Here is a 288,358-nt window from a genome sequence, read left to right on the forward strand (position 1 = left end):
TGAAGAATCTGTTATTCTTAAGTTTTTCAATCTTACTCTTCAGAAATTTCTATAAATTGAGGCAAATTTATTTATTACCCAAACAGGTAATGAGAGGGAGGAAGACAAACCATGTGTCAGGAATGCAATGATGTGAGCTAAATGGAAGTGACAACTGATCCTAGACTCTAGTATCCCCAGGGGCAGGCACATGGATAGAACTGATTGTGAGGCTGCGTCCATGCACAAAATAAAGGCTGGGAAGCCCCACATCCAAGAGTGACTGAAACCAGCCAGCTGAGGGCTCAGGGGCGTGGAGCCCTAGTGTAACATTTTCATGTGGGAATGCCATCCCATGTTCCAGACCTTCCGATTTTTCAAGACAAGACAGAAAGTTATACTTGTAAATTGTAGTTCCTAATTTTTCAATGATGGCAATTAATTTGGCTCTTTGTTCTTGGACCTCCCGTTCTTGGGCCTCGGTTCTGAGCACTCGCTTGTGCCTTCTTGTCCACTTTACTTTCCTCCCTTTTCCGTAATGTCATGGAATTTCTTTTCCTTTTAGCCTATGTCACGTTTTGAAGAAGTATTTCATTTCTAACTTTTTTATTGAAATGTAGTTGACATACAATCTTATATTAGTTTCAGGCATACGCCATAGTGATTTGACATTTGTACACATTACGTAATGATCACCATAAGTCTGGTCACCATCCGTCACTGTACTAAGTTATTACGATATTATTGACCATGTTCCTTATGCTGTGCTATATCCACTGACTTCTTTATGTCGTCACTGGAAGTTGGTACCTCTTAATCCCCGTTACCTATTTTACCCAACCCTGTACCCCCATCCTCCAGCAACTACCTGTTTGTTCTCTGTACTTATGCGTCTGTTTCGGTTTTGTTTTGTTTGTTCATTTGCTGTGGTTTTTTTGTTTTTGTTTTTGGCTCCACGTATCAGTGAAATCATATTGTATTTGACTCTTTCTTTCTTATTTATTTCACTTAACAATAACCTTTAGGTCCATCCATGTTGTCCCAAATGGCAAGATTTTTTTTTGGTTGAGTACTTCTCCACTGTGTGTATGTACATATATACATAACATCCTCTTTATTCATTCATCTATCAATGGAAACTTAGGTTGTTTCCATATCTTGGTAAACATAGGGGTGCCAAAAACATGAATGAATGTTTTTATTTTCTTCAGATAAATACTCGTAATTGGAATTGGGGATCATATGGTGTTTCTATTTTAAATTTTTTTGAGGAAACTCTGTAGTGTTTTTCCCAGTGGCTGCACCAACTTACACTCCCACCAACATGGCACAAGAGTTTCCTTTCTTCCACATCCTCACCAACACTTTTTAGGTCTTGTCTTTTTGATACTAGCCATTCTGACTGGGGTAAAGCGATAGCTCATTGTGGTTTGATTTGCATTCCCTTGATGATTCTTTTTTTTATATAATAATATTTTTTTTATATTATGTTAGTCACCATACAGTACATCCCTGGTTTCTGATGTAAAGTTCCATGATTCATTAGTTGCGTATAACACCCAGTGCACCATGCACTACGTGCCCTCCTTACTACCCATCACCAGCCTATCCCATTCCCCACCCTCCTCCCCTCTGAAGCCCACAGTGTGTTTCTCAGAGTCCACAGTCTCTCGTGCTTCCCTTGATGATTCCTGATGTAGATCATCTTTCCACGTCTGTCAGCCGTCCATGTGTCTTCTTCGGAAAAATGTCCTTTCAGGTCCTCTCCCCATTTTGTAATTGGATGTTTATTTTTTGGTGTTGAGTTGTATGCATTTTTTATATATTTTGGATATTAATCCCTTATCAGATACATTATTTGAAAATTTCTTCCATTCAGTAGGTTGCCTTCTAGTTTTATTGATGGTTTCCTTTGCTGTGCAGGTTTTTAGCTCGATGTAGTCCCAATTGTTTACTCTTACTTCCGTTGCCCTTGCCTGGGAAGACAGATCCCAAAATATATTACTAAGTGTCCAAGAGTTCGTTGCCAGTTTTCTCTGGAGTTTAATAGTTTCGGGTCTTACATGTCAGTTTTTAATCCATTTTGAGTTGGTTTTTGTGTATGGTATAAGAAATGGTTTCGTTTCATTCTTTGGCATGTAGCTGTCCAGGTCTCCCAGCACCATTATTGAAGAGACTGTCTTTTCCCCATTGTATATTCTTGCCCTTTTTGTTGCAGATTAATTGGCCATATAAGCATGGGTTTATTTCTGGGCTCTCTATCCCACTCCATTGCTCTATGTGACTGGTTTTGTGCCAGTACATAGTGTTTGATAGCATATCTTGAAATCTGTGAGTATGATACCTCCAGTTTTATTCTTCTTTTTCAAGATGGCTTTGGCTGTTCAAGGTCTTTTGTGGTTCTATAAAAATTTTAAGATTATTTGTTCTAGTATTATTTTTTTAAAATGCAATTGAGTTGCATTGAACCTGTAGATTGCTTTTGGTAGTGTGGACATTTTAACAATATTAAATCTTCTAATCCATAAGCATGACATATCTTGCCATTTATGTGTGTCTTCTTCAATTTCTTTCATCGATGTCTATAATTTTCAGAGTACAGGCTTTCATCTCACTGATTAGATTGATTCATAGGTATTTTACTCTTTTTGATGCAATTCCAACTGAGATTATTTTTTCTTAATTTCTTTTTCTGATAGTTTGTTATTAGTGTGTAGAAACCCAACAGATTTCTGTATATTAATTTTGTATCCTATAACTTTACTGAATTTATGTATTAGTTCTAATAATTTTTTGGTAGACATTTTAGGATTTTCTCTATATAGTTTCATGTCATCCGCAAATAGTGACGGTTTTAATTCTTTCTTACCAATTTAGATGCCTTTTATTTCTTTTTCTTGTCTGATTGGCGTGGCTAGAACTTCTGCTACTATGGCAAATAAAAGTGGTGAAAGTGGACATACTTGTCTTGTTCCTGATTTTAGAGGAAAAGCTTTCAGCTTTTCACCATTGAGTATAATGTTAGCTGTGAGTTTGTCACATATGGCCTTTATTATGTTGACGTGTGTTTCTTCTATACCAACTTTGTTAAGAGTTTTTATCACAAATGGTTGCTGAATTTTGTCAGGTGCTTTTTCTGCATCTCTTGAAATGAACACATAACCATTTCTATTTTTTTAATACTACCTTTATTAGCAGGTAATATGACCTTTATTATACAAGGGAGAAGACAGCCATCTACAAGCCAAGAGAGGCTTCAAACAAATTCTTTCCTCGTGGCCCTCAGAAGAAACCAAACCTGCTGTCATCTTAATTTCAGACTTCTAGCCTCCAGAACTGTGAGAAAATCAGTTTCTGTTATGTAGGCTCCTCAGTGTGCGGTCCTTTGCTATGGCAGCTCACGCAGACTATTCTATCCTCCTTCATCCTATGTTCAACACAGCAGCCAGAGTGATCCTGTTAAAACCTACGTCATATCACACCTCTTCTCTGTGAAAAAACCCCAAAGCCAAAGTCCTTCCACCACCCTGCAGTCATCTCTTCTCCCCTGCTGCCTTCCCAACACCCTCTCCCACAAAGCCCCCCTCGCTCCTTCTGCTCTGGCCGCTGCAGCCTGTTTGCTGTCCTCAAAAAACAGGCATTGGTTCCGCCTCAGGGTCTTTTCACTGCTGGCCTTCCTCCAAACATTCTTCCCAGGATTCTTCCCGGTACTGGCTCTCTCTCCTCACTTCCTTCAGGCCTTTCCTCAGGTAGAATCTCTTCAGTAGGCCTTTCCTGACTATTTAATCTAAAATCGCACTCCCCCCTACACACACACTCCACTATCCCCTTGTCTGAAATCTTATTCTCCTTAGTCCCTATTACTATCTAACACAGGGTATATTTTATTTAGCTTTTAATATTGTCTACCACCCTACTCAAACGCAAATTCCATGGGGAGCAAGAATTTTTTGACTTTTTACTCACTCCTTTATCTACTGTGCTTGACACATAATTGATGGTCAATAAATAGTTCCTGAATAAATAGGAATTAGTGAATGAAGAAATTCTTTATATCAGTTAGACTGCTTCCTTCTTCCAAAATGAAAAGCCTTGGTGATATTATGAACTTCATCCTTCCCTTTTACAACACACTGTAATGCAAAACTTTGATGGCTTTACTGGTGCTATTAACTTACCGCACCACATTTAACCATGGCATAATATCATTTAAAACCACTAATCAGTTTTGAAAGAGAATGAGAAGGCTTTTTCTTCATAACTGCCAATGACTCTTTTCATCATCTTTTTTCCCTGAGAAAGTAAATCTAATAAATCTAAAATAAATCTAATTTCTTTGCTGTTCCAAAGTTTGTCTCACACCTGTTCACAAGGTTTCTTCTCTATTATTCCATACATCTATTCTTACTTCATAGAATTTGAAATGCTACAATCACATCCCTTCATTTTCTGTCTGTGGAATTAATAATCAAAATTCTCAGTGCCTTTTTGCAGCAAATGTACAATGTCTGCTTTCCTAGTAAAGCTATGGATTCCTGCTTTCTACCTGAAAAAGAGATTCTGAGCAATATGAAAACCATTATAGCTTTAATAGCATGCTAAAGATAAACAGTAATAGATTTCTTAATTTTCAAAGATTGAACCATATTCTAAATCTGATAAAAGAGAGAGTTAGAAACCCTGTTTTTCAAAATACGGCCTGGAAAAGTCCTGGAGTGTTTTTCAGCATCCGATGGGGCAAACTGTAGCTTCCAACCTCTTCTGTCCCCAGGAAGCCCCTGAGCTAATTTTGTCCTTCTTTTGAACAGGATTGCTGCGTTCCTGTCCTCCATGTGACTCAGGAGATTAGAGACCGTGCCTTCCTTAAAGTCCTTTCCATCAAGATTCTATGAATGTTGCTCCTGCTGGTTAAGGAACTGACCACAAAATACTTGAGCCGCCGTTGGTGTAAGATTCCTTGTTGGAATATTTTTGGAGTTTAAGGAGATACATTTTCAAACAGCAATTCAGTCTGCTTTTTAGTTTCTAAAGGATTTCTAGGAATCAAGGTTATCAAGAGACTGTCCTCACAGTTGAAGATTCAATTACATTATATTCTTCGACTCGATTTCAATAGCTTCTAAAAAGTATTTGCCAAGTGAGGCCGTGGTGGGAGGCAAAAGAGATGCATAATGTCAGCCCTAAAAATGCTCGCCTTCTGGTAGAGAAGAGCAAATTAACATCTTTAAAACAGTGAGAAGCCAAAAAATGCAAATTGGGTGATAGTGATCCGAAGTGCAGGAGAGGTTCAGAGAAAGGAGAGCAGAGTGGTCTGCAGGGATTGGGAAAAGCCTCAGGAAAGAGGCAGTGTGTCAGTCTGAAATTTAGGGGGAAGTAGGATTAGGGTTGACAGAGGAGAAAGGGGGACACTGTAGTCAAGAGAAATAGCATAAGCTGAAGCACAGACATCTTTTCCTGAGGAATTCGAAGTAGAAGATAAAAATCTTCAGCCTCCAGTCTTTTCCTCCCTTCCTCCAAAATGCATGATTGCCTGGCCCTCATGGGGTTTTGAAAGCACCCCGAGACCAAAGCCGACGTGCATCAGGTGAGAAAGCATGTGGAAGTCTATTCCTGGAATAAGAAGCGAGTAGTCTCTTGGTTTCTCCACTACATTTTGAAGAATATAAATGAGAAAATGTCAGATTCAAATCAATCCCTCAAGAAGGATCATTTTAGTCGGCGGGACTGGAAGCCTGTCTGGGCGCGTACAGGCACACATACCAGTTACCTTTGGTTACCGAGCAGAAGCAGGTGCCTCAACAAAGCTACTGCGAGCCAGGCTGATTAAAAGTGATGCTGTGCTCCTCGAAGCCCCGGGGATTAGTGAGCGCGCCACCGGCCCGAGAGCACCTTCTTCTACAGACGGCTTTTGAGGACACCTGTACTTAATTCACTGTCACAGTCAACGGCTACATCTGAAGCTGACATTTTGTCCTGAAGGGGTCATGAAGTTATAATAGCATAACACTGTTGAGCTTAGAACCTGGAGAGAATGACTCCGGGCTGTTTGCCCCAGGCTCAGCGATGGCTGGAATGTTCCTGAGACTCTCTGAGCTCCTATTTAACTCTAAGTAAGTTAGGCAAAGGTGCAACTTATTATTATTCTTTCTTATTTCTGTACTATTACCTTTTCTATTTGCCAGAACACGTTTACTGAGCACTTACTCTGTGCAAGCCTGTCTGCCAAATGTTTGTGCGAAAAACGGAAACACGGAAATGAATGAGGCAATTTATGTCCTCCGTGTGAAATCTCCTTTGGTAGCTAGTGGGGTCGAGTAAGGCTGAAGTCATAAGAGGGGTACAGAATATGCCAAGGGGAGGCAGGGCAGGGAACGATTAATTTGGAGGGAAAGTTTCTGCGATGACTCCTCAGAGGTATTTTTTGACTTGTGTTTTGCAGAATAGACAATACATACCCTAAATTGGGAAAAGAAACATTGCGTGATAGTGGGAGTGTAAAAAAAGACACAAAATGGGAAAATGCATGGTGTATTTGGAAAATGATTAGGAGCCCAGTGCGGTTGGAGGGCATGTAATGAAAAGTATGTTTTGTTTTGTTTTTACTTTTGTTTTATTTATTTATTTATTTATTTATTTATTTATTTATTTATTGAGAGAGAGAGAGTGCTCATGGGGAGGCAAGAGGGAGAATCTTAAGCAGGCTCCATGCCCAGCATGGAATCTGATGCAGGGCTCAATCTCATGACCCTGAAATCATGACCTGAGACAAAATCAAGAGTCAGACTCTCAATTGACTAAGCCACCTAGATACCCTAAAAAATATGTTTTAAAAGGTAGGTTGAAGCCAGATGATAGAGAAGTTGAGTGCCAGGCTAAGAAGATATATATATATTTTTCTATATACAAATAATAAAGAGTTATGGAAAGTTTTGAGCAGAAGGATATAGCCTGACCATATGTAAGTATTAGTATGTGAAGGGTGGCAGAACACACCACTCCAAAATATACCATTTGGGCATAAGGATTATTTTGAGTGGAAGGCAATTGAAAAGAGGCAGATATAAGAATAGCTCCCTACCTCCCCCTGTTTGCCTAAAAGTGGGACATAAATTTGTAAAGGTGTCCCCCTTCCTTCTCTACCAGAAAGGACAGAAGTTAATCACTGGAGACAGACTCCAGCCTTTACCCTTCCAGAGAAATCTACATAAGAGGAATCTACATAACAAACCTTGCTGAAACTACCCCTTAGGTACCATTATTTTCCCCACATATTTACCTTCCCACAATTTGCCACTCCTAGAGGCTCAAAGCCCTTTTCCTCTGTCTTGTCACTTCTCTAAAAAATTGTTCTTTGTTCAGCTTTGTAAGCCCAAGTTCTAACCACCCTTTTGAGTTACTCACCACTGGATGCTCCCGTGTGTGTGCACAATACATTGGTTAATAAAATTCTGTTTGTTTTTCTCCTATTGATCTGTTTTTGTTAGTCCAATTTATGGGACCCCAACCAATAAAGCTAAGATAGGTAGAAAGAAAATAATTTTTCTCTCCCCTACCTGTGCTACCAGGAACATGATGGGTGGATTCAAGATAAAAAAAGACCAATGAGGACCAACAGTCTCCATATTTCTAGAATGAGATGACGGAGGCCTGACCTGGCCCAGAGACAGTGAGAATGGCCATAAGGGGCAGATTCAGTATGCAAGCCGAGGTAAGGGGAAGAATATAGGTTGGCTGCAAAATCAGCTTCAGTTGGTGTTCGCATGTCATCTTCTACCACATCTTCTATGAATGTCCATCTCATGGACTAGGACTTTGACCTATTTCTATTCACAAAGAAACTTAAACTTAAAGACCTAGATCTTCCCAGACCACAATTAGCTATGACTGGATTAAGACTGGCAGAGGATGTGACTTCAAATCCAGTAGCTGGGATGATAGAGATACTTTCAAATGAGAAAGAGGAAACAACAAGAACCAGTTTGTGAAGAAAGAGATGAAGTTCAGCTGCCTGGTGGCTATGAGTGTAGAGATGGCCCCACCGTAATTAAGAATGCTCACTTGGTGTTCTCTCATTGCATTTGACAGAGGTGATGACTGCTGTTTCAGATATTTGTGAACATTTAGGGTAATCTTTTGTTTGTTTTTGTTCATTTGTTTCTTTGGAAACTAACGATTGGGGAAACATAAGTTTCAGTTCTAGTGAATCTTCCCCATTGAAGACAAAATAGAAAATACTCTCAGAGACCGAATCTCTTCTAGAAAACTTCATCAGCATCAAGATAAACATTATAGGAAATCTTGTAATAGAGCTACGAAGGTCACAATCTTGTCTTTTAAGGGGGAGACCAGGCCTTTGACCTGATGGCACAGGATGAAGATCATTTATTTCACTTCCATCTATTAAGGCCCATATTTACACAAACAATTGCTTTTGGCCTATTACAACAGTTTATGCCTTCCTGATTCCAACCGCAGAACATCCTCTTTTCCAAAGATGGCTTCTGAGGAGGGGGGACTTCACTTGTGATCTTGGATACTCCAAAGAGGCAGCACCCCAAGAACATGCCTCTGCCCTGGGCAACCTTCATGCCTTGCCTTGGGAACAGAAGGGACAGTGAGCACTTTGTCCAGAAAGCTTATTCAGGAGTAACTGGAAGTGAAATAATGGGAGACAATTCTATTTTTTATCCAAAAATAGAACTTAAGACCTGTGCTATGACATCACCTTAAAGTTTGTGGAAGAGGAAAACATCATCTGGAAGGAAAAAGATGCGTAGGAAATTCACCATGACTCTCTTTGATTTGGAGGTCGTTTCCACAAAGCTGATATGTTTGTGTGTGTGTGTGTGGCTGCTTTTCTCACAAAAGGAATGAACAAATATGTAAGAAAGAAGATGTTTTAACAAGACTGAGTTTTACCCCTGTGTTTGGTCCTCAAACCAAATATTTTCAAGATAAAAACTTCCCAAGCTAGGGGAAACAAACGATCACATTCTTCGTAAAAATGCCTTTTTGCCACTAACGAGAGTGATGTTAGGTGATTACAGCCGGCCATGATGCAAATTCTCATGATGCAGGCTCAGAATGGCACTAGGAATAGAAAGTCCAGACTCCTTATCGGAGCCTTGGACACCATCTCGAGTTAGGCCTTCTCTGCTGCAGGCTCCTTCTGGCTTGTTCCCAACCCATGGCTTCTCGCGCTAAACCTTGTCTACATCTGACAGCTCCATCAGGCCCTAAGCTCAGAGGAAAAACACCATCTGCACGTGTTATTTCTCATCCTCTGCAGCTGGAAGACACTGATGACATGTAATCCTCCAGACCTCTATCGTCGTTTCCAGGAATGAACGATTTTTCATGGCAGGTGTCCACGAATCACTCCATTCTATAGACGGTCAGGTCATTCTATAGCTGAGTCTCCAGGACTGAATGACTTGCTCTCTGAAAACTCCTACAGAGCAATGATGGAGTCAGGTTCGTAAGGCAGGGAGGGCCTCCAAAGAAATGGGTCACCCCACATGCAAACTCAGGAAATGAATATGTGGCCTCGGGCTCAATTGCAGGGGAGAACTCTTAGGAGGGTAAGTATAGTCACCCCAACTGTAAGACAGCCAGTGCTCAGGGTGCCAGCTCCGGGGGCTGACACGAGACCACTCTAGGAGCCCTAATTGCCTCAGGTGGATGAAATAGTTCTTTTAAGTCTCTCCTAAAAATGAATCTTCCATGAATCTAACTCCAAGTGTTGACTGTATTATCATTTTTTAAAGATTTTATTTATTTATTTGAGAGAGAGAGAGAGAGAGAGAGAAAGCCAGAGTCAGAGCATGAGCAGAGGGGGAGGGGCAGAGGGAGAAGCAGACTCCCTGCTGAGCAGGGGACCCCCCCCCAATGCAGGGCTCCATGACTTGAGATCACGACCTGAGCCAACGGCAGATGCTTAACCGACTGAGCTGCCCAGACACCCATATCGTTTTTAAATTAAGGATGAAGAGGTAGTGGTAAGGAGAAAGAAGAGGTGTTCATTTTTGAGAAATCAGAGGTACTGTCCAAGAGTTGCTCAGAAGCGATTTTTGAAAGTTGATTTTCTTCTTTAAAAATTTTTTTTTCTTACAGACACCGATTTAATTTCTCCTTTACAGTATTCTTTTTGTTTTGAGAAAGCCTAAAAAGCGTATCTGTCAATGTGTGGACTCCTCGCTGCCCAGGTGCGGGGGTCAGTCTCCTGCTCTGTCTGCCTCACCTTCAGAGCTGTCGGAATGCCGCCCTGAGGTGCGAGCCCCACAGTGAGTGAGGTGAACCCAACACAGGGGCCAGCAAGGTCCTTCTCCACCCTCCAGGGAGCCCCAGCCTCCGTGGGTGCAGGGTGGGTGGTAGAACAGAGCGGGTATGAGCAAGCGTTTTGGAGTCAGACCTAGAAGTTGCGCCAAGGTTTCACTTCTTACTGCCATGTCCATGCACAGACCTCAGGTTAATTGTTTCTACCTCAGAAATAATAATACCATGCCCTCAAACAGAGGCTATGAGAAAAGACAGGATGGCACAGAATAGTCCTCAAAGGACCGGCCAGGAGTATCATCCCTACACCTTTAAGGAATCTTGCTTAGCATGGAAATAGTAATCTTGAACAATTTAGGGAGTCATAGTTGCTTTTACTACATCTAAAACACTTCTGTAGGGGTGTCTGGCTGGCTCAATTGGTAGAGCATGGGATTCTTGATCTCGAGGTTGTAAGTTCGAGTCCCACATCAGGTGTAGAAATTACTTAAAATCTTTAAAACATAAATAGATAAAACACTTTTGTAAAACATGATTTGGTATTGGATATAGAGTACTGGGGACTGGGTTAGTTAGCAAATGACAGCGGTCCCACGGAATAACTCATGGAGAATAGCTTATTGTATCACTGCCAGAAATAGAGAGGGAAGACTCTTCTTAAATGGCATTTCAAATGTCTGCTATTTTTTTCCCTTGACTCTCAATTTTAAGTCGTATGAATTTGCTTCCTTGCTAGAAGTTAAGGTGGCATTCCACTATGGGAGCCCAGCTATGCCAAAATGGTTGCTTGTTTATGCGTTTGCCATTAGGAGTCTTCCATATTTTCTCATGTGTTTTTTTTCCTTCCTCAAAAGCAGGGGCCACACGGGCACCTGTCTCGTCGCTTGCTTGCCCAGCCCCGGAACCAGCTAGTGTTCAGTGAACTCTTAGTTGATGAACTGTTGGGTGCATGTGGAACCATTTACTGCTGGGGGATTTCTCCACAGACACAACCTATAAGCTGAGTTATAGGTTATATATCTCTCCATCCAAATTTCTGTATTTAACTATAATTCTCAATAAACAAGCAGGTGTTTAGGTTTTTTGGGATTTGTTTTTTGTTTTGGGTTTTTTTGTTTTTGTTTTTGTTTTGTTTTTTTTTGCCACTAGATAACACCTTTTCTGTTTAACTGTTTTTGTTTCAATCCAAGTCTACTTCTTTGTATTTTCTTCCTACAAACAACTTCTTCTCCTTCTTCTTCTTCTTCTTCTTCTTCTTCTTCTTCTTCTTCTTCTTCTTCTTCTTTTCAAAAAAGGTTTTTCTCTGAGACTTTTAGCTTCCCTGAGGCTGGGCAGGTGGACTTATGTGGCTTGAATTTTGTTTATGTGCTTTGAAAATTCTAATTATAACTCTTTGGGGAGCTGCTGTGCGAAGTGCTGTATAAAAGAAGAGCTGGATGGTGGACTGACAGGCTGGCAGGGATTAAACGTGCGTGTCACTCTGGGGCTGGGCGCAGCTGCCGCCGCTAATGCCACAGCACATAACCCTGGGACAAAGGTTTGCTGTGACCCATTGTTGTATTTTACTGGGCTTTTAGAAGGGGGCCTGGTTAAAGGAAGGGAACGTAGCACTATTAAATATGGTGAAGTTGACTGCCTCCCTAAGCTGATTTAGGGGCACCAAGGGGTCCCCCCAAAACGGTGCAAGCCTTTCCTTCCCTAGCTGAATGGTCAAATGTGGAATCTAAAAATCCCTGCTAAAGTCATAGTGCACCACTTTCTAAGAGAGAGTCACCGGCTGGTCAGCGAGTGGCGATGAGGAGACAACATGGGGTCAATCCCCTTAGAAGGAGAGGCTTCAGAGTAGGGAACTTATTTTTATGCTCTGCTCCCGAGCTGGTGCAAGGAGGATAAAATAAATTTTCTTGTTAAGGACATCCCCTGAGGAGGCTCCCCTCCCACCGCCTCGCGTTACCGCACAGCTTACAGTCCACCACGAACATCCAGCCTTGTGGGCTAAGCATTGTCTCCCCCCGCTTCCCGAGTAGTTATTTTTTGTCATTATGTGCGAATGCTAGGCCCAGGCGAAGGTCAATGGAAACATCAAGTTGCTTACACCTTTGCTTCTCAAAGCGCAACCATGGGCCAGCAGCATCAACATCACCTACTAACATCTCACTTGTTACTCGTGAAGGCTCCAGCCCCCACCCCAGACCTACTGAATCAGAATCTGTATTGTGACAAGGTCCCCGGATGGTGTATGTGCACATTAAAGTATAAGAAGCACTGACTCAGATCTTCATGTAGATTTATTCAATTTTGGTTTGCACATTAGAGAGACAATGGATCATTTCTGGATGTTGAAAGAGGATAGGAGGACATAAGAAACGGGACCCCGTTCCATTCCTTGAGAGATTCACTTGCGTGTCTCAAGGGCCCCTCATGCTGTCAGGCCTCAGAAAAGTCACTTTACCAGTTTGTCCCTGTGCTGCCTGGATCGATATCCTCCACCTGCCAGTGACCAGGTCTCCGTCATCCCCCCTCTGGCGTCCGTCTAGGGGTTTTCAGAAGGGGAAGGGAGCCGCGCTGCTTCCCCTCTGCTCCAGCTGTTGCTCTGTTCTTGGGCAGCCTCTGCTTCCGGTCTCTGCGGCCGCGATGCTGTCGCAGACAGTCTCCAACCGCCCACAGAAAGAGGGCGTATTCCAGACCTCCCAGGCCCAGAGCAGCGGCACTCCGGTCTACTGTTACCTGGAGCTCTCTGCTGTCTGCTTCCTGGGCTCTCATGGTCACCTCTCTTTCAAGTAAGAACATTTCCCTTCAAGTGGCCACCTCTCTTCTGGAGAGGGAGCCAGAAAATGACAAAGTTGGGAGAAGAAAGGGGCCCCACGCAAGATGGCGGGAAGTAGTGGCCAGAGGGCAAATCTGATCCCCAGATGATGCTCTGTGGAGATGGGGAAGAAGGAATTCACCACAGAGAGTCTGCTATTCGTGTGAAGTTTCTTTCGGAGCTGTGCTAGAATAAGAGCTTCGCTCCATTTCTCAAGCAAGGCTTCAGCAAAGTCTGCTGTGTCCATCTTCTTGGCGGAGAGCTGAGGTTCAGGGACCGTGTCTGGCCTGCAGTCAGGTGGTATGGTGAGAGGAGATGTTCCCTCACCGTAGACCGTAGAAGGCACACCAGCTGCCTAAGTGACCTGGATTTCAGGGGAAGCAAGAAGTTGAGAACTCTAGGGGTTCCTGGGTGGCTCAGTCCATTAAGCATCTGCCTTTGGCTCAGGTCATGATCCTGGGGTCCTGGCATTGGGCCCTGCATTGGGCACCTTGCTCAGCGGGGAGTCTGCTTCTCCCTCTGACCCTCCCCCCTCTCATGCTCTCTCTCTCTCTCTCTCTCGCTGAAATAAATACAATCTTAAAAACAAAGAAGTTGAGAACTCTAACTGTGAATGTGTTCATAGAATTCATAGAAATCTTGGGGAAAACCCTGTATTTGCCACAGAATATGGGATGGGGGAGCCTGGAGCCATTACTTTTTTAAATTAAATGAATGAATGCCTCCAGAAGGGACTTGGATCACCTAGGAAACAGTTATACTACTGAACAGTTATACTTCCTGCCAGGACACAAAGGTTCTGGAGGGGAAGAGAGATTAGGTTGAATTGAGATATGGAAAAGCCACCGAGGCCTGCCTGCATCTAGCCCTGAGGACCACCATTGTCACTCTCTGAAGTCCTGCTTCTGCCCCTTCCCCCTCGGTCCCTTATCTGTCAGACACGTGTCTGTCTGAACCTGAAGTTCTAGTTCCCTCCCATGAGTGATATTGAGTAACCCATAACCCCTAGGAAGAGTTTGTCTGTGGAACACACTTGGAGGGTCTCCAAGGAGCCACCAAGTCCTGACACCTGCAGGGCTGAGTCTCAGCTGAGCTGTAGAGACACCAGGACAAGAGAGCTTGGATTTACTTAGCTGCCACTGTGCAAGCACGAAAAGACCCCTGCCTTTCCTGTTTCTGGACGTTCTCCTCGCTCTTACCTACCCAGCCCACTGCCTGCCAGCACACAGCAGATGCTTCAAAGGAATGACTGCGCCTTCTTTGGTCGGGAGTGTTGACCGGTGCAAACAGGTACAGCTGGCTAGGTCATGAGATGCTTGGATTTCTTCATTCAGGCTTACAGCACTCATTTACTTAGAAGCCTGAAAATCTATCACCACACCACTCATGGTCTGCAGGGTTTTCTGCCATCTCCAAGGGTCCTCAACCTTTGGAGGCCATGAGAATCACCTGGGGTGACTGTCAAGGATGCAGATTCCTGGGCCCTGAGCCCAGTTGGGATTTGGAGATTGGTGGTCCGCAGACCCACTGGCAGAAGCCCTGCTCCAGCACTTGGCCTTTGGCTTTCCAGGGTGCTAACGCCAAGCCCCCCACCTTCCAGAGTCATTAATTTCTGCTCCTCCATGGCCTTTGGATTCTTAAACTCCCCTCAGGGCTAGATTCATCCTTTTTGCTTCTGGAATATTCCTGCTTTAAGAGCCACCTATTTCTTCAATGTAGTCAGGTTCCTCTTTTTCAGTTTCTCTGACTCCTTCTCAATGTTTCCCCCTAAAACCCCTTTCTTAGTTCCTTATAATTCTGCTCTTCCTCCTTCTTCCTCTCTCCACTTAACCTTCTGGAAATAATCCACCTTGGTAATAGTTCCTTTTATACAGACCACAGAACAGAACGAAACATATTTACATTTTAAGGGAAACTTCTCTTTTCTCTCATTAACATATATGAAATACCAAATACTCCATCTTTATATGATTCTAGACCCACGGGCATGGAAGGAGCACTGACAAACTTAACCTACCTCAAAATTGTTGCTGTGGCCAAATCACGTTCCCTGTAAACAGGGGGCTGCTCTCCAGCTGCTTTCACTGGGAGACCGAGCACCCAAAGACGTCTCACTGTTCCCAGTCACCATTACAATGAAAGGATGTTACTTTAGCAGTTTAATAGTACCTACATTCCTTATTTTAAATGAAAAATAAAATGCTTTGAAATTTATATTTACTAAATGAGTGGAAAAAGTGCTTAAAATATAATTGCAGGAACAAAGTAATCATTTTTTAGATGTAAAATTGAAGTTTTAGATTCAAATCACTTTTTATTCATTCAGACCCTTTTGGAAAGCTCTCAAAGCTTTAAAGGAAAGGACAGCTAGCTGAATTAAGAATTGAACTGTTTAAAACTTGATGAGACAGATAACGAATTACATCTAAATCATTTAATAGTTTGGTTTTTAATGTATCTTCTATAAATGTGGTGTTGAGTGATACTCCGTTTTTTTAATCAAGAGCTAAACTTTTGTAGATAGGAGGCACAAAAGCAGTGGATCTAATCACTCCAGGTAAAACAGTCGGAGCGCCCAAACCAGTGCGGTATGACTGCCCCCTAGTGGCAGCATATCCTCATCACAGAAGCCCTGCCTCGTGGAAGCCGAGGAGGGGGCAACCACCCGGTGACTCCAGTTAAGTTTTATTTTCCATCCTGTCTACACTTCTGGCTTCCAGGGCTACTTTAAGAAATATGTATTTGTTGATACAGTTTCAAAGAAAGTTATATAGAGACGTGTAATCATGGTCTTCACTCTCAGAAGTTTATCTTCATTTCACTCAGGCTCCAAATAGACAAATAATACATAGGTGAGGTTCAAATGTCCTCTCAATTTCATTCTACCCAGAACACACTTAGTGATTTAAAACTAAGAGAAGCAGTAAGGTTTGCTGGGTGTTGTAGCACCGGATTCAGTAAGGGGTGAACAGCGGGCCGAGTCAGTCCCCCAGCTGCCCTCTGCGAGTGCTCTATTCCTTGCCAACCCATCTGCCCAACCCGCTAAGCAGAGGGGTTGAAATAGAGTCTCTCTAAGATGCTCTCCAGGAAAAGTTCCAAGACTTCTCCGGTTTCTTAATTTCCACCCTAGGGGGGACCAAAATGTTTTGAAACTTTGGCTAAGCTGCTCCAATCGCCGGGCACCATCCCCCACCGAGCCTGCTCCACACACGTTGTTGTGGGTGATTTCAAGCCTGACCCATTTTCATAACCGGATTCTATCCCTTCTGGGAAATGCAGTGTCACAGAAATATCTAGCTGGCCAGTTGGTCAAATCATCTTTGCTCCTTGTCATTTGCACCGAGGGGTTTAGTACAGCCGTCTTTTCAAATAAAGTGGACCAAGAAGATGAAAAGGATTTGAATAAAGCCCACAAGTTTCAAAACTGCGTAACCTGATGTAGTTTCATTTTGTGGAGCTAGCAGCTACTTTAGCAGACTTAAAAAACTAACGCTGGTGTCTTCGAGGTTTCATTTCAGTCCGTGCTTTCAGTGTTCAGAAATCAGTGCCAAGACGATTAAGCATGACCTTTCCATTCCGACGGCTCCTCCCCTCGCGGGTGCAAACAGCATCTGTCACACCGACCTGCGAATGCAGATGTTTGCATATTTGCAGGACCCGGTGTCTTAAAATGGTAAAAGGAGTGCTGGAGTCCATGCTTGGCGGAAGGGAGCATCATACCACGTCATCTGTCCGAATGACTTGATAAGAAAGCCACGCTGCCGTTCTAGGAAATTAGGAGACGCGTAAAACGAAGCACCCCTCTTAAACCACACACACGTGTGCTCTCTTGAAGTTCTTGGCGTCCCATACAACCCCTGCTGCATCTGAAGGCATGCTGATTCACTGTGATAAGAGGCGTTTGGTGACATGTACGTGATCCCCCGCTTCCACAGCAAGCATCGCGCATACTCAGCGTCTGTGGGATCGCTCTCGCAATCCTGCGTCCTTGTTTCCGCAAAGTCCTACTATCTCACAGTTCAAAGGGATCTTAAAGGGGATTTCCTCCAAATAGAAGAATCCTTTCACTAGTAGTTACAAAGGCAGGCGAAAGGAAGGTTTGGGAGTGACCTCACTCCGAGGGTAGCCAATAAGATTGAGAAACAAGAATAAGCCTGTGAAGTCCGTCTGTTTTTATGCATCACCAGCGACCCGCAATTCCAAACCGTGTCAATGCTAAGATGCTCTTCCAGACAGGGGCAGACCACCTTCACTCCCCCCCACAGCCCCGCCCCCTGACTCCCAGGCTTCCTACCCTCTCTGGTCTCTGACTTGATAGTACATGACTAAGAGCATACTCCTTTCTGTTTTTCTTTTTCCAATAGATTTTCTACTTTATGTCTCCTAATTCTCAAAGTGATGTTTTATAACTTGGAAGGTATAAAAACAATATAAACAAGCATTTAAAAATTTGTCCATAATTCCACTATCCAGAGATGCTTCCAGCCTACAAAAGGCCTGTTTCCTACATGTCCTCCTCCTATCAACTTTTCTTTATGTGATTGAGGTGATTTGTATATCTATACTAAAGACCTTTAATAAATCACATTTTTAAAGGCTGCATAATAATCCACTCTATTGGGCTGTGCTAAACATTTTTTAACTATTCTGTTAATGTTATGCATTTAAGCTGTTTCTAGCCTGTCACTCTTACAAGACAACATAATGATGAAGATGACTATAATAATATCGTTTTTGTCCAAGTATTTTTGTTAAAATTCCTAGAAACGGAATTACTGGATCACAGTTTAAGCACTTCTTGCAAAAACCTTAGCAACTATACTGCTAAATGGCTGGTTTGCATACGTACGACTGTGCATGAAAATGATGAACCCACCAGACCTCACCGACATCGAGCTTAATCAGGCCATTAGGTAGGAGGGAGAGAGGGTTGTTTGTTTCTTTTCATTTTTTTTTTTTTTTGCTAATTTGATAAGCAAAAAAAAAATTCCATTACTAATACAATTTATACTTCTTTGATCACCAGTGGGATTTTGCATTTTCTCATTTACGAATTTCTCTTCAAGTCCTTTGCTCATATAGATAGCCACCCTTTGGAACTTAATTTTTACTAAAAAAATGCATAAAGAATCACAGTTTTTTATAAGTTTGCCTGCCTCGCCAACTCTCATTCTGAAATGCTTTCTCTGCTGCCATGTAACCTTGACCCGGCTGACCAAGTCCTGCCTCCCGGGGACACACATTCCTTTTCATGGCCCTTACAGATAACCATTACAGTCCCGTCTGTGCTTTTCTTCCCAGATTGATCAACTGTTCCATCATTCTATTTGGTCACATTTTAGTTTGTTGGAGTCCACTAGAGTGGTAGACAGAGAAGGATACAAAAATCAAGCTATGGTCTCACCCGGAGGATGGGGCAGGACTTAGACCTCCACGGGCTTTGGTGCTGGTTTGTTTTTGTTAATGTTGCTGAAAGTTCTCAACCCTTTATCTATCATCTGTCTACCTATCATCTGTCTATCACCTATCTATCTATCTATGTATCATCTATCTGTATATCTATCTATCATCTATCTATCTATTATCTATCTACCTATTATCTATCTATCTATCTATCTATCTATCATCTATCATCTACTGCACTATCTTATGGATGTTTCACAAGTAAGAAAGCTACCAAAACTCCCATTCTTAAGATGACTTTTCTCAAGCCAGGTCTCTTTATTCTGTGCACAAAGGATTGATTTGAAGGCTCTAAAAGCAGATCTTTACATTCATGGGAGGTGTGACAGACACTACTAGCAATGCAAAAAAACAAAAAACAAACAAAAAAACCCATTCTCCTCTTATTTTAGCACACAGCTAGATTCCATTCCTAGGCTCCGTTGCAGTTGGGTAGAGCCATGGGATCAGACGTGTTCAGTGGAACTGGGGAGGTTATATGTATCTCTTATTGGTCCAGCCCATCCAAACCTCCCTCAACTGCTCCTCCATGCTGACTGCATTTATGAAACTGAGAGCAACTTTGCAATCCATGAGTTGAAGACAGCAGGACCACTGGTGGCCTGGTTTGCAAGTGACTGTGAGGTAGAGGCTGCCCCCACTGACTTGAATACCCTCACTGGACAATTACAGGAATAAGAATTAAACTCCTTACGTGTGCAATATTGAATGTTGAGTCTCTGAAGCAGTAATTTAGCGTCCCCTATCTAATGCAGGAGAAAGCAAGGTGTAGTGGAAAGAACCTACAATGAAAATAGTATGTGGCAGGTCCGTTCCTGACCTCTGTTCTCCTTATAGCACAGGAGGTTGGAAGCCCACCAACTGCATTTTGTTGATTCCCTTGCCAACTGTCTCCCAGAAAGAATCTGTCAGCTGGGAGACTGGAGAAAGGAAGAATTTTTTTTGTTCTGTTTTGTTTTTTCCTTTCTGCTTTAGGCAGTACATGCAGCAGCAATGGTGGCATCTGCAAGCTCGAGAAGCATTAGTCCCAGTTTTCAGCTGCATCAACAGAGCTGTGTCCTCCTCGGTCCCCCAGACCAGCAGGGGCAGTGTCTCCCTCAGTTCATCAGCAACGCGGACTTGGGTGCTTGGATCAAAGGAAGTCACAACTTCGAGATCTCCCTCTTATTTCTCTTGTCCTTCCGACATCTTTGTAGCCAATTCCCGTGTTATATCCCTCCCTGGATAAAGTATCTAGAATGGTTTCTTTTTTCTAACCTGGACACTGACTGACAATACACACAAATTCTGTTTCTGGAGTTGCTAATTACTAAAATATCCCTTATCATTTCCGAGCTCCAGTTTTCTCATCTATTAAAAAAATAACAAGAGGGGCACCTGGGTGGCTCAGTCGGTTAAGTATCTGACTCTTCATCTCAGCTCAGGTCTTGATCTCAGGGTCGTGATTTCAAGCCCCACGATGGGCACCATGCTGGTTGGGGAGCTTGCTTAAAAAAAATAATAAGAAGAATAATGAAAGCCACTCTGCCCAATTAACATAATATGATATCCAAAGGAAAGTGGTATGGAAACTCATTGTAATTTATACATACATTACTATTTTTTTTTAATGGAACCTGATTACGTTTCCGCTTGTTGGTCACATCTCCCTCTTTCTAGAATTTTAGGAGCCTCTTGAGTATTTCTAAATCTTGATCCAGTTAAATATGCTGATTATTTCCTCCTCTGAAAAAGACTAATAGAACTTGCTGCCAACAGAGAGAACTGTTCTATTACCACTGAGGGCAAAGCTTCAGTCCTTTCCCACCTCCTGTTGGCAAATGTCACCAACGAACCAATGAGCCTGGCTTCCTGTAACTATGTCGAACTGACTAAATGCCAAAGAAGGGCTTGGACACAGGATACATGATAGACACAAAGGAAGACAGACCTTAGTATCCCAGGTGAACGTTCCTTGATTTACTCACAGACACTTAGGCCCCTCTTCGAAGAGCAGGTCCTCAGCCCATCATCCCTCATATCCTCCCCAATTATTTCTGGGAGTTCCCAGAAACATCACCTCACGTGTGCCGAAGACCAAGTCCCCTCCTGTTCTTTGCTCTATCCTTTGTGCCAAGAGTCCTATGAAGACCATTTGGCCATGTCCTCCATGAGGCCGTTCTCTGGAGAGTACAGGGCTCCACCCCGCTCCCCCAGTTCTGTGGACACAGTTCAGGTAAAGTGGAGAGAAACAGGAAAGGGCTGGCTTTTGACCCCACTGCACTTCTCTCCTCAGGTAGGTGACTTTCCATAGCTGCCTATAATGGATTTATGATATCATCATTTTTATGATGTTCTTGGGGTGCGAAAAAATTGTGCTTGAGGTAGACTGGCCCTTTTGATGTTTTGGGGCTACACAACACTTCGGGGTGAGGCGTCATGTGCACTCTAGGGTGGTCAACAGCACGACTTAACAGATGCCAGGAGGTGCTTCACAATGTGAAACCAAGAATATCTCCAGACACTACCAAATGTCCCCTGGAGGACAAAATTGCTCCCAACTGAAAACTACTATCTCAGGGTCTATGGAGTATATACTGTATTAGGATTCCCCAGAGAGGGGCACCTGGTTGGCTCAGTCTGCGGAGCGTGCAACTCTTGATCTCAGGGTTGTAAGTTCGAGCCCCGCGTTGGGTGTAGAGATTACTTAAAAATAATAACTTAGAAGAAAAAAAGGATTCCCCGGAGAAACAGAACCAAAAGGATATGTCGATATAGAAATGAGATTTATTATAAGGAATTGGCTCGTGTGATTATGGGGGCTGACGAGTACAAAATCCGCAGGGCGGGCTTGCGGACTAGAGACCTAGAAGACTTGGTGTTCTTTTGAGACCGCAGGCTGCCTGCTGTCTATCAGGAAGATAGACGTTACAGATGAAGTCTGAAGGAATTCTGCTGGAGAATTCTCTTGCTCAGGGGAGGTTGGTGTTTTTTTCTATTCAGGCCTTCAATTGACTGGGGGAGGCCCCCTCAATTATGAGGAGCAGTTTGCTTTACTCAGAATCCATCAATTTAGATGTGAATCTCATTCAAAAACACCCTCACTAAAACACCCAGAATAATGTTTGACCAAAGAGCTGGGCACCCGGTGCCCAGTCAAGTTGATACATAAAATTAGTCATTATGGATACATAGCTATCAAGACAAGGTCGCAGCTTCCTGAAGCTCACATTCAAGGCAGTGACCCAAATGATAAACAAGGGTTTCAGTTGTCTAGCACTGGGTAACAGACCATCCCAAACTTTGTGGCCCAGAACAGCAGCCATTTTATTATGTGCATGTATTTTTTAGATCCAAAATTCACACAGGGCACAGAGGGGATGGCTTGTCTCTGCTCGTCAGAGTGAGACCTCGGTTAGCAAGACTCAAACCATTGGGAGTTATTTAAGTGGCTGGAGGCTGGAATCATCTGGAGGCTTCTTCAATCATGTGTCTGGAACCTGGACTGCGATGACTCAAGCTGGGCTCATCTCGAACTGTCACCCAGAGCACATGCATGAAACTCTCCTTGTGACTTGGGTTTCTCTTGACATCACAGCTGGCTTCCAAAAGGGAGCACCCTGAACGGAATGCTGGAGAGTGAGTGTTCCAAGACATCAGGCTTCTGACAACCTAGCCCCAAAAGTCATGCAGTGTCACCTCCATGTTCTATTGGTCACAGGTGATCACCAGGGACAGGACAAATTCAAAGGAAGGCAATTAGGTACCGCCTCTCAATGGGAGAGTGACAAGGTCACATTGCAGAAGATCATTTTGGGTGAGAGATAAAGATAGATACAGAATATATAACTTTATATATTATGTAATTTATTTGCCACAAGTATGCAAAAATCCTATATAATGAATTCAGGTAGAGCTAAACAGGAGAGGTGTCAAAAATATTTAGATTGCAAATGGAGGCAAGGAATCTTTTGGAGCTATGAAAACATTCTAAAATTGAATTATGATGGCTGCACAATTCTGTAAATGTACTAAAAATCATTGAATTGGGCACTTACAGGAATCGGACACTATGTACGTGTATTGTACCATAATACACCTGTTATATACACCGTTAGCATGCCACAAGCATTGAAGATTCAGAATAACCACAGCTGCTGGCCCTAGTGCTAGAAGAGAGGCCAGAGATCCCCTTCATTTACTGGGTAGTGGAAAGGTCTCAGGTGTGTGGGAACGGGGGTGGCCAAGATGACTTGGGCCAAGTTGACACTCAGGGGTACAGGGCAGTGGCTATTTACAAACTTGGACAGAAGTATTTTGATATTTTAACAACCAGCATTGAGTGCTTTGACAAGCATAAGGTAGCGTAAGGGAACTGGAAGGACAGGCCAGGGTCAGAGGAGAAGCATTTTAATATGGCAGCTAGGGAAGCTCCTTCTGAGAAGGTGACCTTTGAACAAAACACCTGAGTGAAGTGAATGAGGAAACCCCATGAGATCTAGAAGGAGAGAAAACCGAGAAAAAGGAAAAGCAATTATAAGGCCCTGAGGTAAAAATGGACCAAGTTCAAGGAGGAGCAAGGAGGTCGGGAAAGCCAGGTTGAAGAGAGTGAGGAGAGTGCCAAACATGTATGTCCTATAATCTAGGAGATACCCTATCCCTGCTTCAATAACGCAGCAGCCGAAAACACTGGTAGGAATAGAGAGAAAGTCCACAGCACCCATGAACTTGATCCTTGGCACACCCTTCCTGTGGCTCTCATGGAGCTGGGACTTGGCTTTACTATGGACTACAGTGGATGCGTGCACACATATGGTCCTCGAGAAGTTCTGAAAGAATGGAGCTTCCTGGGTGATGTACACAGTGTGATTCCTAGGGAGCCTCAGTGCAAGACAAGGATTTCCCACTGCTGCAGGGGACTCTTGATTCTCCACCTTCCCTGATGGGTTTTGTGAAGTGCACTGCATTATTACTTCTCTAGAACTTTCAAACACTGGTAGATGATATGAGGGAATTAAACCACATCACTGGCTTAGCGAAAGGAACCAATATTTCGCATTAGATAAAGAAGGTGGAGATAATGCTAAGCGAAATAAGTCAAGCAGAGAAAGACAATTAGCATATGGTTTCACTCATTTATGGAACACAAGAAGTAGGAAGAACAGTAGGAGAAGAAAGGGAAGAATGAAGGGGGGTAAACAGAAGGGAGAATGAACCATGACAGACTATGGACTCTGGGAAACAAACTGAGGGCTTCAGAGGGGAGGGGGGTGGGGGATTGGTATAGGCCGGTGAGTAAGGAGGGCACGTATTGCATGGTGCACTGGGTGTTCTACGCAAGCAATGAGTCATGGAACTTTACATCAAAAACTAGGGATGTACTGTATGGTGACTAACATAATATAATAAAAAAAATATTATTAAAAAAAAAGAAGGTGGAGAAAGGAGTTCAAGATTGACTACTGAAAATGAAAAGTGGGAAAGCAATAGAGAAAAGGGGAAATAAGAAAAAGGAACGGGGAAGGGTTGGGAAGGCTGGAGTAAATTTTACACCCTCAAGTTGATGAGTTATAGCCATATCCAGACAGCCTATTCAACAAAGAAGCTAGGAGTGCTTATAGAGATGAGAAGAAAATAAAACAGGGTCTTAATTAATTCGAGACGACCTAATTGCCTTAGCCTTTGATACTGGATTAAATGATCACATAATTGTGTCACAGAACACAGAGGAGGTGTCTTCAAGCAAAACTAAATTGGCTTATTTTTAAAAGGAATATGGCAGCTCTGAGCCTGCCACAGAATTAAGAGGAGAAATGGAAGCCCTCCCGTTGGATAGATGGAAGCCCTCCCGTTAGAGAGCAGGCCTATAGCTGAAAAACATGGTCAGTTCTTTCTTTCTCTGCTGTCTCTGTGCTCTAATTTAATTTGAAATGGTGATTTTTTTTTCTTTTTCATGAGTCTGAAGAGCAGACAGTGGGAAACAGAGTAGACTCCCTCAACCCCAAGCTATGGTTACCTCAGTCCATGGTTATCCCAAGCCATGGTTTCCCTTACAGAATGTATCCTTTATTTCCCACCAACATAAATGATGGAGAAGAAGAGATCATGCTTTTTAATAACACAGTTAACTAAGGAAGCTGAAAGACCATTCCTTCTGTGAAGAGACTGAGTAGAAATGCCATTGCCAGGTAACCAGGTAAAAAGCAGACATTGTTATATTTAAGCTTTCTGTAGAGAGAAAAAAATTAAGACCAAAAAGGATCTTCAACTATATAATCATTTTTTAAAGTTCTCTTTAGAGGAGTCTCGAGTGTTAGAAGCACATTCTTCTAATAAAGAAATTCAAATCTAGACACATTAGCTCGCCCCAAATTCTCTTTATGAGACAGTTGATGGTTCGGATGTGGTAGTCATTCCAATAAAGGCCCAAGATTTCTTGACAAATAAAAATTTTTCCAAAGAAGCATAAGATGTTCCAGAATTGTTAAAACAGCTTGATCGTTTGTATCCATTTCTACATTGAAAACCCGTATGGAAAGAAGTCAGTGCTAGGAACCAGTGCCATTGAAAGGAATACTGAAATAAGTAAAACATATTATGTGGTATTAAATATATATGAGCCTCTTATTTGTTTGGAAGCAAAAGTTGCAGTTTCTTTAATAACATATATGTATATGTGTGTGTATTATGTATATAATATTCAAACAATCTAATGTAAAATCTATTACCAAATATTTTTATAAGCAACCAGCATTTTGTTGAAACCATCTGGTAATGCTGCAGCAACTGGTACCACTCCAATACTGAATGGGTATTTAGTGGAGCAGGGGGCGATAGGGAAGTGAGAGAGCCTGGGGAAAAATGGAGTAAGTAACGGAAAGAATGACCTCAAAGGAGAGGGTCACAGACGGGATAGCAAAATGAGAAAAGGACACAGGCAGGAGGAAGACCTGAAAATGGGAAGAGGGTGATCTTAGTAAGTTTTGCTTCTTTCCTGAAAAAAAAAAAAAAGGAGGAGGGGAGGTTAAGTAAAAGAAAAACCAGAATTTGCTAAAATGGGAACAAAATAGATACTGAAACATTGAACAAAACGCTCTAGAAAGAGAACAGGAACTCCCCGCCCAGCTGCTCCGATCTCAGCCCCTCCCGGGCCAGGGCTGGCATCTGTTTGCAAGTGGCCCCTGTGCTCCTGTCCATACAAGCTGTAGCAAATAGAATCCTGGATGTACCTGCACCATCACGTACGTGCGTGTTATCAGAGCTTCGGCTCCCCCGGGGCTGTCTTCAGACCGCAGGAATTTCTGCCACGCAATCAGAGCAAGCCGGGGTCTCAGGAGTCACTGACAAACAGAGACTGTAGGAAAGGTGACGTGATGCCGGGTAGAGATCCTCTCCTTCAGGAGCACCGCCGTCTTGGAACCCTGTAAGGCTGTCTCCTCGACGTTAACAAGCACCAGAGTCACCTTGGGGATCCGGGTTAAACGCAGCTGCGGGTTCAGACGGGCTGGGACAGACGTCGTGCATTGTAACAAGGCCCCGGTCGTGCGGGTGCCGCTGGTCTTCAGTCCCAGAGCAGCCTGGTGACCCCGGAGTGAGTGAGGGGGTGTGTGTGAGAGAGAGAGGAGGGAAAGAACCCAGAAGCACATTCTGTGCGGGAGAAGGCGGGGGCCGCACAGGTTCTTTGTTCATTGTCACTGCACGTTGTCCGCCTCCCGAGCGCTCAGAGCGGCCGCAGTTTCCCTGGAGCCCCTGCAGGCGGGTGGGCTTCTCGCCAGGCAGGGCCACGGAGCCATGTGGGCGGTGGGTCAGCCCCGGGAAGGACGCGGAGCGCGGAGGCTCGGGCACAGGCTGGCCTCTCCAACTTCGCTGCCTTCTCACCCAATGTCCGCCCCCCCACCCCGGGACACAGCCACTGTCTCGGAATCAGGCCCATCTGAACGTCAGGGGCGTGTCGGAGAGCTTGGGTCATCGAGGCAGAAATACGGAGATGGTGCTAAAAACCAGACTTCAGAGTCGAGGCCAGGGATTTGACTGATGTCTTCACCCACCGTAAAGATGTTCCTGATACAGAAGCTTCCTCGGAGCCCTTTGTGTGGGAGACAGAAGGTGGGGGCGCCCGTGCCCTCTCCTGCCAGGCTCTCGGGAAAAGAGATTGAATGGATAGTCCATCCCGGCTGGTGTGACTTCATCATTATGTCCTTTGACAGAAACTGCGTGGTGCACGATGCAGGGTGCTGTCCTGAGAGGCCCTACCTAAGTTTGCATACTTCCTGGATGAGGGCTCCTGCCCGTGCCCCGGGGCCAGGCTGGTGAGTGTCAGTGGGAGGAGTAACAAGTTTCACTTCCTCGCTGGCTGGAGACTCACAGACACAGCAGGCTTCTCTCAGAGGAGCAGAGAGTGAGGAGCGGGAGGACCCATCTCTCTCTCTGCCTCTTCCCGTAGCACCTGGCAGGGGCGCAGTGGCCGTGAGGAGCGCGAATGGGCAGAGCAGAATCTCTAGAAGGGAAGATGAGCGCCCAGGATCCTTCAGATCTGTGGAGCAGGTCAGATGGAGAAGCTGAGCTGCTCCAGGACTTGGGGTAAGAAAGCAGGTCCTCTTTGCACAGTACTGCTTGGGGGCGCGTTGACTCCCAACTCCCACCCAAATGCTGGCTTCGGGTGATTTTCCTTAGCGCCCTGCCACCTCGGGCTTCTCTGCTTTCCACTACCTCCTTCGTGCCTGCTGTGGGCGTCTTGCTGCTCGGGACCAATTGCATTTGAAAAGCATATAGTGTTTTCCCAGGTGTGAAAACACGTAAGTGGAGAAAATGGGACGAAAATCAAATGTTGGGCATTCTTTGAGACTAGGGGCAGAATGGAGATGTGTGAGTTGATGTTGCTGGGTTTCCTTGATATGGATCTGGTTTATGAATAAAAGCGCTGCTCTAAAGTGTGGGTCTCTAAGCCACTGACAGTAGAAGGGCTGCCTTGCCAGTAAGATGAACAGAAAGCCCAGCCTACTGCATGGGAGAGGGACTTTTTCAAAAGAGAAAGAATGAGGAAGTGTCTGCACTGTCCCATCTGGGTTTCTCTCTCCTGACACTGCGTTTGCGAGCTCCTGTATGTACACTCGTCTGTAGGCACAACTTTGAGCCTTTCAAATACAAGTCAGGAAGAGGCTGGAATTTCTGCCTCAAGCGGGTTATAAGTTTAGGTAGGTAGAGTCATTGTAGTCCTGCCTTGAAGAAGGGACCAGGTGAGGCAACCCATCAGGGTATTTAATAAAAGAAGCAAGGATTACACAAGAGAGGTGCAGGGGGTTTCCTAGAGAAACTGGACCTTTACTCGGAAGTGCCAGAACTATCCTAACGGGGCTGGGTTTGACACCTGTGCTTCACAAGAAGCAAGACCAGCACCTCTTCATAAACAGCACTATCTCCACAGCAACCCAGTGACAGAGAAGTTGTTAGCTCCATCTTAGAAAGGAAGAAAATGGCACCAAAGGGGTTGAAAAACTTGCCTACGTCACACATTCACAAATGGCAAAGCTGGGATTTCAACCTGCAAAAGCCTACGTTCTTCACCAGAGAAACACTGAAACAGGGATGAAATCTCTGCGTTAAGATGGCAGAGACTGTATCTTTTTGTGTGATATTATTGTAAAAGTTCTCAATAAAGTCCCGTCTTCAGATTTTAAGACAGAGTTCTCAGACTTGAATTCTACCTTCACAAGATATATCAGAGATAACAGCTAGAATTTTCTATAAAGTCAACTCCCCTTACTGGGAATCCAGAGTTCTAGGATACCACTGTTCTTCTAGGTTGAATCTCCGAAGAGAAAGGGTAAGATGCCCCTGAGCATTGAGACAAAGAAGGTATTCAGTTCTGGTTCTTTAATTAAACCATCCTGAGCCCACGTTCTATGCTTGAGTGACGTTGTCACCTCCTTGGATGACAAGGATGGGCTAGATGATGTCTCTTCTTTCCACCATTGCCCCAAACAGGAAGCGACTGTGGGTAAAACCCACAAGGAAAACAGAATTGTGCCTTCCCTCTGTGGTCAAAGAATGGACGTTCAGTATAGCCCAGAAACACCCCAAACAGGTGCATTTACGCCCAGACTTCTGTATTTTAGAAGACCTGGAAATGTATTGAACATTTGAGGATGGTTTCCATAACAACAGACAAGCTACAATTATCTGGGAAAACTGCTCTACGGTGTCAGTTCTCAACCTTAGCTGTCACTAGTGTCACACAGAGAGTTTTTAAAAATTCCCGTCCAGGCCACTTGCCAGACAAATGACATTAGTATCTTGGGAGTGAGCGTTTTCTTCTTACACTCCCCAAGTGATTCCAGAAAGAGACCAAGGTTGGGAGTCACTGAATAGAGTAAATATCCATCAGAAGTGCTGGAAAAAATGTGGCTTTATTTTTCATTTATTGGGTATGTCCCTGAATCTTAAAGCCATTAATAAATGTTGACATTTTGTTTGTTGGTTTGGAAGTAGTTTGCTTAACAGTTCTATTGAGGTGTACTTTACAGATAAAAGTCACTCCTTTCAATTGTACAAATCCACGATTTTTAGTGACTTTATTTATTTATTTATTTTTAAAGATTTTATTTATTTATGTGACAGAGAGACAGCCAACGAGAGAGGGAACACAAGCAGGGGGAGTGGGAGAGGAAGAAGCAGGCTCATAGCGGAGGAGCCCGATGTGGGACTCGATCCCGGAACGCCGGGATCACGCCCTGAGCCGAAGGCAGACGCTTTAAGGACTGCGCTACCCAGGCGCCCCTTTAGTGACTTTAAAGAGTGGTTCAAACCCATAAATCAATTTTAGAATATTTTCATCCCCCCCAATAAGAACCTTCAGGAGCATGGTTTTTTTTTTAATACAATGTTTTAAAAATATAATAATTTTTTTTTTAAATATAATGGGGTGCCAATAAACCGTTTGGACGAGGGACGATTTCTAGGGTCTGCCTATTTCCCTGGTATAAATACTCCTACCATGGGCAATTTCAAGCTGTCAACGACTTAACAACCTACCTGTAAAATTCCTGAAAATTTAATAATGGACTTGAACAAGTACTTGCCCCTTCAGGACATCGCTGATATACCTTTTGCAGGTGATAATTAATATCTGAGAAAACTTGAAAGTGACCGGTTGGCCCTGACAGAATTCTGAATATAAATGAAACTTTTTCTTTGGAAATTTAAGTCAGTGATTAGGTATGATCTATACTAAAACTTCAGCTTAATTCCATTTTTAAAAAGAGCCCTAAAAACAAAATGATTTCATGTAATTGCTAAATAATAGGTGGCAGGTTTTAGTGACTTAATTTTTAAATTATTTTAAATCTATTACTTGAGTTGTTAGGTAGATTCTTATGTTTGTATTTTGGGTAGATATAAACAGATAACGTGATGTTTAGAGAGATATTATACAGCCTTGCCCTTTGGTCCCTATTTTAATTCAGGCTCTGCACAATGTAAGTTTTGAAAATTAAACCCTGAGCGCCAGCAAATCAATCCATCACTTGCCTTTCCAGGACACACGTGGCTTACTCAGAGCATTGGTTTATTCCTTTCTGAAGTACCGAAATCGAGCAACTCAGATGCATTTCTGAGTCTCGTTTATAGAGCATCGATCTAAAAACACGTATTCTCTGGGGCGCCCGGGTGGCTCAGGTCCTGATCCCAGGGTCCTGGGATTGAACCCCGCCTTGGGCTCCCTGCTCAGCGGGGAGTCTGCCTCTCTCTCTCCCATTGCCCCTCCCCATACTCATGCTTTCTCAAATAAATAAATAAAATCTTTTTTAAAAATTAAAAAAAAATAAAAACATTTATTTTCTTTAATCCTAAATGTATTAATGTGTCCAAAGCAAAGGAGAAATAAAATCGTCCGCGATCATTGCTCAGCCTTGCTCACACTTTGGCGGGATGGGACTGGGGAGGAGATGGACGGTGGGGAGGAAGGGAGGGGCACAGGGTGCAGAGAGTGGTCAGTGATAAGGAAGAGGTGGGCTGGGAACCGCCAGGCTGTTTGTTGCTTTCAAAATGAGGCGATGGGGAAATGAAACAAGTAGTGAATGCTAGATAGGTCACCTAAATAAATAACTAGTTCTAAAACTGCTAGTTAGTCAATAATTTAAAGTGCCAGACATTCTTCGACTATAACAAAGGTTCCTACAGGACAATGTAATAAATAAATAAATAAGTCTCTAATTTCTCTACCCCCATACGTGTAAGAGAAGGTTAGACCAGATCGGGGTCAACAAGCTTTTTTTTTTTGGTAAAAAAACAGATAATAAATTTTCCAGGCTTTGCAGGCTCTATGTTTTTGTCCACAAGTACTCATATCTGCCCCTGACATGCAAAAACAGCCATAGATAACACGGAAACAAGTGACCGTGACAGTGTTCAAACACACGGTTATTTGTGGACACTGAAATTTGAATTTCATATTATTTTCATGAGTCACAAAATATTCTTCTATTTTCTTTTCCCCAACCATTTAAAAATGTAAAACCATTCTTGTCTCTTAATCTATACAGAAACTTGTACCCTGGCAGGAAATACAGAAACTTGTACCCCGGCAGGATCTGGCCCTCAGGTGTTGGTTTGCTGACTCAGGGAACAGATGATAATAACCAAAATGAGTCGTCATTGTGAGGCACACGTTTTGCATACACTAGCGCCGGTCTTCAGAAGGTCCTGGCATTCAGCTTCATGTACCAGGAGACTCACTAGCAGAAAAATCCGGTTGCTGGAGGTGCCAGAGAATCGGTTGTGATATTGACTATCCTTTATGCCAATGCCATGCCGGTTACGCCCATTGTGTCCCTTAGCTTTCCCAATAATCCTTTCAATGTAGGATGATTATACCTATTTCATAGAGGCAGAGAGTGAGGTCAGATAAGTTCGGTGAACCATGCAGGTCACAGACGTCATAGGGGTGCAGCTGAGGGACAGGCCCGCGAGCCTACCCCAAAGCTGATTCTCGTTGCACTGATCGAAGAAGCTATATGTTCTAATAATGGCAACGAGTCATTATTGGATGTCACTATGTGCCAGGCACTATTTTAAGCCCTTTGCATGTATGATTTATTAAATTCACACACTGTATCATGTCCATTTATAAATGAGGAAAGTGAAGGACAGAGTTTCATCACAAGTCCAAGGTCACATGCTCAAAAACCTTTAAATCCAGGAGTTTTGCTCTGGGGCCCGCATGCCTGCCCGCTAATGCAGCTTGCTAATTGTCCTCACACTTGTCTCTTCTTCCTGCACTAGCACTACCTGTTAGTACTAGTATGAACTGAGAGACAAAAAGAAGTCCTGTGACGGCTACAACCAAAAAATGTTATTACTAAAAGACATTATTCTTTCATGTGCCTCACATAATAAGCACACTCATGCACACAGAGCCAGGCCAATCGCCTAATTAATCAAAAATTGATTGAATTTTGTGTAGATTCCATTTTTCAGAGCTAGACAAACAGAAGGCTAAGAAAAGTGTGGTAAGGTCAAAGTTTTGCTTTTGTTTTTTGTTTTTGTAGAGAGAAAGAGTGAGCAGGTGGGGAGGGGCAGAGGGAAAGGGAGGGGGAGAATCCTAAGCAGGCTCCATGCCCAGCACGGAGCCCGATGAGGGGCTTGATCTCACAACCCTGAGATCACCAACCGAGATGAAATCAGGAGTCAGAGGCTCAAGCGACTGAGCCACCCAGGTGCCCCTCAAGTCAAAGTTTTAAAGGAATCTGTTCACAGAGCTGTGATACCAAGTAGAGCACTAAAGCCTGCTCCTCCTCTGTGCCCAACTCTACAATCTTGGATTCTAAATACGGAAGGTGATTCTCCTGTGGCCGTACCAGAGTATGTCACCGGTATACGGTTCAATCCCTCCTTGACTCAAACGAACTTCCTCTTCAGTTGTTGTGTTTTCTGTTCCTCTATGGGTGATGGTGACTTCCTTCTACTTACATATGGAAATCTGTCCACAAAGGTTCTCCACATCGAGTGGGGTCCCTTTGTTTCATTCATTCACTCTTCCATCCATTCATAGATCCAGCCGTTGAATGATGACAAGGCAGTGTGGGGTCACCGAAATGAAGAAATGGCTGTCCGCTCAAAGAGTTTACAGTACAGAGGACAGAGACGCACTATCTAACCACACACGTGTAGTTGGGGTGCAGGGGAGAGGGGCTGAGGGCCGTGAGCGTGTGTAGGTCAAGTGCACAGCACCTGGCAAGAAGGAAGGACATCCCTGGTTGTGGACAGTATGGTTTTGGAACCGATAGGTGTTTGTCAGTTGACGTCAGAAAAGATGACATTTGCTAAAGAGAAAATGGCATGAGAAAAGGGGTAAAAGTGGCAAATCAGGGGGGTATTCAGAAAACTAAAGAAGCCCACATGACTCAGAGCCTCTCATCCCAGGGACCCAGCAGTTAAGGAGCGCGCTCATTCAGTTGACTCTGGGCTCTACTTCTCCGAGTCCCCGCCAGCAGCCTCATTGTCGGAGAAACGTCCACCTGCCTTTCCTGTTCTAGTTTCTAGTGTCAGAGCCATAGCCTTAGCCTTTAAGGAAAAAAAAAAAAAAAAAGCCTGCAATTTCTTGTTCTTCCCAACTCCACTAGAGGATAAATTCCTATTCTGAGCCCACACGCTTCTGGCTCCAACTCCTGATACGGACCCGTCTAACACCAGCACAGTCCACCTGGCGGACTCTTAACCGTGTTGCTCCCGTCACCTCCAGAATCTCTGTGGTCATATGTTCTCCCTGCCCACCTGCCCACTAGAGCCTGCCCCCATCAGTTTTCCGACCTTTTTGTTTAAAAATATTGATAACTTTAGGGATGCCTGAGTGGCTCAGTTGGTTAAGCATCGGACTCTTGATTTCGGCTCAGGTCATGATCTCAGGATCGTGGGATTGAGTTCCACGTCTTCCACACTCGGCGAGGAATCTGCTTGTCCCTTTCCCTCTGCCCTCCCCACTCAGCTCTCAAATGAAGAAATAAAATCTTTTAAAAAATATTTATAACGTTAAAAAGCATAAGAGCAGTAAGTTAATTTGTTTTGATAATAGTACGGTTAGGTAAGAAAATGTCACTGTTTAGAGACACATCCTGAACTACTCAGAGTGTCATGATTTCCATAATTAACTTTTAAAATGTTCCTCCAAAAATATATAAGAATATATGGCAAAATTTTGAAAATTATTCTACCTAAAATATGGGTATTATTTAAATATGCGTATTATTTTTTTCTATTATTTATGCTATTTTTCTACTTTCTGAAGTTATTCACAATAAACAGTTAAAAAATAATCATATATATTAAATATTGAAAATTTGGGAAATAAAAGCACCCAAGAAGTCAGCCATGTACAACCACCCAGAATGATATATTGTTCAACTTGTCTCCAGTCTTTCAAAAATATTTTTCTGTAAATACACACACACACACACACACACACACAGATTGAATTGTGGCCATACTACATATATATTTTTTTCTCTTGCTTTCTGGTAGGATATTTTTCCATCATCTACTTTTTAGTCTATGTCAAAACATGTTCTGGGTCTGGCATTTCCCCAGGTCAGCCTGTTTCCCTCTATTAAAGTTTGGATATTTAGGTTGGTCCAAATTCCAGAAGGCTTTACATAGATTAAGAGTTTGGACCTTGGTCAACCTCCATTTGACAATATGGACTTACTGAATGCTTGTAGGAATGTGGGACGACATGGTCATCATGGTTTGTTTTTAGATTAATCTGGTAGTTGAGCACGATAGGGAGCGATGGGACCAGAGCCAAGAAAGCTGACTAGTCAGGGACTTTACAGATTGGGGAATAAGGAACTAGAATGACAACCTGGGAATAACAAGAAAGGAACAGAGGTGGAAGCCAGTCCTTCCACTCGGCAAAGCCCAGGAAGCGGTTCATATGCAACTAAGAATGAGTTCTGCTTTTGCGTGATTTTTCCAAATAACGTCAAAGGAATTTTGAAAACCTTAATGTCACAAGGGTCCTTTAATTCATTCTTTGTTTATTTTACTGCTATACATCACTAAAGTTGTCTGAGGTTCATCTTACTGCTTGTAGGGCTCTGACTCACCACCAGGAGAGTCTATGCTTTGGGTTTGATTCTCCAGATCATAGAACCATTTTGCAATTGTCAATCCTAAAGCTCTAAGAGGTTTGTCCACCTGCTCCAAGCTGAGCACAGGAAACTCCTTTTGATGGCGAGCCCCTGAGGAGCGGGACTGTAGCTTACTCATCTTTGTCTGCTCCGCCCCCACCCGCCACTGGGCAAAGAGCGGCTGTCCGAAGGTTTGAATTGCCCCAAGGTGAGTCAAAGGCAAGACCAGAATGTAAGGTCCTTGACTTCAGCCTCTACCACACCAACCCTGATACGTATTTGCATTTATTACCTTCAGACTCACTCTGTCACCTTAGACCAAAAGTTTGCACTGGTGGGGCAAATAGACATTGGCGAGAGGTCTCATCTGAGCCGTGCAACCCAGAGGAGATAATTAATAAAACAAGGATCTGTCTGTATTTTTTTCATCCCCCAAAGTTTGGGGTCTTTCCTGTAGCTGTAGCTTGCTGAAAGTGGCCCTCCCTGGCTCCTGTAGCAGCCCACAGTGGCAGCTTGCCGGCAGCCACTACAGTCCAAGGACAATGACCTGCAAGCAGCACTCTAGGCAGTACAAACAACAGAGTAATGAGAACGAGTGCGGAGTCAAGCTGGATTCCACTCGGGATGAGCCTCCCGAGAAAGCCTCTGGTGCGGGTCTCTGCCCAGCCATTCCAGGCCTCTGCAAGTTCTTACCCATGAGATAGTTTGAGCCCCAACCCTGGGGATCAATAATGCTCTTGTAGTCTTGTGACCATTCCTGCCCCGGGGTGGCTGACCTGGGGACCGGACGGAAGGACTTGTGCTAGAATGAGATGCAAGTTGCCCCTCTACCCCCAGGCCATGGCGTGGCCCCTCTGCTCTCCCAAGCCCTTGTCTTGCCTGGTGGGTCAATCCACTCACGAGTCAGGCTCTGCGGGTCTCTACGTGTCTGTGTCCTTCTCTCTCTTCGGATTCTCTGCCTCTGTCTCCTGAATACCATGCACCCCTCTGTTTCGTGTGCCCTAAGCCACCCCCGTGTGCTTCTGCTATCTGCGTGAGCCCCTGTGCCTTGCTCTGGCATTGAGTTTTGCAGCTATGTCTCTGTCTCTCTGGACATGGCTCTTCCCTTTTGTGTCTCCGACTCTTTGTGCCAGTCTTCGTCTCTGAATATCTGAGTCTCTGCCTCTGTCTCTGTGTTTCCATCTCTCAGAATCGCTTGCCTCATTCCTCGGACTCCTTTGAGAACAGGTTCGCCCTGATCGCCAGCTCCCACAGAATTCTCTGCTTCCTTTCCGCCCTGTTTTCCTTTAGCTGAGCCTTGACTCCCACCCAAAAAAACCAACAAACGTTGGGGCCCACCTTCAGGTCCTTGTCTGACCAGCTAGCCAGAACCCCGCCTCTGTCATCACTCAGGTATGTCTCCTGATGCCTGGGGCAGCTGGCCTCGCCGTGGAGCCCTGCTATTAGTGCATGTAAATGTGGGCATTCAGATGGCAATATGAAAAGCCACAGACCAGCGGGGCTCATGACAGAAACCTCCTTATTGGAAGGACTGTGGTGAGCTGATCTTCGGCCTAACCTCAGCATCACACTTACGCCTCTCTTAGGCCTCATTCAAATGTTCAAAATTTTTGCACGCCCTGTTTGGTTCTCCCCACTTGGACAGGGTTCATTGCTATGATCAATGGAAAAATAAGCTCACATGTGTGAATAGGGGACTGCATGTATTTATATGCACAACACTGTCTTATCCTAGATATTGTCGTGACCTTAGTACAATATTAATTGTGGCACTGATAGTTCTTGAGCTGACAAGGCTTTTCCTTATCCTGAACCCATGATTTTTGATGGCATAGAGGCCCAAGAGCTTTATTTTTCACAAAAAAGTCATCGTATCCAGCACCAACCATATGACCAAATGTACGTGAAGGAGATCAGCAGCCGAGCAATCCTGCAGAAAACTCCAGGGCTAAGCACAGAGTGACCCAAGTTACGGTTGCTTGGTGTAGAATTGCCCAATAGTTTCATCTTATGTTCTATCACCATTGTGTTCAGAAGGGTTCTGAGGCCAAGGATAGCCTTAGCGAGAAAGAAAACAGATCGATCAGTGGTATTATCCATGGCCTTTATAAAGGGGAGTGGCATCATCTGGTATTCAGTTGCCGTCTTTAGTCTAGAGGTCACAGAGAATGTGTCCATGTCATTCAAAAGTGAGAATAATTTTGAAAATGAAGAAAAAAAGAGAAAATTCTCTAGAGTGTTTTTATTGGCTCTTCAACTCCAAGGACTTTCAGCTGCTGTCACACAATCAGGAGTCTGTTCTTGCTTTAGATTGAAATATATGTTTTCTTTATAACTCTGGTGGGACCGAACGTAGGTTCTGTGTCACTTCTCTTTGCCAGGAAGGGGAAGAATAAGTCATGAAATATATGAATAATCTGTAGATGTGGGTTAGTAAGACATTTTCTCACCAAGAGATATATAATCTAACTGGGTGTGTGGCTCATGTTTTAACATGTACGATCACTTCCTGTGCCACTTGCTCTTCCAGTGTTCTCTGGCGTTACTCCGCTATATAAAGCCTCTGTTCCAACTAGGCATTCTGTTCCCTATATATGCCATGCATGTGTTAACCACAGTGCCTTTGCTTATGCCATCTCTCCCATCAAAATGACCTTTCTCTCGCTTAATGGAACCTGTATTGATTCTTGAAGCTCCCATTCATGATCGTCCTCCTCCACAAAGCTTTCCCTGATATGCCAGCCCGTGTGAGCTCCCCCTCCTATACCATTTGCTGTCCGTATCACTAAGAGTGCAGCTATTTGGGAGACTTCTGACCATGTTAGCCTGCGAACCCTTCTCTTTCGTCCCCATTGGAACTTTAAAGCCACTAAGCACTTTCTTTGCCGTCTGTGTACTCTCCTGTCGACGAGACACACGGTGAACTCAAACCATCGAAGTTACTGAAACAAATCAGAGTTTTTAGGACCAAGAGTCTTTGACCTCTGTGCTTCTCTAAACTGCATTATCAATCATATGGGCCTCTAAATAAGTACAGATTATAACTTAACAGGTGTAGGGGCCAGAGAATGTACATTTCTAACAAAATTGCCAGGCACTGAGTAGCAAGGCTTTGCACTGTTTTTCAAACACCAGGTACAACCCATTAGTGTCCCTAAAGTCAGTTTAGTGGATCACAATCAATGTTTGTCAAAAATCAGTGGAGAAAAGAAAATAGTAAATAGTAAGTATCCTATGGAAAAGTAGTGTCATTTCCTGTAATACTCTGGGGTGGGTGGGTGTGTGTGTGGGTGGGTGTGTGTGTGTGTGTGTGTGTGGAGAGAGAGAGAGAGAGAAATCCATTTTATACTGTGGACTGATTCAAAAAGTTTGAAAGCCTCTCCTTTAAAGGATAAAGCAAAATGAAATATCAACTTCCATCAGTGAATTAAGTTAAGACAATAAAACTCAGTGGGGTAAAAACTAGGAAGACTCCAAAATGCCGGGGCAATCTCCGAGAAGGTTCTAGCACAAAGGAGCACTGCCCTGGAGTGGGAGAAGGCGCTGACTTGAGGACTAGCCTGCTGGATCCAGCTGGTCGGCCTTTCTCTGTGGTTGAGCTCGCTTCCTGTACCTAACTGAGAGGCAACGATGAAAATTCTTTAGTGGGTGGGTGTTTCCTAATTTGTTACTATATCGTGGAAGGGATAATACCACTGTTTCCTTCAAGGTCAACTGCTGGTTTTGGTAATCTCATAAACCCAGTGCAAATATTCTTTTGAAGCTTGATGAGTCTCTGCTCTGTTACCTCCATTAGCCTTGAGACATATTTATAGCAATGTGTGGGCCCTGGGGAGAAAAAAATATAACGTCGCTTGAATGTATGTTATAAATAGTAGTTTCTTGCTCTTTTTTACTTCTTCAGAAAAAATGAGACCAAAAGAATTTTTTTAAATTTTTTGTTTCAGACTATTCCAAACTATCCCCATACCTAGCACAATGCCTGGCATATCTTATCTAGCATAAGATACAAGATTTGCTATTTATAATATGTTTTATATTTAGCAAATCTTATATCTTACTCTCTTCTGCAAAAGTTAAAGAATTATAAAAATAGTTTGTTAAAGGGCGCCTGGGTGGATCAGTGGGTTAAGCGTCTGCCTTCAGCTTGGGTCCTGGGATCAAGCCCCGGGTGGGCTCCCTGCTCAGCGGGGAGTCTGCTTCTCCCTCTCCCTCTGACGCTCCTCTTGCTTGTGCTCTCTCTGTCTCTGTCTCTCTCAAATAAATAAATAAAATCTAAAACAAAAAAGTTTGTGAAAGAAGACAGTGTTCCAGTATATGAAAACAAACGGGCTTTCTTACCATATCATTGTTATTAGTCACCTTGACTGCTGAGAAAACTAAGGTTGCTGTGTGTGGGGTCACAGAGCTAACAAGCAGGAAGTTGGAGCAAACAGTCGAGCTAAGGAAATGACCAGAGACAAAGGCATGGTCTCTCCTCCACAGAACTCCCTCTCCCTGCTCCATGCTCCATAGATGTTTGTGACTGAAGTTCGCTGCTTATTCGCATTTCTTTTCAGGTGGCGTTTCCCAGTTGTCGAAAGGTTTCTTACTGTACTTAATTCTAAAAACATCAGCCTCCTAATGCAGTGGGGGGCGACGTGACAGAACAGCAGAGGAAAATGACTTACTTGGAGTTTGAATCAACAAACAGTAGGCGCAGGGTGAATCAGCAGCGTGATGCAATTGTCAAGAAACGACTGCAATCTTGGGCTGCCTTGCTAACGTAGCCGCTGGAGTAAGGGAAGGTCCTTCGAGGCTTAGTTTCCACATCAGATCTTAACTTCAAGATAGATTTTTAAAATTTGGAAGGTTTTCAGAGAAGATAAAGTCCCTGGGTGATAAAGGGACTGAAAGCCTCTCATAAAAAGAGAGGTTGAAGGTGGTGGAAAGAGACAAATACGATTTAAATGCTTTAACTAGTTGTTTAAGTATCATGTATAGAACTCCAAGGAGCAGCTCTGGGGCCATCTGTGGAAAGCTAGGTGGCAAGAAACAGCAGTTCAATATAGGCCAGAGTTTTCTGGCCGTCACCATGACAGTATGGAAAGAGCGGGCCTATGAAATAGTGAGATTCCCCCCCCCCCCACCCCACATCATTATCAATATGTAGCAAAGATTGGATACAAGTCTTGTTAGGGTTGAGGCTTTATTCATCCACTGCACAAAATAATTTTTTAAAAGAATTATAAACCAACCTGATGGGGGTTTACACATGGATTTTATTTACTAAGCTAAACATTTTCTTAAAGATCTATTTATTTATTTGAGAAAGAGAGAGAGAGAATGCATGTGCATGCGTGAGTCAGGGGTGGGGGGCAGAGGGAGAGAGAGAATCTTAAGCAGACTCCCCACTGAATGCAGAGCCCAGCGTGGGGCTCGATCTCACCACCCTGAGATCATGACCTGAGCTGAAAACAAGAGGCAGGCACTTAACCAACTGAGCCACCCAGGCACCCCAAAGCTAAACATTTTTAAGTGTTTAATTTTTTAGAGCTTAGAAGCATAAATGATTTTTATAGTCACCAGAAATATGTTTACTGTGAAGCCAGTGAGGCCTCAGCTTCAGGGCCCCTCCCTGGTACAGACCCTGGCCATATAGTTAATACGTGTCATCCATTCAAAGAGTATTTAAAATTAGTTCTTATACATGAAAATGTAAAATGCCCTGGAATCTTAGAGCTCATATTTCAGAGAAATTTGATAGAGGTCCCAGAATTTGCCAACAATTAAAAAAAATTCATTATCAATAAACTTGAAAATAATTTTTCTATGCTGTCAATACTTTTTAAAAATATTCTAGATGTGGGGCAGCTAAGTGGCTCAGTCAGTTAAGCAGCTGCCTTTAGCTCGCGTCATGATCTCAGGGTCCTGGGATCGAGTCCCACCTCAGGCACCCTGCTCAGTGGGGAGTCTGCTTCTCTCTCTGCTCTCCCCCTGCTTGTGCTCTCTCATTCACGCTCTCTCTCTCAAATAAATGAATAAAGTCTTTTAAAAAATATTCCAAATGAAAGACTAAATTATTGTTCTAGTCTCTCTCTAAAAAATCTGTATTTTAAAATTGTTATCATATGAAGAAATAAAGATAATCCGACCAAAAATGCAGAGGGAAAAAAGTATAAGAGTATGTGAGACAGTTAATGAAAATAAGTTATTTTTCTGGGTTTTGGGATGTTTGTGATATTTGTCAGCTTTTTAAATGTATAGTGTTTTGTGATTTCTCATTTTAAATCATTACTTTACTTATTTTTTTGTAATTGTGTATTAATTTTCTTAAAGATAACTCCAAATTTTACAAGCTTCAAGCTCTCTAAAATCTGACTCTCCCCCCTAAAAATCAGAATAACAAAAAAAATTGTTTCCAACAGTTGCAGTGATAGGAACTTAGCGGAACCGTTCTGTGCAATTAGGACTTTATGTAAGGAGCTGTCAGAGGTGCATATTAAGCCATAAAATTCCCTGTAGCCGTCAGCCAAGGACCTGTCAATATTCAGCGCCCTGTGTAAGTCGGCCAACCTCCCGGCTCCATCTCCCTGTACCTGATGGCTGCCCGCTGGCGCTCATCCCAAGCTACTCACACCGCCGCCTGGTGCTCAGACGCACTTACCATTCTCTTGTTTTGAGGCCTGCGCTCCTGTTATTCCCTCCCCATGGAATAGCTCCCTGAACAACTGTCACTCCAAATCTCACCAGGTTTTAAATGGAGAAGTCTCTCTGTCTCTCTGTCTCTCTCTCCCTCCCCTTCTCTCTCCCTCCCGCTTCATCCAAGTGCTAGGTCAGTTCCAGGGTTCAATAAACAGTAGTTGAATAAATGAAAGAATAAAACAAATTATTAACAGGGCTCTCTCTGGAGGCTGGATTCAAGAAGACCTTGACTGCTTTCATTTTTTCAAATTTTAGTTTCCCAATTGATAGATGAATCTATTTTATTATTTTTTTTATATTAGATCAAGCCAAATTAGGAAAATCTGATAGAGCTGAAGTCTCCCTGAACAACACCCTTAATCTTGGTTCCTTCCAGGATTTGAGTTTGGTGTGTATTTTTTTCAGACTTCTATTTTACGCTTTTACGTATCTTTATACGTAAACGTGTATGTGTTGTATTGTTTGGGTGGGGGGAAGATTTTTAAAAAATAAGTGGTGTTGGACGTCTGGGTGGCTCAGTCGGTTAAGCCTCTGCCTTTGGCTCAGGTCATGGTCCCAGGGTCCTGGGATCAAGTCCCCCATCGGGCTTCTTGCTCAGTGGGGACCTTGCTTCTCCCTCTCCCTCTGCCTGCTGCTCCCCCTGCTTGTGCTCTCTCTCTGTCAAACAAATAAATAAAATCTAAAAAAAAAAAAAAGGGGGGGTGTCATGCCGTACCTGCCACTAGTTCCTCTAACTTAATAACATGTTTCGGGATCCACCGACCTTGACGTGTGCACGTACGCACACTTCCTCCCCGATGCTTGGGGGGGTGCACTTGGCTTCTGAGCAGGATGGTTTTCAGTTGTTCAGGACTGCGTCATTCTTTGTTGGGAGTTAAGCATTCTGGGCACCCCCCACCCCCAGCTACCCACACAAAGTGCTGGTAGCCCCTGACCCCTTGTCCTCATCACTTGGCAACGAAATGCTCTCAACGCCTTTTCACCTTCAGTTAACTTCTTACACAGTCCTCCTCGATGAGCTCTCAACTTTAGTTATCATTTCTCTGCTGGTGCATTTTTAGGATGGCTCCAAATTTTTCCTCTCACCAACAAGTCTGCAGTAAACACCTTGCTCCTATGTCCTTCTGCTTCTGTGTGAGTGTTGCACGAGGCCGACTCTAGAACAGGAGTCGCAGGTCCCTTGCCCACGTTCAGCCCACATGTGCTAGATTCCCCTTCAACTTCTGCCCTTCCCAACAGGGGACGGTAAGACCCGTGGCCCTGTGTTCTTCAGTACCTCACACCGTCTAATTCTTCAAGTTTGGCCACTCTGGCGAGTAAAGAAAATATCACATTGTTGTCTTAATTTGCATTTCTCTGATTAGTATTAGACTATTTGAACTATTTCCTCTTTTGTGAAAGACTTTCACTTTCTCTTCTGTATGTGTAATATCTTAATTTTTACTACATATGATTTATAATGAGAAAAAATGATACATACTTTATCAAATAACTTACATATCCTTCAAGGCCAGCTCAGATAGTGGTTCTTTCAAACAACGGTCTTGATCTTTCTTCCTGGAACCATTCCTTTGGACGCCGTTTGCAAAGCACTTGTCTTACCCTCCTGACTAAATTAATGGAGACTAGATGGGGGCTTTTCCATTTTTGTTCCCTTTGACCTGCCTAGTATAATGCCTTACGTAATGTCTGGCACAGATTTGAAACTTAATAAATAAAGATTGGAATGATAAAAGGTAGAGAAGGTTGATTATGAGAAAACCATCAACTTTAGTCTACTAAAGCCCTTAGCTTTTTGTAGACACGGTGTTGAACGATCCCTACCGGAAGTGGATAGAGTCCTATAAAGGACACGTAATGTTATTTGGCTCAAGAGTCACTTCCCCGGAAGATCTGTTCATCAAAATTTCTAGGAAAAGAATACTTAACTAAAAGAGGAAGGTCAGATGTTTGTGGAAATCTCTTTGGGGACTGAGGGTCCCATTGCCCCATGACACCTAGGAGGCTGCCTGGCAGTGTCTGTCTTAGATTAGCCCAGGCCCAGGCCTCCATAAAGGTGGCAATAGTGAGGCAACCAAGCTGCGACCCAGAAATTAACCCGTGCTCAGATGTTCCACATTCGAGCTCAGTGTGATTCTCCCTGCTTTATACTCAAGTGTTTCTTGTGTGTTTATGATACATAGGTATTATTTAAGGATGACCATAAAAAAATTCTTAGTAAAAACTGCCATCAAGCTGTAATTATCAGAAGAATTCTGTAAATGTTTTAAATGACGTCAGATCTCACTGAAAAGAATCCAAAAAAATGTCCAAATCCTTTATGCTTTAGAATTTCGTTAATCAAGCTTTATCACTTCAAATAAGTGATCCATTGGCCCAAACTGCATCTTATGCCCAAGTGTTCATCCAAAAATTAATTATTGGCGTAACATATTCGAGGACTTGTGACCTTGTAGACATTTCACCTATCAAAAAGAATTAGAATTTTGGCTGTAACCAAACCTGATGTTTTTTAAGGCTTCACCTTTAATTCTTCCAATTATCCTTTTTTTATTAAGGTATAACTGACATACAACACTGTATTAGTTTCAGGTTCCAATTGTCCTTTGAAAGCAGTTTGTAATGAGAAGACTTGAACTTGTGTGAATCCGTTCAATGAAAGGGGCTGCTTTGCGTGTTAACCACTTAGCGGGTGTTCTTGTCAAATGTGTCTCCTTGCCATTGCTTCCAGCCAGCAAATACTTTTCTAATACAGGATGGGAACGTCTGTGCCCCACAGAGGAAATATGCTAAAGAAACATGTATTGGGAAATGCAGATTTAGAAAACAGATAGCTTGGAGACCTATGTAGAAACTTCCTTCCACGGATGGTCTCATGTGTACTGTTTATTATCAGGCCAAAGTTTCATGCCAGAGGGATGTCCCAGTAGAGGCCAGGGTGGTTCATGACAGCAGGAGCCCTCGCCCTCAGAGTAGGGCTCTTCCTGGAAAAAAAAAATTTTTAAAGATTTTACTTAATTTGAAAGAGAAAGAGCACACATGAGTGGGGGGGGGGGGGTAGGCGACAGAGGCAGAGGGAGAAGCAGGCTCCCTGCTGAACAGGGAGCCCGAGGCAAGGTTCCATCCCAGGACGCTGGGATCATGACCTGAGCCGAAGGCAGATGTCCAACCGACTGAGCCACCCAGGCGTCCCCTTCCTTGAAGTTCTTGCTCACTACCCATACCTCTCCGATAGCTCTCCCATCACTGACCTAATTGACTCCACTTGTGTAGTTGCCTGGGTCCCCTTCCTTTCTGCTGCCCTGAGCTGGGGGTCCCTTGCGGCAGCAACTGTCCCCAGTCCCTAGCTCCCTATTATCCAAGATAAATTCAGGGTAATAAAAAATTATATTCGAGCCACAAGAAAATCACACCACAGAGGATGTATCACAAGTTATGGCTTTGTGGGTCTCTGTGGTCTCACGAAACGACTACCTTGTCCTGAGTTCTGCTGTTTGCGAAGCCTGATTCGGCCATTTCACGTGTGCTCATGTGAGCAGTACTTCGACTGGCCCATGGGATATGGCTAGTGTGAATCCTGTTTTGGAAGTGAGAAAGCCGAGGCTCAGACTGGTTATGTAACTTGCCCAAGGTCACACAGCCGGTAGAGGTGTCTATCACCTGGACAGGACTCAGGTAAACCAACTCCAGGGGCCACAATCCCAGCCCACCACACTGGACTGCCTCTAGCGAGTCATTAAAACAAACAACCCTGTAAGATCTGTAATCAGGGGAAAGGAGCTAGGTGCAGAACAGTGTGCCTAAAATGCTCTTATTTCCACAGAATTAGAAGGTGGGGGACGTACTAGAATGCCTTTAGATGCATAGATGTCTCTGAGGAGGAAACACGGGAAAGTGGATGACATTGGTGTCCTCTGGGGGAGAAAACAAGGAGACTGGGGATTCAGGCTGAGAACAAGACTTTGTTTTTACTGCGTCTTCTTTTGAATTCTTTGGGGCTTTTTTTCTTCTACTACTGTGGATCTATGTTACCTTTTCTAAAACAAACTTCTTTTTAAACATATAGATCGATTTGAATCTCCTTGGGACTTCTCTGGCTCTTCAGATGTTTGTCAGTTTGAAACACTGTCTGATGGGGTTTCCACGACAGTATAAAACATCCGAATTCCTTGTGTTCGGCTTCATTTCACTCGCAACAAGGGACTCCAGTACAGTGGCTCGGTGCTTTGCAAAACGTAGACCCACACCTTGTGAAAGAGAGAGCAAAACAAAGAGAGAAAACTGGCCAAACCTTATTCTTACGGTTATTTTTGACTCAGCCTTTGGAAAAAAAAAATTGTTTACACAGTAACGTTGTATGTCTGTTCGCTAGGGCTGCCTTGACAGTGGCACAAAACGGGTGGTTTAAACAGCAGAAATGTATTGTCTCAAAGTTCTGGAGGATAGAAAGCCAGAAATCCAGGTGTCAGTTGTGTTGCTTCCTTCCAAGGGTCGTAAGGGAGGGTCTGTTGCAGCCCTTCCTTCTTGACTCGTAGACGGCCGGCGTCACGTTCCCAGGCATCTCCCTGTGGGCGAGTCTGTCTCCAAATATGCCCTTTTTGTAAGAAGACACCAGTCATATTGGGTTCGGGTCCACCTTTAATGACCTCATTATAACTTGCTAAAGACAAGACCCTATATCCAAATAAGATCGCATGCTGAAGTACTGGGAACCAGGACTTCAACCTAGGAATTTTCAGGACACAATTCAACCCACGACACTGCTATTTGCCCATTCTCTCTACTCTCCCTTCCGCCCGGCCCAGAGCGCTCCTTGTCCTGATGTGTGGGCTGAGAGTTTGGTCTCTGGGCCGCCTACGGTGGAGAATATTGCTGAGGTCGTCTTTGAGACGAAAGCCCAGGGAAGGAAGAGTCACTTGCGGTGAGTCCGGAGTGAAAGTGTGGTTCCCTTCCTCCTAGGTGGTATCACGGCAACCTCACACGCCACGCGGCCGAGGCGCTTCTCCTCTCCAACGGATGTGACGGAAGCTACCTTCTGAGGGACAGCAATGAAAGGACTGGGCTCTACTCTCTCTCCGTGAGGTAGGATGCTTACGAGCTCTATGAATTCGACACCATCCCATCTATCCTGCACGGGCATTGACTTTATCATCACACTCAGATTGCCAGATAACAGCATTCTCACGTTGCCCGAAAAAAACTCTCTTGACTCCTGGTAGACCTGCAGCTGTAAGGATTCCAAGCTCTGGATGGCAGACTGTAAGAAACATTCTTCCTCCTTCCCTCGGCTGGGAAGAAAAGGCGAGAGCTGAAGGACACTTTATGAATTGCTTAATGTCTCGCTTGCCTGATGGAGAAACTGAAGCCCAAAGTGCTAAAGTGTCTTTGCACCCCATAAATCAGAATCCAAATCCCTGAAACCTGGCCCAGTGCCCTTTTGACATTCCTTGCTTCCCCTGGAAAATCAGAATGATCTGTGAGTGTGCAATGCTCATGATCACAAACTCAAGCAGGCAGTAAGGCAAATTTTAATTTTTTTTTTCCATAAATGGACTGAACTTTCTCCAAGCTCCACTTCCTCTGAATGTTAATGAAATTAATCCAGTCCCTGCGCAGCCCAAACCCGTGATGGTCCAGTCCTTGCAGGGTCTCTCTCCTCCCCTGCTTCCTCCTAGCCGGCCTCCTGATCGGGGAAGCTGACCTCCGCAGGTGAAAATCAGGGGGAGGCGATGGTTCTCCGTCAGCATCTGTCACCTTGGCCTCTGCGGGCATGTAGCAGGTCTTTCTGGGTTTATGGGACATTGCGCTCTGCTTAGACGAGGGATGTGAGGACCCCATGAAATCGCCCTCAGACACCCACTCATTAATCTCAAACCATTGCTGTTTTGCCACTGTTCTGATGGCACCTCCATATTCCCCTAAAAAGAGTAGTGCACCCCTCATGTGGATCTGGCACCAGGAAGTTTTCTCTGTTCTGTTCTGCCCCATGGGGTCTAGGCCTCCTTGTCACTAACTCAGTAGCAACGTCTACACTCCTTTCTCTCTGAATCCTCTTTTTCATCCAGCTTAGAGACCGTTTTTTGTTCTGTTTTGTTTTCTTAAGTCTCCTCTCCCTCCAAGAAGGGGAAAAACTGGCTTCACAAGTATTTCCCTAAATAATTGATAGTGGGCTTCTATGAGCTCAAAAGCCAAGAATTAATTTTTTTTAAATCCTCTCTTTGTGCTTCTGGACTTCTGTATTTTCTGTGCCACAAAGCAAATAACCCCAAACTTAGTGGCTTTAAACAACTACATTGATTATCTCCCAGTTTCTGTGCGTCAGAAGCCCAGGCCGGTTCTCCAATTTCTGTGCTCAGGCTCCTACCAGGCCAAAGTAAGGTGCTGACTGAGGCTGTGGTTCTCTGGGACTCGGTGTCCTCGTCCTTCATTCTCTTCTTTTTTGCTTCATTCCTTTTCATTCATTTCCTTGCTGCTGTAAGACTGAGCTCCCCGTTTTCCATCTAGCTATTGGCCAGAGATCAGGGTCAGCTTCTGGAATCCACCCACAGTTCCCTGCCAAGTGGCCCAAGTGAACTGGCAGGCAGTTCACAGCATGGATGTTTGCTTCCTTCTAGACCAGCCAGAGCGTGTCTCTCTGATCTCTTCTCCTGTGACCAGCCAGAAAGAACTCTTTGCTTTTTCCAAGACTCTCATGTGATTAAGTCGGACCCACCCGGACAATCTCCCTATTGTCACGTCAGCTAACACGGGGCCTTAATTATCTGCAAAATCCCTTCATAGCAGCATCTGTACTAGCATTTTATTGAATAAATGGGAAAAGTTGTTCGTGGTCCAGGGACTGAGGACCGGAGTCATGATAGATGGCTGCCTGCCACACCTTCCACTCCTGGGAGCAGAGGTCTAGAGGCTTACTCTAAGGGCAGTGGGAGAAATCAGTGGAAGGGTGAGGGGGTTAAATAAGAGGGTCATAGAGAAAACACACACACACACACACACACACACACACAGTCATTAACATTTTTCATGTTACTCTGCCATATTTTGCTTAAAATTTTTCTAAATAACATTTTGGGAAAAGTATTACTCAGACACGAAATTCTGCTTGGGTGGAAGCAGGAATGGTGCTTTCTCTGATGGATAGCAGAGGTGAAAATGTCATCAAGTGGCTAGGCTACAACTCCTTTAATACGTAGATCTCCCCCAGTCACAAACCAACCTGCGGAAGTATTGGATCAAAGAATGTTAACCTCCCACCCATAGATGTCTCATCTGAACAGTTAGATCAGAAGCTCTACAATTAGGTGGCGGATATCGATCGCATCTGTATAAAAATGTAAAATACAGCTTGTGAATTTCCAAGACAAGCACTTGGAAATACTTTTAGAAAAAAAATAAAAACCCACCAGCAGAGGTGACAGGAACCACAGCCCGGCTCAGAAGCATGGCTTAGTTCACTCATTCATGTGTTCAGTCCGTCAACAACAAGCACTTGAGAGCATCCGCTCTATGCCGACCACACTGGTGAGTCTTGTAGAAGATTCGGACTTTCCCCTGAGTAAGTACAGCCTCCCGGGGGCGGGGGACGCTGCACAGGTGGCTGTCTGCAAGGCAGCGTGCAGTAACCCGCGGGAGAGAACGCCAGCTCCGTGCTTGGAGGGTTGAGGAGAGCAAAGCGAGTAACTCAAGATGGAAGTATCTCCAGTCATTGACAGAGCAGGCGGTGTTTGAACTGACGCTTGATCCAAACAGAGGGGATGGTGTTGCAGGTGAAGGGAACTGGAAGAGCTGAGGGGCAACGGCAGAAACTTCTAGGAGAATCGTAGGTCCACTTGGATTAGAGCAGCAGTTCTCAGGGGCCCCAGACCAGCAGCAGCACCTGAGAACATGTTAGGGATGCAAATTCCTGGGCCTTGGAAGTACTGATTCAGGAATTCAGGGGGTACGGCCTAGAAACCGGGGATTCAACAAGCCCTCCAGGTGATTCTGATTTCTGATGCATGCTAAAGTTCGAGCAGGCCATTCACAGAGAGAAGACGGAGGAGAGGGGCGCCTGGGTGGTGCAGTCTAAGCGGCTGCCTTCGGCTCAGGGCGTGATCCCGGCGTTCTGGGATGGAGCCCCACATCAGGCTCCTCTGCTGGGAGCCTGCTTCCTCCTCTCCCACTCCCCCTGCTTGTGTTCCCTCTCTCGCTGGCTGTCTCTCTCTGTCAAATAAAGAAATAAAATCTTTAAAAAAAAAAAAAGACGGAGGAGAGGAATAGTGGAAGTCAAATAATACATACTTATGTGTATGTATATAAATAATATATATATAATTTATTTATAATAACTATATATACTTACAATTTATAATTTATTTAATGCTCTGCCTCATTCCAAAAATGAGGTGGAAGATGACGTTGTAGGAAATTGGGTATTTTATTCAGCAGGCAGTGGAACCAGCTTGGCAAGAAAAGGGCTGGGCTCACACAACTAATTAAGGGGCAGAAGCCGAATTCAGACCGACTCCCAAACAAGTAAGAGAGAAGAGCCAAAAAGAGGAGGACTTGGGGAGGGTGCAACCTGCCATTTCTGTTATCCCTATTCTCTGCCGTCTTAAACACTGAAGGGGGTTACCGGTCAAGGACCCTCTCGGGAAGTCAGAGAATGCACAGGGAGAATCGCCTCTTGTCTTCCATTATAGTGAAAAATTGAGAAAAGCTCTGCCCAAAAACACAAGTGCTTTAAAAATGCCAGCGATTTCACTATTGTGTCGAAATCCTCAGTTTTTAGAAGAGTTTAATGGTGATGCTAGTACTTAGGTTATATTTCCCTTCTTCAAAAAAAGATATTCGTTTGTTAAATAACCTTAAGCATTTCTTTTTCCCTTTCAGAGCCAAAGACTCTGTCAAACACTTTCATGTTGAATATACCGGATATTCATTTAAATTTGGCTTTAATGAATTCTCGTCTTTGAAGGATTTTGTCAAGCATTTTGCAAACCAGCCTTTGATTGGAAGTGAGACAGGTAAGCAATGAACAGGTAGCTGGCTCCGGGTTTCAGGGTGGGGGGGGCAGGGCGGGTTTCATCAAGTAGCCGTCACTTCTGTTGAATTATGTGCATATGACACACAATTAGATATGTTTAGAAACAATTGTTTATCCAGTTACAGTGCCATATGCTACACTAATAAATTATATATGCATATATTAGAATTACCTTTAGGAGAAACCAATGTGCTCTGTACGAAGAGGGTCGTTTTCTTGGACTATGTTATTTAATGGATTGATTACACAATTTTAAAAAAATAGTCTATTCATTTTATAACAATATATATAATCAACAAAGAAAGAAGAAAGGCCAGAACGATTTTTTGATTCCTCATGATTGTAGGTATGGGCAGTTTGCATATCGGGGAGGCCCATAACAGATAATTTTGAGCATTTTTAGAAATAAAATTGATGCTTACATTTCCACAAAGATCACTGAATATTGAAAATATTGACTAGAAATTGCTCTCTTTAGCAAGGCCTTTACTTATTTCACCATAAAATTCTGTTTCTCTTGTCTCGGTTTTTGTAAGTTTTTACACTGGACTTAAATACGGATGGGAAATTTTGAATTTCCCTGTTTGAGTGGTTAAAGTCAAACCAGAATATTCAAGTTAAAAACAAACCAAACCACACGCTTCCTTGGTATTCGAATTATCTAACCTGTTTTCCTGCACCAGCTCAATAAAGTAAGCAGATCACCCCACATTGGCGATGCAGAATCACAGTTTGATGTGACCTAAGTGATGATAGCGCTCAGCTAAGCAAAAGCTGGGCGATTCCAGAACTTGTGCAGAAGAGGACCTCAGGGCGTCACAGCCACTGTTCCACCGTGAGCTTGTGCATACTCGTTCTCTCGGTAAACATGGCCAGCGGGCTCTTTGTTAACTTCACGGTGGTGGGGACAGATGCCACCACTGGCTTTTCCTTTCCTGCTGTTTCTGTGGCCTGCATAGGCCCTCACAGGAGTCCTACGGTATCAAGTGCAGACGACGGGCACCGTGGGGACCACAAAATAGTTGCCTTGCTTTATACGGACCGCACCAGGCCTCTAATAGAGTATTCCAAACTACGAAATTGAAGCTATAATTTTTTTGTCCGGTGGAAATTCTTCCAATCGGCCCTGAACGTGGTTCTCATAAACACACGGCAGGTGGGCACGTATTATTTATTTCCGTCGCTGCTTCGGCGTTAGCTTTTCAATTTCTCAAATCCTTTCTCTTCAGACTTACTTCCTACTGGTTTCCAACCCTACACTCAATGTTACTCACTTCTTGGACACTAGAAATTGAGAAGAGATTTTTGAAGCTACAGACTTTGTTTTATCTGCCTCTGTTGGTGTCCTTCTCCAGCACCCCCAGGTCCTGATACAGTGCCCGACGCTTCGGTGAATCAATGGATGAGTGGGTGGATAACTAAGAGTGGGAACTCTGTGTAGCCTCAAAGCCGTGCTAAGTGCTATCTCGCAGCCTTCTTTCGTCCTCCAACCAACATCAGCTTCCTTCTTTTAAACTCTCCGCTTAGACTCTATTTTTAACCCCTTGGATCATTCTCTGTGCTCCGTCCTGAACTTTCTCCAAGTTAGGGAAAAGGTGCACACTCTCCCTATCGAAATGTTTCCAAAAACTTTAAGACCAAAGTGAATGTAGTGATTTCTGGTGGACCCTTTCTGGCACAGGTCCAGTCTCCGGGCAAGAGGATCACCTAAGACTTCACCAAAGTAAAGTGTCCTTGACATTGAATTCAGGACAATGAAGTTTCCTGTCAATACATTAATCTAACTAAAGAAGGTTTACCATTAATCCATTAGGGTTTGTAAAAAAAAAACCTGTATAATCCTGACTCCTGTGGTAGTTTTATCCAAAGCTGAAGTTCGCTGTATCATTAACATGAACCATAACTACCGCACGCACGGCAGTAAAACTCAGGAAACTAAGATTTTTATCCTCTCTGCTGCATCTTCTCGGTTCCATTATTATCCAACAGGGAATTTGCTATCATTTGAACCCCTGCTATAGGCTCTTGATGCTTATGGGTATGTACTTGACTTAGTACCTTCCAGCCCTTGAGTTAGATTCCATAACTGAAATAGTCCTCTTATCTGTCCCAGCCAGACGAAGGCAAAGCCACGGAGGCTGGGCACAAGGGGGACCCATGACAACTGACTGTTCTAGGTTTGCCTCTCTGGGAGTAACAGGCCTCAGGAAACAAGATAACGTGCTGAAGTCATGATGACTCTTAAGCCCAGCAGATTTTCAGAAGCCACAGTCAGCACTGGGACCTGTGAATAACAGTGAGTGGAAACCAGGATGCCACCTTCTAAAAACAGGTCTCTTCTTATTCATTTAAGTATTGGCTCCTGGTGTTGACCCCCGGTGATCAGGAAACCTCCAGGCTGATGATTTCTCGTTCACCATCAGACGAAGTGCAAATTCTTAAAGTTTTCATTCGATTAAAGATTACCACGGGGAGTATTTGCATGCACAATGGATGAGGCCTGCCAGGGGTCTGACTTCCAGATCCTAGGAATGGAAAGGACTCAAACTGGGTATGTCAGCCCACTCCTTTTAGCCCAGACCCCCATCAGGCCAGCACGCACCTGCAGAGCCCAGAGAGTGAGTTTATTTAAGAGACACTTCCCCACACTTATCCATGGCTGCATTACCTCCTAGGGCAAAGGCGGGGGGGGGGGGGGGTCCTCCAAAAAACCAATAGCCCTACACATAATATAGAGGGGAACCCAGGTTTCTCTTAGGCTCTGGGTCCTAAGATAATCTTTGTATTCAGGAGACGTAAAAGTGTTAACCTCAAGGGAAGAATACTATTTTAAGATATCCATTTTCTTACTCTATTCCTATTCTCTACTCTTTAAACTCTGAGGATTTCTGTTCCTAATCAGAAGAGTGAAGATTTCCTAAGCACGATCTAAGCCTCCTGACAGCCTCAATATTCTACTATTATAATTTCCCTGGCTATAATCTTCATTTAACCTTTCCAATCTCCATGAAAGTTTTTGTTCACTTTAAGTTCTCTTTATTGAAACCCATAAACACTCTTAAGATATTTCTGACTGTCAAATCCCAACCATTTCCCAAGTATATCATAGAGACACCTGACATGTTCTCTTCCTTTACTTTCCTCGGTGGCTCTTTTATCTTCTAACAAATTGCATAATTCACTTTTTAAAAAATCTTTGCAAAAAAATTAAAAATAAAAAAAAAATCTTTGCACTAGTATGTAAATCCTATGAGAAGAAGAATTTTTGTCAGTTTCGCACCCTGATCCTGATTCCCAGTACATTAAGAAATAATGCTACTAATTAACCACAACATTTCGTCATTTCATGTTGATTTCCCATTCATCCCATTGCCCAAGCCTGGATTGCAACACACATGGCAACACCTCAACCAGTGAACTTCTGACAATTTTTACTGCCAAAGTCTATACAAAGCATCATTTGAAGTGATGCTTTGTGTTGTATGTATGGTCGGTAATGATTAAATTCAGAATTTGACTTTCATTTGTAATCATAGGCTGCTATGAAAAACCTCCTTCATATGTGTACATGGCTTCTAAATCAAACTCAAATAGACTTGGGAATTTGAAACTTTTTTATTAGCATGGATATGTTTGGTCCATTATCAATTTTTACTGTACCCTCTTATAATTAGCTAAGTTTCATATATATAATCTTGAAAATTTAGACAGCATTTATTTTATTTTATTTTATTTTATTTTATTTTATTTTATTTTATTTTATTTTATTTTCGAGAGAGAGCTCATGCACAAAGGAGCAGGGAGAGGGAGAAAAAGAAGAGGTAGAGAGAGAGGGAGAGGAAGAAGCAGACTCCCTGCTGAGTGTGGAGTGTACAGCCCGATGTGGGACTCAAACCCAGGGCCCTGAGATCATGTCCTGAGCCCAAGTCAGATGCTTAACCGACTGAGCCACCCAGGCGGCCCTAGATAGCATTTACCTTTATCCTTACATGTCCAAATACTATTAGAACAAAAATGACCTTTCCTATTACCCTTTGTTTCTATTAGAATACTTCTGTCTGTGAAGTAGTCATATACGATGCATGATAGGAATTACTGTGCTGGGGCTTTAATCACCTACCCCGCATGAAAGCCTATGATACAAGTCAAGTGCTATGTCTGTGCTTACCCTTTATAATAATTGGTTCTCAGTTTTGAAGATCCTATCTGGTTCTTTCCTAAATGTCAAATTTCCACTTCTCTTTTTGTCTTGATGTGGGGATTCCCAACCTCTTGATAACTGCTAGAGTTATTATTTTATTTTGTAATACCAGCCTTTTTACCCAGGTGGCATTTAAGAATAATTAAGTTAAAATTAATTGTAGTTTGAGACTTGTGGGACATTTCTGGAAAATAATTGGTGACAACTCAGAATTCTGCCAACCACAAGCAAGAATCACTTCTTTAGTTTATGCTTGCCAAAAAAAGGAAATGATCTTAGTTTGTAATGAGTTGTGTTTGAAACAGGAAGAAAGCAGGCAGGGAAGGGAAGGGAAGCAACATGTGGAGTGCTTACTAAGTTCCTAGCATTCTGTCAGATGCTTTCACATATATCACATTCTTGAATCTTCTGAACCTCCCACCATCGTGTGAAAATGGTCCCATTTCCAGATGAGGCAATCAAAACTTAGACATTCTGAGTTATCTGACCAAGGCGCCACAGCTCGCAAGCATCAGAGCTGCGAGTGGAATCCGGGCCAGCCTTGCTCTGGGGCTTTCCGCTCACCTTGCCGTCTCCTGACACTGGTCTACCGGTGACACGGCAGCACGCCATCGCCATGGCACAGTGTGACCTCGAGTGGGTTTGGACGGGAAGAGCCCTGCCACCGTGACCTGGGAGAATGTTTGTAGGACATGGCAGGCCCCTCCCCCGGTCTCTTCTTTAAGGTCTGTAATGATATTTTTGGTATGTGATATAAAGCCATTGTCCTAAAAACTGCGAATCCATTCGAGCCTCTGTCTTTGTATTTACTGCTGTTCTTATTTTATTTACATGAATGGCCTTTTGAGAGATTATACCGGAGGAAATCTTACAACAGAAAAAGGCCGACTAGAAAACATACGTAGGCCCATCTTATTTATGTCCCTCCAGAAAGGATACAAAACAGCCTCTGTATATACAGTCAGGTAAAATAAAATGTAAAGTTCGAATGGGAAGGTGGAAGAAAGGGAAACCGAGGCACAAAGATACAACGACCCCAGGAGGAAAGTACTTGAAATGGATAGTGTACGTTTACAGGAAACAGGACACACATCGGGTTACTGATGTCTTCGTATTTCTTTGCCCTGCCGTGGGCCTGGGAGTTCAACTAGACTTACAGGCTATTAGAATGCAAAGGGAGCCCATGGACCAGCTCAGTTTTCCTCTACAAATGAAGAAACGGAGCCCTGGTGAGAAATGTCGAGCAAAACCTCACATCCCCATTCCTCAAGTTGCCTCCTAAAGAATCCGTTTCTTTGAATTTTGATTCCTGTGTCTGCCCTCCTGCCCACAACGGAGTACGTTTCACTGGCCACGGAGAGTTTCCATGGTGTGGCCACCGCGGCCGAAAATAATATGGTGAGATGAGTATGAACGCCCCGTTCAGCGCTGCTCCCTAGCTGGATGTCCTTGGGCAAATTATGTAACCTCTCTGAGATTCAGTTTCACCATCTTATAAATGAGAGCCTAATAGTTCGTGCCTTAATAGTTCATGACTTGCTGGTGAAGACTGAATGAGATTAGGTATGTAAGACTATAAAAATAATTTGTAGCGTGGCATAATTAATCATTATTATTGTCTTTTAATGAAGCATTGTTATGGTAATTCTCTCCGCCATATTATGCAAGAGCCGTAGCTTCTTGGGCAGGTCATGAAGAATTAGTGAGGGACGACTGAATTTGCGTTTGTCAAATGGTTATGTCATCTCCAAATTTTAAGCCAGTTCCACAGTGGATTCAGATGAAAGGTCAGATCAAGTGATCGCTCCAAAAAGAGTGATTTTTAACAGAACCTTCTGACCTGGCTGACTGACCCTCTGTGTAGGTCTCCCCGGGAGACTGGAAATGGAAATCAAAGCCCCTGTGTGTGTAAATGACCATAGTTTCACCAGCACCATTTTATGGCAGGTTAAAGTTCATTTGCAGAGCAGGTTGCAAAGAAGAAAGGAGAAAGGTCTTGAATACTCCTGTCACTCCCTCTAGAGAGCCACTTCCCACTGGCAGGAGGAGACAGAGGAAGTTGCCATGGGTATGCCGGGTGCCAAGCATGTTTTCTGAACCTGAGGGCAATAACGAGACATGGATCGATGTGGTCTTATTTCAATTTAATTCAACAAATACATATTGAGTGCCAACTACGAGCTGCACACTATTACTCCTGACAATGGAGTGATGAATCAGATAGCGTCCCACCCTCAAACATCTTACAGTCTGGCTGAGAAACCTGATGGGTAAGGGGGTGCTTTAGTGCAGAAAAGAAATGCTCTGAATAAAAATTTCCTTTTAAGGGCTCTGTGTGCTCTTGAACTGCTCTCTGTTGCAGATATCACCCCAGTGCCTGAGGCTTGAGGCTGTTCTTACTGTGTTGCTGACTGCCTGCGAGCAATGCGCCAGGGAGTCCCTCCTTGCAGTCTCACAATGTCACATACACAGTGGGTGGCCTGTAAGTTAACAGGACAGCCCAAGCAAACCGAAGCACCTGCCTTGGTCTCGCTCTGATCACCTCAAAAATGTACCTCCCCGTAGCGCTTCTGAAACCAGGTTTCATGTCAGAGGCAGGAAACATCTCCTTCATGTAGCTCAGAAATTGAAGTGAAACTTGCAGCCAGGTCTCCAAGACCTGTGGCTGCAGAGCTTCCTCTCTCCTCCCTCTACCAGCCCCGGCCTCCTGTTGCTTTGTATCTGAATTTTCCCACCAAATCCTGGAGTTAATTTGGCCTCCATATCACTCACCTGGAGTTCCTCCCTTACGGAGCCAAGGCACCACCTTGGACCTTTGGTGGAAATATAGTGAGTCTATGGAGGCCACATTTTCTAAGTTTCTTTTGATTGCAAATGACAGAAACCAACCTCGGCTGGCTGAATTTTTTTTTTAATGGGGGGAGGGGAGTACAGGGAGAGAAGTGGATCTTTCTTTCTTTCTTTCTTTCTTTCTTTCTTTCTTTCTTTCTTTCTTTCTTCCTTTCTTTTACGGATATTAGTATTCTGTCTCCAAATATAAAGGCGGGATGAACCCCAAGAGACAATAAAGAATCAACCCCAAGATCATGGCAACCCTGAAGCTTTCAGCAAACTGAAAAGCCTCGCTTGGCCCTGCTCTGGTCGCCTCAAAAATATACCTCCACCGCACGTTTCTGAGACCAGGTTTTATGTCAAAGGCAGGCGAGAGCAGTCTGTTCACGTAGCTCAGATACTGAAGATAGTGGGCCTTCTCCCCAGAGAAGTAACTAAGTAGATCCCCGGGCAGTGAGTCCCGTGAGTGCAGCCGGGAGAGGCGTTTGCGGGGGGCACCAGGGTCTGTGGGGATCTAGCCTGGTGTGCAAGGATGGGGCAGTCTCTGTGGAAGGGGAAATCATCGTAAGCCCGGCAGCCATGCCAGGAAGTCTATGTATTGCTTTCTCCGTGCGCAGAACCCTCAGCTAAGAAGACCCGTCTTTAGGAGGTGGGATTATCCGTGGGAGCTAACTTTTTATCAGTAGACGGCCATTTTCTTCATCCCACCATTCAGTCTAGCTTCATTCATGGTCTTACTAGTTCAAATCAATCTATACTCAATTCTACTTTCCTGTTGACTCATTATCATTTCCCTCAGTTTAGCTTTTGTTGGTTAAACTTTAGAAGAGGTTTTCGAAATAGAATTTGGTTGCCCCCAGTGGAGATTTGGACAGCTGTACTTGACGTTGTGGTTCTGTCCTGGTCCCGGGCAGGGTAATCGTGGCCCTGGGAGGCTGGTTCCTCCCAGGCTCTTCTCTGACTTAACCTGAATTACTGTGGCATTCATTTATCCACTCACTGACCAAGGCTTCATTGTGTCAGCGTCTTTAGTGGGAGGTGGGGATACAGAGATAAACTTGGCACCACACCTGCTCTGAAGGGACTCTCAGGGTTGGGAAAGACACCTGTTGAAAAGACAATGGCTTTATAATACCAAGTGGTTTTGGCACTGTGGCTCAGGCAGCACCCTTGGCCGGAGATCCTTACACAGTAGCACAGCTGGCCCCCAAGGCTACGCTTATCTCCCAGGCACTGATACTGTGATAGGCGAGATAATGCCCCCCCCCCCAAAGATGCCCACGTCTCTCCCTGCACCTGTGAATATGCTATGTTACATGGCAAGAGGGAATTAAGTTTCAAGATGGAATTAAGACTACTAATCAGCTGACTTTGGATAGGGAGGTTATCCTGGGTTTTCGGGGGGGGGCATTGTCATCAAAAGGGTCCCTATAAGTGAAAGACGGGGGCAGTAGAGAGAGACCCAGAGACATGGCAGTGTGGGCAGGCCTCACACATGCTGTTGCTGACTTTGAAAATGGAGGAATGGGGCTACCATGACGGCAGCCTTTAGAAGCTAGAAAAGATAGGGAATGGATTCTCCGCTAGAGCCTTTCCAGAAGGGAAGCAGCCCTGCCAATACCTTGATTTTAGATTCGTGAGACCCATTTCAGACTTCTGACCTCCAGAACTGTGAGATAATAAATTTGAGTTGGTCTAAGTCCCTACGGTGGTGGTGAATTGTTACAGAAGCAATGGGAAGCTACGTGCAAAACCAGGATTGACTAGGTACATCTTTCTATGGCATCATTTAAAAAATTATTTTCACATTAAACATATGGAAAAGGATGAAAATTTAGCATCATCTTTGAAGAGAAAGCATGAGATTTCACCTTTTCTCTAACTTAGGAGTGGCTTTGAGCCCTGGGCCCAGGCCCCTCTCCTCCACTGTCAGATGGAAGGGTTTGGGGCGTGCCCATGCGTCTCACACAGCGGCCGCCAGGGGCTACTAGACTCTGCCATTTTTGTTCTTGGCATAATGTCACACATGGGTCTTTTTTAACTCGACATTTAAAAATTCATGTTCCAGAGATGCGATCATTGGGTTTTCATTTAAGAATTTAAAAATACTCTCTATCAAAGCATAATAACATCTCACATTTTCATAATCCTTTCACAAACACTTTTTCTTTGGTGCTTCAAACAGCCTTGTGAAGAAAGGGTAATTATTCTCACAACTCCGAGGGGGAAACAGAAGCTAGAATGACTGTCTAGGATCAACAGGTACCGAGTGGCAGTAAGCTAGCTCTTTCCGGGATGCCATGGTGACCACCAGGCACATCGCTTGGGGGGTTCCGGGGGGGGCACCTTGGAGCCAGCCCCATGTTCACGAGCATCTGGCACGTTACGATTGTGTCACACAGCCCCTGAGCCTGTACAACGGCTGCTCTTGATTTAGGCGTCTCTGTTTTCGTTATGACTGTAGAACTGTAGAACTGTCGCTGGTCCCTTGTCCTGATATGACTGGCTCTGTTCTCATGAAAGGACCACATTGACAAGAGAGCGCTGACAATGCGCAAGCTCGGGACCAGGGCTTCGGATACCTGTGAAAGCCAGTGTTCATTGTGATCCCAATGCTACGGGTGTGAACTGGATGCAGAAGAAGGAGGCCAGAGTCTCATTCTTCTCTGGGGCCAAGGTCAGAGACCCTCTCCTGGCTTTTCTCAGTGCTCCTTTTCGAGTGACAGCAGGGCGCCCCGTGGGCCCACGGTCACAGGCTGCAGTTGGGTTTTCGCAGTCGCCACGTCGGGCATACTCGAGCACCGAGCACTGCAGACTCGTTCGGCTTTGTTTGTAGGTGTATTATTATTATCACGTGCTTTTTAACCGCAGAGGTGGTCTCTCTGTCCTCGTTGTCTCTCTTACTCCAGTTCAAGGTCCATACTTCATTTTTTTTTTTAAGATTTTATTTATTTGAGAGAGAGAAAGGGAGAGAGAGCACGAGCAGGGGGGAGGGGCAGAGGGAGAGGGAAAAGCAGCCTCCCTGGGGAGCTGGGAGCCTGATGCGGGGCTCCATCCCAGGACTCTGGGATCATGACCTGAGCCGAAGACAGACGCTTAACCGACTGAGCCAACCAGGCGCCCAAGGTCCATACTTTCTATAATCTTTCAAGTACCTTCTCAAAGAAGCCTTTCCAACCACCCCTATGAATTATCGCCCTCCCCGACACCACTTTCATCTCCTGTTATGACCTTTATCGTGCTCTGTTAGGGCTTCCGTAACACTGCTGTCACCTGACGTATTTCTCTTCATTTCTTTTTTGGCCCCCCCTCCGGAGGAGCGGGTGCTCTATCTTCTTTGCGTGGTGCTGTATTCCCACTGCCTGGACAAGCGTCTGGCACGTAGGGAGCCCAATAAATATCTGTTGAATGTATTACTGAATTCTTTACATCTCCCCAAATGTCTGGTACCATGTCAGGCCTGCCTTCACAAGGCCCCAGTGAAATAAAAGCAAGAAACCATAGCAATGGGGAAGAAACCCTTAACTTACTCGTTTTGTCAAGTATCTCGTTCCTGATTAGCTGGTTGACCGGGGAAGGTCAGAAGTGTTGAGTCGGAAGTGCTCTCAGCCTTGGAGGGACTCGCCCAGGCCCATAAGCCAGCTCAGGTTATGTTCACCTGAGCAAAGCAAATTTTCATGTAGCTTATTTTGTTCGTCGGGTGGTAGAGACAGCAGGGATAATGCAACGAGTACACTTTTTCTGAGACCCACTGATTTGTTACAAGTTTGTTCTGAAACTAGTGAGAAATAAGGACTATGCAATCGATCCTGTCAGACCCCAGTGCATTTGTTAGGTTTTACTTTCGAGAATTTTATAAAGCCTACCTGGAAAACTTCCAGTTATAGCTTAAGGTCTGGATCCCTGTGGCCTCCTCCATGGAAGCTTCTCTGAAGTGTTCCATAGAAGGGGTCTTCAGGGCCCGGGCGCCCCCGGCATGCGCCGTCCACATCTCTGACCCTGATCTCTCGCCCTGTTGATTTAAATGGCGACCATTAAGTGATATCCGTGGCTAGTTCTGCCTGATCACTAGAAGGACAGGAATCATCTCATCATGCTTTGTATCTCACGTCCACCTTAAGCGCCGGGCACATACCTGGGACTGGATACACGTCGACAAAATGAACGAGTGAAAAGATGAGAAAGCAAGAGGCTGACATCTAGCCACAGTTCTCTGGTTGCTCGCACGTGGGCCTTCTTTCTGGAGCTACTCTCTGATGATGTTCTTTTGTCTTCGCTCAGGCACTCTGATTGTCCTGAAACATCCCTATCCAAGAAAAGTGGAAGAACCTTCCATTTACGAGTCTGTCCGGGTCCACACAGCAATGCAGACGGGAAGAACGGAAAGCGACCTCGTGCCCACCGCACCTTCCGTAAGTGGCTGACGGCGGCGCTCCCAGGGCGCACGGGCGCCAACGCGCACGGAGAGTTAGACGCTTCTAGAAGCACGTTCGTTCACGCGAAAATTCTAACTTGGGATATAAAACCCGGAAAGGAACATCCAGGGTGAAGCCCATGACTCTGTTCCTCTGATCCTGGGCGCATCATCAAAAAAATAGACCACCATAGCGATAGGATTCTAAATACTTCGAAAAAGGCGCTTACATTCCTGTCCTTAGCGGGGGCCAGATCCGTCGTGATGTTCGCGCAGTGGGCTACGCTGTTACTCTGCCACGAGTTTCTTCTATTAAGAAAGGGTTTTTGTTTTGGGGGTTTTTTTTACATTTCAATTGTCTGTGGAGGAAAACTATTATCCACTTTGACTACAAAACCTCAGGATGTTGTTTTCCCTGCTCTTTCTCGCGCACTGAAGGGGGGTTCAGACGGAAAACATTAGCGCTTCTTTGCCTTGTGGGCCCCGGTCCCATTTCAGCGCAGCCTGCTCGCTCACTGTTCCTCAAGAGCCCATTTCTGTTTGTCCTGTGAGCTGTGACCCTGCCAACACTCCTCCCGGCACCGCCTCCCCGCACCCCTTCGCCGCGCTCCCTCTCTCCTGCTCTTGCTCTCTTCCTTGCGCCCACTACTCCGGGTGCGGGACGGCAGGATCCGTGCGCGTAATAAAGAAGACAACACACAAAGGAAATACGAGGAACCATTTCTAGACAGCAACCATTACACGTGAAAAAAATCATCCCTTGAAGATGTTCAGCTGCCGTGATCTTTGTAAACGCGTGGCCTTGCTGTCTCTGCAGTACGTGTTCTACCCTGCCGCCGCAGAGATCGTCCTTAAAAAGCAGATGGATCGCAGGACCTCCCTGTTTAACCTTTGGCGGTGCCCGCTGGCTTCCCGGCCCACGTGGCCTGCTCGTGCCTCTGGCCTCACCTGCGCTACTCCCAGGCTTGCACCACTGTGCGTTGCCCGGACTGTGCTCCTTCTCTCCGCCCCTTCTCTCCGCCCCACCTCTCGCATGCTGCCGCCACGGCTGGGTCCCCTCATCATCCTTCAAGACTGGCGTCGGAGACCAGCGTCTCTCGGGAAGCCTTCCTGGGCCCCTCCTAGCTTTCTTTAAATGGTCTTCTTTTGTGCTCCGAGCCCCCTCTGCTTGCCTTTATCCTGCAGTTATGCGGGGGGGGGGGGGGGGGGGGGGGTTAACTACCTGCATATGTGTCTGCCCCCCCCTCCCCTGCGGGCCTGACACTTCCCAGGTATAGCTTAGCTTTGTGGTCTTGGAGCCTAGCGTGGTTCACGGCACACACGTTACACGTTTGTTTCTGTGCTCCATCTACTCAAATATAAAAATCCTGGAAATGGGGTAAAAGAGGTATTTTACCTTTGTTAGAGTTGGAGGAGGAAACATCAAACCCAGAACTAGCAAAATTGAGGAAGGCAAGACCATAAATAGTCCCCGAGCCAAAACGGACCAAAGAACAAATCAAGACCTACCTCGTAATCAATTCTTTGATTTCCAGCCAACCCGCGCCTCCCTGACTTTCCTCCTTTTCCATCCTCGCCCTGACACCAGTCAGCTCAACGTCTCTTGCATCTGTCCTCTCGATGTGACTTCACACTCTCCTCGGCTACGCTTCCCCTAGAGATCCGCACCCAGGGTCAGTGGCACCACAGCCTGCTACGTGTGCTCTCTATCAACACTAAAATGCAGGACCTACTCTGCAGAGCCGGCGTGGGCAGGAGAGCGAGCACCCTTAGGTAGAAACACACCCAGTTACCCCCAGTTCTGCAAGCCTTCCTGCCTACCGTCTTTGCTCACTGCAAGGATCGGATGGATTCTCCTGTCCAAGTGTCTCAATCCGACTATACACAGAAAGTTCTGCAGAATGGGGTTTTTAAAACAATGGTGAGGGATTGGTGGAGCACGGCTGCACCGCACTAAATAGTGACAAATCCAAGGAGTTTGTTGTGCATTCATACACACAGAAAACCATCAACGTCGTCTAGTGTCACAGAGAGAGCAGTACAAAAGCCGTGAGGTGGGAACTAAATTGAGGTGTTTTGAAGACTACCAAAAAGATCGTAATGATTGGCACGAAGTGAGCAAGAGGCAATGTGGTAGGAGATGAGACTTCTGAGGCAAGGAGGGGTCGATCGTGCAGGGCAGTGGAGTGCTCAAAGGGCCCACGCCCGGCAGAGCGCTGGGAAATTCCCCGTGCTTTGGGGCGCTGCTAGCATTAGCAGGGGTCAGGAACTGTGCAGAGCCTAAAACTACACCCTGCTTGCAGACTCCCAGAGCTGCACGGCTTCATGGCAGACTGCTGACCGGCTGCCTTTTCCTTGGGAGGGAGAGACTGACTCCATCTTCTAAGGTTTTCTGCTCTACAAACATGCTTTAAAAATGGGTCTGAGGGGCGCCTGGGTGGCTCAGTGGGTTCAGCGTCTGCCTCCAGCTCAGATCATGATCCCAGGGTGCTGGGGTCGAGCCCCACATCAGACTTCCTGCTCAGTGTGGATCCTGCTTCTCCCACTCCCTCTACCCCTCTCCCCTGCTCATGCAGTAAATCAAAAATCTTTAAAAAATAAAAATAAAAACGGGTCTGGAACAAAGGGCTGTTGGCGCCTTACTCGTAAGACATACAAGAACATGAGAGCCCTAGAGAAGTTTTCCCTGGCAATGGGCAGGGGCCTTGGAGGCTAAATATGCCGCCACACATGGGGAGAATTCTCCCGTCCAGAATGTCAGCTGTGGCTCCTTTAAACAACATGAAAGGCCTTGTAGCACAAGATAAAGGATTGATTTTTGTGCTAGGTGTCCAGGAGAAATTATGAGAGTTTTGAGCAACATACCTTACGTCTTAAAATTTTTGAAAAGCTCATTGTCACCACTAAGTGGAAAATGGAATGTGGCCCAAGTTGGAGCAAGGAGACACTGGCGAGGGGGCTGTGGTAGCAGTCCAGTGAGAGATGGTGGTAGTTGCAACTGGGGAGTGGGGATAAGAACTGGTGAACTTCAGGATGGGCCGGGAAGGTAGAAGAGACGAGACTTATGACAGGTTGAATGTGGGATGTGCAAGAGAGTCACACGGTGGTCCTCCTGCTGTTTACCAAGATGGCCAAGGCGGCAGGAGGGGTAGGTTTGGGGGGTTGGGAATGAGCAGTTCTGCTCTGGCCCCGGGAAATGCGAAATACCAATTGGATGTGTTGGTGGAGGTTAAGTGAGATAATCTATGTCACAAGCCTGCCATAGACTAGGTCCCAGTCTAAAATGTCAGTTTCCTTAGCTTCCCTGTTGTAAGGACTCCTTCCTTCTAAAATTTCTGTTCCCTTTGCTTCTGCAACATGTTTCTCTCTTTGTTGTGTTATCTTAGCAATGTAAACTACAGTGTAACATTATACTAGAACAAAATGACCTATAAGGAATTCAGTTTCTTTGGAAATGTATAAAGTTCTAAATTTCTTCATCTTAGGGTCCTTGTTTTATGCATCTTTCTAGTTCCCTACCATTCCTTATATTTTATAGGCGCTAGCTATGTGTGTGATACTGTTACCCTTGAATTAATGTTATGTGAGTTAAGAAATGACTCACTGTCACTTCAAATCCCTTTTGGATAAATCAAGTGTAAATAAATCTGCATTCCTGAAAGTCTTTTCCACAGAATAAAGGTCTCAAGAGATGGTCTGTTAAAAAAAAAAAAAAAAAGGGAAGGGTGGGGGCCTGGAATGGGGGAGGATCATGTGATAAAATAAATATTACAAATGCTATTTTTCACGTTCCCTCTTAAAAGTCACAAGGCGTACTGGCATAATGCATTCTCTGGTAGGTAAAGACATCCCTCTACTTCACCCAAAGTTTCCCAAATGTATTGACCCAATGTCAATGTGTGTGTGTGTGTGTGTGCACGCGTGTGCATGCATTTGTGAGTAATACCCTGCAACAATTTAAGCAGCTGGGTTTCACATGACACACCCTACCCAACACTTTAACAAGTGATGGGATGTGGCTTCTTGGTTGCAAATTGCTAAGTCAAGTTAGAAGAGAGTCTTTCAGTTGTTGCCTCTTGCTACAAAACTACCCCCTCCCCAACGACCCAGTCTGAAAACAGTCTCTCCCAGCACTGGGAGGATTTTCGAGTATCTAGGTGAAGAATGTAAGGCGATTATTTAAAGATCATACGCAAACCGGTGTTTCATTTTAAAATAGGACAGAAATAGAGAAAAATCATGTTGCGACTGTTCTGGGCTTCACTTGATGCTTCTTTCTTTTTCAGCTGGGCACCAAAGAAGGTTACCTCACCAAACAGGGGGGCCTGGTCAAGGTGAGCAACATGTTTCCGCTAGCCCCGGCCACAGAGACAGACGTCGCATGTAGACTCAATTCTCGCTTTGACATTTTTTTAAAGCATAATTGCCTATTCATTTTGACCCGCTGTAATATTTTTCTGTTTCAAGAGTTGATCTTTACGACTAATATTAGTCAAAATTCTGGAAAATCACTTGACTCTTCTTTGGCAAAGTCCAATGTGCGAGAGTAGCCTACTGTTAAGACCCCACAAAACGTACAGTCCTTTTAATGCAACAAGCCAGAATGAAAGTAGCAAGTTATCTCTAGAATATTTCTTTTCTTTTCTTTTTTTGAACAAAGAAGAGGTCAAAATCGCATATGATGTTTACCTAAAAGTAGGCCAAAACGTCATTAGCATTAACGCAACTCTTATAAAATCCCAAAGAAAACACAATTTAAAACTTTACTCGTCTGGGGTATCCAGCTGTCCCTCCGTGGATGTGATTGTACTTTTCAAGTTAGGCCACTTCATTTTAATAATCAAGAAATATATCCATGCCTCCCTAGTTTAAGAGTCAGGGCCCTTAACCTCTCTCATGGGTACTGGCCCGCTTGAATTCAACCTAAATATTTGGTTATTTGTGTCCCTACTAGACCACATGCTCCCTCAGGATAGGAAGTATTTATATTCGTGGCATATTTATTTTTAAGTTCTCTGTTACTTCTTTTAACTGGGCACATGGCCACCCAAGATGAGGGGAGGCTTCTGTTAGTACGTAAGAGGCAGAAGGCGGGGAACAAACGGTTCCCATCACCAAGACCACGGAACTCTTAGGCAAGTCTTAGAAAATCATGTGGTTTGAGGTTCCTAAACTTCACTTTGTGTATCTGTGAAGCGAGAATATTGGGCACTGTGTAAAGTTTGGCTCTCATATATATAAACCACCAAGGATAGTATCTAGCCCCTAGTAGGTGCTTATAAAATGGCTGCCTGTTCTTATCGTAGAGTTAATGCGACAGACATCTGGTGGTTTATTATAAATCACCTTGCGTATTTAGGACAGACTCCTTACTTGTTTAAATATGTCAATATCTCTGCCTTTCTTATGAACCTCAGGCATGGAGTCATTTTAGTTTTTGTAGATATTTTGAAACTTTTCTTCAGAAATGACTTACCGCAACAATGTTTTCTTGTATCTAATCTTTTAGATACTTTTCACATGAAAGGAAATTGTTCAGTTCAAATATTGCCTTCCTAGATCCAAAACCTACATGTTTTAATTATTTTTCTTTCTCAGACCTGGAAAACACGATGGTTCACGTTGCACAGGAATGAACTGAAATACTTCAAAGACCAGATGGTGAGAAACATGATAATACATTTTCCCTTTAAAAATCAGCTCTAACTGAACATAATAATAAAAAAAAAAATCAGCTCTCTAGATGGAAGGAACATCTGCCTTTGAAATCTCTGAAATTTTCCTTATGAGCACCTGAAACACCAATAAATGATTTAGAAATGTGAATTCTTGATTCCTGCTAGGGGCAGAGCTGTTTTTTCTTTTTAAGTAAGCTATACAACCAATGTGGGGCTCAAACTCATGACCCCGAGATCAAGAGCCACGTGCTCTGCTTCCTGAGCCAGGCTCCCCACGCAGAGTCCTTTTGCAAGGATGAGACACGTGTGTCCCAGCTAGGCTGACCTAGCTCCCCAGGGCACAGCACCCCCTGGTTTAGGGCAATGGGATTGTTCTGTTGTCACGATGTGTGAGCTCTCTCTGCAGCAGTTTCTCCCTTTATTAAAAATATGTCCATCTCTGGGGATTCTAGGTGGCTCAGTCGGTTAAGTGTCCCACTCTTGATCTCAGCTCAGGTCTTGATCTCAGGGTCATGAGTTCAAGCCCTACACTGGGCTCCATGCTGGGGGTGGAGCCTACTTAAAAAAACAAAACAAAACAAAAAACAAAACAAACAAAAAACCATGTCCATTTCCCATCCAGTTCATTAAGCCAATTTGAAATGATTTTATTTCTTCTCACTTCCCTATCCCAAATTTCTGAGAAAGTATAAGTTTAAAAACATGAAAGAAAAATATGACTCCCTTCCGTGTTTAAAATACATCTCTACTAAGTTCAAATTGATAAAGACAGTCATCGTAACATCCAGTCTCAGGAATAGCCGAGCCCCAAACTGGGGGTTATGCCTTCCACGGGTAGCTTCTCTGTGGTCCGTCCCCTTGGTGAAGGTAAAATTGACACGTGCACACAGTGGAAGATTTTTAGGGGAATAAGTGATGAACCAATTTGTGTGTTTTTTTGTGATGAGATAGGTTGCTTTTTTTTTTCTTTTGTAAAGTCACCAGAACCGATTCGGATCCTAGACTTGACAGAATGTTCAGCTGTGCAATTCGATTATTCACAGGAAAGAGTAAACTGTTTTTGGTAAGTTGTTTTGTAATGAAAATGATTTTAAAAGTCTTCTTGCCAATGATCTTAGCTGAGGAATTAAAAAAACCAAACAAACCTGTATGTCTTAATGTGTACTCGTGTCTTGATCTGAGGGGCATGGATTTAGCTGACACACAGGGCGTGTATGACAGCAGTGCTTCCAGCAGTGTGACATAATACCTCATTTAAAGTGACTTAAACAGGGACGCCTGGGTGGCTCAGTCGGTTAAGCGTCTGCCTTCGGCTCAGGTCATGATCCCAGGGTCCTGGGATGGAGCCCTGCATGGGGCTTCCTGCTTGGTGTGGAGTCTGCCTCTGCCCCTCCCCTTCCCCCATTCATGCTCTCTCTCTCTCAAATAAATAAATAAAATCTTTAAAAATAAAGTGACTTCAACAAATAGGCAGATCCAGTGGCTACAATTGGTTATGTTGTACACTGTGTAAGTATACGTAACAGGAGACCATTCATGTCTTACTCCTTTGAAGTTTTTTACTTGATTTTAATTTTAACTTTGACTCCAGCAATGGGTGATTTGCATTATTATGATCGTTTCTGGCAGATGGCACAAAAGTGTTTTTGTTCTAACCTCATCAGTATATCACAATTTTCTAACTAGGAGAAGTAGCGTCTAGAAAAAGGAGTGTCTTATTTCCCACAAAGTTTTATTTTAATATTTTTCAAACATACAAAGTTTGAAGGACTTATACACCCATATGCCTTTCAGCTACATGCATCATTAATATTTTGCCATATCTGCTTTATCTCTATTCACTTTCCTACTGAACCAGTGGAAAGTAAGTTGGAGATATCATGGCCCTTTACCCCTTCATACCTGAGTGTGCACTTCCTAAGAATAAAAATGTCACCATTACATACCCCCCAAAATTAACATTAATTAACATTAACACCAACCAATAACAGATATCTTTTTAAAATTCACTTAAATGTACCATACAAGCCAGCGGGGAGGGGATGTTATTTCTTATATAACAAAATATCAGGAAGCAGGCAGCTAGCGTGACAAGATCGACACCAGCGTCTCTACAGTTCTCTTGGCCTTTAGCAGTTCACTTGCAACTTCAGCGTCCAAGAGAGCTCCTCCAGCTTTAGGCCTCCCATTTTCATGTCGGTCATAAAGAAGGATGTAGGGATGGTTATCAGCCATGGCTGTCCCTTTTTATCAGGAAGGCAGACATTTTCTCAGAAATCTTCTATCAGATTTCCCCTCCTGTCTCACTGGCCATGGCTGGGTCCCACGGCTGTCGCAAGCAGCAGGGGAAGCTAGAAAACTAGTCAGATCATAATGGGCTCCCACTAATTATCATTTATTGCCTGGGGTTTTGTTAGCAAGAAGAAAGGGAAAATTATCTGCATTAACAGGCAATTAATAATGTCTCCCACAGGGAGTACCAAACAATAATTCCAGAAAGCAGTTTTGTACAGTGTGAGCCGGTAACACCACCCCCGCCCCACTGTCCACTCACCGCCCAACAGGACCTCACATCGAGGTTGACCTTCTATACACAGGGACTTAAGTCTTGTCTATTCAACATTAATTACTGATACGAACAAGGTATGCTGCTTTGGCTCTAGGATATAGAAATCCTCCTGAATTTCAGTTCAAGACCTTTTTTTTTTCTCCATGAGCAGGGGGGAAAAGCGTTTTTAGTGTTTTGCATCTCAACTGTAAGGACAGGAAGTATGGGCAAGATACAAGTTAGGGCCGACCTTATTAGTCAAAAGATTTGACTATATAGCCAAAAGGACAGTCACTGACAAGTTACCATATTCCTAGAATAAGTGGTTCAAGCCAGTAGGAGAGTTTATCTTCTTTCAGCAGAGAGTAACTCGTGACAGAGTGCGCAAAATGAATATTGAGGAGATTATCTTTTTTCCCCTGTCCTAAAGAGTTGAAACTGCCTACATCCATGGAGGCTAGCTTATTTTTCATTGAATTCAGCCAACACAAATGAGTTTCTTCAGTAAACTCTTATCTGTCTTGCTTATTCTGACTCACTTTGGCACAAGTTCTGAGTCATTTAACACATCAGCTGAATAAACACACAAGTGTTGTATTCAGTCTAAAACATAAGCAACAAAAGGATCGTGGTTTGTTTTGTTTTCTTTTTCGAATTCTCATTAGAAAATATAAATCTGGCCGGTGATAATATGAATCTCCAACTTCCTCAACATTTCTGCTGTTTGCTGGCAGGAGTCGTTTTCTATCTACCAATTCTTCAAGTTGCTCTTTGTTGATTCTTTTTTCCTGTTGAATATTCTAATTACTGCTCAACGAATATATTCAACCAACCACATGGCATATGTTAAGTTTTTCTTTTGTCTTATCAGTTTAGTGTTTCCATTCAGGACATTTTATCTCTGTGCAAAGACAGGAGTAGAAGCTGATGAGTGGATCAAGATATTACGCTGGAAACTGGTGAGTTCTATAAGGCCTCTGGATGCCCAGTGCTCAGAAATTACATGTTGACGATTTCAAACATATTTCTATTGAAAGTGTCGGACTATCCCCAAGGGTCAATGGGATGCCCACTGGCAGGCTTATGGAATAGTCTGTTCATTCTTGTAAGACACAGAAGTCACGCCGACGGGGGGAAGGGAAGGACAGAGCTGCACTGGGATCCCAGGCCCAGAGCCTTAGTCTCACACCCTCAAGTACATTAGTCCTTGCTGAGTGTGCAGCCTGGTCCAGTCTTGCCTGGAAGAGGACAGGTGCGACCAGAAGGGCAGACAGAGGAAAGCTGACATATTTCTATAGGAGAAAATCCTTTTAAATAGTCAGAGAAGGGAGCTTGCCACAAGAACTTAGCTTCCAGTGTGTTACTTTGTGAAGACCAAGGACAAAATGTGGTTTATTTGATCTGCTTCCTATATACCTCCCAGGGGGGAAGACAAAGTGCTTATAAAAATTTACCAGTCTCATACATTTTTTTGTATATGTGTTTGCAACTTAGTGAGTTGTTAGTTAAGAATGTATCCTTAAAGCTTTCTGGAATTTTCTATAAATACTATATTGAAACCCTTGATGTTTTCAAACACAAACAATTTTTCCTAATTTGTTTTTATGTAATTAGCTGACATGTAGAAATGTCTTGAGTATTCTTTTCTAGATGCTGGGACTTTTGCTTTTGGTTATCTTTTCAGTTTGAAATCCAAATAAATATACCACTCATTTTGAGATAGTCCCAATGTATTTGAATATTCAGTGGGGAAATATTTTGCCACGAAAAACATTTGCTCAGATATGAATCAACTTTTTATTCTTCGTATTTTGTAATTATGCAAGTGACACATCATTATTAGAGAAAAGTTAAGGCAAAAATATATCAAATTCACACACTTTCAGACTTCTCCCTGTGCAAATAAATATTCAAAAACAAAAATGTAATCATTCTTCAGTGTTCTTTACCTACGCACTCCACTGACGATGTATTATAAACATTTTCCCATCAATAAATTTAGATCTAAGTATTCATTTTGATTCATTGAATAGTATTGCATTTTATGAATTACCATAAGTGTTAGGCCAATTCCCAATTTGTACATGTTTTAGCAACGAATTTACAATATTTATCCTGAGAAAAATACAGAAAACCATACTGAAAACTGTCACATGTTGATTATAGTTGCACGGTGTCCTTAGTAACAGCATGCCTTATTTAATATCTGCTAAGTTTGTTATCTTAAAATTGCTCAATAATCAATATGCATGTGCATTTGCTTTATTACAGTCTCAAATAAGAAAGCAGCTCGACCAAAGGGAAGGCACAATCCGATCTCGGTCATTCATCTTTAAATAGACCTTTCCTGACCCAGGATGCCCTGACCCAGGAGCAAGGTGGCATGGTCCCTGATGCTGTGATCTGCAGCAGGCTTCGGAGGAAAGCCGACTGGGGATTTTTCTTTCAAAACAAATCAAAAGCAGATGCGGATTTGGACCTTGCAGAACCCACCACATTTGCGGACTCATGGGTCGCTGCTTACCCTTTAAGATGTTGTCGTCTCCTTGAGAATACCAAGCATCATCGTTCTGGTGCGAACCGCTGAACCACCAGCGCAGGCGTGCTCGCTCATAGAATGCTCATGTGAGAGAAGATGAAGGGTTTTTGTTTTCCCTCACTGCAGTCCCCAAACTGGTTGACATTAGTTGCTTGGAGTCCCTTCTGCATCACGGTCAGCCCATCTGACATCCGGGTCATGCCGTCCACCAGGAAGGGAACAGCCACGTACTCTGACTGCTTCTACAGAAAGTGCACAGAAATAGCAAACACCAAAGACCGGGGGGAGGTGAGGGGGGGCGGGGGGGCGTGTTGTTTTTGCTTTTTTTTTTTCCTTCTTTATACAGAAAACAAAACAATTTCCAAAACTAAAATGGGAAATGTTCGCGGTTATTTATTTTCTCTTCGTTAAAGGCTCAGAAATCTAGTGGGTCCTTCCTTCCCTTCTAATGATAAACCTGTGAGAACTAAATGTCCTGTAGGATGTCAGGTAGGATGATAAAGATAAAGGAAGGTAAAACCTAAAAAACGTCTCTTAATCATTTTGGGGGGAAAGGTTTTAAAGGGTAAGAAAACATAAATCGAGGGTAGGGATTAAAATAGTAGATAACTTGTAGTTTAATAATAATAATTGGCATGATTATTATTATAACAATCACAGAGCACTTGGAAGCACCAAGTTGTCTTCAGCCAACATTTCTGCACGCAGACGGAGAGACTTCTCAAGCAGAGAAGAGTGTGCTATGCCCATCTCTCCCCCAGGGTGAGCTGTCCCTGCTGGCTCAGGGGAAGTAAGGATCCCCTTGCACTGAGATCGCTGAGCACCCTGAGCCCTTCTTCGAGAGCAACTTCTGTTGCCAGTCGAAGGAGCAACACGAAATCCATACGAAATATATGATGATGTATTACACCACATTTTCAAGCTAGACTAAGGGGGTTGAAATCGGGGAACAAGATGCTGGCATCGGCGCTCATAAATAGATTCTAGCCCCTTCTCTTATCTTTATTAATACTGCTCTTTTAGGTAGAAGTTTGAAGGGAGATAAAAGTGGAGGGAGACCCCAAAATAAAAGAGTATGGTGCAAAGCTCTGACACAACACTGCTTTTGCAGTCCAAGTGCATACCTTGATAAGTAAGTTTCTTCTGTTATTTAAACATCCGGGACTGAGAAGTTACATTTAAATGCTTGTATATTTCAGCAAGGTTTTTAATGTATTTTGTTACGTGTGTATCATATGAGATAAAGCAAATGTCACGTTAAAATGCATTCTGTCAGGTTCACCAAGTAAGGAGTTGCAAATGAATCCTCATGGAGATGTGCGTTCAGGTTTTGTTTTCTTAGAACCAAGAGTTTTTCTTTGTGAAGTAGATAATATTGTTCTTTTTGTAAAATATCATGTTTATTTATATTCTTTGGTTAAGTTTATTAAAAAGAGCATTTTGCTGTGCCTGTAATATTTTGCTATTAAATATACTTTTAATATCTGTAATTTAAAAAGAAATACAACTGATTGATGTCATAAATGGTCATGAAGAACCCACTTCGCTAGACTGTGTGCTATGAAGAATTTGGAGTTGAAGAAATAGTCCCAGTCCTGAAGTTCTTAGTTAAATATGGAGAAGATAATACATACACACACGATAATGTACAGAAGTAAGAAAGACTAGTTCTGCACGTGAGGCACACACAGCTCTATGATGGAGAGTAGGCCTCGGCAGGGATGGAGATGGAGTCATTTTTGGAGAGGTTCTGACATGAAGAGGTCAAGCTAACCTATCCTATAACATATCATATGCTACATAAGTCACTGGAACTGCCTCTACTTGGGAAGAGAGTAGGCCAGAAGCAATACCACACTTCTGGAAGGGTTTCGGAGCTTAGTGTCACGTCGAGGACTTGAAGGATGCAGGGCTGGTGATACCCACCGCATCCTCGTGCAGCCCACCCATTTGGCCTGTGCGGAAAACAGATGGCTCTTAGAGAATGACAGTGGCTTATCAATCAGGTGCTGACTAGGACAGCAGCTACGGTTCTAGATGTGGTTCCGTTGCTTGAGGAGGTTAACACATCCCTCGTCCCTGACATGCAGCTATTGACCTGGCAAATGTTTTTTGCTATTAGTAAAGCTGACCAGAAGCGGCTGGCTTTATCTGGCCAGTGATCCACTTTTCACTATCCTACCTCGGAGGTCTATCCTACTTCAGCTCAGCCCTGTGCCATAATTTAGTCCACACTGACCTTGATCGCACTTCTCATAAGACATTGCATGGGTCCACTGCATTGATGACATTATGCGGATTGGGCCTAAGGAGCAAGAAGTAGCAAGTATTCTAGACTTAGTGGTAAGACACTTGTTTGAGGATGGGAAATAAATTCAGCAAAAACTCAGGAGCATTCCACCTCACTGAAATTCTAGGGGTCTGGGGTCTGGTGGTATGGGACAGGTCAAGAGAGCCTTTCTCAAGTAAAAAATAACTTGTTGCATCTGGCCCCTTTCACAACCAAAAAAGAGGCACAATACCTAATGGGCCTCTTTGGATGTTGGAGGCAAGAGATTTCTCATATTGCTCATGGAATTTGTTGGTTTTACCGTGTTCCCCATCGTCCTGAAGCAGCAGACACGACAGAATGGGGGAATGGCCTTTTGAGGACTCAGTTACAGCACTCCCTGGGCGGCAACACCTCGCTGGGCTGAGGCAGTGTCCCCAAGTTCTTAGGCTGTGCTGGTCTCGAGGCTCTTGTTCCAGAGAGAGGAATGCTTCCACCAGGAGACACATCAATGAGCTATTCAACTGGACACTAAGACCGTTACCAGCTACTTTGGGCTCCCACCTCTGATTCCACAGATAAGGAAGGGAATGACGGTCCTGGCGGAGTGAATGATCCTGATGACCAGGGGGAAACCGGGCTGCGACTGCACCATGGAGGAAAGAGTATGTTCACGACACAGGACATCCTCTAGGGGATCTCAGTGCCACAGAGTCCTGTGACTAAAGTCAGTGGAAAAGTACAATTCAATTCAGGCAGGACAACCAATGGCTTGGATTCTTCAGGAATAAAGGTCTGGGTCACCCTCTAGGCAGAGCCGTGAGCAGCCGAGGTGCTCCCTATCAGAGCGAGTATGGAATGGGTAATGAAGGCGGTTAGAAACACCAGCTACAACTTCATACTCAGACAAACAAGGACAGTGATTATTACATTTCTTCCTTGTTTTGCTATGAATGTTTGTGTGTACATAAACAAATATGTATTATACATACATACATATTAAGCACATTTTTTCTTCCCTCTTGTATCCTCTTATCATCAAACATAAGATGTATTAAAAAATGGTTAACCTTCCATCACAGCATTTAAACTGTAATATACGGAGGAGAAAAGTGAACGTCACCCAAGAACTCTGCATCCTCTTCCGGGGAGAGCGAACACGTTCTCTGTATGTGGGTTAGTTGTTTCATGTTTGAACACAGAAATACAACTTGGTTACTGACTTTATTTGGAGGTTAAGTGTGCTTTCAGAAGCTATGATGCCAGGCTGACAAGGGTAAACTGAAGGGTGGTTCTAGGTGTCCCCTTAGCAAGGCTGCAGTACCCGGTTTTTCAACAGACGGTGAAACTCCATGTTGTCGTGTAGTCTGGAGATGCGCTTAACGTCCATCTTCAACCCACTGAATTTAAGCACGAGATTACCCTCCATAACGCGAGCAGGCCTCACCCAGTCAGCTGAAAGGCCGGCCTGAAGAGCAACACTGAGGTTTCCACGAGGAAGTCTTCTGCCTCGGCTCCTGCTGGCCCGCCCCACAGACTTTGGACCAGCCACGCCCCACAATCACATAAACCAGTTCCCTGAAATACACTTAATACATCTCCATCCTTCTGCTTCTGTTTCTGTGGCAATCCCTGACTGATACAATTTTCCTCTCCAAATACCCCATCGTCATGTTACTGTAAGTTTTGTTTGCTGGAATGTTTCATGATTTTTGAAGTGAAAAATTCAAAAACCACCAACGCAGTTTACAGTGAAAAGGCTCATTTCTGGGATCCCTGTCCCCCAGGCACCTAGTTCCACTCCTTGGAGGCTACCAGTGTTACCAGGTCCTTCTCTACCACATACAGTCAAACGTGAACGTGCATTTTTTCTTCTTATATATAAACTGCAGCTACCATGCAATTTCACATCCTTCTTTTCTCAGAGAACATCACGTCTTGGATTTCTATTCAGTAACTAAAGCACTTCTCCATTCTTTTTCCCACGTGCATTTGGAAGTTTCACAGAGATTGCCAAACAGGCCTTTATATATAAAGGGTATATAACAATATACGCTTCTACCAGCAAGGCATAAAAATCGCCTGTCCTACTTATGGACTAATCCTTTTCCCCCTGACTTATGTCCTCCTCAAAATGTTTTAAGTCCTCATGTACCTACGAAAGTCTGTCTGTGGGTTAGTCTGTTATACTGTTCTAATTGTGCACCTCATCAAATGTATACCATCTTTCAAAAGTAGTCCATCGGGCCTGGCTGGCTCGGTTGGTAAGCATCTGCTTTTGGCTCCGGTCATGATCCCAGGATCCCGGGAGCCTGCTTCTCCCTCTGCCTGCCGCACCCCCTGCTTGTGCTCTCTCTCTCTGACAAATAAATAAAATATTTTTTTAAAAAAATTTTTAAAAAGTAGTTCATCTAGTTTTGTATTAGCTTTGTGAACATTTCTTAATGATTTTCACCTACTTACTTTTCCAGATAAACTGTAGAGCAATTTATCTATCGCCTTCAAACAGAAATTTTAATAGTAGCTGTATTCACCATGCAAAAGTAGTGTTCACCATGCAAAGGTTAAAAGTATCTCCATTTATGAGTTTCCTTTCCCGGGATTTTTAGGTATACAATAATCATTACCTGAAATTAATGTTCTACAGTACACATTAGCAACAATCTCCCAGACACTATTCAAGAAAAATCCAGACAATGGGAATTCTAGATTGTAAAAGGCACAGCTCGTGCATTATTACGAACTATTTCTAGCTCCCTGACGGGCACACATGCCCTCTTGCCTCTATGTCCACATAAAGACTTGCCCAATTTAAATGCCCCCCTTCTGGGTTTCAATAGCTTGGCAGCTGGAGGGCTTTTTATCACAGCACTTCCTATACTTGTTTTTATTTACTGAGCTCTAAGTTCTTTAAAGGAAGGTACCACAATTTAGTTTCCTATCTGTATAGAAAGAAGAAGCAGGGAGAGGGGGAGAGGGGGAGAGAGGGAGGGAGGGAGGGAGGGAGGGAGCAAGCAGGCAGGCAGGCAGGCAGGCAGGCACCAGGCTGGCTGACTCCTCACTGCACAACTCCAGGGACAGCGTTCACACACTGCACACGAGAGGCTCCCCTGGAGCACAGAAATAGGATGGGAACTGTCCTCCTCAGAATTCTGCAATGGGGCAGCTCTGGGACATGGCACACAGCAGGTGCTCGATGCACGTGCACTGAACTCCACCAGTGACAAACTCTGATTGTCAAAGAACCTAGGAGGAAACTAGCAACTCTGAATGATGGACTGCCTTCCTGAACGTAAAGGGCATATTCTAGAACAAAGATACTTCTTTTGTAGAGATTGAATGAGGCTCATGGATACGGTTTGCTTTCCAACTGACACTAGGTGAAACAGTCTCCAAACCAGTATCTATTAGCAACACTCGCTGCTTTTTCATGTAGTTGTGAGAGTGAATTCAGTTAATTATATTCTTTAAACTTTTAAAAGAAGCCGGAAAAGAAACCTATTTAGTGCTCAAACTATACTTTAAAAAATACTATTTTATTTACACTCACGTATGAAAAACAAGGCTGTACTACCATGTGTACGTACATACCAATATTGGAAGCAGAATTCAATCATGAATCACTTCTAAATTTTACAAAGAACACACAAACATTACAGCACCGATTGGTTATAGAAAGCAGAGTGGAGCAAATAAACCGTTAGCTATCATCTTCAATTTTCATTAAAGAGCAGCACCCTCTGAGAAGAATCAAATCAGTAATATTCATCTAGGTTGGAAAATAATATATACGTAGAAAAGTTAGTGATTGTACTGATTTTATTACTTTTACTAAGCCATTTTATCTTCCTCACACTCCATGCTAAGAAATAAAACAATATAAAGAAAAATATGTCCTCATTATTATTCACAATTAAAAGGGTCTGCTTCACTCTGCAGGCCTGGGCATACTATATAATAGGGAGCACTTAATGGCTCAAGTGGATCCGAGTACCATTTTGATTCTGACCCACTGAATAGAATCTCATGCATATTTGTGCCTGGATTAACTCCATGGGAGCTGTGATGTACTGAACCATCTCCGTGGTATCCCCAGATCTCACTACATCAGAAAAAGACCCTGCACAAGAAAAGGTATCAATCTATCCATAAATTATATCTATAGGCTCTTTCTTTAGTGTCAGGTGGGAAAAGGGGCCCTTTCTTGAGTACATGGATACAAGCACTGTTGTGGTCTAAAGATTGCTGGATTGATATTGTGTCTGTTATAATGAAAATAAGGGGTACATCAAAACCACTGCCGGATTAAGAAACTTCCACAACTTGTCTCAATTCTTCGAATAACGGAGCAAGTTCCTTTTCTAGGCTGACAATGAGTCCTAAAACAGAGATTAAGAAAATGAGAACATTAGAAAAATGTTCCTGAAAAAGTCTTTGATTTCGATTTCCTCCTGTCAAAATTTAGTTACTAAAAAGCAAACAAGATCTAGCTTATTCCCCATAAGTAAAGCAAAATACTGTAATTCTAACTAATCAAAACCCCTTTTCATTATGAAGTTTATTTTCATCGTCTATTATTAAAGTAAATAAATGAAAAATATTTATATGTATTAGAAGATATAAAATGAATTACATGCACTGAAATATTGTTAGAGTTTTGAAAAGAAAACTTTAATTTATACTTTATTGTTTCAAAATCTGTACTGATTCAGAAATGATCTTTTTACTTAAAAAGGTGCACTTTTTTCCTGAACAAATTTTAATGGACTTTATCAAAACAGAGGGAGACAGCCTGCTTCAACCTTGAGAAAAGAAATACTAGAAATTTATTTTATAAATTCAGGAAAGCTGAAGCATAAATGAGTATTTCAAGTGAAAAAATTAAGTTTAAAGATGAACGGTAGGAGTATAAAACATACACTTCCATGTTTAAAATTCGGCGCTGAATCTGGGAGGCAAAGTAGTCTAGAAATGAGCATATCTAGCTTCTCCTTGGTTTACCAGAGTGAAAAGCTCTATGTCTTATATATCTCAGACACTGTTTGTCTTACGCTCAAAGATCTTCCTCTATTTCACAGAATATTAAAAGCATCGGGGATTCTCAAAAAAAAAACTGTTCTAGATACTAAAATATAATTCTGTACATTATCAACATTGGTAACAACTGATGATTTAGTACATGATGGTGATTCATCACAACTGAGGTTTAATATACTTTAAACATCAACACCACTACTATCCTATATAATTTACAAAGTGTTTTCACATAGAGCATTTTACAGTTTCAAAATATTTAGAAACGGAAGAGATCTTCTACATCAAATCTATACTCCTCATTTTAAAGACAAGGAATCTAAAGACAGGTTTCAGTGACATAGCGGGACACAGACTTGCTCAAACAACTTGGAAAGAAAAAAACAGAAAAAGAATGCGTAACAGTTCTAAACAGTAGCCAAATCTAAAGGAGTCAATACTTAAAAAAAAATAATCCCACTTCATCCAGAAGGGAGTATGTAAATTACAGGATACAGGCATTATTTTAAACATAAATATCCAGCGAAGGCTACTGGATATAATGGGATCTTACGATCTGCTATAGAAAGTACAGCTTCCTGGTGTTTGTTCTCAGATTCTTCGACCCTCAGGAAGAACACATGTAAGTTCATTCTAGTCACACTCTCAGAATTCTCAATCACATTAATCTTGCCCACTATCATTCAAGGTTTTACAAACTCTAATAGATGGGTCTACATAGACTTGAACTCATCCTTGACCATTTTAAGTGTCTGGTTATCTTCTCCACTCTTTTTGTGTTTTCTTAAGCTGTTTTAGTGTGAGCAAGATGTAGCATTCAAGGGGTGAAGATAATTTATATTCTCCTTTTTATCGTAAAGGATCACCTACCCATATAATGTCTCACTTGAACTAGAAAATAACCCCATGAAACAGAGAAAGCAGATTTTAGCTACATTACAGCTAGGGAAAACAGAATTCACAGAAGTTAAACTTTTCTGGAGACCAAGAAATAGATGGTGGAGCTGGGCCATGAAGTCAGCTTTTCTGACTCTAAATCTACTGTTCCTGTCATATTAGACTGCTCAGATATGGTGTTACAAGAAATTAAAAGCTGTATTTAAGGTAGTTAAAACACACCTGTATTGGCATTGCTGCTGGCTATGAAACTCACCACCAAAGGTAAACGATTGAATTGAACCACCTAAAAAGAAAGTAAGATCTAAATAATATGTTATTCAAATGAAATACCTTAATCTTTCAAAAGTTTTATTTAAATGGCCAATGTGTAAGATGCTACCTACCATCATGTAATATGAAAGAACAACAAACTCACTGAGTCTCTAGAGACATTACCATTCCTCAGCCTTCAGAGATGGGAAGGCGGGACTACGTCATTATCGTCACTTTAGCTCCCAAGGCCCAGCAGTGTGCCCATGAGTACATGGCAGGGCTCCAGAAACACTTGATAATTAAATGGCTGAATCAGTATTTCTCATCCAAGCAGATCTACCTTCATGATTTTCCTGCTTCCTGAGTACCACTATTACTTTAAATTTGAGTTTACTTCAAATCAACTATCGTTTAAAAAAACTTAGCTTCGAGCTGACCCTTACCGATGAAATTAAAGGTCAAAAGCGTTGGTTATCTTCTGCCTAATACACATGAAAATATGAACTTTTAAAATAAAAACATCACTTGTGCAGCACCAGCAGTACATGAATCAAACTCTGCGAAACCGCTCTAAGGCCGACGCCATCAACTTACTCTAAACAAGAAGACGCAGCTAGAGATGAAGAGGTGTGTAGCAATGAAATTCCTTCACAGCAACCTCACTCATTATATAGATCTTCCAAACCAAATGAAGGCATTCGCAGCAATAACAAATTTCAATAACACTACTTAGCCATCAAGGGAAATTTTTTTATACCACAAAAAAAGTATGTTATTTGAGAAATCACATTTGTTAAGCTAAGGGCACCATCTACTGGAGGTGACGGTGACCTGACTTCCCTTTTTAGGATAATGTACTTTATTAATATACCTCTTAATTACTTTTCCGCATTAATTAATGCCTGCTATAAAATGTGAAGACGGTTACTACAATTCAACATAACCAATTTGAAGGCTAGGGTTTCAAAACGCCACCCACACTTCAAAACTAGAATTTAGAGTAACAACGTAAGCTTTTTCATAGAGAAGACACGACAACAGTTGAAGGTAGCAAACCAGTCAATAATTATGAACCTACCTGGTAGGTGTTATAGTAACAGATGATACTTTTATTTTTTGAAAGTCCAAGTTTGCTCCCTTGGTCTGTTGCAAGGGCGAAAGTAGATAAGAAGCCAGGTCGCAACGCATGCTCTGGGGCACTATCATTGGCCACTGGAAATACAAACGGTTTAAATAAAAATCATGCAGTGCGTGTGATAGAACTTTACAGCACCCTTTCTGTTTTTTAACATAAATCAGTGAAAATATTGAGCTCAAGGGCTACTATGCTTCACAATACTGAAAATTGTATCACGAATTGGGCCTCACCAATTTAGGTGAGAAAAACTGCTCAGTCAGAAATCGAGTGATCATAACCAAGGGAAGAAATACTGATTGTCACAATTTTTTTTTGAAGAATATTGTTTATATTTTCTTAATATCTACTTTAAAACACAAATTAATCAGTATGTTTAATAAACTGAATATTCTGCTCAACCGAGAGCCAAGCTAGAATAGTGAAAGAAGCTTCCAGAAAACATTTGCTCTCATAAACCTATAGCAGTCTCACTTACAGACATTAATAATTTTGCAGCTGGCCATCTGTTTTAAGTTTCTTTCACTCATTAAAAGACCTGAATGGAATTAGTTGTAGCTTTAACACAGAGATCCTAAGAAAGAACATTAGAGCTGGAGATTATGTTAATTTTGTTCAAAGCCCTCATCACAGAATTGAGTAAAGGCAAAAAGGCAGGCGACTTACTTGCCCACGGCCACCTATGTTTTATGGTGGGCTAGAACGCACACTGAACCACACATCAGAAGATAATGGGTTCTATTATTATCTTGTCACTGACTCATGTGCAACTTTGCACTAACAATGTACTCTTTGCACTTGACCATCTTTGTTTACAAAATGAAAGAACTAAATTAAGTGATTTCTACACTTCCTTTCAATTCTAAGGTCTAAAATTATCTGACATATATGATAACCTCAGGTGGAAAAGAAATTGTAAACAAAATGTCAAGAAACTCATTTAATCTTTCCTTGGGAAAGCTATTACGGCGTCCCTACAGAACTACGAACATCCGTGTGATGATACCTTAAGACACAAATAGTAAAAATGCTCTTAATACACACTGATTCAGTGACATCATATATACTTGAAGACAAAAGCTGAGGGCTGCCTGGGTGGCTCAGTCAGCTAAGCAACTGACTCTTGATTTGGCTCACACCATGATCTCAGGGCCCTGAGATCGAGCCCTACGTTGGGATCCGGGCTCTGGCTCCAGCCAGTCTGCGAGTTCCTCTCCTTCCCCCTCTACCCCTCCCCCTGCTTGCCTGCACATACGCGCACACACTCTCTCTCTCTCTCAAATAAATAAACTCTAAAAAAAAAAAAAAAAAAAAAAAAAAAAAAAAAAAAAAAAAGCTGAAAATCAGGCAAAAAAAAATTTCATTTTCCAGGTTAACAAGCTTTTCTTCAGGTGAGAAAGTCTTGTTAGAGCCTCGTTAACGAAAGTAAATTGTGAAATTAAAAGTTGAAAAAATATCTTATTTCCAGTAAAGAAGGAGAAAAGCAACAAAGTTTCAACAAAACAATGAACATATGTTAATTCAAATGTAAGGAGGTTTATCCCAAAACCACTAGCAGTAACTGATTAAAAAATATACATTGGGGGGCGCCTGGGTGGCACAGCGGTTAAGCGTCTGCCTTCGGCTCAGGGCGTGATCCCGGCGTTATGGGATCGAGCCCCACATCAGGCTCTTCCGCTGTGAGCCTGCTTCTTCCTCTCCCACTCCCCCTGCTTGTGTTCCCTCTCTCGCTGGCTGTCTCTATCTCTGTCGAATAAATAAATAAAATCTTTAAAAAAATATATATACATTGGGGGAAGGCTGTGTGTGTAACACATGTAGCTGCATACAGGCCCAGTCTCAGCACTGACATTTACTAATGTTTACCTTGTACCACTAATGTCTTTCAAGAAAAACTAGGCTTGTGATAAATCCATGCTTAAACTCTCGATGGTGACACAATCCATTCAACATGTAGCAGGTGATCCAGCCTTCAACATCCAAAAGCAAACATCTCCCGCCAAACTAAGACCTTCTCCTGGATTTATTGAAATAGCTTTTATATGCTTGCTTTCCACATTACTCAGACCTAAATACGTTTTTATTCAAAAGCAAACATGATACTGGCATGCAGGCGCTCAGTCTTACCTTTAATAACGGGGACTCCATCTCTATCTGACACAACAATAGCATGGAGCCCTTCAACACTAGAAAGAAAAAAAGAAGTTAAAATATTATGAAACATTTCATTTTCTCAAAATATGCACCTCAAAGTCATTATAGGGATTTTCATGTATATTTCTGAAAATCTATGTCAACTCAGTTACTGACCTCATAAGTTTCCAGATGTCTGCCAAAACTTCCAGAAATTGAATAAACATGTGTATTATTAAAATCTTAACAAATTTATGCAATTTATTGATAAGATCTAAAACACAGATACTTCTCCATTATAATTGCTACTTATCTTTCCATTATTTACGAAAGTATGACAGGTTATCAGCAATAGCTATAGTGACAATGGTATCAAGTGCCGTCAAGATATCTGTGGGTTAGGAGAGCCTATAAAAGGGGGGCTGATTTAGACAAGTGGGTCAGGGAAGGCTTCCCTGAGACAGTGATAGCTAAGCTGAGATGTTATGGCACTGGTCCAGAGAAGAGGGGCAGAAAGATTGTTCTAGGCTGAAGGAACAGAATGGAAAGAATGAAGGTCATGTTGCAATCTTTTCAGCTATGCCTACATAAGAAGCAGTAAGCAGAATGGTCAGGACTATAACCATTTGGTCCAGTCTAGGCTCTCCTACATTTACTATTTATGCTACCCCGGGCCAGTTATGAAACCTCTGTAAGCCTCTGTTACCAATACGGAAAGGGGACAACTGTACTTATGTAGCTATTGCAAAATTTAATAAAGTAATGCATGTAAAGTAGAGGCTGGTACATAGTTAAAATTCAAAAATATTAATTATTACTAATTAGCATCAGACTGTCATCTGAGCACACTGACAATTTATTAGTGCAGTTTAAGTATTAACTCATTACAGAATTCCTAGAGTACAAAATTACAGTGTTAAAAATTAGAATGGGAAAACATTCTCAAACTTCCAGCCCCATAATCTCATAATATCCAAGACTGCTACTCAGAAATATGTTCAACGTTCTTACTGTAACCCAGATTATCCATTCCTTATTGTGTTAACCTTAATGTTTTAAGTTAGAAATGAGGAATAGTCATCTTAAGATACTGAAATTAAATTTTAAAGAACCAGTGGCAAAAACTTTTAAGTCAGAGAAGTGTTATTAAATTTTGAGGAAATGTTATAAACACTACCATTTACGAACCTCACGTTAAAAGAAAGAATGATGTTCATAGCAGCAATGTCCGTAAGAGCCAAACTGTGGAAGGAACTGAGATGTCTTTCAACAGATGAACTGATAAAGACGATGTGGCCCATATATACAATGGAGTATTACTCAGCCACCGGAAAGGATGAATACCCACCGTTTGTATCGACATGGATGGAACTGGAGGGGATTATGCTAAGTGAAATAAGTCAAGCAGAGAAAGACAATTCTATTGTTTCACTCATATATGGGACGTAACAGCGCAGAGGACCGCAGGGGAAGGGAGGGAAAACCGAATGGAAAGAAATCAGAGAGGGAGACAAACCACGAGAGACTCTGGACTCCAGAAGCCAAGCTGAGGGTTACAGAAAGGAGGGGGGTGGGGGGAGGGGGTGACCGGGTGATGGGTATTAGGAGGGCATGTGTTGGGATGAGCACCGGGTGTTATACACAACTAATGAATCGTTGAACACTACGACAAAAACTTGTACTATATGTTGGCTAACTGAACATAATGAAAAATAAAAAAATAAAATAACGTAAGAATGATGAAATAACCGTGTATAAATATTTACTGGTATTATTTTTTATTATCATTCTAACCTGGAATTATCTACAGATTAAAATGTGCTCTGTAAGGTTAATGTATAAAACAAATTCTTCTAACTAGGTTATATAAAAGTATATCCTACTGATACTTGCACACATAGAAACTACTTTGTCCCGTTATCAACAGCAACATCACCTGAAATAGGAAAGAAAACTGGAAACCTGTCTATCAAGAAGGACAAGTCCAAAAAATCACGACACACACACAACAGAACACCCTGCAGCCATTAAAAACAAAGAAACAGCTCTTTGCATGTACTGGGAAGGACTGACCTAAAAGGTATATTGTTAAGTGAAAAAACAGTTTTGAATAGTGTGTACAGGAAGTAGAACTTTTATAAAAACAAGTGTAGGCATGTGTATGTATATGTTGTGATGGACTGAATGTTTGTGTCACCCCCAAAATTCGTTATGTTGAAACCCTAATCCCAATGTATTTGGAGGTGGGGCCTTTGGGAGGTAATCAGGAAACGGGGGGGGGAGCCCTCAGATATCAGAAGAGTGCCCTTACTTAAGGCTAGAGAGCTAGCTAGCCCTCTTTCTACCATATAAAGATATGGGGAGTCTGCAATCTGCAACTCGGAAAGGGGCTCGACCAGAACTGAACCATGCTGGCACCTTGATCTTGGACTCCCAGCTTCCGGAACTGTGGAAAATAAATTTTGGTTATTTATAGGAAATCCAATCTATGGTATTTTGTTATAATATCCTCAACTAAGATCCAAGTGTAAATGTGTAAATATGTGTGTTTATAGACATGCCTGTTTACAGGTGCGTCAAACATCTTTGAATGTACTGGGTGTCTCTGAGAGGGGAACTGTGTGGCTGGGGGGCAGGGCTAGGAAACTTCTCACTATGTCCTTCAGTTAACTTCTGAATCTTGAACTTTATGAATGTACTGCCTCCTCAAAAGATAAGCAAATTAAAAAGCAGGTAAAGAGTACTACAAAAAATGTTTAGAAATATCTCTGTCACCATAGTTTCTTTTCTCTTAGTTTCAGTTAATTAACTTAAATGCCAACTAATGCACCAAAAGAGGAGGCAGAAATAAAGACTTTCTTTTTAACAGATTTTAAATTCACAGAGATAAATGCCCAACAAAGTAGAAAAATTACTCACATACTTAAAATACCCACTTAAAGAAATCAGGTCACAAATATAAAAGATGTTTCCAATCCTACACATGGTGAACAAAAAATAACATGAGTAGATTTTACTAATAGTTGAAAATAAGTATGCTGCGTTAATAGGTACACTGTATGCACTTCCAGAAGGAATTAAATGTTATGAAATATTCTGCAGACACCTAAACCTAAAGCTCAATAAAACAAACACTTCTATTCCAAAAAAACAAATGTTGCATTTGTAATCAGACATCATACTTCCTTTTATATATATAATAATGTAACATTTGGTTATTTTAAAACACAAAAAGTTGTGACTGTTAAAGCCTGAGCCTGCTTTGGGTCACAACTAGACTGAAAAATACAAATTCAAGGACTATATTTAGCAGGGAATTTAAAAATGAACAAAACCGTATTCTATTAACTGACTTGTTGTTGAGAGGTATGGCGGTACAATTAAAAGCATGAACCCGCAGCTCTGAAGCCGAGCTGCCTTCGTCCAAACCCCTTCATTTTACATACATTTAGCAACAAATCAAAATGTACGTTTTACTACGTTTCTTTGTAAGTGTTCAATATTATTTCTTCATTTCTCTAGCTTTTGGGATACAATAAGCCTACTTTCAAGAAAAAGTCATGAATGAATACGAACCAAAGCAGCCTTGGTCATTATGGGGGAAAAAAAACCCAAACTAAACCGAAACACATGATCCTAACCCCTTTCTTCCACTATACAAAGATTTTCATCACACTTTTACAAATACACTTTTTACAAATACCAACTATGCTTCTGCTCCTATATTTTGTTGCCAGTGCAGTATTTCCCTCGAATCCTACTGGTCAGTTTTACCACCCTTTAAATATTGCTAAACTTCCAATCAGGCAGATACCAACACAGAAATCCTTCGTTTTGTACAGTTCCAATATGGACACATTTTAGTTCCCAGAGCTGAATTAAATAACACCACTCCCCTGACAGCATGGCTCAAACTTCAGGACAGAGGGCATATTACGTGAGTAACTGCATACAGTACAAACCCCACTAACTCTTCATACAAATCACCACGTGAATAACTTTGTCAATGACAGATGCGCACCGTGTCAAGAACCAGTCCCGTCACTGCTTTCAAAGCGTGCTGGTGGCTGGTTCCTCCGTGCAGGCAGGGACGGTAAAACACGGAGCGCTATCTCCTTGTCGCCCAATGATAAAGCATATGGTATTAAAAAGAAAAACAGAACTGAAATCGGGAACTGGCTAATCACGATGACGTACAGCAAAGGAAGGAAAGGTGACAATGCTAGAAGTGAAATGCAAATAGAAAGTAAACACTCGGAGAAGGCATAACAGCCGCAAGGACGCCCACCCTTTCGCTGTGTGCACAAGACGTGCAGCCAGAGGAACCCCGTCCAAGCGCGCTCACCGACAGGAAGGGGGCCCGGGTGGCGAGGAAAAGGACGACGCTATCCTAGAGGAAGGGACGCTGGCAAAAAACCTCGCACGGCATCGACAGTACAAAGGACAAAATGGTGGGGGCTGATCCAGTCTGAGAAAGGAGTACGGCAATTCGAAGGCACAGAGAAGACGCCTGCTCCTTACCTTAAGGTTGTCCGTTTCCTGTATTTTACCGTGTGTGCAAAGAAGTAGGAACCGTTCAAACTACACTTGAGGCGTTTTCTCCAAAGAAATAAACACTCTATTACTCAATAATTCCACTGTTTTTAAATTGCTGTGTATTAAACAAATACTGGTTTTAGCATTTGTTTCCATTCCCTCAAATAGAACCAACAAAAGAGGTTTTACGGTTTTGACAAAATTTTCTAAACATCACAGACCAACGGTCCTTCCCGCAGGGATTCCTAAGACCGCTCCGGACGGTTCCAGCGCAGTCATCTTTGCGGCCCTGCACTACTGTGCAAAGCCAGGACTGCCTTCCCATCGTTAGGCTGGCAACAGAATCAACTACTTCATGCTTCCGTAATATTTCCCTCCTGAATATAACAGTATTTTCTTCTTGAATACAAACATACGTAAATGAAACCCAGGAGATAGTATTAATTTCTACTGGTTTGTAGTCAGGGTAAAGGCACAAGTCAACAGCAAACCACACCAAACAGTTCAGGCAAAAATCCAAACAAGAGAATTTTTTTTTTTAACCTACCTACAGAAGTAAACTGACATCCAAAACCTTTTTAAATTTACACACTTGGAGAATAAAAAAAGAAGGAAAAAAAGAATCTCACCACATATTGTGCAACATTACACCTCAAAGGTTATTCGATCATGCTGGAATGTGAAAATGGAGGTCTCAAGTCCTATTCCTCTCTCTCACATCCGTAACTCTAAGGTATTATTTTGCACTAAACTAAATGTGAATTTTAATACAACGAAAGTGACAAAGTTCTCTGAACCACAAAAACATCTAAAAGGAAGTCTGCGGTCCTTCACACAGAGCCTAATTGAAAATGGCGCATCAAATGGACTGGGTGCAGGCACAAGCAAGCCTTGTGATTTTCCAAGTATGAACTGCTGTCTACATCTAGCATTTTTAGGTTATACAGACTCGGCAATTAGGTCTTAAAAGTTATACTAAAGGAGGGGCGCCTGGGTGGCTCAGTCGTTAAGCGTCTGCCTTCGGCTCAGGGCGTGATCCCGGCGTTCTGGGATCGAGCCCCAGATCAGGCTCCTCCGCTGGGAGCCTGCTTCTTCCTCTCCTACTCTCCCTGCTTGTGTTCCCTCTCTCGCTGGCTGTCTCTCTCTCTCTGTCAAATAAATAAATACAATCTTTAGAAAGAAAAAAAAAAAGTTATACTAAAGGAAAGGCAAGTTCTAGGGTTTTTCCCCTTAAAATTGCTCTCACTACTTCAAAGCATAATCCAGTAAACTGCTATGATAGTACATTTGAAAAACTCTAACATGGCAAGAAATCTGAGTTCTAGCCCTTTGGCATTCACAAGCTGTTTAATCTCAGCTGTCAAGCTCAAATGTCAGCTCAAATGTCAAAGGACATTTCTTGTGCTACCTAGTGTTAAGTATTTGAAAATGCTAAATAACAATATGATATACACATACTTAGTCTAAAATAAATAGAAACAAAATGCTACATAAAATCAACGTATATAATGCAGAATTTATTTAATAACAAATTAGTAATTTTTTACCTTGGTAATTTTTTATACAGGAATCGCTTTAGGTCCTGAAAGAGAACATAAAAAATCATATTATAACAATATGCCTTGTACAGGTTCCCTAGATACTGTCCTGTCCACATTTCATGTACTTTAAATCGTCATTCATAATTTTCCTTGCCTGTGTGTTTTTTTCTTTTTGATTTTGATACTAGTTGTGTGACTTGGAACAAGTTACTTAACCTTTTTCTCTAAGTCCCAGTTTCATTACTTGTGAGAAGGGATAATCACAGAACCTACGTCATAAGACTGTTAACACTTATTGAGAAAATGTATGTAAACTGATTAGCATATCTGGACAAATACATACTAGCTGTAAAATTAGTGCATATTTTTCATACTATTTTACATCCTGTTGCTACTGTCCTGTTCACTTGAGAATATATTATAAACCTCTTTCCACGTCCCCACATCACCTTAGAACAATCCTGGGTAAACGAACTTCTTTGAAACTCTGTTTCTTTTCACGACTAAAGATAAATGACAACATGTGTCAAGTGTTAAGCATGAAACAGAATTAGGATTAAAGAAATAAAAGACTATTTTAATTCTTCTCACTGCACTCTCTCACCTGGGGAATATCATAGACAATCCAGCTATCAATTAGGAGGTCTACACAGGTAGATCGGGAATCTGTTGTTTTGAACCTCTAATCCCCACTATTCGCCAAACCTGAATGTTCATTTTATTTCATGTTATCACCACCATCTTACCTCTGCTCTTATCTTAAATACACACATTAAAACTCAACTCATTGTTTCACGTGAAATCCAGATTTCCTCTATCTCTTCCTGTCTCCACTATTGGCACTACCCATTATTCAGGTCTGAAACACAGAGTAACATTTAACCCTAACCTCACCTTTATCACTGCTAAATGATTTGTGAAGTCAAATGTTTTTAAAATAATCTCTTCCTCTCCTTTTCTTTTTAAAGATTGTATTTATTTATTTCACAGAGAGAGACAGAGTACAATCAGGGGGAGCAGCAGGCAGAGGGAGGAGAAGCAGGCTCCCTGCTGAGCAGGAAGCAGGCTGAGTAGGGAGCCCGATGCGAGGCTTGATCCCCAATGCGAGGCTTGATCCCCGGACCCTGGGATCATGACCTGAGCCAAAGGCAGGTGCTTAACTGACTAATTCACCCAGGCGCCCCTCTTCCTCTCCTTTTCAACTGACATTACAATTTAGGTTCACGTTATTACTTATGACTTGTGCTTCCTAACTGGTATGCTGGTCTCCCACTTCTATCCCATACAGTTCTACACAGTGCCAATGGCCATATTATTCTCCTTCTCTACCTGGGTTAGAGATGCTTCCCAGATGATTCCCTGTGCAGCCAAGGTTGAGAACCAACGTCTGAACAGCTCTCCACTGTTTAATAATTTCTCTACAACTTCTTTTAACATTTGAGCTTCTCTACAATATGGTCTACACCTACTTTTACAGTCCTGCTTCCTACCACTCCCTCATACATACTCTCAGCCCAAGCAGAAGTGGGTTACTCACAGCTCCTCCACACACATCTTTTCCTTTCCTACCTCTCAAACTTTGCTTACACTATTCATTTTAATAGTAATTCTCTATCAATCTTACTTTAAGAAAAACTGCTACTCATTATTTAGCGCTAATTTGAACCACCAAATACTCCAAACAGGCTTTCCTGATAAACACCAGATGTAATCCCTCTCTCTTTTGAATTTTCATCCAATAATGTACATACATTTATGATCACCTGCCTACTATAATTAAAAAAAATTTTTAAAACCCTTATGGAGGGATGCCTGGATGGCTCAGTTGGTTAAGTATCTGCCTTTGGCTCAGGTCGTGATTCCAGGGTCCTGGAATCAAGCCCCACATCAGGCTCCTTGCTCAGCAGGTAGTCTGCTTCTCCCTTTGCCTGCCTGCTCCCCCTGCTTGTGCGCTCTCTCTCTCTCTGATAAATAAATAAATAAATAAATAAATAAAATCTTAAAAAACAAAACAAACCTTACGAAGAGGAATTATACCTTAATCATCTTTATCTCACCCACAGCCCTTATTACAACAACCTCTGCAAGGCAATGCTCAACAGATATGCAGTGATTTGACTATGCCTGGAAAATAAGGTTTCAAGAACATAATGGGAGACACTCCAAAAAGGAGTGATAAAGGCATGCAAAGTGCCTAAACACTCAAACACATAATCTTACAACCTAAAAAGAAAAATCACGCTCATATTAATGTTGAACGATCATTTAGTCTAGTGGTTAAGAGAATAAACTCTGGACTGAGGACAGCCTGGGTTGGTATCTTGACTCTACAACTTACCAGCTGTGTAACCTGAGGCAAGTTAGGTGATCTTTCTATGCCTTAGCCTCCTCCCTAGAACACAAGGGCAGTAACAGTGCCCACTTCATTAAAGTTGTAAGAATTAAATGAGTATATGTTCAATGTTTAGAAGAATGCCCAGCATGTAAGTAAAATAACAACAGGATGTAAAATATTGACACAAACAGTAGTACTATTAATTCCCTGTTGTTTCTAGTAACTAGTACCATTAAGTTTCCTAAACTTACAGTTTGCGTTTTATTGCTGTGCTAAAGAGGTATCCGTTAAAAATCATCTCAATTTGCTCCAATGAAATCTGGAGTGACATCAGGACCACTTACTGGAAACAAGTAGATTCACAAGCAGCAAAACATTTAGAAATTCAAACGGTATTCAGAGCCTCTCTTAGGCCCGCTGGACTGGGGACTGGGAAGAACACAGTTCTCTCAACTCAGACACCTTAGCGTCCTCCAGTCCCACTGTGGGCACTCAGGACCCCGCAAACCTCTTCGTATTAGTCACTCCAGAGTCCACAGAAACTACGACGCGGGGGGGCGGGCTAAAAAGGAAGCCAATTTCTCCTTGGGAAGCTCTAGCTCTCCCCGCCCCGCGGGCCTCCACCAAACTCCCCACCCCTCCCCTTCCTCTTGTGTGGGGGTGTTAACTCACATCCGCCATGACGAACCCCTTTCTCCCGCAGGATCAATCTCCACTCCTGGAAGAGAAACTCCTGGTGATTCTCCCCTCCAGACTTCCTCCCACCTCCAACCTGGTAAGCGGGGTCCGCTCTCACCCGGGCCAGGCAAGAAGCCGCGGCTCGGGGACTCGCACCAGGGAAGCCGCAGTGAGGCGGGAGTTCCCAAACACCCACACGGTAGCTGGGATGCCCTCCCTCAGTCCACTGCACCCTCCACCCGCGAAGATCTAGGCCCAAAGGAGAGGGGAATGGGAGTCCTCTCCCTCCCTTGCATCTCACCGCCCGCGCCGCCTGCGGGCCCGGGACAAATACGGCGCAAAGCGGCTCGAGTTACCTGGCTTTCCGGGAGGCGGTGCTCCCTCCGCTGCAAATTCGGGGACAGCTTCAAAGACAGTCTCCTTTGAAAGCCGTCGTCACATGATTTGTGACCCCCTCCGCGCTCCAGGAAGCACTTCCTCCGCCTCCGAGGCCCGATGACAGGTTTCCGGGGAGGAGCCCGGGCCTTTGGCGTGGGACGCACCCCGCCTCTCCCCGCCCTTCTGCGGGCTGCTCCCTGCGCCTGCGCAGACCGAGGGACTTGGGGACACAGGCCGGTGGCTGGAGGGTTCTTGGAGATCGTGGGGCACTAAAAGATCCGCGGAAAATGTATGCAAGAAGACGTTGTGTGGGGAGGGTGCATAAATTTCATTTGTTTTTCAAGGCGTGTTATCTTAAGACCTTTTCTTGTAGATAGTTGTTTACAAGCTGAACTGCAAGCAGGATTGCCTGTGCCTATAAGTCCCAGGTTCATGGGGTGCCTGGCTGGCTGAGTCAGTGAAGCTTATGACTTGATCTCGGGGTGGTGAGTTCCAGCCCTGCTGGGTGAAGAGATTACTTAAAAATAAAATCTTAAAAAAAAAAAAAAAAAGCCCCAGGTTCATAAGTTTCTGACCCCCATGCCCTACACTGCCTTGCCTTTCCAAGGATGCCACCCACGTGTTCTTACTCAGGGTCTTGACTAGATGGAATAGAGGAGCCATGGGCTTTCTGGAGTTTTCACGGTTAGTTGTGTAACTCAACATGTGCAGATAATGGACACCTTCTTTCATTGGCTCGTGATTAGAAGGCTGTGCCTTCTAAGTTGTAACCATATTATTTTTTGTTTGGTGTCTTGCTCGTTTGCACATGTAACAAAAACCTACAATAGCTGGTAAGAAAACGAAGACTATGGGAACTTGTTAATGACTCATCTTCAACTCCCAGTCCCTAAAAATAGGAGTGCAAAAGGAATTAACTCTAGCTCAGGACATGGTGAAGAGCTGGGATACTAATCTAGTTATCCTTGAGATGAAATGGTAAAGTACAGCGCTCCCAACTGTTACGAATGACCTCCTAATTATTACAAGTGAACTTGACAATTCATAGCAACTCACATCATTGAAGTTCACTTCCTTTTCCTTAAACCCTTGATTTCTTAGCTTCTGGGATACTGCATTACTTATTTTAGGTCCTCACCGATTCCAGTTTCCTACTTCTTTAGGGAGCATCTTCTCACACGTCACATTCCCTTGACTACTACTATATGTTACCAAGAATAACTGATATTTGTGCTTAAGTATGTGTCATCATTTCGTTTGTTTTCCCAATGAGACCGTAACACCTAGAAGACGGGTCATGTTTTGGATTTTTTTTCCAGTTTCCTACAATGCCTCAATGTCTTGCAGTCCATAGGCAACTCATTCAGCATTTGTAGAATAAAAGTGATTAAAAGAAACTATTAATCCTGGCCCTGACTACAACTTCTTTTTAAAGCTTTTCTTTGGTTTCCGTTTTTCTCTTTCCATATTTTCCTGAGAATGTTAGTCCTAAGTCTGCACCTTTCCTCAGAGTTCTAGGTTCACATTTTCGGCTGCTTGTCAGTTGTTGGGTGTTTCTACATACATGTCTTGGAGTCAGCTCTGACTCAGAAGCTCCAAAAACTTCTCCAATGAACCCTTTTCCTAATGTGTGTCTGTATTATTTCCATGATTCTACTAGTCAGGTGTCATGTTTGACCGCTACCTTTTGTTCACCATGTCCACTTTTCTTCCCTAACAATGATTTTTTCATCTACATGTTTTTTTCATTTCTTCATTCAAACCATTATTTAGCAAGATGATATTAATAGTCACTTAGTAATGGCCAGATAAACCTTCCCAAAGCAATGCATATTACTGCTGCTCAAAAGAAATCTTTACTGATGTACCATTGCAGACTGATAAAGTTGACAGTCTTTAATCTGGCACAAACATATTCTATTTTACTTCTGAACACATTCTAATGTGAATCCTATATTCCAGCCAAGCTGATTACTTCACCCTTCCTTCAGTGGTTATTATTTCTCCACACTGGTTCTGGAGGATTCTTTAAACTGAAGTGTTTATTTCTCTTGTAGGGGAGGAAAAACATACTTATACCCTTCTACCCTCTTAGATTCCATGGCTGGGCCTAAGAGTTAATTGACAGATTATCTGGTGAAAAACATACACATTTATGTAATATTTTTATGTGTATATGGGAGTGTGCAGAAGGAAATAAGGTCCAAAGAAGTCATTAGGCCCAAAAGTTATATACCTTTTTATACAAAGACAACAAGTTGTGGGGATGTGATAAGAAAAGGGGCTTGGGTAAGGGACAATGAATTGTGGGACAGTGATTATGAAACATATGGGTGAAGCCAATGGAAGATAAGGATTATTTTAGTAGGCTTGTTTGTACAGGTCCATTTTGGCGTCAGTCTTGCGTCTGGTGATAAGAATGTTCTCTTCCTGGTACAGGAGCGCACCTTTCTCACAGGAAATTTTATGACCTGTATTTTGGTAAAAGGGGAGGTCAAAAAACCCTTCCTGCATCTGTTTTCTTAGTGCCATCAGCTCAAAATAATCAATATGTGTAAGTGGTGGGGCGCCTGGTTGGCTCAGTCAGTTAAGCGTCTGCCTTCAGCTCAGGTCATGATCCCGGGGTCCTGGGATCAAGGTCCTCATGGAGCTCCCTGCTCAACAGGGAGTCTGCCTCTCCCTCTGCCTCTCCCCCAGCTCATGCTCTCTCTCACTCTCAAATAGAATCTTAAAAAAAATAGGTCTAAGTGGCATATTTTGAGGTGACATGTTCTGAACCCTTGCACTTTCTTAGATATGAATTTTTCTTTTTTTGAGAGAGGGAAAGAGTGTGCATGCATGTGGGTGTGCAGGCACGGGGGTGGGGGAGCAGAGGGAGAGGGAGAGAGAATCTTAAGCGGGTTCCATGCCCAGAGCAGAGCCCAATGCAGGGGCTAAATCTCATGACCCTGAGACCTGGGATGAAATCAAGAGTCAGATGTTTAACCAACTAAGCCACCCAGGTGCCCCTCTACCTGAGATACTTAAATCTTGGTTTCTGATAACATCTTCTCACACATCACATTCTCTTCAATACTACTATATGTTACCAAGAATAACTGATATTTGTGTATAATTATGTGTCATCGTTTTGTTTTTCCAATGAGACCATAACGCCTAGAAGGCTGGGTCATGTTTTGGATTTTTTTTCCAGTTTCCTACAATGCCTCAATGTCTTGCACTCCTTAGGCAACTCATTCAGCATTTGTAGAAAAAAAGTGATTAAAAGAAACTATTAATCCTGGCCCTGACTACAACTTCTTATCCACCCCTGACCCTCACCATTTGCCCCCAAGTTTAGAGGCAAGTGAAAATATGAACTCTAGCAAGTTCTTTTAATTTCTGGAAGTGCTATTTTTCATTTGAACACATTCCATCCTACTGACCTCAATAAATGATAGTTGACCTGGAAAATACTGATTTTTTTCTTCTTCTTGGGTGGCAAAAAAGGGAGGGCACAGCTTTCCAAGCTCTCCAAATACCACAATGTCCTCAAATTGAAAGAACAAAGATTTCTAATCTCCGAGTGTGGTGGCTTCTGAATTATGGCAGTCAATAGGAGATTGATCTGTTTGAATTCACTCACTGCCACTGGTATAGGTGTAGGGGAAATATGTACTGGCCTAAAAGATTATCAGCACTATGTACCAGTTCTCCAAAGTGGGGTGTACCATATGATTCCTGAGGTTCAGGAAGAAACTAGTAGAAACTGTATACATATGCACAGAGTTTTTATCTCACCATTCAAATTTTCTAGTACACAGCATACCAGAGAAATAGTATACTAGTATATATAATACATGAAACAGTTAAACATGCACATGTGGTTAAAGTTCTAACTTTATTGGTTGTATCAAAAGCCTTTGTTTCTGCTTATTTTTAGCTCAAGTTTCTCTTAGCTTTTGTGTATGCCAGAGATACCTCAACTTTTTTATTCTTCTTTTCCATGAAAAATTACTAATCATCTCGGTTTAGGTTGGCTCCACTATTTGTGTGAAAATTCTAGTTGGTATTCAAACTTGTGGGGAAGAGAGTCTTGCTGATTTTCCAACATACAAAAATGAAATTTTATCACTTAGATTGGCCAAGTTGGAAAATGTCTTGCTAATATTGATTCTGGCTATGGTTTGGGATTTGGCCCATTGAGAATACAATTATAAGCTTATATGCAGTAACTTTCTCTTTTACTCTACCACTCATTGTCATCACACCCTGGATTTAGGCAGTCACCTGAGAAATCACTAACTCCTCTGATCTCTGGCTTGCATACAATAGACAATCCATGAATCACTTACATGTCAACAACATAAACTCCCCTACCTTCTTTCCTGCCTGACAGAACCTGAACTTTGGATGAGTTCAATGAGTTGTATTCCACTGCCTATGCCCAGGCTGATGGGTTAGGCTGGAGAAAACACACACAACTAAACAGACTGTAAATTCTGTCACCAATCTGGGACTTGTAAAAATCCGACTTTTTCACTCGTCAGCTGACTCAGCGAAAAAAAAAAATCCTTCAAACTGTCTTCTTTCTAAGTGTTTATTTTTCTTTTCCTCTCCCCCACTTTATACAGATAAACTGCTTATTCATCAAGCCAATGAAAGCCATGACATCTTACCACCAGCACCACAAATCCACCTGCCTTTGCACCCATCCTCCATGCATTCCTTTCTGAAAGAATGCTGGTGGTCGCTTAGCTACAATAATTCCTCCATCTGTCCAATGGACATAATATCCTCCTGGACGTATCAGGCACTTACTGCTACTATCCCTCTTTTTCTCTATCTTTGCTCTTTCACTTTCTACCTGACCCTTTACATCAGAATGAAAAACAACAGAATAAAACAGATCTCTCATGCAATAAATAAGATCTCATGTAATTAATAATTGAAAAAATAAAAGCCTTCTTTAGAAACTACATCCTCTTTCAGCTAACATCCTTCTCTACTCCCTTTCACAGCCAAATTTTTGTAAAGTTCTTAATTGCTGCCTCTATTTATCCCAAATCCAATCAAATAAGTTTCTTGACTCTACTTCCTGAATATCTCTCAAAATCACTCACCAGTATTCCTACTCTATTCCAAGCAATGACCATCTCTCCTTTGCCAATAACTTCTTATCCTTCCTACATTCATGTTTGCCCTCCAGTCTTCTCTGCACAATAACTAAAACGATACTTAAAATCTCAAATCTCATTATGTAACTCCCTCCTCAAAAATCTCAAAGGTTTTCTACTGGCTTAAGATAAAGTCCAATTATCATCATCATAATTTATATACGGTCTTATGGAACTTGGCCCCTATCTTATTTTAATTCTCTAACTTACCCTGCCTTTCCTACGCTATAATCATACGAGTTTGTTCTCATGCAAGTTTGTTTTCACGTCCACAAAGTTTCTACAGCTTTACCAACTTTGCACACTCTGCCTGAAATGTATCTCTAGCATTCACCTCACTCCTACTTGTCTTGTCTTTTGGGTTTCAGCTTAAGCTCACTTTCTCAGAGAAACTTCCCCTGACCCTCCCACAGTAGGTTACGTCTTCTAGATATGTGCTCTCATTGTACCTGGTAATTTTCTTTGTGGCATTCACCATAATTATAATTAGTCATTTACTTGACATTTACTTTCCTGACTAGATGTAAACTCCATAAGGATTTCTGTCTTGTTCAGTGATTAATTCCCAGCACTCAGCTCACTGCCTGGGATAAAACAGGCATTCATACATTTGTTGAATGGTTGAATGAATGAAAGAAAGTGCATATTAACAATATAAAACATGATAAAAACACATCCTTTACAGTGAGAACAGACCTTCTTTTTATTCATATATTGAGATAAACTGCAGAGACTGAAAGACAAAAATTCATCACAAATCATTCAGCAGAACATTCATTAAAAATCAAATGCATTTTCTGTAACAGAGTTCTCACACAGAAAATTTTATTTTATAAGTCTGATATCACATTAAGTATTTTACAAATCAGACATTTTTAAATCTAATTGTATAATCTTGAATGCATATAGACAAATAAAGTAAGATCTCCTTTACCAGTTTCACTTCATTTAACTTACACAAGGCTTCCATTAAAATTCCATCACACCTTGAAAATTACCTGCAGCTTTTAAAAAACACATGATTTGAACCTTAAATGGAAGAAAAGTCTTACATAGTCATCCAAAAAATGAAAACAAAACAAAAGGTAGGAAGTATTTCTTAATATAAATAAATTACAAAATATCATTTACGTGTGAGTTTCTTTCTTCTCATTGGTATAGTCAGCCAACTCAAAAACAATTCCTTTTGAAATCAATGTGTAAAATACTCCAGTGTCACCGGAAAACCTCTATTATTTTAGTGGTACTCTTAAATGGCGAAGTAGAATCAGACTGGAATGTCCCAACTCCTGTGCCACAGTGAATGAGACTTGGCTCAAATTCATGCCGGGTGTCATCGCTGTGCAAGTACCAGACAGCTCGGCAACCAGTAATCCCAATAGTTCATTATAATTTACTAGATGAGACACTTCGAGAAACACTTCTTACCCCTACATAGTTCCATTGCTAGAGACAAAAAACACACAGTTATATTTGGAGTATGGGCCTTCTAATAGGAATCTCTGTTTTAAAATTTGAAAAGGATCAATGGAAAGAATTCACACCAATGAAATTCTGTGGAATGATTTTCAAAGTTAGAAAGAAGAATATCCACTGCTAATGGAAGCCCTGCTCTGTGCAAACATAGTGTGGTATATACTAAACAATCACACATTTGAGGTATTAGCTGGAAAAATATATATATATATACACCTATACATGGACACAGCCACAGAATATTCACAAGTCCATTGGCCCCAAAACCAGCAGATAAGAAAATTAAATGAGAACGAACCACATACCAACAGGAAAAAGTTACACACAGGGAACTTACAAAAAACGTGGTTATATAATCCTTAATATAAGGAGTATGTTTTGAATTAATGTTTTGAGGGAAAATGTTTCCATTTATATGAAAGTGTCTATGTAATAGTAATGGAAACCAAGAAGGAAGGCTGAATTCTAGGACTGTGTTGCCTGTCAGATTATTAAAGGGACGGGCAAGAATTCCTTGAAGATCCTCATTCTGCTCACTTTTCCTCTGTAATTACAAATTAGAATTTAAAAAATTTCATGAGTTATTGTTATACTACTCTTTCCTTTTTCATTGGTTTATAGAGAATTTTATGGATTTTCACTAGACAATAGTCCAATGTGGCCAACAGACACAGTTTTTTAGCTATTTAGTAAAGATTAAAATTCAGGTTTATTGTTCATTTTCAGAAGTTATCCTCTTCAGATAAGAAAAAAGATTATGAATGCCCTTTCAGTTTGCTTCACTCAGGATGAAGACAGATGGTAATACGAACCTAAGCTTCATTTTGGAAGCTGAATAAACGCAAATTCTCCTTCTGAACCATATGGTCCTTTGACATAACACTTACTTAACTGGAAAGATGGCTCATTTGGTTCTCAGGTCAACATCAAAAAATATTTCACTGCCTTAACACAGGTGGGAGATATTTTTTTAAAGGAAATATGGGAATACATTATTAATAATATGTCACAGTTATTAAATAACAGCTGCATTTAAAACTATTACAGATCAACAAAGAAAAATTGAAGAGGGTCATCATTTCTCTCACTATACACTATTTTACATACTAGTGGAACTGAAGATTTAACAGGAAGAAAACTTAAGCATAAAAGTGCAATCACAGTAAAGGGCTAGAACTCCTCATTCCTGTTCCTGTGAACACCTGAGCTGACACAAAAGCAGAGTGGCTTAATGTACTGGCATATATATGCCTTAAGGACTTACTCTTCTCTACCGAGTCTGTAAATTACAAAGAAAAATGCAGTGATTATGAAACAAATACTTATTTAAGCATTCAAATGAAATCTGTTCCCAAAATATATTGTTTTTATTTATTAGATGGATTAAAACTTGAATTTTCTCATTGAGAACGAAATTCTCAGATTTCATCAAAATAAATTCTGAAGCTTATAAGCGACTAGCACCAGTCTACTTCGGAACTAAGGAATCAAAAAAGGAGGAGAAAAGGTACTATTTACTTTCCCCCAAATCCTCATAAGGACAACGTTCGTATGTATGTGTAAAAAGAGATAAAAATGTTAAGCATTAATAAATATAGTTGCTGCCAAACTTCTAAAATACCAGTTAGAAAAGCTAGTAAAGCAGTATTCAAAGATTGAGAGCTTTCAAGCAATGGTTAAAATGAACAGTACAAGCTATCAAATGAAATTGCAAAGCTCGTGTAGTAAAACTAAGATGGCAAAAATGTTGGGATTTTTATTGTAAGAATAGCAAACATGAAAATCTTACATCTCAAGATAGCTCTAGTCTTCTTACTTTGTAAAACTAACCCAAAATTCTAAGACACTTGGTTGGACCTTTACACCAAAATATAGATGACATTAAGGACTTAATCTTTCCTTGCATACTTTATGTGTGGCTTAAATTATCAGGCACTCGATCAGTTATTTCACACAGCTGTTTGAAAATTTTATTTTATCAAACACATTTCCCCAAATATTTTACAAAATGTGATGGAATGCAGCAATGCAACTGAAATATAATACTGTCCAAAAGCCATATATGACTTCATAATATATAACTTCACTTAACTTGATAACTTCATCTATCCTCATAAAGCCAAGATTAAGGGAAAAAGAATCACTCAACAAGAGTTCAATTCACATTAGTGTTAATCACAGTAGTAAATTTCCCATTAAAACTGGAAAAATGAATGGATGAATTTTTTTCATTTAAAGTTTTCTATGTTTTTGAAGACAACTATCATATGATTTCTCTCATCTATGGAACATAAGAACTAGAATGATCAGTAGGGGAAGAAAGAGATAAAGAAAGGGGGGGTAATCAGAAGGGGGAATGAAACATGAGAGACTATGGACTATGAGAAACAAACTGAGGACTTCAGAGGGGAGGGGGGTGGGGGAATGGGATAGACCGGTGATGTAGTAAGGAGGGCACGTATTGCATGGTGCACTGGGTGTTATACACAACTAATGAATCATCGAGCCTTACATCGAAAACCGGGGATGTACTGTATGGTGACTAACATAATATAATAAAAAATCATTATTAAAAAAAAAAAAAGTTTTCTATGTTTTTGGATGTATATGAACTTTCAAAGTTAATTAGAATGCTATGACCTTTTCTAAAAATTCATTCTGCAGGCTCAAGAACATATTTAAATTTGTATTTTCTTTTAAGCACTGCTATTTTTTTTTTTTTATTTAAAAGTTGCATTTCTAAAAGAAAACTGGTGAAGCTGTCCAGTTTTCCTAGGGCGGTATGTTGTTTAGTTTAACTCACTAATTCATTCGGGTATTTCTACTGATTCACCTGGAAAAGGGGATACAAGAGAACATTTTAAAAAGAATGGTCATTTTAGCAGTTTTATTCAACCGATGCTATAAAATCAACTACAGTCAGAAAAAAAATCTTTAAACACAAGAACGCTGCCACTAGAACTAGCATGCTCTCACACACAAAAAACTACCAAAGATGCATTTGTGTTCCATTAACTGAGTATGAAGCAAAATCATTAAAATATTACAACTGTTAAACATAGACGACTAGAAATCAAATGTTTCATACTCAATATACAGGCACCAAAAACTTCAATTTCCAGCTTATTTTTCTAATTTATATTATGGATTGAATTACAGAGAGCTTATTCCTATAAGATCAATTGAACTACTCAACGGCAAATAGTTTTTAGCTCAGAACTTTGTAAGGATAACCTGCTATAAGACACTATTCTACCTGCGGCTATATTTCTGCTCACTGTTGCATGTGGCCAAATAGATCGTGCTCTGATCAAGTAAGGGTGCTGTAATCTACTTATATGTTTAAGAGTTGGCAATCAGGTTAAAAGGCACAAAGCTTCATTTTTGTAGTATTTTTCTCTTATTACTCATTTGTCGAAGAACCCATTTACTTTGGATCCTGCTCAAATGATCACTAAGAAGAAACTAAAATTTCCATGGTGGGCAAAACAGGTGGGTCCTCTTCTTCATAAATCTTAGCAGCCTTCAAAGACAGATATATAAACACATGGGGGCCTTTGAATTACTGGAATTGCAAATGACATAACTGCAATTTACTGTTGAAGACCCTTTTTGTTTAATATCTACATAGCCATTTCCTCATATTTTCTTTAAAATCTATCAGTATAGCATTTCATTTCTACGCATGGCTTAGCAATTCATAAAACTAAATAGCAAACTGATACTCTACACCAGTTCATTTATCTCAATATATATTCTGGAATATAATGGCAATATTAAAAATATCGATTCCCTCTAAGCTGATAATGCTACAAGATTTACACAGTTAAACAGCTTTTTGCTTTTTCTTTTCTTTTCGAAAAAGTTTCATTTCTTAAACTCCACAAACATTCGACATCTGACAAGAAAAACATAATTTTGTCACAGAACATGTATTCTATCAGTTTAAACTGAAGTGTCTCATGGAGTTAAATGCTAAAAGAATTTAAATAAAAATGCAGTAACCCATATGTACACAAAATGATCATTCCATAAATATTTACATGACCAAAGGAAACATGGAGAATCACTAAAACTGGAAACTGCTACAGGTGTGATAATCCTTTCTCAAGACATTTTTAGTTAGGAATAATATAAGCTTTTAAAGTGAAAACAATTACCAGAAGCATAACTAAAATATTAATTTTAGTTTTCAGTTCCCTACTATTTAAAGTAGCCAGTAGGTCATAAACAGTCCAAGATTTCAGGGACCAACTATTCAGTGTAGTTTTTAACAGCCAATCTTTTTCTTTAGCTCTCATGATGAAACTGAACTTACTTACAGAAAAAATAAAGAGTACGCTAAAAGGTATAAAGACAATCCCAGTTCATCCTCCTTTATAAATACTGGTCAGCCGCTCCAGCTCTTTACAGTTGTCCATGCTCAAGGCGTCTGCCTTCCTTCGGAGCCGATCGTCACGGTATACTTTCGCTGCATACTGCATATCTGTTTCTGTTAACAAACAAAAACATTTTACTAAGTAGATAATAATTTAGGTCACCTAGTTATTTAAGCTGAAATGATGTTTAATAGCAGCCCTTCAATATTATTACTATTAACTGACTTTTTTTAAAAAAGAAAAAAATCCAAGTATTACTCCTAAAAGCTTTTGGAAGCCTAGCATGTCAAACAAACCTATCAAACAAATCCTATCAACCCTTTCTCTCACTCCTGTCCCCAATAGTTTAAAAACTACTGCTCTAAAAAGCATCATCTTGACCCTTCATACTAAAGATAAATTATATGCTATTCAATCCTGCTAGTGGTTGTTTCTGCTGTGACCTCGTTAAGGTTTCAGAGTAATTAATTACGCCAAGACATGAGTACAAAATTTGAAATCTTGTCCTGAGTTTGCTTGAGTTAAAAAAGAAAATCTTACTGAAGGAACACAAAAGGGAAAAAGCTTGCTATAGAATCACAGTAGTGTTACTTAGCAAATAAGTACTTCTGAGACTTCCTTCAGTATGTGGGTAGCATTACTAAAGAAAAATAAATGGACTATAAATCTTCAGAGAACTGTTCCTTGCAATATTCCTGTTAGTCATTTCACTGTTTATTAACACTTCCAAAGGGTGGGGGCACTTAGAAAAGATGTAACAAGACCCAGAAAAAAAAGTCAGCTACTTTCTGGAAAACAAAGGCCAAGGTAAAGGACATCAGTCAGGACCACATTCAAAATATACTCACAGCAAAAGTATATCCTCTTTTTAAAGATCTTCAGAAATGACCTTTTATTCAGTCAATCCAGCTAGGATTTAACAACTCAATCGTAATTGCTCCATCCCCTTTATTTACAAATGAGGCACTTGTAAAATCCTTTTGCAGATGTGTCTTCCCAGGCGAGATAGAGAAACCCAAGTTCACAGAGCCAGTCAATGACAGTCTAGATTCTAAGCTAAACTTCCAACTCCTAGCCTGATATTCTTTCCATTACTTCAAATTACTTCTTGTATTTTATAAAACACCTATTTTATCAATCTAGACATTAGAAAGTGTTAGAAATGACTGCAAAACAGAAAAACCCTGGTTAAAAAAAAATCTATTGGCTAACCACCTTTTTAGATGACATTAATTTATAAAACAAGATGAGTTCACCCTAATCAACAAGTAAAACATTCAATCAGTGGATTAATTAGTGTTATACTGAGCTCCTTCCACTTCTATCTTCATTTAAAACCCCTAACCTCTAGGGGCACCTGGGTGGCTCAGTCGGTTAACCGGCTGCCTTCGGCTCAGGTCAAGATCCCAGGGTCTTGAGATCGCCCGCAGTGGGCTCCCTGCTCAGTGGGGAGCCTGCTTCTCCCGCTCCTCTCCGCTTGTGCTGTCGCTATCTCTCTCTCAAATAAATAAAATCTTTTTAAAAATTAAATAAATAATAAAACCCCTAACCTCAAGATGTGCTGAATTTGTTATGTTTTATTTTGAAAATTTCAAGGGGCGCCTGGTTGGCTCAGTTGGTTAAGATTCTGACTTCAGCTCAGGTCATGATCTCAGGGTGCTGGGATGGAGCCCGGGTGGGATGGCGCCCCGTGCTCAGTGGGGAATCAGCTTGTTCCTCTCCCCCTCCCCCCATTTGTGCTCCATTTCTCTTTCTCTCAAATAAATAAATAAAATCTTAAAAAAATATTTCAAACCTACATAGAAGTTAGGAGTATTACAATGAACACTTTAAAACCCTTTACACCTTGATTGACCAATTCTTCACATTTTGTCCAATTTGCTTTGGCTCTCTCTATAATAAAGCTGTTATTGTTGTAGTGGTTATTATTATATTGCAAAACCTTTTGAGAATAAGGTACAGACATCATGACCTTTCATTCCTAATTACTTCAGCATGTTTCTCCTAAGAACAAGGGGCATTGTCTTATATAACCACAACACAATTTTCAAATTTAGAAATTTAATACTATAATCCTATTATCTAATATATAGTTCATATTCACATTTCGCCAGTGGCCCCAATGATGTCCTTTATAGCCATTTCCTCCCCTCCCCATCCATGATCCAATTCAGGATCATACGTTGTACTTAGTTGTCATTTCTCCTTAGTCTTTAAGAGTTTTGTCTTGTTCCATTGACACTGTTGAACACAAGCAAGCTGTTTTATTATTTTTTAAAAGATTTTATTTATTTATTTGACAGAGAGAGAGCACAAGCAGGGGGAGCAGCAGGCAGAGGGAGAGGGAAAAGCAGGCTCCCCATGGAGCAGGGAGTCTTATGCAGGGGTCGATCTCAGGTCATGACCTGAGCTGAAGGCAGACACTTAAGTGACTGAGCCACCCAGGTGTCCCAGCAAGTTGTTTTATAAATAATGACTTATTAAAATCAGATTTAGTTAAAACTTCTGATAGTAACTTTAAAAGACACACAAATAACTGCATACAATATAGCTGTAGACAACTTGGTATAGTAAACAGAGCACAGACTGACAGTCTGTGAGATATTAACACCAATCATGACAGATGATTAAAAGATTGAAGTATGCCAAGCAAAAACACTTGGCTTATAATATGGATAGAAAAAAAATAATTATAGTAAGTAGTAATATTGAACACTTACTGAAGCAAGATCTTATTCTAAGTGTTAACATGTATTATCTGTTATGGTCCATATTTTAAAGATGACATAAGTGAGATTTAGAGAGGTTAACTAACTTGGCCTAGGTAACCTGCTGGTCAAGCCAGGATCTTATCTTGCAAGGCAGCCTCAGAGCCAGCATGTTAGCCATAACATTATACTATCTTCCATAAATATGAAAATCTTTTCCTTTCTTCTATTTATATAGTCAATTTCCCAATTATTCAAGGTAACAGAATTTAAGCATGCATAATCCAAAAATCACCCCTATTTGGCTGAAGATTAGAATTTGTATTTGAAAGGTGATATATCTAATGTGTTAGTCATTCTTTTAACACAAAATAAGCAGGTCTTTCATACGTTCATTCTTATGCATTCATTAATCCTTTACCCAATTATTCATATATCCATCAAAAGTTTACCATATGCCTATGATGTGCCAAGGATTGTATAAGGCATTAGACCTCAAAAAGTGAAATGAAATAAGTAAAATTTGGCATTCACTGCCTTTAAGCCCTTCTGCTAACAGTTTCTCAGCCTCAGTAATGTCGGCATTTTGGGCCAGATAAATCTTTGTTGTGGGGCTGTCCTGTGCATTGTGGGATGTTTAGCAGCACCTTGGCCTCAATCCCTTAGATGCCAGCAACAATCTCTTCCACCCCCACCCTGTGGTGACACACACAAAGTTTCCAAACATTACCAGATGTAATGTGAAGCAGAGGCAAGTCATTTCCAGTTGAAAACCACTAGTCCAATGTAACCTCCACACTGAGAACAGACTGATTTCACAGACTCAGAGACTGAGACACCAAGGAAGCTGTAGCTCTTCTAACTGCCACTATATAGAATATAGATGAGGAAACCCAGACCAGAGACAGGAATTTTCTTGGAAGCATACAAAGATTATGTTTTATCGGATTTTCCCCAGTGGATGAGAGATGATGATAACCGCTACCATTTTCTGGGCATTTTACTACACGTGAAATACTTTATTGTCTGATTTAATTTTCACAACAAACCTGCAAAGTTGGGTATTACTGAGAAGACTGTGGAGCACAAGTGCCTGGATTCTGGAGACAAATGAACTGTTTGAATCATGGACTACCTCTATGGCCTTGGGCAAGTTACTAAGTTCTCTTTGCCTCAGTTTCCTTATATATAAAATGGGTATAATTTCACAGTGTTGTTGTGGAGATTAAATGAGTTAATATATGTAAATTGCTTGGGACAGTGACTGAAACAATAAATACTATATAAATGACAGTTATTTCCTCCTCCCACTCATCATCGTCATTAGAATATTTGGCCCTAATCACTCAGATAAAAATTTCAGAGTTAGGATTAAACTTCAGATTGTTTAATTCCAAAGTCTACACTATATTGTCTACATCATTATTTGTAACAGTCAGGAAAACAATAACCCTAACAACACAAGCTTTACATGCAGCATCTCCGTAAATTCTTATGATGAAGCTTTTATAGGTGGAACTGCTTATTAAGTTACGGAAGCTGAGGCTGGAAAAGGCTAAACACATTGCTTAAGTGTTTCCGGTTATGTACAGAATAAATAAAGGAAAATGGAATGTCAACAGAACTCATTACACATTAAGCGTTAAATGTTTAAGCTAAATTAATGAAGAGTTTCAAACTTCACTCTGAAACAGGATGCATGTTAAAATTGATGACATAGCTAACGTGCCAGAATTTTTTTTCCTCACTGGTACATAAAATAATGATGCATGTTACAACTGACAACATTTTAAATACAATGTAATTTGGTATTATTCACTTATTCAAACGACAAATACCATTGACTAAGTGCTTGCTATGTGCCAAATACTGTTATAAGGCCACATAAAACACACTGTCTTAAGTATTGAGCTCCAATTATGTGCCAGGCAATTCTAAACATTTCTTGAGTAGGGAAATCTATAATAATTCCAAAGATTCTAAGTTTTTAAATGTTAAACATTTCATAAACTTACTTTGTTGTCTTTCTTTCCAGCAATTATTTCTAATATTAGTCACATAATCTTCTTCCACACTCTTTTCCACTTTTTGTAGTAATATTCCTTTATATTCATTTTTAAAGTCCTTGTTGACATAATAAACGACACCCAAGTTTTCTGTTTGCATTTTAATAGTTTGCCCTGATCCACTGTAAAAGAAATGCTTGATCATTATTTCTTAATTAAAATTGTACATTTTGACCCTGCTACTACAAGCCAAGCTAACAAAAACAATTAAAAATAATTAAAAAGTTAATACTGGTAATCATTTATTTACATTATTTCAAATTGCCTAAAACCACCATCCATGTCATAAAAAGTAATCATATTTTAATATAGTATGTTCTTGTAAGTTCTTTCAATTTTTATTTAATAAAAATCTTATTTAGAAATAAAAAGTTACTTCTTATTTTTAGACCAAACTGTTTTTAATACCGTAAATCACTGGCAATATGATTTTACCAAGTTTCCTTTATGTTCACTGTATAACACTAAAGTTTTCTAGAATGCATACTGTGTTAAATTTCCTTTTTGTCCTAATCTCATATATATAAGTATATTATGGAAAAATACTTCATATAACAAAAAAGTAATATTTGCTTTTATTTAACCAATATTTTACAAACAAAAGAATGAAGTCATTTACCCCTCAATGATATAAATCTACATAACATCAATTACAATTCTACTTTTGTCTTTGAAATATTTTTATCTTTTAAACTATTTTTTGCTTTTGATTTCAACATATTACCTATCACATTACATTGCTATCAGATTCAAAAATAGTACTTCTGTCTTTATCCACAATGGAACAGAAATGTAACTAACAAGATAATACAAATTTATCACTTGAGTAATGATTTTTTAAATTAGAAATTTCAAAATGTGGTACACTTGTAGTAATATAAGATAACGTAAAAGTTGAAGAGAGCACAACGTCCTTTAAAGGAAGCTAGATAAGAAAAAACAATTTTTTTTTAAAACTTCACTTAGCTACTTACGATCTGGGATATAAGGAATAAGGAGGATTAGAGACCATCAATTGGCTTAATAATGACACGAGGATCAATACAATAATGGGCATCAGCTGGATAAACACAGAAAAACCTCCCTACAAAAAACCATCAAAAAATAATAAATTGTAATGTAATTGTAGTTGTTAATAATCCAACAGTTGTCATATATTTTTAGAGACAGAAAGGACATTTGAGATCATCTGGTTCAGTGCTTTCAAATCTGCCTGATCATACCAGCTTCCTGGAGTGATTCTTAAAAATACTACTTTCCAGGTGCTTTAAGTAGAGATCCTGATTTGGAAAAGACTGATATAAACTGATCTCATGTTACAGATGAGGAAGTTCTCTGTCTCTCTTGCAAAACTACCTTTCCCTTGACTTTGAGGGTGGTATGCGGAAGCAGATGAGTGTCAGAGCCGGGGCCAGGCCTTTCAATTTCTATTCCAGTGTTCTTTCCATTTACCTTTCTACTCCACGTAATTTAAGTGCTATATGCAATTGGGTATAACTGCACTAGAACAAGGAAAGTAACTTCCGACTTAAGTTCTTCAGTATTGATTCGAGATGTTTTAGGACCAACAATGAGAACTTCAAAGCATGCATACTGCAGGGGTATCTTCATCAGAATCACAGAACACCAAACTCAGAGGTATCATTTTGCCCACCACCCTCCACCCTGACTTCTACCCCTGCTCCCTTAATATTCCTAAACACTGTCTAGTCTCTACTGAATACATTTGGTACGAGAACAGTCATTATTTCCTTTTAAAACAACTTGCCCTATTTTCAGACAACTCTAATTGCTTTTCCTGAGCTGAAATTTGCCATTTTGAGATTTCTAATCATATCATAAACATACGTCTCCTCTTTCCTCTTCTCTTTCATGTCCACTATGTCGATGCTGATGTTGATGGCTATAACCAGCTCGCCCATTTGAAAATGAATGTACACTACCTAAAAAATTAAAAGCAAGGTTAAATTGAGAGCAGCTGTCATCAGAAAAATCGTATTTTCTTTTACATTTTTTAAAAGATTTTATTTATTTATTTGAGAAAGAGTGAGCAAGAGAGAGAACAGGAGCAGGGGAAGGGGCAGAGGGAGAAGCAAGACTCCCTGCTGTGCAGGGAGTCTGATGCAGATCAGTCCCAGAACCCTGGGATCATGACCTGAGCTGAAGGCAGATGCTTAACTGACTGAGCCACCCAGGTGCCCCTTCTTTTACATTTTTATTTAATTTTTTTAAACTACTAAAATAATGCATGTTTGAGTAGTGAATGGTTATTGCCCTTTCCTCCTGTGAGTAAAGCGTGGATGGAAACAGAAATGATTCCTCCCAGACTCTGCTTCCTTTAAAGTAGAAGTTCTCATATGTGGAATTTAAGAAACAAAATAGAGGAACATATGGGAAGGAGGGGAAGGAGAGAGGGAAACAAACCACGAGACACTCTTAATGACAGAGAACAAACTGAGGATTGATGGAGAGAGGTGGGGGGGTGATGGGTATTAGGGAGGGCACTTGTTGTGATGAGCACTGGGTGTTGTATATTAAGTGATGAATCACTGACTTCTACTCCTAAAACCAATATTGCACTGCATGTTAACAAACCAGGATTTAAACAAAAAATTTTTTAAAAGTAGAAGCTCTGGGACACCTGGGTGGCTCAGTCGGTTAAGCCTTTGCCTTTAGCTCAGGTCATGATCCCAGGCTCCTGGGACTGAGTTCTGCATCGGGCTCCTTGCTCAGTGGGGAGTTGGCATCTCCCTCTGCCTGCCGCTCCCCCTGCTTGTGCTCTCTCTCTCTCTCTGACAAACAAGTAAACAAATAAGCAAGCAAGCAAATAAATAAATACAATCTTAAAAAAAATAAAAATTAAAACAATTAAAAAGTAGAAGTTCTTTCTTCATGAAAACATGAATAAGAGTTCCTGCCTAATACTGCATCCATAGAGGACTTTTGCTGTGGTTGGTTGTTTTTACAAACCTCAGGTCACCACTCTGAAACTCTGCTTTCCTCATTTATCAATGAATTGCAAACACCTCTAGAAATCAAGACAGTGCTCTAACTCATTTTTTTTTAAAAAATGAGTATAATATACTATGGTAGAGATGGACCACAATTTATTCAAACATTCTACTGCTGATAGACTTTTAGGTTGTTTTCAAATAAGGTGAGCAATCAGAAATACTGACACAAAGTAAATTACGTTATAACAAGCAAAAGAACTGTAACTCAAAATTCACTACTACTTGAAAGATTTCTGATTGTTTTTAGCATATTTTCATCAAAATTACTAGTCTGAATAATTTTTCTGTGAGAAGTAATTATATATCCTAATATGTCAAAATACATGCTATATTTTCAGTCATTAATTTGTATTTACACATTCTCTTTCCTTCAAGGATGCTTTACAAAATTATTATTGACTATTAATGACCATAATCTTTCTCAATAATATCCAGACAGGGCCATCAGACCAAAGTATATTGCTACATTCATAAGGATTCTCCTAATTTTGAATTGAATGTTTAACTTGGCACTTAAATACATGTTGGAAACATGACCGGAGCTATAATTTTAACTACTTTATAGGAGCTATTCTCAAATAAAATTAATTTTCACACAACTCGTAGTAAATATAAGTAGAGTTCAATACAACTTATGCTGGTACTATAAAATCAATTCATTTAGTAGTACCTCTGCGGTATTTTACTTTGATAGCCTAGTTCAACTAAATATTTGTCTTACTATAATTTAAAAAACCCATTTACTTTATATATAACCTATGAATCAGACATTTTAATATTTCAAAGGAAGGTACCTCCATATATATCCAAATTAGCAATTGATAATGTTATGAATGAAATACCTACAAAGATCTTCAGAGAACCAGTTTCAAATTGTCGTCCAGGGGATAGGATACCTCTTGTAATTGTAATAGCACTTAACTAAGACATTGCTCCTGGATTTCCTACTCATACATCCTTTGTTCAGCTTTATATAAAATAGAGAATATCTGTACTCATTTCTTTTTTTTAAATTAAAACATGTTCAAGAAAAAAGGCAAACTTACAGTAAAGGTAATAAGTCTAACACTTTTTTCTACCTTCCTGAAAAATCATCAGAGGATCATAATACTATAAGGAATGTAGTGGAGAAAGTAGATAAATCTCTAAATAACCTAACTGGAGGTAAGAATCTCTAGCTTCATAAATATAATATTTACAACTAACATTAAAATACCTGAAGGAAATCCACCACCAAAGAATATATTAAATAAGTCTTCTGGAGTTATATCAGCTTCACAACCTCGATGGAAATTAAATCTACCATTGTTTTGGTGATTACATGCTTGTTCTTCATTGCCTGTGAGGTCATATTGTTTTCGTTTTTCTGGATTGCTTAAAACAGCATAAGCATTTCCAATCTCTGAAAAGGTAAACAGTAAAAGTTGGTAAGCAAAGTTTTTATATTATAAAAAGACTTGCCCATATAAAAGCTACTGTCATATTAACCAAAAAAACCCAAAAAAACAAAACACAAAACAAAACAAATCCTACTTCAGGCAAATCAAGAAAATAGTAAAACAGTAACAATTTCTTTTAAAGAAAGTGCCTGGGTGACTCAGTCGGTTAAGTATCAGACTCTAGATTTCCACTCAGGTCATGATCTCAGGGTCGTGAGATCAAGCCTTGTGGAGGGCTCTGTGCTAGGTGTGGCGCCTGCTTAAGATTCTCTCCCTCTGCCTCTTCCCCCCATAAAAAAGGTTTATACATTAAATTTATACATTGCTTGCAGTTACACATATTATTACCTCCCAATACAAATTTTTTATATGAGACTAATAAGTCTCCCTACTATCTTGAACATAAAAGAATGTTCATCTTGCTTTCTTACTATTGTGCTCCATCCTCTAATATCCTACTTCTTTTGCATATCCTAATCTAGTCATTCATTAGTGCTATTCAGACCAATAATAACAGCAGTAGCTACCAACTGCCAGGCTCTGAACCCAATATGCTATTACATTATTCATTATTATTCCTACTTTACAGATGAGCCTCCTGAGGTTCAAAATGGTTAGGATACTTGTTCAAGGTCAAAAATTTTTTTAGCATAGTAAGTATATTCTATTCAACCTACACTGTAAACCTGTTTTTGTACACTCCAGCCCAGAGCGAGCTATTTTTCATTTTATTCATTAACAATTTATTCCTCTTAAACTCCACGAGGGTAGGTAGGGGGTCTATGTTTTCACTGCAATATCCCCATGATCCAGTAGAATTTGCTTTTGAATTGATCCAGATAGTATCTAGTATTCCTCACTTTGCTAGTTTTGAGATATTTATTTCTAAAGAATTCTATTTCCCATCTCATACTCCTGTGTCCAAAAGAGGCAATGGTACATTGGTTACTAAAATGTCTTCTTGAGGTAATTTACAAAAGCTGTAATGCTTTGATCTAAAAGCAGAAATACCCTATTCTCATTCTGACACTTCTAATAATCATTTCATAGATATAGCTTACTTCTTAAAGTAGATTGTAAGCCTTTTGCAATACGGGATATTTTAAAGATAGTTTTTGGATCCCATGTGGTAGCTGCCATAGGTACTGTACAAGCAAATAGATGCTCATTAGTTAGTTGTTTTTAGATGATTACATATCACACTTAAATTAATTATACCCATATACTTTGGAATTTTTCTTCTGATGGTGATTCTAAAACCTGGGATTCAGAGATAGCTTTCAGGTGGTTTGTGAACCCCAATGTATGAAAAATTAGTTGGATGGTCCATCTATCGAAGGAGATTGTCGAAAACTTTCTTTAGATTCTCAAATAGATCTATGACTCAGAAATACAGCCATCATTTATAATGTTGCTCTAATGGGAAAGCATGATCAGAGAGCCAAACAATGTATTTACAAACAACACCAAGATATTAACTGATACCCCAAAAAAACAGCATATCTATCAATATCTGCCAGCGTTGTACTTCCAATAATATCAATTCTAGGTTTTACCTCTATATACTAAATAGAGTATCCCTGTAATTTCACAATGCTGTTACTTTTTAAACTATTAATATATTGGTTTTAAGGTTTTATTTTAAGGTTTTGCTATTCAAAAAAATAATTTCCACACATTAAGATATTTTAGAAAATCTGTATAAAATATGGCTATAATCCATAATTGTATATGCAAGACAATTTATTTCATCTACTGTGACTAGAGTAACTGTCTATCCATTTACTTTGTGCTACACTCATAATCAAAACCTTTTTCAGTTTCTTATTAGCAAAATATTAAACCCAAAATTTATGTTGGTGTCCAAAAGCTTTACAAAGCACATTTCTACCTCAGTCTCACTTATTTCACCAAAAGTACCTTCCACCAAGTTGTAAGAAATAATACAGAGAGATCCTCTGTACTTGTTACCTAATTTCTCCAATGGCAATATCTTGTAAAATTAAAGTACTCTCACAACTGGGATATTGACATTGATATAATCAGGATATAGGACATTTCCACTACCATCCTCTTGTTGCTCTTGTATAACTACACCCACTTCCTTCTCCTTCATCCCCTCGTTAACCCCTGACAACTACTAGTCTAATATCTATTTCTATGTTATTGGCATTTCAAGAATATTATATAAATAAAATAATAAATAAAAATAAATAAAATAATACAACATATAAATGGAATGAAACCATCTGGGATAGGGCTTTTTCAATCAGCATAATTCTTTGGTGATCAATCCAGGTTGCTATGTAAGCCAAAACAGTAGTCCCCGGCTTCACTCCCAATCCATGGTTTCGGTTACCCTCAATCAACCATGGTCTGGAAGCAGATGGCCCTCCTCCTAACCTATCATCCATAGGTCAATAGTAGCCTAATGCTGCATGACAGCACCTGCATCATTCACCTCACTTCATCTCATCATGGAGACATTTTATCATCTCGCATCATCACAACAAGGGTGAATGAAGTACAAAAAGACACCTTGAGAGAGAGACAGACCTTTTACATAACTTTTATTATAGTATATTATTATTGTGTTGTGTTTTATTGTTATTTATTATTGTTAATATCTTACTGTGCCTAATTTAAAAATTACCCTTCATCATAAGTGGATACGTATAGGAAAAAAACACAGTATATACAGGGTTTAGTACTATCTGTACTTTCAGGAATCCACTGCGAGTTTTGGAACATTTCCTCTGCAAGTAAGGCTAACTACTACTGTAGTTCATTCCTTTTTATTGCTGGGTAGTATTCCATGGTATGGATGCATCCCTGTTTGTTTCACCATTCATCCAACGAACAATATCTGGGTTGTTTCTAGGTTTTGGTATCATGAGTAAAACTGCTATTTACATTCATGTACAGATTTATGTATAAACATCAACTTTTACCTCTAGGATAAATGCTAAGGAATGTAATTGCTAAGTTGTATGGTAGTGGTATGGTAGCAGTTTTTTGAGAAACTGCCAAACTGTTTTACAGAGTGACTGTGTCATTTTACATCCCATCAACAATGTACGAGTGATCCCGTTTCTCTGCATCCATACCGGTTATCTGGTGTTGTTGCTATTTATTATTTTAGCCATTTTGATAGGTGCGTAGTGGTATCTCATTGGGTTTTACTTTACATTATCTCTAATGGCTAATGAATGATGTTAAAAATCTTTCCATTGCTTATTTTGCATTTGTATGTCATCTTCAGTGGAATGTCTTTTACTCATTTCCTAACTGAATTGTCTGTTTTTAAAATTTTCAATTTGGCGAGTTCTTTATATATTCTAGATACTAGTCCTTTTCAGATATGTGTTTGGCAGATATTCTCTCCACTCTGTTACTTATCTCTTCATCCTCTCTGTAAGGTCTCTGCAGAGCAAACTTCAAAAATTTTGATGAAACCCAACTTCTTAACTTTTATGAACCGTGCTTTTGGTGTTAAGTATAAGAAATAACTGTCCAGCTTAAGAGCCTAAAGATTTGCTTCCATGATTTTTGCTAAGAGTTAAAAAGTGTTTTATATTTCATGATTCATTTCAAGTTCATTCTTGTAACGAGCATAAGATTCAGGTCAAGGTCAACTTTTTTTGCCTATGAATATCTAATTGTTCCAAAACCATTTGTTGAAAAGTCTGTCTTTCCTCTATTAAATTGCTTTTGCACCTATGTCAAAAATCTCTTGGGTATATTTGTATGGGTCCATATCTGGGTTCCCTATCCTGTTCAATTGATGTATTTGTCTATCCCTCTGCCAATACTGTACTGTTTTGATAACTGTGGCTATAAAGTCAGTCCTGAAATCAGGTAAACTGATGACTCCTACTCCATTCTTTTAATAAATTGTTTTTGTTTATTCAGGTTCTTTATCTTTCCATATGAGTTCTAGAATAAACTTGCTGTTATCTACAAAAAAAGTCTTCCTAGGATTTTGACAGGCATTGTGTTAAATATGCAGACCAATTTGAGGACACTTGACATCTTTACTATGCTGAGTCTTCCAATCCATGAACATGATATAACGTTCCATTCATTTAGATCTTCTCTGACTTCTTTCCTAGTGGTTCTATAGCATTCAGCATAAAAATCCTGTACGAGGTTTGTTAAATTTACAACTAAGTATTTCTTGTGTGTATATGTGTGATTATAAATGGTAATGTATTTTTAGTTTGTGTCTATATATTCACTGCTAGTGTACAGAAATGAACTAAATATTTCTAAATATAAAAATTAGTTTTTGTATGTTTATCTTGTATCCGAAAATCTTACAGAATATATTTATTGATTCTAAAATTTGGGGAGGGGGGAAGGTGCTTTCCTTGGGATTTATACATAATTACATCATTTGTAAATAGGGACAGTTTTATCTCTTCCTTTCTAGTCCTTGGGTCTTCTTTTTCTCACCTTAATGCACTGACTAGAATTGCCAACACTATACTGAATAAATGTGATGAAAGGAAACATTCTTGCTTTGTTCTCAATCTTAGGGGGAAAGCGTTCAGTCTCTTACCATTAAGCACAGTGTTTTCTGTAGTTGCTCCTTTATCATTTTGAGGCAATTCCTTTCTATTCCTACTCATTTTCAGGCTTTTTTTTTTTTTTTCCTATTTGCTTGTATCATGAATCCTCTCAACACTGCTTTTGCTGGTCCCCTCAAATTTTGATATGCTGCATTTTTATTCAGATTAATGTATTATTTAAAAAATTTCTTGAGACTTCTTTGACCCATAAATTATTTAGAAGTGTGCTGTCCAGTTTCCAAGTGATTAGCCATATTCCAATTATCTTTCTGTCGTTAATTTTTACTTTGATTTCGTTGTGGTCAAAGAACACACTCTGTATGACTTCAGTCTTTTAACTTGGTGGAGGTTTATTTTATGACCCAGGATATGCTCTATCTGGGTGTATGTTCTGTGAGCACTTGAAAAGCAATTTATAGTCTCCTGGTGTTGGATAGAGTGTTCTATAAACATTGAATAGATCTTGTTGGGTAACGATGTTTAATTCTTCCATATTCTTGCTGATTTTCTGTCAAGCTGTTCTATCAGTTGTTGACAGAGAGGTGTTGAAGTTTCTAACTATAATTATGAATTTGTCTATATCTCCTTCAGTTTTTGATTTACGTATTTTGCATCTGTTTTTTGATGTGAACACATATATATTGCTATGTCTTCTTGAAGGATTGACCCTTTTATCATATAATTCTTTCTCTGGTAACTTTTTTTGTCTGCTTTATCTAATATTAATATAGCCACTCTTGCTTTCTTTGGATTAACATTTCATGATACATATTTTTCCATCTCTTTACTTTCAGCCTGTCTATATTGTTATAAATGGAGTGTCTTGTCGATAACACACAGTCATGTCTTTTAATTCACTCTGCCAATCTGTCTTTAATTGGCATATTTAGATCATTTACATTTAATGTAGCTACTGATAAATTAGGGTTTATTTCTGCCATTTTATTTTTTGTTTTCTGTACTTTTTCCTGACTTCCTGTGAGTTAAACATTTCTTTTTTAGAATTCCATTTTGATTTATCTAGTGTTTTCTGAGTGTATTTGTTTGTATAACTTTTCAGTGGTTGCTCTAGGTATTATATTATACATACATAACTTATCACAGCCTACTGCTGTCATCGTTTTACTAGTTCAAGTGTACTGTGAAACTCTTACTTTTACTTTCTTTTATCCTTGCCCATTTATAACATAATTGTCTTATATATTTTCTTGGCATACATTTAGAACCATATCAGATAATGTTAAAATTTTTGCTTCAAATGTCAAATAATCTAGAAATCCAAGAGGAGAAATAAAGTATATTACATTTACTCATATTTTTGCTTACCACGTTCTTTCTTTTTTCCTATTTCAAGCTTTCTTCTTTTACTGTTTTATTTTGGTTACAGAATTTTCTTTAGCTACTCTTTTAGGGTATGTGTGCGAATGACAAATTCTCTTTTTTCCTTCATCTGAAAATGTCCGGATTTTCCCTTCATTCTTGAAGGATGTTTTTCCTGGGTATACAATTCTGGGCAAAAGTTCTTTTCTTTCAAAAGGTACTTAAAAATGGGCCATTGCCTCCTGGCCTGCATAGTTTCTAATGTGAAATTCACTGTCATTTGAATTGTTTTTCCCCAGCAGATAAGGTGTCATTTCTCTTCTGCTTCTTTCAAAATTTTCTGTCTTTAGCTTTCAGAAGTTTGACTATGATGTGTCTTGGTATGGATTTGGGGGGGGGGGGTTAACTATTTGGGGTTCATTCAACTTCTTGAATTATGTAAGCTTATATCTTTTACCAAGTATAGGAAGTATTCAATATTTATTTATTTATTTATTTAATTTATTATTTATTTATTTATTTATTTATTTTAGAGTACTTTTTCAGCTATATTCTCTTCTTCCTCTCCTTCTAAGACCTCAATGATATAAACGTTAAATCTTGTTATAGTCCCACTTGTCCCTGGAGCTGCTCAGATTCTAGATAATGTCTATTTTTCTATTTTCCAGTTCACTGATTCTTTCCTCTGTTATTTTATTGTTTATCCCATTTATTGCTCGATTTTATTTTATTTTAAAGATTTTATTTATTTGTCAGAGAGAGAGAAAGCATGAGCAAGCACACGTACATCAGCAGAGGGAGCATCAGGCAGAGGGAGAAGCAGGCTAACCGCTGAGCAAGGAGCCCCACGTGGGACTCGATCCCAGCACCCTGTAATCATGACCTGAGCCCAAGGCAGATGCTTAACCAACTGAGCCACCAAGGAGTCCCTCAGTTTTTATATTTTTAAGTTGTAAAATTTCCATTTGATTCTTTATACCTTTTGTTTATTTGCTCAGATTTTCTACTTCTTTGCTGAAACTATTTTTCAAAACTTATTTAAAGCATATTTGTAATTGCTCACTGAAGCATTTTTATGATGGATGCTTTAAAATCTTTGTTAGGGGGGCACCTGGGTGGCTCAGTCAGTTAAGCGTCTGCCTTCAGCTCAGGTCACAATCTCAGGGTCCTGGGATCGAGCCTCACGTCGGGCTCCCTGCCCAGTAGGGGTCTGCTTCTCCCTCTGTCTCTCTGTGCTCTTTCTCTCTCTCTCAAATAAATAAATAAATAAAATCTTTTCAAAAAAATTTAAAAAATAAAATCTTTGTTACGCACTTCTAACTTCTCTGTCATCTCCATGTGGACATCTATGACTTGTTAAATTTGAGGCTTTCCTCGTTCTTAGTATGACAAATGATTTTCTACTGAAATGTGGTCATTTGAGGTATTATCTTTTGAGACTCTGGACCTGTCTAAAACTCCTGTTTTTAACTGTCCTCCTCTGACATTATTCTGGTACAGGAAGTGGAAATACCACCTTATTACTTCCAGATGGGAATAAAAGTTCAGGTTTCCCCCTTGGCCTCTGATGACATCTGAAAGGTGGAGCTCCTTGTTACTGCCGAGCAGGAATGAGATTTCTAGTCTCCCATAAAGCCTCCAATGACATCTCTGTGGCTGGAAAGAGTAGGTAGGGCTGCTGCATTACTGCCCCCCAGGTAGCTTCACTGACATGAAAAGGATATTGTTTTGTTTACCTCTGGTAAAAGTCCTGATTCTCTACTAGGCCACTTATGACACTACCCCACTGGGGATGGAAAGGCACACCTTGTTACTGTCAAGCAGAAGGACCAGTTCCCTACTCAATCATCTCTGTTACCCCCCAAGTAAAGAGGGTAGGCATGTCAAGGCATCTTATTACAGCCCAGAGAGGGTGACAGGCTAGGTTCTTTATTCAGCCTTTGCTGATGGGGCTGTAGGTGGGACCACAGTTTTTTCTTTGATATTTGGCTGTATTGGATGGTTATTGCTTAAAAATTTTCTGTCTTACTAGGTTGCCCCCTTCTGGTTCTTTAGCTAGAGAAAGTAGGCTTTTCTTGGGGATTTTTTATCTGTGATTATTGGTATTTCTGGGTTGTCTGCTTCTCCAGCACCTAGTCTAAGATACAAAAGGCAAAATGAAAAACCCAAGCAACTTACTGCCATGTAGTTCTTTGGATCCCAAGGTCCCTAGTTCATCTACCTTCTTCTTTCCACCTTTCAAAGTTTTTTTTTTTTAATGTTTGCTTTTTTATGTAATATTCAATTATACTTTGTGCAAGAAATAGGGGGAAGTATATTTATTCCATCTTCCTGAAAGTGGAAGTCGTCACTGATTTTTAAATCACTTGCCTCATTCTCATACCCAAATTTCTGCCATTTTCTCTCTTCTCTAATCATACTCATGTCTAGAAAACTCTTAATTCTCATCTAGCATATTCTCTAATTACTATTTATATTCTCTAATTACTCTGATTATAATCTATCTTTCTGGCTTTTCTTCAAACATTTTTATTGAATGTTTTGGTATTTAACTATATTCAGTCTTCTGGGAGATCCTGGGTAAATCGGTTAATCTCTCTGAGCCTCAATTTTCTTACTGGGGAAAGGAGGGTGACACTAGTTCCCTGACTACTTCATAAGATTTTTAATAAGCATTAAATGAAAAAATAGGAATGAAAAACTATAAAATGCCTGTCAAATGTTAGCTCTTAGCATTATTCCAAATATTCTGTGTGATACTTTTCTCTCCTTAATGAATTACAAATTCTTTGAGCAAGAGAATATCTCGTATTCTCCTGTTGTATTTCTCTACAAAACTAGCCCAAATATTAAGAATATTGAACTACCAGGCCTAACACAGGTAACAGCATCTGATCCATTATTATTTATCAAATAAACACATAAAGAGCCAAACCACACCCCTTGTTATTACCCTCATGTGTATGTCAACAGGCACAGGTAGTATTCAAATGGTCTCTGAAATACTTTGAAGTATTTGTCTTTGAAGATAAAGTAGACCAGGTATATTTTGAAGACATCCACGTCAGACGGAAGGAAAGGGATCCATTTCAATTTATTCAAATGTTTTTTAAAAGTATGTTCATATGTACTGTGCAAGTCATTCTCTAGATGTTAATAAAATATTCCCTTTTTTGAGAAACTTGAGTTACAATCTTAACTGTAAAGAACAAACAGCCGCATGAACTTAAGAGTTCATTTAGTCTACCCTCCTTGATAGCAACCTCTTATTTTTAAAGCTTTACAAAACACACAAATGAAGGGACACCTGGCTGGCTCAGCATTTTTTTTTTTTCATGTGACTCTTGATTGGGAGTTCAAGCTCCACATTGGGCACTGAGCTTACTTAAAAAACAAAACAAAAACACACACAAATGAAAGTATCTCTTCTATCTAATTTAATTCCCTAAACCAATTATCTCCTCTTTTTCTATTCTTGGAGGAAATAAAAAGCAAATGGTTTCCATCTTCTGTAAAAAGTGTTTTGGTAGAGCAATCAATCTATACTTAGTTTTCATACAAAAGAAAAAGACTATAGTATTTGCTTAAAATAAGCAGCTTTGTATCCCAAAAATAGAAGTTTGGATCAATGGGTTTAAAATAAAATAAGATGGGGGCACCTGGGTGGCACAGCGGTTAAGCGTCTGCCTTCGGCTCAGGGCGTGATCCCGGCGTTCTGGGATCGAGCCCCACATCAGGCTCCTCCGCTATGAGCCTGCTTCTTCCTCTCCCACTCCCCCTGCTTGTGTTCCCTCTCTCGCTGGCTGTCTCTATCTCTGTCAAATAAATAAATGAAATTTAAAAAATAAATAAATAAATAAAATAAAATAAAATAAAATAAGATGATTCAGAAGATAAAGAGAAGACCCTGTGTGCTGAGAATAAATGAAAGCTGCCATTTCTGAATGATGACACTAACTGTAATATTTTCTAATTAACTACTTTTGCTCACCAAGCATCTGTGGATTACAATCTAGTTTTCTATGTAGTTTCCATTCAATGAAAAATGGGCTCATCAACCAACTCCCTATTCTGATCCTCTTTGGGATTAATAAATTGGCATTCTGATTTACAGATAACCTCCTGTGTATTGAATAATGTGAGCCTCTTCTCTAGAGATGAACCACCTCCCAGGATGATGATGAATATTCAGTGTCTAGTGTGCCAAGTAGAGCATTAGACTCTGAAATGTACCACATCCAAGTGTCATCACCCTTGTAAAGCCCCTTCTGAATGTCTAGCTGGGGTGGCATTTAGCTGCTCACCTCTTCAAAATGCATAGGATGTAAAATATTGGGAGATCCACTTACTGTTATTCCAAGACTAATAAATGACTTCAATACAGAAGTGAGAGAAAGCAGTTTAACATTTTTAACATTAATGGAGAATTAATATCAAAATCACTTAGCAGATCACAAACATACAAAAATTCACTGCCTAAATGTTCTTTACCAACTATTTTAAATTAAATTATTTTAATTCATAATGTGAAAAAACTTTTTTTAACTGTTGGCTCTATAAATGCCAAATTCAAAAGGAGAAACAATCACAAATATAAAATTTTTCCTATGAATTAGAAGTTAACTATTATGAATAAATTGTATATAAAATACAAAATTATAAAAATCAACTCTCTGACATTTATTTACTAAATTGGCAAAAAAAAAAAAAAGAGAAAAAAAACCAACCCTGAAATAGTATTAAGAAAATGAAGAAAAATGAATAGTAGGCAAAAGGGAAAAAACTAAATTTTTTTTTTAAGCTCTGCACCCAGCGTAGGGCTCAAACTCATGACCCTGAGATCAAGAGCTGCATGCTCCACTGACTACGCCAGCCAGGCACCTGAAGAAACTAATTCTTAAAAAGAAAAAAAAATCACATTATTTAGAACCACATATAAGAAAATGAAAAAAAAATTGGCCAGTTAGCAGGAATATAAGAACACTGGGCAGAAAAATCCAAGCAATTTCCCAATTCTAGACAGTCTCTACTATCCTAAGAACTTGCAAAAGCTATGTTTTATTTTAGTTCCCTTTGGAAGCAGATGGTAATACACTAGAAGCTTGTGTATAATCACCACACTACTAGTGTGTGGTAAACTAGAAAGTATGCATGATTATCTAGAAAAGTTACTTAGAACTTCGCCAAAACTGGCATTTTGCTTTCATGAAGCCACAGTGTATTTGTTTGGCTCTTGGCATAACAAATTAATAGTAGAGATTTAAAGGGTTTTGAGGACTTTGCTTATGCTGGCTTCTAAATGTACCATATAGGTAGAATTTAATATTCTAAGACATTGTAAAGTGGATTCTAAAAAGAGCTTAGTAAAATTGCTTTAAAAGGTTTACTTTACTTTTAAAAGCATCTGTTGCTCCAGGTGCGTGGTTTTTGTCTGGATGAAACTTCAAAGCAAGCTTTCTGTAAGCTTTTTTCAAATCTTCATCACCAGCATCTTTGGTAACTCCAAGTACTTCATAGTAATTTTTACACTTGTTTATGCTGTGAACAAAACAGTGTGTTATAATGTAAATTTCAAGGAAGAACTTCATGTAGTATCTCTAATTTTTGATTTATTAGAATAGTGGAAAGAACTGTCTGTGGATTGTTTTCCATCAAATGATAGCTTATCCCATTAAAGGTTATTGCTTCATTCTCCTTCTTGACCACAGACCATTCCTTTAACCTCTTTCCAGTCTAAGGAGAGTTGGCCATGAGAATGTCCTTGGTGCTTTTTATCACAACTAGAGAAGTAAAGCAAAGCCCATAACAATCATGGATGAAGGACAGCACACACTGAAACTAGAAGGAGCGAACAAGAACAATTTTACAGTACTCTTAAGTGCACAAAGAAATTCCAGAACTCTTCACAAGTACGTCATAGCTAAAAATTAATTAATACGCATTGAATTCCAAGATTTTTGTTGTCACATAATGTAGACCTACCAAATATCAAAGTAACACTTTAGTGCATGTAAAACAATTACAAGTACCCTATGGGTTAAATGTCAAGGCAAGTTAACTCAGCTCCACTATACTAAAGAGAACTCATCTGTCTAAGAAAAATAAGATCTCATAATAACATATATCACAGGACTCAAAATGCTTGTTAGACTCAATTTTCATTATGATTAGCATACTTTTAAAGATTACTTACATAGCTAATTAAAGATGTTAAGAGATTTAAGCCCAGAGTCTTTGAAGTATATTAAGAAAAAAAAAATACTCTGAATGGAGCAGAGAACGTTAATACTATTAAATGCTAATATTCTCCTAAAATCTAACAATTTTCCTTCACTAAAATATAGTAACATTTTAAACATTTTCTGTGGAGTACTTTATGACTTTAGATGTGTTCCATATGTGATTGCTTGAGGCAGTAACAGGTGAAAAGATCTAAGGCATAATTGTCCACCAGTAGCTAGAGAATTGCAGAGTGACTCAAAGTTCTCAAAGGAAAGAGCAAGATTGATCTTATCTTACTACTGAAACTATAAGTCATGATAGTGCTTGGTACAGGATAGGTTCTCAGTAAATATTTCTAGAATAAATGAGCCTTAGCTCTCCTTTCATAATGAAAGCATTCAACATTTGTTAAATGAACAGTTAAAAAAAAAAAAGACATGTTTAAGATTAAAGAAATTTTTTTATAATCACATATCAACAAAAATCCGTTATACAGTCTTCTTTATGGTAATAATAATTAAAATTGGATTTTTCTACTTTAGATACTTAATAAATATTAATAGTTAACTTTATTTCATAAACGTGTTATTTCCTTTATTTAATCAACAATATTTATGGAGCACCAGTTATGTCACAGACAGTGCTCTGGGCACTTGAGATACATTAGTGAACAAAACAGAACGATTCCTGCTTTTGTAAGAACCATTCTCTCAGATATGTTTAGAAACTATGTGATAGAGAAAAAGGGAAAGGGGACATTTATAGAACACCTACTGTGTGTCAGGCCCAGGTCCACAATCACATATCCATGTTCCAATATCCATAAAGCTCTGAAAAATGAAAGTTATTCTATAATTTGACTGCAAAAACCTGACTTGAATTCTTTTAGAGGCAAAATTTGACCTGAATGGATGTGAAGCTGCTATAAAGTTTTCATTTATCCCATTCAAGTGTGAGTATTTCTACATGTTGCTGCAGAAATGTTACTATTAAGTAATGGGCTGCTCACCAGATGTTAAGTGTTATTATGTAATGTATAATATATGCTCCTTATTACCTTTCTAAAATATGAACAATTCTGAATTCCAAACTACATCTGGTCTATAAAGATTTCACACAGAGAGTTGTAGAATCTTATTATGTTGGCTATTTTATACAAACTGTCTCATTTACTCCTCATTCGGTAGATGTTTTTCCTCTCTAACCAATGAGAAAATCGAGGCTGGAAATCGTTAAGTAAGTTGCCAAAAGTCCTGTAACCAAGTAAGTAATAGGTGGAAACGGAAATTTATTTCTTCAACAAAAATTTACAGATCATCTACTTTCTGCTAGACACTGTTTCAGATGCTAGTGGTGAATAAAACAGTCTAAAAAAATCCCTGTTCACACTAAATTTACAATTGTGAGAGGGATGAGCAAAGAACAACAAGTAAAATATGAAGTACATCATATGATGATAAATATTTAGAGAAAACTAAAGTGACAAAGGAGACGAGAGAATGGACGGGGAGGCCAGCTATTCTAAATAGGATGATTAGAAAAGGCTTCACAAGGGGTGCTTGGGTGGCTCAGTTGTTAAGCGTCTGCCTTCAGCTCAGAGCGTGACCCCAGAGTTCCCGCATCAGGCTCCTCCGCTGGGAGCCTGCTTCTTCCTTTCCCACTCCCCCTGCTTGTGTTCCTTCTCTCTCTGGCTGTCTCTCTCTCTCTCAAATAAATAAATAAATTTTTTCAAAAAAAGAAAAAGAAAAGGCCTCACAAGTAAGGATTCAAACCTCAGTCTGTCTGATTTAAAAATCCTGCTATCTCAGAATCAGAACAAGGAAAAGGAGTCCTTCGGACACCAGAGTAACCCACCTCTTCCTTTCTGTTTGCTTTTCCAATCAGTGTTTAAATAGTCTCTTCCCTTGTAGGTATTTTCCTCAAATATTGGTTTTGGTGCCCAAAACATGTCTTCTCTGCCTCTCTTCTTGCTTAGCTAGTTTCTACAATTTCTTCAGACCTCAACTTACCTTTTCCTTTTCTCAAGAACTCAAATTCCTCAAGACTAGGTTTGGTGTTCCTCTTATATCCCCTATAGCCCTCTGGACGTGAGCCCTCTCCCAGCAATTACCACAGTGTACTGCAGCTACCTTGCCTGACTACTCAGACTACAGGCCTCTTGAAGGCAAGGATTATGTCTTGTTCACCATATGTGTTGAACGGATGGATGATGAATGGACATATGGATGACTGGGTCCAATGTAAGGGCAGAAATGGTTCAGATCTAAAAGTCACAGGTGGTAAGTACTATAATAAAAATGTAGCTGGCACCAGAAGTCAATTTGGAATAGAGGAGAATAGACTGTAGGACAAGGAATAGAGCTATGAATATGACACATAGTATCTGAATGCAGGAAACCAAAGCAGTAACAAACAAAACACTAAACAATCCTAAAGTCATTATTACTTGGTTTGTATGCATAAAATGATTAATTATATACCAGATTAACCCTCCAAAATTGTTTGTTGAGATTTCCTGAGCATAAGAGGCTAGGCAATAGAAAAAGGCAGCCCAAGAGAGGACTGCTGGATAGTGTAGGGAAATTAGGTTGGAATTCATAATCCTCTAGAGATGGCTCATAAAGCTAAGAATTGTCACAAAGACAGGGAGCTTGCTTCTCCCTCTCCCTCTGCCCGCCACCCCCCATGCTCTCTTTCTCAAATAAATAAAATCTTTAAAAAAGGAAAAGAATTGTCACGAAGAGAAAAAAGTAGAAAAACAATTATTTCACTAATTCTTAAGTGTAGCTAGTTTTATCATATCCTCCCTGCACTGAGCATTTCATCATATATTAGAGGAGAAATTTTTTAAGAAGCCAGAAGAGAGGTACAAAATTGACATCATCAATGCACCTGGCTCAACACACCAATATATAGTTCAAGTAATCCTCCAAATACACTTTTACCTAATTTTTCACACTTGAATGAAAAATTACCATTCATATATTTATTTTAATTCATATTTTTTTCATCATTCCTTCACCAATTAAATGAATTTGTCATACTTTCTACAGTTCACTCCTTACTGAAAGATTCAAACCTTCTCCATCTTCACCAAAGAATTTTTTAAAAAGAGATAAAAAAGAAAATAAATTAAAAAGAGGTAACCTATTACCTACTCTGGAAGGAAATATTGTATAATCAGCCCAGAAAGACTGACAGGCAGCTCAACAATGGAAAGTCCATCTACTTCAGCCCCTATGTCTTCCTTGATGTGCATGAAACCATAGTGGGTAGGGCAGGAAGGTTCTCTTTCAATTCTTTTTTGCATGTTATAGCTGATCATTTAAGTAGACTCCAAATTTAATCGGTGTTTAGGGAAATACTTATTTATTCCTGAGGCAGAGGATTACTTGCTAAACTTTATAAGTTTAGCAAAATGGTTTCACTTTAAGAACTACAGCTTAAATCAAATTCTAATCAAATCCCTATAATTCAAGTGACTTAACAATTGTATGGAAGTGTTCCTAATTGATAAATAGAATGATGACCCTGTTAATGCTTTAACAATGATCTTGTAAATTTTTAAAATAAAAGATGGGCTTTTTTTCAATGAGAAATTAAAAACTTCAAATTAGATCCAGGATACTTCTTCTCAATAATTTTTCAGTATATTTCAACTCAAAGACAACAGTGTTCAGTTACACAGAATATTAGCTTTACAAAGTTATATACTTTTTCTTCAGTCTTATTATAAGCTAGCTCTTACTTATGCAATGGATGCAGTATTATTGCATGGCTTCTCCCATTGAGCCAAACTGTCACTGAGCAACTTGTTTGCATAATCCTGCTAACACAAGATAACGTGGCTTTCTTCAGAAAAAATCCCCTGTGTATAGGTAAAACAAAAAACAAAAACATACAGCACCTAAGTGTTTGCTGGTGATCTGTTACCTCACTAAAGCAACACTTATGAAGACTAATATAATGAGTAAGTGTTACATAATTCAGCTAAGCAACTCATGTAAGTTATCAACTAAAGTACTCTGAATAGGGGCGCCTGGCCGGCTCCATCATTAAGCATCTGCCTTCGGCTCAGGTCATGATCCCAGGGTCCTGGGATCGAGCCCCGCATTGGGCTCCCTGCCCAGCAGGAAGTCTGCTTCTCCCTCTCCCACTCCCCCTGCTTGTGTTCCCTCTCTTGCTGTGTCTCTCTCTGTCAAATAAATAAAATCTTTAAAAAAAAATAAAAATAAAATAAAGTAGTCTGAATAACTTAGGGATTCTATTAAAGAATGTTCCAATCACATTTAGTCCTCAAAGGAAAAAAAACTGCATTTAATAAAAAAGGGATAAGAAAATTATTGACCAGAGAAACAATTTCTAATACAGCTGTACTACTAAGCTAATACTCATACCCAATAAGAATTCATTGTCTCAAACTTGGCTGGATCCTCAATGCTAACCAGCAATCCTTCCATTCCCTTTGCCTTTCGCCTCTGTAAATTTTCCATACTTCTACAACTCTCCTCAAGCTTCCAATCTCATCTCTTTTCTTCTAACTCTCAGAGGATAACCTCATCTGCAATTTCACAGAGAATATAATATAGAAGCCAACAGACAGAAACTCCCTCAATCTTCTGTTTCCATCTTTCCAAATCTGGCCATACACCATCATCTTTCATTCTAAAATTCTCAAGATATCCTGCCGAAATACTGCAAGAGACAGTAAAGCAAAGCACTGCTCTTCCTTCCTTATTTCTACCATACCTTGTGCTACTCCTCTTTTTCCTTTTAAGGTGAGGGTAGAGGAAACAAAGAAAAAAAGATTTTTAAAAAACAGCACCGATTTAGGGGATACCTATTCTCCATTTCAACTCTATTCTTTGGTGATATTTCAAAACATGTAAGTAGTTCTACAGTCTTTTCTTTAATCACAAAATGATTCTAAACAGAAATCACATACAATAATATAAACTTTATTTAGGTCTTTCATTAAGAACATACTCTCCCAATAGAGAGTAAATTCTACAAGAAAATACAATTTGTTTTCAAATAGATGTGGTTTCCTGGAACACATTTCAGCACACCATTTAATTAAAGCTTTTTATTGAAGAAATTCAAAAGGAAGTCTCTCATTTATTCATTCACTTATCTCACATATTCAGCCCATTCTCACACAGTATTAGTTATAAAAGTAGTTAGCAAAATTGCTTATATCCCAAAAGTGCTTCACTACCATTCATGCTAATCAAATACCCTTTAGCATGGCTTCACCATGATTAGGGAGTCTTTTTTCTTTACTTTTTTTCCACCAAACACCAACATCTGTGGCCACACTCAGATAAAATGTTACAATCAACCTTTAGCATCTAAATATACAGGGAAAAACGAAAAAATGTAAATACATTGATATTTGATTTAAAATGACTTCAATTCTAAATTATGGTAAGAAAAAAAAAAGAATGAACTAAAAAGCAATGGAGAAAAAAGGGTGAAGAAAAAAAGGAAATAAGATCAGAAAACATAAAGACAATCTAGTTTTATCTACTCTTCACTTGTGCTAGTTCACTGTACTATAATTCTCAAGATGGAGAGTGAATTATCTGATCAATCTCTGTTTAGAGTCCTTCATGCTTACACTTTAGTTTCCCTAGAGAGCAACATCAGTACAATATCAGTACAGCTTCCTTAAGCTGTAGCAGAAAACAAAACAGCATTTTCTGTAGTGTTTCATACGCAAAGGTTCATTTTATTTCCAGAAAATCTTTTCTTAATTATAAAATCAGTTATGTCAGATCCCCAAACTCAGTTCACAATCTTCCAACTCTACCTAATTCTTCTACTTTAAGTAGAAGTGTAACATGAGGTAAAACTAAAAACACAGAGGCAGAATAATTAGAGTAAGAAAAATATTAAAAGAAGAGGACATTATTATGTTCATATATATGTGTGTGTGTGTGTGTGTGTGTGTGTGTATATATATATATATAAAGATTGCCTTAAAGAAATACGAAAAAATTGTGCTACATTAATACAAGCAGGAATTGGAAAATGCTGTCGCTATTGCCCTCAATTTTCCTCTCATATGAAATCCTCCTACTTTCCTGCACACAAAGACAAAACAATTCTTTCCCCTCTTTTATCCTTTTAATACAGTTATCTAAATACCATACTGCGTCAAAAATTTGAAATACTATTCCCCAAGAAAAAATATTTGGAAGCAACTTTTGCCTTACAGTTACTTTAAAAGATGGGACCTTCCATAGAGTTGGTACTTTACAGACTGATTTGATAAATAACATAAAGCATAAAACACCTAGAGTTCAATTCTTCCATGTTTGTTCTTCCACTGAATTACAGTTCACACATTTTTTTAGGCGTTATAATATTTAAAAATTACATTAGTATCAATTATAGTTGAGATATAAGTCATACTTATCCCTACCTGAGAACTCCATCTACTTGGTCTTTGGTGTAGCCTTTTCCACTTTCGCTGCTACCAGATGTGCTATCCTTTGTGCAATTAGGTTTGTTTTGGTCACCGCAACCTGATGGTTTTCGGCAATGAGGGCTATTTCCAGCAGTGCTTCCATTTTTCATAATTATCTCCAATAGTGCTGTAGGAAAATACAGAAAGCATACTATGCCATGTTACATCATGTACATACACATGATCTTGAGAAGAAAGTTAAAAGCTGAAAAATTAAGAATCATGTACTCCAAAAGTATTCACCGTAGGGTTTTTTTAAATAAAATATATTCCCTTATATCCCTGTTTACAGACCAATAATCATCACTTCGAAGTAGAATACGAAGAAATTAAACATAATAACTCAAAATTACAATCATTTAATTCCTTATGACACACTTTCATTTGTCATATCATGGTGAAACTACAGAATACCCAAGAAAAAGAGATAGTTGTTAAAGAAGCCAATGAGATTATCTACAAAGAAACAGAAATTAGACTTTCTATTTATTTCTCAACAATAACAATGGCAGCTTTAAAAGGCATGGAAATAATACCTTCAAAATGCTCAGAAAGAATAACTGTCAACTTTAATTCTGCACTTATTTTCTAGAAAATGCTCAAAATTAAAAACATTTCAAAGAAACAAAAATGGATAAAATTTACCACTAAGATTTCACAAGAGGATACTATATATATATATATATATATATATATATATATATATATATATACATACACACACACACACACACACACACACACATATACATACATATACATATGTATGTTTGGGCAGAAGGAAAATGCTTCCAGATAGATGAAATACATAAAAGGGATGGTGAACAAATACTGTGGTAAATGTATGAGTAAATCAAAACATTGAGTCTATAAAACAATAATATAGTTATGTCTAGGATTTGCTTTAAAATACTGCAGGAGCATAAAAGAAAGGGTAGAGAAAATATATATGAAATAAGATTGGCCATATATTCATAAAGGTTAAAGACAAGAGGGCAACAGGGATTGATTACACTATTCCCCTTCCTTTTATGTATGCTATAAACTTTCCATAAGTTAAAACTAAACATAAGGGGGGCCTGGGTGGCTCAGTCAGTTAAGTGTCTGCCTTCAACTCAGGTCATGATCTCAGGGTCTTGGGATCAAGCCCCACATCAGGCTCCCTGCTTAGCAGAGAGTCTGCTTCTCCCTCTCCCACTCTCTCTCTCCCTCCACTCTCACACCCTCTCTCTCTCAAATAAATAAATAAAATCTTTCTAAAAATGTGTAAAAAAAAAAAACTAAACATAAAAAAAAAGAAATAAAAGGAAGAAACAGAGAAATCCACCATGGTGGTAGAAGATTTTAACACATTTCAATTTAACAGTTATTTATGTTATTAACTAACATTGGGAAGATGAAAAAAATCACCAGGATACAAATGATATAAAAGTCTAATTTATGAAGCTTGATCTAAGAGATATAACATTATGCCCCACAACTGGTGAATATTCATTCTTTACAGGCACACAAGGAATAAAAACACTGACTACATTATAGTTAAACCATAATGTTATTCTCTTTGAATTTCTAAGAAGTAGTCATATATTCTACAATCAAATGAGCACAATGCATTTAAGTAAGAAATCAATTTAAAAAATTTAAGTAGAAAGATCACAAATGGGTTAGAAAAAAAATGAGACAACTCATACCAAAGAAATAATCATAATAGAAATGAAAAGACAGAATTGAACAAAAACGAACATACTACATATCAGAACATGTGGGTCAACAAATGGTGCTGGGACAAGTGAATATCAACACGCAAAAAAATGAATTTGGATCCCTTTGTCACCCCATACACAAAAATTAGCTTAAAACAGATCACACACCTAAATGTGTGTGTGAAGAAAATACAGAAGTAAAGAAAAATTTCTTCCTAGAAGAAAATATAGGAATACATCTTTGTGACCTTGAGTCAGGCAAAACATTTTTAGATAAAAGTACAAGTGACAAAGAAAAATAGGGAAACTAGACTTCATCAAAATTAAAAACTTTGTCCCTTCAAAGAATATTATCAATAAAGTAAAAAGACAATCCACAGAAAGGGAGAACATATTTAAGAAATCATACATCTGAAAAAGACAAATACCCAAGAGAAATAAAAACACACATCTACACAAAAACTGGTTCACAAATGTTCATAACAGCATTGCTCACAATAGAAAAAACATTGGAAACAATCCAAATGTTCATCAATTGATGAATGGATAAATAAAATGTGATATGTCCATACAATGGAATATTATTCACCAATAAAAAGAAATGTAGTACTAAGGAAACAATCAACAAAACTAAAAGGCAGTCTATGGAATGGGATAAGATATTTACAAATGACATATATTTGATAAAGGGTTAGTATCCAAAATCTATAAAGAATTTATCAAACTCAACACCCAAAAGACAGATAATCCAATTAAGAAATGGGCAGAAGACGTGAATAGACATTTATCCAAAGAAATCTTCCACAGAAGACATGTTTTCCAAAGAAGATATACAAATGGCTAACAAACACATGAAAATATGCTCAACATCACTCATCATCAGGCAAATACAAATCGAAACCATGATGAGATACCACCTCACACCTGTCAGAATGGCTAAAATTAACAACACAAGAAACAACAGGTGTTGGTCAGGATGCAGAGAAAGGGGAACCCTCTTGCATTCTTGATCCGAATGCAAACTGGTGCAGCCACTCTGGAAAACAGTATGGAGGTTCCTTAAAAAGTTAAAAATAGAACTACTCTATGATCCAGTGCATTATTAGGTATTTACCCAAAGGATACAAAAATACAGAATCAAAGGGGTACATGCACTCCGACATTTAGAAAAGCATTATCAACAACAGCCAAAGTATGGAAAGAACCCAAATGTCCATTGACTGATGAAGGATAAAGAAGAATGGAAAGAGCCCAAATGTCCATTGACTGATGAAAGATAAAGAAAATGTGGGGTGTGTGTGTGTATATGTGTATGCATGTATGTATGTGTGTATGTGTGTGTGTGTGTATGTGTGTATATATATATATATATATACACACACACATATATAATGGAATATTACTCAGCCATCAAAAAGAATGAAATCTTGCCATTTGCAACAACACGGTGCAACATGGAGCTAGAGCGTATTATGCTAAGTGAAAGAAGTCAGTCAGAGAAAAGACAAATACCATATGGTTTCACTTATATGTAGAATTTAAGAAACAAAACAGGAAAACATATGGGAGGGGGAGGAAAAAAAAGAGAGAGGGAAACAAACCATAAAAGACTCTTAATGATAGAGAACAAACTGAGGGTTGATGGAGGCAGGTGGGTGGGGGATGGGCTAGATGGGTGATGGCTAGTAGGAGGGCACTTGTTAGGATGAACACCGGGTATTATATGTAAGTGATGAACCACTGAATTCCATCCTTAAAACCAATATTGTACTGTATATTAACTAACTAGAATTTAAATAAAGATTTGGGGAAAAGGGGGTGCCTGGGTGGCTCAGTCAGTTAAGCATCTGCCTTCAGCTCAGGTCATGATCCCTGGGATTGAGCCCCGCAATGGACTCCCTGCTCAGCAGGGAGTCTGCTTCTCCCTGTGCCCCTGCCCCCACTCGTGTGTGCACGCACGTGCGCTCTTTCTCTCTCTCTCTGAAATAAATAAATAAATAAATAAATAAATAAATAAATAAATAAAGTCTTTGAAAAAAATTTGGGGAAAAACGAAGTACTGATATATGCTACAACATAGATGAATTTGAAAACATGCTCAGTAAAAAAAAAAGTCACAAATATTGTATGATTCTATTTATATGAAATGTATAAAATACGCAAATGTACAGAGAAGAAGGTATATTAGTCATTGCCAAGGCTCGTGGGGAGGAAAGGGTGGAACTGAGGACAAATGAAGATTAACTGCTAATGAGTATAGGGTTTCTTTTTGAGGTGAAGAAAATGTTCTAAAATTGTTTGCTGCAATAGTTGCACAACTGTGAATGTACTAAAACTCACTGAATGGTACACTTCAAATGAATGAATTATACTTATGTGAATTATATCTCAATAGGGCTGTTACATGTATATTTTTAAAGATCAACTAGCAGTGTTGGCAAATTTGTAAGCATATAGTTGTTTTATTATTTATATCATATACATATGTGTGTGTGTGTGTGCACTTCTACCATATCTTTTCCTACCTAATGCATTCAAGAGGTCACCAAAGACGTAAGAGATTGTTTTTATGATATCTAGTTGTAGATGACACAGAAAGGCTCTTAGACAGCAACCTATTAGTTATTAACAAGATAAGTATAATATGTTATACAGTTAATTTTTAACTACAGTTTAGTTTGTACTTAATGTAATCATAATGTTAACCTTGAGAGCAGAAGCCAGCATGGTCTAGAGGTTAGTGGTTCACAAAAATTCTCAAAAATTTTGTAAGAATTCTGGGAAGAAGGATGTGACCACAGCTAAAATTTTAAATCTCTGCCAAGTCCCTTATAAAATATGAGCAATTAGATAGCAAAATCAAAGCCTCATGCACAAAATCCCAAAATACCAGAAGGTGGGGATGAACCACCAATAGCTATAAGATCTATGTGGGTTTTACCATCTGTGTGGGAAGAAGTGGAGCACAGTAACAGGGCATTTGTCAGTCCACAGAACAAAAGATCTCTAAAATAACCACGGGGACTTTCTATATTACAACACAGCAGGCAAAACTGAGAAGAGTATGTAAAAAAGAATGAGTTAAAAAACTCAGGAAACAATAAGAAATAAAAGAAAAAAAACCAATTCAAAAAAAGAAGACTAAACTAGAAGAAATAAGGAATTAATAAACTACAGACAATTTTGTGTGAGCAAAAGAGAATATTAAAAGGAGGAGAAATTTTTAAATTAAAAAAAATGAAAAGACAAAAAATTAGAAAAAAATGGCAAATACTGAAAACAGTTAAACATTACCCAACATTCATATAATAGGAGTCCTAAAAAAGAAAAATAAAGCAAGGGAATCAAATCAATATAACAATAATTGGAGAAAACTTTTCTGATAAAAACATCTAAAATCACATAACAAAACGGCAAATCACATACTTAAGAATACTGACCCAAAATAACCACCACCAAAATATATTCTAGTAAAATTAACCAAGCAACTAGACAAAAAGATAAAATAACTTATAAATGAAAGAAAATTAGAGTGTCATCAAACTTTACTTATCAGTAGTATTTGCGGAAAACAATGGAGTAACATATTTAGGGTATCCAAAGAAAGAAAATTTCAGCCAAGTATTTTGTATGCACCAACTAACTTCAAGCACTGAGGCCCCAAATGAATGGTTTTCAACGTTCCAGAACTTAGGAGCATAGTTCCCACAAGCCCTTCCTAGAAATCTACTAGAGAACAAGCTTCAGGAATCCAAAATAATTATAAATACATTGATATAAGGACTGATGGTGAGAACTAAATGTATAGTGACGTACAGAAATAAGACTAATGACAATTAAAAGAAAGAGCATATAGTATATAATAATAATAAGCTCTGACACTGTAGACAGATTCAAATATTTTTAAAATGTTGGGCTTCCTCTGGCTTGTCTTTTACTTGAAAAAAATTATTGGTCTTCTCTTCCCTTTCTTTCTCTACCTTTTGGCAGCTGACACTTGGATGAAGGAAGCTTATTGGAACCAAGAGGGCAGTTATAGCCAAAAACAGGGCTGAGAATGGCATTACAAATATGGAAACAGAGAAGACTAGAATGAACGCTGGTGGACTGAAAGGGAAGTCTGCGAGTGTTCCACAGATATCAAAATTAAGATTAAATGACTATAAATGTGTATATGCCCATATACAAACACATATAACACACAGATACACATACACATACATATACATACATACATTCACACATACGTATATTTCTTAGTTTTGTTGAGAGGACCCAAAGGCAATGACAACCCTGTAGCAAGAAGCCTATCGAACGTGTATATCTTAGTTTCCAAGTACCATTGACCACTGAAAAGAATAAGAGCTCCTTGGAGAAATAGCTGATTCCCAGGACAATAAAATAAAAAGTGAACCTGAAAATTTTTTTGTGCCAAAAAGTAAGGAAGCTCAAAGAGTGATGAAGACATGTCAAAAAGACACAGGAATCAGCCTGAAGGGACTCCTGACTAAATCTGAGGCAATCTGAGCATCAAAATTAAAAATGATAGCAATGGGGGTGCCTGGGTGGCTCAGCTGGTTGAGTGTCTGACTCTTGGTTTTGGCTCAGATCATGATCTCATGGGTCATGAAACTGAGCCCCACCTCTGGCTCCACGTTTAGTGGGGAGTCTACTTGAGATTCTCTCCCTCTCCCACTATCCCTCCCCCGCCACTCACCCATGCACTGTCTCTCAAATAAATAAATCTTTTTTAAAAAAATGATAGTAATGGATTAAATAGGAATCCATGAATCAAAACTAATAAATAAAGTTGAATGCCAACTAATAAATTATAGAAGGAATGACAGAATTAAAAACCACCATTTGACAGCCATTAGAAATTTATTCAGGAAAGAATCATCGATGGACGCTAAAAGGAGTTGTGTAAAGTTTGTTGGGGAATAGGACATTTACACAGTTGCAAGTATTTTCCCACAAAATATTTATTAATTACAAAGGGGAAACAAAGTAAGTTTAGAATGGAGAAACCTGACAATCAGCAACTCAAACAAGTGATCAAAATTAGCATCAATCAATTAAGACCGTACTCCTGGTATGTTACACTAAGAAAACAACATCACTGCTATGTATTCCTGCCAAAAATTCATACAAGGCAATGTCAAACCCAAATTGAGGGAAATTCTATAAAATAACTGGCCTATACTAATAAAAAATGTCAAGGTCAAGGGAGAAAAGAGAAAAGATGATATCTGGAGAATAAAACATGTCAAATAAAGGCAACATATGTCTTTTTTGCTACCAAGGACATAATTGGGAAGATGAGCAGAATTTGAATGAGGTACATGCATTAATTTCATTAATTTAATGGTTATACTGTGGTTATATAAGGGTGTCCCTGTCTTAGAAAATATACACTGAATTATTGAGGGGTAACGGGACATCCTGTCTACAACTTACTCTTAACTGGCTCAGGAAAAAATACAGTAAGAACAAATTGTACATGTATGCGTGGGATGGGGGAGACGGCAGGGGAAGGACAGAAGAAGGGCATGATAAAGCAAATGTAGTAAAATTTTATCAAAATAGGAAGCCTGAGTGAAATACACAAGGGAAGTCTATATTATTCTTGTGACTTTTCTAGAAATTTAAATTATTTCAAAATTTGAAAAAACTTGAAATGGGGAGGGAAAATGGGGAGAGCACATGCTAAAATTTTTAACTTTTCAATAACTGTATTAGGGGAATATTATTGGTAATACTACTCTGAAACTATGACGCAAGTATATGATGAGGCAGAAAGCAAAAAAAGATCATGACATATTCTATCATTTACCATGGTCTTGAGAACCAGCATTACTACTGTGGAAGGAAGGAAACAGAAATATAAGCTAGGGGAAAAGAAAAAAAAAAAAAAGAAATATAAACTAGAGAAATTTAACACCCCAAAGTGCTTAATTTGAATGAGAAGTAAAAGTATAAACTCATAAGCTATTTTAGCTTTAGAAAAAAAAAGAAGTTATTGCCTAGTCTGTACACTGAAAAAAACCAGAAATAATGAACAATCTGGTAACTACAGCATCCTTAGTGCCAGACTGTGATGTTGAAACATCATTTTCCACTAAAAGAAACTTACTGAAGATATGATTGATTCCAGATCTATCCCAGAAAATGTGCAAGAGGAGCCTGAAACATTGTTACACCAAACAGCAAGCTAACTATTAAAGACTATTGGGAATCTGTCTGTACTCAGAAGCTAAATGTTAAAGGGTTCCCCACTGGCCAAGGACCTAAAAAATAATACAGTTGACCCTGAACAACCCAGCAGTTAGGGGCACCAATCCACACGCAGTTAAAAAATACCCATATAACTTCTGGCTCACTAAAAACCTAACTACTAATAGCCTACTACTGACAGGAAGGAAGCCTTACCAATGACATAAATACTTGATTAACACATATATGTTGTATGTTATATGTATTATATACTGTATTTTTCTTTTTTAAAGATTTTATTCATTTATTTGACAGAGAGAGAGACAGCCAGTGAGACAGGGAACACAAGCAGGGGGAGTGGGAGAGGAAGAAGCAGGCTCATAGCGGAGGAGCCTGATGTGGGGCTCGATCCCATAACGCCAGGACCACGCCCTGAGCCGAAGGCAGACGCTTAACGACTGCACCACCCAGGCGCCCCTTATATACTGTATTCTTACAATAAAATAAGCTGGAGAAAAAAATGTTACTAAGAAAATAATAAGGAAGAGAAAATACATTTATAGTACTGTATTTAGCCAAAAAAATTTTTGATTAGTGGATCCACACAGTTCAAACCCATGTCGTTCAAGGGTCAACTATACTCATTAGCTGCTTTTGGAGAAATAAAAGGGAACCAAATCCTTTTCTTGAAAACTGATAAAAGCAATCAAGCACTTGTCTTTCCTGTATGAACTGTACCACTATGTAACCCTAAGACAGGAAAGGGGAAATATCTCTTTATAGAAGTAGTTCAGCTAATAAATGAAAAAATTTTTAGAACTTGTGGAGTCAGATATGAAAATAGTTTTTTGTGTTTAGTATTTACAGGTGGACACAAAGTCCCTATGCACACTAATTAGAAGTTATCTGTACATTCCCTTTCAATGTTAGTACAAAAATAATCTTCCAGTGTTTTTCTGGACATCTTCCAGGTTAATAGCCAGATGCTGAATACTGGTGAAGCAGGATCATACTGTCGTTCTATATTTTCAACATGTTTATGATACTAAAAATTTTTCTACAATTTCATGTACAGGGGCTCTGCTTAACAATGGCTATGTGTATACATGCACTCACACCAAACTCTCTTTGACTCCAAAGAGTGAAAATTTGGACAAGTTCCATTACCTCTGGGTCTCAATATCCAGTTCTGTCATCTTAAAAATAGAATCAGCAAGGCTTTCCGTATTAACAATTTCTGGAACTAATGCCCGAGAAGGTAGTATGATTCAACACTGGTATGGTTCAAACACTGCCAGAATTCAGAACACATTGGATTTTTCTGTCTTAGTTATCACATGAGATCTCATTTGCAATAATGTGCATTATTACAAACATTAGTTGGGCAAAAACAGTACTTATAAACCAGACCGCATTTACTTTTGGTTTTCACAATTATACAACATCATTTTATGCCTTCGCTTTCCACACCTATTGCTTTGCTTTTGGGGTTTTGACAGAATCTGCATTTAATTTAAGAATACTCCATGTTAAAGACTAGTGAAAGAGTAAATATGGTATTAAAAATGTTTATGTGAATCATCCAAAAGTGAAGAACCAAGATGTTTTTATTTCATAAGCTTCTACTGCACACCTGTTATATAGAATGTCCACTATTAGCTAAATCTAAAGTAAGGATACATAATCTGAAATACAAATGGATGTTTTCCTCCTCTTCACAAACCAGAAACAGCTTTTATTTGTGTGATTGTAAAAGTAATGTTTCTTAGCTCATTAAAAGAGCCATAACAAACTAAAAATCACTTATAAATCTCACAAAAGAAAATCACCCAACCATTTTGGTATATTTGACTCTAGTTACTCTAGTTAGCTGTCAAGTTTTTTTATGTATGCTTAAACAAAATGAGAATAATTTACATATAGGGGCGCCTGAGTGGCTCAGTCCTTAAGCATTTGCCTTCGGCCCAGGGCGTGATCCCAGGGTCCTGGGATCGAGCCCGCATCGGGCTCCCTGCTCCACTGGGAGCCTGCTTCTTCCTCTCCCACTCCCTCGGTTTGTGTTCCCTCTCTCGCTATCTGTCAAATAAATTAAAAAAAAAAAAGAATAATCTACATATGTTGACAGATTACCTTCAATTCATTATACATCGTGTATTTCATTTTATATCAATAAATATCCGTCCACTTTATCTATCTATCTATCTATCTATCTATCTATCTATCTATCTATCTATCTTATTCAGGACTACTGCAATAGGGGAGTAATCAAGCTTAACTCTAAATTCGGCACAGACAGCTGGGGATTTACAGCCAATGAGCAGGGTGAAGGGATCAGCAGATGGAAAATTATTGAGGCACGTTATTATTTTTAATAGGTGCATAGTATCTGAATGCAATGTAATTTATTTAATCGATTCCCACTAATGAACATTTATACTTTCCAAATTTTGCTAGTGACAATTTTTATATATACATTTTTGCATACTTATCTGATTACTGAAAAGCTTCATTTATGAATATATTAGCATATTAAGCCAGATAGCTATAAGATTTTCATTTAATTATTTAGCAAATCATCTTTATTGAAGGGAATAATGTTATATAAACAGGTATTGTTCCAAACAATACAGGCTTATACGTATCAAAGCAAATACTGTCAAGTACCAGGGAAGTAAAAAGAATAATTAAGATTAAAATGGTTCTTGATGGCAAAGAACTTTTTAATCTAGGGGAGGGATGGCTATATACACAGACAGCATAGCACAAGGAATGAATGCAGCCAAATAGGGGGAACCACATGTTAACGAAGCATGGAATGAGTAGTTGAATCTAAATGGAGAGCAATCCTAACTAAAAGCAATTGTTTTGCGTTCAAACAGGTAACTACAAATGACAGAAAAGAAAGAGACAAATATTATACTGTTGACTCCAAGGCAGTATCCAAATACTTCCAGCTTAGTAATAATACATGACATTCTTAAAGCACTTAATAAAATATCCTTATAATAATCCTGTGAAAATTACAGATGAGATAACTAAGTTTCAAGAAGGAAAGAAGAATGACAGGAATCGAGCCATTATTATGTCCAGCAGATACATTATACTCCATTCCTGTAGAATGTAAGCTCTAAGAGGACAAGGACTTTGTCTTATTGTTCACTGACTCCCCAGCCACAAAGAAGTGTGGATTCAATAAATGTGTGTTGAATAAATGTATCCCCATTTTAGAGATAAGAAAATTGAGGCTCCAAAAAATAGTCACATATGCAAGGTCATACAACTATTAAATTAAGGTTCAAAACCAAATTCAGTATTCTTTCTTTAACTATAATGTCTGAAACACTTTGGCTATTGGCTGAAATTTGGAGATCATTTTATAACACTTAACTCGATGTTATCAAAATAACTGTTCCAAATGTATAATTTGTACTCATCACTAAATTTTAATTAAGTCAGAAAGAGAAAGAAAATGGAACTGCCTTAAAAGGAATAGGTTGGCTACTAATCCAGATGTGTAACGACAGTTTGAAAAGCTTTATTTTACTATTTTAAGTGAGGCAAAAGAGGGACAGAACTTTGAATTTTTAATTAGATTTAAATTTTAAAATAATGTAGTAAGAAAAAAAGGAAAATGCCATACATATATCTCTCACATGAGGGAAAAAATAGAGGACTATTTTAATCGCTATCGCACAGAAAGATGCTGCAAATTACACATGAGTTAACCATTCATTAAAGCAGACACAGGATGGCCTTTTTTGAAGTTGTAGGCCACAATCTGGTTCAAGTTACTGAGAAATTCTGAAAACAATCAAAATGCTTTTCTTCGGAAAAAAAAAAAAACAACCCAAATCTATACTAACTGCCCCAAATTAGTATGAAACACTAAAGTTGATACTAAGTAAATAGCAATGTAAAGCATTAAAACAGTGAGATTGTATCCCTCTGTGAAAGTACAAAACATATCAATAATTCAATAAATATACAGTTTAAGAAACTAAAAAGTAATTTACTTTTCTTCCTGCTGACATTATTTTTCCAGAATATGTAGTAGCTAGTCATATATATCAAACCTTTTGAACATAAACCAAACTCGTTGTATGAAAATATTTGAATATTTGTAAAATTCAATTCACTTAGAAGTCCACTGCAATAAATGATCCATAAAATAATATTCTCAACTAAAAACATAGAAAGCAATAATGTCCTAGATCCATTTGAAAATCAAGCTTTTCTTCAAGGAAAACTCTTGCCAACTTTTTTAAGTGTTTTATCAATCAAACTGCTCACCTGGCAAAAATAAAATGTGAAGAGGATAAAAATTCTCGAGTTTAGTTAGAATTTACTCTCACATTTTCCCATTCACTGTATAAGAATAATGAAAGTCAATATGCAATGTTTTCTTTTGCCCCTCTTAGTATGAAAACACATCCAGAGGAAACTTCAGAGTTATAAGAATTTGGTAGTAATCTAGAATAGGAGAAATGCAGGGATAAAATTTCATTTTAACCGGTAGCTTCAATTTCTTTCTATACTAAATATTTTCTCAGGACTTACACAAATGTTCTAGACCTTTCCCTCCCCTAAGTTCTTAAATTATTCCATTAAACATCTTCTGAGAAGATTCTATGTAAAACACACTTTGCTAAGTATTTGATCATAACTTTATTTCAGCTAATGCTCACCTCAGCCCTGTGATGAAATCTTCGTTTGGCACATAACTAAAGAAGACAGAGATGCTAAGTAACTTCTCCCTGGTTACAAAACTGTCAGAGGCAAAGTCTGCATCTGAACCAAGATTTTTTGACCACTCCACAACTGTAACTATCACTTTACTTGGTAAACACAGACTGCCTTTACAAGACATTGTACTATTAATATTCACTGCTATTTTTCTTAATTTTTTCTATGTTCATGTCTTTAAGAGCAACAACTGTGTTGTGCTTTGATATCTTACAGTATCCTTTAGCAGACTGATTCAAATTGCTTATATGATAGGGGTGCCTAGCTGATACAGTCTGTAAAGCACATGACTCCTGATCTCAGGGTTGTGAGTTCAAGCTATGTTGGGCATAGAGCTTAGTTAAGGGAAAAAAACACTGAAAGAAGAAAGTTTCTCAAGGAAGCATTAAACAAACAACCAGAACAACAAAGTGTTTATATAAGAATGATAAGCCACAAGTTTAAAGCCTCTCAGAGGCTCACACTTGTTAAATAGAAATGATACCCAAAATATTGAGTGCTTACTGTTAAATGCCATGTATTAATTCCTTTAATCCTCACAACAGCCCCATGAAATTGGTACATTATTGTCCCATTTTGCAGATGAAAGAGCCAAAGGCTAGAGAGGTTATGCTACTTGCCCAAGATTAAGGTTACAGCTCTTAAGTGGAGAAGATAGGCTTCAAAAGCCAAGGTATTCTGTCTTGAGTGGTTACTTGCTTAATGTTAAAACTGTCCCTCTAGTACTAGATAATGGCTAAAATAAAATCATGCATTCATACAGTGTGCAAATTTTTTTCTTTCTTTCTTTTTTTTTAGAGTATGCAAATTTTAACTCTGGGCAACAATTTCTTGAATATGACACCAAAAGCAAAGGCGATAAAAGCAATAACAGACAAATGAGACTACATGAAGCTTAACTTCTGTACATCAAAGGACACAACCAAAAGAATGAAATTGGCGAAAAAAATGTGCAAATCATGTATGTAATAAGGGGTTTAGATCCAAAACATATAAAGGACTCTGACAACTCAACCACAAAACAAATAATCCAATTAAAAAATGGGCAAGGGTGCCTGGGTGGCTCAGTCTGTTAAGCATCCAACTCTTAACTTCAGCTCAGGTCATGATCTAAGGGCCATGAGATAGAGACCGGTCAGGCTCTGCGTTCAGCATAGAGTCTGCTGGAGATTCTCCCACTCTCTCTCTCTCTCCCTCTGCCCTTCCCCCCACTTGCATGCACATGCCCCCCATAAGTAAAGAAAATCTTAAAAAAAAAAAACCTACTTTCTGTCAATCACCTGAGTTCTACTCTCAACACCTTAATAATAATTATTTTTAAAAAATGGGCAAAGGACCTGAATAGACATTTCCCCAAAGATGATATAAACAAGCCAACAAGCATATAAAAACATGCTCAACATCACTTTAATCATTAAAGAAATGCAAATCAAAACCACAACGGGGTATCAGCTCATACTTTTTAAGACGGCTACTATCAAAAACAAACAGAAAAAAAGTTTTGGTGAGGATGTGGAAAAACTGTAACTCTTACACACTGTTGGTGGGAATGTGAAATGGTGCAACTGCTATGGAAAACAGTACAGTAGTTTCTCAAAAAATTAAAAACAAAACTGCCAATGTGATCCAGCAATCCTGTTTCTGGGTTTGTATCTGAAAGAACTGAAAGCAGGAGAAACTTACAATGTGATACTTGCACACCCACGTTCATAGCAACATTATTTACAATAGCCGAGATATAAAAACAACCTAAATGTCTAGTGGCAGATGAATGAAAACCGGAAATATGGGTGTGTGGGGGGGGTGTAAATGAAATATTATACAGCCTTAAAAAAGAAAATCATATCAATCATGTACTTAAAGGACATTATGCTAAGTGAAATAAGCCAGTCAAAAAACACAGATACTGTATGATTTCACTTACATAAGGTATTTAAAGTACTAGAATTTTTAAAATAAAGAACGGTGTTGCCAAGGGCTGGCAGGCAGGGAAAATGGGAAATTGTTTCATTGGTACAGAATTTCAGTTCTGTAAGATGAAAAAATTCCAGAGATCTATTACATAACGGTATGAAAATGGTTACTACTACTGAACCATATGCTTAAAAATGAATACGTAAACTTTGCTACGTATTTGTGTGACATTTTAAAAAAATGTTAAAAAATGTTAGAAAATATTAACTCCTTTCTTTTCTTTCACTTCCTTTTCCTGTCCTCTCTGGTAGAGTATTCAACAGCAGTGTAATGAAAATGATAGAGAAAAGCAAAGAATACAAGGGCTTCAACAATATAAAAAAAATTTTGAGAGAACAATAAACAGCCTCGCATTCATATTAACTTATCTTTAATTTTCTGAACCTAGAGATACCCTGAACCTCGAGTGAATCAGTATTTATTAGCAAGACACTAGAGCACAGTGGTTAAAGGCTTTTTGGAGCTGGAAAGCTCAATTACTATTCTGACTTTGCTACTAACTACTCTGTGACCTTCGGTAAAATATTTTCTTTCATTCATTCATTCATTCATTCATTCATTCATCAAAAAGGTCTGTTAACACATGGGTAAACCCAGTTAAACGAATTCCATCTCTACATAGGGCTATTCTGAGGAGTAAATGAAATAAAACGTATAAAACACTAGGCACAAGGCCTGGCACTTTAAGTGCTCAGTAAATGTTGGCTATTATTATTACTTTAAAGCCTACAGAGCAGGACCTGAACAGGGCGAATTCAACTTAAGTCAGTCCGGTACGCTATTTCTTAGTGATGTGCCTAATTTATTGATAATTATGATGTTATCAAATCAGATACTGTTTAGGAAATCATTGCTGACTATATCATTCTTGCCAAATTTGTGCTCCTCTCTTCCAAAAAAACCTCTCCCAGGGAAAAGCAATGTCATCTCAGGTATTCGAAATGTTTGCTTTGGGAACAGTGTTCTACCCAGAGGCGGTGGAACGGAGACCTGTACAGTAGCCACTAGAGTTCCCCATTCCTCTCACTTCATTAGGGGCCTAGGCCGTATTTGAGGGTGAAGATGCGGTGCGAGGGGGCCACACAACCAAACAGCCATATATAAAGCCCCACTCAGGTAAGACGGGGCCAGACAAATCTAGGAGAATGACAGCTAGACCTCTACAAAACGGACCGGGGAAGCGGCAACACTCGTCTGTCAGCTGAGCGCCGGCATCTCGAAGGCAGGCTAGTGCAGAGGGAATCTCGGGCAGCCCATCCCAGGCCCGGCCTGGGACAGTGGGGGCCGGGGCGGGGGTGTGTCGGGACGCTCCTCCCGGGGCCCTGCGGCTGCATCTGGCAGGCCGGGGCCCCCGCCGGTTCCCGGAGGGGCGATGGTGGGGGCGGGGGCGGGCTACGCCGCGGTCTTGGGGACCCGGCAAGTAGGGAAGGAAGGGACACGGAGGGCCTCACCGCGGGCCGAGGGTAGTGGGTAGAGCTTCTCCGCCTTCTGCAGGAAGCGCTGGGCCTTCTCACGGTTGCCGGCGTTCAGGGCCTCCCGGGCGATCTCGACACATTTCTCCGCCTCATCCCGGTTCCCCTCCATGGCTTGCGCTTTCTTCCGCTTCCTCCAGTAGCGCAGCTACGGGGGGACGGACGCCGCGGCCGCGGCGGAGGCTAGCCGGCCCGGGGTGGGGGCGTGCGGTGGCGAGCGGGGAGGAGAGCAGGGGATCGTGGCGGCTGCGGCGGCCCGGGCGGACTGGCGGGCTCACAGCTCCGCCTCCTCACGGCGGCCTCCCCGCCCCCCGCGGGCCCCTACGGCGCGAGCCGCATCCCTCCGGGCCCCCGGACCGAGCTCCCGGGCCTGGAAGTCGGAGACTACTCGGCTGTCCGTGCGCGGCGCCGACACGCTCGGAGCCGACCAACGTTGGTGGGGGGGGGGGAGGCGGGCGATACCAGCCCGGCTGCCCGCCGGGGGATTCCGCCGAGGTGGGGACCCGGCCTCCCGCCTTAGCTGCGCCGTGCCCCCTGACCTCCCAGCGCGGCCAACGCAGGCAGGAGCCCGCCTTCCGGGCCGCCTGGGCGACGGGTGGGGCTGGGGACGCTTCTTTACAGGAGCAATCCCAGGGATCGAAGGGCCCGCCTCTGGGTCCCCTCAGCCTTGGGAGGTTTCAGTCAGGTGAAATATCGCGCTGTCAGTCCCTATGAAGCGCTTCCGGCACAGGTGTTCAGAAGCACATTAGAGCGTCGTTTGACCTTAACCACGGTATTGTTTTGTACCCTAACTACGGCGCTGTTTTATTTCCTTTTTATTTCAGTTGCACACCATTTTCCTGACCCATATTCCATTAAATTGTCTCTTGGTACATCCAGAAGGTATGAACACTTTATTTGCAGTTTGCAAATTATTCTGGTGAAAAGCCCTAATCCTTTATGCAAATGAAGGAAGGAACCACCTTTTCCTAATGCATTACTATCACAGAAATGACAACTTGTTGGATTTTCTTCCTTCTCCCATTTTCATGGCATTTCCTCGGGAAATGCTGAACTATGTCATGTTGGGTCTCCTTGGTGGGGAAGGGACCACTTACTGCTTGGTAATGTCATCCAAATTTTTAAAATGAGAGGAACTTCCCACAAAACAAGTGTCAAAATGGTTCGCTCAACCCAACCAAAAAATACTCATTTTTTCACAACGTTCAAATCAAGCTGTTAGCATGCAAATATGTAACTCAGGACTTGCAAAGAAATGCTGACACTCTTCTGGAAAATGGGAAAAGCATGCCCTCCCCCCCAAGACGTTAATAACTACTGAAAAATTTAATTCAAGTAGACTTCAAAACACTATAGCACATGATAAACCACTATCTCCAAAGTCTGAACTGAAAGTTCCCTCTGTGGAGGTAGCTATAATGCCCTCTCCCTCCCCAAATCCACCACAGCAATAGCCCACCAGCGTGATGCCATCACAGAGAGCAGGAACAGCCAACAAACTGAGATGGTCAAGCTTACCCTAAGAAACAGCAACTTGCCCCATTGCAGCTCCAGTCAACATTTTAAAATTTTTAATAGCTCATTACAGAATATTAAAAAAAGATTACACTTGGGTCTGCTTACTTGACCTACCAAGTTCAATTTCAAGAAAAGAAATATGCTTATGTTACTGCTGTATGACATACCTACTCAAAAGAAAGGAATTCCCATTACAATCAAGCAAATTTAAAACACAACGAGTTTGGGATATGACCTTTATTGAGCTTATCCACTGGAGTGGAAATAATTCTGTACAAAACCAAATGTTTGTTACTATAACTTCTGCATCACAATTAAAATCCAAACAGTTTTTTAAAAACAGTCAACTCAATCAAAACCCACTACTTCAGAATCAATAGCTTCTTTGAAGCCACAGTAACACTTAAATATGGTTAAGACTCGAATGCAGAAATTTGGTTGGTTGGAAAGCTAATTAAACTTCCAACTTGCTCAAATAGAATTACAAAAAGGCAAAATTGTGTTTTTCACAGAGATACAGTCCACTGGAATCACCAACACTGGACAGCTGTTAAGAGTATTTAGAGTCCTGAGATAATAAGGAATCCAGGCATCCTTTAAACAGTCTTCTGTTGTCCTTTCTTCCCAATCAGAGATTTGTGGATGTGTGGAATGACACCTAGGAGAGGAACAGGGATTAATTCTACTTTTTAATATACATATTTTAAAAATCACACAACACTTAAAACCAAGACAGTTTAATGTCAACTTGGAAAATGTCTTTAAATGCAAAGCTCAAATATGTAAAAATTCATTAAGTTATAACATAAATAAAATTTCATAATGCAACCACACTGCAACGAAAACAGGTTTTCTTCTGTACTGAAAATTAATAACAAGAGCTACAGGAGGATTTTTTCTACAAAGGAATAAAATTTTAGTATTTACGTACCACCACCAGCAATTGTAGCCTTGATGAGAGAGTCCAATTCTTCATCTCCACGAATAGCAAGTTGCAAGTGACGAGGGGTAATACGCTTTACCTTCAAGTCTTTTGATGCATTTCCTGCCAATTCAAGTACCTACAAGGCAGATTCTAATCAATCTCCTTCCAACTTTCCTTAAAACCAAAGCCCAGGCAGTAGAATCAATCTTCATGAAGGTAAATCTACCAAATGACGTCTTCCCCTACTACCTGAATGGCAACACATGCAAAAGGGGGCACGCAATTTTATTTCCAAGAGCAGCAAACTCAACAAGCTCAGTAGGATTCCTTAATGAAAACCAGCCCCCTCTAGCGTTCTCAGAAGCTTCTAGCCGCGTTTAGGGCCTGGGAGTTTTTCTTGCATCACTTTCCTCCTTCCCTCTCACCGCCTCCCCCCAACCCCCCCAAACCTTTTCCAGATTATAGGCGTACACCCATTTACCTCTGCGGTGAGGTACTCCAGGATGGCTGCGCTGTACACAGCGGCAGTCGCGCCCACACGTCCATGACTGGTCGTCCTAGATTTCAGGTGTCGATGAATACGGCCCACCGGGAACTTAATTTTAAGCACACAAACATAAATGCACAAGGATGTTAGAGTCAAAGATGGTAATATTACACGCGCGCCAAATCAAGGGGCACGGACGCTGGTGCAGCAACGCGCCCCAGCATCGACACACGTGATCGCCCCCCCTTCGGTATTTATCGTATCGGCAAACCAAGTCGCGACACCGCATCACCCACGCAAAGACGAAACGCCCATCTAGAGCGATGATAAACAAGAAAAGAGGTGGAAAGAAAAACGCCACAATTCCCAGACTGCACGAACAACCACTGACCTGCAAGCCGGCTCTCTGTGAGCGGGAAACCGCCTTTGTCTTGGCCTTTCCGGAGTCCTTCCCAGCCTTACCGCCAGCCTGCGGCGCGCACACGCCCGCGAGCGAAGGAGGAACGGGGAATATAGGATTACCAGGGCGGCGTGCCCCTCCCCCACCGCGGCGCGGCCCAGGCGCGAGCGCGGCCCCGTGCCCAGCCGGGGTCTCCGGCCAGCCGCGCGCCGCAAGGGCGACCCCGCCCGCCCCCCGCTGCGCGCCCGCCGCGGCCGCGCGCCTCCGTCCGCCCGCCGGCCCCCAGCGGCGCTGCGCGCGCCACCCAACCGTCGCCGCCCGCCGCGAGATCGGAGGCTGCTCCGCTCGCCGCCGACAAAACACCTCCCCCCGCTCTTCCAAATCCTGTCTCCGCGCGTTTCCAACCGTCGCCACTTCACCCCCATCTCCTGTGTGTAACGGGTTTTTCTCCCATCGGCAAAAACCCGCGGAGTCTTCGAGCGCCTCCGCGAAGTTTACCATTTCGAATTCTGCTGAAGCTCAAACAAGCAAGGCAGAAAAAGGACTAGTCAGACAGCCAGCGAGATCCCACCGCCTACTCCTTCGTCGCACCGCGATTCAAACTGCGCTGTCTCCCGCCTTCCCCGCTCCCTTTATACTGCTGAATGTTCGCTCATCCGGGAACTCGGATTGCTCATCCCACCAATGGCTGCCACCCGCCCTCGGGACGCGTCCTTGAGGCCTCAGCCAATGAACAAACGAAGAATAGGGCGGAGGGGCGGGCACTCCGCAGCTCGAGCCTCTATTGGGGCGTGGGGAAGAAGGTGGGGGGAGGGCGGAGGGATGGGAACCGAGGAGAAGAAGGGCACGGCGGCGGGAGGGAAGAAACAGAGCGAGCTACGCTGCGGGAGCGAGGAGACCCGCCGGCTGTGGTCACGTGTCTGGGAGGAGGAGCTGAGAGGCTGGCTCAGGGGAGGGGCACACGGTGGCGCCCCCGGTCTCCCAGCCTGATCCCGGAGGCTACGTTTTGTGGCCTCCGGATCTAGCTAGCCCTCCTTCCCCCCACCCCACCACCCTATCACCCCGACCAAAGCGCTTCGAAGGCCAAGATCCATTGGCCCACAGCCTTTTTTTTTTTTCCGGGACCCGGAGCACCCTCTTACCCGCCCCCCTCTCCATCCCCAGCGTCTCCTCTGGTCTGACAGGTGGCGCGTACGCGTCGAGAGAGAATAGCCCCCACTCCTCAGTTAACCACAAGCTTAACAGAGATTTCGCGTTTCTTCCCCGAAGGCAAATCCCCAGCCTTGGACTGATCGCGATCCGCTGCTCCCACGTCATCTTTAGCTGTATCTCCCACATTTTCTTTCCTCACCACTTTTGAAGCTACCCGAGAGAGAGTTCCACGGGAACAAACGGTGGAGCAGTCACCTCGCTGGTCACAAAAGACCTTTTGGTCTATGCACGGAGGGCTTGGGGTGACGCCGTATTCTTGAACCAAATCATAAGCCGTATTTTTCTGGAGACTACGTATCAATGGGTTGTACTTAAAGCCTGGTGTCTAAACTTGATTTACTCGTGAAACCTGAAAGCCATTATGTGTCAACTTTTCTATACAAAACATTTTGCTACATGACAAATGTTCGATAAATGTCAGTGGGGTAACTCCTAACATGATTCACAGACAGTTACAGATGGTCCATGTAATCAATTGCAAATGGTGGGCTTAAAAAATAGTCCTGTACACAGAGTACTGTCATAATGCCAGCTACTTCCAACTAATAGATTAATAACACCTGTGTGCATCTCCAGATGCTTGTGGTGATGTAAATCTTTCATAATTATAGTCATTACACTTTAACAGTATTTCTGACATGAAGTAATTTTGAAATACGTATTAAGTACTTTAGATTGGGTTTCAGTTTGGAAGATTTTATCAAATTAGAGGACTTTCCTATTTCTGGGAGGTAAATTCTAGAGAAGAGATCCCCAATAATTTTGATACTAAGGTTTTTTATTTCCTCCCCTTGGAACTGAGGAATTGTTCATGATGTCATCAATAGAAGAATTAATCAGTTCCCCCACCGAATTGATACAATGACAGTAAAAAGCTGTGAAGCCTGATGTAATAGTTAACCTAGGCTCCACTGGACCTTTCTGATAAACAACTCACAAGCCAGCATTAATACTTTTTCCAGTTTAGAGACTATGTGTTCTTTGTTATGAGGCCCAACTAAAGGAATTCATTGTTGCCTCACTGAATAGAGTTTAATAAAATGAGCTCAGGAACAGGTAGAAATAGATTCTGCTCTTCTTTCTCACTAACTTTTTGGAACTTCCAGTTCTTCTATGAAAAGGGTATAGTATCACCTATTTTCACGTGGTTGTTGAAACAGTAAAGGAGAGGGTATGCGATGTACCCTCTAGCATGCGTTTGTCACACAGTAAGCACTCAGTCATAACTATGATTATCTTCCACCCTTGAGGCTGGGGAAGGGTGAAATAAAGTATCTTTGATTCCTAAACATTTTTTTTTTCCTGTCTAGAACATTGTCTTCCTTTGACATGAAAGTAGCAAGCCTGAAACCTGCCCAAGTATGCACAACCAAGGCATCCATCCTCCAAACTAAAATCCTAAATTGGTTTAATACATTCCATGGTTTTCCTCTTCCTTTGGATAACAAGAGGACATCAGTTTCCTCACTTTCACAGCAGTTTTGTGATTGCCTACTCTTTTTGCTTCTCTGGAAAATGCGTGGTACAAATATGTTAATATTCTTGGATTCTCTCTCCTGTACTTGTGTGTATACAAATACACGTAGATAATATATACAGCCAAAGCTGTATAATTATTGTATTCAATGCCATATCCAATAGCTATTTAAGTCCTCTTTTGCCGTAAAAATCTAAATATGAAGTAGATGACCCCACTATTATTGATTCTCTCTTTAATGGCCGTATCCTAACTGAACCAAACTTTCTATGACCAGTTATTATCACCTCTCAAACACTAGCCTGTATGTTAGCTACTGTCGTTTTTAACTTTTTCTGGTGAGAATTTGAGACTGTCACATTTGGGAATCTCAAATTTCTGAAAAACATCTTGCTTTAAACACCTGTTTTTAAGCAAATACAAACAAGTTATTTCAAAAGGCATCAGCCTAGATAGATAATAGCAGAATTCTTCTTTTCAGGAAATCCACATTTAATCCTAGTTCTCACTGCCTAGTGCATCCAGGAAAGAATGTGCCTTCAAGGACTCTGAGTTCCTGTGTGATATAATGCGACATACTGACCTAGAATTAAACAAAAACAAAAACAGGAAGAATAATATGTGTTTGGGTAACACTCACTTGTTGTACAGCCTGAAGTCACTTAAACTCTAAGCCACAGTTTCTTCGTATAGGGATTCATAGCATCAGATAAACCAACCTCTCATAGAATTGTGAAAGGATTTCATGAAGTATAAAGCACCTGAGCACCTGAGAGGCTCAGTTGGTTGAGTGGCCAACTCTTGGTTTCAGCTCAGGTAGTAATCTCCGGGTCCTGGGATCTGGCCCTGCATCAGGCTCTGCCCTCAGCTGCGGAGTCTGCTTGTGGATTCTCTATCTCCCTCTCCTTCTGCCCCTCTCCTTGCTTGAGTGTTCTCTCTCTCTCTCTCTCTCAAATAAATACATCTTAAAAAGGAATATATGGAATAATGCGTTAATATTTGTGGGGCAAAGGCTGTAGTTCTCCCCGAATTCATCATATAAGGATGATTACAGTAATAAAAACCTTTGTGTTTACAGTGTTGATGAAACCAAGCCATAGATTTAAATTCCCAATTGCCCAGTATGTACTTCCCATGACCACAGATTTCATACACTTTATTCATAAATACAGGGCGTAGTTTACAAAGAAGATCAGCTGAATGTACTCTACCCCAGTCCACGGCCATTTCAGGAAAAACAATTCAAAGCTCATGGGGCCCAATATATCTTTTAATACAGTTCTAAACTTATTTTTTCTATACCTAACAGTCCTCAGAATGTTTGGAAATTTGCTTTTTTAAAATACAAAATCGAGGGTCTTTTTTTCCCCTCATATCCTTTCATTATCTGTTGTTGGTCTTTAAGATTTACCGAGTAGAGGAAGGGAGTCAATGTGTTCATCTTGTTTTCCCAAATAAGATTTCACCTATATTAGTAGTTTATAACTTATCCCACCAGCTAAACTGTAAATACTGTGCATGATAACGCATGATGCGTAATCCCTCCCTAATAAAGGACTAGATGTGATATATGCCAGGCTGGTGCTGACAGCCTGTTAGGTAAACTGGAGCACAGTCAGTAAGTTGTACTACGTGCCAGGCAACATGCCAAGCGATCGCAGTTGGGAGACAGGATATGTAGAGCTTAGGTTCTTCCTCGATCTAGCTGAAAGGGTTAGACAAGGAGGAAAATTTAAACAATGCTCTAATCATTAAGACCCTATTAATAAGGCTGTTACAAAAATAAGTTCCTGATTGGCTGCCAAATCAACAGTTTCTCTAAAGGACAGAGACAACTGCGGGCTGGAGTGTTTTGAAGAGTTTATGTTTAAATGGACCCAGCGAGAGTTTAACTAGACTGGCAGGCTGGTGTAAGGAAGAGCAGCTAGAAGGTAGGTGTCGAAGAGACTCCTGGTCAGGGTGCCTGGGTGGCACAGCGGTTAAGCGTCTGCCTTCAGCTCAGGGCGTGATCCTGGCGTTATGGGATCGAGCCCCACATCAGGCTCTTCTGCTATGAGCCTGCTTCTTTCTCTCCCACTCCCCCTGCTTGTGTTCCCTCTCTCTCTCTGGCTATCTCTGTCGAATAAATAAATAAAATCTTTAAAAAAAAAAAAGAGAGACTCCTGGTCATATCCTTATATCTATTTTCCCAACTTCTTGAGGAATAGCACTTTCAATTTTTAGTGGGACACTTGCTCATCAGAATATAAGTATATTTGTCCAGAAAAATAAATTTCCCCCAAAGGGTGTAAGCAGCAGTAGGCACAACATCCAGGAAATTTCCTTAAAAAAGACAAGCCCTTTTGTTCTTCTTGCAGACTGGAATGAAAACAGAGTTGGAAAGCCATTGTGGACCATGAAATGAGCTTGGGAGTATAGGTCACACATGATGGAATAACGAGATCGAAAAAGCAAGTGATACTATGGAGTATCAAACTTGCCCTGGATCTCTCTGAACTCTACCAGCTATTTTGCTTGAGTCGCTTTTGTTTTGGATTGTCTGTCCCTTGCAGGTGAACCTGACCTTAACCATTACAGTAAGTCAACATCCTAAATCTTGGAGAAAGAAGCAGACTTTGCCCTGAGGAGCTGAGAAACCAATTAATACTTCTGAGAAGGGAAAAGACAGTGTTCATCGATTTTAGGATACTAACCTAGCATGAGGCATAAGGCGAATCCTAACAGGGAACATTTTTATTAGAAGCCTAGTGAAGATGACGTATGTCACTTAGGTATAAAGCCCAAAACCAGTCTAACACTGTAACCAAGAGAAGAATGTAAAACATCTTGAAAGAAGAATCAATAAGATTTAGTAACTGACTGGGTATGACATTTAGGAAGGTGTGGGAAGTGAACACAAATAAATGAAAGGGCATAACAGAAGACACCTAGATTTTTAGATTGGTGGTCTGGAATATAAAGTAGCATCTAAAGAAATGGGTAGGGGAATCTGGCTGGCTCAGTCACTGGAGCCGGCAACTCTTGGTCTTGGGGCCATGGATTTGAGTCCCGCCATTGGGTGTGGAGCCTACTTAAAATAAAAAATTTAAAAAATACAATTAAAAAAAATAAAGAAATGGGGAAGCCAAGAATGTAGGTGTGAATGGACAGAGGGGAGAAGAACTAAGTTAGGTAAGTTATAAAATATTTAAGTTGACATTAGGGGAATTCAAGTGGAATTTTCAAGTGGGTTTCTTGGAAATAAAGCCAGGAGCTTTTGAAAAGGAAATATATCCCAAGGAGTATACCTAAAAAAAAGTTCGATAGTGATGTCAGAACCGTTAAAAGATAAACTGAGGCATATTAAAAAGTGTAAGAGTTTATTGGAGCAAAATTTGACTGGAATTGGGCAACGCCAAACCAGAAATAGTTAGGGGCCCTCCACTGACAGGAGCTGGGGAACAAGACTTACATAGAGAAGGTGTGGAAGCAAAGAAAGGAAGTTATTTGATTGGCTATAGCTTAAAGCTTAGTTGACTATTTGCCATTGGTTGTCTTAAGTTTCTATTTCATAACCTGGAGGCATTTACAGGCTCAGATTTTAGGCTGCCCTGACATTAGAGCCACCTCAGTGTAATGGCCTCCTTGTTTAGTTAATTGAACCCCCCAGATGACAACACCATGGAAAACCGTGAATACAATTGAGAGCTAAAGAGCAGCCAAAGGAAAAGACCCAAAGTAGTGAAGTATGTGTGGTGTCTCACTGGGCATAATGATTCCATACTAAACTAGAAAATTCCCCGTAGTTACAATATCTAACAAGATGATGTTCAAAACATTTCCACAAGTGTATTGCTAGCTCTGGGAAATGAATGTTGATCAGTGTTTGAGCCTTACTATTCTGATTACCAAAGATGATGATGTTGCCAGAAATTCTGAGACTAAATCTGGTTTTATCTAAACTCTTGGTTGTTATGTAAATTTCTTATGCCCCGTGTTACAAGGCACCGATTACTAAGAAAAACCCATTGGCTAAATTCTCTAAGTTTGAAATTCCACATAGTTATCTTAATATGAGAGGGAACCCAAGTGCCTCTTCATCCTGAGGAGGAAAGGGAAACACTGCAAAAAAACCAAAAAGACAAGAGCCTAAAACCAAGAAATTTATACTTCATACCCCTTCACAGACTCAACCCCAGGGCAAAAACCATAAGAAAAGGGGTGGCCATCACATCTATTGTTAAAACTTTGTAGAGATAAGTGTGAGCCCATGGTCTTCTAAGTTGGATGGAAATGGTTCAAGAGAAACATCTAAAGGCTTTTCCAGACCCTCAGATTTTCCCAGCTTTGTTTTGTGTGGTGTTGGGGGGGGGGTTTATTGGAACAGTTTGAAACTGTTTATTAGCACAGAACGACCTAGGGAAAGCTAATGAATACAGCTAACTATCTGAGAATCATCTTGTTAGCTAGTGCAATTGCTTTAAGGAGATTTCTGAATGAACAACATCTCAGGAGAGAATTTAATCAGTGCCTTTGACCACACATACTTGTGACTTTCTCTGTCTTAAATGAAATATGTAAACTCTTTAACTAAACAACAGTGTTTAAGACATCAGCGTTTTTCTTTCTGGATGAATACTGTTTTCCTTGTCTTCTAGTGTCCTGATGTTCCATGAAATAGTCATTTATTTCTTCAATAAGCCTTCTCTACTGCTCAGAATCTCAGCAGGAAACAGTCTGAGACAATCTCTTCCTCCATTAATAGATCAATCCAACAACTCTAGGCGAGAGCTGTCCAGGTCATGTATCATATTTCACCACAGGATATGGAAATTTACATGCTGGCTCTTTGTTTAGATTTTTATTTCCTGTTTTAAAATTAAAACAGTGTACTCATCTTAATTCTCAAAAATGAAACAAGTCACTTTTTCTGCAAAATAAGCTGACAATTCAGGAATTTTACAAAATATGTAAGGAGAGGGAAAAGTCTGGCAAATCAGTGTTATTATATATTATCATAACGTAGAAGTACTTGTGTCACATCACTGATTTTGTAATGTAGTAAAACTTTTAATCTGTAGTTTGTTCCAACTAAAGAATATTATGAATTACACAGCACTTGAAGATAAACACAATATCTTGAAATTTAGTACTTACATGATATGGGTAAATATAAACATATAACAAATTAATAATACTTTCACATATGAAAATACATAACACTCCAGGTGGTTGCTAAACATATTGCCTAGGAAAAATACCAGTAGATTTGCTTTTGAAAAAAGATTTCTATAATAACATTAATTATTTGTAAATGTATCAAAGTTCAAGAACTTTTAAGATATGTATTTGAAAATTTCTGTATCTTATGTTCTCTATTATGTTGGTTTATGAACATTCTTTATGGATAGTCAAACTATAATTTAATTTCCAATGATATACCGAAAATTTCAGATGAACAGGATCTGAAATATTGAGGCTCTACTCTTGGTTGTTTGCCAGTGGTAATCTGATTGGCCTCAAAGACTGGGGTACATAACTTGAAACGGCTTCTACAAAGCAACACATTTTTATTCAGACTGCATATTTTGGAGGTGGCCAAATCTCTCCATGTCACCTCTAGGTACCGAAATCTTCCCTTGAATGATACCTCGTGTAAAAATATAGACATTTGTAAGATTGGACCTGTCATAAGCTCCCTCGTTCCATTTGCTGCATGCACTTCAAAAGGCTGTCTTGAAAGGACACAGCGCCTTTTCACTGACATGATCTTTATATGAGTTTTAGATTTGTATATAGACATTTGAGTAAATACACTGAAGAATATGAAGTAAGTAATCAGAGCCCAGAATGGCAGAGACTGGCTCATTGGTCACCAAACCCATTTCTTCCTCCTGAGCATTCCACTAGAACTCCTGCTCCCTTGCCAGGAGGGGGTGGTCATGTGACGGATTCTTGTCAAGGTGTGTGGAAATGGAATGTGTCATTTCTACATCAAGTCTTTTAAAAAGTGAGTGTGCCTTCTCCCCTCTCCTTTTCTGTATTTGAGGATTGTACACAAAGCAGGAGACTCCAAAGAATGAGGGGATTTTAGATTCTCAAGATTGATCATACGAAAGATGACCTGCCAACTAGAAACACCAGACCAACACTTTTATTGTGTTGCCCCCACAGTTTTGTTGTTTATACAGCAGTTAGCCTTCTTTACCTAATACACCTAGTTTACAGCCACGAAACAATCCATTGTAAACAACGTGTTTTTGAGAGACCTATACCTGTGTGGTCCATTGTTATTAGAATGAGCCTCTCATTTCTTAAAACTATACAACAGAAAGAGTTTTGGCAAACATTCCCTACTAAAGAATTCTTTTTTCTATTACTCCCTACTTTTAAAAAAGATAGTGCATTGAAAAATACAAAATAACATATGCACAGGTCCTTTATTGTGGCAGTGTTTGTCATAGCAAGAGACTGGAAATAACCCAGGCTATCATTAACAGAGACCACATCAATAAACTGATACCTCGGCATAATGAAGTAAGATGGAGCTGTAAAAAGAAAGAGGAAAATCTCTATACACTGAGATATAGTGATCTTCCAAATATATGATTAAGGGAAAGAAATAAAGGGCAGAATACGTTATCTTGTATGTTATGTTTTGTGTAAAAGTTTGCATATTTGCTCATATGTGCAAAAAAGAAACAATAGTGGATGAATAGACTACAAATTAATAAAAATTATTATATGAGAAGGAGGGAAGAAAAGATGGGGATGGAAGCAAAGCTGGTCTCACAATTTTTACTTTGAGATGTTAAAAATATTTTTATATAATTTTAAAAAACTCTAATAAGCAATCTGTAAATATTGAAACAAACTGAATTAAATAAACCTAATGGGATATTAAGTTGATACCATATATTTTTTTTTAATTTTCTTTATTTATGAGGGAGAGAGAGAGAGAAAGGAGGAGCAGAGGGAGAGGGACAAGCCGACTCCAGGCTGAGTGCGGAGCCCGATGAGGGTCTCAATCCCAGGACCCCGAGATTATGACTTGAACCGAAACCAAGAGTTGGCCACTTAACCAATTGAGCTACCTAGGTGCCCCAAGTTGATTCCGTATTCTAACAGAAAAGAATTAGTCTAAGTAAATTTAGAAATAATATTACTCTTAATCTTTAGTGGGATATACAATCAGGACCAAAGAACTACCAAGAAGTCTTATACTTTATTTGGTAGTTAATATTGGAAATAATATTAGTATTGTTGTTTTAAAAAAAATTATATGTATATTACAGGATAAAGCAAATTATTAGGTATGTTAATTTTCTTAAGAATCAATAATTTAGCATAAGGAAAAAAAGAGATATAGAACCAATAAAATTAAGACCCTGTAATCTTATATTCGAATAGGAATATCAGTGAGAACATATGATTTTTCCTCTCCTCTTAAAAAAGGTATCTTAGCTCTGTTCAAGAAAAAGCCTTAGAAGGAATGACAAGCCAATTGCAGTAAGTATCTCTAGTGCCAAGATCCTGGTTTCTAAATACCATTTTCCGCTTAAAGGAATCTTTGGAGAAATGGCTGACTCCATAGCTGGGACAGAAAATGTACATGATGAACTTGTGACATTATATTGTCCCAGAAAGTAAGGGCACCATCAAAGACTGTAGATCCCTGCAAAAAGAACACTGGAAAAAGTTAGAAAAATCTCCCATTGGCCGAAATGGAGTAATCTGAACATCAAAAGAATAATGACCATAAATTTAAGTCAAACACATTAAATTTAGAAAAAGAAATGAGTTCAAATTAAAGACAAAAGAAAAGAGGGAGGAGAGAGGACAGAGAGAGGAGAAAGTGAAAAAGAAAGGAAGGGTAGGAGGAGGAAAGGAGAGAGAAAGAGAAAAGAAAATTCACTTGATGCCGCTGGAAGTGTCCACAGCACCAACTCATTACTCTAATTTGATAATTAAAGGTGAAGAAGAGAGCATTTATCTTTTGCTCTGCTATATTATATTTCACTTTATACAGAACTAGTTGATGAGGACAAAATTCTTTTTTTTTTTAAGGACTTTATTTATTTGAGAGAGAGAGAGAGCGAGCACAAGTGAGGTGAGGAGCGGAGGGAGAAGCAGAGTCCCAGCTGAGCAGGGAGCCTGACGTGGGACTCAGTCTGGGACTCCGGGATCCTGACCTGAGCCAAAGGCAGACACTTAACCAACTGAGCCACCCAGGGGCCCCTGGGGACAAAATTCTTCTAAATAGAAGAATTCAAGCCAATAAACACAGAAGAAATAATAGAATCAGAAATAAAATCCCGTTTGCAACCTTTGCATCAATTCTTCAAAGATCATCAATCTATGGTAAAACCATCTTGCCTTTATAGTATATTCCACTGAAGATTGAGAGTCATACTATTTCAAAGTTTACCTGGAATATTCTTTTAAAAGAATACTTTATAGACGGGACCGTGTAATTCACTTCATATCTATTCAAGTGTTTAGGCCATTGGAAATCAAAGGACAGCAGACAGACAATGAAAGGGAGCATTAGCCACATGTAGGATGTGGGAAATTGACCTGGTTTCCTTGATAAGAAAATAGCATTGATCTCAGAGGGAGGAGAAGAGAGAGGTTGAGAGAGAGAAGAAAGCTGTTTTAGACTAAGAGATTTTAAATTCTTTAAAAAGAATTTTTAGGGTTGCCTGGGGGGCTCAGTCAGTTAAGCATCTGCTTTTGGCTCAGGTCATGATGCCAGGGTCCTGGGATGGAGTCCTGAATTCAGCTCCTCGCTCAGCAGGGAGTCTGCTTCTCCTTCTGCCTGCTGCGCTCCCTGCTTGGGCTCTCTCTCTCTGTGACAAATAAATAAATACAATCTTAAAAAGCATAAGAATTTTTAAATTCTTTTGAAAAGAATTAAGAGACAGAATAAACCAATAAAATGTGTGGAAACTTGTTTGGAAGCTGATGTCTTTTAACTTTTTTTTTTTTAAGCTTTTAGCTAGTGGGGGAAATTTGAATATGCATTTAACATTAAGTAATATTTAGGAATTACTATTATGTCATTAGATAAAATAATGGCATTTGGTTATGTAAGAAAATGCCCCCTATGTTATTATTTTAAAGGATGCACACGAATGCTGAAGAGACAGATGAAACGATTTCCGGAATTTACTTTCAAATGTTCCAACCAAAAAATGATTATTTAAAGCGTAGAAGAGAGAAACAATACAGCAAAATATGGGTGATTGTTAAAACTGAGTACATTTTGAAAATTTCAGGAGAAGTTCGAAAAATTTCTTTAAAAGGTGATGAAACTGCTACAAAGGGTATCTTTGTGTAGAAGACGAAAACAGCAAGGGAAGCCTCGCTTTGTATCCACACAGTTTGCTCCTTGCTTCGGGCCCCAACTATGTTTTGCGTCATAGCTTTGCCCTTTAAAAAAATTTTTTTAATAAAGGGCAACCCCAATATCTGATTTCAACAAACCAGGCTGGCTTCTCATTCACTCAGGTTTTACCATGGAAAGGGTATTTTCTTGTTTGAGGTTGCACTTAGCTGTATGGAACAGATAAGCTCATCTCCATGAATATTTTTGTTGCTAATTTTGTTTTGCCCTGGCTCTGCTAAAATAACACGCAGGCACCTTGTGCAAGAGTTCACAGGGTACCAGTGTGGGCCAAACAAAGGAAGGAGCAACGAGGCAGTAGTGGGGAAAAAAAGAGGAAAATTGAATTCAGACAACATGGATTTGACACTGATACCTCCCGGCTAAGAGACTTTTTTGTCAAATCCCGCTCTGAGTATTCCCACTTCTGTTGGGCAAAATGAGAATGGTAACAGGGCAATTGTAAAGGTACTTTTTTTAAAAAGATTTTATTTATTTGTTTCAGAGAGACAGAGATAGCGACAGCACAAGCTGGGAGGAGAGAGAGAAACAGGGTCACTGCTGAGCAGGGAGCCCCATGAGGGGCTCAATCCCAGGACCCTGGGATCATGACCTGTGCAGACGTTTAACAACTGAGCCACCCAGGTGCCCTGTATGTGAGGTACTTTTTCAACTCCAGAGCGTCCTGCCAAGATAAAACATTACCAGCACAGAGAATGAATCCCGGCAGTATTTCATATGACCACTGTCACTTTACAAAACAGAAATATTATATGGATTAAAAAAAAAATTAAGGATTTATTTATTTATTTTAGAGAGAGAAACAGTGAGAGAGAGAGAGAGGACCAGCGGGAGGGGCAGAGGGAGAGGGAGAGAGAACCTCAAGCAGACTCCACACTGAGCATGGAGCCCAACCAGACTGGATCTCACCACCTGAGACCATGACCTGAGCCGAAACCAAAAGTCGGAGGCCGAACTGACTGTTCCACTGAGGCACCCCAAAATAATCATATCGATTTTTAAAAACAAATAAACTGAAAATTTCCATTAAAAATACCAGGGTAAAGAAACTAATTTCACAATGCAGATCATCACCTCAATTTTACTGTTTCAGGCCTTATCTTTAATAGATTGAGTTTTGTGTGTGTTTGTTTTATTTCAGCACCTAAGACAGTTGTAACTCTTAAAAAACTTAAAGGTAAATTTAGTACCAGACAGAGGAGCAACAGACGGCATTAAGGGCAACTTAGATTGTTTTCAGTAATTTATAATTTCAATTTGCAGTCAATACTCAGTGTTGCTAAGCCCTAGAACACAGCTTTTCTCTAAACTGTTCAAGGCACGTAAACATCCTGCATTAATGAAATCATAGGACGTAATTTTGGGTCCTGAAAAGAGAGCTGGAGAAAATGTGCTTTTCCCCTATCCTCTCTTCAGAAAAAGAGGCCACGTGAAAGAACATGAATATCTCTTTAAATAATTAATGGCTTAAGGGCGTCAAAGTACTTAAAAATGAATAACAAAAGTGATCTTTTTCCTAATACACAGCAATAAGAAACACATTTCATTCGACTCTACGGGTTCCTCTCAGTAGAGGGATTAGGTCAGCCTAACACACACGGAGTTCCACATTGGCTTTTTCCTTTTTTCCTGCGAAGCCTCATTTCATTATAGTGACGTTAGAGCTTCTTCGGTTAAGCTGTTATTCCACCTCTTTGGGTGAAATGATAGAGAAAACGCATATTCCTGTGGATACTGTTAGCACTTGCAGTACTGTAATCAACTCGCTTTTCCACATTTCCTCACCCTCACTTTTCCCTGGTCTTTTTTTTTTTTTTTTTAAAGATTTTATTTATTTGACAGAGACAGACAGCCAGAGAGAGACAACGCAAGCAGGGGGAGTGAGAGAGGAAGAAGCAGGCTCATAGCTGAGGAGCCCGATGTGGGACTCGATCCCATAACGCCGGGATCACGCCCTGAGCCGAAGGCAGATGCTTAACAACTGCGCCACCCAGGCGCCCCTGCTTTTCCCTAGTCTTAACTGTCTTTCAACCCAGATTAATTGTTTTTCCACTAAAATATTTCTTTACTTATTTTTGAAAAAGTTAAACTTTTACATGTTTCAACATTTGAAAGATAACAAAAATAAGTTATGTAATGAAAATTCTCTCTCCCGCCCCGTCCCTCAGTTGTCCAGAAATATGTTCTCCAAATTTCCTTGATCACCTGCTTTTATTCACATTACTTCCCCTATCTGAAATGTCCTTCAAATATCTTTCAATTTTTGTTCTTCATTTCTTCAAAATGTAGTTCAATACTTTCCTTTAAGGAGCTTTCCCTGAACCATCACCTCTAAAACTGATCCCTTATTTTTCTGATTCTGCACAATTGAATATAGCTTTTACCCTAATTTTTAAAAAAATAAGCTTAAAAAATTTTTAAAATGCTTAAAATTAATAATGTTCCTAAATTATTTTCATATTTCCTGAGCAGATTTGAGATTTCTTTCTTTCTTTGAGAGAAAGAGAGAATGGACAGTGGGGAGGAGCTAGAGGGGAGGGGGGAGAGAGAGAGAGAGAGAGAGAGAGAGAGAGAGAGAGAGAGAAAAGCAGACTCCCTGCTAAGCAGGAAGCCGGATTCTGGGCTTGATCACATGACCTGGAGATTATGACCTGAGCTGAAGGCAACCACTTAACCGACTGAGCCACCCAGTTGCTCCAGATTCAGGATTTCTGAACAGCTAACAGATTTGTAGTTTCCTTAAAAGCAAGAAATGACTCCTGTTTCTTTTGTTTTCCATATGGCAGGTAGTCTGGACTCTTGCAAATAGTTGATGCCAAATACCCTCTCTATCTTCAAAAACCTTACCGGGTAATTCTTAAAATTTGTTGCTATAAGAATCACCTGGAGAGGTTTGGAAACTCTTAATGTCCTGGCTTCACCCTATACCAATGAAGTAAGAATCTCTGGGGGTGGGATCTAAGCATAAGCACTATTTAAAACTGACCAGATGACTCCAACTTGCGGCTAAATTTAAGAATCAGTAACCTAGCCCACCTCCATGCCCTCAATCTCAGACTATGACCACATCTCATGAAAACGTGCCTTTGCTACCAAGGTCAAATGTGCCCCCTTCTTGCATTCATACCCATTTCTGCTTTGCTTCTGTTGGGTGTAAGAAGGAGTTCCTCTTCCTCCCACAAGCTTCCTTCCAGCAGCCATATTTTCTTTGTTCTCCTTCACTGAAAATCTTCTCATAAGGGTTTGCTGTGCATATGGTTGTCATTTGTTTTTTTTTTTAACTCCAAGTCACTCTTCAACTCACTTATATCTGTCTTTCATTCCCACCAGGCGTGCAAAGTGGTCTTGTTGGTCTTACGTGTCATGTTGCCAAACCCAAGGGTCAGTTTTTGGCCTTCTCACTTCTTAGCAGCAGGATCCCTTTGTTGGAAATACTTGTCTTTTCTTGATTTGCAGGATGCCACATGGTTGCTTTCCTTCTATTGCCTCTTCTCTACCTGACTTCAGGATGGCAGTTTCCCAGCGCTTGATCCTAAGCCCTCTGTTGTCTCCACACACTTCCATGTACTACTTGTGCCTAGAGATGATTTCAGATAGTAAATACTTAACAGATAAGTATTTCTTTTTAGTGCTATTAGAAAAGACTACACTTACAAATCAAACTCACTTTAACACTATAAACTGAAGGAGGATGAGTTTAAATAGCAAATTATATGGTCAACTTCATAAAACGTTCTTTATACATCTCTTCTTTCTTTCCCTGAGTGTCTTCTCCAGGTTACAGCTGCCTTTGCTCTCTCCAAAATCCTCCATCCACTGCTAGGTCTCCCCTTTCCTTTATAGCCTTTTCCCTAAGCATATACTCTAGCTCCCGGTCTCCTTTTTCCCCTCCCCTCTCGTCTTCAGCAGAAACACATCTTGCTGAGCTTCCGTATACTGGGGAATCAAATCTGCTTCTTTTATGAAAAGTTAGGGTTCACCTAAAAGGGAAGTCTTCAAAATAGAGCATGTGTACATTACAAGGAAGCCATGGAAAATTTGCTTGATATGGAAGAGACATTCTGGGAAGAAAGATTATTGAATAAAGGCATAAAGGCTGTCTCACATCTGTTTTTACTACCTAAGTAGTAATTCACATTTCGGAACGTTGCTATACTTTAGGAACAAAAGTACCTGTGCCGGGATCAAAGCTTTCATGTTTATCACTAACTTATTTATTTAATGGGATGAAGCATTGTCAATATATAACTCTAATTATTAAATCTGCATCTCTAAGATTTTAATTGAGTAGTGCTGATATAACAAATCTATTTTCTAATAGTTTTTAAAAATTTTTTAAATCATAATAAAGGTCTGACATATTTAATAATTCTATTAGTATCTATTGGTTATATTTATCAGATTACAATAAAGTTCCAACGAATACACTGTTTCTTTATTCATTTAAAAATAATGACTTTTTAATACATCAGCCCTAGCATTTGTGGAGGCTCATATGCTACATTCCCGAATATTTACATGTCAAAAATTAAGCTAGCATTGTTAAATAAAATGTTTTATCCGCCTACATGACAAAATTACATTTATAGTGACAAAAATTTTTAAATGTGAAGAGTTATGTTACTTTGATGTAACGTCAAGTTAGCAAATGTAAAGGATGACTGATTTTAATTCTAGTTGTCATGTCTGGCCTGTTGATGGCCCAGGGATGTTTGGATAGTATAAAGTAAAGGTAAATGGAATTAAGAAATTATTGTATACTTATTCTGAAAGAATTGTTTTTCTTGCTTTCATTTTAGAAAAATCATTAGCTTATGATAAAGATTCTCATTTACTAGGTGTTGACATTATGCTAAATTAGACATTTTTTGATTCATTAAAACTTTTCAATAGTTTTTTTTCTCCTTTTTTTTTTATAATGATTTTTTATTATATTATGTTAGTCACCATACAGTACATCCCCGGTTTCCAATGTAAGGCTCGATGATTCATTAGTTGCGTATAACACCCAGTGCACCATGCAATACGTGCCCTCCTTACTACCCATCACCAGCCTATCCTATCCCCCACCCCCCTCCCCTCTGAGGCCCTCAGTTTGTTTCTCATAGTCCATAGTCTCTCATGTTTCATTCCCCCTTCTGATTACCCCCCCTTTCTTTATCCCTTTCTTCCCCTACCGATCATCCTAGTTCTTATGTTCCATAGATGAGAGAAATCATATGATAGTTGTCTTTCTCTGCTTGACTTATTTCACTTAGCATTATCTCCTCCAGTGCCGTCCATGTTGTAGCAAATGTTGAGAACTCGTTCTTTCTGATAGCTGAGTAATATTCCATTGTATATATGGGCCACAACTTCTTAATCCAGTCATCTGTTGAAGGGCATCTCGGCTCCTTCCACGATTTAGCTATTGTGGACATTGCTGCTATGAACATTGGGGTGCATATGGCCCTTCTCTTCACTACGTCTGTATCTTTGGGGTAAACACTCAGTAGTGCAATGGCTGGGTCATAGGGTAGCTCAATTTTTAACTTTTTAAGGGACCTCCACACTGTTTTCCAGAGTGGCTATACCAACTTGCATTCCCACCAACAATGTAGGAGGGATCCCCTTTCTCCACATCCTCTCCAACAATTGTTGTTTCTTGCCTTGTCTATTTTTGCCATTCTAACTGGCGTAAGGTGGTATCTCAGTGTGGTTTTGATTTGAATTTCCTTGATGGCTAATGATTTTGAACATTTTTTCATGTGTCTATTAGTCATTTGTATGTCTTCATTGGAAAAGTGTCTGTTCATATCTTCTGCCCATTTTTTGATTTGTTTATTTGTTTCTCGTGTATTGAGTTTGAGAAGTTCTTTGTAGATCTTGGATACCAGTCCTTTATCTGTAGTGTCATTTGCAAATATATTCTCCCATTCCGTGGGCTGCCTCTTAGTTTTTCTGACTGTTTCCTTGGCTGTGCAGAAACTTTTAATCTTGATGAAGTCCCATAAATTCATTTTATCTTTTGTTTCTCTTGCCTTTGGGGATGTGTCATGAAAAAGGTTGCTTTGGCCGATATCGTAGAGGTTGCTGCCTATGTTCTCCTCTAGGATTTTGATGGATTCCTGTCTCACATCGAGGTCTTTCATCCATTTGGAGTTTATTTTTGTGTATGGTGTGAGATAGTGGTCAAGTTTCATTCTTTTGCATGTAGCTGTCCAATTTTCCCAGCACCATTTATTGAAGAGACTGTCTTTTTCCCACTGGATGTTTTTTCCTGCTTTATCAAAGATTAGTTGCCCAAAGAGCCGAGGGTCCATTTCTGGGCTCTCTATTCTGTTCCATTGGTCTATGTGTCTGTTTTTGTGCCAGTACCATGCTGTCTTTGTGATCACAGCTTTGTAGTACGGCTCGAAATCCGGCATTGTGATGCCCCCAGCTTTGTTTTTCCTTTTCAACAGTTCCTTGGAGATTCGGGGCCTTTTCTGTTTCCATACAAATTTAAGGACTGTTTGTTCCAGTTCTTTGAAAAATGTCATCGGTATTTTGATTGGGAGAGCATTGAAAGTGTAGATTGCTCTGGGTAGCATGGACATTTTAACTATGTTAATTCTTCTGATCCATGAGCATGGAATATCTTTCCATCTTTTTATGTCTTCCTCAATGTCTTTCAAGAGTGATTTATAGTTTCTAGAATATAGGTCCTTTATGTCTCTGGTTAAGTTAATTCCAAGGTAACATATGGTTTTTGGTGCTATTGTAAATGGGATGGATTCCCTAATTTCTCTTTCTTCGGTCTCGTTATTCGTGTACAGAAATGCAACTGATTTCTGAGCATTGATTTTGTATCCCGCCACGTTACTGAATTGCTCTATAACTTCTAATAGTTTGGGAGTGGCTTCTTTTGGGTTTTCCATATAGAGTATCATGTCATCTGTGAAGAGAGACATTTTGACTTCTTCTTTGCTGATTTGAATACCTTTGATCCCTTTTTGTCGTCTGATTGCTGTTGCAAGGACTTCTAGTACTATGTTGAATAATAGTGGTGAGAGTGGGCATCCTTGTCGAGTTCTTGATCTTAAGGGAAAGACTTCCAGCTTTTCCCCATTGAGAATAATATTTGCAGTAGGCTTTTCATTGATGGCTTTTATGAGATTGAGAAATGTACCTTCTATTCCTACACTCTGAAGGGTTTTAATCAGGAAAGGATGCTGTATTTTGTCAAATGCTTTTTCGGCATCGATTGAGAGGATCATATGGTTCCTGAGTCTTTTCTTGTTGATATGATGTATCACGCTGATTGATTTGCGAATATTGAACCACGCTTGCATCCCAGGTATGAATCCCACTTGATCGTGATGGATAATCCTTTTAATGAACTGTTGGATTCTATTAGCAAGTATCTTGTTGAGGATTTTGGCGTCCATATTCATTAGGGAAATCGGTCTGTAATTCTCCTTTTTGAGGGGGTCTTTGCCTGGTTTGGGGATCAAGGTAATATTGGCCTCATAGAATGAGTTTGGTAGCTTTCCTTCTGTTTCTATTTTTTGAAATAGCTTTAGAAGAATAGGTATTATTTCTTCCTTGAATGTATGGTAGAATTCCCCAGGAAAACCGTCCAGGCCTGGAGTTTTGTTATTTGGAAGGTTGTTTATCACTGACTCAATTTCTTCATAATTAATTGGCCTGTTTAAGAAATCAATTTCTTCCTGTTTCAATCGTGGTAGTTTATAGGTTTCCAGGAAGGATTCCATCTCTTCCAGATTGCTTAGTTTATTGGCATATAGCTGTTGATAAAAATTTCTAATAATCCTTCCGATTTCAATGGTGTTTGTCGTGACCTCTACTTTTTCATTCATAATTTTAATGATCTGGGTCCTTTCTCTTTTCTTTTGGATAAGTGTTGCCAATGGTCTGTCAATTTTATTGATTCTCTCAAAGAACCAGCTTCTAGTCCTGTTGATCTGCTCTACTGTACTTCTGGTTTCTGCTTGATTGATTTCAGCTCTAATTTTGGTCAACTGCTTCCTCGTGCGTGGATTAGGCCTGTCCCTCTGTTGCTGTTCCAGCTTTTTGAGGTGAGAATATAAAAACTGCATTTTAGATTTTTCTGTTCTTTTGAGTGAGGCTTGGATGGCTATGTATTTCCCCCTTAGGACTGCCTTTGCAGTATCCCATAGGTTTTGGCCTATTGTATTTTCATTCTCATTGGTCTCCATAAATTGTTTAATTTGATTTTTGATTTCCTGGTTTATCGAGTCATTCCTGAGCAGGATGGTTCTTAGTCTCCAAGTGTTTGAGTTTCTTCCAAATTTTTCCTTGTGGTTGAGTTCCAATTTCAGAGCATTGTGGTCTCAGAATATGCAGGGGATAATTTCAATCTTTTGGTATCGGTTGAGACCTGTTTGGTGTCCCAGAACATGGTTTATTCTTGAGAATGTTTCATGGGCATTAGAATAGAATGAGTATTCTTTGGTTCTGGGGTGTAGTGTTCTATATATATCTATGAGGTCCAACTTGTCGAGTATGGCATTCAAAGCCTTTGATTCTTTGCTTAGTTTTTGCCAGGGTGTTCTGTCTATTTCTGAGAGTGGAGTGTTGAGGTCCCCTACTATTAATGTATTTTTGTCTATATGTCTCTTTATTCTGGTTAAGAGTTGGCTTGTGTATCTTGCTGCTCCCCTGTTGGGGGCACATATATTTATAATTGTCATATCTGCCTGTTGAATACTTCCTTTAAGAATAATATAGTGCCCTTCTGCGTCTCTAACTATAGTCTGTAGTTTAAAATCCAATTTATCTGATATGAGAATTGCTACCCCAGCTTTCTTTTGAGGTCCATTTGCGTGAAAGATGGTACTCCATCCCCTTACTCTCAGTCTGAATGCATCTTTGGGTTCGAAATGAGTCTCTTGTAGACAGCAAATGGATGGGTCATTTCTTTTTATCCAATCTGCAACCCTGTGGCGTTTTATGGGAGAATTTAAGCCATTAACATTAAGACTGAGTACTGAGAGATATGATTTTAATGATGCCATGTTGCCAGTAAAGTCTTTGTTTGTATTGGCTGTGACTTTCTGTTCTGTATCACTCTTGGGGCCTTTTTACTTTTATAGAACCCCCCGTACTATCTCCTGTAGGGCTGGTTTCATGGTTACGAAATTGGTTAGTGACTGGCGATTCTGAAATGTCGTTATTTCTCCATCAATTCTGAATGACAGCCTTGCTGGATAAAGGATCCTTGGCTGCATGTTTTTCTCTGAAAGAGCTTTAAATATGCTCCCCCAACCCTTTCGCTCATTCCAGGTCTGTGTAGACAGGTCTGACGTAATTCTGATGCCTTTGCCTTGGTACGTGAGAAATTTCTTTGCCCTGGCCGCTGTCAATACTGTATCCTTGGATCTAATATTTGTGAATTGCACTATGACGTGACGTGGTGTAGGTTTGTCGTGGTTGAGCTTGGGAGGGGTCCTCTCTGCCTCTTGGACATGAATGTTTGTTTCCCTCGCTAGATTAGGGAAGTTTTCAGCTACAATTTGTTCAAATATCTCTTCTAGACCTCTGTTTTTCTCCACCCCCTCAGGGATGCCGACGATTCTAACATTGGATCGTTTCATTGAGTCAGTAATCTCCAGTAACCTACATTCGTGGGCGTGGATTTTTTTAAGACCATCTTCTATTTTCATTTTTTCCTCTATTAACCCATCCTCCAATTCACTAACCCATTCCTCTGCTTCTGTGACCCTGGCCGTCAGAGCCTCTAGTTTTGCCTGCATTTGGCTCACAGAATTTTTAATTTCTGTCAGATTCGCTCTCACTTCTGTCCTTAGGAATTCTATATTCTCAGTAACCTTTTCGTTAATAGTTTTTTCAATTCTACTCATCATTTTGACCATCGTTACTCTGAATTCCATTTCTGATAATTTGGTTACAACCATATCCATTATTTCTGTGGCAGAGGCCACAGACTCACTGTCTTTTCTTTGCTGGGGGGGGCTTCTCCTTCTTGTCATTCTGATGAGGAGAGGTTGCGGGGTTGTCCAGAGCCCAAATTATTGACTGGGTCCCAGGCCGTGCCCCTTGTTTTATAGGGATCTTAGGGATGTGGGCTTCTTCTTTAAAGATTTTATTTATTTATTTATCTGAGAGAGAGAGACAGTCAGCAAGAACGGGAACAGAAGCAGGGGAGTGGGAGAGGAAGAAGCAGGCTCCCAGCGGAGGAGCCCGATGAGGGACTCCTTTCCGGAACGCCGGGATCATGCCCTAAGCCGAAGACAGGCGCTCAATGACTGCGCCGCCCAGGTGCCCGGGTTGTGGGCTTCTTGATTTTTCAGCCTGCCTTCTGTGTTCTGGTGGAGGGGCCTGCCGCGCCGATACTCAGGCAGCCCTGTTTGGGTCGAGTCTCCGTGTCCCCTGCGAGGGGGGATGGGGATGGGCACTCTCTGAGCCGGTTTTTCCAGGCTTTTGTTCTCTGGCGGCTTTCCCTGGCGGTTTGCTGTGCCTCTTCTGAGAGTCAGAGCAGCAGCGGCCGAGTTTCAGCCTCTGCCACAGAGCAGAGGGATTGCGGCCCGTTCTCTACTAATGTTCTGGCCACTTTAACTCTGTCTCTGTTGGTGCTGCTCAACCCTGCAGTGTCCCGGGATGTGCGCCCACACCCGGTGTCCCAGCCCTCACTTCCAGGGCCGGCGCATCTCTGTCCTTTGTGTTTCTAACGCCGCCAGCCGCCAGCCGCCCCGCGCACGCTCCCGGATCTCCCGGTCTCAGTCTGGATCCAGTGAGCGCACCGGGATTCCGGGGTTCCGCGAGATGCCTGGTGGCGCGCGCACCCGGCTCATAGTCTCAGTCTGCTGTTTTGCAGGTGCCGTCCGCGAGCCCCGCCCGCTCCCCCGTGCAGGTGGCTACCGCTTCCCGGCGCCCGAACGCGGCGGCTCCCTCCCCCTTCCGTTTATCTTCTGATAGCTGTGCGTGGTTTTACGGCTCCCTGCTTCGTACCTCAATACTCAGCGCTGGAGATGTTCATTTGTAGAGATCCAGATGCGTCTTCCTGCGTCTCAGGCTGATTCCGTGGTTGTTTAGGCTGGTCTGGTACCTATACAACTCAACTCAGGGGACCGGCTGAAAAAGGGGTCCCCTACTCCTCCGCCATCTTAACTCCTCTACCCTTTTCAATAGTTTTTAGAATTAATTTGAACTGGACAAAGCTTCACTCAGCTGAGGCAAAAACATCTGGATTTTTAATACAATTTTTAAAGCAATACTCAGATTTGGTAATGAATTGTGAACTTTACATATCATCTTCAAGCATTATAATGGATTCACAAGTGGTTAATAATTGTTACCCTGTAAGATTTTACAAAATATGTAAGATTTCATTGCCATCACCTATATTGCAATTTATACTGTTTCTTAAAGCAATATCTAAATCTGTGTAGTGACATGAAGAATTGCTAGCATACTTGTGCTATATTTAGACTGACATTCAATTGTAGTATGCATTATATAATGTTGAAAAAAGTTTCTCAGCTACCATGTGCAATTGTGATTATCATGCTAGTTTATGAGTATTTCTGGAACCACAACTGGGACACAGACACAAAAGCAAAAAAAAAGTGGACACTAAGCTTTCCCAGGAAACAATATTTTGTTATTCAAGAAACTATTATTGCATTGGCCTGGTTTCAGAATTTCTTTGTAGATATGCGACGCTGTCTACAAGTAGCTCTATTTCTGAACAAAGATGTATATTTCTGGGGCATAAGAAACAAAACCAAAGCTTTAGTTTAAGTTATATGATAGGGGAGAAATGTGGATGTTTCAAAATGTCACAGATATTCGAGACAGTGAATTAAAAATACATATCTCTTCGCCAATAAGGTTTTAAGTTGCCATAAATTATTGATATTAATTTGTAATTAAGTGACATTTTTTTGGAACAACTTTACTCCAGATAGGCTTAAATACGTATAGTGGTACCAAATCTCTATGACTCAATAATATATTCAACAGCTATTTTCAATAAAAGTGAAAGTCATAAATATTAGACAAAATATTCATTTAATGAAGCGTGGTCTGTGGAATATTAAGAAACAATTAATGTCCAGGAATTAATATATGTGGACAACTATGTGGCAAATTCTGAATATAAGCAAGATGTATTTTTTTTTAACTTTTTAAGTTTTATTTTGTTGTGGTAAGAGCTCAACATAAGATCTACCCTCTTAGCTGATTTTAAGAGTACAAAACAATAAGCACAATGTTGTACACCAGCTCTCTAGACCTTGGTTCGTCTTGCTTATCTGAAGCTTTATACCTGTTGATTAATAACTCTTCATTTCCTCCTGCCCTCTTCCCCTGGCCATCACTGCTCTTCTGCTTCTAGGAATTCGACTACTTCAGATACTTCATATAGGTGGAATTGTGCAGTGTTTGTCCTTCTGTGACCGGCCTGTTTCACTTACCATAATGATCCCCAGGTGCATCCGCGTCGTTGTAAAGAGTAGGCTTGTTTTCTTTAAGGCAACTTGGGTAACATTCTATTGTATGCATATACTACATTTTCTTTATGCATTTGTTCATCCATGTGCAAGATATGGATGATTTTAAATGAACCACAAGTTAATATGTGAGATATTTTATTACACACTTACGAGATCTATTTTATTGCTTTATTGATATGTCTTCATGTTTACTTTCGGAGTTTCTTTTTAAATTAGAAGTTGGGATGAGGGAATTAATTGAGTTCTAAGGATCTTTAACCACTTACCTTATTTAACATAGCTAGACCTAAACTTAATGGAACAAAATGCCTTTGGGGGTTTTGATGACCAAAGAGCCATCAATGTACAGAGTAAAATTAGAACCTGGCTCTGAACAACCAACCACATGCAGTAACTTAATGAATATTTATCTAATACCCAACATAACAGTCACTGTTCTAGACACTGGCTTGCAACAGTGAACAAAAACAGAGTCCTGCCTTTGGGGAACTCATGTTCTACTAATGGGATGGAGTGGGGTTGGGGACATAAATGGAGAACAACTGAATAAATTTTATCGATGTTTAAGGAATACGTACAGTGAAGAAAAATCGGAATGGGGAGTAAGTTGTGCTAGTTGGAGGTTGCAGTTTCAAAAGAATTGTCATGGAAGAAGGCCTCACTGAGAAGATGACGGTTAGGTCATTAAAGAGGCATTAAAATACACACACACAATTTAAAAAGTATAATCTCAAACTTACGAAAAAGTTAAAAGTACAATACAAAGAATTCTTTTTTTTTCCCCCTAAACCACTGGACAGTAAGTAGCTGACCTGTTACCCATTACCTCCAAATACTTTGGGACATATTCTTTATGAACAAGGAAATTTTCCTGCATAATCACTATATAACCATCAAAATCAAGAAATCACCATTCTTAACGTTATTACCATCGAATCCACATCAAGTACATAGACCCCATTCAAGCTTCTCCATTTGTCCCAATTATGTTCTTTATTGTAAAAGGATCCAGATCAGAATCATGGGTTGCATTGAGTTGCCTTGTCTTTTTCATCCTGGGTCCGGAATAAGCCACCAACCTTTTTTGAAATTTTATGACCCTGACAGTTTTCAATATTATAGACCACTTACTTTATAAAATGCCTCTCAGTTTGAACTTGTCTGAGCTTTCCTCATGAGTACATTCAGATTTTGCATCTCTGGTAAGAATATCATAGAAATAATGCTCTTTCCTTCTCATTACATTCTATCTAGTGGCTCATGATTTTAATTTGTCCCATTATTGATGCTATTAACTTGAATAACTTGATTAAGGTATAATCTGCCCGGGTTTTCCTCCGTGAAGTTATTCCTTTTCTTTTTGTAATTAATACGTATTTTGTGGAGAGGTACTTCAAAACATTTCTATCCTATTTCTCATTAAACTTTCTATTTATTCATTTATTTGTCTGCCTGTCTATATTTGTTTATCTATCTATCTATCTAATCATTGATTGAATCCATGATTTCCTATTTAATCAGTGCATTGTAATTTTTACTACCATTATTTACTGCCGTTCTCAATGGTCCCAGATGTGGCTGGTAGGACCCGTTTCAAGCTGAAGCTGGTGTGTTTTTGACATGTCCTTTCATTCTGGAACATTCTCTTGTTTTGGGGCACAAGATACCCAGCCTCATTTAAATTTTTTTTTTTTTAATTTGAGTATAGTTAACACACAATGTTGCATTAGTTTCAGGGGTACAACATAGTGATTAAACTTCTCAATATGTTATGCTATGCTCACCACGAGTGTAGTTATCATCTGTCAGATGCAATGCTATTCTATTATTACTGACTCTATTCCTTATGCTGTGCCCTTTATTCCCATGATTTACTAATTTCATAACTGGAACCTATGCTCATCTTGTGTTTCGTCGATCCTTCCCCTGAAATCAGTCACTTCTTCAAGGATCCTTTGTTCTTTTTAGTGGAGACTAATGTATAAGCTGTGATCGAGGTGTTTGATGAGCTCAATGCCACTGGGGGCACAGATGGAGATGGGGGTGGTTACTGCTCCAAGGCCTTATTAGTGGTAAGAGGTAAGGAATACATAACTGTATGCACATATGCACGCACGCACATACATATATTTACAACTGCACTCATTTCCACATCCATCTAGAAGTATTGAAAATGATGAGTTTAATCAATACCTTCGATTCCAACCAAACAACACAGAATTCATTCTAGCTTTGTCTCTTCTTTTTTTTTCAATGAGTTAAGCTTTTTTCAATGAGTTATGTTTTTCCCCACATGCTTCTACACATAAGTTTACAAACCTTAATGAATGAAGATGTTACTTGAAAGACACATTATACACAGGGTACATTTGGTGAATTAATAGTTTTCTCCCTTTCTCTGTTCGTTTGATCAATCTGCTGCAGCCCCTCCCCAGCGTGGAAGCTTCCATATCCCACCTGCCTGCTCAGGCTTTGATTCCTTGAACCGGACTACTGCGTGTGCACCTTCCTCCCTCAGGCTCTTATGTACCATCCAGGTCACCCTGCTTGCATACGTGATCTCCCCCACCCCCCCACCTTGGGCTCTAACACCCTGCATTGGGCCTTTCCTTGCATGATGACTTCTTTGTTCTGCTTGACACCTCAAGCTGGGCTTTCTCCCATGTGGGCACTCTTAATCTACTCCACCTCTGAATCCCCATTCCAAGATGTCCCCATGGATGGACACCCTCCTCAGGCTCTGATTCCCTGCGTGGGCTGCCTTCCTTGATGTCTTCCTCACTCTGCTCAGGCTCTGATACTCCACCGCACACATGTCCTCTGTGTAACACCTTCTTTACCCTTCTCAGGCTCTAATATCCTCCCTCCATCCCACCCCATTTGAAAGCCCCCCTTATCCAGCTCGGGCTCTGACACCTGCTGTCATGTTGCTCTCACTCAAGCATTTCATCCTTACTCTTTTGGTCCCATCCCTGTATGGAGGCCTTCCTTACTCTACTTGGGAGCTAACATCTCCCTCCAGGCCCTTTCTGCTGAATTGGTGCCCTCCTCACCCTTCTTACACGCTGACACCATGAACTGGACAATCTCCTCCCTTCTCATTCCTCATGGGCTCTGACTCTTCATGCAATTCAGCCCGTTTGTGTGGATTTCTGCCTTGATCTGTTCACCTAATGTCTTTAAGACTGAGTTGTTCAGAAAGACGAAGGGGAATTGAAGGGAAAGAACAAGTGAAGAGAAGAGGATGGGGAAAAGAAAGTTGAGTAATCATTTTTTTAATAAACAGAAAATAATACATGTACATTATGGCTCCATGCTGTCTTAGTTCACTTGTTACAACAAAATACCACAGACTAGATGGTTTGTAAAAAAGAAACATTTCTTTCTCCCAGTGCTGGGGGCTGGAAGTCTGAGATCAGGGTACCCACGTGGTCAGGCCCTCTTGAGGGCTATGGATTGCCAATTTCTTACTGTGTTCTCCTCACGTGGTAGAAAGGAATGAAGGATCTCTCTGCAGCCTCTTTTATAAGGACACTGATCCCACTTACCAGGGCTCTGCCTTCATGACCTAATCATCTCCCAAAGTCTGCACTTCCTAACAGCATTTATCTTAGGGATTAGGATTTCGACATATGAATTTGGGAGGGACACAAACATTCAGAACATAGCACATGCCAATCTGGAATTAGCCTTCAACTTGAACCAGACTTCAACTTTTGTTTTTAAGTCTCTGAGGAAAATAGGTTCTATAAACCCCAATCTTCTGCTCTAACGAGGAGGATTGAAGTTGCCCTAAGGCCACAGGACTAACATTTTTCATGTAAAATTAAGTTGGTGACTTAGGAAGCCTTAGACTACATGTCTAATGAAATAGGGGTGTGAGGGAGTCTGAGGTAAAGCTGAATCCCGAAAAGTCATGTTTACTAACAAGTAAAGAATATGAGACAGCAGTATAGAAGCAATCCAGTCACAAATATTTATGGAGTTTCTACTAAGACATAGAGAATCACTATTGATCAATGTTTTCGTATTTCAACAGTCTCGTAGGATTTCCTTATGTAATAACACAGCAATTAATGTTAATAAAGCTGAATGAGTCATCTATAAAAGGTGAAGTGAAGGTCCACTTACTTTGTTTTTAAAGGCAGAAAAGTACATTAGGACATTTCAAATTAGGACACATTAGGACATTTCCAAAAAATGGCTGACAATTATTTAGTGCTTAAATTTTAGTTATCTGGAAAATTTACATGTGGAAGAACTCCATTTCATTTATTATTGGAAAGTTAAGCGCTACTGCTTGTATCAGAGCCAATTCAAACTCAAGGTCTTACACTGTCATTGCCTCCAGCCAGCTGTTAGACTTTGGGGTGGTCACTGTAGATCCTAAGACCTTCCGTTTCCTCATCTATGACATAAGGGAGTTGGTCTAAATTTACTCAAAGATGATGGTCAACTCTAACATTCTATATCTTACGGCAGATTAAGATAGGGTGTTTTTATCTCCTAAAAAGAACTTCAAGTTTATGTAAGGCATTAAAGAACAAAATATTTTATATTGGGAATTGCCCAATGGAGCAAAAGTGACTGATTAGAAATGAAATATTCATTCGCTGGACACCCACACAAGTCTAAGAATAAGGTGTGGTTTTCTCTCAACTGGTAGAAAATTTGAATAATGGAGTATGAAGTCCATAAGTAACTAATTTACCATTTGAGATTTACATTAGAAATCAGCTGTTGGAGTTTCCCAGAAGGTAATTTCCCACTACAACTAATTTTCTCAATGTGTGGACCATTAGAAGGCACCCTAGACTATAGAATCAGACCAATAACAAAGTACTTCATTTGTATAGTGCTCCCACTAGAAGTATAGGTACCCCCTGCTTTTTGAAAGCCTGCTTTACCCCACTTTGCTTTTGACACAAGACCTACATTTGTCCCTGTTTTCATTAACCAAAAGATAACTGAAGAGGAGTTTCTCCTTCTCTCTTTTTGAAAGATTTTATTTATTTATTTGAGAGAGAGATAGAGTGCACGAGCACAGAGGGAGAGGGAGAAGCAGACTCCCCACTGAACAGAGAGCCCCACGCGGGGCTTGATCCCAGGACCCTGAGATCAGGACCTGAGCCAAAGACAGACGCTTAACCGACTGAGTCACCCAAGCGTCCCAAGGATTTTCTCTTTTAAGAAAAAGGCAAAACACGAAAATAGCATTCAGTGTCTGTCTGCTTTGCAGTGTTGTTTTGCAGACATTAGAGTGGAGTGAGAGTGAACGCCCTGAGCAGTGAGAGGGTTCTGGTCAAGCTCCTTCTCTGGGAAGTACCCTCAGCATTTCAGCACCAAGCCACCCCAACTTTGAGCTGTGTTTGCGAACATCTGTGCTTTATCTCAATTTATCTTGTGCATCTGTTGGCAAGACGTGTCCTAAGATATCAGAAAAGCCCAAGAGAGGTTATTTTTGGGGTCTGGGAATACTCAAAAAATTTTCCAAATAAACTAATGGTAATTCCTTCTTCACTTTACACCATCTTGGCGTGTGAAAGATCTCATAGGAACGCTCTACTTTCAGAAAGCAGGGAAAACCTGTACCTCTGACCACAATTTCCCCCTTGTTTTCTTTCTTTTTTAAAAAATTAATTAACTTATTTAATTTTGGAGAGAAGGAGGGGCAGTGGGAGAGGGAGAAAAAGTCCCTAGCAGTCTCCACACTGAGCGTGAAGCCCCACTCAGGGCTCCACCTTCCACCCCCCAGATCACCCGTGAGTGGAAACCAACCACCTGCATCACCCAGGTGCCCCTCCCCCTTGTTTTCTTAGAGTTCATTTCCTCAGTCTGGTTGCTCAAGGACACAGCTCTGAGGTCTTTGGGTGTATTTTCCCCTGACTTAGAGCAACAGTATTTCATCACTTGGGATGTTGAATTATAAAATATAAAATATAAAATATAAAGCTGATTTAAATATAAGTGGAAATTGAAAAAGAAAGACTACACCAGGAGATCCCAAGAGATAACACTAGAAAGTGACTGACCACATTCTTGCTCCCATTATGGGGGTACAAATAAGTTGAAAAGGTTAAGAAGAGAGGAGAAAGAAAATGAGCCTGGAAGAGCTAAGACACTTAAATTATCTTAATTTACGTTCCCAGCTACCGGGGTAGTGTCATATCATTACTACCAACTGCAATTTGTAAATTAAAAGAATACTACTCAGAAGGATAAGTGACTTATTTTCCGAAGATCACATGGTTAGTTGTTTTTGAACCTCACTCTTGACTTGACTCTTGACTTATCACATTCAGGTAAACACCTTTCCTGCTACACTGTCCTGCCTGTCCTGGCTCTGCACTGGCCTCGCGACCTTAGAAAACACAGTCTCTCTGAATCTCAGCTTCCAGGTCTGTAAAGTGGAGTTACAACACGGCCTTCCCTTATTTAATAGGGTTACTTTAATACTACAGAACTAGGTATCTTTGTTATTATGCTGCATAGTTTATAAAGGGGCACTGATGTACTATTTTATACAGTTTATTCTTAGAAAAGTCTGTACAAACCAAATGAGAATGTATGTGAAAGCTGTACTGTCACGATCACATGCTTCCACTTCCGTCTACTACTTCCCATCTCTGAAGCTGTTGAAATTCTTGAGATTTTGGTTATGATTTAAAGGTTGTCCAGTAAGACATTTCAAATTGATGCCATAGCCTTTGCTAATGCTTAAGATGAAATAAAGGCATAAGTGAGAATTTTATAACCTATAATATCCAGATTCTTCAAATAGACATTCAGGGCCATTGATAATTGGCTCACCATGACTTAATAACATTCATGCAATCAGCCTTCAACTTCGCTGTCCCCAGGCCTAAATGAATTCTTCCTCCATGTCCGTCTGTTTGGGGGTTCTCCTAATGGTCAGTTCTATGGCTGTGTCTTGTCCCACATTCAGTTTCTCCTGCTTAGGATACACTTTTATCTGTTGTCTCTCCTTTCAGGTATAGTCTACGTGTGTGGGTTTTGTTCTCCAATCGATACTAGTTCTTACTGGCTACAGCAGGGTTGGCAAATTATGACCCATAATCTGTTTTGGTAAATGAAGTTTTTTGTAACTCAGCCTATGACAGGCTACAAAGGCAGAGCTGAGAAGTTATAAGAGACCATATGGCACATAAGGCCTTAAATATTTACTTTCTGTCTATACTACCTATTTACTCTCATGCTAGTACTAAACGGTACTATCTGGCTCTTTATAGAAAACATTTGCCAACCCTTGGTCTGTAGCACATTTCATTCACCCATTGAAAAACCTGGATCTGGCATGATGGGAACAGCCCCTTTTTTCTCCCTGAAATTATTTATTATTTATAGTAAGTTTTAAGGGCATCGAAATTACAATAGTATGCTGAGTGCATATTTTATTGTTATATCAGTAAAGCACAATTTAGAAATTCCATTATAAGATGAAAGTAACAAATATATTTTAGTGTTATGGCAATGGTAGAGCACCAAAGCCAAAGAATATTACAGACACACTATGAGATATCATGGCAACAGGTGGCTAAGGTAATAGGGGGAAAGGTAGTTAGCAAAAGATAATCCTTAGCAGCAAGCTTAGGCTGGGAGGGACACATCAAAGATACCTTCTGGACAAAGAAAGCTAAGGATCATGGCAACAGCCTAGTGTCTGTCCATTGTTAACTGCAGTGCCAACTGCAAAGTCGTGGGTGGAGAATAGGTGGTTGTCCGGCAGAGTCTGTAGAAAACGCACATGTCATTTGCGGTGAACGTGAATGTTAAGAGGAGCAGTTAGTGATTAATTGTTAGCAAAGCACCGTATTGTGTGGAGAGCACCTGTGCATGCGTTTGGGTGGCATCGATTGGGAAGCACTGGTCTCTGCACTGTTCTACTTAATTTTCTTCTGCTGGTCATATTTCCCCAACTACACCAGCCCATTTAAGGCTACGAACAATGCCCCATATTTCTACCATCCACATGGTTATTAAGTACAGTGTTACCTTAGCGTGTGTGAAAGCTACCCCCAACAATTCGTCCTGCCTTTCTAAATAGGTCTTTCCTCTTCTTCAGGAGTCAGAAGGACAGATGATTTCCCCTGAACCAAATATAGGCCATGTCTATTAGATAGAGAGAATTCTTCAAATGTTAACTAAATAACAATTTGTCAAAGTGAAGTGTGCTTTCCGAATCTCTTCATAAGTTCTGGTAAATAGCTTTTACTTTCTCATCCATAAATATATATTAAAATATGGGTGCCTGGGTGGCTCGGTCGGTTAAGCGTCTGCCTTTGGCTCAGGTCACGATCCGCGGGTCCTAGGATCGAGTCCCACCACGGGCTCCCTGCTCAGCGCTGAATCTGCTTCTCCCTCTGCCGCTCCTCCCACTCGTTCTCTCCATCTCTCTCTCTCTCTTTCTCAAATAGCTAAATAAAACCTTCTAAAATATATCTCTTTATATATGTTAAAACGTAACCTTTCATAATTATAAAGATGTTAAATGAATTAAGCATTTATTCTTACTGGGAATTTGATTTTAGCTATGGAAAAAGATACTCCTTTCCTTTATGCTTGCTAGCCAGATCTTTCTACCTCTTATCTTAGTAATAAGTTATTTCAAATTCAATGGACTTTTTAAAGTAGACTTTTTTTTTTTTTTTGAGAATTCTCGGTTCACAGCAAAGTTGAGAGGAGGGCGCAGAGATTTCCCGTATACCCCTCCGCCCACACAGATGCAGAGCCTCTGCCATTATAAACACCCCCCACCACAACGTCACATTTGTTCGAGCTGCTGACCCTACACGGACACATCATGATCGCCCAGAGACCATACTTGACACTAGGGTTCATTCTTGACATCGTGCATATTATGGGCATGGAGATGCGTATAATATATCCAGAAATACAGCGTCATGCAGAGTAGTTTCACTGCTCTAAAAATCCTCTGGGCTCCACCTTTCATCCCTCCCTCCCTTCTACTCATTCTGCATGCAGTCTTTTCAGATTGGCTTCTTTCACTTAGTAATGTACATGGGAGTTTCCTCCATGTCTTTCCATGGCTTGATAGCTCATTTCTTTTTAGTACTGAATAATATAATATTGTCTGAATAGACCACAGTTAATTTATCCATTTACCTACTGAAGGACATCTTGGTTGCTTCCAAGTTTTGGTAATTATGAATAAAGCTGCTATGAACCTCTGCGTGCAGCTTTTTGCGTGGATATAAAGTTTCAACCTTTGGGTAAATATCAAGAAGTGCAATTGCTGAGTCACATGGTGAGTTTGTTAAGTTTTGTAAGAAACTGACAACTGTCTTCCAACACGGCTGTTCTATTTTGCGTTCCTACCAGGGATGAATGAAAGTTCTTGTTTCTCCACATCCTTGTCAGCATTTAGGCATTGTCAGGGTTCTAGGTTTTGGCCATTCTAATACACATGTAACAGTATCTCATTATTTGTTTGTTTTAAAACTATTTATTTATTTATTTATTTATTTATTTATTTATTTATTTATAAATGAAATTCTACCCCCAATGTGGGGCTTGAACTCATGACCCTGAGATCAAGTTGCAAGCTCTACGGACTGAGCCAGCCAGGCACCCCCATTTTTGTTTTAATTTATATTCCCCTGATGACGTATGATGTGGAACATCTTTTCTTATATTTTTTGAGGTTCTGTATATCTTTTTTGGTGAGTTGTCTGTTAAGATCTTTGGCCTGTTTCTAATCGGTTCTTTTCTTATTGTTGAGTTTTAAGAGTTCTTTGTATGTTTGGATAATAGGCCTTTATCAAATACGTCTTTTGCAAATTATTTCTCCCAGTCTGTGCCTTGCCTTTTCATTCTCTTGACAGTTTCTTTCACAAAGCAGAAAAAGTTAATTTTAGTGAAGTCCACCTTCTCAGTTCTTTCTTTAATGGGTTACGTCTTTGGTGTTGTGTCTAAAATGTCTACTTTTTTTCTGTCTTTTGCAGTTTGAATTGAGTATTTTAAATGATTCCACTTTCCTTTCTTAGCAAAGAAGTTGTACTTCTTTTCTAAACTTTTTAGAACTTTTTTAAATGGTTATCTTCAAATTTGCAGTATACATTTACAACCAATCCAAGTTCACTTTTGAATACCACTATACTGCTTATAATAGAAAATAATTCTAATTCCTCCCTCCCATCTCTTGTATCATTACTGTCAGTTATGTCACTTATATACACACACAAGTCTACATAATTAAATATGTTGTTATTATTTTGAACTGTTATCTGTTAGGCCATGTAAGAATAAGAAAAATAAAGGTTTTTATTTTGTCTTCTCTTATTCCTTCTCTGATGCTCTTCCTTTCTTACTGTGGATGAGAGCTCCTGACTTGTATCATTTTCTTTCTCCCTAAATAATTTTTTAAAGATTTTATTTATTTATTTGACAGAGAGAGGGAGCACAAGCAGGGGGAGTGGCAGGCAGAGGCAAAGGGAGAAGCAGGCTTCTCGTTGAGCAGGGAGCTCAATGCGGGGCTCCATCCTAGGACCCTGGGATCATGACCTAAGCTGAATACAGATGCTTAACCAACTGAGTCACCCAGGTGCCCCTCTAAATAATTTCTTTTAACATTTCTTGCAAAGCAGGTTTATTGGCAACAAGTTCCCTCAATTTTTGTTTGTCTGTGGAAGTATTTCTCCTTCACTTTGAAAAATAATTTTGCAGGGTACAGAATTTTAAGTTGGTGGAATTTTTTTCTCTGTACTTCAAATAGTTCATTCCACTCTCTTCTTGCTTGCCTGGTTTCCGAGGAGAAGTCAGATGTAATTCCTATCTTTGCTCCTCTATAAGTAAGTGGTTTTTGTATTTTCTGACTTCTTTTAGGATTTTCTCTTTGTCTTTCATTTTCTGTAGTTTGAAGATAATATGCCTAAATGCTATTTTTGGGAGGACATTTATTCTGTTTGGTGTTCTCTGAGATTCCTGGATCTGTGGTTTCACATAGAACATTAATTTAAGAAAATTTTCAGTCCTTGTTGTTTCAAACATTTCTTCCATTCCTTTCTCTTTTTCTCCTCTTTCTGGTATTCCTATTACATATATGTTACACATTTTGTAGTTGTTTCACAGTTCTTGGATATTCTGTTCTTTTATTTTCTAGTCTTTTTTCTTTTTGCTTTTCAGTTTTGGAGTTTTCTTTCTTTTTTTAAAGATTTATTTATTTATTTCAGTGAGAGAGGGAGAGAGAGAGCGAACACAGAGGGGAAGGGCGGAGGGGGAGGAAGAGAGAAACTCATGACCCTGAGATCAGACCTGAGCGGAAACCAAGAGTCGGATGCTTAACTGACTGCGCCACCCAGACGCCCCATCAGTCTTGGAGTTTTCTATTGAGATATCTGCAAGCTCAGATATTTTTTCAGCCTTGTCCAGTCTACTAGTTTGCCCATTTGAAGCATTCATCATTTCTGTTTGTGTTTTTGCTTTCTAGTATTTCTTTTTCGGTCTTTCTTTGAATTCCCATTCATTTGCTTACATTGCCCATCTGTTTTGCATGCTGTCCACTTTCTCCATTAGCACCTCAGCATATTAATTGTGGTTATTTTTAACTCCCCATCTGAAAATTCCAACATCTTTGCCATATCTTTGTCTGGTTCTGATGTTTGCTCTGTCTCTTCAAATTATGTTTTTGCCAGTTAGTATGCCTTGTAATTTTCTCTTTATCACTGAACATAATGAACAGGGTAAAAGGAAATGCCATAAATAGGAAACACATCTCTGGAAGTGTTTTGTTGTCCCGTGATTAAATCTTAGTCTTTTTAGTGAGCCTGTGTCTGTACCATAAACTTAAGTGATTTTCAGGTTTTTTTCTCTCCCTTTTTAGGTGAGATAGGATGAATAAAGTGTGCTGGAGTTGGGTACTTCCCTTCCCTCAGTTCAATTAGTCTCTGATAAAACCCCAACAGGTAAGGCTCAGGGTTAAATAGTTTCTCCCGAAGGCAGATTATATTAAGAAGAACAAAGTGCTCTGGCATATTTCAAAATGTTTTTTTTCCTCTTCCTCCTAACAGGAACTCAAGGGGATTTTTCTCTGATAGTCACTGTGAGAACTAGATCAAGTTCCTGGAGGGAAAACTTACAGAAAGTGTATGGGTGGGGGGTCCCTATGACTGGGTCCCCCTGGAGTTTTTAACTCTCAGAATTGTCCACACTGAACCTCCAGCAATTAGTCAATTACGGTGCAGATTTTCCTACCCCAGCACTGGTTCCCACAAAGGTTTCTGCTGTGGTAAGTTGTGATTCTCTATATTTGCATGAATGTACCTCTCTGGTTCTGGGGACAGAGGTTTGTGCTGTGATCTCATTTGTTTTTTAATAGATCTAAGAAGAGTTGTTGATTTTTCCAGTTTGTTCAGCTTTGCACCTGTTAGGACGTAGTGATGACTTCTAAGTTTCACACATGCTGAACTGGGAACCTAAGCCCAAATGATTTTTTTTAAAGAAAATATGATTTAAAAATCTAAGTTACAGTGAATCTCAAAGATATCAGCATAGAGTTGGAGTATGACTTATAAGTAGATGATACTAAATAAATAATTGATGTTTTTTAACTTTAAAAATTGTGGTAGAGTACATATAGCATAAAATTTACTATTTTAATCATTTTTTAGTGTACAGTTTAGACGCATTAAGTATATGCACTTTGCTGTGCGGCCATCACTGCCATCCATCTCTGGAACTTTCCTCATCTTCCCAAACTGAAACTCTGTACTTGTTAAACAATAGCTCTCCATGCCTCTCTGCCACCGGTCCTTCCCAATCACTATTCTGCTTTCTCTATGAATTTGACTACTGTAGGACCTCATATAAGTGGAATACTTGTCCTTTGGTGTTTAGCTTATTTCACTTAGCATAATGTCTTCAGGGTTCATTCAGGTCGTAATATGTGTCAGAGTTCCATTTTTTAAGGTTGAATAATATTTCATTGTATGTATATTCCATTTTGTTTATCCATTCATTTGTTGATGGACATTTCTACCTTTTGGCTGTTTTGAATAACGCTGCTCTGAATATTGGTGTACAGAACCCGCGCAAGTCTGATTTTTTTCTTAGAAGGAGCCTCTTTACTAAATGGATATTTATAAAGTGATTAATACCTGCTAGGCATTGCGCTCGGTGCTGGGTGCACCTAGTCATCTTAAAGCCCATCGTTATGCCTCTTTATTTTTTGGACGTGTAGGTCCCATATTCTTGGAACCCAGGTTAGTAAAAAACTAATCAACAGTTGGTGACGACATTGCTATCCAGCAGTCCAAATGCATAGTGCCAATATTAATGTATTTGGGGGCGAAAGGTGAAATATACAGGAAATATTTTCTCATGAAATATTGAAAATAATCACAATACTACGGAGATTTTGTTTAACATGTTAAGTGAGTGTGCACTTTTAAAAAGCAGAGCCTTCTTCTTTAGTTGTGTAAAATATGTTTCATTTATTTCAATAAATATACTCTCATTTGAAAATTCTCTGGGGAAGGGAAAGACAGGCACATCTAGCTTGAAATAGAGTGGTCGGTTCTTTTTCAGTTTTATACTAAGCAGTGATTAAAAAAAAAAAGTCTCCAGGGAAACCGTCTTGATCATTACAGTTTGCGTTGAATGGAAAAACTAAGAATTGCTTCAGCGTTACCCTCATCTGCCAGGATCTTGGACAAGTCGTTTTGCCTCTCCGCACTTGTTTCCTGGGGATACTAATACTTATTTTGTAGAGGTGTTTCAAAGATGAAACGAGAGGATTCGTGTAAAAGCATTTTGTGAACTCAAGCATTGTACAAATAGAAGGAGTTTAGAAAGCTGGTATTTGCAAACATGTCCATATTTCCAAACATGTCTACAAAGCAGTGCCAAATGTCCCCACATTCTGCTGTTTGTTAAAGAATATAACCTAAGTTGTAAAACTTTTCCTGAATGGAATTCAAGAAAGTCACTTGAAACTGAAGGAAAAAATGTGTTCTACAAATTTTTTTTTTCCCCTGAATTGGGCCATGTGCTAAAAGGCCTCAACCAAACATACAAGTATCCATCCCAGCTCGCTTGCACCTGACCCTTCTGTCTCAACGAATGCCACCCACCACAGACCATTCCATTTCCACAACTCCCACTAACCCATCCTAGCTCCCCGCAGCCACACAGAATACCCCTAACTAAATGATCTTCAAACATTTATTTTTAATTAATTAATTATAATTAATTTTTATTTATTTTTATTTTTAATTGTAATTCCAGTATTGTTAACATACAGGGTTATATTAGTTTCAGATAATGCTCCTCAAACATTTTGAGAGCAACCAATTCCTTTTGCTGTGATCTTTCCTCTAGACTAGGTTTTCAGAATTTTTACCAGTCTGACTACGGCTCATTGGACATTTTTTGTTTTTCTTTTTCTCTTATGGTGTCTAGAATGGAGCACAGTAGTCCAGATACTGTATGAATCATACAGAAAAAAATGACTTTTCCTAATCTAGGCCCCGTACTTCTAGTAATATGTCCTAAGTTCATATTAAAGTTTTAGCTCAAGTCTTGACTCATTTTTTGTCTGTTTTTACAGTAGCTGCTGGTTGAGCCATATTTTACCCATTTTATTTTCCAATAGTGGCTTTTAAAAATTCAGCTGGGGTTGCCTAGGTGGCTCAGTTGGTTAAGCGGCTGACTCTTGGTGTTTAGCTCAGGTCATGAACTTAGGGTGATGAGATCAAGCCCCACACTCAGCCTGGAGTCTGCTTGGGATTTTCTCTCTCCCTCTCACTCTCTCTGCCTCCCTCTCTGCCCCTCCCCTTGCTCTCTCTCTCTTTCTCAAATAAATAGATAAGCAAAGTGAAATAAGTCAGGCAGAGAAAGACAATTATCATATGATTTCTCTCATCTATGGAACATAAGAAGTAGGAAGATCGGTAGGCGAAGAAAGGGATAAAGAAAGGGGGGTAATCAGAAGGGGGAATGAAGCACGAGAGACTATGGACTCTGAGAAACAAACAGAGGGCCTCAGAGGGGAGGGGCATGGGGGAATGGGAGAGGCTGGTGATGGGTAGTAAGGAGGGCACGTATTGCAAGGTGCACTGGGTGTTATATGCAACTAATGAATCATTGAACTTTACATCAGAAACCAGGGATGTACTGTATGGTGACTCACATAATATAATAAAAAAACATTAAAATAAATAAAAAAAAGAAATAAGATCTGAAGGCTAAAAAAAAATAGATAAGCAAAATCTTAAAAAAAAAAGATTTTCAATCTTTCCCTCTGTGTCTCCTCCTGCTCATGCGTGTTCTCTTAAAAAAAAAAAAATCAGCTGCAAAATTGTGTTTTGTAAATTTTGTCCTGTCAGATGTAAAAATGAAAGAATGTAGAAAACATTTTTGTTTCTAAACTTTCTATTTCATATGAAACCCCCCCCCAACTTCTTTCCTGTCCTCGCACTATGTAAAATCCAAGAACAGTGCTCCTGTACCCCAGTATTGGTTCTCCTTGTACTTGAACTAATTTGAATGGGTTTCTGATCTTTGCACTCAAAAAACAGCGTCGACCACAACACAGCATTAACCCAACTAGGGCTCACTTTACTCACCCTTAGCGTGTAGGACTGGAGGCCAGCTTAGGAAGTCGTCCCAAACTAAAGACCAAGAATTCTAGCAGCCTTGACTACACAACTGTCTGAACAAAAAGAAAATAGTCCTCCATACTGTATCTTTCTCGTACTGAAAATGGTGAAACAACTGTGCAAAAGGATCATTTATGGGGAGAAAGGCAATGAATGTGTATATATAAAAACACTGGACTTGGAGTTAGGAGACATTGATTATTACCTTAATTCTGCTACGTTCAGTTTGTGGGACTTTTGCCTGATCACAACCCTCCAAGGCTTCCGTTTTCTTTATATGTAAAAATTAAAGAGTTAGGTGGCTTACGTGTCATATCTAAGTCCCTTTCAGCTTCAGATGTCAGCCTCAGTGTGCCTCTGGGGCGTCTCCTGTGGCCGTCCTCTTCAGCCTTGCTTTGCTTGCTGTGTCTGGAAGATATTTCTTCCAAAGTCCTGGCGACAGCCAAGACTATCACAGGTGTGTAACCGTGGTTTGTGGATTCAAGACCCTTTCCTCCCCTCTCTAACCTGTATGCCTCTCTTTTCTCTTCCCTGGATACGCAGAAGCCTTCTTTGTCTTTGTTCTCCTCATTTGGACAAGCCCATTTCTGCTTTGTCAAATCCTCCTGGCCTATGCTGAAATTTGGGGTTAATGTCATAGAGCATTTCTCCCACTTACGGGTAAGTTTGGCCCTGATTGCCACAGTGGCATTTGGAAACCTGCCTGGTTTCTTTAACAGCTTCGTAGTATTCCATTGTTTGGATGTATCCGAATAGACCCAATTCGTTCTCTATTGAAGTTGCAGTTAATATCCCTTTACTTTCGTAGCTTTGCTTATGTCTGTATCCACCTGCAGGGACAATTCCTAGAGATGGAATTATTGGGTTCAAAGGCAGATGTGTGATCTTGATGGATACTTCTGAATTTCCCTCCAAAAAAGTGCTTGTCCCCACTTATATTCCCACAAGCAATATGAAAGGCCTGTTCTCAACACTTATTCCAACACACTGTATGATCAAACTTTTTGGGTTTTCCAATTTGACAGGTGAAATACAGTATCTCACTGTTGTTTTAAATTGCATTTTTTTTTTTATTGGAAGTGAGGTTGAACATCTTTTCTTGTGTTTAAGGGCTATTTGTCTTTCCACTTTTGTTAGGTATCTGTTACTACCATTCGCTAATGCTGCTATTTAGGTGTCTTAAAGATAAATTTGACACAGGCTTTTAAAATTATGTAAAATAAGGGCGAGGTAACGATCAAAAATCAGGACAGAAGGTTTTAAATCTTAAAATAATTAAAAAGAAAAATTTGGAGGAATTCTTTCTTTTTTTTTCAAAATTTACTCATTTATTTAAGTAATCTCTACAGCTGCCGTGGGGCTCAAACTCACAACCCTGAGGTCAAGCGTACTCACTTTCAGTTTCTTCGGGCCTTCCTCCTTCGCACCTTGCTGAGTAAGGGGTCACTATAAACACTGTCATCTTTGAAACTTTTGAATGTGAATGAGCAGAGCAGCCACATGATGGCAGCATGTTAAAAGAATAAAGATTGTCCACTTGAGGCCAGCCTTTTCATCTTTAAAACTCTGTGTGAACAAGGAGAACTTCCAATCTACCAACTTAGTGAACCCCTTATTCTCACTGATTCTTACAGAGGCAGGAGCTGAGGGTAAGAAGTGGTTTCCAGATCTCAAAAACAACAAGGAGCAAGAAAACAGAGAGCTCTGAGTACTGAGATTTTAAGTTAGAACCAGACAATCAGGATGTGACTCATCCTTCAAGCTGAATGGTTTTTGGTTACAAGTAAGGGAATTGTTTGGCAAACTGTACAAAGAAAAATGATAATTTATGGAGAGTGCCTAATTTTCATGTCTGGTAGCTATACAGATGTTTTTGGTTGCTCTGTTGATTAAATTTTTAAAAGTCATATGCATGCATACGTTACGTATTTTTGAATAGATTGCCAAAGCATTGCAACAGTGAATTTGAACAACCTCTTTGCCTTGTCGTCTGTGACTAAGGATTTTTATTTCATTAGGAAACAAATTAGTCAACATTTATTGGAAACCTCCAACTGCATGATAATTGCCTAGGTAGGGGAGAGTGAAAGGGAAGCTCTTACGCTGGAAAGTCCAGGTGTGGGGCAATAGACAACGTCAAAGTCCTTCTTATTTAAACTCGGTGTTGTGTTGTTTTGTTTTGCATTGGCATTGTCCAGGCTTTCTTTGGCGATGGCAAACATGACCCTAGATCATGTTTAGTCGGAGGTTTAGCTACTTCAAAAAAGACGGGTCTTTTCCCCAGAAGTTTCAGCAGGAGTTCTGGAGCTGACTCCGATTGGCTGGGTTCAGGTCACTTACAAATTCCTGAGCCAATCAAAAGTGGTGAGGAGGAAAGGCGTGCTCTGACTTGCGGGGGGCTAGGCACCGGCAGAGAGCTGAACGCATACTGGACCACTTTCCTCCCCACTAACAGCTTAAGAAAAGAGAGACAGACGTTAAATTGTTTGCTTAACTGTGGCTTATCACGCCCAGCATAGAACTTATTTCACAGTTGAAACTCATATTCATATTTCCCAAATGCCAGTGGTTTTACCTATGTGCAGCTGTAAGGAGTGCTTGTGAGTAAAAAAGATTTTTATATTATATGATCTAATATGCAATAATCAAACTATGTTTCACCATTAGAAAAATCACCTCGCCAGACTTTCTCAAACTGTAGTCTGCCCATGTCATAATTTCCTGGGGTGTTTGCCATAAATACAAATTCCAGACCTTCATCCTTTTAGACTTCCTGAATCAGAATCTCAAGAGATGGGGTTCTAAGAAGTACTATTTTTGAACAAGAAGCTTACATGATCGTTATGCACTGTGATTTTAAGAATTTCTGGCTTGACATATTTAACTGTATGCAGCCCTAGAGATTGTATATTTGTAGGAAAGAAACCAGAGGAGTGCCTGGCTGGCTCAGTGGTTAAGCCTCTGCCTTTGGCTCAGGTCCTGATCCCAGTATCCTGGGATCAAGCCCCATGATAGGCTTCCCTGCAGGAAGCCTGCCTCTCTCTCTCTCTGCTATTCCCAGCTTGTGCTCTCTGGCTCTATTTCTCTGTCAAATAAATGAAGTCTTTAAAAAAAGACAAGAAATCAGAGATACACAAGATTCCTTTCAGTTCCTTCTTCAGGCTTACCTCTTACCCTGGTCAACTTTTTTTGTTCTTTTCTCTCCCCTCAAAGTTGAAATCCTCATAAGTTAGAAACGCTGAGAATTATACTAACATTATGTCTAATTTGTAGCACTCCAAATTGATCACTGATAAGGCTATTAGTCTTCATAGCAAATTCCTTAAGATAAAAATATAGGACTAGATAGGACCTTAGCTGAACTAATTTCTCTTATGCTCAGATAAGAAACCAATTTCCAGAAAAGTAAAGTGACTTGCTTAGCTAGGCAATTAATATGGACGGCCCTTCTGAAACCACTCATTTTTAAATGACTATTTCATTTGGGGAAATGGTCATAAAAGTCAGTTAGCATTTAGAATGAAAACCCAGCTTAGTTACATTTAATTGTTTGCGCACTAGAGCATAGAATTCAATTTCAGAACCCGGAGCCATATTTTATGATATGTCTTTATTAATGGTTATTAGACATTTGCTATCCCTCATTCCTCACAACGCTAAGAGTAAGGGTTAACATGCCCATTTTGTAAATGAGGAGTTTGGGACACACATAGATTAGGTAACTCACCCTAGATCGGTAGTTCTCAAACTTCCATGCGCAAGGAGTGACTTAGGAGTCTGGTTAGTATGCAAATTCTGATTCAGTAGGGCTGTGGTGGGACCTGAGATTCTGCGTCTTTCCGCAGCTCACAGGTGAAGGCCAACATTGTTGGCTTGCTGATTATCTGTTAGGTGAAACAGTACGTGGTAGGCAGAGTCTTAATCCTGGCTCCCTGACTCTAAAGCACAGGATGTGTCGACCCTTCTCTTTATTACGTTATAATTTACGTCCTACAGATAGAGGAGTGAGGCCACTTCTTGCTGAATGTTCGTTTGTGGTGTAACTTTATCCTTGAGGAGTATCCAGGGAAGCGAAGCTTTGTCAGGACTATCCACACGGCAGAGGCCCCTCTTCCACGCCTGCCCGTTCCGCCGTGGCTGCCACAGGGTCTTGAGGGTATACGGCTGAGACACTTACAATTATTTTGTATCCATACAACCATTCTCCGTCTCACTTTCAGTGCAGCATTCCATAAACTGCATGAGCTAGTTAACACCTTATAACAAAATAGGCTTTGTGTTAGATGATTTTGCCCCACCGTCGGCTACTGTGAGTGTTCTGAGCATGGTCAAGACAGGCTAGGCTAAGCTAGGATGTTCCGTAGGTTAGATGTATTAAATGCTCTTTCGACTTTCAATATTATCAACTTACAATGGCTTTATTGGACACAGCGCCATTATACATTGAGGAAGATCTGTATCGTCAAATGGCAAAACTAACACACCTCAGTGATGAGTTTGATGCCCTTTATTCAAGGGAAACAATCCATGGATTTGGGGAATACAGTGTCTCACAAGCAGAGGAGTACTGCTCTGGAGGGACTTGGGGGAAGAGCCAGTTTCACAGAGCATGAGAAGCCGCAAGGCGGAGGGGTGCCCGACTGGCTCAGTTGCTTAAGCATCTGATTCTTGGTTTAGGCTTAGGTCATGATCTCAGGGTCTGAGCCCGAAGTTGGGCCCTGTGCTGAGCATGGAGCCTGCTTGGGATTCTCTGTATCCTCCTCCCCTTCGTGAGCATGCTCCCTCACTAAGAGAAAAGAAAAGAAAAGAAAAGAGAAGAGAAAAGAAAAGAAAAAAGAAGAGAAAAGAAAAGAAAAGGAAAGAAAAAAGAAAAGAAAAGAAAAGCAAGGCACCAAGGCAGAAACAGGGCACGGTTGGCTAGGAGGCTGGGACTCCTGTAAGGCTACGGGACCCTGTTTTCTAGGGTCGAACAAGCTAGCTAAAGTTAAGCTGTGGATTGCGGTTGGTGTATGCTAGGTTCCCCTGACAGTGAGGTGTTTCCCCTAAGTGCAGGCGGACTTAGGTTTGGATTTCTGATGTGGGCCAGGCCACTGGGGTGGCCTCTATTTCGTGTGTCCTGATGTATGAATTGACTCTATTGATGTAATCTGCATGTCATTTGCTTCGAGCTTGATTTCTGGCTTAGCTTACTTCCCATTTCCCTTCGCTTTCATAGTTCATTTCCTTCTGATTCATCTTTTTGTCCTATACTTTCTTTTTGTCCAAGAAACACTTCTTTTTTATTATACTATAATTTTAAAAGTTACTAAAAATAAAGAAGATTCAAGCTGGCCACCTTTATATTGTCTTACTTTGGTAAAAATAGCCTGGAGTCAAGGATTTCCTCTGTACCGCTTTGTTTTTCTTCAGGTGAGGTAGTGACTGACTCGGTCTGCGCCACCACAGGGGCAGGGGAAATAAATCTGGATGTTCAGCATAAAAAGGCTAATGACAAAGCTATTTTTAGGGAAAGGAGCTTTTTGTCTTTTCCTCTGTTATTCTTTATGTCCGCTTGATATCTCTGTTCTCTGGCTCTTATCTTTAGAAGACAGCTGCTTTAGCTCAGGCATAAATCAGAAAAGGAAAAGCAGCTACCCAGTGAGGCCCGGCCTGGAGGGAGGATGAAAGGGGACAGAAGTTGAGAGAGGGGAAGGGAAGAGTAAAGAACCCCTGGAGAGTCCTTGCCAGGCCAAGCACAATAAACCAAGTCCTCTAGCCTTCCGGTGAGCACCGACAGAACAGAGAAGCCAGCTTGAGAAGAGAAGACGAAGCCCTTGATGCCTCAGAGGCGGAAAAGAAGATCCCAGGCGAGTGACCCGTATGCCATGCACGCTCTGCTTTCATGGGGTAAATGCGAGGTAGGCGCTCAATTCCAGGAGACAACCTGGAACTGGGAAAGGGGAGGCGATGTGAGTAACGTCAGTCACAGTGACGTACAACGGGAACCACTCTGCGCTTTCCCACAGCGCTCCAGAGCGCGGCGTTTAGAGATAAGTGTCTCATTTTCTTGGAAAATGTATTGAAGGTAGATTTATTCAAAATTGTATACATCAAAAAAATTCTCAAAATTTACATGGACACTCAACTCGGGGCTTCCTCAGTTACTGTGAATTTATTTAAAAACAAACAATTGGTACAAGAAAAAAAAAACCTCCTTAAAATTTAGCAAGAATAATTATTTGATACCAGATAGTTAGCTTTACATTTTTTTCTTTTTTCTTTCTTTTTTCTTTTTTAACCCAGGAATTATATAAGCACAGCTTAATTTATACAAACTTAGCTGGAAAATTGGAAGACTAATACCAATTTCAGTTAAGGTTTCTATCCTTTTGAAAATTAGCTTAGTACTAAAAATTTAGGGCTTTTAAAAAATAGAATGAGAAGAATAAAAATCTGCTACCGGAATTTTTCTGCTATCAGTATTTTCAGCTCACTCACATTTTAACATGATCTTACCCTAAATTCTTTGCGAGCGGATTATTCAAATCTTGGTAAACCTGATGGGCACCGCAGCCATAGTAGAAGGGGGAATGTCAGCAATTTTGTGATGGCAAATCAGCAGATGAAAAAAATACAAATTAATTCCTCTTTTAGACCTCTGCTGCAGCCGGAAATACAACCTTAGGCCCTTTAAGGATGCCAGTCTTGATTTATATTACTCCTTCCAGCTGCATTTAAATATACCACTCCATCTCTCTGCATTTCTTTTCTCTGTTGATGGCTAATGGCCATCGCACACCTGACAGCCCCCAAAGACAGGAAGCTAGAAGCACTTTCAGGGAGCATAGCAATTCAGCTCCCAGCTATAAACACACACACACACACACACACACACACACACACGCACGCACGCACACGCACACCAGAGACCAAAGAAGGTTAGGAAGGAGTCATGATGTACTCATAAGAAAAAAAGCTATGGGGCATATTAACGTAGAGCTCAGTTTTACAGAATATTCTTGAACAGAAACTACTGTAATTGCTGTGCTAACAAGCAACCCTGATGCTTTAGGGACAAAAATCGTATGAAGATTACAAGACTATAGATACACCCTCACATATAGCGTTTTTAAAAATTAGGTTTTTAAAAATGGTAATGTATATATATAGTACAAAATTAAAAACTTATGTATAAAGAGAAGCTCTCCTAACGTCCTGTCACTAGCTGCCTACCTGTCCCGCCTAACTTCGCCCACCAATCCTGCTCTTTAGAGGAAACCGCTCTTGGCAGTACCTTGTGTCTTCCTCCAGGAGGAGAGGTCATGTGAAAGATTTTAAGCTCTCTCTTCTGTCCCTTAGTTGAAACTTAAGAGGTTCAGTTTCCCTTGACCTAAAACAACAAAATGGAACTCTAGTCTTAGTCTCTGACCTGAAAACAACTGCCATTTATCAGTCCTGATAACCGAGAACTCACTAGATATACCAGGAATGGTCCTGATCCTGTTTTAGGAGCGAGATCTTGCCTCCAGCAACAAGATAAATAGCCAACTCCCTTAATGGGCCCCTTTTCATTCATTCCTTGCTGTGTAATTACAGCTGAGTCCAAATGAAAGCGTAAAATGAATGTAATTGACTTACATAGGTTGAATGATATGGGTGGCCTTGGGCTATGGAAGGAAACACATTGCTCTTTGTTTTTCTGTTGTTCTCTCCAAGATTTCCTATCTATTTCGGGTGAATTATCGCCAGCCACATGAAAATACACTGATTAAAAAAAGACAGGGAGAAGCTGCACATCTCCCTCTTGTGTGGAGTGCTGATAAATTTATATGGCTATTTTGTCTGTATAAAATGCCAGTTATTAATAATTCAGCAATAGATCTTTTGAGTTCTAAGCGCTTTAAAATCGATAATGTCTCCCAAATATCTATAATGGGCAACTGTTTAAGACTTACCAGGTTGGTACGGCAGAAAGTCCACATCAAAATGCCCCAAATACCCATTCTGGCTCTTAGAATGCCAAAGTTTTCTTTTGTTTTGGCATTTATAGTAGAGTTAACTAAATCCTGGTGCTGTGTTTGTTCCCGGTGCTATAAATGTGAGATCAAATTGGAGCCGTAGGGACAATAATGAAATCACTGTTTTTACTCCCTGTTCACACCTAAATTGGTCCACAAAGCAGCCAAGAGGTGGACCCCTGGGGTGCGGAGCGAACTAGGCAGCTAGCAGCGCTGTTGAGTTTTGGCAGAAGAGGTTATCCAGTGATGGGCTTCAAAACGGGTATGCCACATCTCCAGAAGCTAGCTAGCTTGCTTGCTTTCTTTCTTTCTAAGATTTTATTTATTTATTCGACAGAAAGAGAGACAGCCAGCGAGAGAGGGAACACAAGCAGCAGGAGTGGGAGAGGAAGAAGCAGGCTCATAGCGGAGGAGCCTGATGTGGGGCTCGATCCCATAACGCTGGGATCACGCCCTGAGCCGAAGGCAGCCGCTTAACGACTGCGCCACCCAGGCGCCCCTCCAGAAGCTTTCTAATACTATTGATAGGCTAGCTGTGAATTACTATAACCTCAGCACGCAGTCAAAGTCTCTATGCCTGTTCAAGATTTATCTTCCTAGTTCACCCATCTAAAAGATGCTATTTGTCATTATTTATAAATTACCTTTGGATGTCTGATGACAAAGCCATTATATTTTTTTCTCCTTTCTAAACTAAATTTTAATTTTCAAAGCTATACACATAGTTTAAAAAGTCCAGTATTTCCTAAGACTTGTAATTTTAAAACCATGCTCTTCTCCCCCTTCCTTCTGATTATTGCTCCTCAGAGAAAACCACTTCCAAGTTTTAGACCTTTCTCCTGGTGTTCACTGTCGTAGTTCTGAGTAAGATTCATATAATGCTATTTTGTTCAATTTATGTACTGTTGATCAGTTCCCTGTCTCTGGCCCCCGCCCTCCTGCCCCTCAAGCACAGATATTCACTCCTCTTTCTAGTACAGCTACAGCTTCATTTTTGCCTAAATCAATATTCGGTTTTCATTATTATGACCATTTAAGTAGTAGTCTAACGTAGGGGAGGAAGAAGTTTTCCTCGGCCCTCCTAGAGTCCTTGGTTGTGTCTGAAAAATTAAACTAATGAAGAGAGGTGTCTGGGTGGCTCAGTCTGTTAAGCATCTGACTCCTGGTTTCAGCTCAGGTCATGATCTCAGGATTCTGGGATCAAGCCCCGGGATCAAGCCCTGAGTTGTCTCCTCACTGAGATTCTCTCCCTCCTCCTTCTGCCCCTCCCTACCACGCGTGCACGCATGTGTGCACGCACACGCTTTCTATCTAAAATAATAAATAAAGTCTTTAATAAAAAATAAACTAATGAAGACAGGAGAAAAGCATACAAATATACTTAATATAAGTTTTTATGACATACGAGTCTCCATAAGGAAATGAAGACCTTTTGAAGAAATTATTCAATCCGAGTGTTTCTGTGTGGGGTTTGGTGAAGAGTGGAATGTCATGGAGAAACAGGACAAAAGGTACGAGCTAAGTGTAACAACCGGGGAAAAACTCAGCAAGACCTCTTCATTTGGATTCTGGGTCTCAGAGATAAGGACATAGGTATAGTGAGGGCATCTCTTAAATGAGGGTCTTAATGTTATCTGCTTCAGGGAAAACGGCAGAGGAAGGTCAGAGAAATCTTCCTGCTTCTGCTGTTTTCTCAAAGTCAGCTTAAAATATTCAATATGTCGGGGCACCTGGGTGGCTCAGTTGGTTGAGTGTCTGCCTTCGGCTCAGGTCATGATCTCAGAGTTCTGGGATTGAACCCCGCATCGAGCTCCCTGCTCAGCGGGGAGTCTGCTTCTCTCTCTTATTCTCTGTGCCCTCTCTCTCTCTTTAATAAATAAATAAAATCTTAAAAAAAAATTCAATATGCCAAGGAGCTATATTTTGGGGTATTCTGTTTTGAACTTCATCAGTATCCTGCTTATAATTACTTTCTTTTTTTTTTTGAAGATTTTTGTTTATTTATTTGAGAGAGAGTGAAAGAGCAAGCATAAGCAGGCAGAGGGACAGAGGAAGAGGGAGAAACAGACTCACTGCTGAGCAGGGACCCTGATACGGGGCTCCAACCCAGGACCCTGGGATCATGACCTGAGCCAAAGGCAGATGCTTAATCAACTGAGCCACCCGGGTGCCCCTATAATTATTTTCTTCTGTGACTTTGTTTTCTAGGTAGTTGTAATTCCTTTTTTTTTTTCTTAGTTCTCCATGTACCCATATCTAATTCGTACTGTGTTGCTTCACAAAATACTGAGTTCCTCTTAGTATATTCTAGCACTTTGGGTAGTCTCTCAGTTTCCCCATTTTCTTGAAGACATACCTTCCACTCTGCTGCTCCAGTCTGGGCTCTTCGTCCTCTCTACCTGTTTCCCGGCTGCCTTCTTGGGATTTCCCATCACATCATCCTGGAGATTCCCTTCGCCTTCCTCTTGTACCAGATTCCTCATTCTTGGATCCTGAGACTCCCTTCTTGGTTCACTCCCCTGTTCTGGTGGAGCGCTCAACCTTGGAGACCTTTGCATATCTGAAAATGAAAATGTTCTAATTCTACCATATTTATTTTCTAGTTAGACTAGGTGTAGAATTCTAGATTTGAAATACTTTAGTCTTCAAATTTGAAGATTGTTATACTATGTTCCAGGTATTAATACGGCTTTGATACTGAGACATTTGGTATATTCCAATTCATGCTTCTTGGTATGTGAGTCCTTTTTCCTTCTCTTTTCATTCCCCCCACTCCCCTGGAAGCTTATAGAATCTTATTTTCTATAGGCAATGTTCTGAAGTTTCTCAGTAATATGTGTTTATATGACTTCCCGCCTTCCCCCATTGTTTGGGGCAACTTCTTTCATCATGGTGTGACCTTTTAGTCTGAAAACTATTTTTCAGTTCTGGGAGATTTTCTTGAATCATTTTTTGATAATTTTCTCCCTTTCAGGTTCTCTGATTTCTTCATGGACTTATTATTTGGAAGTCAGATTTCCTGGGAAGTTGCTTTAATTCTCTTTTATCTTTTTGTTTCCTTGTGCCCACTCTCCCTCTCTCTCTCGTTGGTTTCCTGCCGATTTGGTGAGGTTTCAGGAGAGAGCACACATAAACATTTGTTTAATGCGCCATATTTAACCACAGCCTGACAATTATGAAGAGCCAGGTTTTGTGGGGAACTAACTGCTTCCTAAGAACTAATTGCTAACCAGATCATGGAAGGCCAGTGACTAAATAGGCCATTGATACGGGATTATCCTTTTTAAATTCAAATATGAAATTATCTCAAATGAAAATTTCCGTGAGGCTGCCTGGCTAAATGCCTATTAAATAGTCTAGAAAGGCATCCACAAAGTTTAGGATAGGGAAATAATTTCAGTTCCCAAGGGAGAGAAAGAAAAAGAAGATCAATCCGTTGTGTGAAATCTCTACCTTGTCCCTAAGATTAAATTGGTCTCAAATATTAGTGGCCCTCTCTTGGCCATAAAATACCCAACAAACGGAATACAGACATGTCGGTCTTACTCCTGACCTGATTTAAAAAATGCTACAGTCATTAGAATTTACTTTGTGATTTATAGATAAGAGAAGAAAAGTCAATTCTCATTCAAGTTTGGACTTGATTTTCTTTAGCCTTCTGTCCATGTAACTGTGTTTCGAGGGACTTTGGAGAATTACGGCTCCTATAACTAACGCTTGCAGCTGTCTTTTAGCTGACAGCAGCTTGCAACATTCCTAGTATGTTCTCTCAAGCTTTTGCTCTGCACCCTCACTCCCTGCACCTCCATGTTAACCAGGACCAGTATTTTCTACCACAGGGGTGCACACATGGATTACAGGCACTGTGAGAAGCCTCCTTTTCCAACGTGAAGACCAAGTCTGTCATTGAGGAAGTACTTGCAGAATGCCTCTGATGACTACCGGCTAAGCACTCTGAAGAAGAAGAAACATGCAGGACAGTGTCCGAGACACGGTAGCAGCCACAGAGAGAATGAGACACAGCCTTAATTGGAGAAGCTGTAGATCCTCTTTATCTTGTAATTTAACTCAAGATTGTCTTTTCCCTCCCAGTTCACCTGCTTGCTGATCAGTTCTTTATTAGTCCAGAAGATACGAAGACATAGTAGACTGTGAGTAAAGGGTTAACACCAGGCTTGGGCTGATGGGAGAGAAGGGATCTCTTCCTCTGTCTTCTCACGGTGCGATTTCCTTGGCCACTACAGAGGGAAGATAAACTGGAGTGTGGTGTCTAGTTTGTTTTAGGTACCCTTGCTCTGCACACTGCATGTGGGTGGGCTCGGGGTGGGGTTTTTGGGGGTTGGTATGACAGCCTCAGGCCCACACGACTGGAGCAGTTTGAAAGCTAGTGGGGAAGTCGAGGGCGGCTTCACTGTGGCCGGTGACCACACGCGGGCTCTGTGGCTGCCCCACCAGCTATGGGTGACGGTGACGGGTGGCTTCTGGGCCTCCTGATGACGCGTGGAGACTGCACTTCCTCTAGCTCCTGTCCCGTTTCCGTCGGCAAAGCTCGGCCAACATAGGGTCAGATGAAGCCTGTTTGTGGCTGGTGATTCCAACTGGCAGTGTGGGCTAGTGACGACGGTGGCAGTACCCCAAGGCAAATGCAAAACTGCTATCTCAGGCGATTTTTGTGGGTTTTTTTTTTTTTTTTAGTAATTTCAGCTATTTCGATTTTATAAATTACCAGTGTATGTTATGTTTTTATATTTCTCAATAAATACTTGAAGGGCCTAAACTGGTTCTTCTTAAGAATTGAAGCTAAGAACGAAGGATCACCAGTAAATTCTGTCAATTAGGTCCAAGTTGTACTCCATTCAGACTCATTCATTCAAATATTAAAGAAGCCGCAGTGCAGGAGGCAGTTAGCCGGGTTGGGAACATACACAGTGGTAAAGGAACATAAGCAGAACATTGTTTCCTTTGTGGAACTTGTAAAATGTGGGTGTGTTTTCTTTAATTGCTGTGTGGACAGCATTCATTTATTGAAGTTAACGTGATTATCAACACATAATGGAAAAATGTTCCTCACAATAGGAAGGGGAATGTTGCCCATCAATAGGGCAAAGCTGTCTTCAGAAGATAGAGATGTGGGAAATTGTTTCACAGTTGGGTGTGGCTGCTTTCCTCCTGCAGTGGGGTGGGTACCCGGTGCTAAGGAAGGAAAGGAGGATCACCGAGCCCAGTGGCTCGTCTATGATGGATTGGGGGGCTCAGGGCTGGGCCTGGAGATGAGCTAAAGACTGCTGAAGAATTCCGGGTGAGATGGTGGTGGCCGAGTCAAGTCTGTGACAGCAGGGAGGAGAAGGGTGACTTCATGAAAGACGTCAGGAGTCTGATCAGGCAGGACGAGGAACTGACTGAATGTAGGGGAAGTAAGGAAAGGGTCCCCTTTGAGGGAGAAGATAGGGAATTTAATTTCAGATAAGCTGAACCATGGTAACTGTTCTTTAGGCCAAAAAATGTTGGTCACATCACTGGCAGAACCTTTGGAAGAAATCCACTAGGGCAGCATGAGGTGCTGTCCTCTTGCCCTTGGAACTTCATACATTTTGCATCTTTATTAAGGTGCTTATCGTGCTGTTCTGCAATTTGCTTGTATCTCTGCTCCTCGACTTCGAAGTGCTTGAGAGCAAGGTCTGAGTCCTATGTTTATCTTTGCGACCACAGAGTTTAGCACAAATTATGTCCCCAAACTTAGAGAACTGACCATAGTCAGGGACTGAAATATTGATTCCAGTCATGTCATCACTTAAAGATCCATTTAGAACTAGTTTCCCCCTTAACGAATTTTGTGCTTTAGAAGATTTCTACCAAACAAACTGCAACTGTAAAATAATCTCTGGCTTCTGATCATGTTGATATAAACACCATACCGTTGAGAAAATTCCAACCAAGAGAAAAGCAATTTGATGTTTTAGCTTTAGCAATTGTATTGTAGTTAAATATTATCTTCGCTCAAATATGAAATACTGAAATAGACTTAGACTTCCTTTTTTTCTCCCGAACATTTATTTTTAAGATTTATCCCTGTTGATAGGGCCAACAGAAGCCCATCCTTGCTTAAAAACATTCATTAGAACGTTGCACCCTTAACGCAGGCTTGGTGGCTACTCCTAGGAAGAGAGCAGGCAAGAGCTGAGAGTGGATGTGTTAATATTTCTACAATGTTGTGTTTCTTAAAAAATACCTGGAGCAAATATGGCAAAATATAAACCAACCAAATGTGGCTGGTGGGTACGTGGGTGATCTAATTTCTTTTTCCTATGTTTGAAAATCGGATGCTTTAAAAAATGGAACAGCTGATTTCAAATGGCCCTTTTAAGCAGCCAGTATTAAAAGTTGTTGATATATTTACTCATGAAAAAAATACTGTGAACTTGTCTTCTAAGATCCCAGATTGGATCCCAGATTGCCCTTAACTTTAAAAAGCATTACTTTAACAACATTAGAATATATAGAGAATTCGAATTATTGACAATCAAGGAAGACAGATCACAAGAGATACGAAGCTTTCAAAAACTGAAATTTCTGTACTTAAAATTAGAATGTCATTAAGTCTACATGACCGAAATTACCACCTATATTCAGGTGGCTCAAATGTTTAGTCTAGACATCTGTAAAATTCCCATCACCCATATCCAACAGTCTGCTTTACAGCACTTCTTTGAGCCAAATATGGCCCAAACAAAAGTTATGAACCCCTGCACCCTCCCTCCTCAGCACTTCCAAACCGGGTCCTCTGATTCCAGTGACTGGAGTCCTGCAAATCAGACACCCACAAAATTCCTTGGTCACCAAGCCTTACAACATCAGAATCCACTTCATTCCATGGTTTCTTTACAGGACTGTTTTTAAGATCGTATCCACTTTATGAAGATTATTTTGGTTAAACTAACGTTTTGTCCATAAATACACTTAACCTGACTTATACAAACTGATGCACAGCTGATGTGTGCAAGTCATGAACTGACACCATGGAACAGTCATCTGTCTGTCTGTCTGTCTACCTACATATGGTAGCCGGAGCATCATCAGGCTCTGGCTGATATATGTGTGTGTTGTGTGTGTGTGTGTGTGTGTGTGTGTATTCTCAAATATCCTGTTGGGATCTTCCCTTGACTTTTTTTTTTTAACTATATGCATATATTACTTGGATTCTATTTTTTTAAAAGATTTTTCATCTATTATTTGACAGAGAGCACAAGCAGGGGGAGCAGCAGAGGGAGAGGGAGAAGCAGGCTCCTCACCGAGCAAGAAGCCAGATGTGGGGCTCGATCCCAGGACCCTGGGATCATGACGCGAGCCGAAGGCAGATGCCTAACAACTGAGCCACCCAGGCGCCCCTTCCATCTTTCCTTCCCTTCCCATCTTTTCCCATCTTTTTTTCCTCTGCCTTCCCACTCCTTCCCACTCTGGAGATGTCAGTGAATCCAGGTCCAAGCAAGACTAGTGTGGTAAGGAGGTTCTTCCTTGCAGATTCTTTAGGTGCTGTCAGTTCCTTCTCAGATAGGAAGAAATGTGGCTTTTCTCACCTTCAGTATATTTCCTTGTATGTTTAACAGTGAACTGTTTTCTCATTGTAATAATTTTTCCAGCCACTCAGTAGCCTCCTCTGCATGCTACCTCCTTACCACACTAATCTGATGATTCACAGAGCTCCTACCACTTCTTGAATACAATATGGTCTATCCTTACTGGATCTCAAATTAGCACAACTCACTGGCAACTAACACTGATGCCGGAGGTAAGAAAGCCAAAGTCACTTGCCCACTGCAACTTTCAGTGAATTTCTGTGTGTGTGTGTGTGTGTGTGTGTGTGTGTGTGTTTTTAAGATTTATTTAGTTATTTCAGGAAGGTAGGGGCAGAGGGAGAGAGAGAATCTCAAGCAGAACTCTCCACCGAGTGTAGAGCCGACAAGGGGCTTGATCTCAAGATGCTGAGATCATGACCTGAGCCAAAATCAAGAGTGGGATGCTTAACCAACTGAGCCACCCAGGCCCCTTGAATTTCTGTTTTATTGATCATGATACTTCTTTTTCTTTTTTTAAAAGATTTATTTATTTCAGAGAGAGTGTGCGCACACAAGTGGGGAGAGGGACAGAGGGAGAGGGAGAGGGAGAATGCTCAGACTCCCCACTGAGCACAGAGCCTGCTCAGGGGCTCGATTCCAGGACCCTGAGATCATGAACTGAGCTGGAATCAAGAGCCAGACGTTCAACCGCTCAACCGCCTGACCCACCCAGGCGCCCCGTGACCATAATATTTCATGATCAGAGAATCAGAAAGAGTGGTAAAAGACATGGGTTGTAAATGCTCAGAAAAAGGAAGTAGTGATCCTTATGAGCCAGCAATGGTTCCAAACAAAATTACAAACAAGCCTTGTTGTCTCTTTAAATGGAAATAATAGCTGTGATATAGATATTAATAGCTATGTGTAGATATGTTGCTTTTGATTTTTAGCAAACACATCTCATGGCATTTGGAAGATAAAAATAGAAAAATTTAAGCAGAGTATTAGAAGAATTTAGGTGAACTGCTGATGCTGATTTAACTATACGGAATTTTCAGTAAGTTCAGGGTATAACCAAGGCACAGAATACAAAGAGATACCATTTTCTGCCACAGTCTGCCCCATCTCAGGAAATGGAACTACTATTCACCCTACAGCTCGGGTCTTGAGCCTCTTATCTTTGATTCTTCCTCATCTTACTCTTTTTTTTTTTTTTAAAGATTTTTATTTATTTATTTATTTGACAGAGATAGAGACAGCCAGCAAGAGAGGGAACACAAGCAGGGGAAGTGGGAGAGGAAGAAGCAGGCTCATAGCAGAGGAGCCTGATGTGGGGCTCGATCCCATAACACTGGGATCACGCCCTGAGCCGAAGGCAGACGCTTAACCGCTGTGCCACCCAGGCGCCCCCTCATCTTACTCTTCATATCCAATTCATCAGCAAGTTCTGTCAGCCCCGTCGAGAACGATGAAGAGCCTGAGATTTTCCCTGCGCAGAAGCTAACGAATCACGTGCCAGGGTTTCGCGGATGCTGGCAGGAGACGTGAGACTGCGGGGTCAGAGATGACAGTTTGTGACCAATAGCAGTAGCCAGAGCTTCAGCATTTGTGCCAGTTTTCTTTCTTTCTTTTTTTTTTTTTTTAAGATTTTTATTTATTTATTTGACAGAGACAGCCAGCAAGAGAGGGAACACAAGCAGGGGGAGCAGGAGAGGAAGAAGCAGACTCCTAGTGGAGGAGCCCAATGTGGGGCTTGATCCCAGAACGCTGGGATCACGCCCTGAGCCGAAGGCAGACGCTTAACAACTGCACCACCCAGGCACCCCTGTGCCAGTTTTCTGAGCTCCAGTTCCCACAGGGTGGTGCCCAGAGAGTCAAGTGATACCTGCCCATGCAGTGGGTTGAATTACAGCACAGAAACCCTGATATTTGGGAATTCAGTTTTTTTTAATAATGGACAGTAAGCCTGTCTAGCCTTTGCTTTGAAGGGTATACTTACTTCCTAGCATATGTTCCTACCATAACAAAGGAACACAAACTGGGGGGCCGTAAACAACAGGAACTCATTCTCTCACAGTTTGGGAGGCCAAAAGTCCAAAATCAAGTTGTTGACAGGTTTGGTTCTTTCTGGAAGCTCTGAGGGAGAACCTGTTGCACACCTCTCTCCTTGCTTCTGGTGGCTCTGGTTATCCTTGGGGTTCCTTGGTTTGCAGATGCATCACTCCAAATCTCTGCCTCCGTTGTCACATGGTATTCATCCCTATGTGTCTCTGAGTGTTCCCATGGCCTTGATACAAGGACACCAATCATTAGATTTAGGGCCCCCCTAACCCAGTATAATGTCATCTTAACTCAGTATATCTGCAAAGACCCTATTGCCAAATAAGAAACAAGATCACATTTTGAGGTCCTGGTGGAGAGAGGAAAAGAGAGATGTCACAGTCTTTTATAATCTAATCAGAGAGGTGACATTTGGGGCTATCTTCATGGTTGTGTGAGTTATGCATTTGCACAAGGCCCTCTGCTTTAAAAAGCCCACCGTTGGCTTAATGCTGTGGTTTCTAAATATTCCTAGTAATTCTTGAACCAAGGGCTCCACAGGTTCATTTTGTACTGGGCCCTACAAATGATGTAGCTGGTGAGGCCGGATCACTCTTGTATTCTATTGGCTAGAACGGAGTCACCAGGTTCAGCCTACACTCAAGGGGAGGGGCTTATCCAAGGTGTAAATACCAGTAGGCAGTGAACATTGGGAGTCATTTTAGAGGCTGTCTACAACATTCTGCCCCCCGGCTCCAACGGTTTACCTCCTTCCTATGGGCAAAATATACTTTCACCTCCCAAGGTCTCCAAAATTCTCATCCAACTATAGCATCACCTCAACATTTAGAATCTCAGCATCTAAATCAGGCCCAGAGGTGAATGAGGCTCTCTGTGAACTTTTCCTTAAGTACAACCCTTTGAATGTAATTTCTATCTGCGAGCTGGGAGACTAAAGGGACTAGTTACCTGACTCCATACACCCAACTCAGAGTGTTGAGACAGGCGTAGGAAAACTGCCATGGACAGGTTAGTTCAAATAGGGCAAAAATGGGAGTCACGATGGAGTTCTTAACCCATAGCAGTTAGGAAGTTCAGCCAGGCAAGATTGGAGTTCCTTGGGTCTCAAGTTCTGGGACTAAATTCTCCAGGGCTTTTATTCCCGCCCTGCGCACTGTTGGTTCCATTCTCCGGTCTATCCTTCCTGCTTTCATAAAAGGTCGCATGTGTCTGCAGCTGAGTACTTTCCTTAGCCTGCCTTCTGCAAGTAGAAATTTGGGGGTCCAGTGACCTCTTCATTTCATACTATCTGTCCTTTTGGGTTACAGCTGGAAGTGTTTTGCTGATACAATTCTTTCAAATCTTTCTTGATTTCCTGTGAAACTCATTGAATTTTACTCTATTAGACAAAGCCACAAGCACACGTCTCTTTGAGATAGACTCTTCTCTACTTTTCTTGGCCCATCCTTAGACAAACCTACAAACACACGTCTCTTTGAGATAGACTTCTCTCTACTTTTCTTGGCCCATCCTTTCCATCCATTCTTTTATTTACTTTTATTTTTTAAATTTAATTTAATTTTTTTTAAAGTAATCTCTACACCCGATGTGGGCTTCAGCTCACAACCCTGAGATCAAGGGTCAGATGCTCTATTGACTGAGCCAGCCAGGTGGCCCCATCCTTTTAAAAATTGTAAATCTTTCCTCACATTATTCTCTCTTCTCCTTCTGTTCTTTATGGCGTTTATCACCATTCAATATGTCATATGTTTTACTTATTGTTTTAATTATCGTCTGTTCTCTCATTTTTCTACCCCAATTATAATACAAGCTACAGCAGGGCAGTGAATTTTGCTTGTTTTGTTCACTACTTTATCCACAGTGATTAGAACAGTGTAGGACATATTCAAAACAAATACTGAATAAACAAAATAATTCAAAAAGGATTTGAAGAGCTTCAAAACAGACATTCATCTGTTATGAAACCTTGTAACACGTAGAAATATGTGAAAGACCACCTGCTCATGAAGCAAAATCAATATAGATGACTTTGGAGGTCCTGATAAAAGGATAAAAAATTAAAATAAAATACCTCCCCCCAACACACACCAGAAAAGACAGACAAAATACATCTCCAACAACAAAAAACACCAGTACAATCACACACACAGACACACATATTGACACATAGACTTTGAAATTCATTGTTGTGAATAACCAATAATTCCCTGATGAGGGGAGAGATAAGTCATCAAATTTTAAATTATATTATGGAAATTATTTAGAGTAATATGTAATTTATAAGCAATATATATTTATAATATAAATATAAGTAATTATGATTTTGTCCATATTGGATTATGGTAAGGTTATCGTTTTCTTATTATCTTCAATATGACCTTAAAAAATATTCAATGATCTTTGTTTTGTACTTACAATAATTCTGAATTAGTCTGCAAAATCCCTCTGTTATTCTTCATGTTTTCAATTCCTGATTGATTTATTTGGCTAAAAGACTTGAGTTAAAATAGTCTATTTTCAGGTTTAGTTCTTAGTATAGAAATCAGTAATAGCTTTTTATCTTTTATACCAGCAATCGAGAATTGGGTTTTTAGGTTAGAAGCTGCATTCTTTTTTTCTCCTAGAAGTAGAATCACACCCCAAAGGGAAGATGTCAATCCCATTGCATCTTTTTCAGAGTGTGAGCTCCTCCTTAGAAGCCAGCTGAGTGTAACCAGGGGATGGATCTGAGGTCGGTGAGCTGCCTGGGGAGCAGGTGGTGGTCTTGCTGCACTTCGAGGCTTCCTCAGTTTCCTTCAGCCCCGGACCTGCATGAATTGACATCTCAGATGGTGTTTGCTGTGGCTCTGGAAATAGTAATGGCTATGCTGATTTGGTTATTGGACAATGTAAACTTGTTTTGGGGATCAGTCCATTGCTGAGGTACCAACTTTTCATGATGGGAAAGTACCTCACTTCGGAGGGCTTCCTGAAGAGAAGTGAGTAGCATGTTCAAGCCAGAGAAGGGCGATGTCAGAGTTCCTGCCAATCCACTGGTTCTTTCAGGAAGTATCCTCATACTGTCAGCTTAGGCTACTGGTATGGGCTGAATTTTGTCCCCCTCTTCCCCTCAAATTCATATGTTAAAGTCCTAACCCCCAGTACCTCAGAAAGTGACCATACTTGATACAGGATCTTTACAGAAGTGATTTAGTTAAAATAAGGTCATTAGGGTGGGCCTTAATCCAATATGACCAGTGTCCTTGTAAGAGTAGGAAATTTGGACACAGATATGTACAGAGGGAAGATGATGTGAAGGCACAGGAAGAAAACAGTCATCTGTAGAAACCAACCCTGCTGACACCTTGATCTGGAACCTCTTGCTCCAGATTGTGAGCAAGTAAATTTTTACTGTGTAAACCACCTTTGTTTTGTGTAAACCATCCTTTGTTAATGGCAGCCCTAACAAACGGGAATTCTCATCTTTTGTCTTCTGGATGCCACTGAATCACCTGGATCGTTTTAGGAAGGAAGCTGAAAGTGTGGTCTGAATATCTTCTGTTTCTGTGGAAGCAGTTGACTATATCGGACAAAGAAACCAAGGCTGTGCCTTCTCCAGACTCTGGTAGAGCAGGGCAGGCACCTCCCTCCTCATCTTAGCCCCCTACCATGTTTCTGCCCAAAGAACAGACACGTCAATGCTTTTTTTTTTTTTTCCTCTTTTGCTTCTGCCTCCATTTTTTTCCTTTTATAAACTGCCAAGATCCTACTGGTCAGCATCCAATCCTAGTTAATTACCCAATCTAGTTATCTTCCATCACTTAAGGAAAGTACCTTCAGAATTACTAAAAATAAGTTAAAACTCTAGTGACAGCAATTTTTTTTTCCAGCGGAGACCTATTAAGGACACACCTCATCTTTAAATCATATGCATCTCATCCTGAAATGCCTTTTTCAGAATACACTCATTGCTTCTACATCTGAACCATATCTGAAGTAGATCCCCACCGTATTCTTCTTGGTCCTCCTTTTCGCTCTTTTTCTTTTTGCAGATCCTGGTCACAGTGGGAATGATGATCTCTCTGCTTTACATCTGGCTGTATTCCCAGAGCTTCCATTTCCATGTGGCACATCTTTACGCTCGCTTTGGGTATCCCAGTGCCCAGTTTGTTGTTGGCCAGAGATACCTGAAAGGTAACTTCTTTGTTCCGCTGGTGCTCATTTTACTGGGGAGTGGCAGGGGCTGGGGGTGGGGGATGGAACTTGCTGGTTGGATTTCTGTATCTGTAGGTTTATAGAAGATTTTAGCATCAAGCAGTTAACAGAGTCCCATTTTTTCCTGTGATATCGTTTGGTTTTACCCAGGAGCTGGTGCGGTGAAGGATGAAGAGATGGCAATGCATTGGTTTAGGTAAGAAAGATAGTATCTACTAAAAGCAAAACTGCAGAGTTATTTCAGGAAGTGCTGAAATATAAAATCTTACAATTTTGGTGCTTTTTCCCTAGAATGAAAATAAGATAGAGATATAAACTCTCTGAATATTAAAGTCTTGGTAACTTCTCTACTTTTCCCACTTGGTGAAGAAGTGATGTGGCTGATGCATTGAAAAACAGTCTACACCATGTAAGCAAACACTAGATGAGCTTTAAAAGAGCTAAACTAGGGGCGCCTGGGTGGCACAGCGGTTAAGCGTCTGCCTTGGGCTCAGGGCATGATCCCTGCATTATGGGATCGAGCCCCACATCAGGCTCCTCTGCTGTGAGCCTGCTTCTTCCTCTCCCACTCCCCCTGCTTGTGTTCCCTCTCTCGCTGGCTGTCTCTATCTCTGTCAAATAAATAAATAAAATCTTAAAAAAAAAAAAAGAGCTAAAGTGGAGCACATGTAACATTCTAGGTCAAGATTCATCACATTAGTAATTTTATTGACAGGGCTCTGTGTTAGCATTACCTTGCTTATTAAAATTTTGAGCTCTTGACCGTAAGAGACACATTAATTTGAAATTTTAAAATAGATGTATTACTTACTGTTTAGTCCATTCTTCTTTTGGCTTAAATTTTATTCAACTGGCTTGTATTCAGTGTTCGAAATTTTTCACAGGCAGCTTTCTCGATTCTGATTGTGTAGTATTGGCCTGATGAGTCCTCACAGAAAAATATCCCACATTATATGTTCAGTTTCAGAAAATAAGAATAACTTCAGAAACATACATTTGAACACCCCACCTCACACTCTAGAGGTTAAAAAATGGAAATAAATAGGCTCTGAGATGTTAGAACTCCATTTTATATGGAGACTGTGATAGAAAATAAGGACAAGTTAGGTGCAAAGCCAGAGTCACTTAATACAGAGAACTGGCCTTGAGTTCATGTAGTCTCAATTTATTTGAAAGTGGAATTTCGTTACAGTACTCTTTAAGCTGTATTGTCCAATACAGCATCCACTAGCCACAAAGAGCACATGAAATGTGGCTAGTCTGCATGGAGATGGAAAATACACACTGGATTTCCAAGATTTAATGTGAAGAAAGGAATATAAATTATATCGTTAATAATTCTTTATATTGATTATATGTTGAATGAGAATGTGAAAGGGTTAAATAAAATACATTTTTAAAATTAATTTTACCTATTTCTTTTAAAACTTTTAATGTGGCAACCAGGAAATTCAAAATTATGCATGGCTTACATTATATTTCTATCGGCTGTTGCTGATGTAGTGTCTTATGATCCTGAGAAATGTGCAGTTATCTGAGAGAGAAGTGAGCACATTTACGACTTTGCTGTTACCCAGGAACTGATGAGCTCATTCTTCTCAGATGCTGCCTTTCTTGTCTCTAAAATAGTGGTTGACAAACTTGGGACATATTAGGATGCCCTGGGGAGCTTTGAAACATGCTGATGGTTGGCTGCAGATTGGCTTAAGTGAGCAGAAAAAGCTCCCCCAGTGACTGTAAATGTGTAGCCAGGTCAAACCACTACTCTAGAAGTCTACGGTGGTTATAAAGGAAGCACAGATCAGCAGAGGAAGCCATTTCAACACAAAGTTTAAAATGGATATTCAGATAATGTTCACCTGCCAACGGAAGAAATAACTTTGAGAATCGGGAAGGGAATGACATGGCCCTAGAAGAGCTAAATGTGGTTGGTGATGGACCACACGAGGCTGAAGCCCCCCCTCCTGGGAATGTAGGTCACATACCTGCAGTGTGGGCATCACCCAGAAGGCACTTGTTATAATTGCAGCATCTGAGACCCTAACCCAGCCCTCCTGAAGCAGAAACTTTATTTCAGCAAGGTTCTGGGGGGACTGGTATGTGCATTAAACTTGCCCTAAACAACGTTTTGGAAGCCAGGGCCTTTCTTACATAGGACCATACGATGAAAGGTCAATTTGAAAAAACTTTCCATCTCTCAGTGATGGCTTCTTCCCTGTCAGGAATGGAGATTTCCTCTTATTCTGTAAAACAGAACTTATAGTTTATGACTTGCAAAATAAATTACGTCTAATAAGGAAAACACTGAAAAAAACCAAAATCACCTATGTCTTATCACACAGTAGAGACTACTGTCAACACTTTGATGGGCATTCTTCTAGACTCTTTTCAATTGATATATGTACGATATTCCTTAATTTACTTGAAGATTTTCCTATTTTATGTTCAGTCCTTTCTCCTAGTTTCTTACTAGCACAAACTGCTGTTGGGGAATGAGCCTTTCATATCTTTTTGAATGTCTGATTTCCTTATCAAAGAAAAAATTGCTAAAAATAGAATTATCAGGTCAGACAAAGATCATTCTAAAGCTTTTGGCACATATTGCAAAAGTTTTTTTTTTTAAGATTTTATTTATTTATTTGAGAGAGAGAATGAGTGAGCAAGAGAGAGCAACTGAGCATGAGTGGGGGAGGAGCAGAGGGAGGGGGAGAAGCAGACTCCCCACTGAGCAGGGAGCCCTATATGGGGCTTGATTCTGGGACTCCAGGGTCATTGAGCCAAAGGGAGACACTTAACTTACTGAGCCACCCAGGCACCCTGCAAAAGTATTCTGAAAGGTTGTCCAAGTCCACTCTAGTATATACTCATAGATTTATCAATATTGTTTTTAATCATTTGTTAATCTTTGCCAACTTGAATAACAATGTAAGATGTCTCATTTAAAATTTTTCATTTTTATCAATTGTGAAGTTGAACTTTTTTTTTAAAAAAGATTTTATTTATTTATTTGACAGAGAGAGAGACAGCCAGTGAGAGAGGGAACACAAGCAGGGGGAGTGGGAGAGGAAGAAGCAGGCTCGCAGCAGAGCAGGGAGCCTGATGTGGGGCTCGATCCCAGGATCCTGGGATTATGCCGAGCCGAAGGCAGATGCTTAACGACTGAGCCACCCAAGCATCCCTGAAGCTGAACATTTTTTAAAAACCTGTGGTAATTTTAATTTCCTTTCCTGCAAATTGCCTGTTCATGTTGTCTGCCCATTTTTCCTTTGGATTTTATTTTCCTACTCGTTTTTCAAAAATTTCATGCGTTAAAAATAGCAAACTTTTTTACACTTCCTTGTACTTCTGACAACTTTTCCCCCCTAATCATAATTAACTTGAAAAAAACTTCAAAGTAAGAAGGCAATAACTATATAATATGTGTCTAATCTGATGGCCGTGAGCCACATGTGGCCATTTAAATTTAAATGAGTTAAAATTAAAAATTCAGTTCTTAGGGTGCCTGGGTAGCTCATTTGGTTAAGTGTCTGACTCTTGATTCCGGGTTGGGACATGATCTCAGAGGCTTGAGATCAAGCCCTGCATGGGGCTCTCTGCTGAGCATGGAGCCTGCTTAAGATTCTCTCTCTCCCTCTTCCTCTGCACCCCCCCCACTAAAAACAAACAAACAAACAAACAAATATTTGTTTCTTCAGTTGCACTGTGTACATTTCAAGTATTTAATAGCCACAGGAGGCTAGCAGCTACTGTATTGGACAAAGCAGATGTAGAGTATTTCTATCTTTGGAGAAAGTTCTATTGGAAAGTACTGGCATATTTCATTTATATTACAGCAGCTGGAAATAGTGCGTAAGGATCAGCTTACGTTTTACTGAATTCCTAACATTCCCAGATGGTTCTCTCCTGTATTTTGATTTCCTGTATATTTTGGAGAGTAGAGTATAATTATTTTGATATTTGGAAAAGCTGATGAATGGGTTTGGAGCAAATAAGTGACTTAAATATTCTTACATTAGTTGTTTAAAAAGTACTGTACATGTTTCAAATGAGAAACATTTTTTTTAAAGAAAGAGACTTACTAACATTTGTCTAGATCTATGATAAGATGGTTCCTAGTAATGGTTACATATTTGTATTGGCACTGCCCTTGGTTTTACTAAGGAGATAAATTTTGGGGGGACTGTTACCTTGTTTTTTTGTTTTTTGTTTTTGTTGCATACTCACTCCCAACCACCCTTCCAGCCCATATAACCAGTCCCCTTGTCTTTTCCTTTCTGTTTTAGACAAGCCTCCAAGCAGGACCATCCCCGTGCTTCCTTTAACCTTGCAGTGGGAAAACTGAAAAACATGACTGGGTCCATGGAAGTAGGGTAATGAAATTAGCTGTCTCTCCCCTTCGAGCTGAGGTGTCGTTCCTTCTAAACCTGCCCCCATATATTACCTGCAATTGACAGACAAAAGCATTTCATATATAGTTCACTTCCTACTCTTGCCTTTTTATGTACTTACATTGTTATGAGTTATGATAAAAGTCACAAAGTAAGGGAAACCGAGATTCATACGTGTGCATAGATTCCACTGATTTTGTTCTGAAGGTATTTCATGGACCTGAGATGAAAGGACAGGTTATTTCGTGGTCCTTACAGTCTCCTGTACCCTGGATGTACCATCTCTATGGACTTACGGCATTTTCTTATAAACAGAATGAAACATGTAAGAATATTAAGTAGGGGCACAAATTCTACTTGTGTCCATTGCACTAATCCTCTTCTGGTTACTTGTAGTCATCATGAGAAGTACAACTGTTTTCTCTGGAGAAGTTCTTAATGTTTTTGAATAGTTCATAATCTGTACCATTTTTTGTGCAGCTGTTTTGAGGCAGAGACATTGTGATAGGGTCCCCAAAATAAACCACTACACTGTCAGCTTTTTTTCTTGCAAGTAATGTAACTGACATATATTCCATTAACAAGTAATGTGTACAACCCCCTCCTTCAAACCCCATCCCTTAATCTACCTCAGACTGATGGGTAGATAAGGTTCAGAGAGAGGGAGTCTCAGTGAGGCACTGATGGATAGACTGAGTCTTGGGAATTGATAACATTCGGGGGTATTGGTTGTGTGCATTACTTGGTAATGAAATTTTGAAATGATCGTTTAGAAGCAGCCAAGTCAAAATGGTGTAGTCAGTGTGTTCTCTTATGAATGACGGTTGGTAGTTTCACAACTGGTGGACAGTCATGTTGAACGGGGCCCCTCTCCAGTTATCGCTTCCAAACTGAAATACAGAATTTGCTTGCAAGAGAGGGGTCTCAGACATTACCTAAGAGTCTTGGCTAGAAAAACTCTTCTAAATAGGGAAAAAAATCCAGCTGGACTCTGATGCTATAAGACTATGTCTTTGGGTGGCTTTGGTTTTATTATGAAGATACTTATGATGAAACCAGATGAAATGGCACGTTTCCCTCAGTACCTTAGAATGAGTCCAAACAGGTGTTAACCTGGCCCTTAGCCTAAACATTGGACACACAGTGCTTTTGGTTTACTTTTTCTTTACATGACTAAATAACTGCCTCTTCTAGGGATGTAGAGATGCTCCTTAATGTTGCTGCAAGACAGGGGACCCAAGAAGCCCAGGAACTTCTGGAGAATGTTATTTGGACTAGACGCAAGCTCTCGCCAACTCAAAGAATGCGGGTTTTTTATAAACCCTAGTGTGTGTGCTGCACGCTCTTCCTGGATGCGGATGCCTCCCTCTCCCTCACTCCCTGTGGCCTTGAAATGCTTACGGGAACTTTCAGTGGAAGTGACTTTTAGTAATAGTTTTATATGCTGCTGCGTCATCAGTTTGCTGCTTAAAATCCTTTAAGCAAGGTGTTGCTTGTGTTTTCCTGGGATCCAATTTTGACAACTTCTGGATGGAGGAGTATTTTATTTGGATTTCATTACTGCTCACCTCAGCTTTGTTTCAAGTCAGCGAGAATTTGATGAAGTGGTAGGAGGGAAAGAAGGAAGAAACCTGTCACCAGAGATTTGGCGTCTTGGATGTGTTAGTTGGCACCCACAGGTCACTGAAGGAGCTCAACTCGTTGTTAGCCTGATCTGTGACATGTGGTGTTCTGCTTAAAATAAATTTGTTTTCATGTCTCTACATTTCAATGATCTGCTCTATTAGGTTTCTATGGTATTTTATTGTATTACTTTTTGTATTACTTTATATAAAAAGTCTTTATGGGGAAAAACTGAAAAGGCTGTGAATATTGCCAACAAAAGAAAAAAGGATAAAGTATAAGAGCTCACATTTACTGAACACCTGCCACGTTGTAATGTTTGTTCCTAACTGCTTTCAAGTATTTTAGCATTCACTAGTTATAAAAGCCTTATGAGGTGGGTAGTAATATTAGGGTGGGGTATAAAGGCAGAAAAAAATTATTAAATTTCCTTACTATCTACAGCCCTTTGACAAGTCCTTGAAATAGGCAGAGTGACATTCCTCTAGGGACTCAACTGCCTCAATATAACACTCTGCTAAGGGCCAAAGGCAATCTTAACCCAACCTCCAGGATCCTGTAAGTCTACTTTAACATATAAAAATTCCTTTGGAAACTCCCTTTATCTCTACCCCCCAAAATACATGTGGGCCATCATCCCCCAAGCATATGACCCACCGATATACATCTGAAGGGTCTCATGACTCAGGTTTTATTAGACAGTAATAAATAACCCTTTCCCAACAATAGCTAACCCCCTCAAGGTCCTGGAAACCTTGCTTCCAAAATTCCTTAGAGACTTAATGCTATCAATAATCCCCACCTAACCTGAAAGTATATAATGCGCTACGCCTCATGATCCCATTGCAGCTCTTTCTACTCACAAGGGTCCCTGTGCTTTAATCAAAGCACCTTTTTGCACCAAAGATGTCTCAAGAATTCTTTCTTGGCCATCGGCTTGAAACCCTGACGTCTTTCCTACATCATGACCATTTTACAGATGTGGGAATAAAGGTGCAGAAGTCAAGTTATACGTGCAGGGGCAGAGAGTGAGCGGTAGGATAGGATTTTGAAATTCTTAACTAGTTCTACTAACATTACTCTCCCAAATCTCCTTCCTAACGATTTCAAAGATTCTCCAAGAGCAGCTACTTGGTCTATTACTAGTACATAGTGAGAACTTACCTTAGCCAGTAACTCAGCCACAGTTGCTAATGGTAGTTTTTTTCTTTTCTTTTCTTTTTTTTGAGCATGAACCACATATTCCTAAACTTTGAAAGTGGCATTTTTAACCTTAAATATAGTTACCTTTATTTATTGCATTTAGATGATAGGGTCCATGGAAGTAGGTTAATGAAATGACCCTACTACTGGACCTATATAGTCCTATACAGGACAATTCTCTCCTGGGAATATAAATGCAGAAACATGTGAGGATGACAAAAGTGTCAAACTAGAATTCAGAAAAACGATTATGTGTTTAAAATACTTATTTCAGTTTTAAGTTTGAGTATCAATTGTATACTATAGGCACATGCAACATGACTGAATCTTAGTCAATCTCCTTTTGAAATTGCTTAAAACCATAGAGCTGAACAAAAATCAAAATGGCTCCACTAATGCTTTGGTGAAGCTCCATTTTAAAGTAATCTCTTTCCTCTCTTTTCCAAAGCTCCCCTCTTCCTTCCTTCCTAGCCTTTTGTTTCGGGACGCTGTACCACCCTGAAGACAAGACGAAGGGCTGGTAGCACTTAACAATTCCTGTCAAAATGGGCTAGATCCGATGTCCTTATAACCCTTCCCTCCCCCAGCCCCTTCTTCTGGGAGGGCCTGCAGTTTCTGAAGGCCAGAGCCTGCCGCAGACTCCTTTGCCCAGCAAACCAATAGGGCTGTGTTCCTCCTTATCCCAAACTCTGTCTTCGCGTTGTATTTTGACTCCAAAGCACAAGGGTTGGTCTTGATAACACTTTTTGTCCAAATTTGCTCAGACTCAAAAGGGTGTAGATGAAATGGTCCAAGACTGTTTTTTGTTCTGCTTTCATATTTCATGAAGCAATTAAAACCCTTTCAATATAGAAAATCCAAAATCCATACACTAAATTCTTCACTTGAACCCGTTCCAAGTATTGTTGGCCTCCCCAGAATCACTTTAAGTTTTCTTGCATTTTCCCAGAGGACACAGTCTTCACTTCAATCTGTATTGTTTGAGATAGAGCTCTGGAAATTTTATCCGGAGCCATGAATATCCATTTGCATAATAGTAGGGCAAGCATTTCAATCATCCTGTAAATACACATTTAAAAAAAAATTTCACAATGATACCACTTTACCGTGTTGCATTTTAAAGTATTTTGCATTAACATATAAAAATTGCATTATTAAGTATTATTTATATACTACATATATAGTATATATTATTAAGTATATATTATTAAGTATTAAGTATTTTGAAAGCTTGTTTATAGTGATGACCAAAGCCCGCCATTGTGAAGCTACCATAGAAATAATCACTACATGGTGTTCAAGGTCTTTATTTTTAAAAATTCCTGTAGTTGACATCTACAACTATTTCCAACCGACATTGATTTGAGATATTTTAGGGTGTTGATATGTCTTCTGACAGCTCTTCATTGCTGAAATGAAGTGGTAGAGTAATTCAAGTTATTGAAAAAGCATAACTGCAATTAGAAAGGCTAGGTAAGGACTCACTATAAAACCCCTTTGATTTCGACTTTCTTACTACTGGAGTGTTAAATAGGGCATGACCTGCCAATCCACTGAACTGGTTGAAGCCAAACCCTTCATGCAAAACCAGAGTGTGAAAGATCAGGATTTCCCGGACTCCAAAGATGTTCTTTCTTTCCTTTCCGTAATTGGTGAAAATTTCAAGTGGGGAAAAGCAAGAAATTAGAAAGAAATTGAAGGGAGGTGGGGGAGAGACAGAGACAGAGAACACAAATTTGTAAATACTCGTTGGCTTAGAGAGAACGCAGATTTTGCTGCCCTCCTCCCTTCCCCTGTGCTCCTTGTAAGCCATACTGGTTGAGACTCTGCTCTCTTCTACATGCCCCCAGTTTCCTGTTTAACTGTTTTGATACCTTGATCTTTTTCCTTCCGTCAAGTCAGCCTTGACGTCAACATATAAAAAATATTTTACATTCAAGTATAGATTTATGGTACACAGATTTTTTTTTTAAGATTTTATTTATTCATTTGAGATAGAGCACGAGCAGGGAGAGAGGCAGAGGGAAAAGGAGAAGCAGACTCCCCACTGAGCTGGGACCCCCCCATGTGGGGCTCGATCCTAAGACCTGGAGATCATGACCTGAGCCAAAGGCAGATGCTTAACCATCTGAGCCACCCAGGTGCCCCCGTGGTTCACAGATCTTAAGCCTACAACTCAATGAATTTTGCACGTGTATCACCTGCATGGCCAGCGCTCAGAGGATTTTGATTTCCAATATTCCTTCCTAGTCAACTCCTCTAAGTAACCACTCTCCTGTTATCTATCACTTTGGATTAGTTTTGCCTGCTTGTGAATGCTGTCATATTTACGTGTAAATTTGGTTATAAGAATTATACCATGTAGTCCGTTGTGTCTGTTTTCTTGCACTCATGCTTGTTTGTGAGATTTATCCTTGTTGCCTGCCGTTGAAGTTAGTTCGTTCTCTTTCCGGCCTAGTATTCCAGTGTACGATTGCACTACAATATAATCTTTCTACTTCTGATGGGCATTTAGGTTGTTTCCAGTTTCTGGCAATTACCAAAAGAATGCCTGTGAACATTCTTGGACATGTCTTTTGATAGATACATGCACTCATTTATTTAGGATATATACCCAGGAATGGAGTTGCTGGGTTAGAGGGTACACATAGGTTTAGCTTTAGTTTGTTCTGCAAAATATTTTTGCAGAGTGCTTGTACCATTTTACCTTCTCACCACCAGTTTTTGAGAGATCCAGTTTCTCTACATCTTTTCCAACATTTGGATGGGTCAGTCTTTAAATATAAGCTCTTCTGGTCATTGCAGAGAATTATCTTACTCATTTATCTTACTGTAGTTTCAATTTGCATTTCTCTGATGAGTAATAATGGAGAGCTCAGCTGTTTGAAAGTGCGAAGGGGGTTGGGTCTTAAATGCAGCATGGATTGCATTAAGCATGTCACATTCTCAGAGGGATTTGGGATAGACTAATAGTGCAAAACTAAATAGTGAATAGGTGGCTTTCAATGGTCTGAACAGAGGTAGAGTTCTGGTGGTAAGTTGTCACCCTAGGATTTCCTGGAATAATGAGTATAAGCTTAGTCAGGAAACCCAAGAGAATTATAACTGGTAGTTCAAACAGAATCATGCTTTATTACCCAGACTCTTGTAGGATACAATCTATGCAAACTGCTCTGGGAGGAAGTATCAAATCAGTCCACGTATATGTTATTTAGTAAGGTTCATTGAATCTTGATTTTCAAAAATGAAAATACTATATTTTAAATTGTATTGGAAAGTGTTATTTGGCATATGACAAAAACCGAGTTGACCTTTTGGCGAGTGGCTTACCCAAGTTACCCTAAGGCAGCGCCAATATCTGAACGAACTTTTTGGAGTCATAGCCTAGGGTCCAACTTAATAGTATAAGGTATCGATGTAGCACTTTCAATTCTTAATGAGACTTTAATATCTACCCATTTTTGTGTGTTTTGCTAAAGAAAGCATAGTAAATCCTTCTCTTGTTCTTCTGCCTGAAGCTCACTCTCTTCTCTCAAGAAAGCGGGAGAGCACACTTGGATGCGTGCCAGTTTTGGAAATGATGGCACTCATTTTGCAATCGCGAACAAATGGCACAACGTTTTAGAGCCTACGTTCCCTCAGCTGTGCAATAACTACTACCCCCAGCGTTGTGAAGATTACACGAGCTAACGTTTAAAAAAGCACCCAGCACGATTCTTTGCCTGAAGCGATCACTTTGGAGGTGAGCATATTAAAGTTGTCTGGCATGTGAAATTGAGACAAGAGCCATTTTCTGTCCGAAGAGGACTGACAATGAAGCAAATGGAGTTTAAGCTTCAGGGCCTCCTAGCCGGGAGTCAAAATAAGATATTCGGTCACAAGGGTAGTCAAAATAAGATATTTTCACTGCGGTTGGCGAGGATCACTTACTCCTCTCATTTTGACTTGCTTTCTATCACATTTGCCCTTCTTATCAACCGGCATTGGGGAGCTACGGGCATTTCTGGGCTTCAGTTGTGGGAAAGTTGGGTTTGGGAATGTGTTTAGTTTGGGTTTGGGGGATATATTTGACTCACACTGCTACACGTAGTGGAGTGACTGCTAGCTGTCTTGGTGTTGGAATGGCTTCCAGAAAAACTCCACGTTCCACTGTGATCTGCTTAGGTGCAAGGCCAGAGGTGTGGTCAAGAGGCTGGACGTGTGCACCCAACCCAAGATCGGGAGCGTGTGGGTGGCGGGGGAGGAAATGAGCTGATATGTACTCAACTACATGCAACTGGTAGAAAATTCCCCTTAACCCGAGAACTCACATGTTAAAGAAACTTGACAAAAGCCTTCCCAACATCGACCACAATCCTAAAAATGTATACGAAGTTACCAGTAATGAGTTGTGAAGCTGAAAGATGCTTTTCTACACTGTCAGTAAATTTTGAACGAACCTGCTTACAGAAATATCGAAGTCCATTCTCTCTATGGAAATTACAAAATAATGTTCATACCAAAAGTGGCTCAAAAGGCATGAAGTTCAAAGAACAGTAAAAAAGTCTAACAGAAGGGTGTCAGGAAGTTAATCAAATTACGTTATTTTCCTGGATGTTTACAGTGTCTGTCCGTTTTTGTTATTTGTTATGATTTCTTTTCCTATTCCCTGATACACTTATACTCATTTTGGATTCACAATGCAAAAAAAATTTGCATTTTTTTTTCTATAAGGAAACTTCAAGTTGTATGAACTTCTGGGGCACGCTACTGAATCCACCCATGTGTGACCATTTCTACCCAAGTAGCCAATGAGCCAGAAGGATCTTGTAAGACACACCTCGGCTTGTGGCTTTCCCCGGCTGTGAGTTCTGAAGCACCATGAAACTGAGACACCTGAACTATGTAATAGTTGTAGCGATGGGATTTTCAAAAATTTCATTCTACATAACAGATGAACGTGGGGCATGGGGACGAGAGAGAGGCAAACCATAAAACAGACTCTTAAGTATAGAGAATAAACTGAGGGTTGCGGAGGGGTAGGTGGAGGAGGGGGGCCCTAAATTGGTGATGGGCGTTAAGGAGGCCACGGGGTGTTGCATGGAAGTGACGAATCACTGAATCCTACCCCTGAAACTAATTATGTTAAGTAAGTGAAATTTATATAAAAAGTTGGAAGAAAAAAATAAAAATTTCATTCTGCCCTCACGTTTCTTTATTTCCTCTTGGCAAGTTGAGTATTGGCTTTGCATTACTGAAGGAGCAAATGGGAGTTCTTAGCCCCTTTCCTTCGCAGTGTAAACACAGAGAAGACTGTGGGTCCCTGACCCTGCACAGTGAGATGACAAAGTGTCCATCAGATAAAGGGATCGTGCCCCCGAAGCAAATAGTGAGAGTACAACAGTATGCCTGCTTTCTGGGTAAAGAAACTGAGGCCCAAGGGGGTCCATGGGATTTATCAAGGCCGTGGTGATTGGGATTAAATCCAACGCAGTACCGGATTAATGAAACGCTGAGACTCGCTGCTACCTTGCTAACTGATTCACTTCAAAAACACGAAGAAGAAAGAGTAACCTTGAATGTGCTTAGATATTGATGTTTCCTTGGCAACAGGTTTGAAGTTAGAAGCAACACAGTGATTGAACATATGCAATTTTGTTATAAAATCATGGCCTTTGAGGCCGTCGCCTCAGAGGCTCCCTCCCGTCCTTGGTTAATTGAAAAGAGAAGTTCTTTATGTTAGATGCCGGCATGTGGCAGCTATTTGAGAAAAATCTGTTTTCTAAACAGATTTTGAAGATCTGAGTCCATTTCCCTTGAAAATCTGAGGCCATTTGCCTTCCCTTATGAATCCCTCTCTGCTTTGGCCTTTTTTACTTTCTCGAAATAAACCAGAACCATGTGTGTAATTAGCACCTCACACCCACCTCCTTGAGATCCAGTCATCAGTACCTGTCTCTAGTTGAAGGGGTTCGTTACAATTTTGTTGCAATTAAACACAGACGAGTGTGAACATAAGGTATATTATTAATAGAATACCCATTTTTTCCCTCTGAATTCCTAGGCCATTCCAGTGCTACATTCCTTGTATAATTTTGCTTTTAAAAAGAGGTGCAGGTGCCTGCGTGGCTCAGTCCATTAAGCATCTGACTCTTGATTCCAGCTCAGGTCGTGATCTCAGGGACGGGAGATGGAGCCCTGCATTGGGCTCTGTGTTCAGCTGGCCTCCGCGCTGGTGTGGGGGGGTTGCTTAAGATTCTCTCTCTCCCTCTCGCTCCGCCCCTCCTCTCCCCTCACCTGCCCTGCGCTCCTTCTCTTAAAAAAAAAAAAAAAAAGAGAAGAAAGAGGTGCTGTTATTGAAATGCTTTGGTTTTAGGCCATTCGCTCCCTTTGAGGGCTGCTAGAAGACAGAACCCCTGGAAACGACAAATACAGTTCCCTACAGTTTTGCCAGTCACTGTGTGGTCCGGGCCAGCAGCATGAGTGTCTCTTGAGAGCTGGTTACAAACGCAGAATCACAAGACCCACTCCAGATCTATGGAATCAGAATCTGTATTTTAAGAACCCTAAGTGGTTTATATGCTCCTTGAAATGAGACACACTGCTCTTCATTGCTTGGGCTCTTTTCTTGGTAACTTGCAGGGAAAATTTATTTCAGATGTAACCCAGCGGTTAAGTTCCTGGGTGTGAGGTCACTAAAGAGTTTGCTGGATTGGAGACTGCCAGCTTCCAGCGAGGTGCTTTTGGGAAATCCACCCAACTTCTCTCAGGCACAGTTTCTTCTCTGCAGAAGGAGACGACAGTAACACCTATTGCGTGAAGGTGAATCAAGCCCCATATCACAGTCGCAAGTGATGACCAGTAAGTGTCAGCTATTCTTCCTCCCGCTCTCCGAAGTTAAATTTTAATTTTTAATTGGATAGTTTGTTTTGTCTTATAGATCCACAACTCGAGATTTGGGGAGGGGCATTTAGAAAGTAGAGGAAATATAAAGCCAAGCTTATAGCCCTTTCCAGCAGGAATTCGACTTTTTGACTGACTGACCCTAGCTTCATCTTATTTTTTATGTATTTTTTCCTTCATTCCGATTTCCTCGGAGTTTTACATTTCGTTCTGTTCACCATGGTATCTTCGTAAGCCACTTCAAGATCATTTTACATTGAGGCGTGACGTAAAAATAGTCATCACAATGACAAATTTATTAGCCCACAACTTTCACTTCAAGTTACATTGACAGACTTGTCTTTTTTTTTTTTTTCCTCTACCAACTCGCTGTAGTAATATTGGTTAACCTAGTAACCTTGTAAGGCCGGGGTGCTTACAACAATTGTTAAAGAAATGCTGTTGCCCTCAGGCAACCTTGTTCACTGCCCTATCTCTAGTATCGTGTCTCACACGGAATGGGTGTATAGTATGTTTATTGAGTGCATGATACATACAAACTTAGATCTTATGTCACTTATAGGTTTAAATCCCTTCCTGTTTGCTCTTAAGTTCCAACCTGGAATGGGCTTTCCTCGTCTTTTGACATGGCCAGTCCACAGGACTCACTCAGGTCAAGTGCCTCCCTCACCAGGAAGACTTCCTGGACCCTTAAGCCCAGACTAGGGGGCTCTCTCTTCTAGAAATTGTGGAATCCACTGCTTGTCTTACTCAGTTGACACTTGACATTCCTCCTTATATTGGTAGCTCTCCTTGAACGAGAGCACAAGCTTTAGAATCAAGAAGTCATAGGTCCAATCCAATTTGGGCCACCTGCCAGCTGTGTGACTTTAGAGACATTAGTTCCTCTAGGGCTGTTCTCTCATCTGTAAAATGGGAAAAATTGGGTGTTGTATTGCTACAATAGATAATGTATGTGAATGATTAGCACATTTTCTGGAGATACGGTCATAATCGTGTCTTTTTTCACCAATTAAATTCAGTAACCTGCTCTCGTGGAACCAGCAGGAAATTATTACAGGGCTGTGAGTGAAGTCCTATTCCTGTAACCCTTGAGGATTCTTTTTGCCTCGGGCTGTCATGGTTGACACAGGCTACTGGGGTTGTGTCTCTTGATGACTAGTGGTGGATGTAGCTGTGATTAAATATCGTCTCGGTTTCATGTCTGCATTTCATGACTCGTCAGGGGTGGTGGAGGAGGAAGGTAAGAAATATTTCCTGTTACCCAGTGAACAAGGTACAAGCTCTCCTTAGAGTCCCTTTTGTTGTGGTGGTTGTTTTTAATCCCCCCTCTTTTTATTTCATAAAATAACTTTTTTTTTTTACATTTCTTCTCCTAAGAATATGTTATGGATACCAGAATTAATTTATTTCTAAGGGAGTGTTGTGGATATATTTATTTTTTTCTTTTGGAAGTCTTTAACATAATCCCCGACCTCTTTGGGCTCTATGGAAGGTTCCGAAATGCAAAATGCATGATAGTCAAATAAACAAATCTTTGAGTGTCTGAATTCTGAAAAAGTACTTAATGAAGCCTGTTCTCTTATTAAGAGACTATACAATGTTATTCCATGAGATGCTTTTTCTATACATAAAATCCTTGGGATATGGATACAGTCTACTATAAGATTGATCTGTATGGTATCAGAAATTTTTCTTATAATATATATTTAATAAAAGAAGAGTGCTTTGAACAACAAAAAGGCTGGCACATCACATTAGTGCAGTACGCTCACTTTATATTTCCTATGGGTTTCTAACTATTCTAGTTCTTCTCCATATGGAGACTTCTGAGATCAAATCTGATCATCTTGTTTTCTGACTGAAGTCCAGCTGTCTCCCTGTTGCCTACAGTATTAAATCCAGTATGAAAGGTTTTGCCAATTCTGTCTTCCGGTAGCCTCCTCTGTCTCAACTTATGCCAATGCCACCGGCAGAAGTTCCAGCTGCACTGGGGTTCTTGCCGTCACCGCCTACACGCGGAGCCCGTTCACAGCCGAGCCCTTGCCCTGGCTCTCTCCTCCACCTGCTCATCCATCTAGAACCCGCTCAAATGCCCTTTCCACTTGGAAGCCTCCCTGTACTCCCCCAAACAATTATTCTTGCCTCTCGGGCTCCCTGACAATGTATAGATAACATTTACATAGCACTTATTATGCCGGCTAATAATTTTTCCATTTACGAATCTCTGATGAGCTAATGAGCAATTTGTAATGGGGCTGTTGCCCTTCATGTCTGTGTGACCCACCCCATCCAACACAAGGTCTGTCACACAGAAGATACCCAATACAAGTTGGCCAAATAGACACATATGTCTACATTTATATTTTTAAAGAAGACCATACATTTTTCTTCTCTCAGATTCAACTTAATTTTGATGTTAAATTCATGTAATGAGTATTAATGCAAACTATTCTTCTGTACCTATTTATAATGAATCCTTGTGTCTTCTGATTCGTTACTGAAGTATGCATAAATCCACATCGATATTTATAATTAGATCCATTGGAAAACACAAGGAATGATTTTCCTTGTGTTGACCTGTTATTGGAAGGCACATGTCAGCTCCAAGACGCCTCGGCTTGCCTGGGAGCTTCTCCACTACGATCAGCGTGTCAGGTGCAGCCGCAGTGCGATTCCCTCTTGGTCACTTAACTGATCTTTTTGGTTAGTACGGTACCAAGACTACCCGCGGAACTCTGTAACCATGGTGATAAGATGCCCTATTTTAACTTTTCAACAGAAAAGATGAGATGCCATAGCACTTCTGTGCCTGTGGTTCCCAGTGGAATTTTTGGGAGCCATTCAAGCAGTTAAGCAATAGAATCAGGCCCTGAACAGATAATTACTCTTTCCTTTACACGAGTACCTTTTAAATTGAGGGTGATGACTGACAGCACAGACAGTCCATGACCAGTCAAATGTGCAGTCTAGGGCCAGCCTGGGAGGCTTGTCATCCTTCTAATACACCAACTGGGGAAAAGCTCCTCTGAGTCAAAGGCTTTACTTCTTAAATAAAATCGGAGTATTTACCAAATCCACAACTGTGTGCTTTTTTATGTGTTATGAAATAAAACTATTATTGCAAGATGGATTTGGTCCTTGTAGAAAATCAAAGTGTTTTCTAACCAGGATTAGTGCCTGACATAGTTGAAATGGGGCATAGTGTACATTTGAGATTTGGGGGGCCATGGAGAAGGTACGGTGTCCAATATCTTCCCTGTCTTTAGTCTGAAACTTGCCAGTTTTTCCCTTTAAAGGTTTCCAAGCCATTGTAATAGAAAGATCTTTGGGAAAGGTATCACCGCAGGGGAAAGGGGGAAATTGAGTGGCCTATGAAAGAAAACTGGTTTGAAGCCCTGTTTGTTTGGACTGAAGAGTGCTTTATGTATTTCTTCAACCAACGTTTAATCATAAGAAGTCTTCGTCTAAAACCCTCCATTACTCCATTACGTTTAAGCAACATGGGATATGACAAAACTAATTTCTCACAAGGCAGAAGCTACACAGCTGCGGTCCTATTTAAGCGGACCAAGTTCTCTCGAAGTCGTCACAGTCTCCATCCCTCCCACATGTGTTCGGTAACACTTCTTCAGGTCTTCCTTGCTCATTCACTTTCTCCCTTGGCTCCTGTAGGTGGAAAACCAAAACAAACCAAAGACAGAGGGAGCTTCAGTAATTGTGACAATTCGGAGCCTGAAGGTAAAGCATCTGCTTAGGTTTGCTTCATCTCTAAGATCCCTGTACGAACACTGAGACTTCTCCATGCCTCTTCTCTTCTGTTGCTCCTGCCTGCTGAGGGCTGAGTGTTATCTCCCTCACCCCTCAAATTTATGTGTTGAAACCCTAACCTCCAATGGGAAGGTGTTCAGAGATGGGACGTTAGGGGGGTAATTAGGGTGGTGAGGTCGTGAGGGTGGCCCTCATGATGGGATTACTGTCCGTAGAAGAGACTGGCTCGCTTTCTCTGCTGTGTGAGGACACAGCAAGAAGGTGCCTGTGGTCTCCCAACCAGGAGGAAGGTCCTCACCAGGAACTCTACCATGCCGGCATCCTAATCTCAGACTTCTGCTTCTAGAATGATCAGAAATCAATATTTATTCTTTAAGCCATCCGACCCAGGTATCCTTTTATTGCTGCCTAACTGATTTATACACTGCTCGCATTCTTCCCTTGGGATATTATCAGAAAACAAGCCAAGGAAAACTAACAAAATGTGCATTGCTAATGTATTTTTTCTCAAGCATTTATTTAAAAACACTTACTATTTATATTGTAGCCTGAATACCTATGTACCACAACATGCATAACTGTTCCAGAGACATCCCACTTTCACTTGAGGTTGACTGGGACTGGATGTCTGCGTTTCCTCAAGTTGTCGAGTGTTACCTCAGTGGGAAACACATAGCAGTTGTACCTGAACGAGGCACGGAACTTATTCTGTTCATCGGCTGCTGTGGGAAAAAGCTGAATGATCTATTCCCAAACCTCATTCTCTACAGGAGAGGCACCCCTGCCAGGATGTGAGGCCCCACTTCCCCCAGCTGCTCCTGGCCAATTACGGAGCACAGTGCGGCTCTCAGAGCCAGCTCGCATTGGGTGTGGGGACACCCCACTGATTGGCTGAAACCTTCTAAGAACTGTGCTTGCCTCTGAAGCTCTTCCTGCCCGATGCCCTGATCCCTTGTTCCCTTGCTTTCGCAGCTGTCAGAACCCTAGCAGGGGCTGTAGGCTCTCCCTGCCTTCCCTTGCTGGTTTCCCCGCAGACACTTCCTCTACTAAATCTCGTACACCTCTCATCTTGTCTTGGCATCTGCTTTTCAGAAGATCCAAACTGACACACTGTACGTGACTAATGATTATTGGCAGAGTCAAGAGGAATTAGAGAGCAATATCACGGGAAGACCTGAGGAGGGCTGTGTGGGGGCCTTAAAAAGAGCACAAAAATGATCAATGTTCCTATCAGTCAGCATGGGTAATATGTCTCTAGATAGTGTGAGGAGCCAAATACATTTTATTTTATTTATTTATTTTTTAAAGATTTTACTTATTCACTTGACAGACAGAGAGACAGCCAGCGAGAGAGGGAACACAAGCAGGGGGAGTGGGAGAGGACGAAGCAGGCTCCCAGCGGAGGAGCCTGATGTGGGGCTCGATCCCAGAACACCGGGATCACGCCCTGAGCCGAAATCAGACGCTTAACGACTGAGCCACCCAGGCGTCCCCCAAATAAATTTTAAAACAAGATTCTGGAGGCACCTGGGTGGCTCAGTGATTTAAGCGTCCGACTCTTGATTCTGGCTCAGGAAATGATCTCAGGGTTGTGGGATCAAGCCCCACTTTAGGCTCAACGCTTAGCATGGAGTCTGCTTGAGATTCTCTCTCCCCCTCTCCTTCGGCCCCCACGCCCCACCTCTCTCTCAAATAAATACATAAAATAAAACAAGATTCTGGTTACTGTTCTTTGGGGGTGGTAGTGAAGATCAAATGTAGTAGAGGCCAGGCATCAACTCTTCGAATAGTAATAACAGTAGATAGTACAACACGTAGAAAAGGTTTCAGTGATGAGTTGCCAATTGTTATGTTCAATAAATGTGTTGAGTTTAGAGACAGGAGGAAGAGACCATCTGGAACTTCAGAACTTTTGGGGAACATTTCTTCCTAAAACTGGTTTTCACAACTGGATAAGAGTTGGTTCTTTTCCCTACAGGGAAGACTGAAAGAGAGGGGTTATATGAATTTTGGGGCCAGTAGTCACCGAGCAATACCTTAAAGCTGTGTTTCTCCAGTGGGGTCTCAAGACCTCTGGGCAATCATAAGAATCTATAAGAAATGGAAAAATATTACGTTTTCATTTTGATGGTAATCTAAAAAATTAGTATTTGCATCCTTGGGATCCCCTGAGTCCCCTTTTCACTGAGGGCTACCTCTCAATACCTTTTATATTTGTGTTCATAATTATGTTGGTCCCCAGTACTGCTTTAATCATCATAGGCTGAGAAAGAGTCTACAGAGGTAGACTTAATATGTAAAGGAAGCATTCTTGTCAAGTGAAGGCCAAGTAGCACCATTCGTGCACTGCAGAAATAATGATTTTGCAGAACAGTAGTTTGGATAAAGAATGGCAGTGACAAAATTGAGTCATCACCCAGCACAAACTCAAAGCCATCGTGTACGAAGAGGTGTGACGTGGCAACTTAGATTCAGGAAAACAATTTTAACTTTCATATTAAATTAATGTGGTAAATTTATTGCTTTTTAGTGTTTAAAATAGAATTTGTAGTTTGACGTGGCATCGTGATGTAAAATGTCTAAGCTTAAGGAGTCTATACGTAGTTTTATGAACAATATGGGTCACACGTGGGCATGCCCAGCCTTTCTCCTATCCACGCCCAAGAAGGAAAACTATTTGCTCCCACTCCCTCCCTACTCCTGCACTCCAGAGGTGGGTCTGCGTCTGAGCAGATAATTGGGAAAGAACACCAAGGCTGGTGATACCATGCTGGCTCAGGGGGGACACCAGCAGGCACGTGGGTGGAAGAGGAGACCACGTTTGGTATTGGCACCTACTTAACCCCTGAGCCGGGTGCTTTCGGGAAGTGGACAAACTCCTCCATCATGCGAAGGGTCTTCCTCAGGACCTGTGAGGTGAAAAGGGAAGGGGAAAGATTCATCGTAGGAGAAGCAACGTGCACATAGTAAAGAGCAGAAAAAGAGGAAAAAGTTGATAAGTTTGAGGGAGTGGAGAGGGAGTTGTGGAGACTGAGGTAAGAAAGAACATGTAGAGTAATTTGAGGATTCTAGAAAATTTGGAAGGGATGCCCCTCTGAGAAATGCTTCTGGGGGCTACAAATAAGATTCTCCGTGTCTTTCCTGGAGTCACAGGTAAAGACTGGCTTCTTTTGTCAGTACTGTTTGTGCTGAAGGACCGAGGGACACTCATCAGGAGTGGATCTTTTGATATTTGGGTCTTGTGAGCTGCCGATAGGCTGGCTTCTCCGACTATGGACCAATTAGATTAAACCCATGGAAATCTCTCAAAGGCAGACATTACATTTCAAGGAAGGTCTTGAGAAAGGAAATATTCTCTCAAGTTAAAAGGCACCCAGGCCTCATCCAAGGTCTCAACTGCTATTATTTTCCAAAGTAGGGGAATTAGCATTTGATTTCTCTTGTGCCTTGCCTTGGTGGTGGTGGTGGGGGGGTGCGCTTACCGGAAGGATAGAGGAGATACATCAGTCTTGAGTAGCTCAAGCTTCATAAATTCTTTAGGGTCACCATTCTCCCATTGCATTAGCTAAATGGAATGTCATGGAGGGCTGGTCTGCAAGAAGAAACCTACGGCAGATAAGGCTCCTGGCCGCCAGGTAAAGTGCAGTTAGCTGAGTATATAAAGTATAATTAGCGTCCTGTGGATCGTACACCCAAACAGCTCGCAACTTGCAGCTGCCCCCTTCCTCTCCATCTCTATCCCTTTCATCTCATCTCCACTGTTAGAATAGTTTTTAAGTGGATTCGTGCCTCCAGGAGGCGTGTTTTCCTACACTTGTTTTTATCCACTCATTCAGCCTATCTGTCTATTCGTGTGGCCATTGGAGGCTCACTTGTTAGACCCTGCGACGAGACCCCACAGTCTCTGCCCCTGCCCAGGTAACAGCCTAGTGGGGACAGGTTCGTTAAATGAGTCATCATTCAAACAGTGAGTGTGATGGGCTTCTGAGATTTCTTTACAGGGGGAGGGAAGGTCTGGGAGTGCAGAGAAATGCTTCCGGAGGAGCCCAGAGGGCCTTTAATCAGAGGCCAGAAGATTGAGGAAAAATTCACCAAGCAGAGGGCAAGCGGAGGGCCTGCGGGGCAAGAATGCTCCAACACTGGGAGAGAATGAATGGTGCCCAGGAAAAAGGAAAGGACTAGCATTTAGGGGTCAGGTGGATTGGGTAAGTCAGCCTTCAAGCTCAGATCTAGAAGGGCCCTGTAAAAAAAGTGAACATTTAGTTTTTCATTCTAAGGGCTGTTGGAAGTCACTCTTAGTGACTACTTAATGTCATTAGAATACATCTAAATTTTTAATAAAGCTTTCCAGGCTCCCTGCTACTTTTCCAGGCCCATCTTTGATTCACTGCCCCTAAAGGACAACAGAATAAGCCACCCCAGAATGTGCCTCTTTGGCATGAGGAGGGAGATATATATGTTTTCCCTAGAAAGAGAGCCCCCGTGAACGTAGGAGCAGGGGCAGAGCGAGAGAATCTTAAGCGGACTCAGCATCTGGGGGGAGAGCTAAGGGGTGGGGGGCTGTTTCAGTCTCAGGACTCTGAACTCATGACCTCAACTGAGATCGAGCCAGAGGTTTACCAGTTGAGCTTCCCAGGTGGCATGGAGATAATTTTGAGCTAAAGAGAGTCAAGGCCCCTTAACTGCCAAGGGGATTTAGAGAATCAATTTGACTGGAAATGGATGAAGGCAGAGGAAGAGCCTCAAGAGTCGAGAGCTCGAGGGAAACCCAGACAGAACGCTTGCCTTGTGCTTTTGAATTCCCTTGAGAAACTCAGTTACCCTAAAGTTTACTTGTAAACTTGGTTCTAACTTGAAGATAGAAGTATAGGGGGCACAGAATCTTAAAACGTCATGACCGAAATTGGGCATCATTTTACTTGAAACTAATTATAGTCAAAGAGTTCTGGTAGTTACGAGTTTTTGTTTGTTTCTATATCTAATTTTTAGAATGCCTTACAGGTCATATTCAGGCCCTGGAAGTTTTTGTAGATCTTGAAACACTTGCAAGGGCTTTTAAGGGTTAATCAAATACATGGCTTATCCTTATCTCTTACCTTTTACTGCCATCCTGTGGCCATTTTATTTTCTAGCTTAAAAATCCGTTTGCAAAACCTTATTTTCTATCCTTACGACAGAGTGTGTTTGGGGATTTTATCAGTTCGCAGTGAACATAGGTATGCTGGAATACACATATTTAATAGCATTTTGCTATATTAAGATGCTCCATCAGAAGTATATACTTCTCATGGAATTTTAATTCTGAGTGAGCTTCCGTGCAATATTTCCAGAGCCTTCCTCAGACATCTTTCCTCTTCATCCCTCCTTCCCGACCTGGCTTTTCAGTGGATGCCTAGGCATTAGCAATTTATAGTACTCTCAAAGACAGACTTCCCGGGTTGCCTCTCTCTATTTGAAATACTCACGGATACTTTCTTTTGGAACCCGGGTTTGGATCTCCTTTCTTGGTTCTCCCCTCTTCTGATCTTACAGACTTCTAAGTCCCAGAGCCCTTACTGGCGAGACGACAGGCACAGCAGGATCCGGCACGGCGCCTACGACAGAACGACAGAACGTGCTCGCGTTCTTCTGGCTCGTGACCATCGGATCTGGCTTCTCTGTGGAGAAGTAGGCTGCACGCAGGCTGAAGGGGGCGAAGGGCGTCCGGAGTTCTTCGTCAGGAGGTTGATCTGACCTCTTTAACCAGAAACTGATGGCAGGTGCATTCTATGAGAGCAAATTTTGTTCCTGCTGTCTCCCCAAGCCCGTGAAGACCTAGAGTCTAGCCCAGTAGGAGATAGTAATTCTGAGACATCACAAGGATGGTGGCTAATCCACTTTGAAGCTTTCATTTGCCTGCCATGTATTATTGTAAACGACTTCTATGCATTATGTCAGGCTTTAAACGAGCTCGTGAGTGGAGACGACTAGCATTCTTATTTGACTATTAGAAACCCCAAGTCTTAGAGCGGTGATGGTGATGTTCTTCTCTAAAGTAAGGCAGTGGGAAAGTGGCGGGTTTGTGGAATGTTCTTCTCTAAAGTAAGGCAGTGGGAAAGTGGCGGGTTTGTGGAATGAACCAGCGAGTGAATATCTGACACCCAGTGTGCGTGCTCCAGTGTGCGCCTCCTTCAAAATCATTTCCTTATAGTCCAAGATCTTGAATTTTCTTTATCTAGACCTTGAATTTTCCCGATGCATGCAAAGAACACATCGCCCCCAGCTTCTGAGGACGAGCTGTGGCCACCTGTGTCTGTCCCTGGTCACGGTCCCATTTTGGCTTCTTTTGAGCCAGACTCACACCCTTATCACCCTGCGGCATCTGATCCTAAGGATTTGGCTCTGTCTCTTGTTTATCATTCTACTCCTGATTTTTTAAGTTTATATCTGGTCTCTGGCACGTGACTTTGAGCCTTCTCTTCGGGGCCAGATCTTGGACTTGCCCCATAGGTCTGGGAAAGGGTAGTACTGTGCTTAAGAGTGAAGGCTCAGAAATGAAGCTGCTGGGATTTATCTCCCAGCTTTGGCACTCACCACCGTGTGACCTTGGGCAAGTCCAATGAACTCTCCAAAGACTCAGTTTCCTTATCTGTAAAGTGGGAATGATTAATGGGAATTGTGAGAGTACCGTTTGATAACCCAGGTGGAGTACTTAGAGTGCCCGACAGATCGTAAGCCTTTGCTCATTTGTTCATTTATTTATTCAGGAAGGATTCACTGAGAGCCTCTTATGTGCCAGGTGCCACTCTACTTCTGGGACTATAGCAGTGAACCAAACAGACATAAATCTCTACCTTCTTGCGACTTAAATCCTATTATGAGTCTGTGTAATAGCAGAAAACAAGTTAAATAAGGACATACATACATTACATTAAATAATGATAAATGATAAGAAGAAAAATAAAGCAAGAAAAAAGAGAATGTGTTGGGGGACTGGTTTGTGACTTTAACTAGGGGATTTAAGGAGGCCTCATTAAGATATTTGAATAAAGACTGAACGAGGCGGATCAAACAGCCAGGCAGTTTTCTCAGGACCAAGTGTACCAGGCTGAAGGAACAATCCGTGCAAAGACCCTGAGGCAAGAGGTCTGGTGGGTTAGTGAAAAAGTAAGGAGATCAGTGTAGCTAGAGTAACAGAATTTGCAGAGGGATCGCACATAGGGTGAGAGATGTGTCACAAAAGATAACATGTTCTTTGCCCAAGCAACAGTCCGGATGTAATCTTCACTTACCGAGATGGGGATAATGGAGGGAGGAGCAGGTATGGGGGGAGGGTAGGTTGATGGAGGGGGGGTGGTTGTTGTGGGTAAGGTCAGGACCTCAATTTTGGACAGTCGCCTTTGAGATGCCAGTTTACACAACCACAGTGAGATGTTGGGGAGGCGTTTGGAGTTCAGGAGAAAGGTCTAGGCTGAGATGGAAATCAGCAGCCTGTCCTTGGTAGTGAAAGTCATGAAACTGAATGAGATGGTCAGAGAAGTGAGTTTAGTTAGAAAAGAGAAGAGACGGATGTATGGATGCCAGGGAGATAAGTAAGCATTCTGAAAATGTAGCTGCTGGCATTATTATCATAATTGCCCCCCCCTTGTCCTTACCTGAGGTCCACCCGCACTCCAGCTCTCTGGGTCTCCATTGAGGAGCCATTTGGAAGAATCCCACTTAGTGCCGTGTCTTTCAGTTTCTCTCCAGGACAGCACTGCAGCTGTAGACATTGCTTCCGGCTCTGGCCAGCCGCCTGGACGCAGTGCGTCCTGCTGATCCGTTTAGCTGCAGCTCCTAGATACAGAATGCCAAGGTATGAAGATATATTCTATTTATCCTTTTCAGTATGATTAGATATTCGGGATTTTTTCAGATTTTGCTTTTATGAACAATGTTTCTATGAATATTGTATATATCTCCTTATATGTGTAGAAGTTTCTCTATTACGTATACCCAGGAGGGCACCTGTGGGGTATAGAGGATGTGGTGTGCGACTTTGTTACGTACTGTCGAACTGTTTCCACAAGGATTGTGCTCCCACTGGCAGTGTATGAGTGCTTCTGTGGCTAAATATCTTCATTAGGAAGATACTTGGGATTGTCAGATATTTTAAAATTTGCAAAAGCAGGGAGGCGTAACATGCCATCTGATTTTGACTTCAATTTCTTTTGTCTTAATTATGAATGACACTGGACATCTCTTATATCTTTTTTTTTTTTTTTTTACCATAAGCATTTCCTCTTGTCTGAAATGACCGGTATATATTTTGTCCTTTTTTTCTTTAGAGGAGTTCTTCATAAATTCTAGATAACTATCTTTTATTGATTATTTATATTGTAAATAGTTTCTCAGTTTGTAGCTTGTGGCCAGTTTGAATCATTACAGCCTTGCTGCGCTATTCCGCTCATTCATTGACCTACCCCTGGTCCATTTCCACACCGGCTTGTCTTGTCATGCTCTTCATAGTGTCTTTTGATGAGCAGAAGGCCCACATTCTAGTGTGGTAAAATGTGGCTTTCCTGCCCTCCTGCTTTGGTGATTTTGACTCTTGCCTAAGAGATCCTTCTTTTCTTCTGTATTGTAAAGATATTTGATATTGCCTTCTAAAGGTTTTCTGGTTTTGGCTTCCACGAAGTCTTTAGTTTTCCACAGATGTGTAATACATGCTCCTTGATAACGGAGCTTTCGTATATGCAGGAGTTTGCTTCTGGTCTCCGGTCTGCTCCATTGGTCTTGACATCTGCAAGGACAAGTGTCCCCATAGTGTTCTTCTTTAGCATTGTCTTGGCTCTTATCTCGAAAAGCCATTTGCTTTTCTGCATAAATTTTAGGATCTAATTGTCAAGTTCTCAAAAAATATTCTGTAGTGATTCTGATTAGATTTAGGGGACCATTGATATCTTTACGGACCGCTCCGCAGTGGCCTGCCTCCTCTCTCCTTTCAACATGACAGATGCCTCTGTGTCCTTTGCCAAGGACTTGCTGGTGGGTGGAGAGGCCAAGGCCATCTCCGAGACCGTGGCTGCACCCACCCCGTGGGTCAAGATGCAGCCGCAAATCACTGCAGATAAGCAACAGAAGGGCGTTATAGACTGCGCGATTCACACCCCCAAGGAGCAGGGAGTCCTGTCCTTCTGGCATGGTAACCTAGCCAATGTCATCAGATGCTTTCCCACCCCGGTTCTCAACTTTGCCTTCAAAGGTAAATACGAAGATAAAGACAAGCTGATCTTCCTGGGTGGTGTGGACAAAGAACCCAGTTTTGGTGCTCCTCTGCAGGGAATCTGGCGTCAGGTGGTGCTGCTGGGACCACATCCTTGGGTTTTGTGTATCCTCTTGATTTTGCCCGTACCTGTCTAGTAGCCGATATGGGCAAAGCTGGAGCTGAAAGGGAATTCTGAAGCCTCGTGACTGCCTGGCGAAGATCTACAAGTCTGGTGGGATGAAGGGCCTGTACCAAGGCTTTCACGAGTCTGTGCAGAGCATTCTCATCTCCGGGGCTGCCTGACGCTGCAAAGGGAATGCTTCCAGATCCCAAGAACACTCACATCTTTATCAGCTGGATGATCGCACAACCGTCACAGCGGTGGCTGGGTCGACTTCCTCTGCATTTGACGCTGTTGGTCACTGTATGATGGTGCAGTCAGGGTGCATCACGTCCACGGGCACACTTGACTGCTGGCGGAAGGCTGCTCGTGATGAAGGAGCCAAAGCTTTTTTCAAGAGTGCGTGGTGCAATGTCCGCAGAGGCATGGGTGGTGAGTTTGTGCTTGTTTTGTATGATGAAATCAGGAAGGTCACATAAGTTAGTGCCTAGATATTCCCCTTGTGAACAGGCATGTTGTATTATATAACATATCTTGAGCATTCTTTTTTTTTTTTTTTAAGACTTCTTTATTTATTTGAGAGAGAGAGCGTGCACGCAAGCAGGGGGAGGAGCAGCGGGAGAGAGAGAATCCTAAGCAGACTCCACGCTGAGCTCAACCCCACAACCCTGGGATCATGACCTGAGCTGAAATCATCGGTCGGATGCTTAACTGACTGAGCCCCCCGGGCGCCCCCGTCTTGCGCATTCTTGACAGACTGTTGGCTGGTTATCAATGGCAACTATTGCTGGTTGAAAATGGGAAGCAGTAATATTCATCTGACCAGTTTTCTCTTAAAGCCATTTCCATGATGATGGGACTTAATTATATTTTTTATTCTAGTCACTCCTGATAAATAAATTTGAAGAAATAAAAAATATCTGCAACAAAAAAAGAAGGCTTTACAGACTGCTTGTTAATTTGTTCCCACTGAATCTGTTCTTCCTACTCATGAGCTTATGGCTGCCATTTGAAGACTCTCTCACCCTTCTTGGCACCTAGTTTGGGCCGTGTGCGGCAGAGCACTCGCAAATTGATGGCCATTATTTCCTTCTCTGTATCTACATGTGACTTTACTGTTCTCCTTCCAATAAATAGAATATTTCTCCTCCCTTGGAATATGAGCCGGCATTATGAGTTGCTTTCCCTAATAGAATGCAGTGGGTATGATACTGGGTCATTGCTGAGCCTAGACCTCAATCAGACTTTTGTGCCATCGCTCTCCCTTGGAAATTTGCCACTGTCTGTAAACAAGCCTGGGCTAGCCTGCTGGATGGAAGAGACACAGGGTTAGTCACCTCATATCCAGGCTTTGCTGCGTACTAATCTTTTGACCTTAAGCAACATGCCTCAGGCTCCTCATCTCTAAAATGGGGATCATAATAATACCTACCAAATAGTGTGGTTGTAAGGATTAAGTGAGTTAACATATGTAAAGCACTTAGACGAGGGTCTGGCACATGATAGACTCTCTGAGGGTCTGTTATTACCATTAGAAGGCAAAAGATTGCATATTTTGGGCTTATATGGAGAAAACAAATCCATTTGCCTAGAATATAGACTGTGTGATGAGTTGGAAAGAAAGGGCTGGGAAGGTGGGAAGCAGCAAGACTGTGGTCACCTTGAATGCCTGCCTCAGGCATAAAAAAAGATTTTTATTCTACAGGTATTAGAGACCCATTGGAAGTGTTGAGCATTTAAGAAACATCCTCAATGTATCCAAATACTTAGATAAGTTCTCACATTAAATAGTTTTCCATAATTTTATCAATTTCTCTAACGGGAGACTTACGGGAGATCCATTTGATGGCGAGGAATCCTGAAGTGTTCATTTATTTTGTAGTGGGTATAGTTGGATGGGTCTGTTCATATTCACGTGGTTGAATAGCTGCTGCTTTCGCACGAAAGCAAAAGAATCTGGTGCAGTTTATGCTTGAGAATCGGGCAACTTACAGCTGGCCACGAAGCAGTGTTGAAGACGTACCCCCTTGGTCGTTGCCAGAGCTGTGATAAATAGTCAATATGTTTATATACAGCTTCAACAGAGATTTGCTTTGCCTGCATTTTATGCAAGAAATAAAACAAGCAAACAGGAGACACGATCCCCCTGTTCTGAAGCATACAGTCCATTGAGCAGTAACGACAAACAGCACCTGCATGACGATAGCAAGATACATGCTACACCGTAAGAGCGTCCATTGGATATTTGGTTTTAGAGAGATGTGAAAGCTGAGATCTGGTGGCTGATTCAGAACTTGCCAGGGAAAAAGAGGTGGTGGGTTTCAGACGGAGGGAACAGAATTTGTAGAGGCCTGGAAGCAAGAAAAAACATGGAGAAGATTTTATAAATATGTGTATATGGGGGGGGGGATATCTCTCATCAATGTTAATATTCTCACGTGCTGCTCTTGAAGTTCCATTAGGGACAGCGTCACAAAGCCAGGTGGGCTGCATGAAGCCTGCAGGCTGTGGGCTGCTTCTCAGTATACAAGATTCTTACCTAACTACCCTTTGGTAGGGGAAACACGCCGAAGGAATAAATCTCTAAGAGCCTAAGGAGGTAGTGTGGCGGCACAGGGCAGGCTGCCCCCAAAGGTGCCACTTTAGCAAAGTTATTATTTGGAATTAAAGTTACTTAGGAAGGGGCGCCTGGGTGGCACAGCGGTTAAGCGTCTGCCTTCGGCTCAGGGCGTGATCCCAGCGTTCTGGGATCGAGCCCCACATCAGGCTCCTCCGCTATGAGCCTGCTTCTTTATCTCCCACTCCCCCTGCTGTGTTCCCTCTCTCGCTGGCTGTCTCTATCTCTGTTGAATAAATACATAAAATCTTTAAAAAAAAAAAAAATAAAGTTACTTAGGAAACAGCCAGTGCAAGAACACTCGGACCACTCCCGGCTTTGGCTCCAGAAAGCGGGAAATAAATCTCCCATGGGAAACGTACCCTCCCTGCACTGCGAGGTACGGGGACATCCATTTTGTCCGAGATGGGGAACGCAGGGCCAAAGAAGCCTATCTGAACAAATCCTGTGACCTTTACTAATTTACTACTCCAGCCGCCAGCCAAATTCTGTTTAGAACTCCTTACTAACTGAAGCTCTTGAACACAAATTTTCTTTGTTCTGTCAATTCCTCACAGATTTATGTTTCTTTGTCTAAAAAGTATAAAAGCGTCTGCCTTGGTCATTTCTTTAGGTCTCAATTTTATTACTTGGCTTGTGTGTGCATATCATTAAACTTTGCTTTACGACTTTGAAACCCAAGTGAGAAGGAAGGGTATCCATGGAAGCGTATCCAAGATTTGGATGTGGAAGAAAAAGAGGTCAAGCTAGAGTCTTAGGAGTTGTGCCAACCAATTCACAGGTGGGGGGCTTTGTGTACTATTAAATATATGTGTACTGCCAGACACAGAGAATTTCAAACACAGGGTGCTCTAGGGTATTTGGTTTTATAATATTAAATTAACCACCTGTTCTCTAATGCTTTATGTTGATGGCTCTGCCTGGCCTATGGTAAGGGCTCAATAAATATCAGCTGCTATTGTCATTTTATCATTATTAAGAACAACATATGATTCAGGGAGCCTGGGTGGCTCTGTTGGTTAAGGGGTGGAATTCTTGATTTCGGTTCAGGTCATGATCTCAGGGTTTTGAGATCGAGCCCCCTGTCAGGTTCCATGCTGGGCATGGAGCCTGCTTAAGATTCTCTCTCACCCTCTGCCCCTTCCCCCTGCCAGCCCCACTCTCTCTCATGCTCACATACTCTCACTAAAAAAAAAAAAAAAAAAAAAAAAAATCAAAAATCAAAAATTAAAAAAAAGAACATATGATTCAAGGTAATATAATAATGGAATTGTGTAGAAGGCCCCAATTGGAAAACCCTGCAGGTATAGTTGGCTCTTGATTCTTTTTTCTTTTTCCCATAGTTATTTTATTATTCATGGCTATTTCTACACAAAGAGGGTACAGAAGGATGTGACTCAGGTCCAGTGAAAGATTAGTGTTGGGAGCTGTGTAATTCTGATCCCCTGAACAAGCCCCAATTCCATCACCTCCCCAAAACAGTGAGTGCTGCTGAATTACACACCAGGATATTTTTCATAAAGCTGCCGAGAGGGGACTGCTCAAGTTATGGCACCGAAACTGTTGTCTATATTACTAAAATTAGATCAGATTGGCTCAAATATTAAAGCAAGTTTGCTACTCTGATTAGAGTGTATTTAAAAAATATATTCTAGGATGGATCGATACAAAAATATAAGGCTAGCTACACGTAAATTTGGGAAGAAAAAACACCCAGACCCCGGAGCTGTTGGGAAGACTTAGAGACAGAAATAAAACAAACCCTCCTCCTCTACTCTCCCACCCCTCAGTTCATCAATACAAGAACCCCCCCACCAAAAAACAAAACAAAACAAAACAACCCTTCGGATTTTCCAGATTATGAAGAAGGAAATATTTTTATTTTATTTTATTATTTGGTAGATGAAATGGGAGGAAAAGTTTATAATGAGTCTTATATGGTGTATTTATCATAAATAGATTTTTTTTTTCAGGGAAATTTGCACCATGTTTATGAAGCACAGAAGTTAAATGGTATAACTCATATGTATTGGGCATCTTCTAAATACAGATACTAAGCAAGGAATACAGGGGATAGTGGGGCTACAGCTGTGAACGACAGACAAGCTGGCTTACTGTTTAAAGGAGGAGATAATCGGAATCAAATGACCACACAAGGAAATGTCAAAATGTAACTGTGGTAAGTGCTGCAGATGAGAAACATCTGCCCCTTCGAGATCAGGTAGCGGCACCCTTGACCCTGTTTGGGGCTGGTAGTGTTGACTGAGTTCTGGAGGATAAACAGGAATTAAATAGATAAGGAGGGCGGGCTGTGGGGCTGGGCGAGAGTGACCGGGAGAAAAAGAGCACATGCAGACTTTCTGTCAGAAGGAGCTGATGTGTTCGAGGCACTGGGCGCAGGAACATGCGGCAGAGCTCAGGCTGTGGGAGTGAGCGCTGAGCCCAGGGCAACGGGGGTCTACACAGGCAGCAGAAGTCAGTAATCGAAGCCCTACTTTTAAGCTGGCGCATGACTCCTTGGGAAAAAGGACTACATTTCTCAGCTCTTTTTTGGCTAGGTTTAGCCCACTGAAATTTACGCAGAAATACTGACGGCAACTTCCAGGAAGCGTCTTTAAAACGGAAAGACAGGCCCCGCCCTTGTGTCCGTCCTTCCTGTTGGTAAAAATTTGGAGAGAGCAGCCATTTTGAAACATGCAGTGACCTTGGGTTAGCAGTTCCCTGCGTGGCGGAGCAACAAGATGGAGGGAACCCAAGTTCCTCACACTGCGAAGAATCATACAGGACTTGGCCTGACCACCTAGACTTTTTGGAGAGAGAAAGAAAACTATCCTCTCCTGTGTAAGCCACTGATATTCCGTTTTTTTCTGTGACTCACAGATGAGCTACTTCTAACAGGTTAAATGTGGGGCCTAAGAAGTCTGGAATTGTCTGGTCAGACACACAGAATTCTTCTCCTTGAGCGTGCCCCGCTGCTGCTGAGTTCTTTGCGCATGCCTACGGAGGGAAGGAGACTGCTGCCAGTCGGAAGTTCTACTTGGTCCTTGGCTCCATTTAGCACTGCTGTGAGGCAGTCGCTAAATCTTACCAGGGTAGGATCCTGAGAAATATTTAGGCAAAGTGTGAAAACCGAACTATTGTATGATAAAGTTAGAAAAATATTCCACATAACGCAAGAATGTCTTTTAGTTAGGTAAAGTACGTTTTAGTTAGGCGAAGTCTCCTTACCTGAGGAGGTAGAGATTCTGGAGGAGTGGATGTCAGTCAAAGAGAAGACAGAATCCAGGAGGCAGGAGAAAAGTTCCATGCCCTTCCCTCAGTCTGTGCAGATCCTGGTGAACTATTGGCTGTACTTCGAAGGGCAGAGAGCCCTGGATAAAATGCATGCTACATAGCATAATTTCATGTTTCTTAGGCTGCGCCAACTTGAGGCAGTGTTTTTCAAATTTTCTCTAAGCCGTGGAATACTTTCTTCAGTCAAAGCTTACTTGGAAGCCATACGTGCATAAAGTTGGCGGGCCTGCTGCTTTTCTGATTGGCAGAGACATCTGGGACACAGGGGCCTGCCTGAATCCCCTCCAGATCTCCCTCCAGTTGTGGCTTTCAGAGGGGCTCTAGCAGGACACCTTAGGGCTCCAAGAAACACAGTTTAAAAAACCATCTGGGGCTCCTAAAGGGAGCACGGTAATAGTTACCAAATTGCTTTTTTTTTTTTTTTTTTTTTTTTTCTGGCTCTATCCTGACTTTCTTTGGAAAAAGTCTAGCCCGCTCCAATTCTTCCCATTTTTTTCTGGGCATTTCTGAATGGTATCAGCTAAAATGTTACCTCCTCGAAGAGGCCTTTCCGGATTACCCTGTCTGGAGTAGCATTCCTCAATTACTCTTTACCAAATCACCACGTTTGAAATATGTATTTGTAGGACTTTCCATTCTCAGACAGTTTCCTGGTTGTTTATTCACCAGTGTGTTAATCTCTTTCTTCCTTGTAAGATAAGCTCTATGAGAGTCTTTGTATTGTTTACCGCTCTATCCCCAGTACCTGGCATAGTGTTTGGCATAGTGAATGTGCCCAGTAAATATTTTTTTGCAAATATGTTACTTTCCTGGAATTGCCTTTACAAATTACCATAAGCTGGGGCGCCTGGGTGGCTCAGTCGGTTGAGCATCCGACTCTTGTTTTTGGCTCAGGTTGTCAGAGCCTCCTATGGGCTCTGTGCTCAGTGGGGATTCTGCTTGGGATGCTCTCTCCCTCACCCTCTGCTCCTCCGCTGCTTGCATGAGCTCTTCTCTCTCTAAAATAAATAAATCTTAGAAAAATCACCCTATGCTGATGGCTTAAAACAGTTGTGATCTCTCAGAGAAAGACAATTATCATATGACCTCACTGATGTGTGGAATTTGAGAAACAAGGCAGAAGATCATAGGGGAAGAGAAGACAAAATGTAACAAGATGAAACCAGAGAGGGAGACAAACCATAAGAGACTCTTAATCTCGGGAAACAAACTGAGGGTTACTGGAGGGGAGGGGGGAGGGAGGGATGGGGTGGCTAGGTGATGGACATTGGGGAGGGTAGTGTTGTGGTGAGTGTGTGATGAATCACAGACCTGTACCCCGAAACAAATAATACATTATATGTTAATAATTTAAAAAATGCAACAAAATAACCTGAAAAAAAAAAAAACCCCACACAATAGCAATCTATTCTTTCACAGTTCTGGAGGCCAGAAGTCTGAAATCAAGGTGCTGGTAGGTCATGCTGCCTCCGAAGGGTTTGTGAGGAGAGGTCTTTGCTGGTCTTTTCTAGCTTCTGGTGGTTCCAGGAGTTCCTGGCATTGTGGCTAAGTAACTCCAATCTCTGCCTCAGTGTTCACAGGGCCTTCTCCCCTACCCCTCTGTCTTTCCTCTGTGGTCAGTTGTCATGGGACTTAGGGTCCACCCAGATAATCCAGGATGGTCTCATCTCAAGATCCTTAACTTCATTGCAACTGAAAACTTCATTACAAATGAAACTTCATTACCACTTTTTTAAAATAAGGTCATGTCCACAGGCTGAGAGTGGTTGAATACGGACATCTATTTGGGGGGGGGGGCACCATTCCATCCACCATAGCAAGGACGCTTGAAGGATACATGAATGAACAAATTAACTGGCTCCTTGGCTCCTATGTTGTCTGCAGTTTGCCTCTTCTGCTCTTGTCTGGGGTCATGTTTCCTGTCATGCTGATGCCCCAAAGTGATAGTCGTACCTCCAGTGGCCACTAGAGCAGGGCAGTCAGCAGGGACACTAAGGTGACAACTTTCTGAAGATGGGGTCCTTAATGGCTAAGCCCAGGATGCTGTCTCTGGGCACTCCTGAAACAGTGCTTCTTCTCACGGAAGGTGTCACAGCTGGGGACTTGGTATCTCGAACTGCTGAAGGAGGGGTGAGCCTTGGGCGTCATCATTGCAAAGAGCAAGGGGAAGGCTTGGAGGGCTGAGCAGGAGATTAATCTGAGTGACAGAAGCTATGCTGTGTTCAAGGTCACCCCCACCAGCCCTCCTTCAAACGAACTTGTATCCCCCAGTCTTTCCCCAAAGGAAAATTCCTACCCAGGAATGTCTTGGTACTTTGTGTAGATAAATTCTTGTTGGGTCGGTCTCTGTTGTCCAGACACCGCTGGAGCCGAGGCTGAACCTTTTATTATTTATTCTTAGCATTATGCAGCTTTTTTGTTTATCTCCTCTAGGGTCAGAGGGACAAGGACTCCGGAAGCAGAAACACACGAGCTACAACAGTTTGTTTACCAGCAGGACCCCCTTGACTTAGTGTTCTCTCCCTTCTTCTGTGTCTGCAGACATGGACTAAGGAGAAGGCCCCTGCACGCAGTCACAGTGACGCCGTCCTCATGAAAAGCAGGGCTCAGCGAGGACCCTCTAGTACTTTCTCCTGTCCTATTTTAATTGGCTTGCTCTGCCTCCTGCTTTCCTGTGGAGGATTACCAGGCACATTTCAGATGCCTCTCCCAACCAGACGTCATCTTTTTGATGTCCATGTCACATATGACTCCGATGTCTAAACCTGAGGGCTGTTTCGGTGTTAAAGTGGTTGCCTTCTTATCCCACTAACTTCTGAGAAAAAAACCCTGGTTACTGAGGGAAAGAAAACAAACACAATTGACTCCTAGGTATTTTCCCTGAGGCCATAAGCTTTTTTCTTTTCGTAGAGAAACCTATGACTCCAGATGACCACTAGGGGTCCCCAGCAGGCTTTTTCAATGCACCAGGGGCGCCAGACTCCCCGCCCCGCCCGTTTCTTCCCACGGCTGGGGGGGGTGGGGGCAGAAACATCGTGAAGCTGTGACGTCAGCCAGCCCGAGCCGTGTTGTGGCCGTGCCCATTGGTATAACTAAGCCTCGGAGGAGCCGGGCCTGGTGCTTTCCCCGCCAGCCCAATTTTCAGCTTAAATCATTGCCCTAATGTTATTTTAATGTGTTTTGGGGCCCCGGTGGGGAGAGTGGGTGGCAAGGGAACAGCATTTAATCTCCTTTGGAGTTTGAAATGTGCCTGACACTTCTTGAGTGGTCGGCTGAATCAGAGAATCTATAATCCTTGAAGTAGCAGCAACTTTGGGAGACCTTTTCCTTTTTGGGCGAAGCTCATGGCAAAGGTACATTTTTGCTAGGGGGAGAAGAAAAAAGGAAATCAGCATTTATTAAATGGCAGAGTACCATGCTCTTTACTTTCATGATATTATTTAATCTTCAAAGTAACCTCATGAGGTGGGGGTTGTTCTTAATATGCAGATTAGGAAGGAGACATGCAAGGGGCTGAAGCAATTTATCTACTGCTATGCTGCTAAGGGGGGTCGTGCCCCCCCCCCCCCCAGGTCAGGCTGGAAGTTCAGGTGTGCCACACTCCTTGTCCCCGAGCCCTCGGCCTTGTGGTTCGACTGTGAGGGCTCTTGCAAAGGAGTGTATTCCAAGTACACAACCCAATCTCTTTCTATAAAGGTGAAGCAGTACTTCTGTGAATAATACAATGAAAAGTCTAAATGTAATTAACCAAATGCTTATGAAGCATCTTTAATTCACCAGGCACCCTGTCTGCTAGAGGTTCAGGCAAGGGCCACAGGTGTTTCATTCAGGATAAGAAAAAAAGAACTGGGGTGCCTGGCTGGCTCGGTCGGTAGAGAATAGGACTCTTGACCTTGGGGTTGTGAGTTCAAGACCCACACTGGGCATAGAGTTTACAAAGAGAAAAAAAAAAGAACTGTTTTAGGGAAAACGGGTTATCTTGACCTAGATTGGCTAGGTCTACATGAAGTCAGTCAAGGGAAGAGATCAATTATCTGATGAATGAACAGAAACTCATGATTCTCTGCCACAGCGCCAAGAGAAGGGTAGCTTGACAAAGAAGAATGTAGAATGTACGACGCTTAACGTATGGAGAAAAGTGCCAGTCAATACTCTGGAAATTCAGCATCAGGGGAAAAATATAAAGGTCTATTTTAATCAATTCTGTTACAGGGTCCAGCCCAGTGCCTGGTGCCGAGGACGGTCTCCTTCAGTGTTGACCCAGAGTTAAATGATATTTTTAAAAATGCTGTTGGGCCTGCATTGTGCATCGCACACCCCCTTCAGCTGAAGGCACGTCAGTGTGGGCTCGACTTGATCTGCCTGCCAAATGAAAGCTTAAAATGAGAAACCAAACCTAAACGCTTTACCCGCCATCATCTCCTGTTCTTATTTTCCTCCCATGGTGTTAACAGAGTAAGGTATTCCCCATTAGTCACCCAGTGCTTACAGATTTACAGGAAATATGCCTCATCTCTAAGAACTAATCCTGCCGCATGATCAAGTCTGATCCCACAGAGATCCCAGAGGTGCTGTAGGTGAAATGACTCTGAAGTCCTTTAGATGAGGCATCGTAAAAGGTCTACATCCTCTGGAATTTGAAGGAGCTGCACTAGAGTCAGAAGGGCTAATGACCAAAATAGGTATTATGTAATTTTTAGTCGCTTGCACATGACTGGAAGCTTAACTGTGGTCATCTCAGGAGAAGATGGTAATAATGAAATTTATCTGTGCTTATGTTTCAATCTCCCAACCAAAAGTCATTACAATTAACTCTCACTAGTGCCTATAAAATAGATGATCCAGTAGGACTCTTTGTAAAAACATTAATGCTTCCTTTGCAAGGAAAACAAAATACAGAAAGGAAAAAAAAAAAAAAGATCTGAAAAGATAATTCGAAGGCAGGGTCTAAATTCCTCTGTGCTCATGGGTGGTGGTGAGAGGGGATGTCATTTGGTAAGTAAGATGTTTGGAAATTCAGCATCTTGAAAATAACAATGTCAATCTTCGCTCACTTTTTAATTTGTAAAACGAGAATAGTAATAAAGCACAACATTTGCCATTTATTGAGCCCTTACCATATATGGAAGGCACTAACCTGACCCAAACAGTAAAATAACAATTTCTCTGAATTCTTAGGAGTTAGACGACACAATCCCCGTGTGTATGAGGAACAAAGCCAGAGAAGTGGAATACCTTGGCCTACCATCCCACAGCTAGTGAGTTCTGATGGTTCCTGGAGCTGATTGGAGGCTTTGGTGACGCAGGTCGGTCTCACTCTGCATCTGTCACTGGGATATGTGGTCATGTGTTAAATAGTGGTGACCTTGGACTAGTGTTAACAAAAATAATAGCCACAGTTCGTTGTAAGTCTACTGTGAACTGACCTCTTCACATATATTGTCTCTTAATTTGCACCAAAATATCTGCAAGAAAGGTTTTATCTTCTCTTTTTCACAGAGAAGACTGAGGCTTATACGGGTAGGAAGCGTTGGAACCAAGAGTCAAACGTAGGATTGTCTGGTCCCAGAGCCTGTGTTCTTTCCAGCTCTTAGACCCCTGGTGGCTTGTGAGGATAATGCCACATGCCTGACCTGCTTGCACAGGCCACGCTCCCCCTGGTGGAAGTGCGAGAGCTACACACCCATCTGTGCCCTCCGTGTGCGTGAGTCAGCGAGGGAGTTCAAGGCAGCCGCCGGCCTCGCTCCTTACTTTCTTTGTCATTTCCTGATCCTTAGCCAGAGACCCTAAATATGCATCTTCTATTTGTGACTCACTCTGTTTTTCTGTTTTGCCTTTTATTAATAAAAATAGCCAACAAAACAAACAGTAAGACAACCCACAAAATATGAATGAACAACACATACCCACAGTCGCTCCTTTTTTTGTTCTGTTTTGTTTTCTTTCCTGTTTTAGACACTCGGGGTGGTTAACAAAATCTACCGGAATATATCTTACTTGTTTTTAGCGTCTGTCAGAAAAATTGTTATGCTGTCTTGAATCTTGAACCTTCTCTTTAGCCCACACCCTTGTTTGGCATGAGGTAAGCCTAGGAATAAGAGAAGGAACAGTTGCTTGGACAACGTTTCCATGGAGAGTAAGTTATTATACGACACCTAAATGGAGAAACTCATTCTCTCTCTCTCTCTCTCTTTTTTTGGAGAAACTCTCAGAAACCACGATTCTGATGCAAGAGGTCTCCTCTCCACACTGCTGCCCTGAGCTCACTTTCTCTCCTGCCCTTCAGCACCCTGGTGTTTTCCTTAACAGTATGACTTTGTGTAGTGTTTTTCTTTCCTATTATGTGGTAAGCTTTATGATACTCAGGACCAAGTTCCCTTACCGTTTTAATCCTATTTCCATCAGTAATTGATTTTCAGTCAAGGGTAGTGGGAAAAATATTAAGAACATAAGTAGGTTATATATGAGTTCAAGTACCTGACAGGGAATTTGGGCTTTACCTTACTGTCCTGTTGTTCTCGTCTCTTTTTCCTACACCAGATCATAAAGGACGTGAAACACTCCTTCCAGTAATTACCATTCTCTTTTTGAGGGCATGTGGGGGGGGGGGGCAGGCAGAGAACAAATATGTAGACAGATGTCCAAAGAGGCATCTTTTTTTCAATTTACTTTTTAATTTTTTAAACATTTTATTTATTTGAGAGAGAGATGATGAGAGAGAACACAGGCAGAGGGGAGGGGAAGAAGGAGAGGGAGAAGCAGGCTCTCCCCTGAGCAGGGAGCCCCATATGGGGCTTGATCCCAGGACTCTGGGAACATGACCTGAGCTGAAGGCAGACTCTAAACTTACTGAGCCACCCAGGCGCCCCCCTTTTTTTATTATTAAAGATTTATTTATTTATTTGAGGGAGGGAGAGAGACTGGCGAGCACAAGAGCGTGTGACTGGGGGGAGGGGCAAGGGAGAGGGAGACAGAGAATCTTCAAGCAGACTCCCTGCTGAGCGAGGAGCCCAGCTCTGGGCTTGATCTCATGCCCCTGAGATCATGACCTGAGCCAAAATGAACAGTCAGATGCTCAACTGACTGAGCCCCCCAGGTGCCCCAGAGAGTCATCTTTTTGAAAAAAATCTCTAAGTTGATTGTGAAAACCATCTTCCTACTCCAACCAGGGGTAGTGAAGAGAACGAAGAGTCAACAAGATTTTCGAATGGGTGCATGGACAGATGAAGAAGCATTTTTAGAATGACATTGTTCAAGTGTATGGGCATGAAATTAGAGACGCAGGAAAATTATAGTCTGTTTGTTTTAATGCTATAAAAATCTGGGCTATATGATGGATACAAGCTGAAGAGGGTGAATGTGATCAGTACATTGAAAGAAGAGCTGATCGGAGGAACAAAGGAAAGCTATCACCACATTTAGAGAATTTGAACTGCCCTGAAGGAGGAAGAGTGATTCTATTGACGGAAATAGGGTAGTGAAATGAAGAAGCTCATTTAGGACAAATGAATGACGAGTTTTCACTCACTGCCTAAGTTGGCATCCGTTAGAACGAACTATTGTTCAATTTTCATTTTTGCAAATAGTTTTGGAGTCAAGCATTCTTCCTGCAAATATATAGGTTTGGAGGGTGTTTAGTTTGCTACGTACACATGATTTGATGGCACCGCAGCCTCTTCTTACACGTGTTCCTTTCTCTCTGAACGAAGACCCTTTCTTTTATTTTCCAGGTAATCTTTCTTCGTTGATGTTAACATGTGAAAGCTTTTACCTTAGAGAAATATGTGTGAGTGATGACAGTTTGAACAGGTGGAATTAGTCAAATTCTCTTTTTAAAAAAGATTTATTTGTTTATTTATTTTTGGGTAGGGAGGGTCAGAGGGAGAGGGAGAAAGAGTCTAATGTGGGGCTCGATCTCATGACCCTGAGATCAGACCTGAGCTGAAACCAAGTGTTGGACGCTTAACCGACTGTACTACCTAGGCGCCCCTAGCCAAATTCTCTTAAGTTCAGATTCATGTCTATAGATCACTTTTAAAAAAAGATTTTATTTATTTATTTGAGGGAGTGAGAGAACATGAGCAGGGGGGAAGGCAGAGATAGAAGCAGTCTCCCCGCTGAGCAGGGACCCCGATGTGGGACTCGATCCCAGGACCCTGGGATCATGACCTGAGCTGAAGGCAAACGCTTAACCGACTGAGCCACCCAGGCGCCCCAGGAGATCAATTTTAATAATCCAGACCACAGTCCTTTCTTTTATGGGAAAAATATTCCACGGCTTCCTATGGTTGATACTCTTCAAAGATAGCAAGCAGCACATCCTTCCCTTTATGTAGCCATATGCCGGTCTTTCCATCAGGAGGTGGATTCTATCTCCCTCCCCCTGAACTTGACTGGCTATGTCACAGGCTTCCACCAACAGGCCTCACGGCAGAAGTGGTGCTCTGCCGCTTCTGGGCCTGGCCCTTTACAGCCGGGAAGCTTTTGCTGCTGCTATTTTGGAACCCGGCTGCCATGCTGTAAGGGACTCCAGGCTCTCCTGCTTTAGAATAAGGTGATGGGAAAAGGCCACTGATGATCCAAAGCCATAGAGAAAGAAAAGGCCTGTGAAGGAGAATCAAAACACCCCAGCAAAAGCTGCCTCCACAACCCTAGATACAAGAGTGAGGCCTTCTTGGACCTTCCATCCCGCACTCCACATGCCGAGTGTAGATTCAGGAGGGCCTCTGGCCTCCGCCACATGGAGCAGAGGAACTGTCTCAGAAACTCACAAAATTAGGAGCAAGAATAAATCATTGCTTAAGCCACTAAGTGTTAGGGTGGTTAGTTATACAGCAATTAATGACTTACATACTTACATATTTAAAATTCCTTTTTATCGTCTCACAATGTGTAAGTAAGGGAAATAAAATTTCTCCTCTCCATTCTTAGGGTTTCTGGTTGGAAATGACACAGACAGATTAACAGGAGGAAAGCATACACATTTTATTTAATAAAATTTTACACGCAGATGGAGACCCAGGAAAGTGAAGCCCCAAAGAAGTGTCCTATGCTCTTACGTACTAGGTTGAACAGAGAATGGCAATTGTGGAAAAATAACTAAAGTATATGAGGAGATTAAAGGAAGGTAAGAGTTATTTTGGTTGGTTTGTAGAGAGTTCTCTTGGCTTCTACTCGTTGTTTCTGGTGATAATAATGATTTCTTTCCTCTGGGCTTAGGGTGGGCATTTTTCACACGGGCATTTCATCTCCCACCTTCAGGAAGAAGAAGGAAAGTCAGAATGCCCTTCTTACAGCTGCTATTTGCAAGTGTCTTTAACTCAGAATAATCAATGCGCCGAAGCAGCATATTTGGGGACCGAGTACCCCTCAAATGCACGACCATAGCACTCATGTGAACCTGCCTTGTAAGAACGAGAACACTTGCGAAACGATTGAAGCTAAATCTGTGACCCTGTCAGGGGTAATCACTATGTTTAATTCTGTATTGATTATCCCCTTGCTTTTAAAAAATATATAGTATTATCATTTATCTGTTACCAAATAACATAACAATTGAGTGAGGCAGACATCTTTGGAGAAAGCAAAGTTCCGAGCTCTATCTCTTTGTGACCCTCCTGAAGGGAGGGGTGTGTGGGGACTATAGTTCCTGCATTTCAAGACCCGAGAGGGAGACTTTAAGTGGAGGACACAGAAAGCTCAGTGGGTGACCCGTGCAGCTGGGAGTTTAGTGGTCAAAGTCTGTCTCGCACCAGGCAAGTCTAGAGGATGAGAGATGAACTGACGACTGCTTTGGTCGTACAAAGAGGGGAGCGTCTATTGCTTTGGCATACAGCCTGCCCTCCCAAGGTTTTTCAAGGCACAGTTCTGCAAAGGTTTTCCATGGATCATAGATCCTGAGAGAAAGATCGAGATTGGGAGCCAGAGTGTGACAGACAGACAGACACACACACACACACACACACACACACACACACACACACGGACAGAGAAACAGAGAGGGAGCTTTTAGTCTTGGCCAGTGGGGGCATCCCACAGGCCAAAGAGACCCAGGCGTCAAGAAGACAGAAGTATATCTGAGATTCCAAGGTTGGTGAAGGAAAAGCAGGGGAGAATCAGAATAGAGATGTGTAAGCTGGGTCTGGGTAACTGAAGTCAGAGAACCCCAGTGATACAAATCTCTGGAAGAGCCACGAGGGACCCCCTAAACTGGATTGCTTTAAACATCTGCCAGGCCCAGCAGGCCCAAAGCCAACCCCCTCTCCTACTAATCCAGGTAACACATTTTATTTTAAAGATTTTATTTATTTATTCGACAGAGATAGAGACAGCCAGTGAGAGAGGGAACACAAGCAGGGGGAGTGGGAGAGGAAGAAGCAGGCTCATAGCGGAGGAGCCCGATGTGGGACTCGATCCCATAATGCCGGGACCACGCCCTGAGCCGAAGGCAGACACTTAACCGATGTGCCACCCAGGCGCCCCCAGGTAACACATTTCTGATCCTCGCTCCCGTCCTCTCTCTGTCCTCTGGCTCCTCGCTGCTCGGAGTGTGGTCCTAGGAGGAGTGGTTCCAGCTACTTGGGAGCTTACTGGAAATGCTAAACCTCAGCCTCCCCCCCCACCAGATCCATGGGATCATCTGTATTTTAACAAGATCTCCGGGTGATCTGTAGACACGTTAGAGTTTGAGGAGCAGGGTAAGCCCGAGCTGGGGTCACCAGTGTGGTGGGGGAAGCTCCCGGGAATGAGAAACATCAAGCACGCTCCGCACCTGGACCAGAGGAAAGCTTTCCTCACTGAACACAGCTTGAAGAGGGAGTAGGAGACAAAAGTAAAGCTACATTTTTTTTTTTAAATCCCTCATGTTGTGCTTTTTCAAAATACTGGGGACAGGCATTTAGTAAAGGCTTTCTTTCCTTTTCTCCTTTTAGAATAGCTGTTTTTCAGAGTGTGGGCTGCTGCAAAACCACCTGGGCTGCTAGTCTCCAGAGCCGATGAATTGGACCTGCTGGTGCATTCTTAATAAACACCCGAGGTGACCTTTCCTGGACACTCACGTGGTAGATGGCTGCCTTCGCGCTCCCTGGGCCCCCGAACTTTGCCCTGCGGCTGCGACTCCCGTGTCACCCCACTGTTTCTTTGCCATTATCCTACAGCTGATCACATGGGAAACCAGGAGAGAGGGGGCCCAGTCCCTGCAGTTGTGGAGTGAGACCGTCACCCTCTCTCTTGCCTCTATCTTCCATTCTGTTGCTTTGCGGACTCGTGAGCCCATCTTCCTGCCGCAGCCCACGTGAGGTCCTCATCTCTGAGCCCTCTGGTGTTCTAATGCAGGGATCCCTGCCTCAGTTTTGCAGGGTGGTGAGAGCGCATTGGAGGGCAGCTGGCCCTGCCAGGGCTGTGGCCGTGGGCTGGTGATGTGGTTTTGAGTCCTGGTTGAGACTCTGAACACTTTTTTCTCTTTTTAAAGATTTTTTATTTATTTATTTGAGAGAGAGCAGAGTGAGCGAGAACACGGTAGGAGGAGAGGCAGAGGGAGAGCCTGAGCAGGGAGCCCGAGGGGGGACTCGATCCCGGGACGCGAGGATCGTGATCTGAGCCGACGGCAGATACTAATGGACTGAGCCACCCAGGTGCCCCCTGTACGACTTTTGATATAGAAACTACTTGAATGTTCTTAGTTATCGTAGACATTAGATCAAGTCTGTGGGCTGGTGTGAGTCAAAGACCAACACTGATAATGGTTTTTAGTGAAAAATGCGCCAGAGTCTGACTTAAGTGATTTGGAGCCCAACCCATCTATAAGTGGGGGACTGCTGCTGTTACCCTGTGCCAAAGCCTGCACGTGACAAGGTGAATGCTTTCACTCACCGACTCCTTGCGCTGTGATAACTGTCTTCCTGAACAAAAGCTTAGGATTTCTCCGGAACACCTGCACATCCCTCACTCACGGGGACGGGGTGCCCTGAATATTACACAGCGCTAGGGTCACCACGAAGCCCAGTGTGTCATAAAAAAGTGCAATTCTGATTTTTAAATAGGATTTCAAAATCAAATGTCTTCTTAGTAATTTGTTTTTGTTGAAGATAAGCCCTGTAACATTTCTGGAGCTGTGGGGAAGCTAGAGGGTAGAAGGCTGGAGGAAGGTAAGGAGCGTCTGGAGAGCCCTGCCGGCTGGTGCCTGAGTGCCTCCTGGGAATAGCTTCGCTGGAGAGTCAGGCTCCGCAGGCCGCAGGTTTCCGAGGGATTACTGCACCTGGTGGCTGTCAGGGACAAAGCAAAAGGCAGAATCATGTCAGATCCCCGTTGCCCAGGCTGTCATGCCGCAGACACGATACGGAGATTACGAAGGAGGACAATGTCATTTTCACAGATGTACACCAGGTCTGCTGAGGGCTCCTTAGTGTCTTTCTTTAATATTTTTCCACAAGCAGCGCAGATACACAGGGCGAGAAGTCTGTTTTCCCTAAAGACATTAGAAGAATAGTTGTTCACTGATGAAGGTTTATTTACATACCCTTAGAATATTTATAATATTTTTTTCCACGGAAGCAACGTGGTTTGTGGCAGAAATCCGTGTTTTTCGAACCAGACAGAGATAGATATAAATTATGACTTGCCTACTTGTTAAATAAATTATGTGTTCTTGGGCAAACCATTGACAGTCTATAAGGTTTTCTCATCTAAAAAATGGAAATAAAAGTAGCTACCTCATAGGGCCATGAGGAGGATGACATAACGTGACAACATCTGGCACGTGCTGTACACACACAGTGGGGACTGGATAATGTTTGCATAATATATTGGATACTTAGCTTTCCAGGCTGATACCATTTGCATATACATGTTAAGTTAAAAGCAAGTTAGTTTTCAAATGAAAATCAATTCATCGTGGTCAAAATGTCATGAATGTTTAGAGTAAGTAGCTTATTTAACTTATATTTAACTTATGATAGTGCCTTGCTTTGATGGGCTGGCTAAGGGTGTGTTTCTATTTTCTATTTCCTACTAACTGCATTTCTGGATAGACTACACATTATGGAATAAAAACTCATGGTAAGACATAAAGGAATAGGAAATTTCCCCAAATTGTGTATAAATCTAAAAAAAATTTGATGATAGGGAATAATAAGAGGTATTAGACTGAATGAAAGGCTGACTAATTGGTTGATCGCTTGCTCCCAACCCTCTTTTTTCTTCTTGTACTTCACATAAAGCCAATTGCATTGTTTTTCATTTTGAGGAATCTACTGCTAATCACTCCAGAAAAATAGTAAGAAACAAAAAATAACAACATGAGGGAGATTGTAAAGCTTGGAACATGGTAGAGGTCTTTATACCAGAGTCGTTACACGCAGGTCTGTATCTCCTGACTCCCTGCTGAAATGGTCAGTGGAAACATGGCCCACGGGTTCTTTGTGCTTCATTTCAAGTTTTAGAGTATTTTGAAACTGATCAAATCTTCCAATGTCTCCATTCATTCATCTGACCACCTCCGCCACCTGCTGCACACACCAGTTCCTCCCCAACGGCTCTTCTCTCTAGTCCAGAAGATGCCAACAAGGCAGAACAAGAGACAGGTCTCGGGTGAAGAACCTTTAGTGTCGGTAACACCTGTAATGTCGTGTCAAGCTTCTCCTCCAATTATCCATGTGAATCTCATATATATTTATTTTTACTTTAAGATGTCTATGTTTGTATGTTGAAATATACTCATACGGGGCACCTGGGTAGCACAGTCAGTTAAGCGCCCGACTCTGGGTTTCAGCTCAGGTCGTGATCAAGGTTGTGAGATCAAGCCCTGCATCAGGCTCCGCGCTCAGCATGGAGTCTGCTTGAGATTCTCTCTCTCTCTCTCCCCTGCCCCTCCTGCTCATGCTCTCTCTCTCTAAAATAAATAAATAAATCTTAAAAAAAAGAAATATATTCATATATTTAAGCAGAACTGTCTAAGTGCCTACATGAAGGCTTTTTACTATGTCAGTATCACTAAAACCGGATCTATGCTTTCTAGAATTTTCTTCCATGTATGTTTCAGAGTTAGAGTCATCCACAAAAGAAATTTCACAAAATTTGGAAGACAGGAAAGGAACACAGCTATTGTTTTATGCTCTGAAATTTGGGGCAGGGTGCCAGTCACGGCAGCAGCCCATAAATGTTGTCACCAACCTGCTGTCTGACTTTGGTGGCCAGGTGGGCAGCACCTGGGCCTGCAGCTTCTCCAGCCCTTGCTGGTGGTCGGCTTCAGCTTCTCTACTTCCTGAATGGTGTATGGGCTGCACTCAGCCAATGGCATTAGCTTCTTCTGCAGGTTGCCTGTGTCACTGAGGTTGGAGGTGTTGAGAGACCGATGTGACCTGTAGTTTATCTTCTTTCCCTTTATTTTACATCTACATGTTGTTCTTAGCTTACATATCACAACTTCGAGTCCCACATTGGATGCAGACAATTCGCTCCTTTATTTTAGCTCACTCTAGTGGTTCTTCTTCTCTGGTTGACCCATGACCGATAGAACCTGCATATGCCAGACCCTGCTGGGCTTTGGAGGTACCAATGGTGAGCCAGGGAAGCACTGACTTTCTTCTTTATAGAGCTCACCGACTAGTTTAGGGTATTATTATTATAACACACAAAAAAAGTAACACATGTTTTTCATTTTCTATCAAGCTGGAAGTTCTTAATAATATATTTTATAGCATTTTTTTAATGTTTCAAAGACTTTTCTTGTTACTTAACCACTGTCACAACATCTTTACAGATGTAAAGAAGACTAGGCTGGGATTAAACTTCGATTAAGACAACTCCTATCCAAAGGTCCTAAAGTTTGTCAGTGGTGGAAATTTGTCTTCTGGTTCATCTTCTAGACTGTGTTTAAACGCAAGTTGTGAAAATAAACCCAATTTCTCAGTATTATGGAGCAAACATTATTATCAGTTGTGTCTATGCATTGCCAAAATATTAACCAATCTAGAAAATACAGAAGTCTAATAGGATACCTGGCACCATACAGAAAACCACACCGGATTTTTCATTCCAGTAGATATGACTATAGAAATATGAACAAATAAAATGCCAGCTGTTTTGGTGACCTTTCCTTTGTTGCTAAGCTTCACATAATAGGTATCCACAGGTTTCATTTTTAGATCATGTCTTCCCACCTTCCCATGGAGTTGTGGAGGGATGCTGAGGTTTGTGCTGAAACTGTCATTGGAGGGGATTATCTCCAATCTGTCTACACCGGGCATACCTGGAGTGATAGGCACTTCTGCTAAATATGCCACCTAGATGGGATTTCACAAAGAGTGACTGTCATCACAGCGTTTCCTCCACAGCCTAAGAGCTGCTGAGTGGGTCAGACCAGTGATGGTGATGTATTCCATCTCTCAAAAGCAGAGCCATTGCCCTCTGTAATGTCATCCCTTAAGAGTTGGGATACATGCCTACCATCTTCAATCTGTTCTTGAAACATTTTTCATAATAAAATTATTATATGCTGATTTGTAAAGTTAAACCCTATAGGCGTGTGTGGAGGAAAAAGAAGTTTCCCCTTTCCCACATCTCTCATCCTAATCCCCAGGTTAGTCATACTCAAAAAGTCATATATAGGGGCGCCTGGGTGGCTCAGGCGTTAAGCATCTGCCTTCCGCCCAGGGTTCGGGTATCCAGCCCCGCCTCAGGCTCCCTGCTCCCCTGGGAGCCTGCTTCTTCCTCTCCCACTCCCCCTGCTTGTGTTCCCTCTCTCGCTGGCTGTCTCTCTCTCTCTGTGTCAAATAAATAAATAAAATCTTAAAAAAAAAGTCATGTATATATATCCAACGAATATTTATTGAATGCCTGCTGATTATCAAGCACTATTTTGGGGAGTGGAATTATGGCAGTGAACAAAACAGACCCCAAATCACTTAGTTTATGTCTTAGTCTGTTCAGGCTGCTGTAACAAGTTACCATGGACTGGGTAGCTTAAAAAACAAAAATGTGTTTCTTACAGTTCCAGAGGTGCCCTCGTCCCGGACCAAGGTGCTGGAAGATTCAGTGTCTGGTGAGGGTCACTCTCTGGTGCGCAGATGGCTGTCTTCTCATTGAATCCTGGAGAGCGGAGAGAGGTAACAAGCTCTAGTGTCTCCTTTAAGGACACTAATCTCATAAGGACTCATAACCTGATCACCTCCCAAAGGTCTCACCTTCCAGTACCATCACCTTGGGAGTTAGGATTTCCACATATGAATTCTTGGGGGCGGGGTGGGGCACAAACGTTCACTCCATAATAGTCTACATTTAGCCCAAGGTCATATATACACATGAGTTAGTTACGGTAGGCCGAAACTGTAACACAGAGACCCCAAATATTTGATAGCTCCCAATTAGAGAAGTTTATTTCCTGTGTGTGTAACATGATTAGACTGTGGACAGACATTCAGCTCACAGTAAGCTTTAAGAACCTCTTTACATGGCTTTCTGCGGGGAAAGACTCTTATTCATCCCTGTTTCTAGGGGGCCTGATATTTATTACGTAGTCATTCATTATTTCTTAAGAAAACGAATGAACCAGGCGGTAGCTTCTGAGTAAAACCAGCTCCACGGCGTTGATCTCTGTATCCTTGGCACCTAGCACGGATCTGGGACATTGAGGAAGCTCAATCAGGGTTACAAGTGAAGTTTCCAATGAATGAGTACATGGCAAGGGATTAAAAGAGAGAAGTTCTAGTTATAATTCGTTCCATGCTGGTTCTCTGACTTTGGTCAATTCACAAAATCTCTCTGAACCTGAATTTCCACATTAAGTAGATGTGCTGATAATATTCATTCACGTGTCTCAAGGCTCACTGTGGATATCAAATCCTCAAGTGAAATTATTTGTGTAATCCACTAAACAGCGCTGTCTGGCAAAGAGCAACTGCGGAATAAAATGGTGTCCACCGTAACCACTAAGAGAAATGCCCGGGACGGCTTTCAACAGCACCGTGCAGATGCTTTAAGCACTATGATTATCTTCATTATGTAGTTAATCAAGCAGGCTGCGTACACAATTGGACTGTGCTCTGCCCATTAAATAGGCGGCTTCTAGAAACGCATCAGGAGGTGTTGATGTGCAAAAGTGCCACAGAAAGACAGAAGGTGAGTCGCAGCCCACAACTACTTGCCTCCTGGGTGGTCCGGTAAAGAAAGCTCTGCACCGAGACAATATCTGGACCAACGGACTGATTCACAGAAGGATGCTGCGCCTCAGGTCTGGAAGTGGAAGCTGATGTGTGTGGGGGGGCCATAAAAGTGCGTAAGATCTGATAAAGACTCCATTAGCTTCTCGCCCTAAAGTGAAAATAAAACACAGATTTTGCATGGGAAGAAGTCAGTTGCAAGGCTTGGTTTTTCATGTTTTTTCAGTTTAGGGGTTGTATCATCCTTCCACTGACAAATCATGTTTTCATTCACTTCAAAGGGCTTTTCCATTAAAGTAACAAAACCCAGGGCTTCAGGGAGTCCCTGTGTCAGCTACACACTTGCAAGGCTGCTGTGTGGGTCTCCACAGCCGATCTAAAGGATTTCTTCGCTTTAAGTAAGCTGCGTGTTTTGAAGCTACTATTTAGAGGTTTTGGAAAATGACAAAATTGTCCAAAGTAAGTAGATAGCAATGGATATATTTTTGTTACAAGTGGAATCCTATATCTAAGCAGATACTTCTCGATCAGAATTAGTGAGAAAAAAATGACCATCTAATGGAAAAAAATCAATCAAAAAAGTTAAGCAAATTCTTGTAGGCATGCAACATTACTATGAAAGAAGCAAAAACTAATTCGTTGAGTACTATGTATAATTCAGAGCCCCTGTTCATCGGCACAGTCTTCTGTATAACCTCTGTAGGTAGAGCCATGTTTCACTGTGTATGACACTGTCCCAAAGGTCAAGTCTAATTGGAGGAGGAATGGGCATTGTGCCCCAGAACAATGTTCGTATAGGCTGGCCAGTGACCTACTACAGCTGTGGCCTGGCTCAAGGAGATGAGCTAGCCAATTGATTCATAATCTTGGGAACATGAGTGGGCAGAAGAAAGGTGCCGTTCAGCATAGCAGGTAAATCTGAGCATGATATGGCCACCATAGCCATGTGTAAACTGTGCATGCAAAGCCTGACTTCTAGGAGAACTTGAAGCAGGAATACAGGGAGGTCACAGTGGTCCCCAGAAGCCAACAGAGTGTAGCCTCTATTCCTTTTGGTTTCCCAGTTCTTGATCCTAGGAGGCATGACTGTTCTTTGCTTATTTGCTCCAAGATTCCACTCTGTATGAAATCTCCCCTTCTGAGCTGGAGCTTGCTTGTGTAAGTCTTGTTTTCTTTGAACCGGTAGAAGTCTCATCAAGGCAGTCAAAAGGATCAGTCTCAGTGTAGTGCAATGGTTAGAACACAGGCTCTGGACCAATGGAACAGAATAGAGAAACCAGAAATGGACCCTTGGCTCTTTGGGCAACTAATCTTTGACAAAGCAGGAAAAAACATCCAGTGGAAAAAAAGACAGTCTCTTCAATAAATGGTGCTGGGAAAATTGGACAGCTACATGCAAAAGAATGAAACTTGACCACTCTCTTACACCATACACAAAAATAAACTCCAAATGATTGAAAGACTTTGATGTGAGACAGGAATCCATCAAAATCCTAGAGGAGAACATAGGCTGCAACCTCTTTGACATCGGCCACAGCAACCTTTTTCATGATACATCTCCAAAGGCAAGAGAAACAAAAGATAAAATGAACTTGTGGGACTTCATCAAGATAAAAAGCTTCTGCACAGCCAAGGAAACAGTCAAAAAAACTAAGAGGCAGCCCATGGAATGGGAGAATATATTTGCAAATGATGCTACAGATAAAAGACTTGTATCCAAGATCTACAAGAACTTCTCAAACTCAATATGCGAGAAACAAATAAACAAATCATAAAATGGGCAGAAGATATGCACAGACACTTTTCTAATGAGGACATACAAATGGCTAACAGACACATGAAAAAGTGTTCAAAATCATTAGCCATCAGGGAAATTCAAACCAAAACCACACTAAGATACCACCTTACGCCAGTTAGAATGGCAAAAATTGACAAGGCAAGAAACAACAATTGCTGGAGAGGATGTGGAAAAAGGGGGTCCCTCTTACACTGTTGGTGGGAATGCAAGTTGGTACAGCCACTCTGGAAAACAGTGTGGAGGTTCCTTAAAAAGTTAAAAATAGAGCTACCCTATGATCCAGCAATTGCACTACTTGGTATTTACCCCAAAGATACAGATGTAGTGAAGAGAAGGGCTATATGCACCCCAATGTTCATAGCAGCATTGTCCACAATAGCTAAATCGTGGAAGGAGCCGAGATGCCCTTCAACAGATGACTGGATTAAGAAGCTGTGCTCTGTATATACAATGGAATATTACTCAGCCGTCAGAAAGAATGATTTCTCAACATTTGCAGCAACATGGACGGGACTGGAGGAGATAATGCTAAGTGAAATAAGTCAAGCAGAGAAAGACAATTATCATATGGTTTCACTCATATTGGAACATGAGAGATAGGATCGGTGGGAGAGAGAGGGGAGGAATGAAGGGGGGGGTAAACAGAAGGGGGAATGAACCATGAGAGACTGTGGACTCTGGAAAACAAACTGAGGGCTTCAGAGGGGAGGGGGGAGGGGGATTGGGATAGGCTGGTGATGGGTATTAAGGAGGGCACGTATTGCATGGTGCTCTGGGTGTTATATGCCAGTAATGAATCATGGAACATTGCATCAAGAACTGGGGTTGTACTGTATGGTGACTAATATAACAAAATAAATATTATTAAAAAAAAAAAGAACACAGGCTCTGGGCTAGGTTTCCTGGTTTCATAAACCCAGCACGGTCACCAGTTGGCTGAGTGAGCTTGTGCGAGTCACTTAACATTTCTAAGGCTCATTTTCTCATCCGTAAAACAAAGCTGCCTCGTTGGGCTATCTTGAGGATTGAATGAATTTATTATATACAGGAACACATAGAATAATGCCAGAGAAGGTAGTAAACATCAATTACTAATAAGAATTAAGCAGACACACAAAAAAATCAGACATAGAGACTGTGGGGAGGGAGAGAGAGAGAAAAAAAATGCTTGTGTGAAGACTGCAATGACCTACATTTAACTCTATCCAAGGCAACATCTCTGTCCTCATCGCCCTTCACCTTTCACAGTTGTCTCTGTTGCCACACCCACTGCTGGCTTTCCTCCTGCCTCCCCGACTACTCTTCCTTCATTCTTCCTTGCTGACCCCCTCCCCTCTCTCTGACTGATACTGGACTTCCTTGGGGCTCACCTCTGAGACATCCTCTATTTCTTCCTTAATCTCTTTCTCTGGGTGATCTTATCCATTTCTTTAAATACCATCTGTATTCTAAAGATTCCCAAATTTGTTTTCCAGACTAGTCCTCTCCCATTACCCAGACTTCTTACCTGTATGTTCACCTGGCTGTCACTGATCCAGATTGGTGTTCTTAGTACTTCTGCTCCCCCCCTCAGCTGCCTCTCCCCCTGCTTCCCTTCTCACAAAATGGCATCACTCATGACTCATCATACAGTTGTTTCAACCCAAACCTCAGAGTTGTCAAGTCTCCCTTTTTCCCTCACCACTTCTATTCAATCAAGTGCCAAGTCCTATTGACTTTTCCTCCAATTTTTTTTAGCACAAATCGATCACTTTTTCCAATCCCCATTGACCTGCTACCAGCATCTCTCACTAGACTACTACTAAAGCCTCTTAACTGGCTGCCCTGCCTTCACTCATGTTCTGCTGAAGTACATTCCCACACTTCAGCAAAAGTTATCTTTATCTGTCTAAAAGCCATGCTACTCTCCTACCTAAAACATCTCAGTGGCTTCCCACTGCCCCTATACCCAAACCACACTTCTCAGTCTGGTTCATACATCCCTCCATGATATAGGTCTTGCCCAACTCCCTACACTTGTCTCATACGTTCTCCCCCTTACTCTCTGGACTTGCTGTGCTTGGAACTAGGCAAGCTCACAACTTCTTCCAATCCTTTGCATTTTTATTCTGTCTACTGGAATATCCTTTTCCCAGGATCTTTGCACATCCCTCTCACTCACTCTCTTCCTATCCTTCCCAGCTCGGCTCTAATCTCTTCCCCTTAGAGATGCCTTCTCTGATCATTCATGCTACAAGGTCATTCTCCAGTTACTTTTTATCTCATCACTCTGTTTACTTTCTTTCATAGCCTGAATCACAACAACTCAAATTTTGGTTCTTCACATTATTTGCCTTTCTCATTAGAATGTAAGCTTCATGAGGACAGGGACCTTGTCTGACTTGTTCACTGCAATTTCTCAGTGCTTGTCACAGAGTTCAATGAATGAATGAATGGATGGGTGAATGGATGGATGGATGGATGGATGGATGGATGGATGGATGAATGGGGTCTTGATAAGTTCCCTGGTTTCAGTCCCCACTGAGACCAGGGCTAACTTTCTGATCTTGGGTGCTGTGGGATATTTGTACTTTCGGAAATATTTGCCTAAGAATGTTTGAATAAGTTTTTGTAAAAACAAACACACACATTTTGACAAATATGTTCTTTTTTTTCTACTAATTTATAGAGAATCATGAGTGAAACATGTGACAAATATGGAAATATTGGTCCGAATAACACTGCTGCACGTACAAAGATATGGCACTGCAGAATGGAGCCACTGGAATCAGGCAGCTTTCCTGAGTGAGAGCTTGAAATCGTCCTTGGCTGGTGCACAAGTCTGAACTTGGCGTACGAAATGTGATTTGAGTGCTGTTGTTTCAAAGTTCATTTTGTTTGAGGGTTTGACATACAAAGTCGTACATCCCCAAGCCTTTGCGTATCAAGTTAACCTGACACAGAGCTGTTTTATTTGTTCCAATTTTACCTTTAGCTTTCCTCTAAACAGCAATGATTTGCCTAGAAAACGTCTCACATTCGTATATGTGCTGAAACACTGTACTCACTGAGATGTCTGGATTTAGTGTTGATGCATTTTTTCTTTTGCTTATGAATTCAGCTTTTCTTACATATATGAGGGATAGAACTAATTTTGCACTTCATTCCTTAACAATCTGTTCTTGTTTTTTTTGTTTTTGCTTTTACTATTTTGACCTTATATAGATATTATTTTCCCCATTTTACAAATGGATCTCAAGAAGTTAAATGCTTCTCCAGAGTTTACAATGAGTGAGGGGCATATACTGGTCTGGGTCTCTCCAAACCATTTTATCCAAAGAATAATTAAAAATTCATGAATCTGGGGCACCTGGTTAAGCGTCTGCCTATGGCTGGGTCATGATCTCAGGGTCCTGGGATTGAGCCCTGCATTGGGCTCCCTGCTCAGCGGGGTGCCTGCTTCTCCCTCTCCCTCTACCACTCCCCACCCCTCATGTTCTTTCTCTCTCACTCTGCTCTCTCTCTCAAATAAATAAGTAAAATCTTTTTAAAAATTCATTAATCATCAGGGAAATGCAAATCAAAACCCCAGTGAGATACCACCTCACACTTGTTTTTTTTGTTGTTGTTGTTAAAGATTTTATTTATTTATTCGACAGAGATAGAGACAGCCAGCTAGAGAGGGAACACAAGCAGGGGGAGTGGGAGAGGAAGAAGCAGGCTCATAGTGGAGGAGCCTGATGTGGGGCTCGATCCCATAACGCCGGGATCATGCCCTGAGCCGAAGGCAGACGCTTAACCGCTGTGCCACCCAGGCGCCCCCCACCTCACACTTGTTAGAAGTGTTATTCTCAAAAGGACAAGAAATAAAAAGTGTTAGTGAAGATGTGAAGGAAAGGGATCCCTCCTGCACTGTAGTGAGAATGTAATTTGATGCAGCCACTACACAAAAAAGTATGGAGGTTCCTCAAAAAATTAAAAATAGAATTACCATATGATCCAGCAATTCTAATTCTGGGTATTTATCCAAAGAAAACAAAAACACTAATTTGAAAAGAGACATGCTCCCCTATGCTCATTGCCGCATTATTTATGATAGCCAAGACATGGAAACAACCTACATGTTCATCAATGGATGAATGGATAAGGAAAATGTGGTACACACACACACACACACACACACACACACACACACACACCAGACAGTAGAATATTATTCAGCCATAAAAAAGAATGAAATCTTGCCATTTGCAACAACATAATGGAACTTGAAAGCATTATGCTAAGTGAAATAAGTCAGACAGAAAAAGATGAATAGCATATGAGCTCACTTACATGTGGAACCAAAAAAAAAAAAAGAGAGAGAGAGAAAACGAACAAACAAAAACCTCTGAGCTCATGTATATAGAGAACAGATTGGTGGTTGCCTGAGGCAGAGGGTAAGGGTGAGCAAAATGGCTGAAGGGGGTCAAGAAGCACAAATTTGCAATTTTAAAATGAATAAGTCATGGGGATATAATGAGCAGCATAGTGACTATGGTTGATTACACTGTATTGCAGAGTTGGAAACAGCTAGGAGAGTGAATGTTGACAATTCTCAGGATGAGAGAAAAACACTGTAACTCTGTATGGTGACAGATATTAACTGGATTTACTGTGATGATCATTTCAGTTTATACCCACGTATACGGCAGTCAATATATATTGATTCATTAACTGTACATCGGAAACTAATATAATGTTATGTCGATTATATCTCAAGAAGAAAAATTATGCATGTAGAATTTTCAAAGAAAGTGGAGAAATTGGGTTCTATACCCTTAACCCAATTCCTTCCTAAGAGATATAAGAGTTGAGGGGCGCCTGGGTAGCGCAGTCGTTAAGCGTCTGCCTTCGGCTCAGGGCGTGATCCCTGCGTTCTGGGATCGAGTCCCACATCGGGCTTCTCCGCTGGGAGCCTGGTTCTTCCTCTCCCACTCCCCTGCTTAGTTCCCTCTCTCGCTGGCTGTCTCTCTGTCACATAAATAAATAAAATCTTTAAAAAAAAAAAAGATATAAGAGTTGAAAATGCAGAAAGGGAGTGAGAAAGAATCTTCGTAGAAAGTTGTTGGAGGGCATTTTCTGTTCTCTTCTCTCCGGGGTGTGGATGAGGGGGGTGCTTCCTTATCACCCCAAGTCTAGTGAGAAGGATTTTGAGGGGACTGAATCCTGGATTGCTATGTGTCTCCTGGGGGTACACAAGAGACTGGTGGTTGACTTGCTCCTAGAACCAAAGGCAGAGGCTGCAGTCGAAGACCTCACAACGGCAAGGGGCGGACAGGGGACAGCAGTGGAAGGCTAAGTGGCAGGGTAAGGATGTGTGAGCGCCTATTGGCCAGGCGCATGCCACAGAAGGGCCGCTTGGTGGAAGCTGTATGAAGGACCCTTTCCAAGAGGAGGGCCTGTGGGAATAAGAAGGCCAAAGCAGTAAGAAGTGGGGAGTGGAGGATTGGGAAATGTTAGCTGTTTCCCTCACCTCCTGGCCACCCTGGCCCGATGGGCTGGGGCTACTGGGAGAAAGGTTGCATAGGGGTGAAGGAGTTAGGAGTCGTGACAAGGGAACTGGGACAAGAAGCTCTAGCATCATGGCGACAGAGAAGGCTTAGCCAGGCCCCACTCCCTTCGGAACTGCGGGCTGCTCCTGAAGTAAGCCTGAGCTAAAGGGGCCAGGTTCGAATATTACATCCAACTCAACTGCTGTTACGTCTAGAAGCCACTGAAAAACGACGTGACCCACGCAGGTTTTTATTTGGGGACAAGGAGAAAGGTGCCGGGTTTTGCAGGGGCTATTTTTGATGAAGAGTGACCCTGGAGTTCTCACCCTTTCGAGCTGTGCTTGTTTGGCACACTAGTTACATACACAATTGTATGCAGCGTACTAGTTACAAATACAATGCAAGCAATTACATGTGTATAATTTTATAATACATATTTTTTGCATCTAAGATATTATTGTTCATTTTGAAGTTTAAGGGTTTCAAAAATTCGGTTGATGAATATAGCACAAAAAGTTTTTCCAGGGGCGCCTGGGTGGCTCAGTCAGTTGAGTGTCTGACTCTTGATCTCAGCTCAGGTCTTGATCTCAGGGTGGTGAGTTCAAACCCCATGCTGGGCTCCAGGCTGGGTGTGGAGACTCCTTAAAAAAAAAAAAAAAAAAAAAAAAGGAAAAGTTTTTCCAAACAAGCAGATTTGAACTTAGATTTAACTGTCTTAGGTCATTTAAATTGGCCCCAAACACCCTAACAAACATTCACTCGAAAGCGGGAAGAGGCACACAGAGAACTTGGTGTGCCAAACACTAGCATGCACCAGAATTATCCAGGCCTGTTCCAACAACTTGCTGGGCCCTTCCCTCCGTTTCTGAGTCAGCTCAGGGTAGAGCTTGGGGCATTGGTAATTGTTTCCGTGTGACGCTAATACTTCTGGTTCAGGGACCACACGTTGACAATCACTCACCTAGAAGACAGTGTAATGTGGGGCTTCCGAGACCTGGGAGCTCTGCTTGTCTTCAACCCGAGTGCTGGGAATTCATGTCAGGTAGCATTAGTTTTAAAGATTTTCTCCATGCTACTCCTGGCCAGTCAGTATTTCCTTTGATATCAGCCCTCTGCCCTCGTTGAGTCCCGTGTGTTTGGTGTGTTTCCCCTATTCGGGAAGAAAGAATAACTTTTAGTTGAATTTCTCTTTTAAACTAAGAAAGGCATAATGGTGCTGGCAACCAATAATTATGAAAGGCCTTCCCATTAATAAAACAAAACAAAGCGAAGCGAAACAAAAACCCTTCCTTTATTCACCCCCTAGATTACCTTTCCTGAGTTACCTCGTAGCAAAAGAATCACATGGCCCATGTAGACCACAGTTTCCCATGGGGTGGTTCCATGTAATAGAGAGATTTTTTTACACTTAATTTTCTCTGCCAGTTATGGGGAGCTCTCTTTTGGGGGGAAAAGGAAACTTTTCAATAAATATTTCTTCCATACAAGCGTAGGCACACGTATAAAGGTTTATCATTCCTACAAGGGCTCCACAGACTCAAGCCTCACTTAGGTTTGAAAGCGTTCCAGATGGTACAACTTCTACGTCAACTTATTTTGTCTCACAAGATCAGGCCTCACAGTTTGCTCAGTCACTCTGCTCACCTGAGCCATCACTCCAGCTCCACACGGTGCACACTGGTCTAGTAGTACACTTTCTACCAGAGAGGAGAGTCCTTGCCCGGAGGAAGGCTGGCGGAGTGTCGGTGTATGTAACTGACATGGAGGGATTACATACAGATGGGAGCCAGTGGCCGTCTTGCAAAGCTCTTTCTATAATTACTTTTACAGATGGAAAATGCAGTGATGAACAAGGAAAAAATTGGTCTCTAAAGCATCAGAAATATGTTCAAACAGCTACCTTCCCCCAAACATAAACTTGACCAACTTTGGTGTCAGATCTTGGCACGCAGTCCTTTCTTCTCTCTTCAAGGCAGGATTTGTGTTCAAGTTTTCCATGGGTCTTTCCCTGCCTGCTAAATTTCTTTTCTGACTTTGGCAATTTCTCTTAGGTATTTTAATTACTAGTCAATAAATCATACAACTAGGAACTCACTTTAGTGAACTTATGAGAATGAGCTTGTAGCCAATGCCTGCCTGTTCCGACTGCTTCTTCCTTCCCCCTTCTCTTCTGATACAACTGGCCACTGAGGTTCGAAGTGTAGCCCCCCCCCCCAGAAGAGTCTCAGGTGCCCCGATATAAGAAAATGCTTACTCATCATTTTACGAATCTCATCTTGAGATTTAATCCTTTTGCCTCTTGTGGTTTACTCTGTGAATTCAATTACCTTAAAAAAAGAATAAAGGTAAGATTCGCTAGAATCTAATTCCATTTTTTCTCTCTTCTACCTTTCCTAAATCTTTCTGATTGCTCTTTTGTTTGTCATAGGCTGAATTTTTAGAGGAATTTTTGGCATGTTCTTCGTTAAGGGCAAATCTCATCAGTTTCATGTTTAGACCAGCAGAAAGGATTTTTATCATAAATGCTGTCCAGTAAGAAGTCAGAAAAATTCAAATTAAAGTAACTTCTGAATAATAGAATAATAGAAACCTGAATAATAGAAACCTCTGTCAAATATACTTTTCCAAAGGTCCAAAATACAACCATGGAAAGGTTTTGAGAGTCCTTTCTCTCTGGCTGAGTCAATATTAAATAAAATTTTACAGTAGCCTGAAAGCCTCTTGGCCTCTCTCCAGCACCGCCATCCCCCTTAAAATTTTATTTTACTATTTTATTTTATTTTATTTTACTATTTTATTTTACTATTTTATTTTACTATTTTATTTTATTTTATTTTATTTTATTTTATTTTATTTTATTTTATTTATCTATTTCGATTCCCTAGCCCCTTTCTATGTCTCCCGACTGATCCTTCAGTGACAGATCATGGCAGTTTACAGGTCTCACTGCTCTTCTAGGTCACCCAGCTGGTATCTTTGTACAAAAAAATATTGCTCAAAAGAAAAATAGTTTAAAATTCTTATTTCTAAGCTCTAAGAAGAGATCTATAATAAAAGAGTAAACATTTGTACAATCATAGTAGCCTCCTCTTAGTAGATATTCCAAAGTAGCAAACCCGGCGATTAGAAATAACGCCGATAGACAGTTCCAGACTGCCCTCCGGGACCCAGGAAGAGTCGGGAGCTGCTGCCAGGCCGGCAAGGGTCATCTCCTCCAGGGTCTTGCATAAGACGGCTCGCTCGTGTTTGCACGTTCCGCCTGCGGTATCTTTAATGGGTGTTCTTCCACAGTTAGAGACAGTATCAGAGGTGTGTTCTGTGGTTTCTGCCACAGCAACAGTCTGTGGGCCTAGAATGTAAAACTGACCCAAAGGCCCTGAAGCCACAACCCTGTCAGGGGCCCGTGAGGTCTGGCTGTGTCAGATAAGCCCGAGCCGTCGGGGTCTCTCTGGGGAGACTCGTACTGAGAACCCCGGTGCCACCTGAAATCAGCTGCAGTCCTTAACGCAGAGCTGAGGTGAGGGTGGTGGTTTTGAGGCCATGTGCAAGATAAACAAAGAAAGCTGGTCAAGAAAGAGAAGACTGCAAGCAGCCGCCTAGGAAGAGGCAGAAAGGAGAGACAACAGCTAGTGGGGGGGAGTAAGGGGGGAAGGGGGGAGCACGGGGAGGGAGAGCTTGAGCTTCCAGGTTCATATTTCAGGAAGTCCAGATTTATTTCCTTTTTTCTTTTAAGATTTTATTTATTTATTTGACAGAGAGAGAGAACGAGAGGGAGCACAAGCAGGGGGCGTGGCAGGCAGAGGGAGAGGGAGAAGCAGGCTCTCCCCTGAGCAAATAGCCCAATGCCGGGTTCGTCCCAGGACCCTGGGACCATGACCTGAAAGGGAGGCAGATGCTTAACCGATGAGCCATCCCGGTGCCCCTAGAAGTCCAGATTTCTTTTGCTTCTTGATATCGAAATCCATGAAATCCCTGTATTCCAAAAGCAAGCCTCCTTTTTTTCTCCCTCTTTTTAAACTTAATTTGAATAGGTTTCTGTTCTGGTACAGTGGGGTAGTATTTGGACATAGTGAATGCGATGTTATGCTTGCTCAGACCTTGACCTTCTCTTTCTCCTACTCTGGGTGGGGGTGGGGGCTGCTTGAAAACTGTCTATAGGATAGGGTTTTCAGCCTCAGAAATCTAAAGGACGAAAACCATTCAAGGCTGAGTATTTGAGCTTCTCAAGTAGATCTTTACAAATGCATGGCAGAGACAATCATTTTGAGAGAAAAGACATTTTAGGGATCAAGGGCCAGGACCACAGAGAGGGAGAGAAAGAGAGAGGAAACCCAGAAGCACTAAGATTTGCTAGGGTTCTGATCTGAGTAACACATCAATGGATTTGTCTGAGTTTTACCCGGAAGTGAATGAATTAAGTTTTCTGCCATCAGGGGAACATTGAGGCTTGAGATGGAAATAAGTACGGTTACAGAAAAATATAAACTGAAAGTCAACTTAAAAGAAAGAATTACATTTTTCGATCTGAGTTTATGGCTAGTGGAAATGGCACCAGGCATATCAAGCCATAAGAAAACAGCAATTTCAGAAGGGCAATTACACAGAGAAATCAAAATCATATATTTCCTCCGTCAACACATACATAACAGCTGGGTATAGGCACTCTTGCATAAAACCCTGTGGGAGTCTACCTATCAAAGACTAGAGGCTAACATGTACTGAATTCTCCCTACCACTAAATTCTGAAATAAGAATTCTCCTCCGCTTACCTGTAGTTCCATCTACACCCACCACACGGCAGTGGGCTTATTATTGCCCCCATTTTGTAGATGAGGGAACTGAGGCCTATAGAGATCAACGCCTGTGGTTTCCAAGCAATCACACAGAGCTCTGTTAAAATGACAGGACAATAAACACTTGAGCAGACTCTGAATCCCAGCAGGGCTGTTCGAGAACAGTCTGTCTTCACGTCGTTTGGGAAGCACTTCGGCATTATGGAAAGATCGAGGCCTCTGGAGTCAGACTTGAGTTTGCAGTCTGTGTTAAATTAACTCAACAAGGAAGCTGCTGGACTGAGGTGGCCCGAATACCATGGCAGCAGTTTCAGAAAGAACCTTAGAAGCCAGGGGCCTCAGAGCCTATGAATGGTATCTGTTCCTTTCTCTCCTGAATCATGAAGATTCTCCTCCCTGTTGTAGCAGGATGGAGTTAGGAGACTTGGAGGCTAGGCCCCCGCTCTGTCACTAGCTAGGCATGTACTCCTTAAGTCTCTTTCTTGCATCCGTATGTGTTTTATTTCTAAATTGAGGGAGTTATGACAAGAACAGGATTTCTAAGACCTATTCTACAAGCCTGTTATTCTAATCAGCTTCTTGAAAAGCTCTGCTAAAGGCCCAGGAAACATAAATTACAAGCACAAGATGAACTAGGAAAATTAGGGGTGAGGGAGGAAGAAAGTCCTTGTTACAGTCGTGTTGGCGTCGACCCTAATTTTTACGCTCATAAAAGTGTCGCAATTGTCTTTGCTTCATCTACTGCTATGAGGCTCCTATGCAGATGGAGGCATTCTGGTCTCTAGGAAATTACTAAATCCAAAGAGCTCCAGGTGAAATATGTAGAGGAAAAGATTTAAAGGAAATAATGGTTAATATTTGAAACCATTTAGCGTTCCTGTCTAACCCCCAGTAATGGAGATTTCACCTGCTAATGTTTCTGTTGGTTATAGAAGCAGCTTTGTGTGAATGCGAATGGTTTGAGAGAGAATAGAATGATCTGTTAAAGAGCAATTCACACAGAGAAAACACCACCAGGGGGGTTCATGAATATGCATGAGCCAAGTCAGAGGTGTCTGTATAGTCCAAGTGAGACCCCTCTCTCCTTCAGCTCCGGAAAACAGCACAAAGGACGCCGTAGCAGCCTGGTAAGTAGACAATCCTTAATTAAATAAGCAGGGCAAAGTAGAGAGCAACTGAAAAATGGAAAAATAGAGAGCGTAGAGAATTAGCGTGCCTGCTCATGTGATCTACTGAAGTGCCACGTGAATGAGGAATGAGACAAACTTAATGACATTTGGCTTAATTTGTGAATGCTTTACCAGAGGGATATCCTTCGTATGGGCGTATTTCCTGAATAAAACATGGCTAAGATTCCACAGACAATAAATGGTTGAAATGTCTCTTTTTCTCCCAATTCAGTTAAAACAACATGCTATTTTAAAAAACATTTTTTTCCTCAGATCAAAATCTGTATTTTACAAAACAAAGGATTGTTTTTCTGAACAATAATCCTCAATGCTTGAATATGGATGGTTCTCATGTCCTTGTGTATTCAACAAACATTTGCTGAGTGTCCCCTGTGACCTAGGCATTTGCTATGTAAAACTCCCATTAAAGGAACAGATACAACGCATGCATTACGTTCCTACGTTAGATTGTGTAATTATCATGACAACATTGCAAATGAGGCATAATAGCTCCTCTTTATGGGTGAAAAAAGGGAGATTCAAAGAGATTTGTTAATTTCTCCAAGTTTTCATGCTCATGTTTAATGGAACCAGGTATTAAATGAGAAAGTGAGGCATATTAAACCTTCAAAAGTTTATCTGAACCCAAATCTATTCAAATTGGCAGCACCACTTTGGGATGTCTCCTTAGCTCCTGTAAGACCTAATTTCTTTAAGCCTCTTCCACCGTGGAGTCCCTCCCAGCAGCCTGAGATGGCTTCTCTACTCTTTGTCTTTCCCCTCTGACTCTCCGCACAAAGTATTAGCACTTCCCGCATAATTAATTGGCTCAGTAAAAGAGACTACCCATTCTTGGTGCTCAGGAGGGAGCTAGCTGGGCCCAGGTGGAACGTACTTTCTGCTCTAGGACTGCCAAAGTGGTAGGTTCCCGGGATCTCCAGTTGCAACTGTGGACCTCTCGCCTTGGAAACGATACATAGTGGGTAGGTTGGAGATAGTACTGTATTGTGCCCAACATGTTGTCTCTCTGTGGTCGGAAGACCTGTCTTCAGACCTTTTACCAACATTAGTAGCTTGAGCCTCGGTTGTCCCACCTGTTAGAGATGAGATGATGACGGTGATAAATGATACCTAACTCGTGGTGGTGTTGTAAAGATTAAATGAGGTGAAAACTAGCATATATTGTTGAAGACATGCTAGCTCTTAGTTTCAATTTTATGATATGCTAGTACCACATCCAGGTGCAAATGGAGCTAGAAAAGCCGTCTGTGGATTTGCCTAGAAATCAATGTGTATTACGCAAGGTGGTTTCCATGGGAAAACATTCTGATTTCTGAATGAATTTTGGAATCTCATCTGTTTGTAAATTAAGGCTGCCCTTCACTCTGTGTCTCTCCTCCTTTATATTTCTTCATTTGGATATAACGTGAAATATTCGGTGTCATTCTACAGATTTCACTTCGCACGTGAATCTGTTTTCAGAAAGGTGCTCTGTACTTCCACACACAGCTAAACAAATTTTCCGGTTTGGCTCTTTACGTGGAGCAAACAGATGGCATGCCTGTCCTCGAATTCACTTGTCCCGTAGTTATAAGCCCAGCGCTCCCTCTCCGTGCACATGTCCATGGCATCTCCTGGCTTGGCCATGACAGGTGTGGGCTGATGCTCTGAAGGAACTAAGGAAGGAGCCCTTAGAGTGTGGAGGACACAAAACACACTTTGAAGACCCTTGAGTAATTTTGGGGGCTGTTTTTGAGAAGCTACTTTTGAATGATAGAAAGTTTTATTTGTAATATCTTTTTTTTTTTTTAAGATTTTATTTATTTGAGAGAGTGAGAGAGAGAGAGAGCACAATGGGGTAGGGTCAGAGGGAGAAGCAGACTCCCCATTAAGTAGGGAGCCCAATGCGGGACTCGGATCCTGGGACTCCAGGAATGTGACCTGAGCCAAAGGCAGTCACTTAGCCAACTGAGCCACCCTGGCACCTTATTTGTAACATCTTTTTTTTTTTTAACTTATTTTTTAACTTAGCTATTTATTTTTTTTATTATTAACATATCATGTATTGTTTCAGGGGTACAGGTCTGTGATTCACCAGTCTTACACAACACACTGCATTCACCACAGTACATACCCTCCCCAATGTCCATCACCCAGCCACCCCCCATCCTTCCCACTCCCCTACACTCCAGCAACCCTCAGTTTGTTTCCTCAGATTAAGAGTCTCTTGTGGTTTGTTTTCCTCTCTAGTTTCATCTTGTTTCATTGTTTCCTCTCTTCCTCTGAGATCCTCTGCCTTGTTTCTCAAATTTCACATATCAGTGAGATCATATGATAATTATCTTTCTCTGATTGACTTATTTTGCTTAGGATAATACCCTCTAGTTCCATTCATGTCTTTGCAAACAGCAAGATTTCATTTTTTTGACGACTGAGTAATATTCCGCTATATATACATATATATATATATCACATCTTCTTTATCCATTCATCTGTTGATGGACATCTAGGCTCTTTCCATAGTTTGGCTATTGTGGACATTGCTGCTATAAACATTGGGGTGCAGGTGCCCCGTCGGATCACTACATTTTTATCTTTGGGGTAAATACCCAGTAGTACAATTGCTGGGTGGTAGGGTAGCTTTATTTTCAACTTTTTGAGGAACCTCTATTTTTCCAGAGTTGCTGTCCCAGCCTGCATTCCCACCAACAGTGTAAGAGGGTTCCCCTTTCTCCACATCCTCGCCAACATCTGTTGTTTCCTGAGTTGTTAATTTTAGCCGTTCTGACTGGTGTGAGGTGGTATCTCATTGTGGTTTTGATTTGTATTTTCCTGATGCCGAGTGATGCTGAGCACTTTTCATGTGTCCCTTGGCCATTTGGATGTCTTTGCAGAAATGTCTGTTCATGTCTTCAGCCCGTTTCTTGATTGGATTATTTGTTCCTTGGGTGTTGAGTTGGATAAGTTCTTTATAGATTTTGGATACTAGCCCTTTATCTGATATGTCATTTGCAAATATCTTCTCCCATCTTAATGAAAGGAAAAGGAAGAAGCCCAGTGATGATGAAGATTTTTGTCATCTCCATTCACTGGGTGTCTGATCCATCTAAGATAGAATTTTGCCCAGAAAGCATGATTGGCTCTATATACTTCAGAAGGGACAATGATCCTTGGGACCGATGAAGCTATTTCTCTTTCTTACATATAGAAAAGTGTTAGAATCCACATCTGTATACATGGCAACTAGCCTGGGGATAGGAAGCAGGTTCCTGGGAGAAATGTGAGGGAGAGCATAAGTGGCAGAGAACCTTTGCTTAGTGTGTTGGGAGAAATCAGCTATGTCTGATTAGTGCAAATTTCATAAAAGGCTTGGTATTGGAGGAGACAATAAAGTAGAGCCATATGAAAATATTTGCATTTTTTTCTGTGTTTTCTAAATGTTTTGGTTTAGGTGGTTTGATATTATCATAATGCTGGAAACACTTTGGAATTCAAACAAGACATTTTTTGGAAAGTAGGAAGGCAGAGTACTGAACAGAATTTGAATCCACGTCCCCCGGCCTAAGAGAAATGGTTAGTTCTAGGGAAAGTGCCAGGGGCAGAAGACACAAGCAAAGGAGCCCACTCAGCTTTTCCAAGACTTCCTGTCCCTTCCATACAACAGGGCCAGGTGCAGTGCTGAGAAAGGAGGGGCTCAGAAGGTATTGGAATGACCGGGTATAGAAGGAGGGCTCGGTGGTGGTTCAATGGAAGGAAAAATTGACCTGTTAATTTTATTCCACATTTGAGCAGCTCCAGTCATTAGACATTTCTTACTTAATGTTGAAATGAAATCCGCCTATGCATACCTTTATGCACTGCTTCTAGTTCTGCCTTCTGGTGTGATACAAAGAATAAATCCTATCCATCTTCTGAATGACAACCCTTCAAATGTTTAAAGATAGCTAAGTTACATCCTTGTGCCCTCCAGTCCATTCTTAACATGGTCCAAGCCATCTTAAATTTTATTTATTTGGTTAAATATTACTGATCCCTTCAACTATTCTTTATATGATCTGTTTTATGGACACTTTATTCTCCTGGTTTTGGGATATTTAGACTTAGTCAATGGGCCTTTGAAAATGTTGGGCTGAACCAAATACTTCAGATCTAGGGTAGTCATTTCAGAATAGCATCTTTGTCCTGGACTCTGACAACTAAGTTTCCCTTGAATTTTCTGGTAGCTGCATCTCATTATGGCCCAGTCTGAACTTTCACTCCATACATACCTAGGCCTTCTTTGCGCTGACTTTGTTAAAAACAACAGCAACAACAAATGTTCCATCCTGTTCTTCCCGTGGTTATTTGGAAAGTATTGTCTTGAAACCTTATTCTGACCTCTATTAAAATTCATTTATTTGTTCAGCCTATTTTTCCAGCATGATCTCATCTTTTTGTCTTGATTTTTGCCATCAAGAGCATGTCTTGTTTCTTACAATCGTGGCATATGCTGGTACGATAAACATGTCTTGGCAGTTAAATGTCAATTGAAATGCTAATGAGGTTGCATTTTACATATTAAATTAGAAAAAAGTAAAAGAATGAAAAGGTGTGGGTGAAAGAGTCATTTTCACAAGATTATTAGTCTATTTTCATAGACAATAGGCATCAAAATTTCAAAGAATGTACATTATTTTGGATGTAATTTTTCTTCCAGTAAATAATCCAAAGGACTTAATCTGATCAGTGAGAATAGGATATTTATTCCCACATAATTTAGAATACTGAAAAATTAGGGAGATCTAAATGTATCAGTAGAGGATTGGAGTAAATCTATTTGGTTCTTAAAATGGAATATTAAGCAGTCAGTAAAAATGATATATTTTTATGCAGTTAAATGGGTAAAGAACAGGCAATAAAAGCCTGAGAAGTAGAGTTTTGTTTGTTTATAAAAAGATGAGTATGCATGTGTGTGATGAGTCTGTGTATATGCAGAGAAATATCTGGAAGGTCCTGTACCAGTTTAATTACAATTCTACCTTGGCAGGAGAATTGCAGGTGACTTTTACAATCTTGTTTTTATCTTTCTTGATTGTGTAAATTTTCTAAAACGAACAAGCATCAGTTTTATAATTAGAAGATACTCTATTTTAGACTTTGGGGGGAAAGTTTGAACGGTCATGACAAACGCAGATCCTTACCGCATCTCACTGAAGTTCCTTCTCAGGTTGATGTAAGTGTAAGAAATATTCATCAGATCGGCATCAGAGTCACCACTTGCAATAACTATTTATTTTGGCTAACGCATGATATGGTTCTGGAAGTAAAGTGGGATCGATGCTTCTTCCTCCTTATTTTTTACCCTACTGAGCGTGTCTTAGTTGGGTCCCTGCAAACAGACTCTAATACGGAGATCTTCCCATGAGGGTTATTGAGGGGTGCTCTCAGCAGCTACACTTGTAATGGAGTAAGGGAAGCAGAAGTGGGCAGGGGCAGAAATTGAGCTGCGATGCAGTTGCCACAGAGGCCTCAACCCATCCTGTGGGGATCTTGGAAGCTGGGAGGGGCATTCAGATATGACTTGTATTGAGGCAAGGGACAAGGCCCTGTCCCTTCCCCTTGACCCCGTTATTGGATGTGGGCTGCCCCGGCAAGGAACATAACCTTGGGCGAGACAGCTTTCTTTGATCGAGGACAACTGCCAAGGGAAGATTCATCTGTGAATCATCAGCAAATATTCCCAGCAGTTGGGGGAGTCAGTAACTCTTACCCCGAAGGACGGACTCTGGGAAATGACCACAGGGTTGGCTACAGAAGGGCAGGTTGTGCCTTTGCCTTTTGCCCCAACAATTGGGGGAAAACATAGAAACATAGAAATACCAATTCCGTGTTTTTGCTCACAATTTTCCCTCTCTCTCTCTCCACGTACAGATTCCCACAATTAAAACACCTTGATTCAAATACAATTCTATGAAGAATTGGACTGAGGGCTAGTTCGTTCATTCATTCATTCAATATTTGTATTTATTGAGCATTTACTGTTGTGGTAGGCATTGTTCCAGGTGCTGAAAACACTACAAGAGACGAAAATTCCTTTCTTATAGATTTTATATGCTAAGTGGCAGACTGTGGCCATACTCAAATTTTCATGGCTCCCAGCGTCACTGAGGCTTTGTCATTGGGCCAAGCTGACTGATACTCTGCTCTTAAGGTGAGTCTGCTCCTTTTCAGAAGTGACTTAGTCACATGTGAATATAGATTTCTAGCTGCTTTCCTCAAGTATTAGTCTTTCAAATGAGCCCAGAGAAGTTTGAATCCTAGCTGTGGATTCAACTTTGAGTAAAAATAAATAAGTAAATAATAAACAAGCTAAAAGTAATTGCTTGACATTATGCAGGCAAAATAGCCAACTGACTAATGACTATTCCATTCTTCAGCAGAGTCTATGGACATTTAGATACAACCTAAAATATTCTGTCTCAGATAACATGAGGTGATGTTTTTCCTGAATGAGCACAGGACTCTAAAAAGGCTTTCTTTACTCTTTCCTGCTTGGCACCTCTCCTAGATAAATATCATTTGCTTTATGTTCTCAGTTTTAAAGTGAAATTGAGCCAGTTACTTTGGGCTAAAATCAATCTTGAAAAGTGGGGGAAGATGAAGATAATTTCTCTCAGTGGCACAATTCTCACATTTTGATAAGTAAGGCCACATTATTTCAGGTGGGATGAAGAAATAACATTGCTAGCAGTAAACAAACCTACTGGGGAGAAATGAAAACAAGCAGATACAATAGGAATGCCACATTTTTTCTAGATTTTGCTTTCTCAAAACTTATTGAGTGGTTATCCATAAAAATGATATTACATTTTTAAAGCTTGTAATAATTTCTTTGTGGTTTTTGTTAAATAAAAGTGTGATGACTGAATTCAATTTTTATCAAATGAACACTGTAATGTTTATCCTTTCATGTGAAGGTGGGAAAGGATAATTGGTGTAACTGATAGATATAATGGCGTTGACCATTATCCTAGATTCAGGGTTAGAATCTTACTTAGCTCTGTGAGTGTTATGACCATGACTGAGATACTTAGCAAAATGTTCATGCATTCTCTGCAATTTTCTCTTTAAAAACAAAGCAAAAGTTAATTATGCAGATTTTATTTGGACACACTCTTGATTCAGATTAAAGGCCGTACATAAAACAAAAACTACAGTCAAAATCTTCACACAGTTGCTGTTTCTTCTTTTCAATGGAAAATTGTATTTCCACACGGGTGAACAACTAGGGTTGTGAATGTTGCCATAAAATATGAAAATAATCAACAATAAAAAATGCCCAGCCATTCACACAAATTTATGAAGCTAAATCTCCTAAGTAACCCTCACATTTTAGCGAGACTTCAAGCTAAACTCACTGACCAACATTTTACAGAATAAGTAATTTTCCATGCGAGAACTCTTGGTGTAAAACTAATAATGGGGTCCTTGTTATTTAGGTTGATTTGTTCAGCTCGTTCCGTAGCTTATCAGCACTTTTTCAGACACTAAATGAAATATCTCAATAAGAAATATCATGGAGACTTAAATTTTGAACCACCCATGTCATCATCATAGTCTTTACCGCCATCATCATCATCAACTCCACTGAAGTACCGAATAATTCTTCGTGAAGGTGATACTTGGAGAATTTCCAACTGAAAATAGTGGTTTTCTGTATGTTATGTTAATTAGTTCCAAATCACTTAGAATAAAAGTAGGTTTTTATTCACTAAGTGTCCTCTTTTTACATTTATTATATCATTTCAAAAGGGCTTATGTATAAGATATCATTAAAAGGAAGAACAGTGTTTTCTGTGGCTTGGATGAAAATCAGTATTAACTGGAATAAGGTCCCTTTGAACTTATTTAAGAGCTGGTTAGTTCAAGTTCTTGTGCATTAGTTAGGGTTCTCCAGAGAACAGAACCAATAGGATCAATCTCTCTCTCTCTCTTTTATCTATCATCTGTCTATTTAAAGGAACTAGCTCAAGTGATTATGGAAACTGGCAAGTTCAATATCTCAGAGCTGTCATCCCACTTTGAGTTTGAGGGCTGCAGGCTACTGAAGAGACAGGAAGAGCTAATACACTCAGTTCAAAGGTCATCAGGCAGGAGACGCACCTTTTAGTGGGGCTTGTAGGGTCTGCCTTTTGTTCTAATTAAGCCTTCAGCTGATTGGATGAGACCCAAACCTGCCCCATTGAGAACAATCTCTTTTACTCAATCTACTGATTTAAATGTTAATCCCAAAACATGATCAAGTGTTGATATTCTCAAGTACATGGTATGTATTTTGAAAATGTAGTTTAAAGTATTATTTATTTTATCTCTAGAAAGCGTTTTTGAATTAGCCTTTTGTATTTGTTTTGTTTCTTTGTTGTTTGTTGTTGGTTTTGTTTGTTTTTTAGGGACTTTTATTATCCATGTGCAATTTTTTTTGTCTATCCTCAGTATTTGTCACTTTCTTGGGAATCCTTTTTTTCCCTTTACAACTTCTGATTTAAAATTTTTTTCTACTCTCACTTTCTATTACTTTTAAATCATTCATTATTGTGTACAATCATTCTTATAATCCTTCTTATTTAGTCTTTATTTCTGAAATAATTTTTCTCCCCCCCCCCCCCCCGCCCCGAGCTCTATCTGGGCTTCTCTAATTCTGATTTGTGTTGACTTTTCTCATCTAGGATTGTTGCTAGAAGCTGGTAGTGGTATAGTCAAAGCTTGAGAGAATCCCCTTTGCTTGGGCTGAGTGCCTTCCTTCTTCCTGGATGCCTTTCACCATCTTTTGTGGGGTTATAATCCCTCTTCTTCAGGGATTGCCCCTGCAGCCCGATACCGTGCGCGCTCATGGTCTGCCCTCTGCATTTCTTTCTGAGGACAGTTACTGGTCTCAGGTTGGGCACCTGTTTCTCAAAACGAGTCTAGCACCATGGCTTTTGATGTCGGCCCTGTGTTCAATCTTTTCTCATGACTGTTGGCAGCCAACTTTTCTGCCATGTGAAAAAAGTTATTCTTCACTCTGTGAGAAAAACGGAGGCTGAGATACTGAAAGACTCAGAGATGAGTGTGGAGAGTTCTGGCTGCATTGAGGTTACACTTATTCCTGAGGCTCCGATGTTTCCGCGGCCTCCCCGGTTGGCTTGTTCAGCCTGATACCTAAGTGTCTTCTCATGAACTCTCCCTATTTATAGACGCATGTTTGAGTGGGGGTCTGTTAACAGAAAGAATACAACCAAGAATGTCTTTACACGACGTTTCGCATAAACAGTAATCAAGTTTAGAACATGATGAACTCTTTCAAATTCTGTAAGAACTGCATTTTTTTCCATTTCTGCAATATTTTAGATAATGTCTTTAATTAATAGTTCTATTTTGAGTGACCTCATTTAAGTTTCTTTCATTCAGAGTATTACTATTTCTACTTCACAGACACCTTTAAATCTTAGAGTGGATACACTTTCTCATATATATACATATATATGGGAAAATTGTAGATATACATGGGAAAATATAGATCTATTTCTTCTTGTTTTATCTCTTTCTGTTTTCCTCCTATGTTCGACATGGGTTTTAACATTTGTCATTCCACATAATTAAAAAAAAATTCTCTACAGTGTCTATTCTGCTTCTTACTGTACCCAAAGCAGACTTTCATCCTGCTAACGTGGTTCTTTTCTTATTTCAGCCAATATCCTCTGTATCTCTGCCTTTATTTCGGCTGTTTTGTTTGTGGAGATGCCTGCTCCTATTTTATAGAGGCTCTGAGAGCTCTGTGAGCACACTGACTCGGAAAATTCTTATATAATTTTGAAGAAAAGAATTTTCAGAGCCGTGACCTCCCCCGGTCTTTAGGGAAATCTCTCCCTCTCTGCCAAATGTTTTCTCCCTCTTAGGTTTTAGTAGGTTCCACTGTTGATTTCCTGGACGCACGGACTCGGGAAGAGTTATCCAGCAGGGCATTTTTCAACAAAGTTCAGTTTCCTTAGTCCTCTTTGTTGTTCACTGGGGCTCAGACAACTTTCCTCTTTCAAATATAAACCTGAAAGTCAGGATGTAGCATTTTCCTTTTATTCTGTTTGTGGCGCCTACTGGCATCCATCCCATCTGACCGCGCTGGTGCTGTAGTGACCCTCGGGCTGGGGCTGTGCTGGGGAACCAGCGGACAAGCTTCTAACTCATGGCTGCTTCTAACCCCTGAGAACCAGCACACCCATCTCAGCACTCTCGGCTCTCCTGCGTCTGTTTTGATTTTTGTGTACCCACCCCCAATACAAAATGTCCTTGGATACTATCTTAATACTCCTCTCTACTTCCTATTAATGGAATGGAAAAATAAAAAGAGAAAAGAGCTGATAGAGATAGGTATAAAAGGAGATATACAAGGAGGACAGGACTCCGGTTACTTCCAAAATGATTGCTCGCTTGTTTTTCTAGAGTCCAGCCTCTACGTTCTGCGGTTAGGTGTGCAAAGGGGAAATGAGTCAGAGATTTTTTTATTTTTATTTTTTTTATTTTTAGTGAATATCTTTTGCTTCTGGATCAGATGGTTACAGTAGAGTCCAATAATTTGCTTTTCAGTTTATCCCCATTTGCAAAGCATTTAGGGGAAATTCCCTGGAAATTTTGGTACGTCATTTTTTTTTCTTTTGCTGTTGTCACTTACTGTCTCTTTCTTTTATCTTCATGGAAAGACAGCAGACCAGACACATCTAATCTGTTTTCATGTTCCCCACTAAATCACATTTGATCTGGGGGGGAGTTGTACTAGTGTTTACGAAGACAAAACTCTACTAGTAT

The 288,358-nt window shown here is 41.0% G+C and overlaps 4 protein-coding genes and 1 pseudogene across 4 annotated transcripts; 2 read left to right on the forward strand and 3 right to left on the reverse strand.

Annotated features, from left to right (window-relative positions):
• Window positions 1-26,868: 26,868 nt before the first annotated feature.
• Window positions 26,869-74,046, forward strand: DAPP1 (dual adaptor of phosphotyrosine and 3-phosphoinositides 1). Its single transcript, XM_026509666.4, has 9 exons — window positions 26,869-27,082; window positions 46,267-46,389; window positions 50,179-50,312; window positions 61,647-61,777; window positions 66,066-66,113; window positions 67,378-67,440; window positions 68,435-68,520; window positions 70,877-70,964; window positions 72,277-74,046. The coding sequence occupies exons 1-9, from the start codon at window positions 26,982-26,984 to the stop codon at window positions 72,343-72,345; spliced, it is 843 nt and encodes a 280-aa protein (XP_026365451.1). The 5' UTR covers window positions 26,869-26,981; the 3' UTR covers window positions 72,346-74,046.
• A 1,974-nt stretch (window positions 74,047-76,020) lies between these two features.
• On the reverse strand, window positions 76,021-93,852 carry LAMTOR3 (late endosomal/lysosomal adaptor, MAPK and MTOR activator 3). The gene is made up of 7 exons (XM_026509664.4): window positions 93,714-93,852; window positions 93,352-93,397; window positions 90,351-90,385; window positions 84,262-84,320; window positions 82,078-82,211; window positions 80,967-81,030; window positions 76,021-79,192 (listed from the first exon to the last, which is right to left on the reverse strand). The coding sequence occupies exons 2-7, from the start codon at window positions 93,358-93,360 to the stop codon at window positions 79,119-79,121; spliced, it is 375 nt and encodes a 124-aa protein (XP_026365449.1). The 5' UTR covers window positions 93,361-93,397; window positions 93,714-93,852; the 3' UTR covers window positions 76,021-79,118.
• Window positions 93,853-99,569: 5,717 nt separating this feature from the next.
• Window positions 99,570-149,197, reverse strand: DNAJB14 (DnaJ heat shock protein family (Hsp40) member B14). Its single transcript, XM_026509659.4, has 8 exons — window positions 148,643-149,197; window positions 132,514-132,685; window positions 125,257-125,402; window positions 113,751-113,936; window positions 111,369-111,463; window positions 110,495-110,604; window positions 109,470-109,642; window positions 99,570-104,859 (listed from the first exon to the last, which is right to left on the reverse strand). The coding sequence occupies exons 1-8, from the start codon at window positions 148,773-148,775 to the stop codon at window positions 104,735-104,737; spliced, it is 1,140 nt and encodes a 379-aa protein (XP_026365444.2). The 5' UTR covers window positions 148,776-149,197; the 3' UTR covers window positions 99,570-104,734.
• A 1,206-nt stretch (window positions 149,198-150,403) lies between these two features.
• Window positions 150,404-152,704, reverse strand: LOC113263111 (histone H2A.Z). The gene is made up of 5 exons (XM_026509658.3): window positions 152,492-152,704; window positions 151,985-152,062; window positions 151,588-151,701; window positions 151,113-151,242; window positions 150,404-150,839 (listed from the first exon to the last, which is right to left on the reverse strand). Exons 1-5 carry the CDS (start codon window positions 152,492-152,494, stop codon window positions 150,778-150,780), a joined length of 387 nt encoding a protein of 128 aa, XP_026365443.1. The 5' UTR covers window positions 152,495-152,704; the 3' UTR covers window positions 150,404-150,777.
• Window positions 152,705-240,820: 88,116 nt separating this feature from the next.
• LOC113263021 (ADP/ATP translocase 2-like) lies at window positions 240,821-241,679 on the forward strand (annotated as a pseudogene).
• Window positions 241,680-288,358: the final 46,679 nt, after the last annotated feature.

The sequence above is a fragment of the Ursus arctos genome, unplaced genomic scaffold (genome assembly GCF_023065955.2).
Source record: "Ursus arctos isolate Adak ecotype North America unplaced genomic scaffold, UrsArc2.0 scaffold_9, whole genome shotgun sequence".
NCBI classification, from domain to species: domain Eukaryota; kingdom Metazoa; phylum Chordata; class Mammalia; order Carnivora; family Ursidae; genus Ursus; species Ursus arctos.

Bases quoted from the DNA above. Each gene is read 5' to 3' on its own strand.
- DAPP1 (XM_026509666.4), top strand. From the start codon at position 26,982: ATGGGCAGAGCAGAATCTCTAGAAGGGAAGATGAGCGCCCAGGATCCT. The intron at 46,390-50,178 runs GTAGGATGCTTA...TTTCCCTTTCAG, and splicing joins CTCTACTCTCTCTCCGTGAG to AGCCAAAGACTCTGTCAAAC. The intron at 68,521-70,876 runs GTAAGTTGTTTT...TTGTCTTATCAG, and splicing joins GAAAGAGTAAACTGTTTTTG to TTTAGTGTTTCCATTCAGGA.
- LAMTOR3 (XM_026509664.4), bottom strand. The intron at 84,321-90,350 runs GTAAAAAATTAC...TTTTCTTTCTAG, and splicing joins CTGTATAAAAAATTACCAAG to TGTTGAAGGGCTCCATGCTA. The intron at 79,193-80,966 runs GTGTGTTTTAAC...TCTCTGTTTTAG, and splicing joins CAGCAGCAATGCCAATACAG to GACTCATTGTCAGCCTAGAA.
- DNAJB14 (XM_026509659.4), bottom strand. From the start codon at position 148,775: ATGGAGGGGAACCGGGATGAGGCGGAGAAATGTGTCGAGATCGCCCGG. The intron at 113,937-125,256 runs GTAAAGTAAACC...TTACCTTTTCAG, and splicing joins AGCAACAGATGCTTTTAAAA to AGATTGGAAATGCTTATGCT. The intron at 104,860-109,469 runs GTAAGTTTATGA...GTTTGTTAACAG, and splicing joins CTGGAAAGAAAGACAACAAA to AAACAGATATGCAGTATGCA.
- LOC113263111 (XM_026509658.3), bottom strand. The intron at 151,243-151,587 runs GTAAATGGGTGT...TCTGCCTTGTAG, and splicing joins TGGAGTACCTCACCGCAGAG to GTACTTGAATTGGCAGGAAA. The intron at 150,840-151,112 runs GTACGTAAATAC...TTCCTCTCCTAG, and splicing joins GGCTACAATTGCTGGTGGTG to GTGTCATTCCACACATCCAC.